The sequence below is a fragment of the Oryctolagus cuniculus genome, chromosome X (assembly GCF_964237555.1).
Source record: "Oryctolagus cuniculus chromosome X, mOryCun1.1, whole genome shotgun sequence".
NCBI lineage: Eukaryota > Metazoa > Chordata > Mammalia > Lagomorpha > Leporidae > Oryctolagus > Oryctolagus cuniculus.
The window spans coordinates 107,078,335-107,366,692 of record NC_091453.1 but is presented as its reverse complement, the minus strand read 5'-3'; the positions used below and the strand labels follow the sequence as shown (position 1 = coordinate 107,366,692).

General features: G+C 44.0%; 2 protein-coding genes, 2 long non-coding RNA genes, 1 other non-coding gene and 2 pseudogenes across 26 annotated transcripts; 2 read left to right on the top strand and 5 right to left on the bottom strand.

Moving 5' to 3' along the window:
• Window positions 1-4,931: 4,931 nt before the first annotated feature.
• On the top strand, window positions 4,932-15,165 carry APLN (apelin). Its single transcript, XR_519555.4, has 3 exons — window positions 4,932-5,327; window positions 11,933-12,104; window positions 12,748-15,165. It is a non-coding gene; the product is annotated as an apelin (long non-coding RNA).
• A 32,202-nt stretch (window positions 15,166-47,367) lies between these two features.
• Window positions 47,368-54,695, bottom strand: LOC138847603 (uncharacterized). Of its 2 annotated transcripts, none has more exons than XR_011385486.1 (3): window positions 54,630-54,695; window positions 54,311-54,475; window positions 47,368-47,591 (listed from the first exon to the last, which is right to left on the bottom strand). It is a non-coding gene; the product is annotated as an uncharacterized lncRNA (long non-coding RNA). The 2 variants fall into 2 exon arrangements; XR_011385485.1 differs by having other exon boundaries at window positions 54,311-54,483; window positions 54,630-54,685.
• A 17,554-nt stretch (window positions 54,696-72,249) lies between these two features.
• OCRL (OCRL inositol polyphosphate-5-phosphatase) lies at window positions 72,250-134,932 on the bottom strand. 7 transcript variants are annotated; one of them, XM_017349740.3, is made up of 24 exons: window positions 124,741-125,013; window positions 124,410-124,489; window positions 119,605-119,684; window positions 118,613-118,651; window positions 108,881-108,991; window positions 108,392-108,481; window positions 107,688-107,808; window positions 107,440-107,601; window positions 105,459-105,560; window positions 104,817-104,931; window positions 103,225-103,341; window positions 102,943-103,130; window positions 100,250-100,361; window positions 97,575-97,684; window positions 95,928-96,063; window positions 90,370-90,480; window positions 89,595-89,760; window positions 89,112-89,347; window positions 80,965-80,988; window positions 77,769-77,885; window positions 76,470-76,554; window positions 74,678-74,805; window positions 73,769-73,880; window positions 72,250-73,569 (listed from the first exon to the last, which is right to left on the bottom strand). In XM_017349740.3, the coding sequence occupies exons 1-24, from the start codon at window positions 124,777-124,779 to the stop codon at window positions 73,445-73,447; spliced, it is 2,706 nt and encodes a 901-aa protein (XP_017205229.1). In that variant the 5' UTR covers window positions 124,780-125,013; the 3' UTR covers window positions 72,250-73,444. The 7 variants fall into 7 exon arrangements, with proteins under 7 accessions (XP_017205229.1, XP_051683454.1, XP_051683457.1 ...); XM_051827494.2 differs by having other exon boundaries at window positions 124,410-124,485; XM_051827497.2 differs by lacking the exons at window positions 124,410-124,489; window positions 124,741-125,013 and adding an exon at window positions 134,811-134,932.
• Window positions 134,933-144,884: 9,952 nt separating this feature from the next.
• On the top strand, window positions 144,885-242,885 carry SMARCA1 (SNF2 related chromatin remodeling ATPase 1). Of its 15 annotated transcripts, none has more exons than XM_002720280.5 (25): window positions 144,886-145,255; window positions 150,716-150,802; window positions 154,030-154,196; window positions 154,893-154,993; window positions 155,094-155,194; window positions 157,874-158,053; window positions 161,190-161,345; window positions 162,845-162,976; window positions 164,285-164,353; window positions 171,161-171,270; window positions 173,177-173,403; window positions 176,567-176,688; window positions 179,457-179,492; window positions 180,386-180,538; window positions 184,670-184,802; window positions 188,253-188,401; window positions 194,705-194,824; window positions 203,012-203,122; window positions 203,370-203,483; window positions 217,213-217,335; window positions 220,611-220,743; window positions 224,640-224,758; window positions 224,870-225,082; window positions 240,945-241,055; window positions 242,151-242,885. In XM_002720280.5, exons 1-25 carry the CDS (start codon window positions 145,085-145,087, stop codon window positions 242,220-242,222), a joined length of 3,210 nt encoding a protein of 1,069 aa, XP_002720326.2. In that variant the 5' UTR covers window positions 144,886-145,084; the 3' UTR covers window positions 242,223-242,885. The 15 variants fall into 15 exon arrangements, 13 of the variants coding, with proteins under 13 accessions (XP_017205221.1, XP_069922561.1, XP_069922560.1 ...); XM_017349735.3 differs by having other exon boundaries at window positions 242,082-242,885; XM_017349734.3 differs by having other exon boundaries at window positions 240,945-241,086.
• LOC103351990 (ras-related protein Rap-1b-like) lies at window positions 212,463-216,675 on the bottom strand (annotated as a pseudogene).
• A 15,181-nt stretch (window positions 242,886-258,066) lies between the features above and the next one.
• LOC100345199 (heterogeneous nuclear ribonucleoprotein M pseudogene) lies at window positions 258,067-261,934 on the bottom strand (annotated as a pseudogene).
• A 560-nt stretch (window positions 261,935-262,494) lies between these two features.
• LOC127485018 (U6 spliceosomal RNA) lies at window positions 262,495-262,601 on the bottom strand. The gene has a single exon (XR_007912225.1). It is a non-coding gene; the product is annotated as a U6 spliceosomal RNA (small nuclear RNA).
• Window positions 262,602-288,358: the final 25,757 nt, after the last annotated feature.

Sequence of the window (288,358 nt, the reverse complement as noted above, 5' to 3'; positions counted from 1 at the left end):
TCTCCCTCCCTCCCTCCCCCCTCTTTGCCTCTCAAATAAATTTTTAAAAATTAAACACCATACTTGTATTAAGGCTTTGCTCTCTTGGTACCATTAACCTAAGACTTTGAGGACCAAGCCTTTAACCCATGGGCATTTGGGATACACCCAAACTAATATCCCCACCATAGCACCTGTGCTTAACCACGATGCTTTATGGCTTCCTAATTCAAGGTATTAGGAGTGAGAGGAGTAAGGTGTTAGATGTGCAAATAAGGTGATATGTGGGCCCAAGAAATGAGAAAGTGCTTCTTGATATTCAGTGAGGGGAGAGTGTGGGCTATGAGGAAAAAGTTACTTAATGTCTATTAGCCTTGGTTGCCTCTTCTGCGAAATGGGAGTGATAAAGATAAGGATCTACCTCACAGGTGTGAGGATTAAATGAGTTAATATGTGTAAAACGTCGAGAACAGTGCTTGACAGACAGCATATACACAGTAAGTTTCATCTAGCGCCATTGTCATTGTCATCACAGTCATCACCACCATCAGCAGCAGCATCTGTGGACACAGGCTTAAAGCAATGGGCTGCACCAAGCCTACCTTCAGTGGCTGCACCTGTAGGTTGAAAGTTGGTTGTAAATAGCAAGAGAGAATCCTTCTTTAGTTGACTTTGAAGTAAGATGAGCTCTGTGGAAAGAAGCAAAATGAAAGTTGCTCGACTGTCTCCTTGCCAGAATGGATGAACTTGATACTGCCTTGGAGTAGGACACTGCCTCCCAAAGGCCACCTTTAAAATGAATACCCTACATGGGAGACATAACCTCAACTACTATCATGCATTAACATCTTGCATCAAGTGCATCCATCAGATGAGCCCCAGCAGAGATTGGTGCTTTGGGGGAAATAAGATAGTGAGCAGTTTTGTTGGTTACTAAGAAGATAGGTATGCATGGAATGAGGCAAAGACCTCTGTCCTGATCAGATCCAAGAGGCCAGAGGACAGACCCAAAAGTGGAAGGAGAGGCAGGTCAGGCAGAGGAGAAAAACACATTGTATGTGCAAGCATTGTGGGCCAGCGATTGGGTGAGTACTTCACACGCATTTTCTCATTTAATCTCCCAACCATCATGTCTTATCCATTCCTGCTGCTATAACAAAATACCCGAGACTGGGTAATTGATAAATAATGGAAAGTCATCTCTCACAGCTCTAGAGGCTGGAAGTTGACGAGCAAGGAGCTGGCAGATTTGGTGAGGGCTTCATGCTGGCACCTTGAATGCTGCTTACTCTGGAGAGGACAAACACTGTGCCTACACATAGCAGAGGGGAGAAAGGGCAAAAGGGACACCAGGGTGCTTTATTCAACCTTTCTACAGAGGCACTAATCCATTTCATCCCCTCCCAAAAGGCTCCTGCTCTTAAGGCCTTGAGTATTTGAGTTCCAACATAAGAATTATGGAGAGACACATATAATTCAAACCATTGTACCGTCCGCTGGTTCACTCCCCAAATGTCCACAGCAGCCAGGACTGGTGCAGGCTGAAGCTGGGAGCCAGGAACTCAAACTGGGACTCTCACATGGATGGCAGGAATCCAAGTACCTGAGCCATTACCATTGCCTCCCTAAGTGTGCATTAGCAGGAAACTGGAATTAGGAGTGGAACTGGGACTTGAACACAGGCACTCTGATATTGGATGCAGGCAACCCAAGTGGTGGCGTAACCATTACACCAAACACCAGCCCCGTGAGTTCTTTTTAATACCCCACACTGCTCACTTAAACCCACAGGACAGAGAGGTGGACATATCAATTGAGCAACAGTGGCTGGTGTTGATGACATAGAATTGAATAGCTTGTGCGTAGCATTGATGAGAGTGACAAGTCAGAGGCTGGCTTCATATAAGCTGCCTCATCTCCATCATCAACAATACACTGACCCCCATGGTTGTCTTTTACCTTGACTGGAAACTGAGTCTTGCCTCTAGCTAGAGCTCTGAACCCCTGGTGCGATAATGAACTTCACAACTGCTTGCTGCTCCGTGGCATGCGAGTGTGTGTGCTTTCACGGACCTCCTCCCCACCTCCAGAGAAAACACCTTCAAGCATTTATTCCGCTGGTATGAATTCAACAGTACCATCTCCCAGAACAAAAGGCAACACAGGATTCTGCCAACTGTTATTTATTTATTTGACTAGCAGTTACACAGCACCAACTGTGTGCCAAGCACTGTGCTAGATGCTATTATGCAGTGACCTTAAAATCTGGCAAGAAGAGCCAGATATGAAACCTGGGCATTTCAATATTGAGATGGATGGGCATCTGCAAGGTGAGCAACTAGGGTTGCATCCCTTGCCACACTGGCCTTGATTCCAGAGGTGAGCAGCACTTTCTACAGAACAACTGCAGGCCCGCAGAGCATAGGCTGAAGATACAAAAGTGCTCCAACACACTTTGGGAGTAACTGCCAACGAAACACACAGCCACAGCTCTGATGAAGAGGGCAAAGTTGTTGCGAGTGAGAGTGGCCTGAGAAAGATGGAAGATGACATCTTGGATCTAGCACTAGAAAAATGGATACAATTTGGTTAAGTGGAGAGAAAGATTAGATTAAAAATGATTCTCCCAGGTATTCAGCTCTTTAAATCTTGCTTTAAATGCATGTCTTCAATTTATTGTTACTTGGCTTTGATTTGCATTGGTTTCCTTTTGTGTTTTTTTTTCTTTTACCTTGGTGCATTTGAAAGATTAAGTGATGTGGGGAAAAGGGAGTATAGAAAAATAATGGGGGCCGGCAGTGTGGCGTAGTGTGCTAAGCCTCTGCCTGTGGCACCCAGCATCCCATATAGGCACCGGTTTGTGTGCTGGCTGCTCCTCTTCCAATCCGGCTCTCTGCTAGTGTGCCTAGAGAAGCAATGGAGGATGGCCCAAGTGCTTGGGCCCCTGTACCCACATGGGAGAACTGGAAGAAGCTCCTGGCTCCTGGCTTCTGGCTTCTGGCTTCAGGTGGGTCCAGCTCCAGCCATTGAGGCCATTTGGGGCATGAGCCAGAGGATGGAAGACCTTTCCCTATGTCTGTAATTCTACCTCTCAAATAAATAAAATCTTAAAGAAATGAATGAGTGCTTATACCTACTGCTATGCCATAGAACTTTCTGGAATGATTGAAAGTTTCTATTCTGTGTTGTCCAATACAGTAGCCACTAGCCACATATGGCTACTTCCTGAGCAAATGAAATATGGCCAGTGCAACTGATGAACTGAACTTTTAACTTAATTTGAAACGTGATCAAGAGCTACTGTACTGGAAAGCACTGCTCCGACCACTTAACAAGACATACAGGCCCTAGCAAAGGTGCAATGAAATACGAAGGCTCCTATTGAACCTAGTTATGGGGGCATTTATGTGAGCGTGCATGGGCTTGCTCAACAGGGCTTGCAGCACTGTGTTTCCTAAGGGCTTAGTGATGATTTGCACAGTACCCTTAGGTATATTATCTCATTTAATCCCATAGCAGTTCTAAAGGGGCTGGGGAACAGATGATCATTTCCGTAAGACCCAGTCCATTTATGGCAAGGCCCTGCAGTGGATGAGGTTGGAGACTGGAGACCAGATCTTTCTCCTCTTGGCTGGAACACTTTCCAGGGAGACAGAGAAGAGAGAATGATGTCGTGCTACACACGCCCACTGCTCACAGCCTGGAGCTCATGAATGAAGAGAGTGCTTTGCTTCATATGTCTTTCTCCTACTCGGCCGACCGTGGCAAATGGAGCCACAGACTACCATTGAGAACTCTATCTATTCCCTTGTACTCTTGTCCAGCGTATGTTTTGTGTAAATCTGGGCTTGCACTTCAAACAAACTGCCTGGCTTGCCGAAAGGTGGAAACACCTTTCGGTTTATTCTTTTGACATGTGTGGAGTGCCACCTAGGTGCAGAGTGTGATATCGGGGACTGTGGAGAGATCTGCGAGAATACGACAGGCTCCTATCTTATGGGGTTATAGTGGGACGCAGTAGGTAGCCCCTTTCCTTGGAATCTACCGGAGTGTAAAAGATGCTAACGGTGTAGAAACGACTTCAGGACCCACTTATAAAGGGGAGTTCCAAATACATGCACAACGCCTCCAGCCTGTACCGTGCGTAGCTGGGTAAACTGCCTCCCTCTTGCGATGGTGGAGAACTCGAAAGGGGAGAGCTCTAGGGTGTCACCTGCCCCAGTGATGAAGAGGACACAAGGAGCAGTACTTCCTGGATTACTATTATCCTGGGAAGGCCTCTGGATGAGAAAGAGTTGAGGTGCTGCTGAACAGAGAGCTCATGGGGTGGGGGCATTCCAGGCAGAGGGTGCCTCCTGGGTGTCGGACAAGCACTCAAGCATTGGGCACAAGACTAGGAGGTCACCCCCAATTCAAACCCAGTTGGAGATATGAGCATGGAGGAGGGCCAGTGTGTGTTGGGGGACAGGAGGGGGGGGGTCTTGACCAACGCCTTGCAGCAAGGGAAAGGAGCTGGGTCAGAATCAGAGGTGGAGGGGGTGGTGGTGGGGGGCAGCTCGGGCCAGGTCCTTCCCTGAGCGCCCAGGTTTTCTGACAGCTGTTAAGGAAGCGGGCTGAGAAAGGGTTAAGCGTGCCCCATCCACTGCCCCAAATGCTTCCTGTGTTTGAAATACTTCAGGTCTCCGCAAACCCTCTGGCCCTGGGCCAGGCGGGCATTGTCCGGGGAGCCACTGTGGGTTGTCCAAGCCGCTGCGCCGCCTTTGTTGTGGGGCCACCTCGGGGTTCCCGCTCGCGCCCTGGCTGGGGCTGCAGAGTGCGTGCCGGGAGGGGGGCGGCGCGGGAGGCTTGCTCCCTCTCCCTCTTCCTGCCACCCCCCCCTCCAGCCCTCCCGATGACCACATGACCAAGTGGGCTCGCGGCCAAGCCACAAGCTACAAAATGCAGCCTCTGGAGTGAGCCGGGAGCATTCTCGCTGGCAGCTGGGGCCACGGGCACTTAGGGCCGCCGCCGAGCCGTCCGCCTCTTGGAAAGAGCTCGCTGCCGTCCCCGGAGCCGCCGAGGCCAGCTTCGCGGCGCTGCCCCGTGGCGGGAGACCGAGGCTGCAGCAGAGCGGAGGCGGCGAGCGGTCGCGGCGGCCGGCAGCCTACGGTGCGGCCCGGGAACCACGCGAGCTCGCGGCTCGCACGCGCCTGCCGCAGCTCGCGCCTTTCTGTGCCTCCGGGCGCCGGTCCTCTCCGCCCTCCCGCCCGCTGGCCAGGGCCGCGGCGGCCCGAGGAGCAGCATGAATCTGCGGCTGTGCGTGCAGGCGCTCCTGCTGCTCTGGCTCTTCTTGACCGCGGTGTGTGGAGGTGAGTGAGCGCCTGCCCGCCGGTCGGTCCGCGCTCCCTCGCCGCTCGCCCGGGCTGCAGCCAGCGCGCTCCTTTCCTTTCCCCGCCTCCCGGGGAGCCCGGCGCGAGCCGTGCAGGAGCAGCCACGCGCCGGCCGCGCCGGGCGGCCCATTGACAGGGATCCCCGGGCCAGGAGTCGGCCGGCTGCGGGGACAGCTTCCAATGCGGGGGTGACGGGGTGGGGAGGAGCGCAGTTCAGCCTCCGGCATCACCTGCCCCGGCTCCGTGCGCCTGCGGATCGCACCTCGCAGTCTGAGGGCCGGGAGCGTGCGCCCCGCATCTCACATCCCACGTGGTGGAGGGTGGGGGGATCCTGCCGCGTTCTTCTCGTGGATCAGTGGAGGGAGCCGACCAGAGCTGTGTGGGGCTAGGCCTCCACATTGAAGGTCTGCCTCTGGGGGTTAGTGGCCGCCCGCAGGTCCGGGAGCTCAGCCGCCCGCGGGGAAGATGTGCCAACATGCAGACGTGACACTTGTTGCATAGGCAGGAGCGCCGGTGGAGGCAGTGGCAGGGAGCCCAGCTGTTGCTCCTTCAGCCTGCGTGTGAGCAGAGGCAGCCCCCACACCCCACCCCAGCCCCCAGGTCCAAGCTGGGCTCTGCTTCTCCTGTACCCCAAGCTCCTGTCTGCCCTCCTCCCTGCTCCTACACAGAACGCCCTCCCCACAGCCTCCATCCAGGCCAAGGGGCTTGCTTCTTCCATAGGCTGGCGCTGCAGGTTCCCACTGTCCCAGGCACAGGCATGCTTCATCCTGGCCCTCCTGTGTCCAACACCACAGCAGGAAACACAGCACCTGACCTGCTACCTCCATGGCACTCAGGCAGGGGCAGCCTCCCCCACACCTGACAATACTTGGCACTGGTCCCCCCCCCCACTGGTTCCCACCCATGCCCCAGCAGCCTCGCCCCAGGCTGCCCATCCTCTCTGCGTCAGTGTCTCTTGGGGCTGCCAGCTCCCACCTCCAGCTGCCACAGTCCTGTGATCTGGCTCTCATTGCTGCCTGCCTAGTGCCACAGAAAGGAAAGGCCAAGACCAGGGAGACTTATGGCAGTGCCAGGGCTGGAGTTGCAGGGGGCTGGCAGCAGAGGGAAGGAGGGGGCCGGGTGGCAAGGTTCCTAGAGGAAGGGCGAAGGGTCCTACTCGGCTGGATCCAGGTCCTCCAGGTCAGGAGAAGCCTTGCAGCCCAGGAACCTCTGAGGGGCCCAGCCAGCTCGGCCTGCCTCTCTCCGTGGGCAGCCTCCTTTCTCTGCTCTTGGTTTTTGGCGCTGCTCTGGACCTGGGGCACTGCCTGGCTTCCCAGCCAGGCTCATCGGTTGGCTCTGACACCTCCTGGCTCCAGGTGGCTGTTCATGGGTTCCCTCTTGCAGACCTGAGTGCTGAGTAGGCCAGCTCCTGGGGAAGAAGGGACAGACTTTGTCTTCAGGAATTCCTGCCAGGCACTCAGTGGGCTGCAAGGAAGCAACAGATACAAATGAAAAATAGCCGGGTCGTGAGCTCCAGGAGCCGAGCCTACCATCCGGCGCAGCTGGGGAGCCAAGACACTCACCAGACACCACCCCAGGCAACTAGTGCAGGGGGAGCCTTCAGCAAAGAAGAGTGGGTTCAGAGAATTTGCCCCAGAGGAAGCTGGGGCTTCCCCCAGAGGCTGTGGAGAACACCACAACTTGACCCCCTTCTGGGAGTGGCTGTTGGGGCAGTGCTGGGAGAAGGGAGAGCTGTTTACAGGGGAATACAAGTTGACAGGGCTGCAGACTACCATCTGTGTTTGGCCCAGCCCCTGTCACTTCTTGCTTAAAGCCACCCTTAATCGTTAGGTCATCTACACACCTGCTTTGAGTAAACCCATTGGCCTCACATTTGGCTTAAGCCTAGCACTGGAAACTTCCAAGGCTCCCCCTGCCTTCGCTATCCCTTGGCTTCTCCTGGGGCCAAAGAGGCCCCCTCTAAGCAGGTAACCAGCAGCCAAGAACCCAGGTATACATGTCCTTCTTGTCTTGCCTCCTATCCTGGGTTAGAAACAGGGACCCCAGCCGGCGCCGCAGCTCACTTGGCTAATCCTCCGCCTGCGGCACTGGCACACCGGGTTCTAGTCCTGGTTGGGGTGCTAGATTCTGTCCCAGTTGCTCCTCTTCCAGTCCAGTTCTCTGCTGTGGCCCGGGAGGGCAGTGGAGGATAGCCCAAGTGCTTGGGCCCTACACCCGCATGGTCTACCCGCATGGTAGACCAGGAGGAAGCACCTGGCTCTTGGCTTTGGATCGGCGAAGCGCACCGGCCGCAGCGGCCATTTTGGGGGTGAACCAATGGAAAAAGGAAGACCTTTCTCTCTGTCTCTCTCTTTCTCTCACTGTCTAACTCTGCCTGTCAAAAAAAAAAAAAAAGGAAAGAAAGAAAGAAAGAAAGAAAGAAAGAAAGAAAGAAAGAAAGAAAGAAAGAAAGAAAGAAAGAAAAGAAAGAAACAGGGACCCCACAGGGCCGGCGTTGTGATACAATAGGTTAAGCCTCTGCTTGGGGTGCTTGCATCCTACATCAGGGTGTTGGTTTGAGTCCCAGATCCTCTGCTTTTGGTCCAGCTTCGTGCTAGTGCATCCCGGGAGGCAGAGGAAGGTGTGCTTGAGCCCCTGCCACCCACCTGGGAGACCCAAATGGAGCTTCCCAGCTCCTGGCTCAGCCTGGCCCAGATCTGGCTGTTGCTGGCATTTGGGGAATAAGTGAGTGGATGGGAGATTTTCTCTCTCTCTCTCTCTCTCCCTCTCTCTCTCTCTGTACTCCTGCCTTTCAAGCGAATGAAAATAAAATAAGCATTAAGTAGAAGAAACAGGGGCCCTGACTTGCCTGCTGTCCTCAGGCAGAGTCTCACACTCTGTCCTGCCTTGGAATGTCCACCCCCACACGCCCTCCCCCTCCCCCCGCCTCCTGACCTGGGATACACTCTGCTCTTCTGAGTCTGCTGGGCTAGGGCCAAGTGTCCCTTGGTCTTCGAGTGCCTCTCTTCCTCCCCTCCTGCTCACCACAGCCGGCCCCAGCTTGAAGCCTGCAGTCATAGTGGCAGTGGCGAGGACAGCTTACTGTACCCTTCCCGCTCAGGGACGAGCACCTCCACTGTGTCCCCAGTCCGAAGCGCTAAGCACCCGCGTAACCTGAGCCAGGCAAGTGAGGGGGAGGGCAGGGCTGCCAGAGCGTGGAGCCGCTGAGGGCAGCAAGGCTGGCACTGGAAGACAGCCCAGGGCCCTGGAGAAGGTGACGGGGGCGGGGTGGGGGGAGGGGGAGACAAAAGAAAGGAACTCCATTCTGGAGACACACAGGACTATAGGACAGGGGCGGGGACGCAGCCACAGGGGTCCCCACCATAGCATGAGGGCCAGCTTGTAAAACAATCACAAGGCAGGCCAGACCACCAGAGGAACAACAGGTGCATCATTCCTGGTGAGGCTGGCGTGTTCCTGAAAAGTCTTGCCGACCTCTGTGCGCTGGCGCGGTCGGGGTTCAGGGTGCGTAGAAGTCAAAGCCTGTTCTCCCCCTGGCTGGGGGTCTCAGGGTAGAGGGGCTACAGCTTCATTGTGAAGGGCATTTCAATGAGCAGTGGCTCCAACCCCTCCAGGTTGCAGAGTCTTTTGGGGGGCGGGGGCTCTCTCACGCCTTCCATCCAATAGCAAAGGATGTGGAAGAAAACATTCCGCGGGCACTGAGGGTGGCTCCCATTTCTACAGGGGAATTGTCCTGTAGAGCCGGGACCTCCGCAGTGATGGGAATCCACAGCAGCCAAGTGGGCCCTCTGGGCTGCACAAAATCAGGGAAGCAGGTGGCCCATGGGCTCAGTGAGCAGGAGCCCACAGACTTCCAGCGATGAGGAGGAGCGTGGGCCCCCATCCGATGGGCAGCAAGAGGCCAGGCCAGGGGCTAGGGTGCTCAGGGTGGCCGTTCCCTGCAGGCTTAGAGTTGTGACATCTTTCTGGCCAGGTCTGAGCCCCCTCCCCGCCCCTCTCCTGGCTCTTGGCCTCCCTCTGGGTCCCTCTCCACTAGCCTTCCCTTCCTGACTGCCGCAGGCACTCACAGTCCTGGGTGCTGAGCATAGGGAGAGGACCCACGCCCCATCTGGATACCCACCGTGCCTCTCTTCTCCATGCCCGCTGGGCTTCTGGGATACAATGGCCTGTGCCCTTGTCTCACCCCTGGTAGCTAAAGGCATGGGAGTGGGAAGCAAGGCTTCTCCTACATGTTTAAGGCCCCCAGGGTCCTTCCCCTGTGCCCAGCCACAGCTTCACTGAGCATAGTCCTCCCCACCTGAGTGTGTCTCTGCCACTGTACCCTCTCGCATCAGATCCACCTGCGGTGGGCAGGATGAGCCTTGAGGGGACCTCAAAACTCAGGGCAGAAGCTGAAGCCGCTGGCATGTGGGGCTTAATGAAAGTCTCCCCCCAACTCCTTCGCAGATGGCGCTACAAGGATAGCTCTGGGGTGGTCACACAGAAGTAGCCGCCTTTGTTTCAGTCGCACCTGCTGCTCCAAAGTGCTCACGTGATTTCGCTTTAATGCTCTGAGGTGACCAGCATAGGGGTCGAGTCAGCTCAGTAGCCCGAGTTGATCGTGAGCAAGCGGTGTGGTTTATTAACCAAATGATCCCAGTAACTGGCAAGTTCCTAATAGGTCAGAGGGTTTCTCTTGGGGAAGCAGGGAAAGAGGGTGTGTGTCGGGTTGATAGCAGGAAGAGATCTGCGTGTCTGGATGTGAGTGGGGAGAAGGAGCGGCAGGCCTGGGAGCCATAAGGACAAACCTCACCCACTTTTGGCACTAGAGGCGGCCGACTGCCTGGAAATTGTGTGCAAGTGGAGGAGAAATCACAAGGGCTAAGGAGCCAAGGGAAGAAGCAGCGGGTGAGGATGTTGGAGGCAGCGAAGGAGGGGAAGGAAGAGCCGCCAGGGGTAGAAGGATTGAGGGCGAGCAGCCAACGGAGGCTGTATGGAAACTCTGAGCTAGTGGCGACTCCTGCGTGGATGGCAATGGGGCTCGCGGGACAGGGGCAGGGCTGAAGGCAACCGTGGTGGTGTAGGGCAGGCAGAGACCAGGATTCATTATCGCTGGCCTCAGACACCATATTTCTGGAGGCCAGTCCCATCCCAGACACTGCACAAGTACCCTGCCAGCCAGTGTCTTTCCCAGCACTGTCTCCTCTGCCCAGGCGGCCTGCCCGGGAGGCCAGGCCTCTGGGTGCCAGCTTGGCCTTCCTGGCTGCAGTGCAGGCTCCCTGAGATCTGGCCCATGTGCCTTTTCCCTTATCACACCCAAGAACAAGCAGCACCACTTGGATTCCATTGTCGAGGCTCGGGCTGGCATCAGCAGGCGGTGACTCCAGGCCGCGTGTGGGTACATGGAGAGAGCAGCCCAAGAGCAGAGCAGAGGCCAGCTGCGCTTGGAACAGAAGGAGCTGACATCACACATGGCACAGGCATCTGTGAGCTGGGAGTAAGAGGAGGTCGGGCACGGTGGCGCGGGACCTGCCGCCCTAGCCCCATCCTCCTCCTGGTGCACAGATGTGCTGCTCGAGGTGACCACTCACTCACTCACTCACTCAGGTTTTTAAACCTTTCAATCTGGCTGAGTAGAGCTCAGCAAAAAGCGGGCTGAGTTGGAGATGCCCCTGGTCACAGCCACAGGGAGGCCCTGGGAGCGAGAGTGAGCCCCAGAGCTGCCTGAGCACTGATGCGCAGATGCCCGGGAGAGGGGACGGCATGCGGTCTCCAGTACTCCAAAGCGGGGCACGCTGCAGACCGAAGGGTGCAGGAGAACAGTGATAAAAGACTACAGCTGAGGCCGGTGTGTTGTGATGCATCATGTTCAAGCCACTGCCTGTGACACTGGTATCCCAATATGGGTGTCGGTTCGAGTCCCGGCAGGTCCACTTCTGATCCAGCTCCCTGCTAATGCACCTGGGAAAGCAGCAGAAGACGGCCCAAGTCCTTGGGCCCCTGCCACCCACATGGGAGACCCAGATGAGGCTCCAGGCTATGACCTGGCCCAACCTTGGCCATTGTGGCCATTTGGGGAGTGAACAAATAGATGGAAAATCTCTCTCTTTCTTTCTCTCTCTCTCTCTCCTCCCCTCTCTATACAACTCTAACTTTCAAATAAATGAATCTTAAAAAAAAAAAAAAAAAAGACTGCAGCCAAGAATAAGAGAGAAGGGAGAACTCTGCCTGGATAGCTATTGGATCCAGGTGATGGGTCTGTGCGTGGTCATTGTGATGGCATATGTCAGAGTGTTTGATCTGCGCCTGTCACAGGGGTGCCAGGGGGGTCACTGTGTCCTGTGCCACAGCCCTAAGTACAGGCGCAACACCCCAAAGTGCAACCCCCCTCCCTGCCCCCAAACAGGAAGAACCTGTTTGTGCCTAAGGAAGAGACAGAAAAATCGTGTCCGAATTGCCAATGTTTCATCAGAGTGGGGAAAGCTCAGAGGAGCGCCACCTCCTGGAGGGCCTGCCCCTCCTGGGGGCCTGTGGACCCCCGCCCCAGCCAGCCCCTGCCCAATTCTTGTCAGCCTTCCTCCTAACAGGCTTTCTTCTTCCCGCAGGGCCCCTGGGGCAGCCTCCTCAAGGGAATGGGCTAGAGGAAGGCAATGTTCGCTACTTGCTGCAGCCCAGGGCGCCGCGGAACGGACCAGGGCCCTGGCAGGGAGGCCGCCGGAAATTCCGCCGCCAGCGGCCCCGCCTCTCCCATAAGGGCCCCATGCCTTTCTGAAGCAGGTACTGCATGCCCCGGCCAGGGGGCGGTCTGGACGGGGTGGGGGAGGGACAGCCTAGAGGTTGGTGACCCGGTGACCCGGTGACCCTGTCGCTTACCACTGGCCAGACATATCCATCAAGCCGTCCCTGCTGCCACACACATAGACGGCCTCAGAGCTGCCAGCCAGCTTAAAGAGTACCCATCTGGTCCCTTCATTATACGTAGGAGGACATGGAGGCCCACAGAGGGACCGGACACTTGGGGCCCCTATCCTGATGCCCCAAGAGTGGAGTGCTGGCTCCCCTCCACCTGACTTCCTGGAAACTTCCAGAAGTCCTTGATGACTTGGTGGGCCTTGATGACTGGGGCGGGGGTGGGGGTGGGGGAGACAGGGTGCTCAGAGCATGTCTGTGTCCAGCGTGGACCTCACCTGATCTAGGGGTAAGGGGAATAAAGCAGAAACCCACAGGGGTACCAGGCAGAAAGAGGGGGAGCATTGTGACCGTGGTTGCCCAGAGTGAGGGAGCAGGGCCTAAGCAGTGCGAGGTGGTGCGGGGAGGGGGTAAGGAGAATGAAAGCTGCCTACTGTCCTTGCCTGGGGGATTCCTTTGTCATAGGACCCCATCAATGACCTCTCTTCTTTTGTCCCTTTTGTCTCTTTAGGACCGAAGGGGCCCCCAAGGGCCTGCCACCTGCAGTTCTTGCCACTCGTAGATGGGTCTGCTTCTTGGGAGCCCCCACATCCATCCATTCAGCTCTTGCACTTGTTCTAGCTGCTGCCGGTCCCGGCTCTTCTCACCCACCAGCTGCCCGCAATGGTGTGGTCCTGCCCCTTCTTCAGATGATTCCAGTTCACTAGCAAGGATCCGCTGAGCCCGTCTTCGCAGCCCCTCCCTGGGCTGACCTTGGAGACGCAGCCCTCTGCACGGCTCTCGTCCTACCTCACCCACCTGAGGGCCCAAGCCTTCACTGGCTCCCTTCAGCAGCCTTGTCCTTTGGACCCCACATCAGTCTCAACACAGCGAGGAGCAATGAGAGACTCTGATTCCAGGGGCTGAGTGTTGCGATCCAGACATGTGCACTGGGGGCACTGATATGGGGGCTGGTGCTCTGGTGATGGGGGGTTGATGCATTAGAGGAAAGGAAGAGCAGCTACTGGGGGCTCTGTGGTGGCCTGGAGAAGAAGAGGGGACGGAGAGAGGCCGTTGTCACTTCTCACACATTATTTTGTCTCCTAACACTCACTGCTAAGCCTTCCCCCTCCCCACCCCTTGCCAGCAAGTTCAAGCTCAGGGTCAGGAGGGGAGGGTGCTGGGTCTGCAGTGGCTCTAGACCTCCCAGGGGTAAACGCCAAGCAAGAGGGTCATTTTTTGCCAGGAATCGAAGACTATCAGAGCAGAAAGAACCCTCGCAGAGACCACTTAGCTGGGCTTCCCGTATTGTGCTGATACAGACTCCCACAGAGGGACACAACTGCTCAGGGGCACTGCAGAGCCGAAAAGGGGACCGGTGTCCCCCCTCCTCCCCGCTTTATGATGTCCTCTTCCCTCTGAATGACTTCCCAAAACAGTCAAGTGCCTCTTCCGGGGGTGGGGGTGGGGTTGGTGCTGGGGCTGGCTAGGAAGGGAAGGGAGAGGCAAGCTGGCTGTGACCAGCCCCCTTGAGGGGTTGAAGCTGCTTTCAGCTCCCTGGCCTTCCACTGCTGCCCCCATCCTGGGGCAGACTCAGGCCCAGGCCCGGAGACTACCATTCAAAAAGCCCAGCGCTGCTTGTCAGTAGCTTTGCCTTCTTTCCCGGTGGCCTTTCCTAAGGGCTGGAGGGCAGAGGGCGGAGAAGGAGGAAAGGAGGGTGGGAAGGAGAGATGGAGGGGTGGGAGGAACAGGGAAGGAAGGAGGAGGGAGGAGAGACAGGCGCACGTAAAGGGGTCTCTCAAGCGCCCTGAGCGGGCTTCCTTCTCATCCGCCTCCCTGGAGGGAGAAAAGAGAAGACAGAAGCCGGGTGCCCACCTGGGTATGCGTGAGTGCAGGCGGAGTCAGGGCCCCCCAAGAACCCCACAATAATCCCAATGTCCTTTACCTCTGCTGCTGCTAACGCTGCTGCTACTGCTGCCGCCGCCCCAAGGCCCACCCTGGGGAAATGGGGCTGGTCACCAGCTCCACCCCACCCTCCCGACTCGGGCTGGGGGCTGCTCAGTGTCCAGAAGGTCTCTTCTGCCGCTCATGCCCCCACCAGAGCCCGGGCCTTCCTCCTCCTCCTGTCTGCATCTCCCGCCTGCATAAGCTGCAGCCAAGCCCAGCCCCCATGGGGAAGGGAAGAGAAGGGGGACATCAGCTGAGAAAGTTGGGAGACACGGGCCAGAGGAGGGCAGAGGGAGGGCCGGGGGTCTGCCTTATTTAAAGTGGTTGTGTATGATTCTTAGACTAATTTATACAGAGACGTTAAGGCCTTTTTCATTACCAAAGTGTCCTCTTCCCATGACTGTGTTCACTGTGTTTGTAAAGATTGTTCTGTGTAAATATATCTTTATAATAAAGAGTTAAAAGCTGACAGTGCACCCTTACTCTTGGAGGTCATGTTCAGCACCCTGGGTGTCCCTGTGCCCCCTGTACTGTGTGTTCAGGAAGCCAAAGTGCCCGCATCTCAAACCTGTCCTAGGCCAGCTGGTTGCACCCTGATTTGCCACAAGCTCACACAAGGAGGATGGGGGCTTACTGACCAGTGCACGTAAAACGCAGCAGCCCACTTTTAAGCTTTTTGGCAACTGTTTGGGTGTTGTGATTTTTTTTTTTTGGCAGTGTCATTTAGAGGAAGTTTTTAAAAAAGCAATCTCTTTAAGAACACGCTGACTAAAAGATGGGATCGCTACTAAAAATTGTTTTGTATCCTTGGTGGGTGTCTTCTGTTTGATCTACTTTCCAACACTTTTGGGACTTTTTAGCCAGTTTGCCTTTCTTGAAAAATGTTTTCCGCAATAAATACATTTGGTAATGACTTTGTATGTATCATTTTCAGCTTCACAAAGTACAGTTGCGCTGATGAATGAGATCGCCTGAAAAATAAAACGCGAGGAGTTCAATACAATCCTGCCCCATCTGTCTCACTTTTTCATGCTTGTTGTCAAAACGCTGATATCTTGCCGAACAGAAAAGAACATTGGGTACATGCTAATTTGGTTAATAAACCCGTTAGGTGATGTGGGCATACATGGTGCACAGCAAAAACCCAACGAGAAGGAGACGAGTGATCAAAATGGGGGCATTTGATAAATCTTGTGGTGAATTCTATAGATTTGACAAGTATTTAGTGCTGAAAATATGCAATTCTAAAGACAGGGTCTTCAGACAAACTCACCCAGAAGTCATAAAACTGCTCAATAGGAGCTAAACTAGGAAAAGTTAGCCACAAGCACACAAAGCAATTTCGTCATTGACAAAATGCTGCAAATTGTGACATAGTGATTTAAAAATACACTACATCGGTCGTGCCTGTTAGGAAAATCAGTGCAAAGTGCCTTATTTTAAAATTACTAGTTCGATTTTTAGGCAAAGTGCTCATCAGAAGAACTGGTTTTAGGCAGAGGTTTTGGGTGGGCTAGCTTTATCCTGATTGGTCTGTTGCTCACCCCCCCAATCACTCCCAAAGCTCTGATTTCATATGAAACCAAGGAGATAGGGGCAGGGCAGCTTACTACAGACCCGTAAGTGTGCAGGCCTTGAATATTTTACAGCACTTATTTTAAGATAAATTCTTTTGATCACCCTAACAACTGGGTCCCACAGCCCATGATCCCCGTTCTACAGATGAGAAAGCCGGGGAAGCAGCTTGCCCCAAATCTCAGAGCTAATAAGTGGGTCTAGAGTCTGGGCTTTGGATTCTGGAATCAAATTCTTTCCACTGTACTGCCAAAGGTCCTCCAACTAGAGAGATGAATTGGGCACAAAACGCATTGGTATTCTGAGTCAGCACCATAGGAAATGGGTGCCCTGGTGGCATCAGGGCGAGCGAATGGAGGCTGTGTGACTCAGCTGGCCCTGGAAAGGCCTACTAGCATGTTTCGAAATTGAGGGGAGGATGGTGGGCAGTGGTGGTGGGAACAAAGAAGGGGGAGCAGACACCACGGCACCGTCATATGGAGCCAACTGCATCTTACTGGGTAGATGCCAATCTGACTTCCTTGGAGCAGAGGAGGCCAGGGAAAGAAAAGCGTAGCTTTCGTGGAAGATTCTTAAACCTGAAAGCAAAACAAGGTGGGACATATGGGTTGCCATCCTTTGTAGCTCTCTTCACTTGGCCAAAGAAATGTCACAGGTTCAGAGAAGGGGGTTGTGTTTTCTAAGAGCAGAGCTTCAGACAAAGAGAAAGGAGTCCACTGAACTGACTGGGTCTGGACAGGAGGTCCCGAATTGTGGGGTTGAAGGCTGGGGGGCTCCCCGAGAACCCGAGAAAACAACACTGCTTCAAATCCATCCGGAAATGGGGCAGCCTCTGAAAGGATGGAGATTAGGGAGGCAAACAGACACAGACCACACACAGCTTTTCAGGCCCCCAGGTGCGGTGTCAAATGAGCCAGAGCTGCTTTGAAGCCTAATATTCTGGACTCTCCCAGGAGCCCTGGCTGTCTCAGCACTCCCCCCGGGTCCTCCCACCGATGGCACCCATAATTAGGACTGCTCCCTCCTGCTGCCACTGGGGGAACCATGAGGCCTGGCCCAAGTAGCCATCCTGAGGGGCCTTCTGCTAGCCACTGCCAAGGAGACAGCGTTTCTCTGGAACCTTCCAAAGGAAGGCCCTCTCCAGGGCTCCTGTGAAAAGCCAGTTTTCCCCCAGCGAGCAGCCAGTGCTCACAGAAGGAGCTGGACAAAGGGACTCCCCTGGCTGCAGCCTTGGACTTCAGCCAAAGGCCAGAAGCACTGCCAGGAGACTTCCCAAAATGTTTCACACCAGGGATCAGCAAACATTTTCTGTAAAGGGCCAGAGTATTTTCACTTTTGTAAGCCATATGGTCTCTGTCCCAACTACTCAGACCTGCCATTGTCAAGCTGAACCGATGGACACGGCTGTGCCCCAATAGCATTTTATTTATAAAAATAGGTGGCAGGCAATGGTCTGCCTAACCCTGTCTCAAATGAAGCATCCGCAGTCCTTCAACGTTCTGTGTACCAGACTCTGATGCTATTCTGGTAAGCCCCCTCCCCTCCGTGACATCTCCATAGCACCTTCATGCTAAGAAGGGGCTTTCTGTGGAAGACAAAGCCTAGAGTCGGAGCAGGGTTCGAGCCCAGGCACGAGTATTTACTCACCTGTCGTCTTGACACGTCAGGCAGGCTGCTGCTGCTTGCTTTACAGCGCTGTGGTCAGGCCCGAAGGCTGTGATGCAGGCTCACTAAGTGGGAGCTGCTTTCTCTGCATAGCCTCACCCTGGCCCTGAAAGTGGACCGGACAAGCCATCATTATCCCCAGTTTACAGATGGGGAGGCTAGGCTGGAGGAGGTCAAGTGTCGCTTGGGCAAAGGCACGGAGCCACTCTGGCAAGTGAAGCCTCACATCTGGCTCTGTCCTCAGCTTGGCTCAGCTGCCCGGCTTCTGCCAGGGGCCTGCTTCCCCAGCCAGAGTGCATTTCTGCTACTGGGAACGTCTGTCTCCTAGACAACCTGTAGCAACTCCCCAGGGACAGATTAGGTCGCCACCGGTCTCCCCTGCGACAGCCTGAGCTTGGGCAGGAGCCCACGAGGCCTCTCCAGAGGTGCGATGCGCTCATCACTGGCATCTGATCTGGGAACCTTGGCCTGGAATCGCAGGGCCAGGCCTCTGCTCTGTGAGACCTGTCGGGTCCTTGGGCTTCCTTTCTACACAAAGCATGGGGTTGGGGCCGGCGCTGTGGCGCAGTGGGTTAATGCCCTGGCCTCAAGCGCTGGCATCCCATATGGGCACCGGTTCGAGACTTGGTTGCTCCACTTCCCATCCAGCTCTCTGCTGTGGTCTGGGAAAGCAGTGGAGGATGGCCCAAGTTCTTGGGCCTCTGCACCTGTGTGGGAGACCTAGCAGAAGCTCCTGGCTTCGGATCGGCGCAGCTCCGGCTGTTGCGGCCAATTGGGGAGTGAAAACAAGGCAAGGGGCCCAGTTTGGAATCTGCTTCTGCCCGGCGCTTTCTGGGGTGTTTGGCAAAGTGTCTCCTTGGCCATGTCTGGGCTACCTTACATGCATGCGTGTGTGTCTGTGCATATGTGGATGGGGAGACTGAAGCACCTGCTGTGACTAGGGCTCTGTTGGAGTTGCAGCAAACAGTGTGATACATCCTGCTGCTTCTGGAGGGAACTCAGGCTGTGCCACAGGGAGCTGCAGGGAGCCAAGCCCTTCTGCCAGTGAGGCAGGCCCCGCCGGGCTATGTGGGTCTGCACAAGGTCCCCTTAATCTCACGGGTTTCTGGGACTTCCACCTCAGACTCCCGCACCCCCCCTCTCCCCGGCCCACTGTGCAGCCCAAAAGCATTCTCAGCTTCCCTGGGCGCTAAAGAATTTGCAGGCTACAGCTGCACTACCCCAGCCGTGTGAACTCTGAGGTTCTGAGCTCTGGATCCTGACTCCAACGTGGCCAATATTTGGCTGTAACGCCAAGCACATCGTTTATCTTCTGGGGAGTCCCGGTTTCCCCTCACTGGTTTTCTTAGGCAAACATCTCTGCTCTTTCTACCTCACACATGCGGAATCTGAGCAGGTCCGAGCGACAGCAGCCCGAGAGATTACTCAGTACCCCAAGCCCCCCCCCCCCTCCAGTGCCATGGACAGGGGTGGAGGGGTCCTCCTACTCAGCCGCTCCAGCCTCCAGCACCTCCGAGATCTCCCAGTGTGGTCCCCCTTCCTCCCCATGCTGCTGCGGGTGACCTCCCAGCGCAGCCTCCACAGCCCCTTCCGCTCGGTCCCCACGCCCAAACAGCCTTTCCAGTTTTAGGCCCCAGTCCTTGGGCCACTTTCAAAAGAGGCTCCGCCTCCCTTAAATCTGCCCAAAGTTTCAGAATTCAGCCACAGGGAAAGCCCCTTTTGCCTGCCCCTCCCGCAAACAAGGAGATCCCAGGGCAATCAGCTCAGCCCTTAGCCAGGAACGCCGCCGGGCAGCGGTGGAGCAGAGACTCACTCCAGCCCTGCTTCTGGAAGGTTCCAAGGGCAGGAGGTGTGAGGGAGGTGTGACAGCCCTCAGGCCCGCTGCTCCACAGTGCCCTCACGCAGCGCTGCACCCCTGCAGGGCCTGTGAGGCAAGAATCCTCCTAGCTGTTTAAGGATGCAGAAGCTAGAGAAAATCACCCAAGCCCCCGTCTCCCAGTGCTCCCCAAACTTCCCTTCTCTGGGTCTCTGCCTCCCAGAATTCCCGCAAGCCCTTCTAGGGCCAACCAAGGCCCACCTCCTCTGGGATGCTCCCCTTACCCTGAAGGGCTCCCAGGTGAGGCCAGGACTAGAACCCAGCTGTGCTCTCCCATTGCCCAAAGCCCTGTGCTGGTCAATAATGCTTCCCCCAAAAGAGCAAACTCAGCCAGAAGCACAGTGAAGGTGAAGGTGTGGACAGGAATGACAAGGGACTATAGTCATTGTGTCTCCCAGATAGGCTGTGAAGACTGAAGATCCCTGACCTCCAAGGATTGAACCTGGGCCAGTCCCTTCACCTTTCTGGGCGTCGGTTTGATCTTTTCTGAAACGGAACTAATAATCCCTAGCTCCCCACGGTCTTGTAGCAGCTGACCTTTGTGACCTTGAAACATTTGGTACGGGGGCGGGCATTTGCTCTAGGGCTTAAGTTGCCAGCATCCCATATCAGAGCGCCTGGCTTCAATTTCCGACTCTGGCTCCAGACTCCAGCCTCCTGCTAATGCACACCCTGGGAGGCAGCAGTGATGGTTCAAGGGATGCGGTTCCTACCACCCACAGTCATTGGGGGGTGGTTAACCCGAGCGTGGGGGGTTCTCTTCCCTCTCTCTGTCTCTCAGATACATAAATGCATTTTTTAAATGTTTGGTACAGGGAAGCACACCAGGCTTGTGTGAAACTGGGAGAAAAATGCCTCCCTCAGCCCAGGAAGACCACCCCGGGTTGTGATCTATGGAGGGCTATAGAAATGCCTTTCTCAGCATCCCCCCCCCCCCCCGAGCTGACTGCGTGTGTACTGTGCACTGCCGTGCTTACAGCCCAGAGACATATGTTACTCAAGAATCACAACCACATGTCTGGCCAAGAGTGGTGGCCAAAGCTCTAGGGAGTTCGTGTCTGAGCACAGGCTCTGATTGGCGGCTGGGCTCACAGAAGGGAGCTGGAAGCTCCGGGCTGAGTCCTCGGGGTTAAGCAGTAGTCGGGAGCTCCTTGCAGAGGGAAGGAGCTGATGTGACTCATTCTTCAACCCATTTCACAGGGGAGGAAGCGGGCCCTGACAGATCCGTGACAAGCAGACGAGCGATTCCACTGAACTCCTGGGGGCGGGCCGATTGCCTTTCTGGGCTTGAGGCATGGTGGGTGAGGTTCACAGGAGAGGCCTAGGCCTTCCAGCTACAGGAATGCATGGCTGCGTGTGCCCGCCCGGGGCCAGCTTGCTGTGGCAAACCTCTTCTGTGCTCTCCTGTCCTTGTGCTCCCCGGGCCTCCTCCCAGCCTGCTTAGTTTTGGGACGAAATCCAATGCCGCGTGAGAGGCTTCCCTCTGCTGGCCAAGCTCAGGAACTGCAGTGACTTCCTCAGGCCTGTGCCAAGGTTAAGTCCCGGCCTTGGAAGGGAAGCTCGTCTTGGCCGATCTGCAGGAGGTATGAGGAAGAGCAAAGCCCAAGGTCACTGTGGAAGGGCAGATGACTCCAGTTAGTCGAAGCTGACTCTGCTCCTACATAGGTGCTGTACTTCAGGCCGTGTGCATCTAACTGTGTTTGGGCATGCAATGTGGGTGGCACACAGAGAGAATTTGCTTCCCCGGGAGTAGCAGGGGTGAAGCCGGCGTTGCAAAAGGCAGCAGTTAGGTCTCTTAGTTCAGGTCAAACTTTACAGGACTGTGCTAGCTTGGCCGACTCGTGGGCTGTCCATTCCCACCAGTTTTCCCCCTACCAGGTACACCCCCACCTCCGCACAGCAGTAGCTCCTGTGGGAAATCTCGTAGCTTGTGGAGGCAACAAGCACACCTGATTCCTGCACATGTCCCTGGGAGAGATCTCAAGGAGCACCCCTGCCCCTGCCCAGCCCCCCCACCCCCCCACCCCCCGCCCAGGACAGTTTGTTTCCTGTTTGTGCTGCGGCAGCCTCTCAAGGTGTTTCAGGCCACTGAACATTCTAATCAGCGGATGCCCAGGCCGTGCTGGTTATCAATGATTTTCAAAGATGGCAGCCCTTTCCACGTCTCACACTCCCAGGTCTCATGTATTTTTACCCAGAACTTCAGATGCCATAAGTTAGGAAAGGACTCTTGCTCTCCAGCCTAATAGAAAGTTTTTTTTTCTTTTAAAGAACCCTTTTTCTCTACTCCTCCAAATGGCATCAGAACACTAGCCTGCCTTGCTAGTCTCAGCAAGCAAAATCCTTGGTGAGACCATCAGTTAAATACTTGAGCCATTCGAAAAACAGAACTACCAGCTCAGAGTTTAATAACCTCCTTGGATTCTGCCCAGAGGGAAAGCTTTCTGTGTGAGCTCAGAGGGAAGAGAGCTCTGGAGGATCCAAGTTCAGCTTCAAGTTGAGTGCTCACACGCAAACCTAGCCTTGTCCTTTGCCTGTGGGTGGAGCACATCAGCCACACCCACAGCATTTCTAGGAAATACCCTCTTCTGCTCCTTGGGCCTTGGCCGCAGCTCCTCCCTGCAAAATGCAAAAAGTAGGAAACTGCTTTCTGTGGGTTATGGCCACCGTGCAGGGCTTCTCCTCTGTCCGCCTCATGACCTACCCCTTCTCAACTGCTGTTGTCCCCAAAGGCCGGTCCTGAGGACTGTGTATTAGTCAGCTTTTTACCCCTATAACAGAAATCCTGGAAGCAGCTACCTTTATAAAGGAGAGAGGTTGATTTCGGCTCACAGTTATGGAGGTTCACAGCCGAAGATCAGATGGGCCCCATTAGTTAATCCTCTCATGATGGTGCTCTTGCTGGCAGAGTGCTAAGGTGGCACAGGGCGTTGCATGGCAAGAGCCAGCGTGTACGTGTCTGTCTATGTCATCTAAAGCCATCAGGATTTGATTGGGGGGGGGGGCTCCACCTTAATGATCTAATCCACCACCAAACATCATAACTGAAGTAACTTTCTACTCTCTCAGTATCATTAACATAAGACTTTGAGGACCGAACTCCTGAGTTTGGGTGGCAGGGAGCAAATACTCAAACCATAGCAGACTAAACTGGTGTGACAGAGAGGAGTCTTTCATCCTAGTTCTGCCACTTAGTGGCGGGTCACTCTCCACTCCCACCCCCCTTCCCCAGCTTCACTTCCCTTATCTTGTTCCTCTTACTGTTGTCTTTAGTTTGAATTAAGATGCTGAATCCAAAAGCACTTTCAAAAGGAAGCTGTTGCTGGATGCATGCAAGCTGTGAGCTCAAAGCTCTAAGACACTACCCTTTAGTCGGCTCCCTGGTCAGTGCAGAGTCTTGCCCTTGGCAGAACCCCTTCTTTATTCCCAGGATATGCGGAAGATTTGTAACTAACAGTCGTGTAGAACCCCAGGCTTAGCAGGGGCCCTCACTGAGCCATCATTAGATAATACAAGCTAGCATTTGTTGAGCTCTTATATGCTAGGTACTGTTGTATGTTCTTTTCATATGGTACTCATTTAATCCCTAAAGATAACTCAGTGAGGTAGAAGCTCTTATCATCTTCATTTTAAACACTGGGAAGCCAAGGCTCAATAAGCTTCAGTAAATTGGCAAAAGTCACATAGTGAGTAAACTGGGCCAAGATTGGAAGCATGGCTGTCTGGCTTCAGAACTTGTGCTCTGTATCACTGTGCTGTGTGGGCGCCATACGAGCCTCATGCAGCGGTTGTTCCGCCTTTATCTGCACACCTCCAGTGATGTGGAGTGCATCACTTTTCCAGATAGCCACTTCTGATTTCACACAGCTGCAGCTTCTAGAATCTTCTTGTGCATCTGGTCACACCTTTGGTCATCCAGATTTCAGAGATCACACTTCCCTAAAGACTGAAGTAGGGGGGTAGACTAAAAGATAAGAGGCCATAGAATATGCATTCTCCCTCTACCCCTGACGCAGAGTTAGAGAGAGAGAGGGGGAGAGACACAGAGAGATCTTCTGTCCACTGGTTTGGTCCCCAAATGACCACAAAGGCCCTGGCGAGGCTAGGATGAAACCTGCAGCTTCTTCCAGGTCTCTCACGTGGGTGCAGGGACCCAAGCACTTGGGCCATCTTCTACTGCTATCCCAGGTGCATTATCAGGGGGCTGGATTGGAGGTGGAGCAACCAGGACTTGAACTGGCACCCATATGGGATGCCAGTGTTGTAGGTGGTGGTTTAACCCACTGCACCACAGCGTCGCCCGGGCCCTCAACATTCTTTACAATTGAGGAGGGTGGGTGAGCAGGTGTCAGAGCCCAGGACATAGGCAGTGCTCATTGTATCAATAAGTACTCACTAAATGCCAAATGAAGGAATGAACAAGTGAATGAAGGACAGGCTCACAGCCTCTTTTCCTACCAGCCTCAGTGTCCTGGAAGAGTTAGTTTTACATCATGCTTTGAGATCCTTAAAAGCAGCATTGCCATGGCAACAAGACATCGACCTGATATTCTCGGGGGCCAAATTCTTTCCTGTCACAGGAACTCTGAGCTAACTTTAGAAAAGATCCTAGGGCCGATGCTGTGGTGTAGCAGGTTAAATCTGTAGCCTACAACACCGGCATCCCATATGAGCACTGGTTTGAGTCCCGGTTGTTCCACTTCCAATCCAGCTCCCTGCTATTGCACCTGGGAAAGCAGCAGAGGGTGGTACAACTATTTGGGCCCCAGCACCCATGTGGGAGGCCTAGAAGAATCTCCCGGTTTCAGCCCAGCCAAGCCGGGGCCTTTGTGGTCATTTGGGGACTAAACCAGTGGACAGATCTTTCTCTGTCAACTTCCTCTCTCTTTCTGTAACTGCCTTCAAACGAATAAATAAATCTTTAAAAAGGAAAGAAAGAAAAGATCGTAAACTACCTTCCTTCACTGTCTGCGGAGTAGGCTACTGTTGGTTGGTTGGGAGACTTGCAGAGTGGGCACTGCCATGGGCGGATCCCCCAGCGCCTGTCTCCTCAGGGAAGTTCCTGGGCCAATCGACCTTGCTGGGGTTTCCATGGTAACAACAGTAGGCTAATGGGTTGCCAGGGTGATGATGCGCTACTGCTAAGATTGCACAGGACCAGACCACACAGGGCCACCGAGTTGAAAAGAAGCTAATAACACCTTTCTGAGTCTCCATGACAACAACACTCAAGCACCCAGTAGCCTTTGTCCCAAATGCAGATTAGACCCTCACCCTCCACAGTCAGCAAGAACACCCTGGGAGACCAGGCCACTGGACCAGTGTCCTCAGGCCTTGGCCCCTGCTGTTCCCTCCTAAGGGGAAGAGATGACCAGGGCTTGTTCTCCCTCCTGGGACCCCTCTCTGGTCCAGAGTTCCTCCTCTGGCTAAAGCAGCCAGGTTTGACAGTTGGGACTCTCGGGGACAAAGTCTGTTTGGTATGGGACGAAATGGAGCATTGCAACCCCTTTGGAGTTGAGCGCCTCTCTCAGTGTAACTGCTCCCAGCCACAGGGCTCATGCGCTCCAGGGCTGAAGAAGCAGCTCAGGAGCCATCTCCCCCTGTGGAAGCCAGGAGCATGGGCTCAGAGTTTGCAAAGTCTTTTTAAAGCTGGGAAACCTACAGATCCATCAAAGCAGGATGGAGGGCCCAGAGCTTTACTGGGTCAGTGTCATCCCTCTCCTTCCCAGTGTTGCCCAAGGCACCGAGTTTTCTACAGCAAATGATTTGGAAAGCCTAGAGGCTGGGCTAGTCCATCTCATAGCCCAGATGAAGAGACCAACTGAGAACCAGAGAGGGCGAGTGACTTGTAACCGGAACTGAAAGCCAGGGCTTTTCTCGGGTTTGGAGGGCACTGGCATAACCAGCATGTTATGCCGCCTCTGCCTTGGCCTCTCTGACTTCCTAAGGCACCCAGGGGCTTCTGCCTTTCCACCTAGTCATGGAGTTCACAACAAGGATCTGGGGAGGAGAGAGAGTTCCACTGTGGGGGCAAGGCAAAAATGTTCACAATGAACCCTCCAGATTTGATGCTTTCTTAGCATCTACGATGTGCCAGCCATTATCCAGGGGTCTGTTTCCTGTGCGCATTGTCATCTTACTTCTTCTCTATGAGACAAGAATAACTTCTCTTCCTTTAACAGAGCAGAACAAGGAAGCTTAAAGGGGGTTCATTGAAGCTTGTGCCTAGTAAACATTGAGCATCTGTGCAGCAGGGGATTCTGGGATGAATGCTGACCCATGGCCTGTCCCTGGGGACACTGAGCTGAGGCACATGGATGCTAAGCATTAGAGAGCCTTTGCCACCTGCCCTCTCATTCCCACTAATGTCCACATCTAGCTCTGCCCCATCAGGGGTGACAGGAGGGCGAATCCAGTCTATAAGGCTGGCTGCGTGTATTCACAGCCCGACCCAGCCACTGGCCACAACAGGCAGAGTTGGGATGGCGGCAGCAGTGGTGACTTCCCGTTGCCATGGAAACTCAGGAAGGTGTTGTGAACACCATGTCTCAGAAGAGGTCTGCTAGCACTCGCATGGTCTGGGGCAGCAGCAGAGAGTACTTCCCCGATTCCCAAGTGCACGTGGCCTTCCCGGGCTGTGGCTAAGGCAAGGGGCTCTGATGCCTGTGGCCTCTCCTTTTGGCCACCCAGGGACTCTTCAAGTGCACAGGCTTTTGCCAGTGGCTTTCCAAGGACTTCACAGGGGGTTTGGTGGGCACTGAGCTTCCTCGGGTCACACCACTCCTGGACATTCTTTTTTTTTTTTAAGATTTATTTTATGTATTTGAAAGGCAAAGTTACACAGAGAGAGAGAGGAAAAGAGAAAGGGAGAGATCTTCCATTTGCTGGTTCACTCCCTAAATGGTCTCAACAGCCACAGCTGGGCCAGCCCAAAGCCAGGAACCAGGAGCTTCTTCCGGGTCTCCCACGTGGGTGCAGGGGCCCAAGGACTTAGACCATCTTCTACTGCTTTCCCAGGCCATAGCAGGGAGCTGGTTCGGAAGAGGAGCAGCCAGGACTAGAACCGGCACCCATATGGGATGCCGGCACTTCAGCCCAGGGCATTAACCCGCTGCGCCACAGCGCCGGCCCCACCTGGACCTTCTTGTCCCCTGTCTTAGTCCCTTCGTGCTGCTACAACAACATTTTTGAGACAGGGTAACTTCTGAACGGCAGAAATGTCTTGCTCATGGTTCAGGTGGCTGGGATGGTCAAGGTCTCCAGCGGGTTTGCTGTTTGGTTAGGGCTGGCCGCTCTCTGCTTCAAGATGGTGCCAGGTAGCTGCTCTGTGGCAGGACAGATGATCTAAAGGGGCCGAGTGCTGTGTCCTCACGTGGCAGAAGAGCAGGAGCGGATGAGCCCACTCCTTCAAGCCTCTTCTTTGTCAGGGCCTTAGTCCCATCAGTGAGGGCGCTACCCTCAGGACATCATCACCTCCTAAAGACTGGCCTCTGAACACAGTCACATGGGCCCTTAAGGTTCAACCCAGGGGCTGGCTCTGTGGTGTAGCGGGTAAAGCTACCGCCTGCAGTGCTGGCATCCCATATGGGTGCCAGTTCAAGTCCCAGCTGCTCTACTTCCGATCCAGCTCTCTGCTATGGCCTGGGAAAGCAGTAGAAGATGGCCCAAGTCCTTGGGCCCCTGCCCCACATGGGAGACCCCGAAGAAGCTCCTGGCTCCTGGTTTCAGATCCACACAGCTCCGGCCGTTGTGGCCAGTTGGGGAGTGAACCAGCAGATGGAAGACCTCTCTCTCTCTGCCTCTCCTCTCTCTGTGTGTAACTCTGAATTTCAAATAAATAAAAAAATATTTTTTTAAAAAAAAGCTTCCACCCATGCATTCACACCATCACTCCCTCCTTGAATCCCATTTCCCTACAGAATCACTTGGCTGCCTAACCCCGCCTGCCTCAGACCGCCCTTTCCTGCCACACTCCCCGCCCTCACCGGAGCTCCTAACCATTAGCTTGCTCCTGCTGTAGTGGAGACCCCATCCGACTGGGAGCCTGAACGCTAATTCTGGATCCCAGCTCTGTTGAGTCATTTTACCCCTCCGGGCCTCAGTTTCACTCTCTGTCGTCTCTCTGCTAATTGTTCTCCATGTCTCGATTGTGAGCTCTGGGACTCCAGGGACAGGCCTCTCTGGCCCATTGCTGTAGTCCCAGCCCCTGGTACATGCATATAGTAGGGACTTAATAGGCAACAAATGAACAGAGATAATGCTCTGTGCATCCTTCCTCCATGCTTTGGCAAATGTTTCCACCCTGGCAGCATCTGCCTAGGGCCCCACTGTCCCTACAAATGCCTGAGAAGCTCATGGCAAGGCTTCCACAGGGGCTAAGGCTTAATGGGCCCTTCCACTTCTAAAAGGGGCCAGCAAGGAGGCTCCCCCATCGGGCCTCATGACTGGTAGAGGGAGTGGGGGTGCAAGGCACCTCTGATAATCCCAAATCGTGTCTGCTCTGCCACCTGCTAGCAAGAGTGGCTATGAGTGGCTTAGCCTTTGCCCAGCATGGATAGCGACTCTGCTCTAAGCCTCCCTTCTTGGGCACAAGGCAGTGTGTCCTAGTGGTTGGGAGTACAGGTGTTAAAGCCAGCTGGCCTAGGTTAAATCCCAGTTTTACCACTTCTCAGAGGTGAGACTATGAGTCAGGCCCTGAACTTCTCAGGGCCAGTTTCCTTATCTGCAAATTGGAAGTGATCATCCTGCCTCCCTCATGGAGATCTTGTGTGTTAATTCTGTGTGTGTGTGTGTGTGTGTGTGTGTGTTTCTGATAACGCGGGCTGCTAAGCAAGCACTAGATCAAAGTTGAAGGAAAGCAAGAATAGAGTTCTGTATCCCAGATAAGAGTGGAGTATCCCTCTCTCTAACCTAACCCCTTCCTCCCAATGCCACCACCCCAGTTTCTAGTCAGAGTTGTCCTACTTTCCTGTGGGAAGAAAGCCCAGACTGGCTATTCAAGTCTCACTAATTTGGATCCGGAAGGACCCAGAGCAGGGGAGGGTTTTCCACCCCTGTGGCTTTGTCTTTTCCTTACCCCTGATGCAACAATATTTATTTATGATTCATTGGCTGAGCACCTACTATATGCACTCCTATGCTTTCTCAAATATTATTCGGTCCAGCTCTTTGTTTGTAGACTTGTTTATTTATTATTTGAAAGGCAGAGTGGCAGAAGGGGAGAGAAAGAGAGACAGAGAATGGGAGCTAGGGAGACCTTCCATTAACTGGTTCACTCCCCAAAGGGTTGAAACGGTGGCGGGACTGGGCCAGGCCAAAGCCAAGAGCCTAGAACTCCATCCAGGTCTCCCACATGAGAGGCAGGGGTCCGAGTACTTGAGTCATCACCTTCTACCTTCAGCAGGGAGCTGGATCAGAAGCAGAGCAGCCAGGACTTAAACTGGCACCCATATGGGATGGTGTAACACAACACTGCTCCCTGAACCAGCTCTTTAAACTCTGCAGAGAACTCCTATCTCAGCTGCCCAGCAGTCCCTTCTTCCTTAGCACCGAGTCTCCTTGAAATGATGGCCCTCCCCACTCTGCCACTCAGTGGCTCCGTGATCTGGGGCCGGACCCCTCCCAATTCTGTATGTCAATCTCCTTGTCTAGAACAAGAGAGTCTAAAAGGTCTCTGGAGCCCCTTGTCACTCCGTGGGTTGCAGATGACTAGCTGTCACTGGCTCCTTGCCCTGGGGTCAGGGTGGGGTGTATGTGTGTGTGTGCACGCTCATATGCTGGGTGCTTGTACAAGGCAGGACTTGGAAGCTTGAGCTGTGGCTTCCTTGCCTGCTAGAAGACACTGGCAGCCAGTCTCGAGTTGCTCCATGTGTCCCGAGGGAAGGGCTAGGACCCATGCTGGGGGCAGTGGGGTGGGGGCTGGGGCAGGGATTCCCAAAAAGGGGGAGCTCTAGCTCCCCAGCGAGTTTCCAAATGTTGCCCAAGGCAGGCCCGACTCCAGCAGCAAGGGGAAGCCAGGCCTTGCCAAGGCTGACTGAAAGCGGCTGCCCAGATCCAGCGGGACCTTCCGGGCCCGGATGGAAACTCTTTCACTGGGCTTGTCAGCTGCTGGGAAAAGCAGCGGGGACAGGAAGTAACGGAGCAGATCTTCTGTCGTGACAGCCGGGCTCCCAGCCCGCCTGCCTTCCCCACGGGGCCTTGCTCCGCCTGCTTGGACTCCCCCCCCCCCCCCACACACTCTGTCTTTGCGCCTAATCAGAGTCGCATGAACCCTGTGGCGCGTCTCCCACCAGCCCTGTGTGCACGGCTTCCCCGCACGCCTCCCACTTTGAGTTATAGCCCCTGACAGTCACGGAATTCTTGTTCGTCTCCAGCTGTAGTCTGCCCTGCTGAACTGAAACTGTGGTCCCTCCCTCACTCAGTTCCCAGGGACTGAGCCGAGTTCTTTGACTTCACCGGCATGAGGCCGCCAAGGTCGGTTCTTTTTTTTTTTTTTTTTTTTTTTTTTAAAGATTTACTTATTTACTTTGAAAGTCAGAGCTACAGAGAGAGAAGGAGAGACAGAGAGAGAGTCTTCCATCTGCTGGTTTACTCCCCAGTTGGCCACAATGGCAGGAGCTGCGCTGATCCAAAGCCAGGAACCAGGACCTTCTTTTAAGTCTCCCACATGGGTGCAGGGGCCCAAGGACTTGGGCCATCTTCTACTGCTTTCCCAGGCCACAGCAGAGAGCTGGATCAGAAGTGGAGCAGCCAGGACTAGAACCGGTGCCCAAATGCGATGCCTGCACTGAAGGCGGCGGCTTTACTAGCTACGCCACAGCACCGGCCAAGGTTGGTTCTTGAGCAGATTAGCAGCATGCTAGTGAGAAGCCAGTCCCTAGTTGATCCACTGGGAGATAGAATACCTGGATTTTAGCCCTAGCTTGCCCATGAATTGCCCATGTGACCTAAGAATGCCACTTCTCCTCTCTGCACTTGTTTTCTCGTCTGTGAAATGGGGACCATGCTATCACACACTCTAGCAATATCACTGGGTCAACATGAAACTTAATCCCATTATGGTATTGGAAGGTGGGATGTATGGGAAGTGATGAGATTGGATGAGCTCTCTAGGGTGAAGCCTGCCATGATTGAATCTTGGTAGCTTTATAGAGACAGAGAGACATTGACATGTGCCATTCCCATCTCTTTCCAAATGGTGCTCTGCCACTTTGGGACTCTGGCAACAAGAGCACCATCACCAGAAGCTGAACCAAAGGGGAACCAAAGGGGAACCGAAAGGGAACCAAAAGGGATCACTCGATCTTGGACTGTGAACCTCCAGAACCATGAACCAAAGTAAAGCTCTCTTCTTTATAAAGTTGGGCTACCTCACGTATTTTCTTGCTATGAAAAGCTGACTAATACATCCCTCTGTTAGCGGTCTGCTTTCCACACTTTCCCCTTCCTCTCCACCATCTGTAACATTCACCGCTGTACTCACTCCCTGTCCTTGGCCCTCAAATGTGCTCCGAGCTTCCCTGTCCCTCTACTGACCTACCTGTTTTGCACCTGGTTCCCACTGCTAAATTTCTGAGACACATGGTCTCAAACCAGATGCCTTCATTGTCTATCCTCCTACTCCTCTCTCTGGCATCCACACCTTGCTCCTCCTCCTCCCCCTTATCCTCCTCCTTGTCTCTGCGTTTGATCCATTGATCCTACCCCTACCTAAGTCCTCTGATTTCTGGATTTCTGTGGCCAGAAGCCTCTCAGATAGTTCCTGGTGATTCCTGATTGCTGGTATTTTTGCCTTGAGTGTGGGCTGAACCTAGTGACTCTCCTCTAACACACTGAATATGGCAAAGGTGATAAGCTATCATGTACGACTACCAGTCCTCTCCAGTGCTTGCTCACCAGCCCTCATTCGCTTAGTAAATAGAGCACACTGATGTGAGCAAATACGGTGTATTCTCTGTTGTGTGGGAGTTGCTGGTCCAGCCACACAGATGGGGATGAAGAGAAATATTCAATCAAGTACTATCTGTGTGCTCAGCCCCACAAAGCACTGCATCATATCTCAAGGCAGTAGAAATGAAAACCACCAAAATGGGTACATAAATTTAAACATGTTTACACAATGGAATAGTATAGAGCTAAATTGAAAGAGCCAGATGTTTCAGTGTAATTAATCTCAAAAACCCAATGTTGAGCAAAAGAGTAGGTTGCAAAACGATATGTGAATTGAGTTTGGCACTGTGGTGCAGCGCGTTAAACTGTTGCTTGGGATGTGCACATCCCACAGAGCGGTGCCTGGCATTGGGTCCTGCTTCCACTTCTGATTCTAGCTTCCTGCTAATGCACCCTGGGAGTCAGATGTGATGGCTCCGGTCGTTGAGTTTCTCCTACCCACATGGGAGACTTGGATGGAGCTCCTGGCTCTTGGCTTCACCTGCCTCAGCCCCAGCTGTTGTGAACATTTAGGGAATGAACCAGCTGATGGACGCTTGCTCTCTCTCTAACCCTATTTTTTACATAAACTTTAAAAGACATGCACAGGAAATCATTTATAGAAACTTCAAATACTCTAATCCGTCGGCAGATTCCATGGACTGCACCCCCACACTACATCTAGACTCTGCCCACGTCTTACCATAGCCACCGTTACTGCTAAGGCCCAACATGCTATCACCTTTCCCCTGGGTCGTGGCCAGAGACGCCTAATCTGTCTCTCTGTTTCCACCTCTGTAACTCTTCAGTCTATTGTCAACACCAACAGCTGGAATAATCACTTACAACGTAAGGCAACTCATCACAGGCCTCTGCTCAGAGCCCTTTGGGTAGCTTTCATCTCCCTCTTAGGAGGGCGAATGAGGCCCGCCAGGTTCTGGCCTCCATTACCTCCCAGCCTAGCTTCCTACTGCTCTTCGCTCCCTCAAGCCTCACCTCCAAACATCCTGGCCTCCTGGTTATCCCTTGCTCCCTCCAGGCAAATACCTACCTCAGGACCTTTGCACTTCCTGCTCCTTCGGCCCAGAATGTTCTCCTGGATAGCAGTACAATTTACTCCCTCACACCCTGCAGTAGTGCCCTAAATGTCACTTCCTCAGCAAAGCTTGCCCTATTCACTCTATTTAAAATTGCAAACTCTTTCCTTATGCACTATTCCTCTTTCTTTTTTTTTTAATTTTTTGACAGGCAGAGTGGACAATAAGAGAGAGAGACAGAGAGAAAGGTCTTCCTTTTGCCATTGGTTCACCCTCCAATGGCCGCCGCGGCCGGTGTGCTGCGGCCGGTGTGCTGCGGCCGGCGCACCGTGCTGATCCGAAGCCAGGAGCCAGGTGCTTCTCCTGGTCTCCCATGGGGTGCAGGGCCCAAGAACTTGGGCCATCTTCCACTGCACTCCCGGGCCACAGCAGAGAGCTGGCCTGGAAGAGAGGCACCCGGGACAGAATCCGGCGCCCTGACCGGGACTAGAATCCGGTGTGCCGGCGCCACAAGGCGGAGGATTAGCCTAGTGAGCCGCGGTGCCGGCCTATTCCTCTTTCTTCCTCTATTTTTTATCCATAACACTCACCACCAAGTGTCATATTAGACATTTTGCTTAGTTGTTTGACCTTCTCCTCTACTCCTGCTAGAACACATAAAGTCCAGGAGGGTGGTGATTTTTGTCTGTTGTGTTCTCTACTGTATTTCCACTGCCCGTGAGCTTGGCCGCTTTCCCCAGCATAGGCTGCTTCCCCCAGCAGAAGGTTTTTGTCTCTCGGCCCCACACTCTCAGCAAAAGTAGCTTATGGCTTTGCCGCATCTGATGGCTTTCCATGAGAACATGTTTAGAACTGCATGGACACAGGTAGGATTGGGAATGGAGGGGTGCGGCTCTGTATGGGTAATGGCTGGGGTAACTCTGTGCACCTGCCCAGGAAGGAGAAGGGAATGTCTGGTTGGGGTCCTCTTGAGTGAGCTCAAGGCCCAGAGAGCTAGTTAACCCCTCAGGTCACATCTTTGGCCTCCAGCAGGTGCACTTGTACTTCAGCCAGCCCAGGCCGCCCCTCCCAAGCAGCGTCCCTTGGGGGCTCAGGAGTGCTGGTGACTATCAAGCCAAGCATGTCTGAGCATGGGGGCTAAGCTTCAGGCATTTCCCCTCCAGAGCCAAAGGAATGCCGGAGAAGCCCCGAGAACAATGGGGACTGACAGCCCCTCAGCGGACCTGTGACGTGGGCACGCAGCTGCCTGCCAGAACTTGGGGCAGGGGAGAGGGCTTGGCCGGGCTACAGACGAGCTGCGGACTCCTGGAAGGAGGAAGCCGGAAGCAGCTGGGGGGGACCCTGATAGGCATTTCCCGCCCCAGGATGCCCTCCCGCTTTCTTCACTGCCGCTGCAGCTGCGCAACCAGAGGCTGCAGCTTCCCTCTGGCCCCTGATGGCCCCCCGAGAGGCAGAGAGCTGCAGGGCCTCTGCAGGAAGGAGGCGGCTCTGGCAGCCCACAGCAGGGAGCCCATCAGGCCTAACCGGAAGCAGAAGGGGTCCAAGGCGTTTGTCCTTAGTTCTTTCCCCAGGACCAGTGATGGGCTGGTGTGCGTGCCCTCTTGTCCCTGCCCTGGGCCCACCCCAGGTCTTCCTGGGCCTTGCTCAGCCTCCGTCTTCTGTAGGTGCCTCTGTGAACAGCACGGGGGCCCCAGGCATGCCGAGGCCTCTCACTGTGGAGAGCCCGTCTCATCTTGGCCCCCTGTTCCGGGGCTGCTCCATCTTCTCCACTTACCCCTGACATCGGTGGTCATCGCTGTCACAGCTCTTAGTGGTCCTGAGTGGGCGCTCAAGGCTTCAGGTTGGGGAGAGCAGCCCACTGCAGTCCCAGCACGGAAGGTCCCGTGCAATCCCAGGACGGAAGCAGTAGCCACCCCTCCCCCTCCTGTCCCTCTCACGAAGGCCGGCCTCGGCCTCGTTGGAGGGAAAGTAATCTTAGCCTTGGGGCACCTCCAACTCTGCCCTTGTTTATGCTAAGGCTAATCCTGAGTCCAACCTCATTTATACCACAAAATCACTTATTTGCAAACTTTGATTCTTTATTATTAGTAACACACCTCACAACTGATCTGCCTTAGCTCTGCTGTTTACAGAGAGGGCCCGCACACAGCCTGTTCTGCAACTGCATTACACAAGAGGGGTTCCCACATCAGGCTCCTCCCGCACATGCCTCAGCTGATGTAGGGTGGCGGTGGCCATGGATGTAGGACACAGGCTGCCCCCAAGGCCAGCACGTGGCCTGTGCATGCGGTGGTGGTGGTGGCGGCGGCAGCAGCAGCAGCCACCCTGCTTGGTTCAGGCCAACACTGGAGAGCAGCAGCCTGCTTGCCACCCCTCTAGGCACATGCCAGAAAGCTGGCACCCATCCAGAGAGGGCCCCGCAAGAGTGAACCAGGGACATAAGGGCCGAGGAGCTTGGAGAACAAAGCTGAGGACACGCTTCAGGAGCCACAGACGTGTGAAACCCTGCATGCGATGTGACACAGGGCATCTTAGTCTGTTTCCTTGTGCTGTAATAGACTACTATGGACTCGATCGTGGATGAGAAAGGAAGTGTATTTGGCTCATGATTCTGGGGGCCAGGAAGTCCAAGGGCATGGCAGTGGCATCTGGTGAGTGCCTGAGGCTTTTAGTGCTGCTTTATCTAACAGCACAGGACTCCGCACATTGTGAGAGAGCGAGGGAGCACAGGCAGAGGTTCGAGCTTTATAACAAAGCCGGAGCTAAGCCACGCCCATGACAAAGCCTTAATCCGTTCAAGAGGACTCCTCCCGCACGATCTCAATGACTCCTGTCAGGCCCTACCTTCCAACACTGCCACCTTGGGAATTCAGTTGCCAATCCGTGAACACATTGGGAAACATTCAACTACAGCCGAGGGAAAGGTGCCTCGAGAGCAGGCAGACCTCTGCTATCCAGAGCCATTGCCACTGCCACATAGGGCTCTGGAGCACCTGAAATGGGTCTAGTGTAAAACAAGATGCTCTTTAAGTGCAAAATATACACTTCAATTTGAAGGTTTCATAAAATATCTCAGGAATACTTTTCATAAAAGATTGGTTGATTTATTTGATTGAAAGGCAGAGAGAGAGAGAGAGAGAGAGAGAGATCTTCAGCTGCTACTTCATTCCCCCAAATGCCCACAACAACCAAGGCTGGGCCATGCTTAAGCCAGGGGCCAGGAATTCTCTCCAGGTCTCCCATGTGGATGATAGGGCCCCCAAGCACTTGGGCCATCTTCTGCTGCCTTCCCAGGCACATTAGCAGAGAGCTGGATCAGAAGTGGAGCAGCTAGCTGGTGCCGCGGCTCACCAGGCTAATCCTCCACCTAGCGGCGCCGGCACACCGAGTTCTAGTCCCGGTCGGAGCGCCGGATTCTGTCCTGGTTGCCCCTCTTCCAGGCCAGCTCTCTGCTGTGGCCCGGGAGTGCAGTGGAGGATGGCCCAGGTCCTTGGGCCCTGCACCCCATGGGAGACCAGGATAAGTACCTGGCTCCTGCCTTCGGATCAGCGCGGTGCGCCAGCCGCAGCAGCCATTGGAGGGTGAACCAACGGCAAAGGAAGACCTTTCTCTCTGTCTCTCTCTCTCACTGTCCACTCTGCCTGTCAAAAAAAAAAAAAAAAGAAGTGGAGTAGCTGAGACTCGAATTGGCACTCCAATATGCGGAAGGACAGATGGGATTCTGGTGTTGCAGGCAGCAGCTTAACTTGCTGCATCACAACACCCAGCACCATTAATACTTTTTCTTTAGATTACTTGTCAAAATAATACTATTTTGTCTATATCAAGCTAAATAAAATATACTATGAAATATGTAATTACAAAGGGGCAGAGGAACTTTTGGGAGTAATGAATATGCTCACTATCTTGAGTGTGATGATGATTTAATGAGTGCTTACATATGTCAAAACATGTCAAATTGTACACTTTAAATGTATACACTTTATCATATATCAATTATACCTCAATGATGTCATGGAGAAAACCATTCTTAGTAGCTTCCCCATTGCTACCCTGGAGGATAAAAAAGAACTAATCTTACCTTGTTTTTTTTTTTTTTTCTTTCAGTGTGGTTACTAGAAAATTTAGGATTACACATGTGCCTTGCATTATATATATTTTTAAACAGTGTTGATGTAGTGATTCTAGCCCACTTTACAGATCATTAAACTGAGGCCAGGAAAGGGGAAGGAGCTAGTTCACGTAATGAGGTAGTTTTTTTTTTTACTTGACCATTAGCATCATATATTGGTAAAAACACTTGGATAAGTTATTTTTTCTTTTCTTTTCTTTTTTTTTATTTTTAATTTTATTTATTTATTTATTTATTGACAAGCAGAGTGGACAGTGAGAGAGAGAGACAGAAAGGTCTTCCTTTTGCCCTTTTGCCGTTGGTTCACCCTCCAATGGCCGCCACGGCTGGCGCGCTGTGGCCGGTGCACCACGCTGATCCGAAGCCAGGAGCCAGGTGCTTCTCCTGGTCTCCCATGGGGTGCAGGGCCCAAGCACTTGGGCCATCCTCCACTGCACTCCCGGGCCACAGCAGAGAGCTGGCCTGGAAGAGGGGCAACTGGGACAGAATCCGGTGCCCCGACCAGGACTAGGACCCGGTGTGCCAACACCGCAAGGCGGAGAATTAGCCTATTGAGCCGCCGCGCCGGCCGATAAGTTATTTTTTTCTAAGATTTATTTTTTTATTTATTTGAAAGGCAGAGTTACAGAGTGGTGGAAGTGGAGCAGCCAGGACTTGAATCAGCACCTATATGAGATGTCGATACTGCAGGCTACTCGCTATGCCACAGTGCCGGCTGGCCCCTGGATACGTTCTTTTTTTTTTTTAAGATTTATTTATTTATTTATTTGAAACTCAGAGTTACACACAGAGAGAAGGAGAGGCAGAGGGGGAGAGAGAGAGAGAGAGATCTTCCATCTGCTGATTCACTCCCCAGTTGGCCACAACGGCCGGAGCTGTGTCGATCTGAAGCCAGGAGCCAGAAGCTTCTTCTGGGTCTCCCATGCAGGGGCAGGGGCCCAAGGACTTGGGCCATCTTCTACTGCTTTCCCAGGCCATAGCAGAGAGCTGGATGGGAAATGGAGCAGCCAGGATGGGAACCGGTGCCCATATGGGATGCCAGCACTGCAGGTGGTGGTTTCACTCGCTATGCCACAGCACCAGCCCCCTGGATAAGTTCTTGATGACAGAAAGTGATACCCTTGGCCAGCGCCATGGCTCACTTGGCTAATCCTCTGCCTGCAGTGCCAGCATCTCAGGTTCTAGTCCCAGTTGGGGCGCCAGGTATAGTCCCGGTTGCTCCTCTTCCAGTCTAGCTCTCTGCTGGGCCCCGGAGGGCAGCGGAGGATGGCCCAAGTCCTTGGGTCCCTGCACTCGCATGGGAGACCAGGAAGAAGCACCTGGCTCCTGGCTTTGGATTGGCGCAGTGCGCCGGCCGTGGCGGCCATTAGGGGAGTGAACCAATGGAAGGAAGACCTTTCTCTCTGTCTCTCTCTCACTGTCTATAACTCTCTCTCTGTCTCTCTCTCTCACTAACTCTGCCTAGCAAAAAATAGAAAAAAATAAAAAAGAGAAAGAAAGTGATACCCTTAATAGGCACCAAGGTCTCAGGGGGGGCAGGGAAAGAATGTTGAACAACCTTAGAAACTTTAGAGGGCAAGAGTGAGGGGCAAAGATGAGAGGAGACAGAGATAGAGTAAGTCTGGTTGCTGGGCAACATGTCCACTCCCCCCTCCCACAAGGATGGCCTTCCACCAGGGATCTTCACTGAGTTCAATTGCAGCAGCATCCTCGTGTCCGCAGAGGATGAGTTCCATGACCTCCAGCAGATGCCTGGTACCGTGGCAGTATTGGGCCCTGTATTATCTTCTTTCCTATGTGCCCTGCAGCATTGTCACCTAGTACCCGAGTCCATCTGTCCTTCCGCAATTTACATGCTGGTGCCCCTTTGCATCATTATTCTTGTGCTTCTGCATCATTCTTCAGTAAAATAAGAGCCACTTGAACGCATGCCATGCAATACTGACGCAGTCTATGGATAACCCAAATGGCGAGTGAGTGACTAACAGTCAGATAGCATATACAGCACGGATACACTGGACAAAAGGATGATGCACGACCCAGTGAGGCCGAGCAGGGTGGTGTCCAATTTCATCATGCTGCTCAGAATGGCATGCACTTACAAGCTTGTGACTTGTTTGTTTCTGGAATTTCCCATTTAATAATTTTGGACTACAGTTGACTGGGGGTAAATGAAACTGTGGAAAGTGAAACCGTAGATGGGGGCGAGGAGGCACAATACTTTCATTTTCATGGTAGGACCTGACTAAGGGCCTAGGTTTCATGCCTTGATCAGTGTGATGAAAGCAGAGACCATGCCCAAAGCTGCAGGGACTTGGATGGCACAGAGGCAATGAGAAAACAAATCTTCCTTATTTCTCCATTATAAGAAATTCACAAATAACTTGGGCAGGGCTCTGGACTTGCATTGGTCATGGCACAGGAGTGGAAGGGGCTTAAAGTGATGTCATTTAGGTCTCAAGGGGTGTGCAAGATCCTGGTAAATCTGGGATCCCTTCATATGATCAGACTTGTTAGAGTTAACAAGAAAACATCATCAAAGCGACTATATCCGGATTCTCCATCCCCCACCCTCTGGTTCACCAACTGATTTTTAAAAAAGGTGAAGGAAGCTTCTGCTATGGACAAGGCCAACCTCTCATTCTACCACGTGAGGTGCTATGCAGCTTACAAAAAGCCATGCACTCCCATGTTTATTGTGGGACTACTCCCAATCAAGACATGGAATTCACAGAGGTGTCCGTCAGTGGGTGAATGGATAATGATGCAGTATATGAGAACACTTTGAAAGTTTATGGAAAATGCGTATTATCAAAAAACTCTGCATGGATTTCAAAAAATGCACCAAAATAAACTTATTTTTCAATTCCGCTTTTCACGAGCTATTTAAAGTACTCTCATATGTAAATAACGGAGTATTATTCGGCTATGAAAAAGAATGCAATCCTGTGGAGTGGGCATTGTTTCATCACAGTGGTTAAGTCGCCACTTTAGATAGCCACATCCTGTATCAGAGTACCTGGGTTCAAGTCTCACAGCTGCTTCCAGTGCAGCTTCCTGCTAATGTGCACTGTGGGAGGGAGGCAGCAGATGATGGCCCAAGTACCTTGATCCGGCCACCCACGTGGGAGACACGGATGGAGTGCTGGGCTGCCGGCTCCAGCCTGGTCCAGCCCTGGCTGGCTGTTGTGGCCATCTGGGGAGTGAAACAGCAGATTAAAAATATCTCTCTCTGGATGGAACTGGAGGATATTATGTCAAGTGAAATAAGCCAGGCACAGACAGACAAAGGCCACATGTTCTCACTGCTATGTGGAAGCTAAGAAAGTTGGTCTCATAAAAGTGGAGAGTAGACTAGTACATGTAGCAGTCAGTAGAGGCTGGGAAGGGTGGGGGAATAGAGGAAGACCATACAACCAGGACCAAAATGCAGTTGGACAAGAGGAGTGAGTTCTAGTGCTCCATAGCACAGTAGGGTGACTATAGTCAACAATTCATTACATATTTTATAAGGAACTAGAGGAGAGGAGTTTGAAGGTACCCAACACAAAGAAATGATAAAAAATATTCAAGGAGATGGAAAAGCTAATTGCCTTAATCTGCACAATGTGTACATGTATACAACTAGCACACTGTACCCCATGAATATGTATACTTAGTCTATGTCAACTAAAATTTTAAAAATTTAAAAATTTTGGCTGGCGCCGCGGCTCACTAGGCTAATCCTCCGCCTTGCGGCGCCGGCACACCGGGTTCTAGTCCCGGTTGGGGCGCCGGATTCTGTCCCAGTTGCCCCTCTTCCAGGCCAGCTCTCTGCTGTGGCCCGGGAGTGCAGTGGAGGATGGCCCAAGTGCTTGGGCCCTGCACCCCATGGGAGACCAGGAGAAGCACCTGGCTCCTGGCTTCGGATCAGTGTGGTGCACTGGCCGCAGCGCGCCAGCCGTGGCGGCCATTGGAGGGTGAACCAACGGCAAAAGGGCAAAAGGAAGACCTTTCTCTCTGTCTCTCTCTCTCACTATCCACTCTGCCTGTCAAAAAAAATTTTTTTTAATTTTAAAAAACATTAACAAAACTCAAAAAGAAGGAAAACCACACTCCCTCCAATAAAGCCACAGTCACTTGAAGCTTGCAGAAAAAAATCATTTCAGTGACAAGAGGCCTAGGCAGAAACCAGAAAGTGGATCGCAGACTAGTTAAAGGTACATGAGGACGCTTGAGACCACAAAGCAAATAGCTCAGTACCCCAGCAGAGCCCGAGGCCAGCCTCAGTGGACCACGGGCCCAGCTGGGGGAAGTGCTGGGTATGCCTAGCATTCCTGGCCACGAAGGGAAGAAGGGAAAGCAGGGACTGGGTAAGGTATATGAGAAGGGCACCAGGGGCATGCAGTGTGCAGGGCAGGAACAGTATAGGATTTAGCTGTGAGTTCACGATTCACCTGGTGCTACCCTAGAGCCAGAGCGGGCAGAAAGCAGCCCACATCTGGCTCTGGGTGCCTCATGGTTAGCATCAGGGGACAACAGAGTGGAGGCTGTTTGGTGCATTCCTTCACTCTGTTCCCTGTCAAATTTGTCCCAGAAGGAGGCCCGCTAGGTGGATCCACACATACCTCGCTGGTGATGGGTTAAGTCCCTGACCATCCCATGTGGAGGCAAACAGGGACTGAAGCAACTGTGTTCTCCTCCCAGATCCTATGATCTTTGTTTTTCAACTCCATCCACTCATTACTCGAGAGTGTATTGAGCGCTTACTAGGCACCAGGCCCCATGGGAGTTATGGAAGTCGTCTTACCCTCGGGGTGGCTGATGCATGTGCATATGCCGTTACCACACCAGGTGGTTAGTTCCCCAGCAAAGAGCCAGCTGAAAGGCTCCTGTAAGTTACAGAAGAGAGAGAACACTTGCACTGTGGCACATCACCAAGACTTCAGGGAGGGGGTGGCATCTGAGCTGAATCTTGGGAAAGAGTAGGATTTGGATATTCATTGCTAGTATTTCCTATAATCCTTCATATGTGCTCTTCATTTTTTAAGATTTATTTATTTATTTGAAAGTCAGAGTTACACAGAGAGAAAGGAGAGGCAGAGAGAGAAAGAGAGAGAGAGAGAGAGAGAGAGAGAGAGAGGTCTTCCATCTGCTGGTTCACTCTCCAATTGGCCGCAATGGCTGGAGCTGTGCCAATCCAAAGCCAGGCGCCAGGAGCTTCTTCTGGGTCTCCCATGTGGGTGCAGGGGCCCAAAGACTTGAGCCATCTTCTGTTTTCCCAGGCCACAGCAGAGAGCTGGATCGGAAGTGGAGCAGCTGGGACTAGAACTGGCACCCATATGGGATGCCGGCACTGCAAGCTGCAGCTTTACCTGCTACACCACAGCACCGGCCCCCCAGATGCTCTTCTAAATGCATTGCAATAGTGAGTCATTTAGGACCTACCAGAATCCAATAAAGTAAGTGCCATTATCGCCTCCCATTCAGCACATATGGAAATGGACGCCCAGAGAGGCTCAGTGACTTGCCCAAGGCCACACAGATAGTGAGCACTGGAGCCAGAATCAGCTGAGACAGATTCCGTGCACATAACCACTGCCTCTTGGATGGACAGATAGGCAGTGGGGGCAGGGTGCTCTAAGCAACAGGAATGGGATAAGCAAAGTCAAGGATACAAGAAACACGGCCCCTCATGGAAAGCAGGGATGTGTCTGGGAGAGGCTGGAAGGTTTGGTGCATGAAAGGGAGCAGTGCAAGAACAGGTGGGAAAAAGGTGGCTTCCAGCTAGGTCTTTAAGCACCTGAGGGCGATGGGTCTTGGGGGGCTTTGTGGGGGGCAGAGCAGCACTTACTCAAGGACTGAGCAGGCCCGGCCCAGACCATGCTGCCCATCTCCCAGAGGGCCTTGCTGCGCCCCTCTGACCATCCTCTAAGCCCTAAGGTGGGTGATCATTCTGGGACAAGAATGGAAAATCCATCATGCTCCAAGCAGGAAATTCCACAGTGAAGGCCCCTGGAGCTGCAGCATTGCGGCAAGAGCCGTCCCCCGTGCAAAACAGGTCCCATTTCTGTTTTGTTTGTTTGGGGACTGAAGGTTGTTATTCCCTGCTCTGCCTGTGTTTATGTCAGGGAGCGTTTGCCATCCGAAAACAAAGTCCAAGCAGCAGCCCCGCCAAGGCAGCCCACTACGAAGCCCTTCATCCCAGCATTTCCGGGCTTGCTCCCATCCGATGGATTTCTCAAGTGAACGACATCAAAGATCTTCTCTTCTCTCTTCCCTCTCATCTTAAAAGGACCCGAGAGGAAGCCATGTGGTTCTGGAAGCAAAGGCACTTTCTAGACTTGGCATGCTCACCTGTCTGCCGGTTGGGTCAGAAACAAAACAGTCCTGTTCCACAATGCCCTGCAAGCAGGAGCCTGAGGAACCCAAGGCCTGGACTCTCCAGCCTCCAGCACTGCCCAGTGAGGGCACGCAGGGGGCCAGCCACAGGAGCCAGGAGGGCCAAGGTCAGGAGAGGGGCTGCCCCGAGGCAGTTCTGAATCAGATCTCAGAACTGGACAGGAGAGGTGGCACGGCTGGCCTCCAGTAGGAACAGCCTGACACTGCAGATGAAATAACTGGACTCAGAAGGAAGGGAGGAGGCTGAGAAAGAGACCCAAGGCAGGGAAGGGAGTGGGGAGTGGGGAGTGGTGCTGAACACAAAGGCTAAAAAGAGAACGGAAGGAGAGTTGGAAAGCAAAGGGTTAACCCCAAGGCTTCTGCAACCCTCTGGCCAAAGGTCCCTCTGTGCTCTCCCTCTGTCCCTGCCCCGACATCTTCTTCACTCCTCCTTGGCTGCTGGTCCCTGCTGCCAGCCGACAGACATCCCACAGACCCAGGGCGGAATCCTCCTGCCCCGTCCCACACCTTCCTCTCCAACAAGGTGCAGTCCAAATGCCACTTCTGCTGCTGTAGCCCTCACTGTGCTGCCCCTCAGACACAGAAAGTCCAGGCTGCATAGTTTAGCACTGCCCTGTCTTTCCAGCAAGCCACATGCTGTGGGCCAGTGAGACCCATTGCTATGATCCAATGTGCTTCCCTCTCCACACAGGGATCAACTGGCCACTGAGGCTGGTAATGACTGAGGACAGTGATCGAACAGGGAGCAGGTGGCAAAAAGAAAGGCACACAAGATGGGCATTTGGTCTAGTAGTTAAGTTGCTTCTGGGGACATTGCATTCCATACTGGATGCCTGGGTTTGAGTCCCACCTCTGCTTCTAATTTCAGCTTTTTGCTAAGGCACACCCTGGGAGGCAGCAGATGGTGGATCTAGTACCTGGGCTCCTGCCACCCACATGGGAGACCTGGATGGAGTTCCAGGCTCCTGGCTTCAATCTGGCCCAGCCCTGGATGTTGTGGGTAGGTGAGGAGTGAGCCAGAGGATGGAAGATCTCTCTTTGTCTATCTGTTTATCTGTTTATCTGTCTCTCTGTTCTCTCTCTCTCTCTCTCCCTCTACAACTTTCAGATAAAATGAAAATAAATAAATAAAAATATCAAAAGGAAGATCGCAAAAGCTGATAGGAAAAAGTTCCCAACAGGGACGAGAAATCACTTTCTAGGAAAAGGTAGAGAACAGTGGTGCATTGCTGATGACCAAGAAGCGGAGCGTAAACAGAAAATCACTGACCCAGTTAAGTTTGCCTCCACAGTGTGGGGATGGGCTTGCAGAGCAGCTCCTTGGGCTGCAGCCAGGCCCTCTGTCCCAACGCACAGCTGGGAATGAGGGCCGTGCCTTGTGGGGTGGACCTTGCACTTGGCACTCAGGTGAGTCTCTAGCAGTGGTTTGGTTGGGGATGAGGGCTTGGGTGTTGAACCAAGCCAATGACACTCCTGGGCCTGGATCATAGGGACCCCACACCAGTTGCTTGCACACAGCTGCAAGGTCTCCTGGGGGAGGCGAACAGAGTTTGGGTGAGGAGCAGAGCCAAACTGGGCCTTGTCTGACTCATCTTTGAACTCCTCCGCCTAACTCTCCCAGCATCTAGCACCACGCCTGGAACACAGCAGATACTCAGCAAGGCCTTGAGAATCACTAGGGATAGTAGCCATCGTTTATGGAGCATCTACTGGATACCAGGCATGATGTCATGTGCCTGATGAAGATCCCATTTTTTTTAAAGATTTATGTACTAGCCGGCGCCGTGGCTCACTAGGCTAATCCTCCGCCTTGCGGCGCCAGCACACCGGGTTCTAGTCCCGGTCAGGGTGCCGGATTCTGTCCCGGTTGCCCCTCTTCCAGGCCAGCTCTCTGCTGTGGCCAGGGAGTGCAGTGGAGGATGGCCTAAGTGCTTGGGCCCTGCACCCCATGGGAGACCAGGATAAGTACCTGGCTCCTGCCATCGGATCAGCGCGGTGTGGCGGCCATTGGAGGGTGAACCAACGGCAAAGGAAGACCTTTCTTTCTCTCTGTCTCTCTCTCTCACTGTCCACTCTGCCTGTCAAAAAAAAAATAAAAAAAAGATTTATGTATTTATTTGAAAGTCAGAGTTACACAGAAAGAGAAGGAGAGGCAGAGAGAGGAGAGAGGTCTTCCATCCACTGGTCCACTCCCCAGATGGCCGCAACAGCCGAGCTGAGTCGATCCAAAGCCAGGAGCCAGGAGCTTCTCCTGGGTCCCCAACGCAGATGCAGGGGCCCAAGGACTTGGGCCATCTACTACTGCTTTCCCAGGCCCTAGCAGAGAGCTGGGTGGGAAGTGGAGCAGCTGGGACTCGAACATACGGGACGCCGGCACTGCAGGCAGCAGCTTTACCCGCTATGCCGCAGTGCCGGCCCCATGAAGATCTCATTTAATATTAACAAGCTTAAGAGTAAAGTACTGCATCTTAGCCCCACTTTACAGATGAGAAAACAATGCCCAGAGAAGATAAAAGAAATTTATCTAAGGTCAGACAGCAAGTAGGGCTATGGTAGTGCTAATGTTGAAGTTCAAATCTATCTGACACTAGAGTTAGGCTCATCAACCCATGCTCTACTATTGAATGCATGAAAGAATTGGGACCCATGGCTATCACTTCCTTAGCCCTATGCTAAAAGCAAAAGACATAGGATGAGGGACATGAACTGATGAGATATGAGGGTCTGAGGCACACTTCCCTTGTAATGCGCACATGTACACACATGCATGTGTCATGTGCACATGCACACTGGGTGTTGCAATTATCTCTTTAGCACACATGTTGTGGCTGCCAGGAGGGACTGCAGAGCACAGGCTGTTGTGGCTTGGGGAGGGGGAAGGCCTATGACAAGGCTGCCTTGACACTACAAGTACAGACAACAGCCCAGGGCCTCAGCAGGGCTTGCACCAGCAAACTGAGAAGGTGCTGGGGAGGCCGGTGACCTGTTGGCAACTTTTGGGAGCCTGTTGCACCTGTCCCGTTCAGTTGTCTGAGGCGCATGGCATGGTCTGTCTCAGCGCAGTGACTTCCCAAGCACTGGCAAGCTGGGTAGGTGGGAGCCCATGGGCTGAGATGCTTGTGCCCAGCCCCACCCAGTAGCCACACACATGGACAGACTCAAGAAAAGACAGTCAGCTAGAGCGAGCCAAGCCGGTGCCTGATGGCTCACACAGGCAAGGGCCTCAGGTGAGGCTACTGCAAAGTCCTGCTCCCTCTTGAGATCCTTGCTCATGAGTCACATTTCGTGAGGCCACCCTGTTGAAAAGTGCACCCAGCCCTGGCTCTCCCCCATCGCCCTTGTATGTTTCTCCAAAAGCATCTAGCATCGAATGGCGTCTCTAACTTTCTCATTTTCTTTCTGCACTGCGTCCTATGTTCCAGGAGAGTAAAGGGCTTTAGGTAATCTTGTTCCCCCTGCTGTAGTCCCACTGGGCAGCAGTTAGTTTAGGATCTGCTGAGCTGGAGGCAACTGCAACCAATACCCACTCCCTGCCCCACGTGTTCTTCTAGTCTCCTACTTGTCAATCAAACCAATCCCTTTCCCGGATGTAGCTGTTTCATCTTGGACTTAGGGGGAAGATGCCATAACAATATGTATATTAAGCTCCATATGGGTTTATGGAGGCACCATAAAACTCCCAGGTGGCTTCATGCATGTAGAGGTGCTGGGAGGCGCTCTGTGTCTCTTCCACCAGAGACCGTGACTGAAGGAGGAGGTGCTGGGGTGCTCTCTCTGTCTCTCCTCCCGTACCCCTCTCTCCTTTGGTCCACTACCCATTCATGATGGATATTTGTGTAGGCCAACCCACGCTCGTGTGTGTGTGTGTGTGTGTGTGTGTGTGTTTGCTTTCTCACCTTTGAATAAAACTCACTAAGAATGCTTCTTTTTGTGCATAACAGGAGCCTGGAATAAAAAACTTCATCCCACACTCCCCACCTCACCACTGTCAAGAATAATGCCTTGCACATAGTTGGCACTCCAGGAGAATCTGATTTCAATTCCTCGTGGGCACTATAGAAAATGTGCTATTTCCACTGTGACACATTTTCTTAGGAGAGGCCTGGGGTTTTGGGGACACAGCCTACATAGAGTCCACAGAACTAGCGAGTGTGAGACCCTAACTTAGAGCAAAGAAGAACTGGTAAACACGGTTCACCTACCAAGGTCAGTTCCATTACATGCAAAGTCAATGGGAAAACTCAGCAGTGCCCAGGGCATTGTTTGTTTACTTCAACCATCAGCAGACAGGATCTCAATTGCAAGAGACATTGATGTAGCACTTCCTAAGCAACCTGGGCCAACAACAACCACAACAAAAACAGGGGAATTCCCCTGGCAGGGACTAACCATAGCTCCTTTCACACTTGCCAGCTGTGTGACCCCGTGCAACTGGCTTGCCTCTCTGAGCCTCAGGGTCATCTTCTGTAAAAACAGGCAGGGTAATGGTAATACTTCTGCTCTAGGGCCACTGGGAGATTTTGACGAGTTGTTTCGAACAATCATGGTACCTAGTAAGCACCATAAGTGCCTCTTATTATTATTTGTATTGTTATTTATAGACAATGAGTATCCTTTTTAAAAAAATATTTTATTTATTTGACAGGCAGAGTTAGAGAGAGAGAGAGAGAGAGAGGTCTTCCATTGCTGGTTCATTCCCCAAATTGCTGCAATGGTCCGAGCTGGGCTGATTCGAAGCCAGGAGCCAGGAGCTTCTTCTGGGTCTCCCACGCAGGTGCAGGGGCCCAAGGACTTGGGCCGTCTTCCATTGCTTTCCCAGGCACATTGACAGGGAGCTGGATTGGAAGTGGAGCAGCCGGGGCTGAAACCGGTGCCCATATGGGATGCCGGCACTGCAGGTGGCAGCTTTACCCGCTAAGCCACAGCGCCGGCCCCCAGTGAGTATCTTAAGAGAGGATCTACATTCCCCTGTCTGTGCCCAGCGCAAACAATGTAAGCACGATATGTGCTATCAGCATGATGACGAGGATGACAGCGATGATAGTGACGGCAACTAAAAGCAAAAGCGAATTACGTGATTTCTGTTCCTTTCACAGACACTGCAGGCTCCGTGGAGACAGCAGTGATCCATGACGGCTAGAGCCATCGAACACAGCGAGTGCTAACCTTAGGCGCAGTAGGTGCTCAACCAAATCGCCTGAGTGACTGACAGCTCTGCTACCTGCGGACCCAAGTGTTCTGAAATAGGAGCCAGCACGGCCCCCCTCTATTGCGCAGTAGATGAGGGCCCTAGAGACCTCAATCTCTCTTTTCCCTTGAGGAACTCACAGTCTAATAGCTTCAGCCCAGATCAATCACTTCCAAGTCATTTATAAGCAAATAACTGAGCAAGGCAGCTGCAGACTATGATGATTGTTAACAAAGCAATCAATTGAGTGGGGATAAAGAGTGTATGTGAGGTCAGGGGTCAGGGAGAGGTAGGAAAAATTACAACTTTATATGCACTTGTCAGACTTTTACAAACAGATGGCACCTGAGCTGAGACCGGCAAGACAGAAAGGAACGCAACCTGCAAATATACGGGGGAGACCACTCCAAGCAGACAGAACCGCAAGTGCAAAAGCCCCAAGGCAGCAGAGGGCTTGGGCCTTCTAGAAGGGAATGGAGGCCAGTGTGCCTGGGTCATTGGACTCAGGGATGTGGTTGGAGAGGCAGGTGTGGGCTGATGGGGCCGGGCCCCGTGAGGCACACCAGGGGAGGCTGTCGGAGGATTGTGAGCATAATAATCTCATATCACCGAGAGCTTTCCCTACGGCAACCTGCCACGACACACTGCCAAATCATCTACTCTCTCAGAACTGAGCAAAAGGGCGGTACCCAGCCACCCATTCCCCCATCAGCATTGTGGGCGTTTCAGAACAGCGCGCTTCCCTCCTGTGGACCTCACAGAGGCTGCGCTGCGAGCCAGTGGAAGCCGAGAGCGCGTGTTTGAAAGCAGACTCTCCAGGGAGTTTGAAATTAACCACAGCAGTGCAGTTTATGCCTCAGGCTTATCAGGCCATGGAAAGCAAGGTCCTGACGACTCCTTGGCAACCCTCTGAGAGCCAGTGGGACGACATTGTTTTAAAAAATCAAGAGAGGTAGTTTTGAGGGGAAGCAGTCAATATGTCCGTTTTAAAAATCGGATTCAAAAGATCGGTCTCGGCCCAATTCATCTGAATTTCCTGAATGCCTACTGATACATCTGTGATGAAGCATTTTTGTTCACGTCCTGGGCAGGAGACGGAGTAAACCTCAAAATATACCAAACACAGGTCCCTATTCTTCCTCTTCTCCCCAAGAATCGTATTCAAAGTCAGGTCTTAGATGTGCACGTGTGCGTTTCCTACCTTGCGTCTCAGATCTGGTGCTCTGACCCGCGAGACTTTCTTCAGCAGGTCTCAGCCCAGAAGACAGGATGTGGCAAAGACTGCACTCAACAAAACATCCATCTGCTCTCCTACATCTCTCAGACTCCCTTGCAAGTAAGTCTGGGCTGTGTGACTAACTCTTGCGCAGAGTCGGGGGAAGTCATGAGCGCCACATCTGGACTGTCAGTTCAGAGCTGGGGTGCTCTTTAGGGCTGAGTCGCATTCCTTCCCAATTCATAGTTTGAAATACCGAGCTCCGGTGTGGCTATATTCGGAGTAAGGAAGTAATTAAGGTGAAATGGGGGTCAGGAGGGTGGGGCCCTGATCAGACAGGGTTAGTGTCTCTATAAGAGGAGACACCAGAGAGTTTACTAGCATTCTAACTCTCTCTCTCTCTCTCTCCATGCCACATGAGGACACAGCAAAAATTCTATCGGCCATCTGCAAGCCAGGAAGAGAGCTCTTACTGGACGCTGAATTTGCCAGTACTTTGATTGCAGATTTTCCAGGATCCAGAACCATGAGAAAGAAATTCCTATTGCTTAAGCCACCCAGGCTGTGGTGGTTTGTTACGGCAGCCCAAGCTAGGAGTATGTTCTTCTCCATCTCTCTCTCCTCCTGCTCTGCAGCTCTTGGAGTCCAGATAGCCCCGCTCTCCATTGTCCAACTTGCACTAGGCTGTGTGAACAAGACAGTAGCCTTGCCTGTCTTAAGCTGATGAGATTTCAGGCTTTCTGTTTCTGCAGCATAACCCAGGCTATCCTGACCAAGGTACAGCGGCAGAGAAAAGGACATGGCGTCTGATTTTTGTCGCACCAGAAACCACAGTAGAGGAGGGTCACCTGCTGTTCTCCCTCTGGTCCAGCTGGCCTCCAAGACTGAGTGTGGACTCAGTGAGTCCTGGGCAGTAAGGTGGGTGGAAGGTGTGCTTCCTGGGGCCCAAGATTCAGCAAACAATGGTTCTTTATGCTGCTTAATGAATTCATTGAGGTTTCAAGTAGAAAAACAAGCACTCCAGCTGCTAAGTGGTTGGGAAAGCCTGGAAGGTAAGGCACTGATTTCAGCTGGCACCCATCAAAATGCATCCAAGTTCTCTAGAAGGGGTCATGCATGTATCCAGTGATGACCCTGAGCCACATTCTCAAGGACTGATTTGTCAGGAGAGGCTGGATGGACAGGCGCAGGGCCTCAGAGCCATCCTGGGACACACATTAGGAGGCAGAGCACGGTTTTGGCCCAGAATGTCATCAGGAGTAGGAGGGGCCATGACATGACTTCCGCTTGCCCGTGACCTCTCAGTGCTAAGCTGCTTTGGGGCCAGGCCACCTCTACCTGACCACTTTTGTGGAGAGGATGGAAGTGAACTTCGCGATTTCTTTTTGTAATGCTTGACAAGACTTACGTACAGGTGTCTTCTTATGTCTGACCTTCACAATTCTTCAAGGCCAATCTTAAGTCTAATCTCCCCTAGGAAAACTTCCCTGGCTCCTCATGCTCTTTGTAATGTCTACCAATCTCCTAACAACATTAGCTACAACCCGTATTTATGGTGGACCACTGTGTGCCAAGCAAGCTCTGGGCCAGCTCCTCCTCCTTGCACGCTAGCTCATCTGGTCCGCCCAGATCCCCCTGGGGAGGTGTTGTTAAAACCTCCTCTTCACATCTGAGGATAGTGAGGCTCGGAGAAGGGAAGTGACGTGCAATGTCACACAGCTAGCATGTGGCAGAGCTGGAAACCAAATATATCCGACGCCAAGGACCCTGCCCTGAGCCATGGCCCTCTGCTGCTTCCCACAGCTCAGCCATCTATTACAGTCTCCCCAACCCCTACAAACTCTTTGAAGTTAGGGAGGCTTCTTCTAACTGATTAATAATTAGCCCCTCTCCTTTGAACAGTGTTTTACAGTTAATATAGGGCTTCTACATACAAGATCTCATCTAATCTCTACTCCATTCCTCAGATGTTTGTGTCATCCACAGTTTACAGGCCGGAAGCTGAGACTCAGAGAGTTCCATGACTTGAGCAAGCCATGTATCTAATTAGTGACAGTGAGTCGCTCTTTCTGCTGCCTGCAGGTTCTTTGCACTTGACAATGGGACCCAGCTCCTGTCTTCATCCTCTTCCGGCACCTTGGTTGTGCTCAGCCTCATTTCTGCCCAGTTTAAAATAGCTGAGGTCAATAAGGGACACTCGTGTTATCTTCAGTCTCTGGGGTTCGGAACAGAGGCACACAAAGCTATGACATGCAACAGTGTTTGAGTGGGACTTCTCCCGTAGACCCTAGATATAGGAAGAGGCACCAAACACGTCTACTTCCCCCAAGCTCCCTCCTGCTGGCTAGCAAGCAGCAGGTGGGCAATAATTGGGACAGGAGACTTTGGACTTGGCACTGTGTCTTCTCTTCCTGCCCCTGCCAGACCCCCAGCCAAGTTAGGGGTTCTAAAAGAATGCCACCAAGATTGGGGGTGGGGATTGGGCTGTGAGGAAGGGACAATGGCATGCCATTCCTGGCTGGACGTGTGCTTCGGTGGCACACTTGTGGCTCTGCCCTGAGTCTATGAGAGCAGACCACAGGGAGATGTGAAACTAGGGCAGGGCAAAGAGCGAGGCAGGAGCAGGGTGGCCGGCAGGGGGAGCTCTCCTTGGTCCAGTGGACTCATTGTATCAGAGTGGGCTTGCCTTATTCCACCCAAGAGGGCTGGCTGCTGCGTGGGGTGGGGGACGTCATGAGCAAAGGCCTCTGGGGGGGGGTACTCCTGGGGTTGAGTGTGGGTGGGATGTGAGAGTTGGTGGGAAGAGGCAGTGGCTGAATAACTTCTCCAAATCAGGGAACTCTGAGGCAGGGTGGCCTCCAGGACCCTCCCGAGACAGGGGTAGTGACTGCAGGAAAAGCAAAGCACCCTGTGTGTGCACTGCGCTGAGCTGAGACTCTACAGGAGACAAAACCGAGTTCCTGTTACCCATGATCCCTCTGGCCTTCCTTCAAAGGGCTCCAGCGGCCTCTGCCTCTGTGGCCCCCTCTATGGCTAAGCTGGCCTAGCAGTTGGAGGAACAGACACCAGGGTCTCAGGTTGAATGTTGTACCCAGGGGCAGGAGCATAGTGAGGCACCCCTGGGGTCTGGGTCCTGCACTTGACATGGCTCTGTGAGGGAGCAGGCACCTCCCTAAAGTTTGCACCCCACATGCCTCACTTACCTGACCGTCTTCCAAATCTAAGCAAAGTCTTGTTGAGTATGAGCCACGTAAGGACTAGAAAGAAAGACTGGAGACCTGCGTCCAAGTCTCGGCTCCACCGCCGTGTGATCCAGCCAGGTGACAGTGTCTGGGTGCCTGCCCTGCTGCTGTGCCTGTCCCCACCTGTACGATGGTGACGCTCCCTCCCTTTCGGGGTGGCAGTGAGAAGGAAGTGCAATGCACACGGAGCACTGGGCTCCAGATCTTCTTGTCCTACCCCCTTGCTGTGCAACTCAGAGCAAGACCCCTAACGTCTCTGCGTTGTGCTTGTAACAAGCCAAAGGATGTTTGCCATTACCTGAGGACAGGTGGTTAAATGGAAATGGGAAGAATATTTTTAAATTTCATGAAAGCAGGAGACTGTCCAAAAGGTTGCTTAAGGTCCCTTCCTGCTTCGTGTTTCCATGAGTTAAAAACAAAACAAACCAAAACAACGAGAACTCCTCTCCTTAGAACTGGAGAACAGAGCCAAGAGCCACGGAGTCTTCTGTCCCTCCCCCCAGCCCGGGCCCACGAGTCCAAGAAAATTGAGGTTATTCTGCCCCCTGGTGTCCCATATTGGTACTGCCAGAGGCCCACCTCGGTTTGGGGAAATTGAGAATCACTTCGTTCGTACACCCATTCATTCATGCCGCCACACATTTATCGGGTGGCCTGCTCCGGGCCAGGCGCTATGCTCTACACGGTGGTTGCAAAGAGAAACAGCACACCACGCCCGGTGGGGAAGACAGGCGCAAAGCAAGAACAGTTCGATGCAGTGAAATAAGTCCTCTGGAAAGGGCTATGACAGACTTTGCCTTGTGGGAGGCAGAGGCCAAGTCAGGAACAGCTTCGCAAGAATATGTGATCATTACATTTGGTGGCTGACTTTGCGTTTTTCAGGTGTCAGGCAGAAGTGGGTGTGTGCAAAGGCACGAGGGTGCACTTAAGGGACTCCAGAGTGATGGGGTGCTGGGGGGAACAGGGCAGATGGAAGTGAGAGCTGGGAGGCGGTCGGAGCCTGGAGGGCTTTGAGCAGGCTAGTGACACGGTTGGACTTGAATGTCTCAAGTTCATTCTGGATGATTTCTGCAACTGCAGGACTGGGGAGGCTCTTGGTCAGGTTGCCAGGTTTAGAATCCAAACTGAGGGGCTGGTGCAGTTGGATAAAGCCTCCACCTGTGGCACTGGGATCCCATGTGGGTGCCAGTTCATGTCCTGGCTGCTCCTCTTCTGATCCAGCTTTCTGCTATGGCCTGGGAAAGCAGTGGAAGATGACCCAAGTCCTTGGGCCCCTGAACCCATGTGGGAGACCTGGAAGAAGCTCCTGGCTCCTTGCTTCGGATGGACCCAGCTCTGGCCATTGTGGCCATTTGGGGAGTGAACCAGCAGATGGAAGACCTTTCTCTCTGTCCCTCTTTCTGTGTGCAACTCTACCTCTCAAATAAATAAGTAAATCTTAAAAAACACAGAAATATAAAAAATTTTTAAAAAACCCAACCAAAAGGCAAAAATCAAGACAAAAACCAGGACGCCCAGTTAAATTTGAATTTTAGACTAATTTTTAAAATCTGTTTCAAAATGTCTTGTGGGATATGCTAAAAATGATTCTTCTTTATCTGAAATGCAAATTTCACGGGGCATCCTATATTTTACCTGGAAGCCTTACCTTCATCAAAGGGTCATCAAAGAGAGCAGATGGCTGCTTGGACCAGGGTGGAAGTGGCAGAGTTTGGATAGGAGTAGAAAACTCCCAGGGGTATTGGGAAGGTGGCCATGTCAGAGCTTGGGGGGGAGGGGTGACACAGATGTCAGGACACGAAGGAGAGGGAGGTGTCAAACTAAAGCACCAGCAAGCAGGAACGCGGGTGTGAGCTGTTTGCTCCATATGAGTGCCCTCACCGCACCCCCACCGCAACCACCACACACCTGTCAAGCCTTGTTAAAGCATTCCAGAGAAGTTCTGACGTTAGGCGCCAAGGCATCCCCCAGAGCCCCGCCTGCCTTGCTCCGCTCCATCTCCTGCTTGCTTCAACCTTGTGGTCTCCCTCGCAGGGCGCAGGTCATCCGTCAGCGGCTGTGGCCGGAAGGGAGCTAGCGCCCTTTTAAGCGTCCGTTATTTGCCTCTCCGCACCACCCATCGGAAAGCATGAGGCGCCAAGCCCAACATTCCCCCCACCCCCCACCCCGCTGGCTGGAACAGATTCTTTTGGCCAGGGAGGGAAATTCCAGAGTCCCAGAACCTTACCAGGTTGTCTAGGAGCTTTTTCACCCCTCGCGAAGGTTGGAACTGAAATGGTGGTCGGGCTTTTCTGAGTTTCTTGTGACCCAATAGTGCCCCCCAGTGGTCACACGGTACACTGCTGGCTGAGATGAGGCAGAAAGCTTCATCACTCCACAAGGGGTTTGTCGCTGGAGTCAGCTCTTCTCAGTGCTTCATGGGTCCGTGGATCTGTTGGTAAAGAGTTGGCCTAAAACGACATCCAAAGAATCGAGTACCTAGGCTCTGAGGTCTCTGTTCTTGGCCGGGCTCAGGGAGATGCTCCAGGTTAAAGTGGTCAGCGCCTGCGGGCTCCCTGCCTTTTGGATCTCATAGATAAGCAGTCAAATCAAGAGGGAAGTGTTTGAGACACTGCCCGAACCTACTTGTGGACTCTTCAAGCCAGGAAACGGGGGGCAGGGCAGAATCTCACAGCTGGGTTCCCGACGGGGGGCGGGCTCGCCGCGGCGGCGGAGGGCGGCTGCCCAGTTCTCCAACATGCCACTTCCGTCTCTGGGGTCCCAGCCAGTTGGAAAGAACCTTCCGAGTGTCCCACCCTCTCCCCTCCGCACAGCAGCTTGGGAGTGTGTGGCGGGGTCAAGGTGCTCTACTCCCAGAAGAGGGCGCTTGGGGACAACAAGGCCTCAGGTGACGGTGGGGGCTGAAGCTAAGGGAGCTCCTGCCTTGCCCTCAGACTTGCCGCTCCTGCCTTGCCCTCAGACTACAGGGGCCTGTGGGACAGAGGCTGGAGGCTGAGACCGTCACAGACTTACTGCTAGTGTGTCCCTTCGGTGGCCAAGGGAGTCTGGCTGTAGATGGCGAGCCATCACCGAAAATGGCATGCTATTCACTTTCCCGTGGCTCACTTGATTAATCCTCCGCCTGCTGTGCTGGCATCCCCTATGGGTGCCGGATTCTGTCCTGGTTGCTCCTCTTCCAGGCCAGCTCTCTGCTGTGGCCCGAGAGTGCAGTGGAGGATGGCCCAAGTGCTTGGGCCCTGCGCCCCATGGGAGACCAGGAGAAGTACCTGGCTCCTGCCATCGGATCAGCGCGGTGCGCCGGCCATGGCGGCCATTAGGGGAGTGAACCAATGGAAGGAAGACCTTTCTCTCTGTCTCTCTCACTGTCTGTAGCTCTACCTGTCAAATAAATAATAAAATAAAATAAAAGGTTGCGGCCCTTCGTCTTTGCCATGTTTCCTGAGGGCCCTGTTTTCTATTCTTCTGGACCTAGGACTTTAGAGCAATACACACCTTATCATGTGCCTTATCTATAAAATGGGTATAATATTAATACCTCACAACATGGCCATGCAGACTTACCTTAATTAATACACGTACAGTGCTTTCTTTTTGTTGTTATTTTTATTATTACAGTCTCTTCAGAGTCTAATATTGGGTCTCTACAAGGAGCTAGACACCGACTTGGGTCTGAAGCTCCTCAGACGCTGATCCCCTTCCCGTCGGGGTCTCCACTCATCCAACTTGAAAAATGAAACAAGAGGGGCCGGTGCTGTGATGTATGGGTAACGCCGCCGCCTGCAGTGCCGGCATCCCACATGGGTGCCAGTTCGAGTCCCGGCTGCACCACTTCTGATCCAGCTCCCTGCTAATGCACCTGGCACAGCAGCTGACGATGGCCCAAGTGCTTGGGACCCTGTACCCATGTGGGAGACCCAGATGAAGCTCTTGGCTCTGGCCTGGCCCAGTGCTGACCATTGCAGCCATTTGGGGACTGAAACAGCGGGTGGAAGACCTCTCTCTTTCTCCGCCTCTGCCTCTCTGTAACCATGCCTTTCAAAATAAAGAACTTTTTTTTTTTAAAGAAAGAAAGAAAATGAAACAGGAACCACTTCATCCTCTCCAGGACTACCTCAGCTCCTGGAGCAGCTCCACGGGCCGTGAGTCATCCAGAATGCAGACCTTCGGGAGTTCCACGGGTCGAGGGGAACGCTGTGGTCGCGGTCAGCGGGTTGGGTAACACTCCAGCTGTCTTCCAGTAACTAATGAATGGCAGCGGGCCTGACTTCCTGGGCTGAGAGGCCGAGGTCAGTGCCATCAAGAGAATCCTCCTGCGCATGCCACAGGCCCGCTGCCTCCCACACGGGCTGCTCCAGCTGTTCCTGTGCCACTCTCTATGCTGCCAAGGGCTCTGTCTGCTACCGCCCAGCTCTGTCAAACCCCAAGCCCCTGTCGTCGCTGGGCCCCACAAGGCACCAGGCACCTTGCATGTCTCCAACCTGACCGTTCTGCCAGTGACCTCCTCGGGCAGGGGACGGCTCTCTGGCCCTGATGCTGGGAACTTACCTTGGGTTAGGTGTACAGATCCAAGTCTGTCTTCTTCCAGATACTGGAACACTGCTTATTGAACCATCACCATCAGAACCAATTCAGCACGTGAGATGCTTCCATAGTGCAAAGCACATAGGAACTGAGGTTAAAGGAAGACCCCATCCACAATTTCCCTTTATCCCCTGCTCACTCCAGGTGTGTGCTCACTGAGTGCCAGCAGGGTGAAATCGCTGCACTGAGACTTTATCTATCTCTTTTTCCTCTGAGCATTTACATGTGAATTCCTGTGAGTTAACTAGCAAGGCCAGCTTGCAGGCTTGTAGCTGCTATGCTAAGGGGCTTCAAGTCTTCTGTGATGGGCTCAGACCACTGCAGTCTGGACCAGCAGTTGGCCAACTTTCTGTAAACGGTCACATAGTAAATATTTTAGACTTTGCAGTTCATCCGGGCTCTGGAGCAAACTCTGTTGTGGCCTCACAAAAGACAGCCGTCGACAGCATGTACAGAAATGAGTGTGGCCATGTTCCAATAAAACTTGATTCACAAAAACAGACAGTGGGTTGGATTTGGCCCATGGGCCATAGTTTGCCAACCCCTGAGAACAACTGAGATAATTCTATATAACACTTGTCCAGAAGTGAATTACATATCAGGTACACAGGAGATTGTCACATCAAACAGAGGGGTATTGAGAGCCCCTGTGGACATATCAAAGGTGCCTTTGTGGCCAGGAAGGTGGGTGGGGCTTCTGACCTAGGTCCCCCAACAGTATTTCCTGTGCCCACTCTCCCACAGCACACACACTCACTCACACACACACACACACACACCCCAGCCTGGCACTCTGGGTCTCCCAAGCTGTCCCCGGATTTTACGTCCAGGTTTCAACTAGACCATTGCACATTGTTGTGTCCCTCTGCCTTTGGCAAACTGATTCCGTTGACTCACCGGCTGATGCCAAGCAAGCACTGGCCAACCCTGGGCCTGCCTATCTAAGGAGAGAGGGTGGACAGGGTGAGACGGCATTGCCACTTGCTGAGGACACAGGAGAAGGAGATTTATAGGGGAGTATAATAAGCTCATTTGGGGATATGTCAAATTTCAAACATCCAGATGGAGTTCTCCAGCAGGCAGTGCCATACAAGCATTCAACCTGTTTCAATTCAACTCTACTCATGCTTTCAAAGAAAGAGAAAGTGGCAATGGAAAGTATTCTAGCAATTCCACCTGCGCTTTAGCCAAGTGGTTGTGTCGTCTGCAATGAACGTGAGATGAAGAAGAGGATGTGGTGTTCCTTCAGTGAGTCTCAGTTCTTTTTTTTTTTAAAGATTTATTTATTTCAAAGGTAGAGTTGCCCTCCATCTGCTGCTGGTTCACTCCCCAAATAGCTGCAATGACCAGGGCTAGGCCAGGCCGAAGCTAGGAGCCTGCTCCATGTCTCCCACAGGGGTGCAGAGGCCCAAGGACCTGGGCCATCCTCCACTCTGCTACCTTCCCAGCTGTATCAGCAGGCATGTTGGATTGGAAGTGGAACAGCTAGGACATGAACCCGCACCCATATGGGATGCTGGTGCTTCAGGCCATGGCTTTAACCCGCTGTGCCACAGTGGGTGTCCATTCTAATGTACCTTTAGTGCATGGTTCTTGTATTTAAAGATGCTGGTGGGGTGAGTGTATGTATGTGGGGGAGGGGTAACCTGGGAACATCACTTCGTTTGTAGGATATTTAAAGGATTTCTCTGGGCATATTCAGTTTTTACCTTAAGTAACTAACTTTACAGGGTGGACCTGGATGGGTTGTGACGTCACTGTAAATGAGTGGAAGATGGTACTGGTTTGCATGGAGCTTGGGCTTCGGTAACACATGGGTGGCAACTGCAGACAGGCTGAGTGGGGTTTATGGATAGAGAAGGAGAGGAGGAAGAGGAGTGGGCCCAGAAGCCAGAGCGTGGCACCATTCCGCGGTGGGGCCAAGGTGCATGGGGGGCCTGTAGTGCAGACTGACATGGAGTGGTCAGTGAGGGAGGAGGGAAACCAGGGGGAGTGTGGAGTCCTGGCAGCCTGGGGAAGAGTGTTCCAGAAGGGCTGGAAGGCTGCAGGGAGGTCAGATAAGGTGAAGGTGAAGACCGAGGAGTGACCTTTGGCTTTGGCAGTATGGAAAGCACTGTGGTGACCTTGGCGAGAGTCATGTCAGAGGGTCAGGCTACAGAGGGTTGGGGCGGAGGGGTCAGAGGAAGTGGGGGCAGCAAGTGGAGACAACTCTAAAAAAAGATTAATTTATTTATTTGAAAGGTAGAGCTACACACAGAGAAAGATTTTTCATCTGCTGGTTCACTCCCCAGACGGCCATAATGGCTAGGGCTGGGCCAGGCCGAAACCAGGATCCTGGAGCCCCATCCAGGTCTCCCATGTGGACGGTGGCAGGGGTCCAAACACTCGGGCCATCCTCCGCTGCTTTTCCCCAGGGCATTAGCAGGCAGCTGGATCAGAAGTGGAGCAGCCCGGATTCGAACCAGCGCTCCTATGTGTGTCACAGGCAGTGGCTTAACCCATTGTGTCACATGGCCAGCCACTGGCGACCACTCCTCCAGGGAACGTGGCTGTGGAGGGAGCTGACAGGTTGGTGGAGCTGGAAGGTTCTGTGGTTCAGCCATCACACCCTGGGTGTGAGTGAAGGGACCTCACCCTTTTGGGCCACCATCTCATTGCCCCAGAAGGCCTTGTGGCTGTTGCTGCCACAGCAAAGCACCACAAAGTACGGGTGACGGAAGCGACAACAAGTCCCGGAGGCCTGAGTTCTGAAACACGTCAGCAGGGCCGCTTCCCTGCGAGGCTGTGAGGGAGAACGGGTCCACGCGACTGGCCTGGCTTCTGCTGGCTTGCCAGCACCCTTGGCATCCTCGGCTTACGGATGCAGCACCCTGATCTCTGCCTCATTTTCACACGGTGCTCGCCCCTCGTGTGGATCTGTATCCCCATTCTCCCTTTCTGTAAGGACTTGAACCACACTGGAGCAGGGCCCGCCACATTCCAGTGTGACCTTGTCGTACTTATCTAAGTACATCTGTACGGTTACGGTCACAGCTACTGGGGTTAGGATTCAACACATGCATTTGATGGGGTGTGGGACACAATTCACTCAATTGTTGAGCCTCATTCCCTTTTGGTCTCCATGTTTCTTTCCTTCTTCAACCTGCTGGCTAGGGATCATTCTATTTCTTCCCAGTTCACATCAGCACTTCCCCCACCCCCACCCCCACCCACCCCTGCCCCCTGCCCAGCTGCCTCAGTGGCCTTTATCCCTCCTTCCCAGCTGACTCCACTCCCAAGATCTAAGCCATTAACTTGAAGCTGTGGGATGACCTCCCAACACTCGCTGATACTTTCTCTTTTTTGTTTAAGATTTATGTACTTATTTGAAAGGCAGAGTTACAGAGAGGAGAAACAGAAGCAGGGGTAGAGAATATCTTCCAGCAGCTGGTTCACTCCCTAAATGGCCACAATGGCCAGGGCTGGGCCAGGCTGAAGCCAAGGAGCCAGGAGCTTCTTCGGGGTCTCCCACGTGGGAACAGGGGCGCACGGACTTGGGCCATCTTCTACTGCTTTCGCAGGCCATAGCAGAGAGCTGGATCGGAAGTGCAGCAGCCGGAATGCATATCAGTGCCCATATGGGATGCCAGCATTGCAGGCAGTGGCTTAATTCACTGTGCCCTGATGCCAGCCACAGCACTATCTAAATAACAAAACATTGAAGGACAATGAAGGAGGCAAAACAGGAAGATGTTATTGAATTCTGCCTGGTGTCCAGTAACAGATAAGGGCTGAAATCTCCATGCCTTTTAGACAATTTCAATCTAATCCTACACAAAATGGCTTTATTTGTATTGATTCTGTAGGTCATAAGTACGAAACTATAAGAACAGCATCCCAATCCCCCCAAACAGAGAGATAGGATCACAAAATAAGAAAAGTAACTCTGGCATTAAATACCAGTTTTACAACTTAGGGACAAACCTTTGTCTGTGTTGTCAACTGGCCACAGCTGCAATCAGTAAACGACCTTGCTCTTCCAAGCCAGGGCCACTGCTAGAGGTAAAGACGTGGCCCCTTGTCACCAAATGATCCTCGTAAGGGGGCTGGCCTTGTGGATCTGCCTTGGAGCTCCACGGAGCTCTCTCTGAGGGGCACGGTCAAGATGCGGCCTTTGCGGTAGTGCCGTGTGCAACACCGGAGGAGAGTTGTGCACCCTGCGGATGTGAGGAGGGGGCAGCCTATGAGGCAAGGGTGGGAGCATGGGAGCAGCTGGCCCTGAGCCTGAGCAGAACACTGTTCATTCATTCCAGCACACAGACCTTTCTTCCTTTCATGAAATCACGCTTGCCTTCACCTTTTTCTGATTATAAAAAGTAAGACATGTTCATGGTGAAACCTTTAGAAAATCAAATACAAAAGTGTAAGAAACAATCATTGGCATTGGTACCAAAGACTGGCTTGGGGGTGCATCAGCACCCCCAAAATTACTCCAAACACACAAGCATTTTTAAAGATTTATTTATTTATTTGAAAGGCAGGGGTACAGAGAGGGGAGAGAGACAGAGAGAGAGATCTTCCATCTGCTGGTTTATTCTCCAGATGGCCACAATGGCTGGGGCTGGGCCAGGCTGAAGTCAGGAGCCAGGAGTTTTTCTGGGTCTCTCACTTGGGCTCAGAGGCCCAAGCACTTGGGTCATTTTCCACTGCTTTCCCAGGCCATTAGCAGGGAGCTAGGTGGGAAGTGGTGCAGCCGGGACTCGAACTGGCACCCATATGGGATGGCAGCACTGCAGGCAGAGGCTTAATATTCTACGCCACAGCTCTGGCCCCCACACATGCATTTAAGACAAAAGTCCACTTGCCAGGCAAAGGCAGTTTGCAGCTTCAAGGCCATGTTCCTTAGCTTAGAGTCCAATGACTCCTAAATCTTTCTCTATAGACATTCTGGGGCCACTGCTGTCCACAACACCACCATCAAGAGGTAATTGCTCTTAGCAGTTGGGAGCATGGGATTTCACTGTTTTTGTGCCTAGTCACTATCTGTATGACTTTTAAGTCTAGGAACATTTGGGACATTCCTATTTATATTCTACCTTTTCCACTTAATGTTATATCCTAAATTATTTTCCCCCTGTCAGTGTTCCTCAAACGCACTACTTGCAAACTCTCCTTAATGTTCTAGCCATCAACTCTACCACGTGCTTGCCCACCTCGTGGCTCTGAAGGCTACGGAAACTCATCTCCAGTGTAAATGTTTCCAGGCTCTTACTAAGTCTTGACACATGGCTTCTAGAGAAGCAACACTCATTTCCCCCTTTACAAGCAGCAGATGTGTTTGTTTTCTCTCGCCTTGGCCAGGATTGCAGTAATCAATGGCGGAGAGTATTGAGTGCCAGGTATTAGACATGTGCCAGGGGCATGATAGGGAGGGAGAGAGCAAAGATGTGCTCCCTGCCTCTCTGGAGTCCTGGGAGAGCAACCTTAATCAAATGATGAAAGCACAGAATGACTACACACTGAAGGAGAGGAGCAGGGGGTGAGGCCCGTGTCGCCAGGATGTGGTCTGCTTAGCATCGGCATAACCAGGGAAGGCTCCTCAAAGTAATGATTCAGTAGAGACTGAAGCCCTGGGAGAAGGTGGCTCTGTGGTGAGAGGGAGTGGAGAATGGTCAAGGCCAGAAGTCCAGCACGTTGAAGCTGAGAGAAGGGTAGGTGGCAGGATGTGGGAGAAGGCTTGAGTCTTGACAATCAGACTAGCCAGGCCCCGGGAGGCCCAGTAAGCACTCTGGATGGCTATTAACATATGGATGATGTGATCAGATTTATCTGTTGAGAATCACTTTAATTTTCAAAAAAGTACGTATTTGAAAGGCAGAGTCACACACACACACACACACACACACACACAGAATTTTTCATCGACCGGTTCACTCCCCAAATGCCCTCAAAAACTAGGGCTAGGCCAGTCCAAAGCCAGGAGCCCAGAACTCATTTTGAGTCTCCCATGCGGGTTGCAGAAACTCAAGTACTCGGGTCATCTTCTACTGTCTTCCCAGGCTCATTAGCAGGAAGCTGGATTGGAAGCATGGAGTAGCTGGGACTCAAATGGCCACTCTGATAGCAGATGCTGGCACCCCAAATGGCAGTGTAACCCACTGTACCACACAACTTGCCCCTTAAAATAAAGAATTCTAATTGTGGTTAACATAAAATAAACTTGCCATCTTAACCATTTTGAAGTGAGAAGTTCACTAGTGATAATTACATTCACACTGCTGGGCAACCAATGTCCAGGGCGTTTTCATCTTGCAAAACTGTGCACCCAGTAAACAACAGCTCTGTTTCCCTGCCCTCAGCCCCTAGTAACCCCCATTCTACTTTCGGTCTCCCTAAGTGTGGCTACTATTCTAGGCTCTTCATGCTCGTCTTTTTATGACTGGCTTATTTCACTTAGCATGATGTCCCCAAGGCCCATCCCCATCGTAGCATGTGTCAGAATTCCCTCCCTTCTAAAGGCTGAAGAACCTCCTGTTGTGCGGATAGACCACATTTCGTTTGTCCAGTGAGCCAGAGGGGCGCTTGGGCTGCTTCCACCTCTTGGCTGCTATGAATGAAGCCGCTGTGAACACGGGGGTATAAACAGATCTTCAAGACTCCACGGTCAATTCTTTTGGCTATATACCCGGAAGTGCCATTGCTGGATCATACGGTAGTTCTATGCTTATATCTTTTGAAGGATTTTTGAGAATCACTTTTGAAAAAGCAAATTCAACAAGGCTGCTTTTGCTGCCTACAAATACTAGAAAACAACAGTGCTGTAGAATTACTCAAAACTATCTTCTCTTTGGATTACATTCACAGAATTCACCAAGTCTCCCCTCCCCCCAACACACACACACACACACACACACACACACACAACTCCTTGAAAGTTAATAGAGCTTGGAATGGCTAATTAAACGTATCCACACTTTGAGATCACCTATTGCATACAGATGTGTGTCTTTAAGTGCTGATGGACAATCTTTATTTAGTAACCAAATGTCATTTCTCCCAAGAAGGTATCATGGGGGATATGCAAAGTGTGTCCTGCTTGGCCCTCTGTTGAAGCTTCCAGTCCCAAAGAGGCAATCCCCTTTGGTGTGTGATGTGTTCAAACACTGGTGCAAAGGGAAAGGGTCCAGGGGACATGGGGACAGACTTCCTGGTCAAGGTGACACTTGGGTTTGATAGGCTTTGGGCAGGTGGAGTAGACGCTAGAAGGTTCCAAGCATCTGGCACAGACTGAGCCACAGCAGAGAGTCTGTGTGCGCTGAGGGAAGGGGAGGGCCTGAGGAGGTCAAGGGTGGGAGATCCAGCTGCAGAAGTGGCTGGAAGAGGCAAGGAGAGCTGAAGACCTGAGATTTTTTGTGGTGAACGGATATCGAGGTACGGAGGGGTTTTGAATAGGGAAGCAATGTCAGAGCAGCTGGGTAGGACAGACTGAAAGGGAGAGACGATCGCACCTGTCCACTGCTGTCTTCCTGCTTTCCTTCCTGCCTCCCTGCTTTCCCCCCTCTTCCCTTTTTTCCCCTTCATTTGTCCCTCAACTTCACTTCCTCCCAGCTTTTCTATACACACTTCTTTTCAACAAAAATATTATGGTGAGAGTCTGGGCATTTGGCACAGTGGTTAAGATGCTGTTTGAGATGCCCATATCCTGTATCAGAATGCCTGGGTTCGAGTCTCAGCTCCACTTTTCATTCGGCTTCTTGCTAATGCCCATCCTGGGAGGTGGCAGATGATGGCTGAAGCACTTGGGCCCCTGCCACTCACGTGGGAGACCTGGATCGAGTTTCCATTTTTCTGGCTTTGGCTGACCCAGCTATTGGCTGCTGCAGGCATTTGGGGAGTGAATGAGCAGATGGAAGATCTGTCTTTCAAAGAAAAAAATAAATGAAAAAAAATTAAAAATATTATGTATACCTTACTTTATAATGTCCAGCATTAGCCATTTTGATTTCTTCAGAACCCTACATAGTAGCTTGCATTTGGCAGATGCTTAATACGTATTTATTGAATTATAACTGGTAACTGATTAGAAGTGAGCCAGGGACCAAAAGTAAGCAAAGGTTTAGGCCTGAGTGATGGGAGAGAGGGTGCCAGAAGGCAGTCAGGGTTGGAGTCAAGGTGAATGTGAGCTCCTGGCACGTTACCCAGCTGATGGATATCTTAGGGTGTGACTGGAAGGGATAGGCACCTTAAGGGGCAGCCCTACCTTCACCCCCACTTCACCTGGGGACACAGTGGCTGTATTTAAGAGCACAACTTAGGCTCTGATGTCCTACTGTGCTAGGCCACTAGCCAAGCGCCAAGTTCTGTAGGCTCAGTGAGTCTCCGAACCCTCATCCACAAAAGTAAAGTAGTAATTTAGAAGGTTGCCATCAGGGCTAAAGGTGATGTTAAGTGTATTTGTACAACATCTGACACACGTGACAATTACTGTTGTTAGTTGCTACCTCTCTTATTGAGGTCAGGAGAAGCAAACTGTCCACCCCCGTCACTCATGAATCATGCCATCCGTGGCTTCCTGGTATCCAATAAGATGCCACCTCCTTCCCTAGCTCCTCAACCTCGACAGGATCCCTGTCCCTGCCCACCTGTTGTCCAGAACAGCCTCCCTCTTACTGTATTCTGCTTGCTGTCCCTTGAAGGTGGAATGTTCTTTGCCATTAAAGATACAGAATCTCCTGGCTTCTTGCCATTGAATTCTCAGCTCAAACATCACTGCCTCAAAGCCACTTTCCCTGGCCAAGTGCCCCTGCTGAAACCTTCGAGCGCATCATCCAGCTTGATTTTCATAGTACCTGACATGAGCTGTAGTTACCTTGTAGTAGCGTTTGCTTGCTTGTCCATCACCATCCCCGCCCACTCTCCTAATGAGAACACTGACAGCAGTCACCTTGCCTTGTTTACTTCTATATCCTCAGAACCTTGAACAGCACTAGGCACGTAGGAGGCAGTCAATAAATACTTGTCAAACGAATGACTGGTACGAGGAAGGGTGATGGTTGATGGGGAAGTGTAGTGACGGTGGGAGGAGAAGGGCTCAAAAGCCTGCAAGTGGAGGAGTTGGCCTCGGCAAGGAAGAGGCCACTTCTATCAGAGATGGGCAGGGAGGGGGGTGGATAAGGTGAAGCCAGAAACATTTTGGTGTGGAGGGCAGGGCCTTGAGAGGGCTGCTTCTGCTGGGCAGCCTTGACATCCTCACAAGGTGAATGACATAGTCACCTGCTGTGAGCTGAAGGGCAGTAGAAGAGGTGTGTGGCCCGGGAACCTATGGAGGGTTTCAGAGAAATTATACGAATTGCCATTTCTTTAGCACTTACACACTAGGCACTGTTCCAAGCCCTTTAAGTTTATTAACTGAGTTTATCCTCATGCCAATCCTATAAGGATTATTTCTTTAAAGATGTGGATTGCTATGGCTTGAGAGTGCTCCCCAAGGGTTCGTGCACCGGTGTGGCAGTATTGAGGTAGTGGAAGCTTTAAGAAATGGAATCTAGTAGAAGGTAATTGGGGTCATTTGGGGTGCTGCTCCCAGAAAGGACTAACGTAGTTCTTGTTCGTTCCATGAGATGGATTCTAATAAAAAGAGTGGGCCTGGCCCCTGAATCCCTCTTGCTTGCTGTCTTGCCATGTGGTCACTCCTTTTCACCTGCGTCCTCTCCATGATACCACTGGCTGTGCTGTTGGAGCTAGAAGGCCCTCACCAGCGCTGAGTAGATGCTGCCACTGTGTTCTTGGATCTTAAAAGCTATGAACTAAAGAAACATATTTTTGTATAAAAATTTATTTATCTGAAAGGCAGAGTTAGAGAGAGAGATGGAGAGACAGACAGAGAGCCTCCATCCACTGGTTCACTTCCTAGATGGCTGCAACAGCTGGGAGGCCAGGCTGAAGCCAGGAGCCTGGAACTCCATCCAGATCTCCCATGTGGGTGCAGGGGCCCATGCACTTCCGTCACCTTCTGCCTTCCCAGGCACATTAGCAGGGTGTTGGATCAGAAGTGGGGCAGCCAGACTCGAACTGGTGCTCATAAGGGATGCTGGCGTTGCAGGAAGTGGCTTAATCTCCTGTCTCACAATGCTGGTCCCCATTTTTTTTCTTTTTAAAGTGCCCAGCCTGAGTATTTTATTGCACAATACAATTTGGACTAAGACATGGATGTACCTTAAACATATACAATTTTGTCAACTGAATCCCAATGAAGCTGGAAAAAAGATGTGGAGACAAGGCAGAGAGAGGCCAATTAACTGTTGTCCAAAGTCCCACTTCATGAAGTTGCAGAACTGGGATTTGAACTCAGGCAGCCTGGCTATTGGAACCTACGTGAAGAATCACCACCATTTCCTGCCTCCCAGGACCACTAGGAAGAGGTATATGAAGCAAGAAATGGAGGATGGTGGCATTATACACGGCAAGCCCAGGGGCAGCCAGCATGAGGTGACAAAATGCTCAGGAGCTGGGAACAGAGGAAGTGAATGGAACAGGGTGGGTGGCTTAGGTTTATGTGCAGCAATGATGAGAGCTTAGAGAGGGCAGCGAGGGGAGAGAGATTGAAATCTGCATAGAGAAAAGAACAATGTAAAAAGTTCTCAGCTCACTGGGAGAAGAGTGTCAGTGTCAGTCTAGTGGTGGGGTGGGGGAGGGGTTCTGGCAGGCAGGGTCAGAGGTCAGATGTTTGGGGTAGTATTCCTTAAAGGATGGACCAAGTACCGTTGCACCAAAATGTCCTGGGTACTTATTTAGAATGCAGACTCCTGTATCCCATCCTAAGAAGATGTAATGGATTGGCATTTCTGGGAGTGAAACCTGGAAACCTGCTATTTTAACATCTCTGGTGATTCTTCCACACGCTAACATTTGAGACCCATGGATGCAGGGGCTGATGGGCCATGGGAAAGTTCAAGTGTTATTGTAGATGCACTCAGAAGGGTTAGCAGCAGGGGAGTAGGGGACTGACGTAGTTAAATTATGCTGCCTGCTGTGTGTAGACCGTCCTGGAGAGCAGCAAGGTCAGAAACACGACCAGGCAGGAGGTTATTACAACATCTCAGGCCAGGGGTGACAGTGGCCTGGGCCAGTATATTGGCAGTGAAGGTGATGAGGAGTAGATGCTGTTGAGCTGGAGTCTCTGGGAAGTAGAGAAATGTAGGCTTACTCTTAGGTTCTTCTCCTGAGCAACTCATAGATGGTGCTGGCACTCTGGGGACTGGAAGAGGATCTGGGTTGGGTGGCAGTAAAAGAATTCGAAGTGGATTCCATTTTAAACACGTGAAGCTCAGAGTGCCTGTGAGACAGACACAGGAGGGCAGATGTCAGCCAAGTAACTGGACAAAATGGGCAGAAACTTGGAGGAGCTGGAAATACACATTTGGAGTCGGGGGCATCATAGTTGGCAGACGAGGTCTTTGAAGAGTTCATGAAAATGCAGATTATTTTTTAAAAAAACTATGCATGGATTTCAAACTCGTTTTCGCAGCCAAATAAACTTATTTTTTCATTCCATTTTTTTCCATGAGCTTTTTGAAATCCCCTTGTATTTAAAGCCATGGAAATTGAGGCGATGTCATGAAAGGAAAGTAGAATTGAAGAAATGGAGGTCACAGAATGAGGGGGAGGTTTAGCGGGCATCAGTGAGCAGAATGGTTGATTACGCGATCTGGTCCCATAGAGGGAAGAGGTGTAGGCCTGCAGTGACCGTACTGAAGGAGTGGAGGCCAGGGTGTCTGGCCGGAGTTTTAGTCTATTCGCATAAATGCTAAAGTCACCCATGATGCGGACGGACGGTGAGGCAGAAGGACCACTGGGAACTCGCTAATGACACAACTGTGCTGCTGAACTGGTGACTCCGGGGGTGGTGCAGCCTCAGCTTCGCCTGACATCTTGTTGGGAAGACAAATTCTCACAGCCCTCCTGCTACAGTCTGAAGGACTTGTCCCCACCAGAACTCATGCTGAGGCTTGGTCCCGGTGTGGCAGAGTCGGGAGGTGGGGCCTAATGGGAGCAGTCTAGGTGCTCACGTATAGACTCCGCTGCGTCCCGGGAATCACTTGTCACAGGCACGGGACTGAATTCAGTCTCCCCAGGGGCAGGCTGTCCCATAACAAGGTGATTTCTGGTATCTCGCTTCTCTTTACATGCCCCTACCTCTTCTTCTACTTTTTTTTTCTTTTTTGCCATTCATGGAGCAGCATGAGGGCATTACCACGAGCCAAGCAGGTGTGGCCACTCGGTATTGGCCTTCTGAGCTACACAGACCTCAATTCATTTCAAATGATCAAGTCTGTACATTGCAGATCTCCAGTCTCATTCACGTAGTCTCACGTACGCTGAGGGCCTAGGCGCCGGCCCTTTGTAAATAACCCTTGGCGATTCTGCCCTGCAGCCATGGATGGCACTCATGGATTCAGAGCAGTTTCCAGGTAAAGCCGATGCTGCTGCTTGGAGGACCACACTGTGAGAACCACGGCCCAGGATGACTGTGAATGAGCTGCCAGGGTTGAGACCCGTTCGCCTAACCTGAAGAAGGGTGAAGGGACTCCAAAGCATGACCAAGGAGCAAACAAGCCCCAGTTTTTCCAGGGAGCTGCGGGAGGGAGAGTAGCTTCCTTGGGAGAGAGGCCGGGAAGGAAGTAGCACTGACTGGTCAAAAATCAATTCAGGCGAAGGTTTGAGAAGGTGCCTGCAGCAAAGGGCCAAATGAAAGAGGAATTTCCAGGAGGCAAGTAAGGAGGACTAGAAAAGCAGGCGCACAGCTCCACAGGAAAGAGTAACAGGGGGCTGGCAGAGCGGGCACAGGCAGCACAGCCATGTTACTGGCTGGTGAGGGCAGCTTCTTACCCGTTACCTGACATCTCGCCCCCACTCCCAAAAGGATTTATGGGAAAATCTTGAAATACGGCCTAGGCCAAGTGGTGCCATGGGGAGGGGTGAAGGAGGGGAGCTGAACAGGCTGAGCAGCAGGCTGACCTTACCCACCTGACAAGGTCATTAACATCAAATGGGAGCCTTGAAGCCTTAGGCGCAGTCCACAATCCACATACCGGAGGAACGCTGGTGCGGGGGAGGGGTGGGTGTGTGCCTATACAGGCAATAGCAAGAGCCAGTGCTCCCACCTGTCCTGCAATCAGAAAGACTCCAACAGGTGTCCTGCAACAGAAAGCCGGCCGCTGGCGATGCAGTCACTTCTCTAACCTCTGGAAATGACGATCACGCCACTCGCTGCTGTGTAAAACTGCTGGGTGTCAGCCTCCATCTGCTGGGAGGACAGAAAATCCCTCTCAAAGGAAACACGGTCTGCCAAGGCTTTGGGTGGGGCCACAGAACTGTTTGTGACAGCACTGAGTCAGCACATTCGGTTGGGTCAGACTTACACAGTTGGCACAAACTGGCAGAGGGCCGTGGTTGCGAAGAAACCTCTGGCTGAGGCATGGCGTCAGAAGCCACAGACTCATAAGGGGCACTGGCAGGGGAACGGGGGCGCCCCCTCCCCCGCCAAGGATGAGTGCTTAATTTACAGATGTGAAAGCAGGCTCTCTGGGGCTGCATGAGAACTGCTGGGGCTGCGTCAGCATGGACGAGGTTCTCTCCAAGTGTGCAAGTTAAGTGAGGGCTGGTTGGATTTCTGGGGCGGGAGGGGGCACCTATTCTGTGTATTAGGAATTACCATCCTGGGGCTGGCGCTGTGGCACAGCATGTTAAAGCCCTGGCCTGAAGTGCTGGCATCCCATATGGGCACCGGTTCTAGTCCCGGCTGCTCCTCTTCTGATCCAGCTCTCTGCTATGGTCTGGGAAAGCAGTAGAAGACAGGCCAGGGTCTTGCGCCCCTGCACCCACGTGGGAGACTGGGAAGAAGCTCCTGGCTCCTGGATTTGGATCGGTGCAACTCTGGCCATTGTGGCCGATTGGGAAGTGAACCAGCGGATGGAAGACCTCTCTACTTGGCTGGCCTCTGAAAGTACCTGACTTTTTTTTATTTCTTGGCCTCTGAAAATACACAGCTGCTTTTTCTCTCTGAGGGCAAACCTACCGAAATGCTTACATTTCCCTGGAAGACAGGGGATGGCAGTAGAGGCACAGCTGATGGGGACCGCAGCAAAGTCAGGTTGGGACCCACTGACATAAGGCTGTCTCCAGTTCTTTCTCACCAACACCACACTTGGATTTTTCACACAACATATATTTATTCAGAAAAAAAATTTGCAATAAATTATAATAAAAAAAATGCCACGAAGTACAGAACCCCACTAGCAGCTTTGCTTAGTGACCAAGATGTTTTTAGGAAATTGAATAAAGAATCATGAAGTAGTGAAAGAGACACTAAAGCAATGTCATCCCATGGATTTGAACCATTTCTTCCCTAAAACAATAGGAGCACAGTCTTTCGCTACCAGTTGGATCTGAAATGCTTCCTTCAGAGGAACTATGAAACATCACCTTAGAGGACTTAGGAATTAGAGCTTGGGGTGCTGGGAGAGGCATGGTAGGGAAGCAGACTTCTTGTCTAGTCTATGTCTTGTCTTTCCTACCTAGAGATTGTCTAAAACTCTCAACCCTTTATACACATATCTCAGGATGAGCTGGAAAACAGGTCGAGGCAGTAGAAGCCACTTAGTGCTCTGACTGAGTAAAGAGAGAGCCAGGATGCTGCACACACAGGCTGCACACAGCTCCCGCTAAACACACCCTTGGTCACCCAAGGACCCCAGGTTGGCAAGATTCTACAAAACGAGCCCCAGTTCCCATCATCTGCCTCTTTCTGTGATCACCTTCTGGCGCAGCAGAGATGACGAGACGAATCTATTCTTAGTCTTCCATGAATGAAGTTCACCACCTACCCCTTGGCCTTTCAGATCTTTAGCTATTTGGCATCGGTAACTTAACTCCTATTTCCCTAACTCCCAGTCACAGAAGGGTTTAACTTGGATATTGCAGGATACCACACCTTTGCTTCCCCAGAGAACTCAATTTTCAAGATGGGAGAACTGGAGAAACATTCACTGGTGGAGGTGCCCCTGGCCCTCCCCTCAGATGTGCTAGAACCACGGAGTAGGTGCCCAAGATTGCACACCGGGCCTGCACTTTATACTCCTCGCATCTGATGGTAATAGGCAGGAATGAGTCCACTTGGGGTTGTTTTAAGGAAAGAAAATCAGGAGGAAGCCAACTGTACCAGGCAGTTTTGCAGTCAGTGGCTGGTGGCTTGTTTGTTAAACAGAGATCTTTTTTTTTTTTAAAAAAAGGCCATCCCACAAAACTTGAATAAATGAAAGGCTCAGAGGGTCATCATCTTGGGTGGGAGAGGTACGATGCACGGTTGGTCCCACCGGCCAGTCTTTTACATAGCACTGGATATAGGAGCCAAGGGAGTCTCCACACCCTTCACTTGAAGCAGTCGGTTATAAACTTCACAGTCAGCACTCGTGAGGGAGGGTGACATCCGCCCGCCGGCCCTTCTGAAGACTGAAGAAGCGGTGCTAAGGGTCAGCCCCAGTGCCCTCGCTGTGGGAGGCAGCAAAAGCCTGAGGTGGCTGCCCTCTCTCCCTCTTCTTCCTTGTGGTGCAAATGTTGCTCTGGAGGCTGATTCCAAGGAGTGGATAGGTCCTATCAACAGCCAGGATCAGTCCTTATGTAAAATGTGAATAACAACAGGGAAGGGACAGTAGGGAGCAGGACCTGTCACACATGAATCCTCTCACTCGTGAAATTCTCAAAGTGCTTCCACTCTGTGATTCTCTCACAGCAATAGGATGTCATCTCTAATAGTTCCTACAGTTATGTTGCTAAGTGTGGTTTGAGACAGAGCACGTGCTTCCATCCCGTGCGGATCCATGAAAGGGCCATAGACACCACTGTAGTAGCAGAAACGCACAAGTGCATCTAACAACCACATGTAGACAGTGAACTCACTGTTGAGGACATCCAAGGAGTCACTAGCCTCACCCAGGCTCCGTCAAAGTGATAGAATGAGTGGAGAGGAGTGCAAAGGAGTGAGACGGGCAGTGGGTGACTTGAAAGCGCTTTGTAGGAACGACTACAGATGAGCCCGAGCTACCACAAGTAGTGCTTGCAGGCCTAGAGTGGGGACGTCTGAGAATCCAGGCCTAGGGTACTAAGGACAATCATGACAGTCAGGAAGAGGCAACAAACACATCCCTAGGTAAAGATCTCTTTGCCTTATAAAGAGGAAAACACAAAAAGACCAAAATATGGTAACTTTGGCTTGGCAATATAAGTCTAAAAGTATTTTGCTGTGTAGGATATGGTAAAGGAGGGATTAGGAAACTCTCTTCCTTTTGTACTATAAACAGAACTTGAACTTCTGCAATAGACCCTTCCTGTGGCGTGACTTTTAAAAAAAATCATTCTTGAAATAACCTGGAGCTGGCCACTCATCCCCCTCTCGAATCTTGAAGAGTAGTATGAGAAAAAGCCTTAGTCGTCTTCACTCCCGAGCAGAAAGCCCAGAATGAACTGGATAGCACGCTGGCGGTCACTTGGGGTCTGTCTCGCCATAATGTTGGGTGGAGGCCTTAGGAGAAGACTGGTGAACAGAGTAGCTAGAGGGTGACAGGAAGAAAAGGGGAAACCCTCTGTCAGACACAGACCAAGCAAAACCTCAGGATTGGGGGTGCCCTGGGGATGAAGACAGAAGGAGGGAAGTGCCTGGATACCCACCAATGTTTGTACTGTGTAGGACACACAGACAGCGTCCTCTACAAACACCCCTGTGCAGCTGTTCTTAGGGGGCACGCTTACCGATCATGTTGGCGCTGACGTTGTTGTATTCAGAGAATTTTAAGAGTTCTCGAAGGAATGCCATCAAGTAGCGGAAAACATTTCTGTGGCATCTTGGAAGCTGGGAAATCACCTGTTTTTAAAAGTGGGTGGTGGTGGTGGTGCAGCAGCGAGGAAAACAGGTAGAGGAAGGTAGTGAGAACAATTCACAGCTGCCTGAAGAATGGTTTATTATCCAGCCCGTATAGGACTCCATTCGTCTTGTCACTACCCGCTATCATTTACTCATGACCAACAATTCCTGTTAAATTGTAACTCTGAACCAAGAGTGGTCACCCTGTTTGTTCCCTGTCCACTCAATGGCCAGGCCATGTGGTCATCATAGATTCCCAAGCTCAGCCTGCCTCACAAGGAGGTAGGCAGTAGTCTACCCTTTTCCTAGGCCGGTAGCCATGTTGTCCCCCAAGCTGACTGGTTTCCTCTACAGTGTCACTCAGCATAGACAGGTCTCCTCCCAATATCCCCTAGTCTGACTCACAGGTGGTCTGTGCTATCACACTTCACAATCATCTGAAGATTAAAACACTCATCAACAACAAGAAAACAACAAAGACTCCTAAAGTGTCAGCCACCCTTCCCAGTCAGGTCAGCCACAATTCGATGTACAAGGAATGTCATCCATCTTACCTTGGAGTAAAAAATGTCTACCCCACTATTTTTTTTATGTAAACAGCAATAGGACAACTGGGAAAAGGTAGCAAACACAACCTAAAATCTAAGAGTCTCAACTCCTAACAGTGGTGTCCTGCCATGAATAACTGACCCAGACCCATCTGACCACAAAGCTGCCTGCCTCCCTGGCTTTGTAAGATCAACAATTTCTCTATGGGGGGACCTGCCCCAAACACATCCCAGATCAACTGAAGTCACCTGTCGGCAGATCCGGGGATCGTGAGCAGAGTCAAGACATCGCTGATAGAGCTCGTAACAGATGACAGGCTCTGGCAGGGCTTCCAGGAAGATGAGCAGCGCCTCAGCCACAGAGTGATTACTGCCAGCTGAAGCACCTTAAGTCAAGGGAAAGTGGCTCCGGACAAGGCCACAGCAGACCCCACGGCTTCCTCCCACAAGCTCCCACAGGGCCTGTTTCCCTTCTCTCGTCTAGGACATGCTCATTCTACTCGGGGTTTGATATTCTACCGGCCCGGGTCCCTTGAAGCTGAGTTGTAGCAGAATAAGAGGGGCTCTTGGGAGGTCTAGACCAACCACACAGTCAAGGGGAATATGGCTTTCAGAAATACAGTCCACACTGGACTGGACTGTAAGCTAGCTGCCAGTTTCCCATCCTTCTCTCTGGCCTAGTAACAGACAGTACATGTAGTGGCACGAGTAATCAGCTGCCCCATGTTCCATGCCTGTTAAAAGTCACTGTTGGGGGCCGGCGCTGTGGCTCACTAGGCTAATCCTCCGCCTTGCAGCGCCAGCACACTGGGTTCTAGTCCCAGTTGGGGCGCCGGATTCTGTCCCGGTTGCCCCTCTTCCAGGCCAGCTCTCTGCCGTGGCCTGGGAGTGCAGTGGAGGATGGCCCAAGTGCTTGGGCCCTGCACCCCATGGGAGACCAGGAGAAGCACCTGGCTCCTGGCTTCGGATCAGCGCGGTGTGCCGGCCGCAGCGCGCCAGCCTCGGCGGCCATTGGAGGGTGAACCAACGGCAAAGGAAGACCTTTCTCTCTGTCTCTCTCTCTCTCACTGTCCACTCTGTCAAAAAAAAAAAAAAAAGTCACTGTTGGGGGGCTGGCACTCTGGCGTCGTGGGTAAAGCTGCCACCTGCAGTGCCAGCATCCCATATAGGCGCTGGTTCAAGACCCGGGCTGCTCCACTTCCAATCCAGCTCTCTGCTATGGCCCGGGAGGGCAGTGGATGGCCCAAGTCTTTGGGCCCCTGCACCCGCGTGGGAGACCCCAAGGATGCTCCTGGCTCCTGGCTTTGGGTCAGCACAGCTCCGGCCATTGCAGCCAACTTGCAGCCAACTGGGGAGTCAACCATCGGATGGAAGATCGATCGATCGATCGATTGATCTCTCTCTCTCTCTGCCTCTCCTTCTCTCCGTGTAACTCTGACTTTCAAGTAAATAAATAAATAAATCTTTAAGAAAAAGTTACTGTGGGGCAGGCCTTTGGTGCAGTGGTCAAGCCACCACTTAGGATGTCCGCATCCCACATCTGAGTGCCTGGCTGGAGTCCTGGCTCCTCTGTTCCTGATCCAGCTTCCTGCTAATGCACACCCTGGGAGGCAGCACATGAGGACTCAAGTACCTGGGTTCCCTGCCACCCACAGGGGAGACCCAGATTCAGTTACCAGCTCCTGACTTCAGTTGGCCCAGTCCCAGCCGGTGTGGGCATTTAGGGGGTGAATCAATGGCCGAAAGACCCCTGTCTGGCTGTGTTTTCTCTGCCTTTCAAATAGAATGAAAATAAATGTACAAAATTCAAAGCTCAACACAAAGTCTCTTTACCTCTTGATTGCTTTTAGTAAGAGCCTGATAGAGAGAGAAGTCAAAAGTTTCTGAAACTGAGAAACAACTGCATAGGCAGTGGTTTCCTTATGACAACAGACGATTACAAAGGAAATAAATAGGGAAAGAGAAAGCAAGGGTACATGGGCAGGAAGAAGAGTTTGGCCAGGTACTTGCCAGCTTCCTAAGCCTTGGTCAAAAAGGATACGGATTGTCTCAGGAATGCTGGTGTCCAGAGAGTCAATGATCTGTTGTAACTCCTCCTGCATCCCAGGGGTCTGGAACAGGTCCTCCTACCGAAGAGGTCAGAATGAAGGGAACCAGGCAAGATAATCACCCCCAATGTTCTGAAGATGACCCGGGGATGCAGACAGCAGCAGGAAGCGGGGTGGTGTGCATATTAATGATTAGAAATGCAGCTGAGAAAACAGCACTTATGTCATGTCTATAATTTGGGTGATGTTATATTTCAAACAAGAAAAGGCTCTTCAAAGGTTTTAGCCTGTAACTGATAAGGCAGGGGAGGAGGTGACTAGACCAGGAAACCAGGTGTTCCACTCTGAGCCTCTTGACAAAAAGCAGAAGGCAGTGTCCAGACACACCACCACATCCAAATACCAATGCTGCCGGATGCTGGGGAAGGGGTAACTGGCACCTTTGTGCCAAACTCTGCTTGCCAGTGGTATTACTCTTTGGTAGTTGAGAGAACATTACTGTTTGATTTTATCTGAAGGAAGTTCCCTGTTTTAGAGGGAGAACAAGTTGCAGTGGCTAGGACTGTAGACAGGACTTAAGAATCTTGATTAGAGGCAGGGCCGGTGCCTCGGTGTAGTAGGTAAAGCCACCGCCTGCAGTGCTGGCATCCCATATGGGCACCGGTTCAAGTCCCAGCTGCTCCTCTTCTGATCCAGCTCTCTGCTATGGCCTAGGAAAGCAGTAGAAGATGGCCCAAGTCCTTCGGCCCCTGCACCCACGTGGGAGACCAAGAAGCAGCTCCTGGCTTCAGATCAGTTCAGCTCTGGCCATTGTAGCCAATTGGGGAGTAAACCAGCAGATGGAAGACCTCTTTCTCTCTCCTTCTCTCTCTGTATAACTCTTTCAAATAAATAAATAAATAAATACATCTTTTAAAAATGATTAGAGCCAAGTTAAAGAAATGGTCTTCAGAATCTGTAATGCCTCTATGACAGCTAGCGTAGATGTTACAGACTCAGGCACATGGTTGGCCAAGGGGAAAAGAATGCGCAACCAGGGACCCTCAGTTCCAGCCCTGGCGCTGCCACTACACTTAGGCTGTGGTCTCAGCTGAGTCACTTGGGTCGCAACACTTCAGTTGTCACACCTGTGAATAGGGACCCCTCCCCCTGCCCAGGTGATCCGATAGTGCTGCTGTGTGGAGGTAGCCTGGGAGGGTTAAGAGCAAGCACTGTGCCACTGCGAGGTATTCTAATTTTCCACAGAACTCACACACTTTCCAAAGCTGCAGCGAAGGGCTACTGGCACTTACCTGGTGACAGGCGTATCTGAATAAGTGATCCACTAGAAGCCAGATCTCCTTGGGGACCTGCAGGGGTCTCTCACTTGTACCTTCGTCCAAGGGGACCATCTGCAGAAGGGATTTCTCCTAACAGATGAGAAGGGATGAGAATCAAAAGGGGTCTCAGGATTAAGACTTCCATGGGTCACTTAATCTCCTTCAATTTCTGCTCACAAGGGTACAAATGTGGTCCTCATCTCCTAAGATGTTTCATTTTTCCCACAGGACACACCCCTGGGCAGAGGGCACACAATGCTGCTTGCTGTAGTTACAGGACCCCCTTTCCTAAATGCCTCGGTTAATTGTTGAACAGTTCATTTGGTTTAGGGTGTTTACCATGTGGCCCGATTCTGCGCTGTATATTCTTTCCAAGATACACACACCAGGGGCGACTTGTGGACCAGTAAGTCACAACCGTCCGGACAGTGTCTTGAGGGCTCAGTGCCTACACTTAGATTTTTGTTTCACTTTTAACTTATTCTTCTTTCAGGCCTCACCACAAATACTATTGTTTGCACTGTTGGCTTAAATGAGGTAGTTGGTTCCAAGCAATTAAAGACAACTCTCCACATTAGACCCACATGCATGATGACTTTGAGGTTGATCGGCGTTCCAATCTTAAAGCACTGAAGATCCAAAAACAGTACACTGAATACAGCAAACCGAGAGCCGGAAATACCATGAAAAGATTGGGGGCTGATTCCAGAAGCTGTCACTTCTGTTCATGGCTCTGCGCTGTTCCTTGGGGGCTTTTACTTCTCTCACCTATCTTTCTACTATCTGTTGGGTTCTTGTGAAGCACTGTAAGAGTACAACCCACAAATGACATAAATCAGAATACTAACCAACTCTGAATTTAAAAATGGCTAGGGAATAAACTCAGTTATCTTGGGCTTATGTAGTCAAATAGAAATTACATGAGAAATTGTCTGAAATAGGTTATCCGGCATCGGAAAATGGCCCTCAGACAAGTCCCAGTGGAGGAAACCATGTCCAGGGTTTAGATCCTCCCCTCCTCCAGATGAGGGTCACGTATTATGTACGTTCAACTACAGGGCATTCTTGCAGCCTGGAAGTCCCATACACTACCCCCAGCCGTGTGCCTTTCAGAGAAAGCAAAGCACGTCACTGCTCTCACAGAGACCACGTACGCTACGGCAGGGATCAGGTCTCTTCTCAACGTTCTGTTCTCTAATGAGCACGGATGACCCTTTAAAGCCCTTGTGGCTTTCTAAGGGAATAAGGGAGGGCATGGAGCATGACAGTCGCTGATCACTGAAAATCTGATTCTTTTCAGATTCTTTTTGTGTCCTTTCTTTTCCGGGGATTCTATCACTTGATACTCATGCTCCTTAGACCTGCCAGAACTTCTACCAGTGGCTCAACCACTGACTTCTTTCTGGTTTTGAGTATTAAACCCAGGTAAGCACATGCTCTGAGTCAACACTGTCCACAATGCACTCTGCTAACTTTCTGGAGCAAACACAGCCCATGTACAGATTCCTCAGCAGATGCCTCTTCGCTTATCATATATAAATTATTCAGCACTGAGTCATGTACTTTACAAAAAATCTGACATCCAACTGGAGCTTTTCCTGTACTCAGGCAACACAAGGCACTGTCCAAGATGAAAAGACAGAAAACATGGAGTGCTGTTAATAGAGAAGGCTGGGAAGCAGAGCTGTCTCAAACCTTAGTGGTTTAAAAAGGTTAATAAAATGTCAGTATGCTGTACACACCATCTGCTATCTACTTTCAAGTTTATGTGTGATAATATAAAACATCATACTTGTGTCTCTAAAGTCTAGAGAGATCATGCACACAAAAAAATAAACAAATCCTACACACTATTGTGAATGCTAATTTTCAAAGGGAAGCCACGGCATTCTATATTCTTTCAAAAAGAAAAGGTGTCTCAATAGCCAAAACATGGAATCAAACAAGGTGTCCATCATCAGAGGAATGGCTAAAGAAAATGTGGGGTGTGTTGTGTGTGTGTGTACACACACACATACATACAGTGGAATATTACTGAGCTATAAAAAGAAACATTTTAGCATTTGCATCAAAATGGATGAAGCTGGAAGACATCATGTTGAATGAAATAAGCTGGTCACAGAAGGACAAATCCTGCATGTTCTCCCTTGTATGTAGGAGATAAAATTCAAAAAAAACAAAAAATAAAAAATAAAAAAACAAAAACAAACAAAAGAAATGGCTGTGAGTCAGTATTGCTGCAAATATATTCTTGTCAAACTTTCCTCTGTATCTGTGCCAAACCAATGGTCAGAAATGCCTTATTACTATGTATAAAAAGAAAAGGTGTCTGATCAGCCTAGATTTTGTGATGTTAGTGCTAATATCAAAAGCACACAAACAGTACACCCTCGGCCACATGGGGAGGTCACATTAAACATTGTAGGAAAGCACTTTAAGAATAAGAATGTTTCTCAATCCCATGTTGCTCTACTTCATAGCTCTGGGTGGAGCCAGGCACTCTCCAGGTTGAAGACAGAGAGGCAGTGAGGCACTGTAGAAGGAGTGCTTCACCAGCCATTCTGGAGACCTGGGTTCCAGTGCTCTCCACCTCACACCTCTGTGGTCAGGAGCACTACGACTTTAATAAGGTTTTCACCTTCTCTGGGCCTCGGCCATCTTGTCTGTTAGAACGGGGAAAATATCTGACCCTGTTTGATGGTGGAGGGCTGGACCCGACGATTCCTTATGATCTCGTCCAGCGCCACCTTTTTCTTAAGCCTCTCGGTGTGGTCTCTGAATAGTTGATCACTGTCATTGCTAACCCCAAATCACTTCCTCTAGTTTTACTGACACTGCAAGTGGAGGATAGCTAATATGTACCTTCTTCCAACTCATGAGCTTTCAGATTCCTCAAGACAACTCTGCTTACTTCTCAACTCAAAACTACAAATCTGGAAGCTGGAGTCATATTGCTTTGCTGGTATTAAGTCCCAATGACAGGATCAGTGCCAAAACATCTTTCCTGTACTTTGAACACACTTCAAGAGAGCTGGCAGGACTTTAGGGGATTCTCACCGGGTCAGAAGTCTCTGATATGGGGACACCTAGGGAGAAATTCCAGGGACCGCACAGTTAAGTGTTAATCAAGCACAGGGAAATGCTCGTAAGTACCAATGGGTTGCATTACCTTTTCTAGGAAGCTGTCTTCTTCCTGAGAGCAGAGCAGGAAAAGAAAGTCATCGACAGATAGAAAACGATTAGAATTAATTTACAGAATTGGAAACAGATCAGTATTAGAACTCGCTAGCTTATTAGATACATATGCTTTATACAGCTTCAAATCCTTCAAGTAAATTATAATTCTTGAAAACGCAACACATTCTCCATATGCAAAGTTCTCTATCATGAATAGTAAATCTGTGTGCAGTTTATTGAGAACATCCTTCAAGAAACATACACGCAAGGCTTTTATGCCCTTTGACAGCCAGCTGCCAGCTGACCAGGCCAAATGCCCACTCATGTCTCTTGCTGATCATCTGCTGCTTGGAAGCGGGCCCTGCTGCTGGACTGTGTGGCTTCTCGCCCTACCCTAACGCCACATCAATGGAAGAATCTGGTCATTGGCCTGGCAGCAGTTACTTGGAAGGACAAGGTAAGCTACTTTCCTTTCTGTTGCTATTCCTCTCTCGCCAGCTAGCTTCCTAGGCAGTCTCTCAGACCCCTTTCCATTTCCCCGTGCCCACTCCCCTCCACCCAGAGAGCCCCCCACCCCCCCAGATTGGAAAGCCTGGGTCAGAGGATCCACCATATCCCCTACTGGGGTTATGAGAAAAAGAAAAGCAGGAAAGAGAAAGCAGGCGTCTTTTTAAATCTTCCCTTTTATGCTATTATCACATCCCAATAATAACTATCACCAGCACTTAAGGAGCATCTGCCATATACCAGGAACTGTGCAAAGCAGATATTGTTCTCATTTTACACATGAAGAAACCGAGGCTCTGAGAGGTTATTCCCTGAGCTGACACTGTTGGGCAGTAAGTGGCACAATCAGGATTGGAATCCAGCTCTGAGCGACTCCACAGTCACTAGCATTATGCTTGTGCAGCAACTCACAAAGGACAACGTTACTGTTTCCTGGAGGAAGAGGCAAGGGGAAAGCTGGGAGAATATATTTTCCATATATTAAAGATTCCATAGGCTAAAGATCCTGAAAAAAACCCACTTAGAAGGCAGCTTGGCTGACAGAAAGAGTATAGGCACTGGTGTTAGTCCAGGGTACAAACCTATGTTCTGCGTCTTAAGAATTTTGTATAGACCTCTAATTACCAAATTTCACACTGTCTGTTTTTCTTTCTTTGAGAGGCAGAGACAGAGAGCTCCCACTCACAGGTTCACTCCCCAGCTGCCTGCAGTAGCTGTGGAGACTGAAACTCAGCCTGGCTCTCCCATGTGGCTGGCAGGAAACCTATGACTTTAGCCATCACTCTTGCCTTCTGTGGTCTGTACGAGCAGGAGTCTGGAATCAGGAGCCAGAGGCAGTGATGGAAGCCAGGCACTTCCGCTGTGGGACGTAGGTGCCCCAACCAGCATCTCACCTGCTAGGCCGAATGCCCTCGCTGAGCCTCAGTTCCTTCGTCTCTGGGACAGCGGTAACATCTATATCATAGGGACCGGGAGGGGGGGCAGTATGCCAGGAGAAGGCCTGTGTCCAGCCCAGCAACTCTCAACTGCATTCCTCCCAATCTCACTATGGGCCACTAAGGACTCAAGAACAAATCGCATCTTAGGTCTGCCAGGTCAAAGAAGAAATCCCAATTTTACTATCTGGAATGTGTGGTGGTCAGGAGGGAGTCTGTGTACTGTGACATTCCAAGTTCTCATACTGAATGCATTTCCCCCAAACTACTGGTACATTCGGCAAGTAGGTTTTTTCTAAAAATATTGTTAGATATACTATGAATCACACATGTTCTTGTGGGTTTACCTAGACAAATACCACATCTAAGATGAAATAATCAGACTAACAGCGCTTTACATGGTACACAATATTTAAATTATCTGAATACTTCTAATACTAATTTGAGTGTCAAACATACTTGAATGCAATTTTAGAGCATAACCTTTTATAAAATGTAGGAGTAGGTGTTAGCAAATAGAGAATCTGCCTGACAGCTTTTATACTTTTCTTCCCATGAACACGTGACATGGGGTATGATGAGGAAGACTTGGCAGAGACTCTGTATTATAACTTGTCAAACCAGGTCATCAAAGACATTTTCTTTGAGTGGTGACTGTCTAGCCAGCAGTACAAGGCACTGTGCTAAAGCTTTTTGGGGAGAGGGCAATGAGGAATGAGGATTCAGAAAGGAGAAAGACCTGGTTGGTGCCTGAGTCTGGTATGCAGCTGACTTAGGGTGAGTGGTTCCAGAATTCATGGCCTGATATTGTTATAATTCACAAATATAAGCTTTCAATAAAAGGTTACTAGCCTTTATTTTTTTATTTTTTTTAATTTTTTGACAGGCAGAGTGGACAGTGAGAGAGAGAGACAGAGAGAAAGGTCTTCCTTTTGCTGTTGGTTCACCCTCCAATGGCCGCCGTGGCCGGCGCGCTGCGGCCGGCGCACCGCGCTGATCCGATGGCAGGAGCCAAGTACTTATCCTGGTCTCCCATGGGGTGCAGGGCCCAAGCACTTGGGCCATCCTCCACTGCACTCCCGGGCCACAGCAGAGAGCTGGCCTGGAAGAGGGGCAACCGGGACAGAATCCGGTGCCCTGACTGGGACTAGAACCCGGTGTGCCAGCGCCGCAAGGCGGAGGATTAGCCTAGTGAGCCGCGGCGCCGGCCACTAGCCTTTAAAAGAGTCACAGGATTTGAGATGTGCAGTAATGGATTAAACACCTGTGGAGGGGCAGGAGCTTTATACTGGGAGCTCATTTGTTTGGGTAAAGGTATAGATAAAGTAGATGTAAATTATACTTAATTAAACACTACTCTCAATTCTGGAAATGGAAAATATTATTTGACATCCAGTAATAAACAGGCTACCTTCTTATTTTTTAAATGATATACTTATTTATTTGAAAGTAAGAGCTAAGGAGAGAGAGAGAGAGAGAGAGAGACAGATCTTCCATCTGCTGGTTCACTCCCCAAACAGCTGCAATGGCCAGGGCCTGGCCAGGCCAAAGCCAGGAGCCAGGAGATTTCTCCAGGTCTCCCACATGGGTGCATGGGCCCAAGCACTTGGGCCATTCTCTGCTGCTTTCCCAGGTGCATTAGCAGGGAGCTGGATCAGAAGTGGAGCAGCTGGGACTTTAACCAATATCCATTTGAGATGCTGGTGTCTCAGGTGGCAACTTTAGCTGCTATATCCCAACAGACTACTTTTAACGAGGTCCTAAAGTTATTACTAATCATTTAGTTTCACTCATTTTAAGGGGTAGAGGCACCTGCTCTCTGCAAAAGACTATGCACTGATCACATTAAAAAAGGAAAAATAGTTTAAGATCTTCCCTGTGGGGCCACAATGGCACCTGGCAGGTACAATTCAAATCATTCTTCACCCCAACATTCACCCTTAGAAAGATGTACCCAGTAGTATATGCAGCTACAATAATATAAAAGCAGCAGATTGAAACTTAAAATAAAAAGCAGAAAACTGAATGGAAACTGCATTCTAAATAGGATTAGTCTATATGAAATAAAGACAGAGACACACACACACACACACACACACACACACACTATATACACACCTAACAGGATAACTAATGGGTGATAGGTGGTTGGATCAGTATGACAAAGAAGACATGCACATTGGTTCATGTGCTGGCTGCTCCACTTCTAATCCAGCTCCCTGCTAGTGCACCTGGGAGGGCAGTGGAAGATAGCCCAGGTGCTTGGACACCTGCTACCTTAGTGGAAGAATTGGATGAAGGTCCTGGCTACTGGCTTTGGCCTGGTCAGCCCTGGTCATTCTGGCCATTTGGAAAGTGAACCAGCAGATGGAAGATCTCTGTCTCTGCCTTTCAAATAAATATATAAAAAAGCTTAAAAAAAAAAACCACCCAGTGAGTCATCACTGGGGATGATTAAATCACTAAAGCTGCTATTCCTGTTATTTCAGATTTTTGATTGTCATGTCCCCAAACAGTTTCTCCACCCATCCATCAACCTTTTTTTTTTAATCTCTGTATTTCCAATCAAAACCCTTAATCAGATTAGGCAAATTCAAACCCGGTCTCCTTTCCATGAGTCCATTCTATATGCAACACGAGACACATCAGTTTACAAATTCATGCTACTCATCAAAGGCTTCTGCTTTGATGCCCTTTGGCTCAAGCATACGGTCATGTGTTGGATTCATGACTGTATCAGTCACCTGCCCCTGCCTAATCAGCTTCACACACTCTTATTTATAATCTCCATTCTTCCCAAGGAAATCTCACAATTTTTCATACAGCGTCTTTTCACTTTCCCCTCCTACCATTTACTCAAGATGTCCCTTGCAGCTGGAAGATCCCATTTGCTCAATAGACTAATATGTGTTTCTTAAGTACTTGAATTTGGCTGAAAATACCCTTATGACTAACCTCAATCACCTTCTTAATTTACTTTATTCTTATGTGCTGCATTTATTTTATGTTAATGTTATATGCATCAAATAGTCATTTAAAAAACTCAAATGGGTTGATTTTGAGATTGATTTTTCCAGAGATTAATCAATAAGCTTTTATAACAAATGAGGACTTGAGTAAACAGCATAGGAATCTGTTAGCACAAACGATAAGCTCCCTAACATTAGATTTAAGTCACTTGCCAAAGTATTGATTTACCAAATACAGTGTACATTAGCCAGTAAAGGTGGTTAATATTTAGATTATCTCTAACCAAACTCTGATTCTAACCACCATTTAGAAGTCAGCCATATTATACATGCAAGTATGCTTTCACCACCACTGTATTATAGGAACCCAATAAACTCTGTAATTTATTATATCCAGTATATAATGAATAAATGCTGATGATTTGCTATTTAATATGTTAGTTAAGAAACCAGAAAAATCTATCTTCATTCTGGGAAAGAATAAAGATGATTACAAACAGTAGATCGTCATCTACTTCTCACTTGTGCTAATTCCAACTCTTCTAGGAGTGGCAAAATCATTGTTAATGAGAAGGGCGGGAGGAATGAAAAGGTCTTAGCAGTTATTTCATCTTGCATTTAGTGGGAAGGGGCACAAGAACCTTCCTGAAACAGTACATGGAGAGATGACACACGCACTGAGCGCATTTCTGGCTTTACCAAATTTTCACTATCGCATCGTCTGAGGGATTTGAAATATCATCTTGGGTCTTAGAAAAAATATGAACAAACATTAGACCTAAGGAAGCATTTCAGAAGGCAATATCAAGTAAAAACAGAGTGGGGAGGAAGGTATTAAGAATGCGATACTGACTGTTAGTTCAGTTCAGTTTCAGGGCATTTTACATTTTAAAAAAATTTATTTATTTTCATTTTATTTGAAAAATAGAAAGAGAGAAAAACATAGGCAGATAGTGAGTGAGAGAGGGATGGAGAAAAGAGAGAGAGGGAGAGGGAGAGATCTTCCATCTGCTGGTTCACTTTCCAAATGCCCACAACAGCCAGGTTTTAGCTCAAGCTAAAGCCAGGAGCTGGGAACTCTACCTGGGTCTCCCACTTGGGTGGCAGGGACCCGAGTTCTTGAGCCATCCCCTGCTGCCCTAGTAGGATGCTGGAACAGAAAGCAGAGGTGAGATTCAAACCTAACTACTCTAATATGGGATGCAGGTATCCCAACACGTCTTCACAGCCAAATACCTGCCGCAGATACTGATTATTTTACATTGCATTGCTTGTTTTCTGCCCCACACGTAACATGGATAATTTCTTCAACAATTAAATATAGTAATCTAGGAACACTGAAATTTAACAGACCGTAGACCCTAAGTCCTACAAAATAAAAGGTTAAGAAAGAAGAAATGACAGCCAGCCAACCACATGGAATTTAATAAAAACGGAGCAATTTTTTAATGAAAAAATAATCAGGGTTTTATTTTTAACCTTAAATCACCTGTACATTCCAAGAAGGAAAATGGTTCCTAAGACCCCTTAATTCCACTAATGACTTCGGCCATTTCTTTTTCATGGATAGACAAGGTAGAATTGCTTGCTAATATATTTTACATAGAATAAAAACTGTCATGCTGGCTGAGCATCCTTCTAGCCACTTCCATAACTAATATGGGAGAATTATGGCAAAGGGTATTAGTATGCCTCCACCAACTTTTGACCACAAATAAAGCAGGTTCCAGTTTACTGGAAATAAGAGGGAGTGGGGTATAAAGGGAGGAGTTAAACAAAATATCAAGAGGAAACAATCAGACAAGTTGAGGAAATGGTAGATCCTTGACTTGACAATTGTACTAGACTTAAAAAAAAAGTCAACGTCATTAAACAAACAAAAAAAGCAGAGAACTGCTCTAACTCTACAAAAAGACTGCGGGAGACCACACCAAATGTGCTGCATGAATTAAGACTGGATTTTGACTTTTAAAAAGCTCTATGTGGGGACCAGCACTGTGGCATAGCAGGTTAAACTGCCGCCTGCAGTGCCGGCATCCCATATGGGCACCAGTTCAAGTCCCGGCTGCTCCACTTCCGATCCAGCTCTCTGCTATGGCCTGGGAAAACAGTGGTAGATGGCCCAAGTCCTTGGGCCCCAGCATGCATGTGGGAGACTCAGAAGAAGCTCCTGGCTCCTGGCTTCAGATTGGCACAGCTCTGACAAATTGGGGAGTGAACCAGCAGATGGAAGACCTCTCTCTCTCTCTCTGCCTCTCCTTCTCTCTCTCTCTGTAACTCTGACTTTCAAATAAATAAATAAATTTTTTTTTAAATTAAACTATATATGGTCAGCATCGTGGTGCAGTAGCTCGAGTCCGGCTGCTCCTCTTCTGATCCAACTCCCTGCTAATGTGCCTGGGAAAGTAGTAGAAGATGGCCCAACTACTTGGGCCCCTGCCACCCATGACCCAGAAGAAGCTCTTGGCTTCAGCCTGGCCCAGCCCTGTTTATTGCAGCCAGCTGGAGAGTGAACCACCAGATGGAAGATATCCCTCTTTGTCCCTCTGCCTCTCCTCTCTCTGTAACTGCTTTTCAAATAATTTTTTTTAAATCTTTAAAAAAACACTGTAAAAGAAATTCTTGGGATAATTGGAGAAATCTGAATATGGAATGGATGTCAGAAGATTCTATGGGTTACTGCTTGTTTTCTTAAGTGCAATAATGGTATATTGTGCTCATACAGAACCTTGTCCTTTTTCTTAAGAGATGCACGCTGCTGTCATCACTGGAGAAGTAACATAATATGCCACTTTGCCCCCCTCCCTCCATTCTGTCTATATGTACACAGGCATGCAGCAGCTCATGGTATACTGTTCTTTCAGATCTTCTACAGACTGGACAGTTTTTGTGATAAAAAGCTGGGACAAAGAAATGGTATTTGCAATGAAGGGAAGAGGTGGGAAAGGGGAGAATAATTTCATCATTTAGAAGGTATTCTCAAAGGCAAAATGCCAAATTTGAGCCAGTAATATGGTGGCAGAAGAAAAACCAAGTTCGTGACAAACAGCAGAATTGCAGGATATAGATTTCTGAAGAAAATGGTTCTTCAGAGGTAATACAGTCAGGAGGGAAATGAGTATAATTCCAGGAGAGCATGCAGGGACAGGATTCAAGTGTTTTAATCGGCTGTGTGAATCAGAGCTAAAACAATTCCATGGCAACAGAGCAGATTGCTCAGATGAGCCAGCAACCTGTCTTTTGGTCTAGCCTGCCCGCTAGATGATAAAGAACCAACCCGAATATTAATGGCAACACGAATGTATGGCTGTCATGTCACCTAATTTTCTTTTGGTGAAAGACCAAGAACAGACTTGCGCCTCAGTTTTCTCATATGCTTAATAAGGATAGTACCGCCTGCCCTACTTACAGGAACCTCACACACATGTTCATGTATATACACGTGACAAGTGACTTGAGACTAGGAAGAGCTTAACAAACTAGCATTATATCTTTGAGACAGGGAGCCTTTAATCTTATTTGGTGAGCTCAGTGTTATCCGTTATTTTCCTGACAAGCGCCAACTACAGATTAGCCTCTTCTTTCCACTTAGGATTAATCTAATCGAAGAGGTGCTACTATAGAGCACTATTCTTTATTTCTCAACATTCTCCCTGCTCCCTCCTGTCCCCCACCCAAGAGAGAAAGCAGAGACAATGAGGAGGTTTACGTCTTAGGATGTTTCTCACCAAGTCTATGAGTTTGGTAACAGGAACTTCTCGGATTGGTCTTTTCATTCTGCACAAAGCCTCTAAAGATGTACCAAAGCAACTTGGGAGGTAATTTCCACTGATAGTCAAGAAGTAGTCTTTGCCTCGATCCAGGTGAAGGACAAGAATATCTTCAATCTTATCTTCCCCTGAGTTCAGGATGGTCACAGAGTCTTTGCTGACATACACATCAAGAGAAATGTCCACCGTCTCATCTGAAATGCAAGAGACAACAGACAGTGATAGAGAATCTTCCACTGGGAAAGCAAAAGTGGTATGAGAACCAATAGTACACATGTCCTCTAGAAAGTCATCAAGCAACCAAAGGGAAGACTGGACACACAAAAAAGGTATCACCAATATAATGACGGTGAAGGTCAGAGACATGTGGTTAGAAAACAAGAGGTTAAACTGAGGAGATGGTACATTGCGTGCAGAGACCAAAGTAAAGGGAAAACTCACTTGGCTCCAAGTAGCCCTCAAAAGGTTCAGCCCGAAGCCATGGCTTGCAGTACTGGCTGTCATTAAGTTTAGGGATGAAAGAAAAATGGCAGGGAACCTGTCCATTGTTGCTGATCTGGAACTTCTCCTTTTGTAGTTGCCGAAACTTCACATTTTCAAACACAAACTGGGGAATAACAGACAGACACAAACATGCATCACTAGTAGGGGAAGTAAGTCAGTTGGATTATTCCATAGAGACTGAATATAAAGAACACGGTCATCAATAACCAGGTGTGCAAATGCCATCTGCACTCAGCAACTGAGCCGATTTCACACCATCCATGTTCATACATGGTTATATTCACACCAGCAGAGGGGTTAGGTGGCTCTTGCTACTACTCTAGGCTACCCTTATTGCTTCTGGGATCCTAAAAGGGTAACCTAACTTTGGTCCAGGGGATTCATCTTGTGACAAAGTCCTGGTTTCCGAGGGATGAATGAACCAGTTGCTCTGAAATGTTAAATATAAGTGGCTAACATCTGAGGGCTTACGATATGCCAGGCGCTGTTCTAAGAACTTTGCATGTCTGAACTCTTAGAACCATCCCTTAAGCCAGGAAAGGACGCTGTGGCTCTGAGAAGGTCATGCAGCACTGGGATGGGAACAGAGGTGGTCCCACTCCCGTATACATGGCCTTAACCGCTTTGCCGTGAGGCCTCTTGTGAGTAACATCGTTTCTTCTGTGCCAGCCACAACGGGCAGCAGATAGGGTGGCCATGGATTTTTGCTCACCTCCCGCCTGCTGAGTTCTAAGGAAGGAAGGAAATCATTTTCCATCCTGTCCATGATGCGTACAATATCTTCAAAGACTTTCCGATACCTCCGCTCATCCACAACCTTCACCTGAAACAAAATGAACCCGCTTTTCAGTCTCACACACTCCCAGATAATTTCTCTTGAGATTATCTAACAATTTAAAACTGGCTGTTACAATCATTTAAAATAAAACTGCAGGGCGAACAACGTCCTCAAATACTTCTGATATCTCGCTTCAGCCACAACTTTCACCTGAAAGAAAACAGATCCTTATTTTAGTCTATGTTCTCTCCGCTTCTGTATCTCCAAGTCTCTCTATTAATTTTTAAAAGATTACTCAGGCAAACATAAGTTAAACTAAGCATGATAGAAGCACACACTTTAAGCTAAAGGTAAGGTTAATTGGCTGATTTTCAAAAAAAGCTGAAAGCTCTATGTTAAGAAGGCTTGCAGTAATAAATACTTGGGAAGAATATTTGTTTGCTCAATTGTTAAGCTATTAGTAGCGGTGAAAATGTGAATGTGGTAAAAATTATTTCCTGCACTGTACAACATAACAGCATCAAAACATACCCATTACCGTTTATAATATTCATCATAAAGTGGTGAAGAGAGAAGATATGATTAAAGTGTGGAACTCTATTAGCTGCTATGCACAACACTAAGAATCATAAGACCATGATTCAGACTGGTAATGGCAAAGGTATGTTAGTAAATGGAACCTATGGTCATTTTCAAAAATGGTTGACACAAAACGTCCTAGACTAAAATCACACAGTCAAAGCATCTTGACCGATGCATCAAAAAACTTCCCACCCGACACAGCAATTTCAGCTTCCTGACATAGCTATGTTTTGTCAATATTACACTAATGCCAAAATGAACATAACTGACATAGTATTTTTAACTTTATCCAGATATCAGTTTTTTAGAATAAAAAACTTCACAAAAATCCATGTCAAAAAAATGATTCACGCACATACAATAGAGTTTCTAAGGCAGATGTAGAAAATAGAACATCAAAGCTCAGCCGACTATCTCAGACTAGGAAGACTTTTTTAACATATTTGAACCACAATTCTTAGAGAACTGAGGATCAAGCCATCACTTCAGCATTAGCAGGGTCCATACTATACATAATGATAGGTTAAGATGAATTTTATCTATTTACAACATTTTGCAACTCTTTATTTCAAAGTACTGTATGCATGGTTTTTTTAATCTTCATAACCTGCAACCAAATCAAGGGATATTCTTCGGGTAGCTGGGAACGTGGACATATAAGATCAACTAACTGGCGCACTGCCATAGTTATTACCAAAGGTGACACTGGACCACTAGTGGAAGACCCTTTCTAAAATACCAGGTATGTGAGAGAACCTACTTGGGTACATCTTAAAAGCATAGCTGTTTGGGCCTTCTAATCCTAACCTCCAAGGTTGGAGCCCATTCACCTACACCTTTGGGAAAAGCTTGCTAGGCAATTCTAGGTCCACCAAGGTCTGAGAACCAACACAACAGGTGACAGTATCAAGTGTGGGGTAGAACCCTATCTTAACTCAATCTCAGCCAGCTGACATAAAGTTTCTGAAACGAGTTGGCCACCAAACACTTGGCTCCTTTGTTAACAATCATCAGTACCGACGGTGGTCAAAACGTAATGTGGTTTCTAAAGCCACTAATCACAGCATACCCAAGAGTCCAATATATGGGGGTGGTTACACCATAAAGTCAAACCTTTTCTCAGTAGGTTATCGTGATTACAGCACTTAACGGCACATCAAGAATACTGGGGGGGAGGTGTGTGGGGTGTGTGATACCAAAGAATTTCACCACCTTCAGGGAAACGCATAATAAACTAGGTCTCTATGTAGTAACAAGGATAGCTTTCTAAGATATACCATAAAATTTTTTAAAAAAAAGGAAATGGTGGATCAATATATGTAAGATGCAACCATTTATGACACATACACCTACATACAAAACATTTTATTTACAGGTAAACAAAAAAGCAAATGCAAAGGGTTAGAACTGCACTGATACAGTAGCCACTAGCCACACAGGGACATTTAAATTTAAATTACTTCAAATTAAATATAATCAAAAGCTTAGTTCTCAGTGGCACTAGGCCACTTTTAAGTACACGATATCCACTTGCGGCTAATAGCTACCGGACAATAGTGCATTATCACGGAAAGCACTATTGAATAGCACTGGTCTAGAAAGATATAAACTCCTAAGGCAGTCAGCCTGGTTGGGGAATGGGGATTTTGGCAAAGGTGGGAATAGGAGACATAACAGGAATCAAAGAGTATCAGGGTTATCCGTAATTCTACTTAATTGTTTTTTTTTTTTTAATTTTAGGAAAAAAGTACTTTTGAGTTGCTGTAGAATTTTAAACATCATTAAAAACTGGAAAGGTAGACTTTTTTTTTTTACAGGCAGAGTGGACAGTGAGAGAGAGAGAGACAGAGAGAAAGGTCTTCCTTTGCCGTTGGTTCACCCTCCAATGGCTGCCGCGGCTGGCGCACCGCACTGATCCGATGGCAGGAGCCAGGTGCTTCTCCTGGTCTCCCATGGGGTGCAGGGCCCAAGGACTTGGGCCATCCTCCACTGCACTCCCGGGCCACAGCAGAGAGCTGGCCTGGAAGAGGGGCAACCGGGACAGAATCCAGCGCCCCGACCAGGACTAGAACCCGGTGTGCTGGCGTCGCAAGGTGGAGGATTAGCCTAGTGAGCCGCGGCGCCGGCCGGAAAGGTAGACTTTTATGAATGAAACACAAAAATACACAGGGAGCCTGGAAACTTAAAAAATATTCCACTGGGAGCTCTGGGTTATGTGTTATAGAGGATTAATATTCCAAGGTTCTGAAAAGAAATACAAACAAATAAAAGCTAAGCATGGCTGATAAAACCAAAAATGTTAGTGTTGGAGGCAAAGACAGCCTCTTAAAAAGGATTAAGAGAATTCAAACAAAAGAAAGGGAGCAGCCACCAGGTGCAGACTAGAAATGAGATGTAGGTTAGAAGTAGTATCTGGACCCGGCGCTGCGGCTCACTAGGCTAATCCTCCACCTAGCAGCGCCGGCACACCGGGTTCTAGTCCCGGTCGGGGCGCCGGATTCTGTCCCGGTTGCCCCTCTTCCAGGCCAGCTCTCTGCTGTGGCCCGGGAAGGCAGTGGAGGATGGCCCAAGTGCTTGGGCCCTGCACCCCATGGGAGACCAGGATAAGTACCTGGTTCCTGCCATCGGATCAGCACGGTGCGCCGGCCGCAGTGCGCCGGCCGCAGCGGCCATTGGAGGGTGAACCAACGGCAAAGGAAGACCTTTCTCTCTGTCTCTCTCTCTCACTGTCCACTCTGCCTGTCAAAAAAAAAAAAAAAAGTAGTAGTATCTGAAAGTATACAAGGGGTCTTCATAAAGTTCATGGAAAATGTTCAGTAGCTTTTAATTGCATTTTCCATGAACTTTCTGAAGTACCCTGGCATTCAGTCAATAAGTACTTTAGGACTACAGAGGTAGTAAGACAGAGTAGTGGAAAAAGCACAGAGTTCGGAGTTCAACAGACTTAAGACTTGATTCTCAGCTCTTCTAGTGGAATGCTCTCAAAGAAATTACTAAACTCATTGGTTCTCCATCTGCTCCCCTGTTAAATGAGAAATACTGAAGTCAAAGCACTGTTGTGGGCGGTCAATGAGATGTGTACAAATTGTCAAACATAGTCCATGGCCCATAGCTATCAGCTGCTATCTGAGGACCACTTGATATTATTGAACATTACTGTTTTAAAATTTTCAAAATGGACAAAAGTAGACATCATTATCTTGATAAAATTTAAAATCTGGAGCCAGTGTTGTGGCACAGCAGGTTAAGTTGCTGCCTGTGATGCCAGCATCCCATATGAGCATTGCTTTGAGTCCTGGCTGCTCCACTTCTAGTCTATCTTCCTGCTAATGCACCCAGGGAAAACAGCAGAAGATGGCCCAATTCCTTGGGGCTCTGTCACTCACATGGGAGACCCAGATAGGGGTCTAGGCTCCTGGCTTTGGCCTGGACTAGCCCTGGCTGTTGTGGCCAATGGGGAGTGAACCAGTGATGGAAGAGCTTTCTCTCTCCCTTTCTCTGTAACTCTGCCTTTCAAATAAATAAAAATAAATGTTTAAAAAAATTTCAACTCTTAGACTATGACCTATATTGTTAAAGGAGAAGTCACAAAGTCACTTTTTTGAAACAGGATCAGGATAAGATATGTTGGTAATACCTATCTCTGAAACCCCCAACACTAACATATAGACAGGAGACAGAAATTCACCCTACTATGTTCTTTGTCTGAACTCATGAATCCTCATGAGTAGGTACCATTATTATCCATGTTTTATCAAGGAGGAAACTGAGGCACAGGGATGTTATATGAATTGTCCATGATTACACAGTTAGGAAGTGGCTGAACTGGGATGCAAATCAAAGCAATCTACTATAAAAATCCATCCAACTGAGTGCTGCACTATTTACATTCTGACAGATTACATGACCACAGGTCTGCAAAATCAACAAGCAATAACCTAGATGCACTGGCTATAAGAACTTAAATCAGCAAGATGATGAGATAAAACCTGTGTACCATACAGCTAAAAAAATACAATGGGAGAAAAAATGCTTTGTTCACAATAGAGACAAATAACTGGCCACTTGGTATCGTGGCACAGCAGATTAAGCTGTTGCCTGCAATGCCAGCATCCCAGATGCATGCCGGTTCATGTTCTGGCTGCTCCACTTCCAATCCAGCTTCATGCTAATGTGCCTGAGAAAGCAGCAGATGGCCCCAAATGCTTGGGCCCCTGCCACCCATGTGGGAGACCTGGATGAAGCTCCAGGCTCCTGGCTTTGGCCTGGTCCAGCCCCAGCCATTGCGATCATTTGAGGAGTGAACCAGCAGGTGGAAGATTTACTCTCTCTGTCTCCACAACTCTGCTTTCAAATAAATACATAAATATTTTAAATAAATGAATGAATGGCCATTAATTTAGCCCAGGATGCAATAGAGTTAAAGAAAAACTCAAGCCCTATACTACTGGACAGGAGGACTTCACTATACCAGGGATGACACTACACCTCTTAAGGCAATGTGTGGATTCCGTGGTAGTGCGATCAGTCTGTGCCTCTGCTCTTGCTGTCCTCATCCTTCTACCCGGAGCTTCTCCTGACGCTTCCCTTCCTTCCTGATGAAAAGCTGCTTGTCCTTTAAAACCTAGCTTCTGACTTTTCTGTAGGCATTCTGACTTTAGGAGGCTCAGGTTCCCACCCAGCCATCACACAGCACTGAAATTTCTGGGTCACTAAAAAGCCTGGAGTGTGGAAAGCTAGATGGAAAGCACTTGAGAGGGCTAGGGGCACAGAGCTCTTAATGCTGCAGATAATTTTTGGTTATTGAACATTTATGGCTCACTGAATTACTTATCTGTTTGGAGTCTAAACAATGCTCTAGGAACAGATGCTTACCAGAAAAATAAATTAATAAACAAACAGGTGCTTACCCCAATATGGAAGAGTGAGCTAACAGGCTTGTGGTCACTGGTTTGCAGTTCCATGTGACTCCGGTAATGAAGCTGATTAACATTTGCTCCTCTCCAAAGAATTCGGTCACACCAGGCTGGAACCCGACATTTCCCACTGTAAATGAAAAAATGGGTTACAAAGAGAAACGACCACACAAGCGCGGAACACCTACCATGCTAGTTTAAGACCTGGGTCAAGCCCTCTTGTTACATGCTCCCAAAGAGCCACATATTTCTCCTTCCCTGACCATCACCGCAACAGTAATATTTCAAGTTCTGTGATGCAGGCTGTGTCTGCTTGTGTGCCACTGGAATTTTGGGCAAAGGAGGTGCTCAATGAATAGTTACCTAATGAATGAATGATCTGTCTTAAGATTAGAAGTATATTTTCAGCAGTGTTGCCACAGGTGAAAATATAATAGCATCTTCCTAAAATATCCTCAGAAGGTTTGGTTTATATTCAGAACATTTGCTCTTCCTATGTTCTCTGAAATGCAATGCCATTTCATGACAGACAGCTAGTGAATCCAGTCTAAAAATCCAGTCCTGTTGTCCTGGACTTGGATTAATCTCTGGACAGGAATAATAGTAGAGATGTTTCCCTTAAAACCTGAACTTTTATAGACAAGTCTAGCTTCTTCTAATAGAGATGAACTAACATGTAGGTATGTGAGTCTGAGCCTCTAATGATTCACAGAATACCAAGGGTAAGGAGAAAATCTATTTGTGACTCTATTGAAATAAGCAGCATCTTATACAGCTGATCCAGGAAGGAATACAAACATTCCTGTACAGTTGACTCTCCTGTGAAATGAGTAGAAGAAACAAGGCAAAGTGTACGAGACCTGTCAGTACCACTTTTTAGTCACTGACCAGCTACCTTGGAGCACAAGAGTTCGCACTCCTCCTGCCCCATCGCTCTGAGTCTGAAGTGGCTAAATATGCCCAGGAACTCTTACTCCTTCAAATGTCTGTGCTCAGCTAGCTAGGAAACCGTAAGACATAAAGAGATGGACAGGAGGGAGAGGAGAAACAGGTACCCAGCACTTCCTGACAGGGGCACTGTCATGGAGGGGATCAGGAAATCAAATGGCCTAGCAGAGTGGCTTCAGTGGTCTCCAGCAGGGGTGGACTTGTGGTCCAGGCATTAGGACTTTGCAAAGCCTCTCTTCTCCCAAGAGATTCTAATGTGCTCTCAGGATGGAGAACTACCGTGCTAGAGGAACCTTTCATGGTTTCTTTGGTTTCACCTTCTGGTATCTTGAGTTAAACAGCAAAGAAACAGTATGGAAAGAAATAGCCAGAACAGGGCAATAGGTAAGAAATAGGGCTGAGATCAGGAAAGCAAACATCTAGGCAAGCCTGGGGAGGTGAGAAATCGGCAATAGGCACTGAAGACAGTCCATAAAATGCCAACAGCCCTGACACGTAAGTAATGCTTTCCTAAGATAAGCTCATCTTTGAGTACACATGAATTGAAAACTCTTCTGCAGCAGCATCGGACCATTAGAGCTTTGTCACTGCTATGGCATGACCTAAACATTTCCTACTCTTTACCAGTACAGAAGCACAGAAATAAGGTCAAGCCTTAATCTATTCTACAAGAAGGTTCTCAGTACTTTTTACCTGGAATCCCATCGGTCTGTTTTTGAGTCATACTTGTAAGTGGGGATAAACTTGATTTCCCCTTCGTGGAAGTCAACAAAAGCTTTTTTCTGTGTGCGCTGAATATTTAGCTACAGATAGAAAAAAAATCATATAAGCAAGGCAATACTACCTCTTTTTCTTTTTAAAGATTTATTTATTTATTTGAAAGGCAGAGTTACAGAGAGAAACAGAGACAGAGAGAGAGACAGAGAAAGAGATAGAGATATCTTTCAGCCACTGGTTCACTCCCCAAATGCCCACAATGGCTAGAGCTGGGCCGATCTGAAGCCAGGAGCCAAGAGTTTCTTTCAGGTCTCCCATGAAGGTGCAGGGGCCCAAGCACTTCGGCCATCCTCCACTGCTTTCCTAGGCCATTAGCAGGGAGCTGGATCGGAAGTAGAGCAGCCAGGACTCAAACAGGAACCCATATGGGATGTTGGCACTGCAGGCCATGGTTTAACCTGCTGTACCACAGCGCTGGCCCTGGTAATACCATCTTAATATAGGTAGTAACCAGGTTGACTAGCCAGGGTTCTCATTTCTAAGCATCTAGTTCTACAGTCTTTACAACTGTGAGAGTACATAAAATTTCTGTATCTTGTGAATTAAATCTCAGCATGTCACTGCCATGACATCTAAACTCACCCTCAGATAAGATGCTTGTTATTAGTATATCACTAAGCTTTTCACTGCTAATTGTGGCCAGGGTAAAATGGAAGCATGCCATTTAAATAGTCCTAAATTCTTTGGAGCTCAGTAGGAAACGTCCAGCGTGATTTCAATATTTTTTTTAAGGAGGAAGAGGGAGGAAAGGAGAATTATCCCTCCCTTCTTTTTTTTTATTTTATTTTTTTTTATTTTTGACAGGCAAAACGGACAGTGAGAGAGAGAGACAGAGAGAAAGGTCTTCCTTTGCCGTTGGTTCACCCTCCAATGGCCGCCGCGGCCGGCGCGCTGCAGCCGGCGCACCGCGCTGATCCGATGGCAGGAGCCAGGAGCCAGGTGCTTTTCCTGGTCTCCCATGGGGTGCAGGGCCCAAGCACTTGGGCCATCCTCTACTGCACTCCCTGGCCACAGCAGAGAGCTGGCCTGGAAGAGGGGCAACCGGGACAGAATCCAGCGCCCTGACCGGGACCAGAACCCGGTGTGCCGGTGCCACAAGGCAGAGGATTAGCCTATTGAGCTACGGCGCCGGCCCAATTTCAATATTTTTAAAAAAAGGCATACAAGGGCCGGCACCGCGGCTCAATAGGCTAATCCTCTGCCTAGTGGTGCCGGCACACCAGGTTCTAGTCCCGGTTGGGGCTCCGGCTTCTGTCCCAGTTGCCCCTCTTCCAGGCCAGCTCTCTGCTATGGCCAGGGAGTGCAGTTGAGGATGGCCCAAGTGCTTGGGCCCTGCACCCCATGGGAGACCAGGAAAAGCACCTGGCTCCTGCCTTTGGATCAGCGCGGTGCGCCGGCCACAGCACACTGGCCGCGATGGCCATTGGAGGGTGAACCAAAGGCAAAGGAAGACCTTTCTCTCTGTCTCTCTCTCTCACTGTCCACTCTGCCTGTCCAAAAAAAAAAAAATTTCTCTTTGTCTTTCCCTCTCACTGTCCACTCTGCCTGTCAAAAAAAAAAAAAAGGCATACAAATGTTAAATGGATAACCAGATAATCCAAATTCAGTGTATAGCTATGTACTGCTTTGAAAGTTATCTTCACTCAAATGTTTTACCAGAGTTATAGGAGACTTAGAATTTACTCCAACTGTACCCCTTTTGCAGGGAGTAAAGAGGAAGAAATGCAAAGAAATTCATCAGCCAACTTCACTGTGAAGCCAAGCAAGGCTCACTACAAAAATCATTGTACAGCAAACATCTGAATTTTGACTGAAGGTCAAAAGGGCTCTCATTAGCATTTAAAGACATTCAAATCAAGTCAAAACATTTTCTTGACTCACTAGGAAGCATTCATTTTTAGCAGCCAGAATCCATATGCTGAAGTAAAAACTCCAGTCACATGCCAAGATCTGAGGCAAACCTACTGCCTCAAGTCTATGGAAACTAGGTTCCCGGATATCAAGTTCCACAGAACTGTTACACAGTCAATACCTTTTCCATAGGCTTTAGCGTCCACCACTACAGACCGGCTCTCAAGAACTTACCAGTCAGCTCCCATTAGACCAGAGCCTACTCAATCCATCCCCGACAAACTTCTGTGTCTCCCAATCCCCCTCACAGGGCCTCCCTCTTTCACCTCCAAGCTGTTGCTCGGCCTGCCAAGTAATCATAGAACAGTTTTCCCTGTTCCATCTGCCAAGCCACATCAACAGAGCTGAAGGCTCACTTCCTCCAGGAAGTGTTCTCCAATTAACCCCACCCATTCTTCAACTCAGTTCGACAAATCTCTGAAATCTCATCTCGATAAAGACATAGTGAATAAATGTTTCTCTTTATCATGAACCTTATTTCCGCTTCTCCCATCCAAGCACTTACTACAGACACCATCAAGCTTGTATGCATTCAGTGCAGCCACACTGTTTTCAGGAGACAGGAAGGTCTTTCCAACTCTTCCTAGAATAAGACACACTTCCCATGTGTCTACCTCATAACCCTAAAAATCTCATCTGTCACCTAGATGAGATTTCTCAGAAAACGAAACTTGACTTACCTGGTCAAATTTCAAGAGTTTCTGAAGGTCATTCTTTTTAATAAGACTTTTCACTTCATTGGCATCAGGCATGCAAAGTCTATAGTTCAAGTCTCCCAACCAAATGACAACGCTGAGGATGGAGAAATACATGAGCAGAAGTAGCCATTATTAGCATAATAATTAATCGGAGAAGAATGCAAGAAGAAAATGGGCAGATTATGGGGTTCATTTAGCACCATCTGACAAGGTATTTAAAGCTATATCTAACTCTTTGGGCACAATTACTATCAATACCTCAGAGACACACAGGATTTCAAAATAGCTGAGAATACAGAGGCACTCCATACATGAAGAACAAAAACAGGGAAAGACAGTATATGTATGGGATTCAGAAGCCAAGGAGTTAATGGATTGAGAAGTATGCAATTTATCTGCTGGACTAGCTTCAAAATTGTGCCTGGATGCTTGCCAGGTCTCTAGGGGAAGAGAGGCTGAACATTTTCTAACTCTCAGAGCCCTGAGGTTTTGCATGACAGCTCTCCCAGGCAGAGCCCATCAGGAAAAGCAGGTCCGGGGCTCTCCAGTGTAGCCAACCTGTCTATCCCTGCCCAAGATCTGCAGCCCAAATTCCAGGCAGAAAGGAAATTAGCTTGCCAGGGGCTTCTCTGTCCCAATGACAACAACCGGCCTCTAGATATGCTGAAAGCCCCACAAAGGGAGACCCTGAAATTAACATGTCAAAATGCATTCTCCTGTGAGCTATCTCAGTGCGCCACCTTGCCAATCTCAAAGGCTACATAAAAGTTAAGGAATCCTGGGAGAATAAACTCATGGAATTTCAGGGCAACTTCACGGCCACAAATTTTATGGCTCTGACTTTACCACTGTGAAACAGTTCAGTGTCACTACTTTTCTCTACAATTACCCTACCTTCTATTGATTTTCATACTCCTAAATCATTTTCTGCTTTTCCATTAAGTCCTATCTTAAACCCTTATTTCAAACCACTGCCTCAAAATTTCAATGACCGGCCTTCATTTCTTTACAACTAATTATTTTATTTTATTTTTTTTTTTTGACAGGCAGAGTGGACAGTGAGAGAGAGAGACAGACAGAAAGGTCTTCCCTTGCCATTGGTTCACCCTCCAATGGCTGCCGTGGCCAGTGCGCTGCGGCCGGCGCACCGCGCTGATCCGATGGCAGGAGCCAGGTACTTCTGGTCTCCCATGTGGTGCAGGGCCCAAGCACTTGGGCCATCCTCCACTGCACTCCCTGGCCACAGCAGAGAGCTGGCCTGGAAGAGGGGCAACTGGGACAGAATCCAGCGCCCCGACCGGGACTAGAACCCGGGGTGCCGGCGCCGCAAGGCGGAGGATTAGCCTAGTGAGCCGCGGCGCCGGCCTACAACTAATTATTTTCTACCACCATCCAATCCATTCCTCAATTGTTTCTGTTTGTATCCATATTATGTCCAGTTCTGACCTCTTTCTGCTGCTCTTATTTGAAATAACCACAGCCATTAAAAAAACAATATAGATCTGAATACAGTGGCTTCAAGAGATGCACAATAAACAGGATAATATGGTCTTATGCATGTGTTTATACACAGAGAAAAGTCTAGAATAGAATTATAGTGTATGTCATAATATAACTTAAATTTTCTAGCAGCTGCATTTAAGATGTAAAAGAATTAAGGCTGGCATTCCAGTGTAGCAGACTAAGCCACAGCTTGCAACAATGGCATCCCATATCAGAGGGCTGGGTTTGAGGCCCGGGCCACCGTGCTTCCAATCCAGCTTACTGCCAATGCATATGGGAAGGCAGCAGAAGATGGTCCAAGTGCTTGGGCCCCTGCCACCCATATGGGAGATCAGGATGGAATCTCTGGCTCCTGCCTTGGCCTGCCAAGCGCTGACCATTGTGGCTATCTGGGGAGTGAACCAGCAGATGGAAGATCAATTTCTCTGTGTGTGTGTGTGTGTTCCTCTCTCTTTCTGTAACTCTGCCTTCCAAATCAATCTTTAAAAAATTATTCAGTATCCTTCTTTAAAAAAAAGAAATGAGGGATTTTTAATGTTCAATTTTGTCTTTTGTTACATTCACAACAAACATTTTTATTTCTTAATGAAAAAATAAAAACTGACTGTAGGGCTGGTGTTGTGGTGCGGCAGGTAAAGCTGCTGTCTGTGATGCCAGCGTCCCATATAGGCACTGGTTCGAGTCCCGGCTGCTCCACTTCTGGGCCAGCTCCCTGCTAATGCACCTGGGAAAGCCGTGGAAGATGGCCCAAATGTTTGGGTACCTGCCACCCACGTGGGAGACTTGGACGAAGTTCCTGGTTCCTGGCTTTGGCCTGGCCCAGTCTTGGTCATTGTGGCCATCTGGGGAGTGAACCAGCAGGCTGAAGATCTCTGTTTTTCCCTCTCTCTCTTTAGCTCTTTCAAATACATAAAATCCTTAAAGAAAAAAAAAACTGCAACTGACAGATCTCTTCACCATTACTCTAGATGCCCCACTAATACAACTAACCTTTTGTTAATGTCACGTTTTCTCTGCCTCAATGAGTCTGCTATTCCTCAAAACCCCCTGTTCATTGTGATCCCAATCCCTAATTGATAATCCCTCACTCTTCACAGCCCTACAGCTTCTCGTCACGTTTAATCTCTTCTTGTGCCTACTAGTCAAAGGCCACAGGAGAGTTAACCACTCACTCATGTTTCATGATGTTCAGTTGTGGGAGGGTCTGATTTGGAACCACAAAACTCATTCTCGCACAGATGTCCTTATAATCTTGGTTCCTTCTCTCAAAGTCTTCCACATGGGCAGCCAGGTGGGAATTGACAATGCAAAAGGTAGTGTTGTGAAATACGAACCTCACAGCTACCCCACCTTTGTTTCCCTGTTAGCAAGAACACTCAGTTAGTACACGCAAGTAGCAATCGAACTTCCCATGAATGCAAATAATAGTCAAGTTCATTTCCAAAGTAACTCACCATTTTCCCCATGATTCCAGTTCCAACTGTTTCTGTAGCAATATCACGGATATATCGATACTGATCCTTTCTAGCAAATATAAGGAGCATCATCCCAACAAGGCGGACTAGTTGAACCTGTGAGTTCCAGGGAGTTATAAAAGGCAAAGGTTAAATTCACTCTGTGTCATGTAGCTACCTTCCTAAAACTAATTTTCCACCAAGATGATATACTGATGCCGATGCCCATGTCTGAATCCAAATCCTTCAATTTGCTAGTGGACCCCATTCAATAGAAACCACAATTCTGTGGGGGAAGCTCTAACCTGACTCTAACCAATGTGAGTTAAAAGCCTTGGGTTGGACATTTGACCTAGAGGTTAAAGACACCCACATCCCATACTGGAGTGCTTGGATTTGACAGCCAGCTCCACTTCTGACTCCAGCTTCCAGCTAATGCAGACCCTGAGAAGGAGTGGTGAGGACTTAACTATTCGGGTCACTGTCACCCACCCACGTGGAGACCAGGATTGAGTCCTTGGCTCCTATCTTCAGCCTGGGACTCAGAGCCATTGTGAGCATCTGGGGAGTGAACGAGGAGAGGGGAGTGCTCTTTCTCTCGTTGTCCCTCAAATAAATACACACATTTAAAAAAAAAAGAGTTGAAAGCTTTGAGGGACAATGAGTATACTCAACTCTAGATACTACAGTCTTTTAATCACTTTTCAGCACACCAGGAGTAAGCAGCATTAAAAGTTCAAACAATAGAGATAAAGCCACTTATCTCAGTATGTTCCAAGTTTCTCATTTCTAGTTGGCTAAGAAATTTACACATAGAAAACAGCAATCCTTTTTACTTCAATTATTTTTTAAAATGAGAGCTAAAAACATATCCGAACTATGTATTAGTCAGGGATCTGTGTAAGAGGACTTTTCAAGGGTTTTATTACCTACATACAGTTAGCAGATGTAGAGGCAACTTACTAAGGCGGCTCCCTAATGTCCTAATGAAAATAATTCTTCTGGTAGCTCAATGTCTCCACCATATGCTTTCCAAAGACCAACAAACAGATCCACCTTGTTAAAGTCAACTCTCTTCTCAACTTAAACTCAAGTTTAGAACTCCTTTAAATTTCATTAATGCTTTTTTTAAAAACATAAAAACCATACACATTTATGAGTACCATGTGACGTTTCAATACACGTATATACTGCACAATACTTTATTCTTGCTCTGATTCCAAAGCACACTCTATGCACCCACATGCTTCATACCGTTTTTCTGCAAAGCACACAATTCTGACCATGTCAATGAACAATTTCAATTTACTGCGCAAATCAGTTACCATGTATGTATTCTGAGTTTATTATTGACATGAGTATACTAGTTTTTTTTTTCTAAAAGTTATCTAAGTAATGAAAATATAAGATCAGAAAGTTAAGGGAATTTTTTTCAAGGAAATATGTATGAAGGATTCTTCCGCCCTATCCCGGTACTACACAGAGGCAACAATTCAATTAAACCACTCTTTTGGACAAGTTCTAGATTATGGACTAACTCCCAGTGAGTTCTATTTAGTCATACACTAAAAAGACACATAATTATAGCTTACTTTCTTATACTTGGCTTTGGAATTCAATCCCCTCTCCACAGCCATGGACCATTCTTGTTCCTTCACAGACTCAAAGTAGAAAAAGGCTTCTGTGCTCAAGTCCAGCTCTTGGAATCTGAGATAAAAAGGATGTGAGATAAAAAGGATGTGAGATCTGTACATATCTCATAATTATGTCTGGCTACCTCCTGTCCCATTTGCTGAGACATGAGATGAAAAAAAGAGTGGAAGAAAAATACAATTTATAAAACTGCTCCATTCACCTCGGTTATCAGTAAGGACAAGTGGCTTTCTTTCTAAAGAATTCCCAGCAACATGCTCATAGGTTATGCAAAAATAAACCAAAAAATCTCCCAAGAGGGATAAAAGTACAGCTCTGCTTTTATATGCCAGGAACAGTCACTGTTAGAACCAACTCAGGTCTCAGCTTCTATGCAGAATACAGTTTTCTAGGAGTTTTGAGAGAACTAGTTGCTTCCTTACACCATTTCCTTTCTGGTCTCACAAATTTGATCCACAAGTTAATTTCCACATATGGCCTATAATATGCTTTTACCAAATAGTTTTTTTAAAAAAAGGAAGGCAAAAGGTCACGTACACCAAACATACAGTGAAAAGGAAAATTCCAGAAGTGTTCTTTACCCAATGCAGTAGATATCAGGAGGATTCGGATCACAGGTCAGCCAAGGTTCTAACCCGCTATCTGGAGACTGGCCATTCACATTCCAAGTTCCAACAAAAAATCTAATATATAACACCAAAAAGTAATTTGAAAACAAAGATCATGTGTGAACAAACAGAAGCTCTCTCTTGTCACCTCTTTACAAGGGTATGTTCGCACAGTCTAACATAATTCCTCAAAATGTTTTGCCACACACATTAGAAAAACCTCTTGCATCTATAACACAAAGTCAGGTGGATTTATTTTCTCTAAAATTTTACATGAAGTAAACCTACAGAAAGGAACCAAGTCTCTACTTAGAACACACAAAGTTAATTGCTTTCAATTAAACTCCATCCAAACTCCTACTTGAACTGGAACTCAGGGATGGGAAAGAGTATTCACGCCGCAAGCTAGTCTAATAGGGATTGTGGTTCCATACGGAGCTGTAGTTGAATCCAAGAACTCACGTCCCAGGGAATTATAAGGACGTCTCCGTAAAAAAACTCTGATGAGGCAGATCAAGTAGTGAGGGGGAGAGCTGAAGGGAAAACTCACAACTGTCTTAACCATTTTCACACGAATATAAGCATCACGAGGAATGTGAGCAACTGGAGGTTTCAGCATCAGGATATAGTTATGATGAAATTAGAATAAACGAGGCATGATGGGATAGAAGATGGGACTGGAATCTTGGACTAGAAGGGCACATCCTGTACATGAAGGACAAGAAAGGCGCTGTTGCTTTACACATCGGGGAATACATGCCATGCCACATCACACCCCCACCCCGAACACCACACATACCAGGTCTAGAAAAGACAGTACTGACGAGTAAAGATGAAATGAAAACTAATACAGAGGAAAATTCAAGATAGACCTCTCGATCAAGAGGAGTGGGTGAAATTTTTATTTAGTTAACTTACCAAAGTAAGTAAGTTAAGATCTAGTGGTAATGGTGGGCTTTAATTTTCCAATATTGGCTGGAAAAAAAATTCAGCAGGCCAGATAGATAAACACACTTGCTTATGAAATGTGCTAGGGGATAATTCTCTAGTATATGAGAGCTTGATTTGGTTCCCTAAGAGTGGATAGAAATATTAGGAGACATGGTATTAGTAGTAGTTAGAAAAATCCAAGAGAAATTGTAGCATCTGCATTATTTTGTATACGCATGTTACTGACCAGCATAGAGACAGGGGCTTGAATCTGATGACCATTCCCTTTATCAAGCTTTGATTCTTAATAAAGCTAATACCTTAAATACCAAAGGCCAATCTTGGAGCAGGCATTTGGCTTAGCAGTTAAGGTGCCCACATCCCATATCAGAGTGCCTGAACTTGACTCCTGGCTCTGGCTCCCAATTCTAGCTTCCTGTCATCATGGACCCTGGGGAGATAGCCGTAACAGCTCAAGCAGTTGGGTCCCTGCCACCCACATAGGATACCTGGGCTGAATTCCTGGCTCCTGACTTCAACCTGGCCCAGTCCTGACACTGTGAGCATTTGGGGAGTGAACCAGTGGATGGGAGCTCTCTTTGTCTGTATTTGTCTCTAGAATAAATAAAAGAAAAGAACCATACTTTCTTAAAATAATTTAGAAAATTTTAAAAATCTTACAAGACAGAGAGAGAGAGAGAGAGAGAGAGAGCACGCACTCCCATCTGCTGGCCCACTCCCCAACCGCCTGCAGCAGCTCTAGGCCAGGCCAGGGCTGAAGCTGGGAACCCACACAGTTGAGCTATTACTGCTGTGTCCCAGGGTCTGCATTAGCAGGAAGCTGGAGTCAGGAGTTGGCATTGAACCCAAGGACTCCGATATGGGACGTAGGTGCCTTAACCATGAGGCCAAATGCCTACCTTCCTACTAACTATGCTACACCTTTTCTTTACCACTTTGCTAAGCTGACTCCAGAAGTGCTACCATGCTACAGAAAGCATCAGTAGGTAGAAAAGAGACTAACCTGAAACTCTGAATGTTGACATACTCTTTCTCTCGCTTTGCCAGGATGTGTTTGATGAGGCCCTCCCGTTGCCCAGACTGGGTATTTGGTACAAAGAGCTTTCGCATGGTGTTAGTTACTTTGGGTTGTTCCTTGTTAGTAGTGTCTTTTTCACGTGGCAGCCTTAGAAAATAAATGATAAATTCAAAAGTAAAATTGCCTGAAATTTCAGTGTCCTACGGGGAAATAGGTTTCAACATAGGACTTACATCCTGTTCACAGAAGGGGGTGGGGGTGGGGGTTCCCGATGAGTCCCCATAGGCTGATTTTGTGAATTTATTTTCTTGTCCAAATTCATAGTTGAAAAATTATCCTCAAATCCAAGAAGCCCTGAAGGACATAGAACCCAAAGTCAAAGGGGGAAAAATTAACATCCAACACATCCAGGGTAGATGGGGCTTTGACTTGATCATGATTTGATCAGTGGCATTACTTGAATAGTAACAGCTAACATTCATTAAAGACTTAACATAGTGTGTCTTCACTGACAATAAGGGACTATACTATTATCTCCCTTAACCAACTTCTATAAAAACTCCACGAGGTGGGTGCTATTAAAAATCTTCCAATGCCACAGAACAGGAAACTTGGAGCTCAAGGTTGTTGAGCAACCTGACCAAGGTCATATAACTAGTAAATCCCAGACTTGGGATTCAAACCCAGGTCATCTGGCTCTCGAATTTATACTTTTTTTTATTATTATTACTTTGCTAAGCTGGCTCCTGAAGTGCTACCACAATAGAGAAAAGATTAAGAGTGAACATTAGTCAGTGGGCGGGGACTGCATGAAACCACTAGAGGATAATGTGTTTGACACTGACTTTAATCCACACATCATTTCATCTGGCCTGATAAAAATCTACTGACTCTGCAATGATCACAGCAACTGGAGGGGAAAGAATCCTTTCAGTACCTGAAAAAGCAGAAGGTTTCTCCTTAGTGTCTAATTTCTGGTACCAGCTGGATGAGTCTCTCTGCTCCGGAACAAGAAGTTGTGACTGAGCTGGAGAGGTAAGGGTTATGATCAGAAACTGGGGAGCCCTTCATCTGAATGCAGTTTATCACAACCTAAATCCATTCAGTCAACACTCCCGACATGTGGGAGTTATCACCATTCTTGACTATAATGGAAGAGACTAAGGAAATGAGGGCAGCGGTGAGGTGACCTGGAGGCAAAAGCAAGATCACACTCTGTGGTTAAACTATGCTTGCCATGGCACTGGAGACGAAAAAGACTCCATGTCTGTAAAGCTGGACAGACTTGTTCCCTAACCTGTCCTTATCAGCCATCAGAGCTCAAAGGGTGAGCCACTCGGCATTCAGCCACTTGCCTCTGTATCAGCAGGTCAGAATCGCACTTCCACTGACATAGCAGAAGGAAAACTGCTGAGCGCTGAGTTACCTTCCTGAGCAGCGAGCACTTCTGACAAGAACTTCAGACAGTGTTCCTCGTCAGGAATTTCGAAGCGGCGCTCTCTGGTCCAGTCCCCTTGAATCCGAATTTTGCAGCCACCTTAAAAAGAATTGAAATTCACACACATATATACTGATACAATGTTTTCTTGGGATCAGAGCCTCCACTTATAAGGTTAGTAGGAGAAGGTCCAGATCAGAAATATTCCAGCCCTCTAAAGTAGCGAGCACATGTATAAGATTGAGGGACTGAGCAAAGAGGGGTAGGGGTGATGCAGAGATGAAATCCTAAGGAAGTGAGCACTCCTAGGACTCATGAGCAATGTCAGCCAGATTTAGTGACAGGACACACGCTGGAATCACAGCTGCTTGCATTCTGATTTCCCTCTCAGATGTCAATGCGGGGGCCTCCGAAGTCTAGCAAAAGATAAACTGCTCAACCACTCTCCTCTTTCCCCTAGCTGGAAATCCCTACCATTTCACATCTAGATCATACAGTGAGTGTATCTGAAATGCGAATGGAATAAAGGAAGTAGGTCAGTGTGTTCATATGAGCATATTAATTTACAAACTGCTAAAAAGAAAAGAACAGTGGGATTGGTTCCATGTATCCTGAAAGAAGCATCCATACCTCATTATCTCAAGTGAAAGATGTATGTCTTAAACTTACAAAAGCAATGTAGTGACCTATGTCTGGGCATGGTTTGTTCAATATAGGCAACTTGAAGAATAGTAGAATCAGACACAACATGACCTAAGATTTTAATGCCCCCCCCCCCTTCTGATGCCCTGTAGCTGTCATCTGTATAACTGGATATGGTGATCTAGGAAACCAATGTTCACATTCTTATTCTGCTTTATTACACAAGTTGCTTTCTCATGCCCCTGAAAACTGTACGCTCCTTAAGGGCAAGAGGCAGGCTGCATACACAGATTGTTCAACGCTTCTGATGATCATCCAGCTCATAGCCTGTATAAGACCTGGAAAATTATTTGGACTGACCCTACCGAGGCAACTGCAGGTGGGACTTGAAATTCAGTGACTTGACAGAGGCTAATTTTTAAATTGAAAATTTTGTGTGGCCCACAGATGATGTTATAAATACCCAAATGGCGCTTGGAAGAAAAAAGGTTCTCTACCTCTGGTCTGGGGTGACTAACTGTCCCTGGGTTGTCTGGAACTGAGGGGCTTCCTACAACTTGGGACTTTTCAATGCTAAGGAAGTCCCCGGCAAACAGGGCTGGTTGATCACTCTATTGGTGACAGCACTGTCAAACTCTACAGACAAAAGATATTTAATGAATGACTGCTGAATCAGATTCTTTCACACTTCTAAATAAGAAAGAAATGATAAAATGAAACGAAAATCCTAGTTGTTTAGAGTGCAAATTCACTTCTACAGCTCTGTTTGTCCTTTGCATTTCCTGTTGTTTCTATCTTCACAGAATGAGCTTTTAAAAGGAAAGTAAAATTATTGATCAGAAGGAGAAGAGAGAAAAAAGGAGGAAAAATGCGAAAGAAGGCAAGGATAAGAAAATGAAAGTGCCATTGTAAGGGGGGGGAAAGAGAGAAAATGAATAAAGTGTCAAGCAGGAGCAGCCTTGAAGATATAAAGAAAAACTCCTTCAGAGTATAACATGTCCTCCCTCTCAGATAATTTATATTAAAAATAATTACAAAAGAATAGTTCCCATCTGACAGAAATTGAGAACAAGAACACAAATTCCCTCTCCCACAATTCTTGAAGATATATTTTAACAAATAAAAAGCTGACCTATTTAACAGCCGGAAGATTCCAGAAATTGCTTACAAAATAACCATGGCTGCTCTCTCCGCATGCTGCTTGGAAAAGAGAACAAATTATCCCATGACCCAACCTTCTCCTCTTCCTCCATGAGAAAACGCTCTGGACTTCTGTAGTCAGCAAGCACTCCTCAATCCTCAGCTCTGTCTGAGCATTCCCTGAGCCTCTCAGTAGTTGTCAACTACGGATGCATTAAAATCACCAGAGTCACTTTCTTTTTTTTTTAATTTATTTTTTTTTTTGACAGGCAGAGTGGACAGTAAGAGAGAGAGACAGAGAGAAAGGTCTTCCTTTGCCGTTGGTTCACCCTCCAATGGCTGCTGTGGCCAGCGTGCTGCGGCCAGCGTGCTGCGGCCAGCGTACCGCGCTGATCCGATGGCAGGAGCCAGGTACTTATCCTGGTCTCCCATGGGGTGCAGGGCCCAAGCACCTGGGCCATCCTCCACTGCACTCCTGGGCCACAGCAGAGAGCTGGCCTGGAAGAGGGGCAACCGGGACAGAATCCGGCGCCCCGACCGGAACTAGAACCCAGTGTGCCGGTGCTGCTAGGCGGAGGATTAGCCTAGTGAGCCGCGGCGCCGGCCTAAACTGCAGCGGGACGCCTCCCCCTCAGGGAATCAAACCCCGGTCTCCCGCATGACAGGTGGGGATACTCACCATTATACTAAGGAGGAACGCCCTCAGAGTCACTTTCAGGGAATACTGACAGCGGGGCCCACTCCAGGACAATCACGATGGACTCTCTGAGTGTGAACTACAGGCACTGGTAGTTTTAAAAATGCTCTCAAGCTGATTCTACACGCATCCAGACTGAAAAGCAGAGTAGTTCCCCTGCAGCCCTCTTAACTGAAGCTGTTGGTGAAGAGACTTTAAAATGGTTGTGGAAAAACGGAATTAAAATGTTTGTTTAGATAGAAAGTATGTTGAAATCCATGCATTTTTGTTCATAACATGCACATCTGTTTTACAAACTTTTTAAGGTCCCTGTATCCACGGATTTCAACATTTTCTGCATCAAAAGAAATGTAATTTTAATATTCTCTCACACCTGATGTAATTTAAGGTTGGTGTCCTTATTTGTCCTAATACTATCTACACCATTCCCTCTACTGCTCCCTTAGGAAAAAAATCCTTTCTTCTTTGAGACTCACCCACTGGGCTGTAGCCAACATCTTCCTTTTCCTACTCTATAAGACTATCCAGAACCCTCACAGAAACTTCAAATCTAGGATTCAATGCCAGTCTAATATGCCTTCCTCTCCACTCAATCTCCTGCCATAACTTTGAGGCCCTTTAAAATCAGCATAGAAAACCCATAAAACACCTTCAACTTCCTCATCCAACGACCTTCCCTCTCCACCTTAGCTGTCACTCCCTGTTATGCCTTGGATATTTTTTTCATCATACAAACACCACCACCTCACAAACCTCTGATTCGGATGCCCCACTCTGATCTGTTATGCCTTCCAACTCAGTTGCTCATTATTCCCACTGTAATTGTTCTTTGACCTCATGGAAATCTCCAGTCCACTGACTCCTCCATGCTCTCACTTATCCATCAGCTCCTTCCTGCTTTCACTCCCGTGTTTATCAAACGGATGTCATCATTACACTGTTGCAAAAGCCCAGAATTGCTTTATCTCTGTTTTTCCACGCCCCTGCCTAATCAAATTCCAATTCTCAGGAATCCAACTAATTGCCTTCTGTGCACTTATGCCTAAGCAACCAGAGGGGTAAACCCCCACCTCCCCAACACACACATAGAGTTTTAATTGTAAGTTCTTCTCTTATTGTTACTTATTTTTTAAATGTTTACATGCTCATTTTTATTTATTTGAAAAGTAGAATGACAGAGAAAGTGGGAGAGATAGCGCTTCTGTTGCTGGTTCACTCTCCAAATGCTCCCAACAGCTGAGGTTAGGCAGGGCTGAAGCCAGGAGCCAGAAATTCCATGCAGGTCTCCCAAGTGGTTTGCAGAGACTCAATGCTTGAGCCATTACCTGCTGCCTCCTAGGTGCATTAACAGGAAGCTGGCTAGGAAGCAGAGGGAGAAGTAGGAGTTGACCTCAGGTACTCTAACGTGGGATGTTCGTGTCCCAGATGGAGGCTTAATCCACTGTGCTATTATGCTGCTCCTAATTATAAATTCTTGATTGCCAACCTCAACTGTACCTTCTCTCTTAGGAAGAAATCTTAAGTTTCCACAGTCAAGTCATTTCCTACTACGACCTGGAAGAACTATTTCATACCTTCTCATTTATCCTCAAATACTGGGTTTTCCTCTTCACAAGGCTTCTCATTCCAAGCAGACTGCTTTACCTTATACTTTAGAGAAAAAAGAAGCCACCACATGGAAAACTACCTGTATGTGTACACATCCCCTCCTTTCCCTTTGGATACAAGGAAGAAGATTCCCGTGGCTCACTTGGTTAATCCTCCACCTGTGGCGCGCGCTGGCATCCCATATGGGCACCAGGTTCTAGTCCCAGTTGCTCCTCTTTCAGTCCAGCTCTCAGCTGTGGCCTGGGAAGGCAGTGGAGGATGGCCCAAGTGCTTGGGTCCCTGCACCCGCATGGGAGACCAGAAGGAAGCACCTGGCTCCTGGCTTCGGATCGGCATAGTGCTGGCTGTGGTGGCCATTTGGGGGGGGGGGGTGAACCAACGGAAGGAAGACCTTTCTCTCTGTCTCTGTCTATAACTACCTGTCAAATAAAAAAAAAGAAAGAAAATGAACTTCTCTTAAAAAAAAAAGATTCCTCTTGTCAAGGCCACCTTCACGGGGTGGGGGAGGGCCTGTGCTGTGGCACAGCAGGTTAAGCTGTCACTTGTGACAGCAGCATTCCATTCCATATCTAAGAGCCATTTCAAGTCCTGGCTGCCTGTGTCTGATCCAGTTCCCTGTTGATATGCCTGGGAAGCAGTGAATGATGGCTCAAGTATCTGGGCCACTGCCACCCACATGGAAGCCCTGGATGGAGTTCCTGGATCCTAGTTTTAGCCTGGTCCAGGCCTGGCTGTTGTGGCCATTTGGGGAGTAAACTAGCAGATGGAAGATCTCTCTCTCTCTCTCTGATTCTGCCTTTCAAATGAGTGAATGAATGAATGAATCTTTTTTTTTTTGACAGGCAGAGTGGACAGTGAGAGAGAGAGACAGAGAGAAAGGTCTTCCTTTTGCCGTTGGTTCACCCTCCAATGGCCGCCGCGGCCCATGCACTGCAGCCGGCGCACCGCGCTGATCCGATGGCAGGAGCCAGGTGCTTCTCCTGGTCTCCCATGCGGGTGCAGGGCCCAAGCACTTGGGCCATCCTCCACTGCACTCCTGGGCCACAGCAGAGAGTTGGCCTGGAAGAGGGGCAACCGGGACAGAATCCGGCGCCCCGACCGGGACCAGAACCCGGTGTGCTGGCGCTGCAAGGCGGAGGATTAGCCTATTGAGCCACGGCGCCGGCATCGAATGGATGAATCTTTAAAAACAACAACAAAAGAGGCCACTTTCACACTGAACTACAATTCCTCCCATTCCTTCTAGGGGTCTTATACTTGCAACCATTCTCTAAACACACCCCCATATCTTTAATCTTTCCCTTTCACAGGCTCTTCCCCATCAGCATGAAAACTTGTTCAGAAGTCTTTCATATCCAAAAAACAAAACCTTTCCTGGACTCCATATTTTCCTCCAACTCCAGTTCATCTCTACAGTGCCCCCAACAGTCAAGCTTTCTTTATAAAACATAGTCACTACTTGTCTACCTCCCATTCTTTTTCATCCATTCCAATATGACTTCTACTACCCCTCTGAAACTGCCTTGCTAAATCGCCAATAACGTCCATACTGCTAAATGCAATGGATAATCTTCAGATATCTTTTCAGATCTATTAGCAGAAATAAACAGTTAATCCCTGCTTAAAATAATTTCTTCCAAAGGCTTCTGGATACTACATTCATCTAATTTCTCTCCTTTTCTGTTATTACTAATTTTTAGTGACCCATCAAGAATCTCTCTCTCTAACCTTTGAAAATAAGTGTTCTTCAAGTTCAATCCTAAATATTTTCCTCATTCTATACCAGCATTGTCCAATAGGATTTTCTGTGATGATGTTCATGTTCTATAATGCATGGTCCAAGATGGTAGCTAATAACCACCCACGTCACTAACAAGCATCTGAAATGTGACTACTGCAACAGAGGAGCTGCATTTCTAATTAACTGAAATAGGCACATTCAGTTAGTGGCTCCTGTACTGGATAGCAAGATTCTCTCCACAGTCATGTCCTCCCTCATGCTCTCAAATACCATCTATGTGCTAGCGGCCCAGACCTTTATCCTGAACTCTTGATGCACATATTCTGCTGCCAACTGATCATCAACATCCAAATGTCTCCAGGAAATCTGAAACCCAACATGCCAAAACTGAATTCATGATTCCTCCCCCCGCCGGAAAAGGAAAACTCTTTCTTTCTGCAATTATGCAAATGGTGCCATCATCCACATTCATGTCAGAAAACTGAGATTCATGCTTGACACTTCTCTCATCTCTTACAGCCAAGCCAATTCCTATTCATTTTCCCTCCAAAAACATTGATCAAATCTGTCTGCTTATCTCCATTTCTTCTTCCATCATATTCTCTAACTTATTCCATGAAAACAGCCTCCCCTAAGTAGTCTCTCTACTATGGCAGAAAATCCTTTCTATTCTTCCCATTTTTTTTTTTAAATCAAGAAATCCAGATTCAATACCATGGCTTACAGAATTCTCCCAGATGCGGCCCTAGCCTGCCCAAGCCCTTACAGTTCCCTTTATCTGTCTTCCCTCCTCCATCTTCACCTGTCTCCTACGTAGTTCCTCTGGTCTCAGTTTAAATGTCACTTATTCAAAGTGGTCTTCTCTGATCATTCTGCCTAATTTACTCATCACTCTTATAAACTCTTTGCATTTCTTGATAGCATTTATCAAAACTGCAACTATTAAGTATCTGTACCTTATCAGTTTAAAGTCTTTTTCTCACATTAAAATTCATCACTGACCATGACGACATTGAGTCCTTCCATGTCCCTAGAACCTAGCAGGGTACCTGGCACCTAAAACACATTCCTATTTTTACAGAATGAATTAGCGAGTTATAGGCTTCCATGTGACACTAGTATCAAACAACACAGAAGCAAAACTCAAAGCAGTAGTAACCTCAGCTATATTGTTCTCTATTGATTCTGTAGCACTTACAACCATGCCTGGCAAACAGACAGCACTCACCAAATATTTGCTGAACAATGAATTAGGGAGTGTTTAATATTAGGAAAGAAGTACAATATAGTCCATCAATAGGTCAAATAAGGAAGAAAAATATAACCATCTCCATAACTACTGAAGACAGATGACAAAATTCAGCATAGATTCATAAGTACACACAGACTTGAAGTAAATGCAATTTGTCAGTATGTTTTTAAAAATAACAATCTGTCAAATCAATAGACAATAATGTCCTTAACAGTAAAATACCACTAAAGGAGCTAAATAAAGATCATCACCCATTATTCAACACTTTGTCCTAAATTCTCATTGGTTCAGCAAAATGAGTAGCAAAACTAATAGTTATAACTACTAAAAAGAGGACAACATTATTATCTGCAGATGATTGAGGCTATTTACCAAAATAAAAAATAAACAGAAGACAATGTTAAAAAAATAAATTTCAGGGAAGTAGCTGCATAAAAGGTACATATCCAGAATTCAGTAGCTGTTCTGCACACTAACAAGAGCAACTAGAAGATAACAGAAACTAAGTTCTGCTCCAAATGGCAGCAAATAGAATCTACTACAATATATTTTACCTAAAAAAAGTTATAAAGAGACTACAAATTTTACCCAGAGATATAAAAGACAATGTAGGGGCTGGGGCTGTGGCACAGTGGGTGGAGCCACCATCGGCAGTGCCGGCATCCCATATGGGCGCCGGTTCAAGTCCTGGCTGCTCCACTTCCAATCCAGCTCTCTGCAATGGCCTGGGAAAGTAGTGGAAGATGGTCCAAGTCCTTGGGCCCCTGCACCCACATGGGAGACCTGGAAGAAGCTCCTGGCTCCTGACTTCAGATTAGCATAGCTCTGGCCGTTGCAGCCATTTGGGGAGTGAATTAGCAGATGGAAGATCTAGCTCTCTCTCTGTTTCTCTCTCTGTAACTCTGCCTTTCAAATAAATAAATAAATCTTTATAAAAACACTATATATGATGATCCAATTATGTAAAAAAATCAATAAAATACTAGAGAAAAATACAATAAAATGTTAACTACAGTGGTGATCTCTAAACTGCAGAAGAATAAATTGAATTTGAAATTTTAAACTTGTCTGAATTTATGAATTATATACAATAAAGTTGTATTATCTCTATAATCAGAAAAAATTAAAATTATTTAATACCAGCATATAGGCAATGGAAAAATACACTAAAACCAGGTTTGCCTGAGAAACCCAGGGTCTCCCTCCTACCACACACTGTGTGTTCCTAAAGCATAGATCTGAAGGCCAAGGATCAAGATAAACATCTGGTTTACTAAACGGGCAGAGGAAGCAAAGGATTTTATCCAAGTGGCCACTGAACTATTTTTTCCCTATAATCCAATACTTGAACTCTACACATAGCAACATATGCCTAATATCTATGTACGAGAGGTTATAGCAACACCAGTATTGTAAAACAGGTGTTTATAAAACATCTCAGTTTTACTTTTCAGCTTTGGATCAAAAACCTAGAACAAGCCATTTCTGTATCTTATTTCGGCAGTGATGTCAGTTTCTACAGAAATGCCTGTCCTGCCTGCCGTGTTGCATTTTTAGTGTTTTGCCTTCTCTTCTCTAAGTACAAGAAGATATAGATATTATTTTCTCCCTTGGATACCTGCAACAGAAGCTAGCTATTGAATTTATTTAGTGTTTCAGGAACACCCTTTTAAGACTTTCAAAATACATGTGCGGGGCGGGGGTGGGGGGTGGGTGGGAGGGAGGAGATGAATAAAACCCAAAGTAGAAAAAGCCTACCTAAATCACTCAATATAAATCAAGGGTGCCGAGGACAGGGACTATGTCTAAACAAAATAGCTCCAAGGTAAGTGCCAAGCTCCACTCATCCAAGGACTCAATCAAGAGATAAGACAACCTGTCTGATTTAGACTCATGTGGTCAGATGCTCTTTTCCATAGCAACCACACAGCAGTCACGTAGCACTCAAGTCCCCATTTTCTCCTCCTCAGAACACAGCACAATTAGATAAACAAAGAACAGCTTGCACAGAAAGCGGATGACAATTCGCCTCGAACAGATAAAAATGAGAGAACAGAATCAGAGAAAAGGAAGACTATGTTCTCGAAGATAAAGGGATGCCCTGAGGGGATGCAGCTTAAGTAAAAGTCCAAAACTACTTTAAGATAGAGAAGAAATACCTAGACAAGCAATTTAAGGGACTGTGCAGCCTCCATAACAGGAGACCGTTATGAATTAATACACAAAAAATAAAAAGAAGGTAGAGTCAAGCTTATAACAGCAGTTAAAAAAAAACACCCATATATCTCATGTACTTTAGACATACTGCTTACTACCCCTTCCTACAATCAACTCCACAGCCATGATTTCAGTAACAACAGTATTATTAGCTCAGAGAAGTACAGCATTAGAGCATCAATCATATTTTTAATATTTACAAAGATTCTTATCAGCCACCTGTTTTTTCTTAGGCATAGCCTGTTTTTGTAAGACAGCGCTAATCTGTATGGCTGCTTCAAGAAAATGGTGACTACAGAATAAGATAGCAAAAGGAAAGCTGTGCTCCCAAAGGTATATATATATATATTTACCCAAAGGTAAATATATAGAGTATGCAAGTAAATATTTGTTGAGTGAAAACCAACTCAGAGAGATACTCACTGTTTGAAGCTATGTCAATCAAAAGAGTTTCTTCTGCTTCTAAAGAAGAGACAAAGAACAGATTAGGGAAAAGAAAACCATTCTTTATAAGCGAAAGAAGTACAAGCTTACCTGAGTACTGCTTCGCTAGGTCACTACTACTACATCTTAGAACACATTTAAAAATCCTTTGTTGGGGCCGGTGCCGCGGCTCACTAGGCTAATCCTCCACCTGCGGCGCCGGCACCCTGGGTTCTAGTCCTGGCTGGGGCGCTGGATTCTGTCCCGGTTGCCCCTCTTCCAGGCCAGCTCTCTGCTGTGGCCTAGGAAGGCAGCGGAGGATGGCCCAAGTGCTTGGGCCCTGCACTCGCATGGGAGACCAGGAGGAAGCACCTGGCTCCTGGCTTCGGTTCCGCGCAGCGCGCTGGCCGTAGTGGCCGTTTGGGGGGGGGTGAACCAACGGAAGGAAGACCTTTCTCTCTGTCTTTCTCTCTCTTACTGTCTAACTCTGCCTGGCAAAAAAAAAAAATCCTTTGTTGGGGTGGGCATTTAGCTTGTCAGATAAGATGCCTGCATCCCTCACTGGAGTGCCTGGGTTCAATTCCCTATTCTGGCTACTGACTCCAGCATCCTGCCAATGAAGATCCTGGGAGGCAGCAGTAATGGCTCAAATAGTTGGGTGTCTGCCACCCACGTGAGAGACCTGGGCAGCATTCCCAGCTGCTGGCCCTGGCCCCAGCCCAACTCCAGCTCCCCCAGAGATTTGGGGAGTGAATCCATGGATGAGAGCTCTGTTTGTCTGTCTGTGTCTGAATATAGCTCTTCAGCACTCTTAGACAAGGCATGTACCTTCTCAATGGTAGATTAGTAATGTCATCTTTTTACATAAAGAGTAACAGATTTCATTTTACATGCAAGGGCAAATTTAAGTTCGTGTGGTATTATACAATGCGATAATGACCAAAGGGGAAAAAAAAACCTCATAAAACTAGCTAAGCAATTAAAGCTAGTACCTTGAACACATTTGAAGTGGCTATTTATAGGAATGATATCTTGAACATGTTGTTCCTTCTCATACAACTGGATTATTAACCTAGGAAACAGAAGAATGCATCACTGAGTGGCTACTGAAAAACCCAAACATTTAATAAAAACCCAACCCAAACAAAAAGTACTTTGCTATCTCATTACACTAGTCTAGTCCATATTTACTGGACCTGCTGGATGTAATTCCCCATATTTGAGCCTGAAGGGCTAAAAGGATGTTGGTGGTGATCAATACATGAATATTCACATTGTCCTATATGCCATAAAGAACATATCATAGTTTACTTCCTAAAACTAGCTTAGAATCATGTAACTTCAGAGTATGCATGCCATATTAATGGCTAAATATGACGAAAGGAACTATGGCTCACTCTTCACCACAGTATTCCTAGAACAAAGCATGGTGCTTGAGCACACAACAGTCACGTGTCTGTATCCAACCAATGAATTAGAAAATTCACACATTAGTGTTCTAATGATATTCTCATGGCTTTTACCAAATAACGGTTTATCTGTTCAAACAAGCACGCATGTTCATGAAGGAGTGAGGGGGGGTACCCAGCCGGCTGGATCAGTCAAAATAACCCTAGTGGCCAACAAAGCAGCATATATCACAATCAGATCGCCTTCACACCCTCTGTGTTTGTCCTCTGGTTTCCAACTTCATGCTGACACTTCTACATAAACACGACTGAACTTGGCTTCCCAGTATGAAATACAAGACTTCTAAATCCATATGTATTCCTGAAAGATGAAGTCTCATTTATTACTTAAACTTAGCACCCCAGAATCAAAACACAACATACTAGTAAGCATTCTCAACGTCAACTAGCTTCCCCAAAGTCAGTTACTCTCCAAGTGGTTCTTTTTTCCAGCAATACTATTTTCTTCCTGAGAATTGGATCAAATACCACTTCCTCTGTGAAGCTTTGCTCTGTAACCCCAAGTAGAACCAGAAGTCTTATTCCCTTTGCTTGTCCTTCTAATTAAACACACATGCTCCATTATAGTTCTACTGATTTGAGCTCCTTGAAAGCAAAAACCCTATCATATTGTTTTGTTTAATAGATGCCCAATAAATACTGGAGGAATAAATGAACTAGCTTAATCAAGCTATAAGCAGAGGTAAGAATTTCTAAACATCATTAAATTCAAATACATTTTTTAAATGTTCAAATACATTTAAAAAAAAAATTGTTTCTTTAATTTTACTTGAAAGGCAGAGAGAAGAGAGAGCTTCCACTTGCTTGTTCATTCCCAAAATGCCTGCAAGAGCCAGGGCCAGGAGAGGTTGAAGCCAGGATCCCAGAAACCAATCTAGGCTCCTATGTGGGTATCAGGGACCCATACTTGAGCTGTTATCTGCTGCCTCCTAGGTTGCCCATCGGCAGGAAGTGGAGTAGTTGAGACTTGAACAAAACTCTGATAAGGGATGCAGGTGTCCCAGGTGGTACTTTAAGTGCTACACCAAATGCCCACCTCCATTTGTCCAACCTCTGACATTAAAAATGTCATTGCTTTGAAGAGTCTGATTTCGTGCTGCTGTCTTTTTAAGGGACTGGTTTTCATTTTTTTTCAAATCTAATTCTGAAGAGGATAACGAGGTCTAAGTTACTGCTTACATAGAACTAAAGGAAATGGCAGTGTTAATGCTGTTTTCCTGCTCTGATCCTGCTTGCCCAATTTGAAGTGGTTTACATTTTAAGTTGACTATAGGAATGTGGGGCAGGTCCCTTTCAACCTCAAAAGCTCATGAGTTGCCTAAGAGTCCGCTAACCTCATACAGAGACCGGAAAGTAGATAAAAGGCTGAGAAAGCAAGGGTCAAAGAGGAAGAGCTTACTTTGAGGAAAATGAACACAAACCATTTTAGTCTCAAAATCTGGAGAACAGAAATTGTGCTGAACATTAGCAGTAGAGCTTCGACTGTACTGTGTAAGGATACTTCAAAAAGTTTACGGAAAAATGGAATAAAAAGATAAATTTATTGATGCAAAAAGTTTGAAATCCACATTTCTTTTTCATAACACACATTTCCAAGAACCTTTTTGAAGTGCCCTTGTGTACAGTATTAGGTGTCTCCAGGAAATGATTCCAAAAGAAACTATATATATATATATATACACACAACTATATGTTATATAGTTTCGGATATCGGTTACGGCTACTTCTTAACTGTGAACAAATGACTTAATCTCTCTATATCTCAATTTCTATATCTCTAAAAGCTGGGTGATGAGAATAACTCTCACATGAGAGTTAAATGAACTAATTAATGGTAAGCGCTTTGAACAGTACCTGGCATATATCAAGGCATTAACTGCCAGTTGTTACTATATTCCCATACCTTATATAGAATTGGCACACAAGAATCTGATTTCTCTACAAATACACATAGCCAGGAGAGCTGCTACTGCCTAGTTAAAAAATTCTTCAAGAGCCAGAGAACATAAGGCACATATCTCAAGGCCAGACGCATACTCCCTCATTCTCCAAATCTGCTTAACCAAGGGACCAGATCCTGGGCTGTGGTCATCTCAACAATGCAGCTATTGTATTCAACCCTCTAAATTTTGTTTTTACAGAAGAGGAAACCAAGGCACAGAAATCCACAGGTTTGTTCAAGGGTCACATCTCTCCACTGGATCCTACCCTTTGAAAGTTGCAGTGGTAGCCCACTTTTCAATTCAGCTTCCTGAAGAATTTAGTTTCATTAAACTGGTCTTCCAAGGTTTGATGAAATCTGGGGAAAACAGTGTGAATTTCCCACATGAATGGAACTGACCAATCAGGACTTAGGGAAGGGCTACTCCACAGAACCTGTTGACATGCACTTAGAGTGGCACTAGCAACCTCCAATAAGAGCAGACTAGGCCTGTGGGAATGTCTTCTGTGCAATTTGGACATCTGGACAAGAGACACAGAGGATGGAAGTGGGACAGGATGGAGGGGTGGGATTTTGGCCTGGAAGTTAAGACGCTGGTTGGGGTGTACACATCAGAGTGGCTGGGTTTCAGCATTGACTTCTGGCTTCCTACTGACGATGCACACGGTTGGAAGCAGCAGGTGATGGCTCAAGCAGTTGAGTCCCTGCCACCCACGTGGGAGACCGGGATTGAGTACCCAGCTTTCCCTTGGTCCAGCCCAGGCTACTGCAGGCATTTGAGGAGTGAACCAGCAGATGGGAGCTCTATTTCTTCCTCTCTTTTTTTGTTGAGAGACGGCTAGATTCAAGTGATCAACAATTTTTTAAAAAGATATATCTATTTAGTTGAAAGTCAGAGTTAGAAAGAGAGATATCTACCTATCCCCCATCCACTGGTTCACTCCCCAAATGGCTACAATGGCTGGAGGCAGGCTAGTGCAAAGCCAGGAACCAGGAGTTTCATCTGGGCCACCCAAGTGGGTGCAGGGGCTCAAGGATTTGAGATAGGCTCAAGGACTTGGCCCATCTTTCCCAGGTGCATTAGCAGAGAGCTGGATCACAAGTAGAGCAGCTGGGACTGAAACCTGTGCCCATACAGGATGTCGGCACTGCAGACAGCAGCTTATCCAGCTGTGCCACAGTGCCTGCCTGAAGGATGAACAATTTTTAAACCAGGAAGAAACCTGATGTAAAGAAACCAGTGAAAAAGGACTAGTACTGTGGCATAATGGGTAAAGCCACTGCCTGCAGTGCTGGCATCCCATATGGACATCGGCTTGTGTCCCTGCTGTTCCTCTTCCAATCCAGCTCTCTGCTATGGCCTGGGAAAGGCAGCAGCAGACGGCACGAGTGTCTGGGCTCCTGCTACCAAGGTGGGAGATCTATAAGAAGCTCCTGGCTTTGGCCTGGCCCAGTTCTGGCCACTGTGGCCATTTGAGGAGTGAACCAGCAGATGGAAGATCTCTGTCTCTCCCTCTCTCTGTGTGGCTGTGACTTTCAAATAAAATAAAATAAATCTTTAAAAAAAGAAAAACAAACAAGAAACCGGTGGGCATATGGGGTAGGGAGCCTATGTTGCCTAATGGTCACCATGGATACTCTCACGCTGAGGAAGCAGTGGCAAGGGAGTGAGGTTGGCAGCTCTGGTGACAGCTTATCAAGATAATCTTTTGATCAATCAGTCAGCAGTATTTACTGAGCTCCTGTGTCTAAGACAGAGTGGAAGGTAACAGACACTGTTAAAATCCCCACTTATATTTCTACACATTTCCTTACTTTTTCTTTCCAACAGTTAACTGCAGCAGTTAATGGCCCATCCTAACCCATAACTGAATTAATGAATATGCCTTCAAGCAAGTGGAATAAGGGGGTGGGGAGACTGGAGGAACCAGCCGAATGGAGTTAAGACAAGTCTGTAACATTAACAATGAAGCATTTCCATGGCACTTTTACATTTTGGAAAGCACTTTTGCACTTATCATTCCCCCAGTTATTACCTTATGCCTTATGTGAGTTACACATTGTAAAGGCTAAAAGGTAAGGCAGTTTGTTTTTATTCCTCCGATGAGGAAACTAAGGCCCAAAAAGCTTTATTGGTTTGCTCAAGGTTACACAACCCACGTCAGTGCAGCCTGCCCAGTGATTCCCTCCACCGAGCCACACTACCCGGCACAGTCTAGTGGCTTGGAAGTTGGGGACAAAGCCCCATGGTTAAGGAGCACTGTCACTTCACACCTAGGCCAGAACCTGTTGCCAGCGTGGGAGGAGAGGCGCTGGCTCGTCGCAGGTTGGGGTTGGCAGGCAAAGCCAGGCTCCCCTCCTCCGTGAGAATCAGGTGGTTACTTACTCATACTGCCCATTCCTCTGGGCTAGGGTCAGGACGCAGGGCTCGCGGAGAGGACCCTTCATCTCCATACCCTCCACAGTATGCGGGCGCTAGTCAAGGGTCTCCTGTAGACGCGCAGTCGGGGATGGGTGCGTGGTGCAGGGCGGAGAGTCTCCTGCCCCGCTGGCCGCCTTCCCCCGCCCCCCTAGGCGTAGCCTCCCGCACCCACCCCTCCCTCGCTCCGCTCGGCCTCTTGGCCCCGCGATCCTCCCGCTCCCCCGTGCTCCGCAGTGCCCCAGACCCCCATCCCCCGCCCTGTGCGGCCTCCCTTCCCCCTTCTCTCGGCGGATACGGCAAGGGGCTGGGCTCCGACCGGGAGCGGCGGCTCCATTCGGGCGGCCTCTGGGCTCTGCGGGGTTGTGGATTGCGGGCGGATCCGACGACACTGCCTCCCGCGTCCTCACACCCACCCGCCTGGGCTACGCGTCGTTTCAGAAACTGCTCGGCGCCGGGCTCCAGAAGCCAGGAGCCGGGAGCCCGGAGTCGTGAGCCGGGAGCGGGGAGCCGGGAATGGAGAGCCTGACCCAAGAGAGAGCGGCGCCTCGCGCCCCCGCCAGCTTTCCAGGCCGCCGCAGATTCCGCCCCCTGTGGCCAACCTGCAGAACTGCAGCGACAGACCCGACGGACTGGGGGCGTCTCCACCAACGTCCAGCAAAGGATGTTTTACATGTTTTCTGTGACACTACAATTGTGCTGAGATCTCTGAAGACTGCCACATAAGCCAAACACTGTCATATATATGAAAGAACTCAAACGTGTTGGGCCAATAGGATCCACATCTTCTAGTCAAAAAATCCTTAACAGGATACAATGCATCATATTGGTTATCCCCCCCCCTTTAAACAGATCTATCTATTTATTTAAAAGACATAATTACAGAGAGAGACAGAGAAATTCTCCATCCGCTGGTTCACTACCCAAATGTCCCGGAAGCCAGGACCCTGGAAATCCATCCAGTCTCCCACATGGGTGGCAGGGGCCATCCTCAGCTGCCTTTCCAGGTTCATTAGCAGGGAGCTGTATCAGAAGCGGAGCAGCCTGGACATGAACCGGCAGGCTAGCGTTGCCCCTGCCTGCAGCTTCAGCTTAATCCCGGATGTGCCACAATGCCTGTACTTCTTCTATCTCTTAAATTGGAAAATCAGGGGACGGTGCTGTGGCATAGCCGGTAAAGACACTGCCTGCAGTGCCGGCATCCCATATGGGCGCGGGTTATAGTCCTGGCTGCTCCACTTCCAATCCAGCTCTCTGCTATGGCCTCGGAAAGCAGTGGAAGATGGCCCAAGTCCTTGGGCACCTGCACCCATGTGGGAGACCCAGAGGAAGCTCCTGGCTCTCCTGGCTTTGGATCGCTGCAGCTCCGGCCATTGCGGCCAACTGGGGAGTGAACCAAAGGATGGAAGATCTCTCTCTCTCTCTCTGCCTCTCCTCTCTCTGTGTGTAATTCTGACTTTCAAATAAATAATCTTAAAAAAAAATAAATTGGAAAATCCCCCAAAATGCTGACCTTTACTTCTACTTTGAACCTCCTCCAGGTGGCTTCTAAGCAAGCAACGTCTAAATGTATATCCCTGGCCAAACCTCTCACCTGATGTACCTCACTGATAATGAACATGGTGACAGGATTAATTCATCATTTCACATAGTTAACGGGGATTGAAACCTCAAAGCCATAGCTTTCTTCTCTTTCCTAATATCCGTCTCTAATCTGTCAACAATTTTTGTTAACCTTTTCTTTGGAATTACTTTTAGATTCCTGATTTTCAATTCGTACTGCATCACCTTACTGTAAGCCCTTCTGATATCCTATTGAGGTTACAGCATTTTCCCTAAACAAATCCTGTTGGCTTTAATCTCTGCTTTGACCTTTTTACTTTGCTGACAGTCATAAAAATATTCTTCCCAGAGTAATGTTTCCTTTTAAGAAAAAGACTCCCTAATTTATCTGAAAGGCAGAATGACTCAGAAAAAGAGCTATTTTCCATCTGCTGTTTCACTCCCCAAATGGCTGCAACAGCTAGATGTAGGCCAGGCCAAAGCCAGGAGCCAGGAACTTCATCCTGTCCCCCATATGGGTTGCAGGAGCCCAGGTACTTGAACAATCTTCTAAGTCATAGTATCAGGAAGCTGGACTGGAAGCAGAGCTGCTGGGACTCCAATCAGCTCTTGGATATGGGATGCTGGCATTACAAGCAGCTGCTTAACCTACTGCATCACAATGCTAGTCCCCCAAAGTATTGTTTCAATCCTGTTACCCACTTTCTCCAGAAATCTGTAATGGACTAGGTATCAAGACTGACTTTAAACCTACAGTAATTAAGAGTACAGTATAGGGGCTGGCGCTGTGGCGTAGCAGGTTAAGCCGCCACCTGCAGTGCCGGTATCCCATATGGGCATCAGTTTGAGGCCCGGCTGCTCCACTTCTGATCTAGCTCTCTGCTGTGGCCTGGGAAAGCAGTGGAAGATGGCCCAAGTGCTTGGGCCCCTGCAACCATGTGGAAGACCTGGGGGAAGATCCTGGCTCCTGGCTTCAGATTGGCGCAGCTACGGCTGTTGCGGCCATTTGGGGAGTGAACCAGTTGATGGAAGACCTCTCTCTCTCCACCTCTCCTCTCTGTGTAACTCTGACTTTCAAATAAATAAATAAATCTTTTTAAAAAATAGTACAGTATAGAGATAGACCAATGGAACAGAATATAGAGCCTCCAAACACACTCTCACACATGTATGGTAAGTCAAAACTTAGGATATCTGACATTCCAAGTCAGTGGAGAAAGACTGAATCAGCCACAAAATTGTAGGATGACTATTGCACTAGGATGACAGCTTATCTGTCGCTCCCCCTCTTCGTGGAGGAACGACACTAAGCCCTGCCTAGGCTTCATATCCGAGTCACGGCACCATTATGTCGCTCCCCCTCTTCGTGGAGGAATGACACTAAGCCCTGCCTAGGCTTCATATCCGAGTCACGGCACCATTATGTCGCTCCCCCTCTTCATGGAGGAACGACACTAAACCCTGCCTAGGCTTCATATCCGAGTCACGGCACCATTATGTCGCTCCCCGTCTTCGTGGAGGAACGACACAGGACCCTGCGCTGTTCTTTTGTCTGCTCGGCCCTCCCCGGGTTTACTGCTGGTTCTTCCCGGGTTGGCTACCATCCCTTCCACCTCCGTGGAAGGGTGGTTCCCCCTAGCCACTTTCCCCACTTCCGCGGGGGAGCGGCACACCGCCGGCCGGCTCTCTCGGGGGCTGCACAGGTGTTATTCAGATAGATGTTCCCCGGTGCATGTTGTCTCTCTCCTTCTTTATAGTCCTCTTCCACCAATCCCAACTCTGCTACCCACATGCCGAGTACGCTGCTCTCCTCCAATCAGGAGCAGGTCCTACAGTTTATTGGTTGAACTGGAGGCAGCTGTGTAGAAGCTGTTTCTCCCTTCTCAGCGCCATATTGTGGGAGAGCAGATGCATAGAATAAGTCTTAATTCCAGTAACTTAGTCTAGTCCGAGTTGCTCCCAGTTGCTCCCCACACTTATCCATATGGAAAATTATAAAATTGTATCTATCTCACACCACAGAGGGAAAAAATCAATCCCAGGTGGATTAAAGATTTAAATATGGAAAGCAAAACTTTGCAACTTTCAGAAGAGGAGAACATCTTTATGATCTTGTAATAGGAATGAGAATATCTTTAAATTAAATTTCAGAATGTATGTATTTCAGGACAATGTATGTAAGTTGAAAAGACAAGCCACAGACTACAAGATACTTTCAATGCACTAATTAACAAAGGATACTCTACGAGGTTCTATTCTGGGTGTCATCATCCTGTTGATTTCCTCTCTCACCACTCTCTCCAACTTGGGGCTGCTGAGTCACATGGGCTCCTTGTTGTTCCTAGGTCTTGCCGGAAGCACTCTTGCTTCAGGGCCTTTGTACTTGCTGTTCCTGCTGCCTGCACACTCACCTCCTTCAGGTCTTTGCTTGAATGTCACTTTTTCAGTGAACACTTTCTAGACCATTTCAAAATTTTCACTTATTTTCATTGTATTTGAAAAGCAGAAAGAGAGAGAGAGAGAGAGAGAGAGAGATCTTCCTGATTCACTCCCCAAATGCCCACAGTTGCCAGGGCTGGGCCAGACCAAAGCCAGGAACTGGGGACTCCATCCATGTCTCTCACATGAGTGGCAAGAATCTTACTACTTGAACTACCACCTGCTCCTTCCCAGGGTGCACATTAGCAGGAAGCTGGATTGGAAGCAGAGGAGCTGGGACTTGAACCACACACTCTGATATGGAATGCTCACATCCCAAGCAGAATCCTACCTGCTGCACCAATCCCCTGACACCGTACTTATCAATCTTATTTATCATTAACTTTCCCCCATTAGAATTCAAGTTCCAGGGTCTGCATCATGGCACAGTGGGTAAAGCCACCCCCCTGCAAAGCCAGCATCCCATAAGGGTGCCGGTTTGAGTCCCAGCTGCTCCACTCTGACCCAGTTCCTTGCTAATGGCCTGGGAAAAGCAGCGGAAGATGACCCAAGTGCTTGGGCCCCTGCTACCTGTGGGAGACCTGGAAGAAGCTCCTGGCTCCTGCCTTCAGCCTGGCTCAGCCCTGGCCTTTGTGGCCCTCTGGGGAGTGAACCAACATGTGAAAGACCTCTCTCTCACTCTCTCTCTCTCTTTCTGTATCTCACTTCCAAATTAAAAAAAAAAAACTTTTTTAAAAAAGGATTCAAGTCCCATTATGGCAAGGATTTCTTTTTCCTATTTTATTCATAGCTACATTCCCAGCACCTAGAACCATTCCTGGAACAAAGTAGATGCTAGAAAAGGATTGATTGAGTGAACGAATTAGCAACGAGAATACTAAGAACTCCTATAAGTTAGAAAAAGAAAGAAACTTAGACAATTTGACAAAATATATGAATAAGCAATTCATAGTCAAGGAATCCCAAATGGCTGATATTAGCATGAGAAGATGCCTAACTTTATTATTACTAAGGAAAATTGCAAAATAAAATAATGAGATACCATTTCACAGCTATTAGTTTGGCAAAAATTTAAAAACTCAGATAATACCAAGTGTTTATGAAGATGTGGAATAGACAAAACTCCATAGAGTGCAGGCTGATGGAGCTGCTCTGAAGAGCAACTTGACGATGTCTCATAATATTGAGTATATAATACTCTTCAAACCAGAAATTCTATTTCTAGGTATAGATTCTGGCAAGACTCTAACCTTTGTGCCCAAAGAGACATATAAATGAATGTCCATTGCTGTACTATTTGTAATCTCAAAACATGGAAGCAAATGAAATGTGTGTTGGCATTGGATAAATAAATCATGGTATTCATGAAGTTGAATACTATTTTGAAATTAAAATGAATGAATTTGTGCTATATGTAGTAGCAGACTTAAATCTCAAATATATAATGTGGAGCAAAAAAGCAAACTGCAAAACGTATATGGTATAATATTTATATAAAGTCTGAAAATATCAGCTGTTGCTCATGGCTACACAGGTATGTATTAATAGTGTATAACACATGAAAGAGCATGATCACCAAACTTAAGGGAGGGAGAGGAATGAGACTGGGGAGGGGCATACAAGGAATATCAACTATATCTGGAATATTTTTTCTGGAAACACATCTGAAAGTTGATGTTGCAAGATTTGGTAGAACTGGGTCATGGGTACATTCATTGGTTATGTCACTCCATGTACTTTTCTGCATTGGAAATCATTTGTGACCAGTGAAAATGAATGGAGAAACAATCTGTAGGAGAGAATAGTGTCAAATGCTGAAACTAGGACAATGAAAAAGAGGGTTAAGAGACTTTCTTTGTATGTATCAAGGGGTTCACCAGAACATCTAATGTGTGGCTTCAATATATCTTGAGGATAACATGGGAAACCTGGATTGAGTTCCTGGCTCCTGCCTTCTGGCTTGGGCCTGGCCCATCCCTGTTTGTTGTGGGCATTTGGGGAATGCACTGGCAGAGGGGAGATCTCCATATGTCTGTCTTTCAAATAAATAAAATACATTGAAATTAGGAAAAAATAAGCAGTGAGTACAGAAACAAGATCACAGGGAATTAAGGAGTGGCTCTATTGTGAAGAAATGGAGATGATAGACCATGTATTGAAGATGTTTGGAAAGAAAAAGAAGTAAAATACTATTTTTGAAAAAAAAATCTATAAAAGAGAACAAATTTCATCTATACAGTTTTTTTTTTTTTTTTTGGACAGGCAGAGTTAGTGAGAGAGACAGAGAGACAGAGAGACAGAGAGAAAGGTGTTCCTTCCATTGGTTCACCCCCTAAATGGCCGCTACGGCCCGCGCGCTGCGCCGATCTGAAGCCAGGAGCCAGGTGCTTCTCCTGGTCTCTCATGCGGGAGCAAGGCCCAAGGACCTGGGCCATCCTCCACTGCACTCCCGGGCCACAGCAGAAAGCTGGACTGGAAGAGGAGCAACTGGGACAGAATCCAGCGCCCCAACCAGGACTAGAACCTGGGGTGCTGGCACCGCAGGCGGAGGATTACCCAAGTGAGCCGCGGCGCCGGCCTCATCTATACAGTTTTAAGATCATAATGATGCAAAATACTATTTTAGTAGAATTAGTTAGAAGGGTCAAACAGAGGGTCTTCACAAAGCCTGAAGTAGTTTTTTAAAGATTTATTTTGTTTATCTGAAAAGCAGAGTTACTGAGAGAGAGAGAGAGAGAGAGAGAGAGAGATCTTCCATCCGCTGGTTCACTCCCCAAATGGCTGCAAAGGTCAGGGCTGGGCCAGGCTGAAGCCAGGAGCCAGGAGCTTCTTCCAGTTCTTCCACGTGGGTGCAGGGGCCCAATCACTTGGGCCATCTTCCACTGCCTTCCCAGGCACATTAGCAAGGAGCTGGCTTGGAAGTGGAGCAGCTGGAACTTGAACTGGCGCCCATATGGGATGCCAGCACCACAGCAGGTATCTTTACCCACTGTGCCAGAATGGCCGCCCTTGAAGTCATGTTAAAGCAAATGGGAAAGAGCCAGCAAAACTGTGGGGGATTTGAGAAATTGGCAGAGGGAGGCAGCAAGTCCTTCAGGAATTGGGAAAGACAAAGATCCAAGGTGGAGGTGGACAAAGCAGACTTTGAGTAAAGGCAAAATGCGCCTTCCTCTAAGTCTACAGTATCTTCGCCACTGAAACTAGTGTCTGGCATATAGTAGCTGTTCAACAAATATCTGTTTAGTGAATAGTAAGAGGTTGTGTAGAAATTGAAATATATCAAAGAGGGACGACACTAAAAGCTGAGGTGTCTCATGAGGGAACAGACTGAATATCAGAGACAGCCAATGCAATGAGTTAAATGGTCATTGAACAAAATTCAAATCAATGAAATTCTAGCTTCAAGAAAACACGAACCTCACCACCTTACCACACCCCACCACACACATACATGTAGGTGCAACTGAATCAGTCTTCAGTGCTTGTGTTTTATTCATTAAGCAACTATCACTAAGTGTCTAGGAGTTACAGGATTTTCAGAAACAAAAGAAAAAAAATTATGATCTCAAAAAGACCATAAAACACTGAAAGAAAATGAGAACTTCAAAAATAATTGAAAAAATCGAATAGCTACAAAATAGAATGTTCTATTGCGTTTATTAAGTGTTAAAATTAGCATTTATTTAAAAATTCATTATATTTGAAAATTTTCAGGTTGGGACTTTCTCACTTTCCAAGAATCCCTGAACATGCATAATTATTACAGAGATATCACAGCCAGTATAAATTAGTAATGTACAAATAGTTTCCAAAACAAAATTATAAAAGCCCTTTCAAAACTTTATAGCAGAAATAGAAATGTTTAATGCAAGATGCAGATGCATTTTAATACGTTTAATATGATGCTGGCCATAGTCTCTACAAGAGAGGGTGCTTAGGGCCATGAAGGCAAAAACAGGCCTGCCTGACATAGATGAGGCAGGGAGGGAAGATTTCACATAGGTGAGTCAGCAGCCAGAGGCTGGAAGGCAGGCAGAGGAGAGGCATAAATGATTCATTGATGTTTAAATCACCACTAGTTGAGAAGGCTTGCTTTTCATAGGTACAAATTCAATACAAATAATGGTTCCCATACAGAAACATAAAGAAGAGCTCCTTTTTATTTGTGCCTTTCTATAATGTATTTCTATTTATATAGTTTATTTACATATTTCTTTTCTTCATTCTTCACAGAATTGGGGATAAAAAAGGCTTATTACCCTGAGCCGCAGCCTATCACCTACTCTCCTGGTGAGATGGTGCCAGGCACAGCAGGCAGGACTCGCTGGCCTTTGGCATACAATGCCCTCCAGACCCTCCCCCTCTCCCTTTAAGTGTCATCTTCCCTTTGCTACTTTCTTCCTACCCTGGCTACCTTCTTTTTTTTTTTTAACAGGCAGAGTGGACAGTGAGAGAGACAGAGAGAAAGGTCTTCCTTTGCCGCTGGTTCACCCTCCAATGGCCGCTGCGGCCGGCGCACCGTGCTGATCCGATGGCAGGAGCCAGGTGCTTCTCCTGGTCTCCCATGGGGTGCAGGGCCCAAGCACTTGGGCCATCCTCCACTGCACTTCCCTGGCCACAGCAGAGAGCTGGCCTGGAAGAGGGGCAACCGGGACAGAATCCGGCGCCCCGACCGGGACTAGAACCCGGTGTGCCGGCGCCGCAAAGCGGAGGATTAGCCTAGTGAGCCACGGCGCCGGCCTCCTGGCTACTTTCTTAATGTCCTCCACCGTCCAGGCCAACGTTGCCTTTTTCCTAGGTAAGGCGTTCCTTTCTGCTTGGTAAATCCCATAGAGAGCTCAAGCACCACCCAAGCCTACCTGCTTCCTCTCCGAAATTGGAGAGGCTGAGCTGAAAGAATATGGAGTCTGCCTGGCATGTAAGACTCCAAGAATCTATCCTGAATGTATTTTTCCAGCGTTACCTCCCAAGATTACTCTTTATGAACTTTACATTGCATCCCCCATTCCGTTTGTTATTGATCATATCTAACAATTAGCGGCCATCAGATGGCTGTGTTCATGACTCAGTTATCCAGTTGATCATCCAGCTGAACAATGCTAGCTTGCCATCTTGATCATGGCCTTTATAGAGTGTTAAATTTCATATGTTTCCACAGAGAATCAAAGAGATGCTGATGTTGAAATATAGGCATAAATATAATAAAAATTCTACACTTTCTCAAGATGACACTCAGCAGACCCATAAGGTACATGCAACTGATGAAAAATCCTATATAAAAACATTTTCAAGTACTTTGGAAACCTTAAAAGAGGAAATAATTATGGCTACATTCAATTTGGTTTCTCACTTGCTGGGAATAAAGATTATCCACATATGCAAAGTAAAATGATGAGATTTGAAACAAAATACACACACAAAATTATGAAACAAGTTGGTATTTTTTAAAGCACTTAAGTCCTAAAAATCAGGCCTTAAAAGATTTTTTTTTCCCATTTGCTAGTGACATTTCAACTACACTGCAATGGACAGGGTGTGATGGTGTACGAAGACTGTCCGAGTGCCCCTCTCCCCTTACCTTTGTGGCATTTCTGAATGCGGGCAGTGAGACATGAGGCTGGTTTTAGCTCCAATGCAGGTGTCATGAAGGAAGGGAAGAACACATTCTTGGTTTTTAGGTAACCATTTAAAGTCTTGACCAGGATGCAAGACAGAAAGATTTGGAAAGAGTCCCAACAGATTGAGGCATATTATGTTCTTCACCCTATCCCTCTACCCTCAGCAAAGAAGAGCCTCAGAACTGAGAAGAAGGCAAGTAGGAAAAGAGACTTTAGAAGCTGGGGTCTTGCGGTCATGATGTTGCCACATTGAGGAACAGTAGCGACTAAACCACCAGAGGCCCAATGGGGCACTGGCCACCTTAATCGATGGCAGCAAGTGTCCATGACAGGATGACTGTACGTCTCAGGGAAGGCCAGTGCAAAATACATCAAAAGCCCAAGAAGTGGGGAGTCCTCCTCACCACCACTGCTATTTTAGTCCTGCATATACTCTGTAGTTCAAGGTCAACATGAGAGTCATGAAGGAGAGAGACAGTGAATCCTAAATCTGATCACCTTGAAACATGAAATGACTAACAGAACCCCAAACATGGAATCAATTGAGTTTTTTGGGACAAGTCTAGATTGTTTTCTGCTCTTGGGAAGAATGGTGTCTCTAGAAGAGAATTAAGTCCAGATATGGCCCACATAAGCTCCAGATCATGTGGTATTTATTCTTACTTCCACCACAGTGCTAACGCCATGCCTTTCCCCTAACCTTTTACGTAACCATACCTGCTAGAATCCTCTATTCTCCAACGCTCACCTCAAACGGTCCTTCCTCTTCGAAGCTTTCCTCTAGGCACCTCTCAGCTGGAAAGGATTGCTCTCTCTTCTGAACAACAGTGTCTCTGTGTACCTCTTATAGAGCTCCTCAAGGTCTGTTCTGTATGATATTGTTACAGATGAACAAGCACATGATGAGCTCTGACATTCTTATCTCCACTCGCTCGCCCACCGTCTTCTCAGTGCTTGAGTCACACTGTTTAAAGCGAACATTTAGAAAACTCTGGTTGATATTTTCTGTGGAATGTTTATTTTTTCCTTCCTTTAAGGTGCATAAAGCATATATACACAGTTTAACAAACAATTTTAAAGTGAATGCCTATGCAAGCTCTACTCAGGTCAAGAGATTGAACATTATTAGCACTTTTTTTAATTCCCAGATTTCTTTATTATTATTATTTTTAAAAGATTTATTTTTATGTATTTTAAATATTTGAAAGGCAAAGTTATGGGGATGAGGGGGAGAGAGAGAGAGAGAGAGAGAGAGAGAGAGAGAGAGAGAGAATCTTCTCTCCATTGGTTCACTCCCTAAATGGCTGCAACAGCCAGAGCTGGGCTGATCTGAAGCCAGGAGCCTGGAGCTTCTTCGGGGTCTCTCACTTGGGTGCAGAGGCCCAAGCACCTAGGCCATCTAAACATTATTAGCACTTTAGAAGACACTCCCAAGCCAGATGCCTCTCTCCAATCATTTCTTCTTCTCTCGCCCAGAATTCAACCAAGGCTGGTATGGAGCCAAAATTCTCTGGTGAGGTCCTCATAGAAAAGCTTTTGTCTGTTTGTATGGGTCAAGGTTTGTGCCATACTGTCCTTTGAAGATCATCCCTGGACACCACCACTACCCTAAGTTTTATAATAATCATTTCTTGATTTTCCTTTTTTTTTTAAAGATTTAATAATTTACTTGAGAGGCAGTTACAGACAGAGGTCTTCCATCTGATGGTTCACTCCTCAAATGGCTGCAATGGCCAGAGCTGGACTGATCTGAAGCCAAGAACCAGGAGCTTCTTCCAGGTCTCCCATGCGGATGCAGGAGCACAAGCACTTGGGCCATCATCTGCTGCTTTCCCAGGTTCATTAGCAGAGAACTGTTTTGGAAGTAGAGTAGCCAGGACTCGAATGGACACCCATACAGGATGCTTAACCTACTGTGCTACAGTGCCAGCCTCTCTTTGCTTTTCATTAGAGTTTTGTCACTTGTAAATACAGCCATAAATATCTTTGCTTCTTTTGTGAACTTTATGCAATTTGTATATACTCTTATATTTTGCTTATTTCACTCAATATTGTCATGCATGTGTACATAGATGCCATTCATTTTCACTGATGTGTAACATTCCATTGTGTGACTATATAACAACTCATTTATTCTCCTGTTGATGGACATTAGGTGGTTTCCAGTATTTGATCATTACAACCAAAAGTTGCTAAGGACATTCTTGCACATAGTTTTTGGTGCATCATGGAAATAGGAATGATTTTCTCTAAGATTGTTTTATCCTAGTAGAATTACTGAGACAAAGCTGTCACAGGTTGGGCTCTGCAGAAACAAAATCTGAGATAGAATGTTGGGTGCAAGATATTTATTAGATATCAATACCTGTGAAAGAAAGGCAGGGGAAGTAGCATGGGGCACCAGGTAAGATGAACTTGAGATATGAGTCTGACAAAGCTTGAGTTAACCTGGCAAAATATGGCCAACTAAGGTCAGTGTTGTGGCATGGCAGGTTGAGCCACTGCTTGCGATGCCAGCCTCCTATATTAGAGTGCTAGTTCGAGTCCCAGATACTGCGCTCTGATCCATCTCCTTACCAATGCTCTTGGGAAGCAGTGGATGATAGGTCAAATACCTGGGTCCCTACCAGCCATGTGGGAGACCCAGAGTTCCTGGCTCCTGGCTCCTATCTGGCCCAGATCTGGCCAATACGGTTATTTTAGAGAGCAAACCTCTGGATGTCTGTCTGTCTCTGTCTGTTTCTGTCTGTCTGTCTCTCTCTCTCCTTTTTTCTGTTTCTCCCTCTTTCTCTCTGTAATGCTCTACCTTTCAAACAAATAAATAAATCTTTAAAAAGTAATTTTCATTTCCCTGATGACTATTGAGGTTAAACACCTTCTCCCGTGTTTAGTGCTTTGTTACATCTTTTTTTTTGTTTCCACTTGTGTTTGTTTTATCTCCCTTAGATAATGAGTGTCTTTTGTGCAGCATTCAGCAAACTCAGCACAAAGCCCATTTTTGTATGATCCTTGACCTATGAATAGCTTTCGCATTTTGAAGTTGTTGACAAAAATCAAAGGAAGAATAAAGTTTCATTAGATGGGATTCAAATGTCAGGGTCCATACATAAAGCTTTTATAACACCCCAGCCATGCTCATGTGTTTACCTATAATCTATAGCTGCTTTCATGCTACAATAATGTTTAGCCATTGTGACAAAGATCTTATAGTCTGTAAAGTCTCATGTATTTACTTATCTGTCCCTTTACAGAAAATGTTTGCTCGCTCTTGTTACAGGTCACTATGGGAATCTCAAAATGTGGTCCCTGGCCCAGCAGTATCAGCATCGTGTAGGAACTTTTTAGGAAAGCAAATTCTTAGCCCCACTCCAAAACTTACCAATTAAAAATAACCTGAGGTGTGTGTGGAGGTGAGAGCATTTGGCTTAGCGATTAATGCATACCTGGTGTTCCATATTGGAGCCCCTGGGTTCAATGCCCAGTTCTGGCTCCTGACTCCAGCTTCTTGCTAATGCAGACCCTGGGAGGCAGCGGTGATAGCTCAAGTGATTGAGTTCCTGCCCTCCACATCAGAGACAGAGGTGGAGTTCCCAATTCCTGTTGGCCTGGCCTAGCTCCAGCCATTGTCAGCATTTGGAGAGTGAACCAGAGGACAGGAGTTCTCTCTCTTTCTGTCTCTCTGCTTCTCAGGCAACACATTTTTAAAGAAGACACTCTGGGAATGGGGCCAGCCATCTGTGTTTTAACAAGCCCTCCAGGTGATGCTAATGTGCTAAAGTTGGAGAATCACTGGTTTAGGCCCAGGACAAACATCCCATCTATCTTCTATGTGAGTCATCATAGTCTTTGGTAACTTGTTTTACACATAGTGGACAAGCTGTAAAAGAGCCTTGAAAAATGTTTTATCAGTGTATTATTATGCACATGAAATCTGGCAAAAATGGATACCCAGGGCAATACTAGAGCAGGAAAAATAGAAGAACTCACAAGATGGGAACATAGAAGGTGAAAGGAGTGTGTGGAGGGTGGAGGAGAGACACCACGGAGCTGGAGAGCCAGCCAGTGGTCCCTCTTCCCTTCTTTTGCATTTGAACACAGATGAGTCAGATATGGTCCCTGTTCTCCAGGAGGTCACAGTCTGAGCAGGGAAGTATTTTGACTCTCTTCTCCTTCATTGTGTGCCTTTCTTCAGAATTTCTTGGGCAAACTTGATTATACCGTATGGCTGACCCTAATAAATGATAATGAAAACAGAAAATGAACGTGGCAAACAACAGTGATGCTAATTCTGTTTAGTTTAGGACTGACTTCCAGACTTCTTTCTCATGTTCTGGCTTTTCCCCTGGCTCAAAGCATCACCTTGCTTCTTTTTTTTTTTTCTTTTAACTGTTACCCATCGAGTGCATATTACATGCCAAGACCATGCAAATGTCCTCCATATACTTTTGCATTAAATCCTCATAAAACCAATTGGAATAATACATTAATACTCATTTTACAGATGCAAAACTGAGACTAGAGATGTTAAACAATTTTGTAGACTTCAAACCCCAAGTCTTTCCAATTCTGGAGCCAAAGTTGATAATAACTGTGCTATTCTGTTTCTAATAGTTTTCACCATGAATAATATTGAGCCTTTGGCAAATCCAGTTCAGATTACTTAGCACGTGTTTTATGTTTTGGGGCAGGTATGGATCAATCTAATTTCAGGGTTGAGCACATTTAAGTCTAGTTTATCTTTTTCCTGAACTAGATTTTTTATAATGATTTTCTAAAAAAGATTTATTTATTTGAAAGACAGAGTTACATAGAGACAGAGAGAGAGAGAGGTCTTCTATCTGCTGGTTCACTCCCCAAATGGCTGCAACGGCCAGAGCTGGGGCGATCCAAAGCCAGGAGCTTCTTTCACGTCTCCCATGAGGGTGCAGGGGCCTGAACACTTGGGTCATCTTCCACTTCCATTCTCAGGCACATTGGTAGAGAGCTGGATCAGAAGTGGAGCAGCCAGGACTCGAATTGGTGCCCATATGGGATGTCGGTGCTTCAGGCAACAGCTCACATATGGGATGCCGGTGCTGCAGGCAACAACTTTACTCGATAAGTCACAGCGCTGGCCTCGTGTATTTTTTTTTTTTAAGATTTATTTATTACTTGAAAGATGGAGTTAAACACAGAGAAAAGGAGAGGCAGAGAGAGGTCTTCCATCTGCTGGTTCACTCCCCAATTGGCTGCAACGGCCGGAGCTGTGTCGATCTGAAGCAAGGAGACAGGAGCTGCTTCCCGGTCTCCCAAGCGGGTGCAGGGGTCCAAGACTTGGGCCATCTTCCACTGTCTTCCCAGGCCATAGCAGAGAGCTGGATCAGAAGTGGAGCAGGTGGAACTCGAACAGGCGCCTTTATGGGATGCCAGCACTGCAGGCAACGGCTTCACCCACTACGCCACAGCGCCGGCCCCATGATTTTTAAAAGTAGAAAAATCCAGGGCAAGTATTGTGGTGCCTGCATCCCATATTAGAGTGCAAGTTTGAGTCCCAGCTACTTGGTTTCCAATCCAGCTTCCTGCTAATGCCTGGGAAGGTAGTGGATGATGACTTAAATCCTTGGGTCTCTGCTATCTGTGAGGGAGATCGGGATGGAGTTTTGGGTTCATGGCTTCTGTCCAGCCCAGCCCTGCCTGTTGCTGGTATTTGGAGAATGACTAGAAGGATGAAGATCTATCTGTCTGTCTGTCCCTCTGTCTTTCCAATAAATAAATAAATAAAAGTAGAAAAATCCTTTCATGTACCATGGTACTTCAAAAGGTTCATAGAGAACAGGATTAAACATACATATGTACAATCTTTGTGTGCCAATAAAAATTTTTAAAAATTGTAAAAGATAAGTTTATTTTTAAAAAGATATTTATGCTGGTGCAAAACAATTTTGAAATTCATGCATACAAGTATAAAACTTAAAACAATAATGTCAATATAGTCCTTCAACCAGGTAACAATATTGTAAACAGTACAATAATATATATTGCTTCTGTGATACCACATGTTAGTACTGCAGTGCCCCATAAATGTGAAATTGCTCTTTTCCTTTCTTTTATTTACTTTTCTGAGAGGCAGAGAAACTGGTAAAGCTCCCATCCACTGGTTCACTCCTCAAAGATCTACAATAGCTGGGGCTGGGTAAGGTCAAAGCTAGGAGTCCAACTCTCTCATATGGGTAAATGGGTGGCCCAATTACTTGAGACATCACCACTGCCTCCCACAGTCTACATTAGCGCAACACTGGAATTAGGAGCCAGAGCCAGGAATCCCAAGCTCAGGCTCTTTGATGTGAGATGAGTTGTCTTAACCACTAGTTCAAATCCCTGCTCCCTTTCCTTTTTATTTATTTATTTTTTAATTCACCCTATTAACTCAGATTCCTGTTAAGGATTATTTCAACTTGCTTAATTTTGAGTAATATTTTTCAATTCATATTTTCTAATGTTATTTATTATGTGAGGAATAGTAGAGGTATTAGAAAAGTAAAAACAGGAAAAAAAATCTATAATCCCATCACTTTGCAGTAACTACTGGAGACATTTGAAGTGGACCCTTCCAGGCTTTTTTCCTTTGTGGAAGTATATTTATGTAAGCAGTTTCTTTTATCTTTTTTCAAAAATGGGATCCTTCTATTTTCCTTTTTGGCCTGCCTTTTGTTCATTCAAAAATACATTAGGAGCATATTTCCATGTCAATCCATATCTATTAACATACCCATTCTTAATGCTTACATAGTATTCTATTTATGAATGTATTTGACAATATTTTGCCCATCCCTTCTTCTTCTTCTTGGGCATCTAAGTTGCTTCCTTAAGTTTTCTCCTCCTGTGCACTAACTGCCCCAGGTATCACTACTGTTCCAAGAATTCACTTTAGCGGGAACAACATGGACGCAGACACAAGACATGCTTTCAGGAATTTTCTCAATATGATTTCTACTGTAAAGAAGGAAGCCATGAAAAACAGAGAACTTAATAAAGACAAAATGGAAAGATGACATTTGGTGTCAGAGAGTCCAGGACTTGAATCTGGCTTCTGTCACTTACTAGCTATGAAGACTTAGATAAGTTATTTAGCCTAAGTCTCCATTTTCTCATCTGTGAACTAAGAATAATAACATTTATTTAATAAGGTAAGCATTTGGTGCAGTGATTAGATATTGCTTGGGACACCTGCATCCCATATCAGAGTGCTGGAGGTTTGAGTTCTTTCTCTGATCCTGATTCCGGCTTCCTGTAGTGATGGCTCAAATACTTTGGTCGCATGGGAGACCTGGGTTGAGTTCCTGGCTCCCAGTTTTGGCCTGACCCGGCCCCAGTTGTTGTGGGCATTTGTGGAGTGAACCAGTGGATAGTTGATGTCTTTCTGTTTCTGTCTGTCCATCTTCTTTCTGTCTCTCTGCCTTGCAAATAAAAAAATATTCATTTCATGGAATTATCAAGAAGATTAGCAGCATCATGTGTAAAGAATCTAGCACAGTTCCTGATACAATAGTGGGTGCTCAAGAAATGGGAGTGTATGTTAGCTATCATCATTATCTTTCCTTGGTGCATACAGAGCACCAAGGAAATATCATTTTCAAAAATGCCACTATTATAAACGTCTTTAAGAAAAAGGGTGAGAAAGCTTACTGATATGAGCAGAATGGTTACAGTAGTTGTAAGCAACATACTGGGATCAGAATCCTTTGTACTAGCTTCTGAGGAGCACGGATCAGTGGGATCACAGTGTGGTTTGAAAGTCACACTGTGGTTTCAATAACAAATTTCAGATACAGGATAAGAAAAGGAACACCAAGCTCTTGACCTTGCCTTCATGAACTTCATAAAAGTATTTAATATCACCAGTGGACATACATTCTTGTAGCTACTAAACAAGTTTGGCTATGGGAAATGATTATTGTACAGCCTCTATGATAGTCATAATCTGTCAGAATGGACATATCTCTCTGTAGTCTGGGATTAGTTTTGCGGTTCCCAAATACTGCCCCAAGGGTTCTTTTTTTTAAAAGTTTGCTTTGATCTCCAAGCCCAGTGGAATAGAGCAATTAAATTCCATTAGCCGGCGCCGTGGCTCAATAGGCTAATCCTCCACCTTGCGGCGCCGGCACACCGGGTTCTAGTCCCGGTTGGGGCGCTGGATTCTGTCCCGGTTGCCCCTCTTCCAGGCCAGCTCTCTGCTATGGCCAGGGAGTGCAGTGGAGGATGGCCCAGGTGCTTGGGCCCTGCACCCCATGGGAGACCAGGAAAAGCACCTGGCTCCTGGCTCCTGCCAGGATCAGCGCGGTGCGCCGGCTGCAGCGGCGGCCATTGGAGGGTGAACCAACGGCAAAGGAAGACCTTTCTCTCTGTCTCTCTCACTGTCCACTCTGCCTGTCAAAAAAAAAAAAATTCCATTTAAATGAAAATACATAATAGAGGGAAAGAGTAGCAGAGAACAAGGTGTTGAGTAGGATCAGAGGCAGGGTGACTTGTTGCACAGAGTCTACAGATCATTAATTTTTAGGCAGATTTGCAAATAAGGATAGCACACGCTCTGTAAATAGCAGCTGTTGCCATCAGCCAAAGGGCAATATTTACACGAATCCTGTGGCAAGGTCTATTGACTAAGCATCACCCTTTGCAGCCAAATTCATATACTTGATAGCACTTTCAGCCATGTCATCTTGAAAAGGAAGGAACACATTATACATACATGGACAGCTGCCAACGTACAAATATGTTCTGTTCCTCCAATCAATTCCTAACTTTTTTTTTTTTTTTGGAACTTGGAACTCATGGTCCTACAGAAAAGGTCTTAGAAAGGGATGTGGATTTTACAGATCTCACAAATGTGCACTTCGCTCACAATGTAAGTGAAATACTGCACACTGGTAATGAGTACTAGAGTGGCACAAAGTACCTACGCAAGCAGCAGCCCAATACACACCAATTAGTTCTTCAGCTTTTGTCCTTTGAAGCCCCAGGCAATGACAGGGAAACTCTAGCTTCCTTAGCTGTAGTTCTGGGAAAAAGACGTCCTCCATTACCGCTGCCTGTCCCTGTCTTGGGTCCTTGCCTGACAAGGGTCCTAGTCAAGCCAGTGGCATGCTACTTTCTATTGCAGCATCCTTGTCTTTCCACCTAAGAACCCTTTATCACTGAGCAGATAGCACAGATGCTGGGGAAAGGGTAGGGTGTCTAACTGAAGTCTCAGGTTCCTCTTTGGAGACACTTCAAATTCCGAATTCTGTAGTCCATTCGTGAATACATCTATACACTTTAATTTAAAAAAATCATATTTCAAATGATCCATTAGGTAACTTAATTCTGTCCCATTTTTTGACTGAAGTCGACGCTTCAAAAACACAAGCCACTTTTATACTAAGACACTCTGTCTCTTGGCTAGTACACATGTATACTTCAGGATAAGAAACATGGGCACTGGGTGGGAAAATCTAAAGTAAATGAGAACATAATGAACATCAAATCAGAACAAAGCTAGCACCACCAGCTTCTCCTTTCCTCTCTCATTAGCACACCCCTTCAGTTACTAGTTTCGTGTTCTCTGCCTCTTTTTCTCTATTCCAAGCCAGTTCTTGGACAGGATCTCAGACTAAGGTGGAAATGACCAATACTAGCTAAAAAAAAAAAAAAAGTCACAAGGTTTTTGCATGTATAGGATTTCAGGCTTTAAAACAAAAATAAATTTAGGGTATAATCTCTAAGAAAAAGGAGCAACTGTTGCTGCCCTGCTATTTGAAGAAATCACACCTCATTTCAGCTTGGTAATTTAAAAAAGCATGCTGAGGAAAATTAATCATGACTTCTTTTCACTTTGGAAAGTATTGGCTTCATTTTTGGAAACTGCAGGCTTTGTGGTGGTTGTTTGGCTTACTGTTTTGTCTTGTCCCTAATGATGGAAAATTAAAGGCTAGCACGTAAACCTAACCTGATCAAAATAAATGGCGAGGAGAAATAAAAGTTATAATACTGGTATTCAAAAATTACATTTGCATATTGTTGCACGCTTTACAAGTATTTTTACATGCACGCTTATGCTCGCTATTGGTGCTCAACTACTATCAAATAATAACGGGGATGCGAACATAACAAGAACCAACAAATCACAGTAATTCAGTTATTAACATTAGGTACCTACCATGTGTTGCCCCAGGTTCTGTGGAGGACCTTGACCTTGTCCCCCAGGAGTTTTAAAATTCAGTGGTGAAGGCAAAATAAGGTCTTTTGCCCACTGGCCTTCTGAGAGGTACGAGTTGAAATGCGTTGAAATACGTAAAACCCACGAGTGAGGTTTTGCCTTGTTAGTGAATGTTTGCAATCAAGATATTCAAAGAGCGCGTCTCTGGCAGAATTTAGGAAGGTGGGAAGAGCACCAGCAATCCAACTCCTTTAGAGACCTGGGAAAGGGCAGTCCCCGGAGGGGTTCCGGGCTTTGCAAACGGGGGAGAAAGCCTTCGGCTTACAGTTATATGCCCAGAAAAAGTTCTTTGTGCAAGAGGGGAGGGCGCCCCGAGGTACAAAGAGCAGATATATGGGAAAGTGGATTCCGTTTGCACACATTTGTGAGGGGAGCTCAAGCTCACTATTGGGGGCCTGTGGCAAAGGAGATTTTTAGAGGGTCGCGGGCTGCGGGTTCCCGCCTCCACCTAGTCCGCGCCTCTAGCTTAGGCAACAGTTGGTTGTGCGGGGCCGGCCCCGGGCTCTGGATGGGGAGGGGGAGTCTCGCGATCGTTGGGGGGGGGGGGTGGGGGAAAGGGGGGAGGGTGACGGGGGGAGGCCATGACGTAGAGTGGGTGGACGGAAGTGGGGCAGGGTTGAGGGTTATTTAAAGAAGGGGGGCCGCGCGAAAGGGTTGGAAGCGGAGTGATTCCCCACCCCTGCTCCATCTAGCTCTTTCCAGTGCAGCCGCCGCCGCCACCGCCGCCGCCGCCGCCCAGGAGCCCTCATCCCCTTCCTCGTCCCCCTCCTCGTTCCCGCTCCAACGCCATGGAGCCGGACACCGCCGCAGTGGCAGCCACCGTGGCAGCGGTTGATGCGAACGCCACAGTCGTGATTGTGGAGGACGAGCAGCCGGGGCCGTCCACCTTTGAGGAGGGAGCGGCCGCCGCGGCCACCGAAGCCACCGCCAGCACAGAGAAGGGCGAGAAGAAGAAGGAGGTAAATAGGAAGGGGGTGTGTGTGTGTGTTTGTGTGGCGGACAAATCCTGTACAAGGTCCCTCTGAGGGGCCCCAAGCCCTGACCTTTGGGCGCCGACAGGTACCGACGGAGCTCGCCAGGGATGGGGGCGGCGGGCTCGTAGGGGGCGGCGGAACCGTCTCGCGTTCGCTCCCCTCCCCCTTTCCTTCTCGCCGCCGGGAGGGCGGGGGCGGGGCTGGCGCGCGGGCGGCCGCGGCGCGGGGTGCCCGTTATCCCAGGGCTTGGGGGGGCTTGGAGCCCCTCGACAACCCCCGATCCCCTCCACCTTCCTGGAACTGGGGTAACGGCTTGGGGGATGGGGCCGTGCGGGAAAAAGCCTCCGCCTCCCCGTCTCCCTTCGCTCGCTCCCTTGCTCGCTCCCTCGCTTACTCGCTCCCTCTCCCCCCCGCTTCCCGTCGGCCTCTGCCTGGGAAATCTGGGCCCTTCAATCCCACACTCGCGCTAACGGGGTTTGGCTGGGGCTTATTTCTGTAATTTGAATTTCAAGGTGTTAGAGGTGGAGGGGTGGAGGATGATAGGGAAGACATTTATTCCTTTGATTGGCAGTGTCGGGCTTTCGGTTGACAGAAAAAAAATCATCCCTTGTTCGTTTGTTCCCCCTCTACTGAGGCGGGGGTGTCACCCCGAGAGAACGAGCTCTCCGCGTGGTACCCCCCCCCCCATCCAAACGCCAAATTGAGGAACCGCGGACGCTGGCTTAGGAAAATTTCCAACGTCTGCGCCCTCACCCTCGTCTGCCCCGCCCCCGATGGTATAGTGTTTCACTCCAGGGCCACCCAGATGGTCCCCCAATCCGGCCCCAAGCCTTCCAAGCTTCCGCCTCCTTGCCCTAGTAGGCGCTGCTCGCTCCTCGCTCTTGGACACATGCAGGTTTTTGTGTGTGTGTGTGTGTGTGTGTGTGATTTCTTAAATTTTTTTTTTAAAACCCAGCGTCGCGAAGATGAGCCGCTACTAACATACGTAAAGGGAGCGATCTCACATATATTAAAGCCAAATCCAGAAAATATGTATTAGTTCTAGAAGGCATACTTCATATGGATTGAACATACAAATAAAACTATGAAATGCTTCAAAAATTGCTATAAAAATAGAATGGGGCATAAGGAGTTTTGATGGTTAATCAAATAGGAGAAACGATCGTTTATGGGTAGATTTTTTTCCCACTTATGAGTAGACATATCGCAATTAAAAACGGTGGGTGATTAAAATTATGCTTTACAGATCTCAAGTGGCTTTGTCTGAATCATTATATGATCCTATACGGCCAAATGAAAAGCTTTTGACGGAAATTAACACCTTTTGCCTTGAGTTAGAAAGTAATTTTAAATCCAGCACTTGCTTAAGTGATATATTTTACAGTTTCAAGGTTAATTAAGCAGAAAGACAATTGTAGTGCTGAGTGAAAGCCATAGAAAACATATGCATTTTAAAATTTATGCAGTACTTGGATCAGCACAGCAATATTCATGATGAAAGCTGGGCTGGTACCAACCATAATATAAGTCAAATGTTGGAAAATTCAGACTTGTGTCTAGGTGCCTTTTATTCGATAGACTGGGCAAGTGTAAGTGCTAACCTATTATTTTTTTTTAGTATGGTTGTATAGGTTGTTGAATTTCCAGATTGTATAATTTTTTTGAATTGCAAAAAACCGGGAGGAAGGGTCAATAGTGAAACCTGTGTAAGCGCTGAGTTGTTGCCTATGTATTCAACTACTGTGTAGCCTCAGCAGAAATCACCCTCATGGTACTTCATTTGTCTGCTTAGGCTAGGGGAATGAAGTACCACTTGGCAGGAATTTCCTGGTTATACGAAGTTTACTACTTTAAGTTTTCCTTAAAAATCTAAATATGTTACATATTTGACTTTTAAAAAAATTTATTTCTTTGAGAGGCAGAGTTAGAAAGAGAGAGAGAGGTCTTCCATCTGCTGGTTCACTCCCCTAATTGGCTGCAATGGCCAGAGCTGGGCCAATCCAAAGCCAGGAGCCAGGAGCCAGGAGCTTCTTCCGGGTCTCCCACGTGGGTGCAGGGCCCTAAGGACTTGGGCCATTTTCTGCTTTCCCAGGCCACAGCAGAGAGCTGGATTGGAAATGGAGCAGGCGGAACTCGAACCAGTGCCCATGTGGGATGCCAGCACCACAGGCAGTGGCTTTACCCACTATGCCACAGCGCCAGCCCATACCTTGACTTTAAGTAATGTACAAAAAAAAAATTAACCTTTCATGAGCATCAGTTTTTGTACTCTGATGGTGATACAAAGCCTATTGAGATCCAGCGGGTTGTTTCCCTTCAGTTAAATAATAACTTTCCAGTTCTTCCAGTATTTTGTTGATTTTTAAAATATGTTTGTCTTGTCCCTCAGTTGCCAAGCTGTTAGCTATCATATTTTTTTAAAAAATGATTTGCTGATTTATTTAAGAGTTTCAGAGAGGGAGGGATCAACCTTTCATCTGCTGGTTCACTCCCCAAATGGTCACAACAGCCAGAGCTGGGCCAGACTGAAGCCAGGAGCCAGGAGCTTCTTCCAGGTCTCCCACATGGGTGCAGGGACTCAAGGACTTGGGCCATCCTCTGCTGCTTTCCTAGGCCATTAGCAGGGAGCTGGATCAGAAGTGGAGCAGCCAGGACTTGAACTGGTGCCCATATGGGATGCTGACATTCCAGGTGTTGGCTTTACCCTCTAGGCCACATCACTTTTTATGCATTATCTTACTTTCATCAGAAAAAAATTTGTTAGTTTATGACAAAGGATATATGTGTGACAAAACCATAAAACCATTGTAAAGTGCAGAAATGGTGCCGCAGCAGGGAGAGGGAAAGGATTACTCCTGAACACCAAGGATAAGGTGTGCTCCTGCAGTGACGTGCACATCTTAGTAGTGGGCGTCTGCTCTTCCTTCTTGCTGGCCTCAGTGGGCTTGCCTTCCTCTAGTAGTGTTTCCCATGTCATTTGTTGTTGCCTTGACTCTCTGTAGTATGGGAAGCCAGATTACAAAACTTGCTAGAATCGTATGTCCACTAAAAGAAAACAGGCTTTTGGGTGAGAACATTTTCTCTTTTTTCATTTTTAAAAATTAATTTATTTGAAAGGCAGAGTTATAGAGAGGGTATTGATGTTCCATCTGCTGGTTCACTCCCCAAATCACCACCGTTTAGGGGCTGAGCCAGGCCAGAGCCAGGAATCTGGAATACCATCTGGGTCTCCCATGTGAGTGGCAGGGACACAAGGAGGTGAGCCATGTTTTGCTGCTTTCCCAGGCATATTAGCAGTATGCTGGATTAGAAGTGAAACAGCTGGGACTTGAACCCAGAACTTGAACCTGGAACTCATGGGATGCCAATGTCACAAGTGGCAGCTTAACCCACTGCTCCATAATGGTGGCCCCACGAGAGCATTTTTGTGAATGAGGTATATGAGATTTAGTGAATTGACTTGCACTTACTTGGTTTAAGTGACAACTAGATAACTTAACATTGTAGAAAATGGAGATTTTAGTTTTGGTAATGAAAATGTCAAGATAAAGGTCATGGTTTTTAAGATGAGATGTTGATGATCTTGTGTTGCATTCTTATGGCATCTAGGCTACTGAATGCTAACATCTGTAAGGAATCATTAAGATGTCTTAGTTATCTTTTTTCTTGTATGAGAAATGTATTTTTGAAAACATAAATGCATATATGTGTGTCAATGGGTATATATGTGTGTATATGTGTGTATATGTGTGTGTGTGTGTATAAATGTGAAGATTTAGAAGACAGGTATTTTAAAATTTGTTGTGGAAGATAGTGCCAATTAAATTACACATAGTTTTTAATAGCACTGCTCAAGAGTAGGAATTTTAATTAGCATATAATTAAATTTTTATGATATCCTACTGCAAGGTAAGGAAAAAAGTAATGCATAAAACGTTTTTCTAAATAAACTAATTTTCTGTAAGTGAAGTTTACTTCCCACAGTATTAAATATATACCTGTGTATATGAGGTCAAGTAATTCTCACTGCTTTGAAATTTGAAAACTTAGACTTTATATAGCCTTTTGAGAAATGATAAAGGTTTAGATTTTGATACTTAATTTTTCTTGTGGCCCTGCAAATGAAATAAGATTTATAGTGCAGATGACTGAAAGTGTGGGTTTGAGGGGATCTTCAGCAGTTTTCTATTCCCATCCAACCAGGCTTACATTCACAACATATCAGGTGAATGATCTACACATATGAGATGTTGTAAATCAAGATGGTTACTTGGTTGAGAGCACCTCAATGATACCTGATCAGAGATCCAAAGTAAGACTGTGGCTGGCATTAAGTTCCATAATCTTAGTTTGGATTTTCTCAAAGTAGAAACTTTAGTAAATATTGGAGGACATATGCATTAATTGTTAGGTGCATACTTTTCTTATGTTTAAGGTCACACAATCTGTTGATTTTTTGCTCTGTTTTCAGATTGGTTGACAAATCCATGATGAAATTGACAGAGCTTTTATAGTTTGTGTTTTGACTTGTGCAGGGACTCTGTTAAAATGGAAAAACTCTTGAATTTGCTCTTAATGGGTAGATTTTATATTTTCATTATTTTGTTTCTTGATTTCTTATAGAAGTTCTCTATTTGTGTTTGCAAATACAAACGGATCTTTACAAAGGATAGAACCATGATATAACCTCCCAGATAATTTCACTATTGTTAAGTTGCTGATTAATGTTAGTTTTCAGTAAATTGCAACTTGTAAAGCATCGAGGGTTAATAGTTAATAGCCCTGATAAACTGCTGCTACAGAGCATTTATGTACCATAGTTTAGGTTTTTTTCCCAGTTAGAGAAAATGTTCATGTCAAAAGTTTGAAGAACATTCTATTAAATTATTTTGAATATATATGATCACAATGAATTACATAAAACATTTAAATAGTCTAATTGGACTATGAAAACAATTTTAAAAAATATCTTTTCAGGGACAGAAACCACAGTCATTACTTCTGGAAGTCTGGCTTGTTTCTGTTACATAAAGAAGTGTTTCTGAGAATTAATATTTACTTTTCTTAAATTCCTTGGTTTGTGGTTGATAATATTAGACTGTTTTATATTTTTCAGTCCTTTTTTAATGGTTGCACATCTTCTTATGCTTTAAATTAAAAAGTACACGAGAAGATTCAGTGTTTCACTTCTTGGTTTTATTCTTCTTAATATAATTTCAAGACTTTTCAGATTTTTTTTCTGGTTGGACCTCAGGTGCAAGGAACAGGATTAATTGTAAGCCTTAATTCATAAATTCTGTCATCATTGGTCCATGCATGTCCCACATTGATTTACTTATTTACTTATTTTAATTACTCTTTGCTTTCTGAAAATGAGAACATTTTTTGACCAGTTTCAAGACCTTGCTTTGCAATTTGATGATACTTATTTCTTTGACGTTCTAGAAAAACATTTCTCCCTTTCAAGTCAAGCTTGGCATGAAAGCTTCTAAATCTGAAAAAGAGATGGACCCAGAGTATGAAGAGAAAATGGTAAATATACTCTTGGGTAGAATGGTGAATGTGTAGCTACTTTTTATAGAGGAGATTAAAACAAAAATGCATGTGTATGTATAACGCATAGAGAATCAGAGATTTTGGAACTGGAAAGTAATTTGCTATATAATCTATCACAAGAGTTTTGTTGAAAAAATTAGTCTCACTTTTCAGAGGAGTAAATTGAGGATCAGAGGAACTGCATGGAATAGTTGATGTTATAAGCATATATCCTCATTCTTATTCAGTGTTTTTTACCCCATAATAAAGTGCATTATGCTCTAACCATTTTTTCTTCTTATTAAAAATATTTGTTAATTGCGGCCAGCATGGTGGCATAGTAGGTAAAGCCACTGACTGAGATGCTGGCATCCTGTATGGGTGTCAGTTTGACTCCAGGCTGCTCCACTTCCAATCCAGCTCCCTGCTAATGCGCCTGGGATATGCAATGGAAGGTGGCCCAAGTGCTTGGGTCCCTCTCTTTGTTTCTCCCTTTTTCTGTAACTCTTTCAAATAAAATAAAATAAAACTTAAAAAAAGATTTATTTATTTGAAAGCAGAATGAGAGAATGAGAGAGAGGGCAGGAGGGAGGGAAGGATATCTTCTATGTACGGGTTTACTCCCCAAATGGCCATAACCGCTGGGGCAAAGCCTGGAGCCAGGTGCTTCATCTGGGTCTCCCACGTGGGGTGCAGGGACCCAGGTACTTGGGCCATCTTCTGCTGCTTTCCCAGGTGCATCAGCAGGGAGCTGAATCAGAAGTGGAGCAACGGACACTCAAACTGGCACCCCATGGGATGCCAACATCACAGGCAGCAGCTTAACCTGTTGTGCCACAAAGTTGGCTCCTAATGTAAATATTTTATCCTTTAAGTGAATATATCAGTAGTAATATCAGTGTGGTTTTGTGACCTGAAACAAGTTGAGTCACAAGGCCAGACTGATACTTTTTTCTTTCTTCTTGCTTTGGATATAAAAGGTATCTCAAAAATTTCATGGGAAATGGAATTAAATGATTGTTTTAGTGCAAATCATTCTTGAAATACATACATAGTTTTTCCTAAATATTCATTTTCCAGAAACTGAAGACTCTTTGTATGAATGAATGCTACACATTAATGAAACACGTAATGTGATAATATACTTTCTTGAGGGAAGAATGCACATTTTACCTTAGTTATGCTGACATACCACTCTGCTCTATATTTAATTTTTAGTCACTAAACTTGGTACTTTTGCTTTAATTTTAACTGCACTTTTATACCCTTGGATCTTTCAAAAAGTTAATGGGTAGTTGAAACTCGGTTGTTTTTTTTTTTTTCTTAAGAAGTTGTTTTGCCGTCGTATTATAAGTAGAGGTGAAATACTTTTTTTTGGTTGGTGATAGCTGCTTTACAAGCCTGTGTGTCGTAAGGTTTAAGGGCACATTCTATATAGACAATGTTGTAACAACTCTGAAAACAACATTCCAGTGAGGATAATATAAGATGGAAAGTTTCTGGCCTCTTTCCAACTAACGGTCTGAATATATCTGTCTAACTCTTGTATATATATTAATGAGCTCCTCTGTAAGTTTCTGGTGTTATTAAGTATGCATCCGTCATTAGCAATCAAGTATTCTCTACCCTGTGGTTAGAAAGTGACTTTGAATTTTAAAAGATCTGTATTTTTTCCTTTATCTAGAGTGGTGCGCATACCTTGAAAGTTTTTGTTGTTGTTGTTTGATTTAAAGAAACTTTTACTGCATTTGTTTGGTATAAGTTGAATGATGCTTTACAGCTGATTGAAGAATTAGAGTGTATATCAACCTTTAATAATTAATAAGTATTAACCATTTCTTATGTATGTGTGAGTATATATTTTTCTCTCAAATTTTGCTCACTTGGGGAGAATCTTTTGTATTACAAGCACAAAGTACCATTTTCAAGATCATTGTCATTGAGGAGAAGAATGTTACATTACTGTATCATGATATTGAAGATATTTTGAGAAATTACACTGTATGCTTTCAGTTATTTCCAGGTGCAGCTTCAATCTGAAAAATTTAGTTTACGGTATATATATAAACTCATAATAATTTCTATATTGGGGATATAGTATTATGCTTAATTTTGTTACTGTTTAGGAAAAGAAGAACAGTGCTTTTGGAAAAAAGTATTTGCTTTTTGATCTCAGCTGTTATTTATTTATTTTTTGAAAATCAGAGTTACAGAGAGGGAGAGGCAGAGGCAGAGAGAGAGAGAGAGAGATCTTCCATCTGCTGGTTCATTCTCCAAAAGGCTGAAATGGCCAGGGCTGGACTGATCTGAATCCAGGAGCTTCTTTCAGGTCTCCCGTGTGGGTGCAGTGACCTAAACACTTTGGTCATCTTCTGCTACCCTTCCCAGGAGCATTGGCTGGGAGCTGGATCAGAAGTGGAGCAGCTAGGACTCGAACTGGCACTCACATGGGATGTGGCACCACAGGTGGCAGCTTTACCTGTTATACCATGGTGCTGGCTCCGATCTCAGTTGTTTAAGAAGGGTACTTCTTATTGGGGCATTTACCAGATCTGTCAGATAATTTGGCTTCTATTTAAACTATTTGAAAGTTTTTTCATTCTGTTATCTATTAGCTGTGGAAGATTGGGCAAGTTTTTTTTTTTAAAGATATAATTATTTATTTGAAAGAGTTACATAGAGAAGGAGAAGCAGATTGAGAGAGAGAGAGAGAGAGCGTGCGAGCGAGCGAGAGCAAGAGAGGGAAAGGGGTCTTCCATCTGCTGGTCCACTCCCCAATTGGCTGCAAGGGCTAGAACTGAGCCGATCTGAAGCCAGGAGCCAGAAGCTTCTTCTGGGTCTTCCACGCAGGTGCAGGGGCCCAAGGACTTGGGCCATCTTCTGCTGCTTTCTCAGGCCACAGCAGAGAGCTGGATGGGAAGTGGAACAGCCGGAACTTGAACTGGCACCCATATGGGATGCTGGCACTGCAGGCAGTGTCTTTACCCACTATGCCACAGCACTGGCCCCAGGCAAGTTTTTTTGCCCTCCCTGTGCCTTAGTATTATCATCTGTGAAATGGAGATTATGCTAGTGACTACCTCATAGGTTTCCCAAGAGAATTAAACAGGTTAGTCTATTTGAAGTACTTAGAGCATAGTACAAAGTAAGTGTAGTGTAAGTGTTAAATAATATTGAACGACAAAAGGAAAACCTTTCCCTTTTTCTTTTGTTTTGCAAATTAGAAAACAGACAGAGCAAAGAGATTTGAATTTTTACTGAAGCAGACAGAACTTTTTGCACATTTCATTCAACCTTCAGCACAGAAATCTCCAACATCTCCTTTGAACATGAAATTGGGACGACCTCGAATGAAGAAAGATGAAAAACAGAGCTTAATTTCTGCTGGAGAGTATGTTGGCATCTCTCTCTGCTTCTTCTTCTGCCCATCCCTCCTTCTCCCTCCCCTCATATGCTCCTTTCCTCTTCACTTAGTCTGTATAACTTCATATGACAGCAGTTAGTTTATTGCCAATGTAAATATGTTTGGGGGGCAATAATATTTTTTTTTCTCACCAGAAGTCAATCAGTAAAACTATAGGCTGGTTCTACTCCATTCTTTATTTTTTTTAAAGCAATCTGAGTTTTTGGGGGGGAGGAGTGTTTTTAAAGACGAATTTATTTGAAAGGCAGAGTTACAGAGAGAGAAGGTTCTTCCATCCACTGGTTCACTCCCCAAAACCCAGGGTTGTCCAGCCTGAAGCCAGGAGCTTGGAATTCCATCCAGGTCTCCCACATGGGTAGCAGGGCCCCCTTCCCAAGCACTTGGGCCATCAGCCTCTGCTTTCCCAGGTGTGTTACCAGGGAGCTGGACCAGAAGCCGAGCAATGGGACTCAAACCAGCATTCACATGGGATGCTGGCATTGCAGGCGGTGGCTTAATCCACTGTGCCACAACACCGGCCCCGGTTCTGCCCAATTCTACACTTCTAAGCCAGACCCTATATGTTTTACCCTTTTTCCATAAAAGGTAGTGACAGTGTATGTGAAATTAACTGATAGCACTGCAGTCAGGGTGAATATGGAAGTATTTCCTTTGTTATTCCAGTAACCGTCACAGGCGCACAGAACAAGAAGAGGATGAGGAGCTCCTGTCAGAGAGTCGGAAAACATCTCATGTGTGTGTGAGATTTGAGGTGTCCCCTTCCTGTAAGTCCTTCGTTGCTCATGTCCTTTCATCTGGTTTTAGAAAAAAATTTACTTGCGTGTGTGCACGAAAATATGAGATGGCCTTGTTTTCTTTTGTCAGATGTGAAAGGAGGACCACTGAGAGATTATCAGATTCGAGGACTGAACTGGTTGATTTCCTTGTATGAAAATGGAGTCAATGGTATTTTGGCAGATGAAATGGTAAGGAGTGGGTAGCTAAAAACACTCTCTCAGTTATCGGTGCTTTTTAATGTAATTGTGGAAAACCTGAGCTGACCTGGCCCCCTCATACATGGAGGCCTTATTTGGTTCTTAAAACATAAAAGGTATTTTTTAAAGTCTACAGTTGTTTCTTTAAGTAACCTCTAGAACATGAACATGAAGGCCACAAAATTCTGATGGAGATTTCCTCAGAAGCTACGAAAAACCCTCCTTGTGCTTTTATTTTGTTCTTGTTCACACGCTGGCTTCCAGGAAGCTCAGAGCCAAGTTGAATGCTAAAATGGAGCATCAGTGTAACCTTTAATGGTCTGCTCTTTGTGTCTTTTCCTATTCTTTACCTTCTAGTTCTTACTTTCCTTGGTGCCTCTTTATTTCTATTTTACCATTAATTTATGTTCCATGTTTTCATTGTAGGCCACCTGAAACATGTTTTCATTGTAGGCTACCTGACATCCTTTTGGGAATGAGGTGGGGTATATAAACCAAACAATAAATGAATGAATGAATGAATGAATGAGTGAATGCATGAATGAAAATTTCTCAATTTGTGAGTAATGAAAAAGTGAATAAATGGGATAAGGAACAATAAAAAACCATTGTTGAGTCTTGATACAGTGGAATATCAAGTTGGGTGGATTAAGAAACAAGATAAGGAATGGTGGACATGTAAATCAAATATTTGAAGCGAAAAAATAAGGCCATACAACATACAAATTCAGCAGGTAGGGGGGCAGATTTGTATTTTAAGCTTAAATTAATAAAATATGACTCAAGAGAGGGCAGGAAAATTTTTAGTTCTGTAAAGCTCAATGATACTCATAGTTATGACTCTAGAGCTATCACTGTTATCCTGAGGAGCCACATGATAATATGTGCTGTCCAGCATCTGCTATAATAGTCACTTGTGTAGATACTCATTGGCTGGGCAACTGTTAGGTTTGTGGTAGAGGAAGGATCCTTTAAATCAGGGGTGGGGAACTTTTCTTCTGCTAAGGACCATTTGGAGATTTATAACTTCATTTGGCAGCCATACAAAAATCATCAACTTAAAAATTAGGCTGCTATAGATTTATTGAAGTTTGAGTCCCGCCTGCTGTTGCCTTGGCAGGGCAAGACCACATGATTTTGAGGGCTTTTATATGGCCCACAAGCCTGACATTCCCTACCCCTGCTTTAAATCAAAGGTCTGTAGCCTCTTGTATTCACAAGGGGTCTTCAAAAAGTTCATGGAAAATGCATGTATTATAGAAAATCTATGCACGGATCTCAACATTTTTGCACCAGAATAAACTTATTTTTTAGATTCCATTTTCCATGAAGTTTTTTGAGTCATCCTTGTATGTGTTCTGGTTTGAGGACTACAGATAGCTCCGAGAGGGAGGAGCTTGGCTAATTGGGCAAATGGAAGACCAGGACTATTTGTCCAAGCATCTCTTGGCTGAAGCCTGTCTAAGCATAAAGGCTGTAAATATCCTTAATATTGAATTTATTCTGGCACCAGGTATGTTTTAATTACTGAAAAAGAGAAAGACACTTTAAGGAGTAAAGAAAATTTGGAAAAAATTTTAAATTCTGTTGCACAGAAATAACCACAGTGAACATTTTGGCATATTTCTTTTTAGTCTTTCTTCTGATTGTATTTATTTTTGCATTGTTGAAGTCATATAATACATCTAATCTAGTATTGTGATTTTTAAAATTCATATATATTTTTTTCATGTATTTATAGCATTTTGTGAAAATAATTACTTCATAATAATTCTAAGGAGGTGCCATAATTTCATTCAGCTCTTTTCTTATTGCTATTCTTTTGGCTTCCCTGGTGTATATTACTAATGATGCTGTAATGAGAATCTTGTAACTGAGTTTTTCTATATCACTCAGATGTTTTTTTCCATAGGATTCTTAGAAGTGGAATTACTGGGTTAGGCAGTGTAAACATTTTAAGGTTTTGAAACCCTGTAAAAATACTTTAAGATTAGGCTGATAAGAGGAAATGTATCCTTTGCTTAGTGATAAATGGTGTGAGGTCAAATACCAAGGATGTTTGTTGTTCGGTGATGGGGTTATAGGTGTTCAAGATACTATTTTTTTAAAAAGTCCACTGGACTAAGTGGTCACTAGGACCCTTTCTGATGGCAAAGTTATGTGCTTTTGTTGTTTTTAAGGTCTTTAAGATTGTAAGATGCAAATACAGAACCACAATCCCCTTGAGATGCATAGTCTGAATATTTATAATGTCTGGGTTGTAATAATATTGGGGACAATAGGAAAGACTCGTTATCTAAGCAGGTTTGCAAACAAAGTGTGTCTTTATGTAACAGAAGCACACGGAATGCTCAATTTTTCAACAAGTAGAAAAAATTATGGGGATTTCTTGCTCCTTTAGGAGTCAAAAATGTCCTAAATAGAAAGTTGTTTGTTGAATGACATCTTAAGTTCTTTCTTGTTTTTTGTGTTCACAGTAAGTACTGAATTGGAATGCTTATTTTCTTAAAAAAAAAAAAACAAACAAACTAAAGCCTTTGTACTTTTCCTTGATAGGAATATGATATCCTATGTGAGTTAGTTGGCAAATATCTTATAATGTTTTTTTATAAACTTGTTTTATTAAAGAAAGAACATTGATGCATTTTTCTGTTTGTGATGATAATGCAGGGCCTTGGTAAGACTTTACAAACCATTGCTTTGCTTGGTTACCTGAAACACTACCGAAACATTCCTGGACCTCACATGGTTTTAGTTCCAAAGTCTACTTTACACAACTGGATGAATGAATTTAAACGATGGGTCCCATCGCTCCGTGTTATTTGTTTCGTTGGAGACAAGGATGCAAGAGTAAGTGGCAATCAAGTTTAAAAAGGCAGACACAAGTAACGTTATTTTTGCAGTTAAGTTATGTACTACTGGTTTTAAAGACATTGAAGTTGATTTTTGTTGTTGCTAAATAATATTTAATTTGTGCTGATTCTAACTAAGTTAGGCCCTCTTGTAGGTGCTTTGCATATATTAATTAATTTAACAGAACACTCCTATGTGGTGTATGTATTACTTATTAAATAACAATCAATACATTGTTATGTTTCATCTGTATTGATTTTTAGCTTACTTGCTCATTAGCCTAAGCAGTTTTGAATCATACTTTTAAGTAACTTTAAAAAAATCTTATCTTTTTGACAGCATATCTTATGAGTGATTCCATCATTTATGCTATTTTGAAGCTAGATATATGTACAGATCTATGGCTTAAATTTTTTATTTTTAAATTTTTGACTTTCGACTTGGTAGATTTGCACACGTACACAAATGGAAGCTGTTGTATATGTACAGAGAACCTTGTGTTTTGTGTTTATGTATAGATACATCTTTCAGTTTGCCCTTTGAATGGAAAAATACATGTTTATATATCTTCTCAGATTATATTAGAAACTGAGCTTTTGAGAGGAGTATTTAAGTTATTTATTTGCCAATCTGGTAGTCTACAGTTATTTTTGGACTATGGAATTAATCTAAATTTAATAAATTATGCAAAATATCTAAAATGAATAATCAGCTTAGAGAGCATATTATTAAACTTTGTCTTTATTTTGCATACAGAGAACATAGTTTAAAGATTTATTCTATTTTTACATTTTAGATAGGTGATCAAAAGATATTCTCAAAGAATGGTAGCATAATGAATTATGTAATTTCCTCATCTTTTGGCTTGTAATTATGTAATTTTTTTGACATTCAACTTAGAAATAATTTAAATATTGAGAGAGAGGTGGGGAGAGAGAAATCTCCATCTGCTGGTTCATTTCCCTTATGGCTACAACAGCTGGGATTGTGCTAGGTCGAAGCCAGGAACCAGGAATTCCATTATGGTCTCCCATATGAGTGGCAGAGGCTCAAGTACTTGAGCTATCTTCTGCTGCCTTTTCAGTTGCATTAGCATGGAGCTAGATTGAAAATGGAGCAGGTGGGACTTGAACCAGTGCTCTGATATGGGATGCTGGTGTTACAACTGGTGGCTTAACCCACTGTGCCACAATGTTGGTCCCTAGGCTTATGTTTTCATCATGCCTCAGCAAAAATGTAAAACGTAAATCAGTAGCTTTCATCTGTATTATATGGAATCCAAGGGTTTCATGAAGTACATCTACAAGTTTTAAAGAAAGAGTGGATGTATTTTAATATGTGACTGCCGTATCTCTGCCCTGTGGGAGGTTGGGATTCTGGTATCTTGAAAAATTGCTTAATCTTGAAAACCAATTTTCAAATTCAGTTGTTTTGAAATTGTGAGTTGCCATCCATTACTGAGTTTTTAAGTTTGCTTAGTGAGTGATGACAACAAGTTTTAAAAACACTGAGAGAGAAGAGAATAGAAAATAGCAGTGTTTTCATACTGCAGTAATGTTAGGTATTATTTTGAGAAAGTTTTGCCTTTTTCTAGGTACACATGCTCAAACATATATGTGTATACTGGATTGTAATTTAAAGTGTAATTTTACTGTGGGCCATGGCTGATTACATATGTAATTAGTGTACAATATTCAGTATTGAGAGATTCATGTTGATATGTATATGGGAGTCCAGATCATTATTTATAGACATATTTGAACCTTAATACCATATGGGATGATAAGTATAGTGAGTCTATTTTTTTGGCCTTCTGGACCTTTTCCTCATACCGATAACAGTAAGTTTCTTCTCTTTTCTTTCTTATAAAAGCCAAATCACTGGGGCCGGCACTGTGGCACAGTAGGGTAAGCCTCTGCCTGTGGAGCCAGAGTCCCATACAGAGGCTGGTTCATGTCCCAGCTGCTCCTCTTCTGGTCCAGCTCTTATGCCTGGGGAAGCAGTAGAAGATGGTCCACGTCCTTGGGCCCCTGCACCCACATGGGAGACCTGGAGGAAGCTCCTGGCTCCTGGCTTCAGATCAGCCCAGCTCTGGCCATTGCAGCCAACTGGGGAGTGAACCAGCAGATGGAAGAGCTTTTTCTCTGTCTCTCCCTCTCTCTGTAACTCTACCTCTCAAATAAATAAATAAATACAATCTTAAAAACACAAAACAAAGCATCTATATTGTTTACAAGGTCTATTTTTCACACTTGAATAGATTTTTATTAAGTTTTACTAATTTGAAAACAGAATGAATGAATGTCCTGTACTAATTCACTCCCCAAATGCCCACAATAGCCAGGGCTGGACCAGGCAGAAGCCAGCAGCCTGGAACTCATTCTGGGTCTCTCTTATGTGAATAGGGCAAGGACCAAAGCATCTTTTGCCTGCCAGGGTGTGCATCAACAGGAAGCCAGGGAAGTAGAGCCAGGACTTGAACCTAGACACTCCCATTTGGGATGTGATGTGCCAAGCAGTGTCTTAACTGCTATACCAAAGGCCTGCCCCTAAAGAATCTTACATTTCATATAGCCTCCTGCACTACGTAGAGCAAGTCTATTTTGTAAAAAGCACATGTGTAACTTCACAGCAGTAGCAGAGACTTTACAAAACAGTGGGGCTTCCGTGACTCCTTAAAAGTGTATGACTCTTCCTTGTTAGAAAATGAAGGGAGCATACAAGAGTTCTTAAAAAGTTGGACTCTATCCTATGTATTGAGTTCTAGTTGTTGAAACTATTGTATTAGTAATTCTTGGATCTTGGTAAGAATATGATGTTCAAAAAGTGATACTTAGTCCTTGTCCTTTGGGTAACTTAGCAATCTAGCAGTCTTCTGGTGATAGGTAGTTTTCCAGGATGTTCAATATGCTATATATGTGTAAAGGAAACCCTGTTCTGTGTCTGTTGATGAATACGTTAAGGTATCTTCCAGATAATTGACTATAGAGGTGTCTTTGTGCCTCAGTTTTTTCATGTCTAATGTAGATGAGACTATGTAATTTTCAGGGTCTCTTACAGTTCTCCTGAAAATTTTATTCTGCGATTGTGTTATCAACATATTCTAAAAGAAAGAACTTTTCTTTTGCATTAGGCTGCTTTTATTCGTGATGAAATGATGCCAGGAGAGTGGGATGTATGTGTTACTTCTTATGAAATGGTAATTAAAGAGAAATCTGTATTCAAAAAGTTTCATTGGCGATACCTAGTCATTGATGAAGCTCATAGAATAAAAAATGAAAAATCTAAGGTAAGTTCTCAGTATCTTTATTAAAACCTTAATTTAATTACCAGGTCTACCAATTCACTTTTCTGTATTCAAAATACAAAAGTGATGGAAGATTGTTATTTTATTCATTGAATATGAAATGTGAATAAAAGTCAGTTTTTAAAATGATAAGTCTTGAGTTATTGAATACAGGGCAAATAAGATTTGAACACAGTTTTTAATGTAAAGAAAATTAGGTATTCATTTGCTATACCTCCTGTTGCAACCTAACTCTGTACTTAGTGGTATTTTAATATTGTTGAGAATATGTGGTGTACAAATATCATTTGCATTGACCTATTTTTTATTAAGGAGCTACCTTTTGTGTACTCATATGGATTAGAAAAAATAATTTCCTGGAATGATCTGACTTGTGTGAATTACAATGTGGTATTAACATTGAAAACTGTCAATATTTTTTTGCCATTCAACTCCATCAATAGTAGGAAAAGCTTCAGTTATAATAATGAACCTCTCTTTGGATCACTGGGCTACTTTGGGAGAAACAGGGACAGAACTGCAACAAAACTACCAGGTGGATCACAATAATTTCAAATTGGAACTGATACGTGAAAAGAGGATGCATGTTAGAGGATAATTATTTAAGAGCATTATAAAATGTGCATTGTTGTTAGGTTTGTGTTACTTTATCCAGATGGCTGCAATGGCCAGAGCTGCGCCAATCCGAAGCCAGGAACCAGGAGCTTCTTCAGGGTCTCCCTTGCAGATGCAGAGGCCCCAAACCTTGGGCCTGCTTTCCAGGCCATAGCAGAGAGCTGGATCAGAAGTAGAGCAGCCGGGACTCGAACCGGCACCCATATGGGATGTCAGCACCATAGGTGGTGACTTTATTTGCTATGCCACAGCTACAGCTCCATTACCTTATGCTTTTTACTTGTTAATTTTTGTGGTCTTATATTTAGAGAGTTAATAGAAGGTACCAGGGCTCAATTAAAACATAATGAATTCTGATGCTTAAAAGTTGGGATTAGGAAAGTTAGTACTTTGCTAGGTTTGTAGATGAATGTGGTTGGTGGAAAGGAGGAGATTTTGTTGTATAAAGCACCTAGCCTGGTTTCTGTGGAGAAGTTCAGACATTTTGTGGATCTAAAATGGAGAAAATATATTTTCTGAAGTGGGAGAGGATTCTTATGTATAAATATGGTCTGTACTGTTTCAGGTATAGAAATGCCTAGAATATTGGTTCAGGTGTGCTTCACTGTAGCAGTGTCTCTTGAACTAGGATGCTTTTCCGTAGAATTTAATTGTTAAGTTTTATTGTATCAAATGGACTTAACAGGAAGGCTCGTTAGAAAATGGAATTAAAAGATAAGTTTATTTTGGTGCAAAACATTGAACTCCATGCATAGTTTTTTCATTATATGCATTTCCATAAACTTTTTGATGGACTCTTATGTGCAAAAATGTATTCGAATGCTGAGCTTTCTACTAAAACAATGTTTATATAAATATTTTTCTAGCTTTCAGAGATTGTTCGTGAGTTTAAGTCAACCAACCGTTTGCTACTAACTGGAACACCTTTGCAGAATAATCTGCATGAACTGTGGGCTTTACTCAACTTTTTATTGCCTGATGTCTTTAATTCTGCAGATGTAAGTTTAAACTTTGATTTATTATGTTCACAGACATTTGTTTTTGAAAGCATAGATTGCAGATGGAAATTTCTAGTTCTTTTTCACATATGAATTCTTTATCTCTATATTTTGGTTTTCTCAGGAAATAGTTCTTTTTTTTAAAGTTTATTTGTTTATTTGAAAAGCAGAGTTACAGAGAAAGAAAGAGAAGGAGAGACAGAGAGATCTTCCATCCGCTGGTTCACTCTGCAGATGGCCCCAGCAGCCAGAGCTGGGCTGATCCAAATCCAGGAGCCAAGAGCTTTCTTCTGGGTCTTCCACATGTGTGCGAGGGCACAAGCATTTGGGCCATCTTCTGCTGCTTTTCCAGGAGCATTAGCAGGGAGCTGGATCAGAAGTGGAGCAGCCGGGACTCCATGTAGGATACTGGCACTGTAACGGGTAGCTTTACTTGCTATGCCACAGTGCTGGCCCAGGACTAGTTCTTAAGTACAAAATTTTAAAATGGAGCTGTTCAGATAATTAGTGTGTTTTTCTTCTTTGAAATCAACCTGCCTATTTAATTTTGTCTTTGTCCCATTGCTACCATAGCTCATAATGTTAGATACTATGAGTTCAGAATAGTGCCTTCAACATTTTCTTTTCATTAAATTGGAGGGGACTTGAAACATATTTCCATATGCTAGTGTGACAGGTGGAGAATTTAAAATGACCTTTAATCATCGCAGGCTTTAATATTTGATGAGTGCTAAAGAGCTCGTATGTGAGCCGAGAAACAACACATTTTGTAAATGTGTAATTTCTATTGTTTTTATCATGAACACAAATTTATACCAGGTCAGCAAACTGAATTGAGTGATTTAAACAATTTGGGGCTTGATTTTTTTCCCCACTACTGCTATTAATCAATAATAAAACATACCAAGTTCAGCTGTCCATTGGTTTGTATACTTTATCTTGCTTTTGTCTGTTTTTATTGTTTGATAACATGAATATTTTCATTAGCATTATACATCCTTGATTTTTAATTCTTACTCTGATTCTTCTTAACTAGATAAATGTTTTGTGGTATGAGGAAGCCTAATAAATGTCTTAAGTAAAAAAAATGCTGATGGATTTCCTGTATAATGGGGTTCCAATTTTGTTAACTATTCAAATGTTTTACCTCTTTTTGGAAGTACATAATATTGGCCATGATAACTGACATACTTTTGAAAGTACTTTTAAAATGAATTCTTTCTATATTGATTGTGTATGAATTTATAGAATATTGAGGTTATTTTACAAAGCTGTGCATTTAATGGCAGAATTTCCACCTCTCCACAGGACTTTGATTCCTGGTTTGATACTAAAAATTGTCTTGGCGATCAAAAACTTGTGGAAAGACTTCATTCAGTAAGTAGTAGCAGACAAGCAAGTTCGGTACTTAAATATATGTAGCTGAGTCTGAAAACAAACTGCCAGAGAACCTGTTGGAACTTGTGAGTTTGCCTCTTGGCTTATCTCACCGCTTCTTCCTCCCAACATTTTGGACAGCCTGTGTGGTTAACAAACCCCAGTGTCTCTCTAGCCTCTCTGAACAACAGTTTTCTTGCCGGCTCTCCCCCAGGGGCTGATTTGGGCATCTCCAGTAGAGGCCATTGGCATTCCCTCTGTCTGCTAGTGCATAGGATGCATCAGTGTCTCCTTCCTTCCCCATTGCCATTTCTAAACCACTGCCTCTTAACCATCACGTATGAAACTCTTCCTTTGAGGGGCGTGCTATCTTCCTTTTCCACCCCTGGCCTATTCTCTACCATCTCTTCATCACTGGGCGACTCCCTCACATTCATTGGACACCACTTTTCCATCATTGGATAATAAGTTTCTTAGTTCTTTCTATCTCTTGCACTCATGTTACTACTTCTATATCTGTTCTGTTATCGTGCAGAGATCTCTAGTCCCTGGACCTTTGCTTTTTGTCTCCATTTATCAGCCCATTTCTGTTACATTATTTTGTATCCAACAATGAGCCCCTTTTGTTCTGGCACTTGAACCACCCTTTGGCCAATACTTGGATTCCCTTGCTGGCTCCTCCATTTGCCATACTTGCCCTAAAAACCCTAAACTGGAATAACGTAACTTTCTCTGTCTTTTGGGTGTGAACTGTACTTCTACCACTTACTATCAGAGTGGCTATCTGTGTGCTGTGGCTGCTCAACACTGTTAAAGAGGATTCTTCAACTGCAGGTTGGCACCACTGTGATTTCCTGGTCTCTAACATAAGCTGGGATTTCATGATTCTGATGATCTTTGAAGAAACATGGACTTTTACAGCCTTCTTTCTCATTTCCTGTAACAGCTATTTTAAACCTTCCCCAATCGCCCCAAGATTTCTATTCCAGGCATTCCTTCCCCTCCTCATCTCTCTGCAGGTAACATCGTTCTGTCCTCTAAGAAAATAGAAGTCGGGTGGTGCCGTGGCTCACTTGGTTAATCCTCCACCTGTGGCGCCGGCATCCCATATGGGTGCCTGGTTCTAGTCCTGGTTGCTCCTCTTCCAATACAGCTCTCTGCTGTGGCCCCGAGAAGGCAGTGGAGGATGGCCCAAGTGCTTGGGCGCCTGCACCTGCGTGGGAAACCAGGAAAAGCAACTGGCTCCTGGCTTTGGTTCAGCGTAGTTCTGGCTGTAGCAGCCATTTGGGGGGGGCGGGGTGAATCAATGGAAGGAAGACCTTTCTCTCTGTCCCTCTCTCTCTCTCACTGTCTAACTCTGTCAAATAAATTAAAAAAAAGAAAATAGAAGTCATTAGATAGGAACTCCTTCAGGGTTATTTATCTTCCAATGATACCTACATCTGTGTTACCTTCTGTCTGGATCTCATCTCTTACAGACTTTCCCCCATAATTTATTCTTTGAATTTAACTGAATTTTCTCTTTCCTTTCCCTCAATATATAAACATGCTCAGTGTTTCCATAATTAAATCAAAATCCAAACTTGTATCTATTTACCCTCACACATATAGGAGGGAGACTTTAAAAAAGTTCATGTGAAAATGGAATTAACAAAGTTTATTTTGACATAAACATTTTTGAAGTCCACACAGTTTTTTTTTTCCTAAATTTATTTTGGTGCCAAAATACCTTATCTTTTAATTCCATTTTCCATGAACTTTTTGAAGTGTCCTGTGCAAAACACTGCTACCCTAACATATGTCCCTCTCTGTGATTGTTTTCTTCTGTTGACAACAACCTTCTTGAAAGAGTAGTTTATCCTCTCTATATCTCTACTGCCTAATCTCCCATTCATTCCTTTTTTAAACGAACAAGTGCTTTGTTTCATTATTCACTTAGTAGTTGTTTTATCTATTTTTCTATTGTAGAGTTTTAAATTTCAAACCCGAGTAATCCTTTTATTATTATTTTTATAGTACAGTTTGATTTGTCTTTATGTCATCAAAATGCAATAGATTTTTTTAGACATTGTGCTTTGACTTTAGTTTTTCTTACTGTGGTAAAAAACATAACAATAAATTTGCCATCTTCATCATTTAAAGTGTACAGTTCAATAATGTTAAGTATTCACATTGTTGTACAGCAGATCTCTAGAACTTTTCATCCTGCAAAACTGAAACTTTATACCCATTAAACACCAATTCCCCTACCTGCCACACTCAGCTCATGGCAACTACCTTTCTACTCTGTTTCTATGATTTTAACTATTGTAGATATTTCATATGAGTGGAATCATACCATATTTATCATTTTGTGACTGGCTTATTTTGATTGCCATATGTCCTTGAGATCCATCAATATTGTAGCATGTGACAAGATTTTATTCTTTTTAAAGACTGTATTATATTCCTTTGCATGTATATACCAAAGTATTTCCGTTCAACTGTTGATGGACACTTAGGTTGTTTCCAGTTCTTGTCTATAGTGAATAATGCTGCAGTGAACATGAGAGTGGAAATATCTTATTGAGATCCTGCTTTGAATTTATTTGGATATATACCCATGTGGGATTGCTGGCTCAATACAATGATTCTATTTAAATTTTTTTAGGAATTCACATACTGGTTTTCATAGCAGCTGTATCATTTTACATTCCCACCAACAGTGAACACAGGTTCCAATTTCTCTGCATCTTTGCCAAACTTAGATTTTGTTCTTTTGCTAGTGGCTGTACTAATGGGTGTAAGGTGATAGCTCATTGTGGTTTCAACTTGCATTTTTCTGTTGGTGATGTTGAATACCTTTTTGTATGCTTGTTGGCCATTTGTAAGTCTTCTTTGGAAGATTGTCAATTATTTTGCCATTTTTATTTTTATGAACACTTACCTCTTAATTTGAAAGGTAGAGTGTGAGTAAGAGAGAGAGAGAAAAAAAAATCTTCCATCCACTGGTTCACTCCCAAAATGGTCACAACACTTAGGGCTGGGCCAGGCTGAGCCAGGAGCCAGGAACTCCATTTGGATCTTCGAAGTCGATAGCAGAAGCCCAAACACTTGGGCCATCTGTTGCTGCCTTCCCAGACATATTAGGAAGCTGGATCAGAGGCAGAACAGCTGGGATGCAGGAGGAGACTTAATCCTCTGTGACACAATGCCAGCCACTATTGTGCCCATTTTTTTTTTTTTTTGGCAGGCAGAGTTAGACAGTGAGAGACAGAGAGAGAGTTGTAGACAGTGAGAGAGAGACAGAAAGGTCTTCCTTCCGTTGATTCACTCCTCTAATGGCCGCTATGGCCGGCTCTGTGCCGATCCAAAGCCAGGAGCCGGGTGCTTCCTCCTGGTCTCCCATGCGGATGCAGGGACTCAAGCACTTGGGCCATCCTCCGTTGCCTTCCCGGGCCACAGCAGAGAGCTGGACTGGAAGAGGAGCAACTGGGACTAGTACCCAGCACCCCATCCGGGACTAGAACCCGGTGTGCCGGCGCCGCAGGTGGAGGATTAGCCAAGTGAGCTGTGGCGCCGGCCTATTTTGCCCATTTTTAAAATCAGGTTTTTGTTGTTGTTGTTGCTTGTTTTTTGCTATGAGTTGAAGGAATTCCTTATATATTGTTTCTAGGTATTCATTTCTTCTAGGTTATCCAATTTGTTGGTACCTAATTGTTCTCCTATTCATTCTGTTTTTTTAAACTTTTATTTAATAAATATAAATTTCCAAAGTACAGCCTTTGGATTACAGTGGCCTCCCCCCCATAACTTCCCTCCCACCCACAACCCTCCCATCTCCCGCTCCCTCTCCCATTCCATTCACATCAAAATTCATTTTCAATTATCTTTATATACAGAAGATCAATTTAGTATATATTAAGTAAAGATTTCAACAGTTTTTACCCACAGAGAAACACAAAGTGTAAAGTACTGTTTGAATACTAGTTATAGCATTAATTGCTATCCATTCTTTAACCCATTGACCACTGACTTCAGTATATTCTATACAACTGAGACGTACTTCCTATGGTCTTTTTTTAAAGCTTTTATTTAATGAATGCATTTTTCATAGGTACAGCTTCAGGAATATAGTGGTTCTTTCCCCCACACCCACCCTCCCACCCTGACTCCCATCCAACTTCCTTCTCCCTCTCCCATCCCCTTCTTCATTATGGTTCATTTTTAGTTTAACTTTATATACAGAGGACCAACTCTATGCTAAGTACAGATTTCAACAGTTTGCACACACACACACACATACAACATATAAAGTACAGTTTGAGAACAAGTTTTGCAGTTAATTCTCATAGTACAACTCATTAAGGACAGGGGTCCTACATGGGGAGTAATTGCACAGTGACTTCTGTTGTTCATTTAACAATTAACACTCTTATTTATGACATCAGTTATCACCTGAGGCTCTTGCCGTGATCATAAGGTCTTCAATGATTTTCTAGTTGATGAACTAAGGATATATTTTGATAAGTATCTTGACTTCTCTGTACCATTTCATACCACTAACTATGCCTACTTCTGTAAGCTCTTTGCTACTTGGTTTCCAGTAGACAATTTTCTCCTACCTCTTTGGCCACTCCCCTTAGTCCCCTATATGGACTTTTCTTTGTCCCTTAAAGTTTAGCACTTTAGGGGATAGGTGTTTGGCATAGTATCTCCAAGGCAGTTTACACTTTTAAGGTTCTCTCTCTTAAACAAGTTTGAGAGTTGCAAACCTAAAGTCTTCTTTTTTTTGAAATTTTTAAAGATTTATTTATTTATTTGAAAATCAGAGTTACACAGACAGAGAAGAGGCAGAGAGAGAAAGAGAGGTCTTCTATCCGAGGGTTCATTCCCCAATTGGCCGCAATGGCCAGGGCTGTGCTGATCTGAAGCCAGGAGCTTCTTGCTGGTCTCCCACATGGGTGCAGGGACCCAAGGACTTGGGCCATCTTCTACTGCTTTCCCAGGTCATAGCAGAGAGCTGGATCGAAGTGGAGCAGCCTGAACTTGAACCGGCGCCCATATGGGATGCCGGTGCTTCAGGCCAGGGTGTTAACCCGCTACACCACAGCGCCGGCTCTGCTAATGTTTTCTTTTACTGTTCTACATTCCGTACCTTCCATAGATCTCTAATAATAATAGCCATAATTTATTGAATGTCTATGGTGGGTACGATCTATACATTTACTACCATAAATTTTCATGGGAGCCCTAGAAATAGCATCATTATCAGCATTTGGAAACACGTGGCATATATGCATACCATAAATTAATTTTTCTTTTTCTTTTTTTCTTTTTAACTTTTATTTAATGAATATAAATTTCCAAAGTACAGCTTATGGATTACAATGGCTCCCCCCCCCCCCATAACATCCCTCCCACCCGCAACCCTCCCCTTTCCCACTCCCTCTCCCCTTCCATTCACATCAAGATTCATTTTCAATTCTCTTTATATGCAGAAGATCAGTTTAGCATACATTAAGTAAAGATTTCAACAGTTTTCTCCCACACAGAAACATAAAGTGAGAAATACTGTTTGAGTACTAGTTATAGCATTAAATCTCAATGTACAGCACACTAAGGACAGAAATCCTACATGAGGAGTAAGTGCACAGTGACTCCTGTTGTTGACTTAACAAATTGACACTCTTGTTTATGGCATCAGTAATCAACCTAGGCTCTTGTCATGAGCTGCCAAGGCTATGGAAGCCCCCTGAGTTCACCGACTCTGATCATACATAAATTAATTTTTCTATAAGTGAATGAAGAAACAGGCTTGGAAAAATTAAACAACTTGCCTAGGTTCACGAGGACTAATCAGAATCTGCCAGATCTACATTTGAGTTCAGTTTCTTAAAGTGGCTTTTGTGAGTTTACTAAAATTGAAATCCTCACATGTCATACTCAAAGACTTATTGTAATCATTAAATATTACTGTGAAGTTCATAGTTCAGTGTCTGGCACATTATAGTAGACACTCTATAAGTTGTAGCACTGTGGTTATGGTAGAATCTGTCTTCCAGGTATGCACTGATTATTTTATATTATCTTTTTTTCTGGATTCACCCATATCTTCCTTAATGTTGAACCATTTTCTTTTCATTCATATGTTAAACTATATTGAAATGACCTGTGATTTTATTTCATTTTTATAGTGCCTTAGATGAATGCTCTGACTTCAGATTTTTTCTTAGGTTTAAAAGGCAAAAGATAATTTATTTAAAAGGCAGAGTTGGAGAGAGAGAGAGAGAGAGAGAGAGGGATTTTCTATCCAGTAGTTCACTTCCCACATGTCTGTGTAGAACACAGTCTGGGTCTCCTATGTGAGTGACAACGGCCCAAGTACCTGTGCCATGTCCTGCCCGTTTCCCAGGTGCATTAACAGGAATGCTGTATTAGAAGCAGAGTAGCTGAAACGTGCACTAGCACTCTGACATGGGATGCCAGTGTCACTAGCATGACTCAGCCTGTTGTGCAACAGTGCTGATACCTATGGAAGTTTTTTTAAAGGGTCCTTTACTGCTTGCTTAATAGTCAATAATCTTGTTTTCTTAATTTATTGTATTTTGTGCCATCAAATCATGAGTATCTAATTTAGGTAGCTTCTTCTGATTTTCTAATGGGCCAGTACTTTCTGAATCTTTAGCAAGAAACTTGGCAACTGGTATTGGTAGTGTTCATCATATTATGTGGTATGAAGTAAATTTCATATTGGGGTGGTATTAATGAAATACATGCTTTACAGTGTTAAATGTTTTATATTTTTATAAAATTATCACTTTTTAGGTTTTGAAACCATTTTTGTTACGTCGTATAAAAACTGATGTAGAGAAGAGTTTGCCTCCAAAAAAGGAAATAAAAATTTACTTGGGACTGAGTAAGATGCAACGAGAATGGTGAGCTATTTTATTTCCATTAAAATTTATTTGTGTATAAGAATTTACTAAATGCTGGCTTTGTAGTGTTCACATAGTCTTTTAGTTCAAAAATACATTTTATGTTTAAATGGCAAGTTAAGTGGTTGAAATATTTTTAAAGATTTATTTATTTGAAAGGCAGAGTTATAAAGAGAGGGTGGAGGGGGAAGAGAGAGAGGTCTTCCACCCACTGGTTCACTCCCCAAATGGCTGTAATGGCTGGAGCTGGACCAGGCAGAAGCCAGGAGCCTGGAGCTTCTTCCAGGTCTCCCATATGGGCGCAGAGGCCCAAGCACTTGGGCCATACTCTGGTGCTTTTCCAGGCACATTAGCAGAAAGCTGGATAGGAAGTGGAGCAGCCGGGAGGCAAACCGGTGCCCATATGGAATGCCAGTGCTGCAGGTGGTGACTTAACCCGCTGTGCCACAATGCCAGCTCCAAATGAATTATTTTAAGGGAAAATTGATGTTTTATTTAACCTCTGGGAAAGGGTAGGTTTTAGAGTCTGTAGATTTGTCTTTGAATCCCACACATTGCCATTTTTTTGTTGTTTTAAAGATGTTATTATTTATTTGAAAAGCAGAGTTACAGAGAAATACCTTCCGTACCCTGGTTCACTCCCCAAATGGCTGCAAAAGTCAGGGCTGGGCCAGATGAAAGCCAGAAGCCTGGAACTCCATCTGGGTCTCCCATGTTTGTGGCAAGGGTCCAGGTACTTGGGCCGTCTTTTCCAGATGCATCAGCAGGGAGCTGGATTGGAAGTGGAGCAGCCAGGACTATGAACCAGTGCTCATATGGGATGCCAGTGTCGTAGGCAGCAGCTTAACCCACTGTGCCATAACCCTGCTCTCCATGCATTGCCTCTTAATAGCTATTTAGCATGAGCAAATTATATCACCTGTTTCCTTTTTGTAAAATGGGGGTAATATTACTTAGCTGAAGAGGAAGATGTTAGGATTAAAGGAGACAATGTCACTGGCATATTTGTTATTATTCTTGCTTTTTCCATCAGTGAAAATAGTGATAACCATGATGATGATAATGAAAACATTGTGAGTATGGATATTAACAAAATATAGCAGCTGAAATGGTCTGACAAATAGAAACAAAGCAGGAAACTTACAAGGGGAATCACAAAGAATGATGTAAATAGATCATGTTATTGATGTAATAATACTGCTAAAAGATGGAAAGTGTTGCTTATATAAATAGAATTAGATCATATATAAAGTATATATGATTTCTCAAGTATACAAGCCAATATAAGGTAGAGAGTAAGATATAAGATCAATTCCTTGCCTTGTTTGTTGCTTTGGCTCTGAATTTTTCACCTTGTCTTAGCTATCTGAATTTCCGTCTGTACTAAGGATATGATACTAATACATATTGGAGTTGTGAAGATTTAATGGGATGATCCTCGAAGCCCTTGTACACACTAACTATTATAATTAAATATCATTATTGGTCAGATGAATGCACAGCTCTCTTTGGGTAAAGGTCTAGAAAAGAATTAAAATGTTTGCAGGATCTGACAAAAGATGGCCTGTGAAGAAGGGTTTATGCAAAAATTAAGACTGCTTTTAACTCAAAAGTTGGATACCAACACTCAGCAAACATAGTTATTGGATAATGATCAGATTAAATTTTCTAAGCAATTATGAGCCGATGGTCATCTCTTATAATGGATAAAGCAGGAGGAAACAGTTTATAAGCAACATTCAAGTTAAAATGTTCAAATCTTTATTAGTTTTTTTATTTTTAATGCTCAGTTTTAGTTTTCAATCACATTTTCCTTAAATGGGAATCTAATCTGATCACCAAAGGAACATTTCTTCATGGCTTTAACCTTTCTAATAATTGATGGCTACTTACATTTAAATTTTAGGTACACAAAAATCCTGATGAAAGATATTGATGTTTTAAATTCTTCTGGCAAGATGGACAAGATGCGACTCTTAAATATTCTAATGCAACTTCGAAAGTGTTGCAATCATCCATACCTGTTTGATGGTGCTGAGCCTGGTCCACCTTATACCACTGATGAACATATTGTCAACAACAGTGGGAAGATGCTAGTTCTAGATAAACTGTTGGCCAAACTCAAAGAACAGGGTGAGCAATAAATTTTTACAGTGGTGTGGAACAAATTCATGTTAATGATTTGTATTATGAGTGTACTTTTCCGTATTCATTCCTTCACTCATTCAGCAGACATTGTTGCATACTTGTTGTTTGCCAGGGTTTCTCTTATGAGCTGGGTGTACGAAGGTGAGTAGGACAGTAGTCTTTGTCTTGGAGAAGTTCCCAGTGTAGTGAGGAGGGATAGTTTTGCTAAAAGCTATGATGGGTTGATAACCTGGGAGTCGCAAAGTCTTCTCAGATATGACAGTTGAGGTGAATGCTGGAGAGTGGGATGAACCATGGGTGGCAGGAGGGGAGGGGTTTTCAGGTCAGTGAAGCAGAGATGTGGAGAAAGGGAATGGGGTAAGGGGTGGGGTTTATGGAATTCGGAGATAAAGTGGCAGTTGATGGATCTGAGAAGATGCATGTGGCCAGATTATGGAAGATCATTTAAACCATGCTTTACGGAGCTTGAACTTTTATGGGAGGCAGCAGGAAGACCTTAGAAGATTTGGCTGTGGTGAGTGATATGATCGGTTACATGTGAAGAAGAGAATCTTTGAGGCCATATGAGGGATCTACCGAGGATGAGAAACCAGAAACACAAACCAGTTGGGAGACTAGTAGTTCAGATTTAGTAGTCCAGTGGGAAGTCATGTGGACCCATCATTGATCCTTAGGACAAAGTAAAGGCAGATTTATTTCCAAGAGAATTCACAAAGAAATTATTTATTTATATAACTAAACAATGTATCCAGAATTTGTCTGCTGAAAACAAAACATAAGAAGAAAACACAGAAGAACAAAATAAAAATGAAGACCTAAATAAGTGAAGAGAGATACCATGTTCATGATTGGAAGACTTATTAGGGTATCAGTTTTCCTCAAACTGATATTTAGGTTTAAATAAATTTTTAAAAAGTCCAAGCAGGATATTTTATTGACATAGATAAATTTATTCTAAAGCTTTGTGAAAAGAAAAAAGGGATTATAATAGTCAAAACAATTTAGCCTAATGTAGAATAAAGTTAAAGGAACACAGTATTTGACTTTAAGACTTACAAGAAAGCCACAATAATCAAGACAGTGTGCTACTGGTAGTATCAAAGACCCATAGATCAATGGAACAGAATAAAATCCAACAATAGATGCACACACACACACATATACTTTAGTCAAGAATCAGTTGACTCTCTCTCTCTCTCTCTCTCTCTCTATATATATATATATAGGTTCAGGGGCCCAAGAACTTGGGCCATTTTCTGCTTTTCCAGGCCATAGCAGAGAGCTGGATCAGAAGTGGAGCAGCTGGGACTCAAACCAGCGCCCATATGGGATACTGGCACTGCAGGCAGTGGCTTTATCCGCTATGCCACAGCGCCTGCCCCAAAAGGGTATTTTTTTCAACAAATGGTGTAGGAATAATTGGACATATATATGTAAAAAGTCTTACTTTTATACCTTATATAAAAATTATGTTGAAATGTATCAGAAATCTAAATAAAAGTATAAAAACTTGGAGAAAAATATCAAAGAAGTCTGCATTGTATTGGATTTGGCAAAAGGTTTTTTTTGACATGACATCAAAAGTGTGATCTGTTAAAAAATGGTGAATTAGACTTCATCCAAATTAAAAACTTTTGTTCTATGAAAGATACTATTAGGAGAAAGAAGCTTCATACTTATGTAAATCATATACATACATATATATATATTTATATATAAATAAGTAAAATCTTTAAAAACAAGTCAATGGCAAAAAAAACAAATAGCCAGAGGACAAATGAACATATATTTCATTGATTAAGACATATACATGGCAAACAAGTATGTCAAAAGGTGCTCAACATTGTTAACCACTGAAGAAATGCAAATTTAAACCACAATATATACCATTACACAGTTCCTAGACTGACCAATAAAACAAAACTGCTACTCTTTGCTAGTAAGGAAGTGGAACAATTGGAATTCTCATATAATGCTGTTGGGAATGCAAAATGGAAAACAGTTTGGCAGGTTTTTTTTTTTTTGTTGTTAAGATTTAGTTATTTGAAAGTTGGAGTTAACAGAGAATGAGAATGAACCTTCAGCTGCTGATTGACTCCCCAGATGGCTGCAATGGTCAGGGCCATGCCAAGCTGAAGCCAGGAGCTTCATCCAGGTCTCACATGTGGGTGCAAGGGCCCAAGGACTTGGGGTATCCTCCATTACTTTCCCAGGCCATAACAGAGAGCTGGATCAGAAGCAGAGCAGCCAGGACTCTAACTGGTGCCCATATGAGATACCGGCATGCAGATGGCGGCTTTACCTGCTGTGCTGCAGCGCTCGCCCTGTGGCACTTTCTTAAAGTCATTTTACTTATTGTTGCCCAAAACTTTGTACAAGTTGAAGTGACTGTCAATGAGTGAAATGTGTCAACTGTGGTACATCCATACAGTACCACTAAACAATAAAGATGAACGAATCTCAGAAAAGCATTAAGTTGAGTGGAAGAAGCCAGTTTCAACTTGCATTGTTCGAGTGAATTAATTAATATTTTTATGATACAAGTATTTTTAATTTTTAGTTTTTAACAGATTTGTTAAATGTGTTTCGTAGATACAGTTCTAACAACCTAATGATATTCTCTTTCTTCCTCCACCTCTCTCCCTCCCACCTTCTTTCCTTCTCATAAAGGCAGATTTTAAATCATTTCTGTATGTGTAGAGGATTTTGAGGAACTTAACAATATATGGCTCACAAATGCACAATTATATAGAGCATCCTTTGAAGGTGTGTTTGTGTGTATAGTGCTCATGTATTATATGAGAGTATTTTAAAGGTTACAGGGAAAACAGAATTTAAAAAACAAGTTTATTTTGATGCAAAAATGTTGAAATCCATATATATGAGGGGCTTTTGAAAAGTTCATAAAAAATGTGTATTGTGAAAAAACTACATGGAGTTCAGAAATTTTTGCATCAAAATAAACTTTCAATTCCCTTTTCCATGAACTTTTTAAAGTACCCTCATATACATATATATGTTATGTATATATACACACATATATATTATGTGTATATATAATGCATATGATGTTTAATTTTATTTTCCTAACTTTCAAGTTAATTTTACACAAGTTGTATAACTTGCCTTTTCTTGTGAAATGTTGCAGGTTCAAGGGTTCTCATTTTCAGCCAGATGACCCGCTTGCTGGATATTTTGGAGGATTATTGTATGTGGCGTGGTTATGAGTATTGTCGGTTAGATGGACAAACCCCACATGAAGAAAGAGAGGTGAGAAAGAGAGAATAAAACAAGACTTCCAAAATCAGAGTTTGTTTAAGCAATGCTTTTCATCATTAGGTCATGTTGAACTTTTGCTTTTTCTTTAGCTAGGTGCATTGCCTTTCTCACTCCCATCTCTTTCTGGGATCTTCAATTTGGCTTCCATTCCACTGATTCTTTACAAATCATCTTTTCCAAGGTCTTCAAAGACGTCCTCCCTTATCTAAAGGACACTACACCATTCCATCCTTATCTCCTCTAACTGCTGCTATCTCTGACCCCTTTGATTATTGTTTCTCAGCTTACTCTCTGACCTCTGATTCAATGTCATTTTCTTTTCTTGATTTGCCTCCTATGGTAGACCCTTGCCATTCGTGGAGTTTGATGGTGGAGATTTTGCTGTTAATGAGCAACCCAAAGACTCAGAAATGTAATCATCTTTAAAGAGACTTATCTTGATCTTATAGTACTTCGGTAAAAATTAAATGGTGGCAGTAAAGGTATAAGTGCTTACCTGGAATTATGGATCTTGGGATACTAAAAGATTGTTGTGCGGGAATGAGTCAGTTAGCTTACCTAGAAATTTCTCAAATTTGTAAATTCTTAGAGTTCTTTAGATTGTCCCTCACAAATGTCATGGGTCTCATGCATTTTAAGCACTTTTTAAAGCACTTTTTGGGAAGGCTTTGCTTATTTATTCTCTATTTTCTATTATTCTTCAGGGCTCTGTCTTTGGCTTCTGTTTTAAGCCTATGCTCAAGCTCTGGGCAAAGATCATGATTTTATGATATAGTGAAAAATGCACTGAACTCGGTTTCAGAAGACCTGAATTTTAGCATCAGCTCTGCTGCTTTTTAGTGTGTGCAAGCCATTTAATTCTCTGAGCCTCAGTATTTTCCTTTGTATTATAAGCACACTATTCACATATAGGCTTCTGTCTTTTCTGACAGTGTTGTTTTGAGGATCAGTGGATGAGTATGAATATAGTTTTAAAACTGCCTAGTGCAATATATGAGGGGACTTCCAAAAGTTCACAGAGGTGGAATTAAAAATTTATTGTGGTGCAAAAAAATTTTGAAATCTGTACGTATGCAAGATCTTCAAAAAGTTCATGGCAAATGTGTATTATGAAAAAGCTACATATGCATGCATTACCAAAATAAATGTATCTTTTAATTATATTTCCCATGAGCTTTTTGAAGTGCCTTCATATACCACATGCCATGAAATTTCACACAGGTCTTTTTACATACTCATGGCTTTCTGGCTCCTTTTCAGGCTCCAAGTACTCTCAGCCTGAATCCCTTTCTTTCCATAACTGCAATGGGCACTGTGTCCCCTCGAGTGCTTTCTTACGGAAGCTGGGCTCTAGCATGGGACAGTGTCACAGCAAGCACACAGACCCTTTTCATGTGAAGGGTTTTACTGCTATGTGCTGTAGACAGCTGTGATAACATTTACACATTCGGGGATGTTTCAAAGCTTACACTGTTCCGTACGTATCGTTTTTTACTCTCTGTGAGATGGTAACTTTAAGCTTTACTGGACTTTTGCTGACCTGCTGCTAAGAACTGGTTTCATCAAATCCATGTGAAGCGTAGGTCCCATAGTACCATTCAAGGTGACCCCTCTGCCTAGAATGAAGAGGATACCAAGGCAGTACAGTAGGTGCTTTCTGACGTAAAGGAGCCACTTTTCATTTCTGACGATTTGCTCTGCTTATTATGTATTTATGTTCAAATTCTTGTGGCTTTTAAAAATCTCAAATAATGTTCTCTCCTCAGAAACTTTGAATTATATATATATTAAGTTTTTAAATATAGCAAAGTAAATGCTGTTCATTTTTTTCTTGATGATGCCCTGCACCCCCTCTGTGTTATCCATGCCATCATCTCATCCATTTTCCCAATAAGTGGCAGCCACATGTGGTTCCTTACTGTGATTGTGTGCCAGCTGTGAATAAATAAGTCTTTCTTAATAGCTCTCTGATTTGTCCTTTCCCCATTACTACAGCTAAATTCAGCTAGCTGAGCCTCTGGTCATCCTCTGATTTAATTGGCCTCCTCACTTTTATAGGGAAAGGAACTAACATTTGTCAAACAACTACTATGAGCTAGGCAACTTAAAGTTCCAATTGAATTCTCCCAGCAGCCCGGTAAAGTATTGGTATAATTTTCTCCATTTGAAACTGTGTCTCAGAGAGGTTAAATGCTTGCCGAGAATCACAGATGTAATAAATGGTAGTTGTGATTCACGCCCAGGTTTTTGCTATCTCCTCTACAGCAAGGTGCCTCTCACTACACCCAGCTGCTTTCTGTACTGCCCCCTTCACGTGCTCTACTGACTGCGGCAGCGGGAGTTGCTTTCTCTGCCTGCAACTTTGACCATGCCATCCACTCACTTAAAAACAAAATTTCCTGCATCTTGGGATTTTACAACTAAGAAATGATTGCTGAAGGAAATTTAGAAAACAAAAGTATTTCTGGCCAATCTTTTTATGTATGTAAGATATGTACAAGTAATTGATAGCATACTATATAAAACGTCAGTAGCCTGATAATTCTTACTCAGCATTATATTGTACTTTCCTATTTTAGTAGAAAAAATCATTATAAAAACAATTTTGGATACTAATTCATCCAAAGGATATATTTTAAGTAACATATTCCCCTGTCATTGATCATTTAGGTTGTTTCCAGTTTTTCACTGTTATAAATAATGTTACAGTGAAGTCCTTATACGTAAATCTTTATGAACATCTCTGATTATTTCCTTAGGATAAATTCCTAGAAGTGGAATTACTGGGTCAAAGGGTATGAACATTTTTAAGGCTCTTGATGCATATTGCCAAATTGCTTTCCAGAAAGATTGTACCAATTTACATTCTCAGCAGCAATGTATGAGAGTGCCCGTCTCACCGCCCCCTCGTCAACATTGAGTATTATCATTTTTTTAATCTTCAAAAATGGTATTGTTGTTTTACTTTGCATTTATTTGATTACTAGTGAGGTTGAACATTGTTGTGTTGTTTAGTCATTTGTATTTGTTCTGTGAGTTTATTTTTTTGCTCATTTTTCTATTGGAGTCTTAATGTTCTTCTAATTAATTTGTATGGGATCTTTATGTAGTAAGGTTGTTAACATCCTTTTCATTTTTGAGATTCATTACTAAATATCCCTTTATTGCCTTCTTGATTTTCCCCATTGCTTACTTGTTTGTCCTTTGTCGCCATACTGGCTCACATCTTCTTACTTTCCCTTTGTCTGTTGCTTTCATTCCCATTTCTAAACCTTTTTAATTTCTTAGTTAATCTTCTGAATTATACCTTCTTTATTAATTCTTCATATGCTAATGGGAATGAAGTTGAGATTGGACACTTTGCCTGCAGATATATTTCAGCTCCTACTCAATGATGTAAATGAATTACTCCTTGCTTAAATTTGTGTGATTTTTCTAAGTTTATCTCTGTTGATGTGAACTTTTAAAGATGAGGAGCTTCATGTATAAATACTTGCTGCTGCAGTACAGAATATAGAAACATGCTTAAGTGTTTTTAAAGATGCAATAATATTATATAAAGAATATGAAAAAGCATACAAAGGTTTTCTATGTGCATGCTAAATTTTTTTGTTTTTTAGGGACTCATAATAATATAATTTGATTTTTTCTCTTTTTTTTCTATTCCTTTTGTCAATTTTAAAAAAAGGAAGCAATAGAGGCCTTTAATGTTCCTAATAGTAGCAAATTCATCTTTATGCTGAGTACCAGGGCTGGAGGTCTCGGAATTAACTTGGCAAGTGCTGATGTGGTTATACTGTATGATTCAGACTGGAATCCACAGGTTGATCTACAAGCTATGGTTAGTAATCTTTATTAATAATATCAGAAATGTATCTTATCTCAGAATACCATTGCTCTTTATACAGCACAAGGTGATTTGTGACAGGAGGGAGAAATTTTGGAGAAGTTTTATAGAAGTTGGAGTAGATTATCCTGGAAAAAAGTTGCTGTGCTAATTATAAAAGCAGACAAAAGAATTGAAGACACACACACACACACACACACACATATACACTAATTCCAACTATAACATTTATGTATTGATTTTGGATTTTTCCCCCACTTAACATTCATTGGATTTCATATATACAGTTTTAAGCACATAATGACATTTCTCCCTCCTTCCCTTCCTCTTTCCTTTCTCTTTTTTCTTTTAATTTTTGTGATAACATACTTTCCCTTTACTTTATAATCAGAGGCTTAATCTTCTGCTGAATAAAGAATCCAACAAGTAGAAAGAGCACTGTTCCTCAGGAGTATAGACAAGGGCCATAAACAATAATCAGATCTCAAGATGTCAGTTTCACTCATGCACATTAGTTTTTTTGTACTCTATATGTTAACTCCCACGAATCAGAGGAAACACATGATATTTGTCTTTTGAGTCTGGCTTATTGCAGTAGGTGTAATGGTCCCCAGCTGTGGCTTAACCCACAGCAGTACAAGGCCGATTCCCCTCCCTCCCCCTCTTTGGAAAGCCAACACCTACAGTTGTATTCATTTTGTTGCAACTAGGGATTTCATTTTTTTTTATAAAGATTTATTTATTTGAGAAGCAGAGTTACAGAGAGGGAGACAGGGAAGGAGGGAGAGAGAGGGAGGGAGAGAGAGGGAGGGAGAGAGAGGGAGGAAGATAGAGGGAGGGAGAGAGAGGGAGGGAGAGAGAGAAGGAGGGAGAGAGAGAGGGAGGGAGAGAGAGGGAGAGAAAGAGGGATAGAGAGAGGGAGAGAAAGAGAGAGGGAGGGAGAAAGGGAGGGAGGGAGGGAGAGGGAGAGAGAGGGGCAGAGAAAGAGAGAGGGAGAGAAAGAGAGAGAAAGAGAAAGAAAAGAGAGAGAGAGAGAGAGAGAGAGAAAGAAGTCTTCCATCTTTCCATCTGCTGGTTCATTCCCCAAATGGCCGCAACAGCTGGAGCTGAGCTGATCTGAAGCCAGGAGCCAGGAGCTTCCTCTGGGTCTCCCACATGGGTACAGGGGCCCAAGCACTTGGGTCATCTTTTGCTTTCCCAGGCACATTAGCAGGGAGCTGGATCAGAAGTGGAGCAGCCAAGACTCGAACCATCGTCCATATGGGATGCCGGCACTGCAAGCGGTGGCTTTACCCACTGTGCCACAGCACCAGTCCTGAGATTTTGGTTTTTTAAAAATTAGTAGTGCAGTGGGTTAAGCCACTGCTTATGACACCAGCATCCTGTATCAAAGTGCTGGTTTGAGTTCCATGTCTCCCGCTTCTGATCTGGCTCCCTGCTAAAGCGCCTGGGAAAGCAGCAGAAGATGGCCCAAGTGCTTGAGACTCTGCCAACTACATGGGACACCCGGATGAAGCTCCTGGCTCCTGGCTTCAGCCTTGGTTCAGCCCTGACTGTTGTTACCGCTATTTGAGGAGTGAACCAGTGGATGTAAGATCTGTCTGTCTGTCCTTCTCTCTCTTTCACTCTGCTTTTCAAATGAAGAAAAAAAAATAGAATGTTAAAAAATAATAATAATAAAAAATGGGGCTGACACTGTGGTGTAGAATGTTAAGCATCGCCTGCAGTGCCAGCATCCCATATGGGCACTGGTTCAAGTCTGGGCTGCCCCACTTCTGATCCAGTTCGCTGCTATGGCCTGGGAAAGCAGTAGAAGATGGCCTGAGTGCTTGGACTCCTGCATCCATATGGGAGACCCAGAAGAAGCTCCTGGCTTTTGATTGGCCCAACTCCTGCTGTTGCAGCCATCTGGGAAGTGAACCAGTAGATGGAAGATTCCCGACCCCTCTCTCTCCATATCTCTGCCTTTCAAATATTTAAAAAAAAATGAAAAATTCCATTTTATTTGAAAGAAGAGACTTTTATTATAGAGATACTTTTATTTGGGAGAGAGAGAGAGAGACAGAGAGAGAGAGAGACAGAGAGAGACTGAGACTTTAGAAAAATATCTTCCATCTACTGGTTTACTCTTCAAATGCTCACAACAGCTGGGGCTGGGCCAGGCATCCAGAACTCAGTCCAGGTCTTACACACGTATGGCAGGGACCCAAGTACCTGAACCATCACTTGCTGCCTCTTGGGGTTCAAATTGCCAGGAAGCTGAATCAAATGTGGAGGAGCCAGAGACTCAAACCCAGGCACTCTCACATGAGATGTGGGTGTCCTGAGCAGCTGCCGTGCCAGCCACCCACTGCTGGTTTTGGCTTTTTAAAAAAATTTAATTATTTTTAATTTTTTTGCAAGGCAGAGTTACAGACAGATCAGGAGAGACAGAGAGATCTTCTATCTGCTGGTTCACTCTCCAAATGGCCGCAGTGTCCAGGGCTGGGCCAGGCCACAACCAGGAGCCAGGAGCCTCTTCCAGGTCTCTCGCGTGGGTGCAGGGGCCCAAGAACTTTGGCTATCTGCTGCTGCTTTCCCAGGTGCATTAGCAGGGAGCTAGATAGGAAGCAGAGAGCTGGGACTTGAACTGGTGCCCGTATGGGATGCTGGCTTCACAGGCAGTGGCTTAACCTTCTACACCACGGTGCTGGCCCCTGATTTTGGCTTTTATCATGAAACACACAGGGCAGTTTTTTTCCCTCCATTCCTGAAGATCAAAAAGGACTCATACGTTTGATTTGATGAAAAAGGTAAAATTAATTTGTTATTATTCTGCTTAACAACAAAATATATTAAATTCCTCTGTACTGAAATAGGGAGAGGTAGGATTTTACCTTTTGTAATAAAACAATTGAGGAGAGACGTAAAAGGTCAAGAAAGGAATATATGACAGGAAAACATTGGCTACTTAAGACACCGTCCAAAAATTATTCTATACTTAAAAACTATTTTTTCAGGGAGCTATTTATCTTGTCTTTCATCTTTACACTAAAGGTAAGCCCTTTGATAGATTGGTGTCATTTATTGAACTACAGCTACAGTTTATCTCAGTGTGGCTTAAATTTTGAAATAAAGAAATACAAGCTCTGAAGGAAAAAGACGCAAAAAAGCCATGTATTCAAAATCCCAAGAAATAGAAACAGGTCACTGTCTTTTTTGGAAGCCATAGAAAGTCATATGCCAATGAGACATAACTTAGAAGTCCTTTCGATCATCACAGGGAATAGAAAAATACTGAACATTGGGATATTTCAAAATCCCTATTTTTTGGCATAATTCTCATTATTTTAGTATGGTATTGAACTATCTAGTTGATTAAGTATAGGTAAGCCTACTTGTTCCCATCCACTGGTTCACTCCTCAGATGCCCGTAATATCCAGGACTGGGCCAGGCTGATGCCAGGAGCCAGGAACCTAATCTAGGTCTTTCACAGGAGTGGCAGAGACCCAACTTCTTGGGCTATTACCTGCTACCTCTCACGATGCACACTAACAGAAAGGAGCAGCTTCTGAGTTTTAAAAACCCCTCTTCCTATATGTTTTTATGTTGCCAAAAGTTGCCACCTGTCACCTTTACCAACTGTAAACCATAGGGCCAATTGTAGATCGCTATATAGTCAGGATATTAATATCCCATTAATTTTTCTGACCTTTTATCCATATTTTTGAATTGCCTCAGTAAGAAGAAAGAACTGCTTGATTTTGAGATAAAGCAGATTTTTGCCATCATAGCAACCCTTGCTAGCTACTTTGTTCCTTACTTATAAAACCTGATAGTTTGGAAGATGATTGAATTTAGTGGCTGGAAGTTACTTAGCAACTCAGTACAGAAGCTTTCTGCTCTCTCTTGTCCTCATCTTAAAGGGACTTTGCCTTTTGTCTTTCTGGAAGTTGCCCATTAAGAGTTTCTTTGTCCCTAAGGATCTTTAGATAGTCTTAATACTAACTGTTCTCCTTTCAAAGTGGTAGGTCTAGAGAGATGGAAATCTAATTTTATTTTCAGAAGTTTACAGTGTATGATTGCTGTACTCTTAAATTTTATCCAGGATATCCAATATCTCATATTAGGACTCTTTCTACTAGGATCGAGCTCATCGTATTGGTCAGAAGAAACCAGTACGTGTATTCCGTCTCATCACCGACAACACTGTGGAAGAAAGGATTGTGGAAAGAGCAGAGATAAAACTGAGACTTGATTCAATTGTTATACAACAAGGTATTTATGCTTACAAACTTTGTTAAGTGGGTTCTGCAAAAACACATGTGATTTTCTTTAAACAGGATTACTTTCAGTAAACATTGTTTGACCACACTTTTCTTAGAGAAGAAAGTCAAAGATGTAAACTAAAATCTTCCTTGTTGATACCCTTGTATTCACTGTATGGAGGAGTTGAACACCAGTAGCTTATAGTTGAATACTAACAGCATGCCTTGTAAAGTACCTGATAGTATTTAGCAGCTAAAATATCTAGTTTTTTTTTTTAAAGATTTTATTTATTTACTTTAAAGTCAGAGTTAGAGAGAGGCAGAGGTAGAGAGAGAGGCAGAGGTAGAGAGAGAGAGAAGGTCTTCCATCCACTGGTTCACTCCCTAAATGGCCACAATGGCCGGAGCTGAGCTGATCCAAAGCCAGGAGCCAGGAGCTTCTTCCAGGTCTCCCAATGCGGGTGCAGGGGCCCAAGGACTTGGACTGTCTTCCCCTGCTTTCCTGGGCCACAGCAGAGAGCTGGAACAGAAGTGGGGCAGCCGTGACTAGAACTGGTCCCCATATGGAATTCTAGCACTGCAGGCGGCGGCTTTACTTGCTGTGCCACAGCACTGGCCCTAAAATATCTAGTTTTTAAAAGATTTTGAGAACATATGGTATTTGTCCCTTTGGGACTGGTTTACTTCACTCAGCATGATGTGTTCCAGATTCCTCCATTTTGTTGCAAATGACTGGATTTCGTTGTTTCTTACTGCGGTATAGTACTCTAAAGAATACATATCCCATAATTTCTTTATCCAGTCTACCGTTGATGGGCATTTAGGTTGGTTCCAGGTCTTGGCTATTGTGAATTGTGCTGCAGTAAACATAAGGGTGCAGACCGCTTTTTTGTTTATCAATTTAAACTCCTTTGGGTAAATTCCAAGGAGTGGGATGGCTGGGTCGAATGGTAGGGTTATATTCAGGTTTCTGAGGAATCTCCAGACTGATTTCCATAGTGGCTTGACCAGTTTGCATTCCCACCAACAGTGGGTTAGTGTCCCTTTTCCCCCACATCCTCGCCAGCATCTGTTGTTGGTAGATTTCTGTATGTGAGCCATTCTAATCCTGATCGGTGACAACTGACTGAACACCAAAAAGGAAACCTCCTGAAGTGAAATGGACACTAAGAGAAATGGTGACTTGATCAGCATAGCCCTGACTGCTAATGGACAACTTAATACATTATCCCTCATAGTATTTTTTTTTGTCTGTTCTACTTAATATGACTGGTTTAATTCTGTAATTATCACACAGTTATTCTTAAGTGTTGAAAATTAACTGAAATGTGATCCCTGTTAAACATAAGAGTGGGAATAAGAGAGGGAAGAGATGTATAATTTGGGGCATGCTCGGGCTGACTTGCCCCAATTGGTAGAGTTGGAAACATACCAGGGGATTCCAATTCAATCCCATCAAGGTGGCATGTGCCAATGCCATCTCACTACTCCAAGTGATCAATTTCAGTTCACAATTGATCATAATGAAAGGACTAAGAGTCAAAGGGACCACATAAACAAGTCTAGTATCTGCTAACACCAACCGATAGAATAAATAAAGGGGAGAGTGATCCAACATGGGAAGTGAGATACTCAGCAGACTCATAGAATGGCGGATGTCCTAAATAGCACTCTGGCCTCAGAATCAGCCCTAAAGGCACTCGGATCTGGCTGAAAAGCCCATGAGAGTATTTCAGGCATGGAAAGCCAAGACACTCTGGCAAAAAGATCTCTGTGAGTGAGATCCCAGTGGAAAGAACAGGTCTTCAAAGAGGGAGGTGCCTTTCTCTGAAGGGAGGAGAGAACCTCCACTTTGACTATGACCTTGTCTAAACAAGATAAGAGTCGGAGAACTCAAGGGGCTTCCATAGCCTTGGAAACTCATAACTGGTGCATAGGGAGATTACTGATGCCATAAACAGGAGTGTCAATTGGTAAAGTCAACACCAGGAGTCACTGTGTACTTACTCCTCATGTAGGATCTCTGTCCTTAACATGCTGTACACTGAGGCTTAATGCTATAACGAGTACTCAAACAGTATATTTCACTTTGTGTTTCTATGGGGGTGCAAACGACTGAAATCTTTACTTAATGTACACTAAACTGATCTTCTGTAAAAAAAAAAAAAAAAAAAAGAAATTATCAATTCCCAACTTGACTCTCACTGGGATTAAACATGACAATAGGTCTGATCTGATTTCATCATCATTTAAAAAAAATCATCTATTATTTTTCACTTTATGTTTCTGTGTGGGAGCAAACTGTTGAAATACTTACTTAAGGTATACTAAGCTGATCTTCTGTATATTAAGATAATCGAAAATGAATCTTGATGTGAATGGAAGGGGAGAGGGAGTGGGAAAGGGGAGGGTTGTGGGTGGGAGGGACGGTATGGGGGGGGAAGCCATTGTAACACATGAGTCGTACTTTGGAAATTTATATTCATTAAATAAAAGATAAAAAAAAATAACAACAACAACAACAACAAAAAAAAAGATTTGGAAACATGTATTAGAGGTTTCCTTTCTATATAAAAAAGTTTGATCTGAAAAACAAAGTTTGAACATTATAAAAAATTGTCCTTCTGGGTTTAAATTTTTTTCTTTTAAAAGATTGATTTAAGAGGCAGATTGAGAATGTGTAGTCCTATCCACTGGTTCACTCCTCACATACCCCCAATGGCCAAGACTGGGCTGAAGCCAGAGCCAGTAGCTGGCAGTGCAATCCAGGTCTCCATATGGGAGCTAAGAACTCAGTTACTTGAGCCACGTTTCTGTTTTCCAGAGTCTGCACTAGCAGGAAGCTGGAGTCAGGAGCCAGAGTCAGGAATTGAACCTAGGCACTCAGATGGGGGGTGCAGGTGTCCTGACTGCTGGACTAAATCCTGTTCCTGTCTGGAGTTTTCACGGAATTTTACAGAAGGAAATTCATGTTAAAATAGAAAGCATGTTCATTAAATGACTTTGAAAAGTCACTAGTTTTCAAGGGCCTGCTCTGTGGCATAGTAGTCTAAGCCTCCGCCTGCAGTGCCTGGCGGCTCTAGTTTCTATCTCAACTGCTCCTCTTCCTGTCCAGCTCTCTGCTTATGGCCTGGGAAAGCAGTGGAAGATGGTCCAAGTGCTTAGGCCCCTTTACCTGTGTCGGAGACCTGGAACTCCTGGCTCCTGGCTTTGGATTGGCCCAGCTTCAGCCATTGTGGCCATCTGGAGAATGAACCAGCAGATGCAAGATTTTTCTCTCTCTCTCTCGGACTCTACCTCTCAAATAAATAAATAAATAAATCTTTAAAAAACCTCACTAGTTCTCTTGTTTTTACAAAGCTTTATGTACAATGAAATGTAGTAGTGTCTGATTAGAATTAATATGGTATACTCTCTTGGGAATATAATTGCATATATGCAACTTTAATTTTTATATTAGGAAGACTCATTGACCAGCAATCTAACAAGCTGGCAAAAGACGAAATGTTACAGATGATCCGCCATGGAGCCACCCATGTTTTTGCTTCAAAGGAAAGCGAGCTGACAGATGAAGATATTACAACTATTCTGGAAAGAGGAGAAAGGAAGGTTAGTTACCATAGTGCTCTGTTTTTATGTTGGATTGTTTTAAAATCAACATACTTCAGCATACTACTGTACTTGCATTGTACTTAACAGTGATTCAAGTAGCTTACATTCTCTCTAAGAACTTGCCTATTTATTTCTAGGGTGGATTAGGTTTTTTCAAACATTGGTGAGAAAGGCTAGGATTTAAAATTGAGTACTCTTATTCTTATTGAATAGTGCTCACTGAAAATACTGTGCTTAAAAGCGAAGTAAATTTTCCTTTTTACCATACGTATAAAGACTTACATTTTTAAGGGTTTTTTTTTTGCATTGGGTTAGGAAAAAAATGAAATTGTATATATGAGGGGGTCTTCAAAAAGTTCATTGAAAATGTCCCTTGTAACCACTACACATGACTGTAAACCATTATGCTTAGTGAAATAAGTCAGTCCCCAAAGGAGAAATATCATGTTTTCTCTGATATGTGGTAACTGATAGAGTAAAACAAATTGTAATATATATGAGCAAAATTGACATTTTGAAAATTGATTATTCTTTACAGCCTTTGTCTCTACTGTTGTAGAATAGTGTTTTTTCTTCTATTTTGAATTATTTACTTAGTGGAAGATTAAGCTTATGATTATAAAATAAACTGAAAGTATGTCACTATAAAAATTAAAAGAAAGAATAAGGAAGGAGGAGACAGAGTGGGAGTATGGGCAGAAGGGAAGATAGCATGGGAAGTATCACTATGCACCTAAGTCTGTATATATGAGATATATGAAGTTTGTTCACCTTATATAAATAAAAAATTGTTAAAAAATTAAAAAAATAACTATGCATGGGTTTAAGCTTGTTTTGCACCAAAATAAACTTATCTTTTAATTCTGTTTTTTCAAACCTTTGTGGTCTCATATTCATATTTCTAAAATATAAGGACTCCTCAAAGACATATTCATTATACCGTTATACTAGTGTCCCACCTGAAAAACCCAGTAATTCTTTAATAACATCAAATATCTAGTTAGTATTCAAATGTCCAATTGTTTCCTAAATGGTTAGAGTTTCTAAATTTAATGTTATATTTGATCTACCAACATGATATAGAATTTTTAAAAATCCCTTAAATATTTATAGAATACATGAGAGAGCAACTATAATTACATAGGCTTAACTGTCCCACCAAAAGTCTCATTAAAAATCAACACACATATTTGGATTCAGTTCATTTTGTGCATTATTGGAAAGTAACTTTAAATTGTGAGAAGCACATAATTTAGAGAGAGGGTAAAATATCACTTTTTTCTGGACCTCAAGGGAAAATATGGATCTTCTGAATACTGTTATAATGTTTGTTCTTAAGAATTCTTTTTTTTTATTTGATAGGCAGAGTTAGTGAGAGAGACAGAGAGAAAGGTCTTCCTTCCGCTGGTTCACCCCGCAAATGGCTGCTACGGCTGGCGCGCTGCGCCGATCCGAAGCCAGGAGCCAGGTGCTTCCTCCTGGTCTCCCATGCGGGTGCAGGGCCCAAGCACTTGGGCCATCCTCCACTGCCCTCCCGGGCCACAGCAGAGAGCTGGACTGGAAGAGGGGCAACCGGGACTAGAACCCAGTGCCCATATGGGATGCTGGCGCCTGCGGAGGTGGAGGATTAACCAAGTGAGCCACAGCGCCAGGCTCTGTTCTTAAAAATTCTTTAATTTTTCTATTTATAAAATCTGGAAGTTAAGAAGACATCAGAGTCTGCTAACAGAATTTTTCATGTAGCACTTTTATATCTCTAAAGAGGTCTGTGTTTACTCAAATAAACAACTAAACAAAAATACCAAACAACTGATCTTGTCTCAGTCTGAAAATCTGGGCTACTTTAATTACTAGAACTGATGTCAGATGATAAAGGTGTTGTTTTTCTTTTTTTTTTTTAAGATTCTGTTTATTTATTTGAGAGGTAGAGTTACAGATAAAGGCCTTCTATCTGCTGGTTCACTCCCCAAATGGCCGCAACAGCTGAAGCTGAGCTGATCCGAAGCCAGGAGCCAGGAGCTTCTTCCAGGTCTCCCACGTGGGTGTAGGGGCCCAAGCACTTGGGCCATCCTCCACTGCTTCCCTAGGTGCATTAGCAAGGAACCAGATTGGAATAGGAGCAGCTGGGACTTGAACCGGAACCCATATTGGATGCTGGCACTGCAGGTGGCAGTTTTACCCGCTATGCCACAACAGCAGCCCTGGTGTTATTTTTCTAAATGCCTTATTTCTTGATTTTAAATATACAAACTAGCATATTTATGAGAAATACAGTCCAGTATTTAGCAAACTTATCTTTTTTCAAAAATTTATTTGTTTGAAAGAGTTACAGAGAGAGGCAGAGACAGAAAGGGAGAGGTCTTCCTTCCTCTGGTAACTCCCCAAGTGGCTGCAACAGCTGGAGTTGAGTCGATCCGAAGCCAGGAGCCAGGAGATTCTTCCGGGTCTCCCCTTTGGGTGCAGGGGCCCAAGGACTTGGACCATCCTCCACTGCCTTCCCAGGCACATTAGCAGGGAGCTGGATTGGAAGTGGAGCACCTGGGACTCGAACCAGTGCCCATATGGGATGCTGTTGCTGCAGGCCAGGGCTTTAACCCACTAAGCCACAGCGCCGACCTGCAAACTTATCTTGAACCTAGTGGAATTCTCATTTGGAGAAAAGTTCTGTATAATTGTACATGTTCAGACGTAGGATGAATATTCCTGTTAAGGAATTCAGATCCTGGCTCAAAATTCGCTTTGCTTCACTTCTGTCCCCTCTATGCTTACATAGAATTAAACATCATTTAGTTAAGCTTTGTGGCAATTTGGTTGCAAATAAAAAATGTCAGGGATTCATAGCTCAGCTGTTAAAATTTATAAGCCACAAATACATTAAAAATCCATTCATTTTGAAAAACTCCACAAAGCAAAGTGTTGACTTAGCCTTTGCAGGTTATTTATCTAAACACACTTAATGTGTTAATATCACATCATTACCTGAAAGTCACCAAAGACTATTTTTTAAAAGATTTATTTTATTTATTTGAAAGACAAAGAGAGAGGTAGAGACAGAGAGAGGTCTTCCATTTGCTGGATCACTCCCCCGATAGCTGCAACAGCTGGAGCTGCGCCGATCTGAAGCCAGGAGCCAGGAGCTTCTTCTGGGTCTCCCACGTGGGTGCAGGGGTCAGAGGTCCCCAGCCGTCTTCTACTGCTATCCCAGGCCATAGCAGAGAGCTGGATCGGAAGAGGAGCAGCCGGGACTAGAACTGGCGCCTATATGGGATGCTGGCACTTCAGGCCAGGGCTTTAACCACTGCGCTACAGCGCCGGCCCCCGAAGACTATTTGTAGTGAGTAAGGTAAAAAAGAATTCAAAACAAAACTACTCTTTTCTCTGATAGGAAGAAGCAAGCTAATTTTTCAGATTAAAAAATAATTGTAACAGAATATTCTATGACAGATAAATAAGGAAAGACTCAAGAGTCACTTATTGTAATATCTAAAGCTGGATAATAGGTGAAGTCCATGTTTCTTTCTTTTTCTTAGTTTAACTCTGGTACATGAGTTAAGATGTAAAGCAGCAATAATGTGATTCCAAACAACTTGGAATTTTATTGCAAACATTCCATAAAGAATGGAAGCAAATTAGTCCATTTTTTGTCTTTGAATATAATTGCTTATAATGACTGACAACTATCATTATAAAACATATTTGATAAGCCAACTCAGTTTAGTTTACCTTTTTTTTTACTGAATTTCTGTTTAATAAGAATTTTGCCCATATACCACATCACATCAACTAGTAAAAATGATTTTCCATTTTAAAATTTATGAATACTAAGAAAAAAACATATGGCACAGTTTTGTTAATGCTATTTGTAGGGGATTACAAAACACAAGGATGATAAGAACCAGGGCAAAGAAACTTCTTATTGCCATCACCACAGTATTATTTAGTACTGCCTAATGTATATCTGTTAACATATGTAAAAACTGGGTTTCTAAATATGTTTATATGTATTTTTAAAAGTCAACTACCAGTGGCAATTTCAGTATCAGTAGGTTTTATTATTTTTTTAGAAATTTTCACTTATGCTTTTGTATATCAAAGTCTCAGATTCTAGTTTTAATTAAGATAGATATAAGAATAACAAGTAGGCATACATATAAAAAGACAAACACACCTTAACTAAATTGCCAAACCTTTCTACTGTACTTATTCCATCAATGAATCAGAAATCTATAGTCTTGTTGAAGTATGCTTATTTAGGAGTTAGATGCTGTGTGCATTGCAGAAAGAGAAATGAGCATGAAAGTAAGCAGGAAAGATGAAAAGGGAAATAACCAAGGATAAGGCTATGCACAAAATAAATATCAAGGAATTTGAGTGCTGTTCAACAAAATACAACACCATGAGAAAAGTTAACTTTATATTGGGATGTAATCAAAATTTGGTCAAGAACCTACTAGGAGACAAAACAAAAACATGCAAATATTTTATACTAACTTTTAAAAGAAGCCTTAAAAGTGACCTTACAATACTTGGTTTTCAATAAAACTTTCTTTTTATTTATTTATTTTTTGACAGGCAGAGTTAGACAGTGAGAGAGAGAGAGACAGAGAGAAAGGTCTTCCTTTTACCGTTGGTTCACCCCCCAAGTGGCCGCTACGGCCAGCGTGCTGTGCTGATCTGAAGCCAGGAGCTAGGTGCTTCTCCTGGTCTCCCATGCGGGTGCAGGGCCCAAACGCTCTGGCCATCCTCCACTGCACTCCCTGGCCACAGCAGAGGGCTGGCCTGGAAGAGGGGCAGCTGGGACAGAATCCGGCGCCCCGACTGGGACTAGAACCCGGTATGCCAGCACCAAGGAAGAGGATTAGTCTAGTGAGCCACAGTGCCTGCCAATAAAACTTTCATAAAGCCTCATCTACCTCAGAAATGTTGGGGATAGGATTAAGATGTAAAACAATGGACTTCAAACGTCGGAAGTTCGTTCCCTCGCATGGGGTCTAATCCAGCCCTGCAAGAATGGGAATGTATTCCTGTGAGCCCTAACCTGCTCCGCAGAGTAAGCATTAAACCCTTTAAAAGACCTAATCACCATCTTTTAAAGATCCTGCTCCTTCACTCCACATGACATTGGGGCCCACACTTTTTTTTTTTTTTTTGACAGGCAGAGTGGACAGTGAGAGAGAGACAGAAAGGTGTTCCTTTGCCGTTGGTTCATCCTCCAATGGCCGCCGCGGCCGGCGCACCGCGCTGATCTGATGGCAGGAGCCAGGTACTTATCCTGGTCTCCCATGCAGGTGCAGGGCCCAAGCACTTGGGCCATCCTCCACTGCACTCCCGGGCCATAGTAGAGAGCTGGCCTGGAAGAGGGGCAACCGGGACAGAATCCGGCATCCTGACCGGGACTAGAACCCGGTGTGCCGGCGCCGCAAGGCGGAGGATTAGCCTGTTGAGCCGCGGCGTCGGCCCCACACTTCTAAAATATATACCCTCTGAAGGATCAAATCATATCTAAACCGTAGTAACTACACTCGTGTATCCTGCAAATTGGTTAAGTTTGCTTTTTAGATGATTTTATTTTTGAGGTCTCTTCTGCATTTTGAACAATCTTGTCTTAGTATGTTTCATGTCATTATGTAAAAGGTGTTATTTTATTCCAACATTACTTTTATTTCAGCATGAACTGTTTGTCCCATTAGAAATTTTCACATGGCTCATCTTCAATGATAAAAGATTTAAAGCTGGCCGGCGCCGTGGCTCAATAGGCTAATCCTCCGCCTTGCGGCGCCGGCACACCGGGTTCTAGTCCCGGTTGGGGCACCGGATTCTGTCCCGGTTGCCCCTCTTCCAGGCCAGCTCTCTGCTATGGCCAGGGAGTGCAGTGGAGGATGGCCCAGGTGCTTGGGCCCTGCACCCCATGGGAGACCAGGAAAAGCACCTGGATCCTGGCTCCTGCCATCGGATCAGCGCGGTGCGCCGGCTGCAGCGGCGGCCATTGGAGGGTGAACCAACGGCAAAGGAAGACCTTTCTCTCTCTGTCTCTCTCTCTCACTGTCCACTCTGCCTGTCAAAAAAAAAAAAAAAAAAGATTTAAAGCTGAAATGAGAATACTTGAGAAACACCTTTAAGTATTTAAAATCCTTGAACAAGTTAAATTTACATTAATGTTTGATGTTAACATTGCATTTTTAGTTCACAAATGAACAGACTGGATATTTTATGTCAAAACCTGACTTTTATAAAGAGAGAGAATCTGTAAATTTTATAAGAAATATAATGATAATCTCATTTTACTATATTAAACATTAGACTGCAGAGATGAATGAACGCTTGAAGAAAATGGGAGAGTCTTCTCTAAGGAATTTTAGAATGGACGTTGAACAAAGTTTGTACAAGTTTGAAGGAGAAGATTATAGAGAAAAACAAAAGGTAATTTTTTGTCCTCAACAGACCCTCAAATTAACCTTTCTTCCTGTGACAATCATAAAATAACACTGACGCTTAATGTGTTATAATACTCTGCTCTAAGTGACATTTTATCGTTGGTGAAGAGATCTCGTGCAAGGCTATCTTTAGTATATTTTGGCTTATCATCATCATCCTCATCATTATATTATCATCATTTTTGCTGCTGCTGCTGCTGCACACACTGAGTATACACATTGAGTATCCCTTATCTGAAATGTTTTGGGACCAGAAGTGTTTCATATTTTGGAGTTTCTGGGGTAGACTTTTGCATAGACTTTGACAGGTTGAGCTTCCCTAATCTAAAAATCTGAAGTCCAAGATGCTCTAAAATCTAAAATATTTTGAGGGTTAGTGTTCAAAAAGTTTCTGATTTTGGGTTTTGGATTAGGGATGTTCAACCTGTATTACTACTTTTGCTCCTGGGAAGCAGTTTAGGAATGTGATTGAGTTCCTGAAATCTGGAGCTTAAATCTCAATTCTATCACTAATTCAGTTAAGTGACTTTGGGTACTCAGTTTTCTCACCTATGATATGGGGGTTATCGTAGTTATATCACAGAGTGATTCTGAAGATGAAAGAAGTTAATAATCATGAAATAATTAGAATAATGCCTGATACTATTAACTGTAGGAGGAATAATATTATCAACATTTAGTTATTTAAATGCCAGAAAGACTTTGTTACATGTGGTCTCATTTATAAAATAATGCATTATAAGATATTGCATGGACAGCAAGGGTCTGTTGAAGAAGTGAAGGTTGTATTTCTGTTCTTTAAGCTGAAAATAAGGCTGTAATTTTAAAGCTTTTTATTTTGACATGAATTTAGACTTACAGAATGGTTGTAAAAGCAGCTCAGCTTTCACACTCAGCTTTCCCTGATGTTAACAACTTACATGTTAGCATAATTTTCAGGTCTAGGATATTAGCACAATTTTTTAAAGATTTATTTATTTATTTGAAAGATAACAGAGAGAGGAGAAGCAGAGAGAGAGGTCTTCCATCCGATGGTTCACTTCCCAATTGGCCACAACGGCCGGAGCTGCACCTATCCGAAGCCAGGAGCCAGGAGTTTCTTCTGGGTCTCCCACGCGGGTGCAGGGGCTCAAGGACCTGGGCCAACTTCCATTGCTCTCCCAGGCCACAAACAGAGAGCTGTGGAAGTGGAGCAGCCGGATTTCGAACCGGCGCCCATATGGGATGCTGGTGCTTCAGGCCAGGGTGTTAACAAGTTTTTCTCCTAGTATCCTTTTGGTTTTGAGGGGAGCTAATATAGCATCCCACATTGCATCTTTTAAAAACTAGACTTTGTTTTTTAAAGAGCACTTACATGTTTATAACAACATGAAGAAGACAGTAGAGAGTTCTCATATACCCTCCCCCAGCACTGCACAGCCTTGCCACCTGTTAGCATCCCACAGCAGAGTGATACGTGACGTCATGGATCTGTGAGAATGTTAGTACATCATTCTCATCCAAAGCCATCAGTTCTGTTAGGATTCTCTCCTGGTGTGGTATATTCTGTGGCTTTTGAGAAATGTCTAGTGACGTATGATGTGTATTTACAATTATAATATTATTCAGAGTAGGTTCACAGCCCTAAAAATCCTCTGTGCTCTACTTCTTCATCCCTCCCCTCTGTCAGGCCCCAGAAACCACTGATCTTTTGAGTGACTCCATAGTTTCACCACTTCCAAAATGTAATATAGTTGTAGGTAGCTTCTTTAACTTAGTAACATTTATTTAGTTTTCCTACATGTTCTTTTGTGGCTTGATAGGTCTTTTTTAGTGCTGAGTGATATTCCATCATCTGAGTACACAACAGTATATTTATCTATCACCTGCTGAAGGACATCTTGGTTGCTTCAGAGTTAAGAATACAGCTTGTATGAAATGTGTGCAGGCTTTTTGTGGGTATAATTTTTAACCCCTTTGGGTAAAGTCCAAGGAGCATGATTGCTGGATCCTGTGGTGAGCGTATGTATAGTTCATAAGGAACTTCCAAACTGTCTTCCAGAGTACCTGTACCACTTTGCATTCCCATCAGCAGTGAATGAGAGTTCCTGTTGCTTTACATCCTCACCAGCATTTGGTGTTAGCAGTGTTTTAAATTTTCACCATTCTAATGTACAGTAATTTCTCACTGTTTTTTTACATTTTAAATTCCTTGTTCGTTGAAAGATTTGTTTATTTGAATGGCAAAATTACAGAGGCAAAGCAGGGTGGGGAGAGAGAAGTATCAGTCTTTCATCCTCTGGTTCACTCCTCAAATGTCTGCAACAGCCAGGGCTGGGCCAGGCTCAAGTAAGAAGCCCGGAGCCAGGAATTTCTTCTGGGTCTCCCATGTGGGTGACAGTGGCCCAGGCACTTGGACTATCTTCTGCTGCTTTCCCAGGCCAGTAGCAGGGAGTGGATGGGAAGTGGAGCAGCCAGGACATGAACCAGAGCCCATATGGTATTCCAGCTTAACATGCTATGCCACGATCTGCCCCCAGATTTTCAGTTCCTTAATGACACATGATGAATATTTTTTCACATACTTAATTACCATCCTTTGGAGGATACTTAAAATAGTTTGTGGAATATGGATGCTATGTAAAAAATATTAATGAAGTTCAAAAACTTTTTGCACCAAATGTCTTTTAATTCTGCTTTTCCACAAACATTTTGAGGTACCCTTGTATAGCTTCTTTGGTCCATTTTTAAATTGCTTTTTCTTTTAAAAATTAAAAAAATATTTTATTTATTTGAGAGAAAGAAAAGGAAGAAGAAGAAATCTCTTCCATCTGTTGGTTCACTCCTCAAATACCTACGACAACCAGAGCTAGCCGGGCTGAAGCTGGGAGCTGGGAACTCAGTTTAGGATGTGGGCATTGCAAGTGGCATCTTAATCATTGTGTCAAGTGCCCACCCCTGTTTGTTTTCTTTTTTTTTTTAAGATTTATTTCACTTATTTGAAAGACAGAGTTACAGAGAGAGGTAGAGAGAGAGAGAGAGAGAGATCTTCCATCCGAGAGAGAGAGAGAGATCTTCCATCCGCTGGTTCACTCCCCAGATGGTTGCAATGGCCAGAGCTGTGCTGATCTGAAGCCAGGAGCCAGGAGCCTCTCCCGGGTCTCCCACGTGGGTGCAGGGGCCCAAGGACTTGGACCATCTTCCACTGCTTTCCCAGGCCATAGCAGAGAGCTGGATCGGAAGTGGAGAAGCCAGGACTAGAACCGGCACCCATATGGGATGCCAGCACTTCAGACCAGGGCTTTAACCTGCTGTGACACGGCGCCGGCCCCTATTTGTTTTTTTTTTATTGTTGAGTTTAAGAGTTCTTTGTAGGTTTTGCATAATGATCCTTTAGTCAGTTATGTCTTCTGTAAAATTTTCTCCTAGTCTGTGGCATTCTTCTCTTTCTCTTGACTGAATTGCATTTTTGTTGCTCAGTTTCCTATCTTCTCATCTGTGACAGTTCCTCACTCTTTGCTTGTCTTTTATGACCATGACAGTTAAAAAATATTTATTTATTTAAGAGGGAGGAGGGAGAGAGAGAGGGAACACTTCTTTCTGCTGGTCCACTCCCCAAATTCTAGCAGTGGCCTGAATCTAGGTCTCCTATGTAGGTGTTAGGGACCCATTTACTCGAGCCATCACCTGCCACTTTCCAACATCTGCATTGGTAGGAAGCTGGAATTGAAGTGGAGCTAGAATGTGAACCCAGGCCCTCCAATATGGGATGCGGGTGTCTTAACTGATGACGTAACCACTATGCCAGACTCCTGCCTCCTTTGACACTTTTGAGGAGTATTCGTCAGTTCCTCTGTAGTTTCTCTTGGAGTTTCTCTAATATTTTCTCATGATTTGACTGAGACGATGCATATGGGGGCAAGAATACCACAGAAAGCATATTATATCCTCACTACATCATATCAGGGAGTATGTGATGCTGTTATATTTTATTACTGGGGAGGAAATGTGATCACTTTGTTGAGGTGGTACCTGTGGGGAGCAACTGGGAGCAACTCGGACTAGACTGTTACTGGAATTAAGACTTATTCTATGCATCTGCTCTCCCACAATATGGCGCTGGGAGAGGAGTAACAGCTTCTACACAGCTGCCTCCAGTTCAACCAATAAACTGTAGGACCTGCTCCTGATTGGAGGAGAGCAGCGTACTCGGCGTGTGGGTAGCAGAGTTGGGATTGGCGGAAGAGGACTATAAAGGAGGAGAGAGACAACATGCACCAGGAACATCTATCTGAAGGAACACCTGTGCAGCCCCCGAGAGAGCCGGCCGGCGGTGTGCCTCTCCCCCGCGGAAGTGGGGAAAGTGGCAGGGGGAACCGCCCTTCCACGGAGGTGGAAGGGTCGGTAGCCAACCCGGGAAGAACCAGCAGCAAACCCGGGGAGGGCCGAGCAGACAAAAGAACAACGCAGGGTCCTGTGTCGTTCCTCCACGAAGACGGGGAGCGACAGTACCTGCCGGGTTTCTCTACCGTGAAGTTACCATTTTGATAAATAATCTTGAAGGAGATATTCCCAGAACTTTGACTCCACTGATTTTTATCATCTAATTGATGGAACTTCCCTGCAAGAGTTAGTACTGTGGTGTTTGCCTCGGGACAATTTTGTGTTTCCCTCATTCCATCCAGAGTTTTTGATTGGGATTTTTCTGTAAAAAGAGCTACTCTTTTCTCTAGTTGATTTATATATTCTGTTATTTATCAATATGTACTTGTAGTTTTTATTTTGTTGAGTTATAATCCAGTTTTGTCATTATTTTGTTGTTGAGGTTGTTCCATAAAATAATTGTGTTTTTGAACTGATGGAAATGAATTAAAGTGAAAAGCTCATTCTTAGGTCTTGATTTTACTGAAAAATGAGAAATGTGCCATTAGTAGATAGTGTGCTGATAATGCTTTATCACTATCATTGTAGCTGATAGTTCTTCGTTTCCTAACTTATATCTGTCTGGTTGTATCTGTAATCTTAACTGTCTTATCCTGCTGAGATCGAGGTGGCGGCCTCTGCACAGAATAGAAATTGCCTTCCTAATGAGCTTCGTAGCTCTCATTATGTGATATGAATTTTATTAATCATTCTTATAAGCATATTGGTATTATAAGTATTTTATGAAGTGGAAAACACTAAATAGTGCAGTCTAAAAGTCATTGGAGCATCTTCTCCACAATGAGACTTAGTAAACTATTTCTATTAACAAGTTTTCCTATGCTTCTACTTCCAGCAAAATAATGACAAACAGATATATAGAGCTTTTAATAAAAATTGAGATTATTTGCTCTTTTATTGTGTAATGTTTGAGAGTAATAATGACATCTAAAGTCAGAATTTTTGAATATTCTGAGCTGAGATTGTTTTATTTCTTTTCCTTCATATTTTCTAGATAGGTTCAGCCAACAGGTTCAAATTACTTTTTGAAGAGAATTGAAAATCTGAAAGAGGCCGGCGCCGCGGCTCACTAGACTAATCTTCTGCCTAGCGGCGCTGGCACACCGGGTTCTAGTCCCGGTCGGGGCGCCAGATTCTGTCCTGGTTGCCCCTCTTCCAGGGCAGCTCTCTGCTGTGGCCAGGGAGTGCAGTGGAGGATGGCCCAAGTGCTTGGGCCCTGCACCCCATGGGAGACCAGGAAAAGCACCTGGCTCCTGGCTCCTGCCACCGGATCAGCGTGGTGCGCCGGCTGCAGCGCGCTGGCCGCGGCGGCCATTGGAGGGTGAACCAACGGCAAAGGAAGACCTTTCTCTCTGTCTTTCTCTCTCACTGTCCACTCTGCCTGTCAAAAAATAAAAAAATAAAAAAATAAAAAGAAAAAGAAAATCTGAAAGAATATTGTTTATAAATCCAGAGAATTATAAATTGAGGTAGATTTTCAGGTATGATTTGTTGAACCAATTGCATTATATTACCACTATACCTGGTAAATGAAGTTCATGATGGTTGACATTGATCCTAAATAAATTAACTTGGATAAATTAGTTTTAATTTACTCTTGCTTAAAACAAACTAAATCATCATGATTTTTTCTGTTTTTGAAAGTCCTGGAATTGGCCTTTAGTGCTTTCTTCAAATTTGAATATGTATACCTTCAAATAAGTATAGGCTAAATGTTCAAATACTTTACTTTCAGAAAATTAATTTGAACTATTATTAATTTCTTTTCATTCCAACTGAGAAAGATAAACTATTGGTAATTTATAAAATTTATTTTCCATACTGTCACATCATGTTCATCCATCTGAAGTAAAGACAAAATTTGTTTCATTGCTGTGAACATTTCTCATTTTACTCAGCCATCACATTATAATAGCCATATGTCATAGCACCCTACAGTTAGGAAGCACCTTAAAAGTCATTTACGCTAACTTTTCTTGTAACTAAGAAATTCCATTTTAGCCATCCTTTGAGTATTGTTGTGTTGGGATCTTATCCTACTCAGGATAGTTCATTTCACTGTTTTATGTTGTCTGGCTCTCAGAAAATGTCTTATTTGATGTAGAAGCTCCTTGATAAAAGATACTATTTTATTCATCTTTGCATCCCTGACACTGGCTTGCACATAATGTACTAGGCACTCCGTGCATAGTTGTTAGATTATGTTGAGTAGCAATCGCTTTCTTGTAACTCTCCACATTAGTTTTAACCTTATGGAACTAAAAAGAATTTAATTCTTTCCTAGTTGATAGGCTGTCACATATGTGAATGCCACCATTATGTATGTCTTTAGTCTTTACTTCTTTAGACACTGTGAGAGCTCACAGATCTTTAACCACCCTGGTCATCTTAGTTTATCATCCGCTCTTAAAATATGATACCAAGGTTGGAACTCAACCTTTAATAAGATAAAATGGATGGGACTGTTGATGGTAGACTATTGGCCTCTATTAGACCATTAATGGCTAATTTATTAAAGGCACTAGGTTAGGTACTGTGAAATCAAGACAAAACATGAGTTAGACATCTGTTCCCCAGACTGCTATTTTTAAATGTTTATTTGTCTTCATCCACATAGAGAAGGGGAAGTGGAGAGAGAGAGAGAGAGAGCACGAGCGCCTCCATTCTCCAATTCCTTCAACACCCAGGACTGGGCTAGGCCAAAGTCAAGAGCCAGGAACTCCATTCAGGTCTCCCATGTGGTGTCAGGGGCTCAAGCCCTTGAACTTCTCAAGATGCATGAGCAGGAAGCTGGAATGGATACAGAGGAGCTGGGACTCGAATCTGCACTGTGATATGGGATGTGGGAGTCCCAAGTGGTGGCTTAACCCACTGTACCACAATGCCCACCCCACCCCTGTTGTTAATTTTGTCTGTTGACTGTTAAATTGTATTTTTTAAATGATAGTGGAGTAAAATTTTAAATGTTACAAATAATTTTTCATACTTCTTTAAATGTTTAATAATACCCTACATTTAACTTGTGACAGTTTACCAATGTCTTCAACTATATGGTCACATTTAATCCTGAAGGTAGGTAATATCAGTGTCATTTATAGATGGAGAAAATATGAATAATTCACCCCTAAAAAGTTATACAACTGGTGAAGTAGCAGAACCTGGATTTAAATCTGGGTCTTTCTGATTCCACTAACTTTTCCCATACCCCAACAGCTACTATTCCTGAAGGTCTCATTTGAACATTTCTCCTGACTTGAAGGGAAATATACTTGTCGTGTTGCTATTCCTCATTTACCCCTCATGTTTTAAGAATGCATACACTTACAACAGTTATTAGAATTAATGTTACTCTTCCTTTCATAATAGCTGGTCTTTACCTGTTATATGGACATAAAATCCTAAGTAGATTGTGCAGATTCTTTTCTATTACCAGGGATGAACGAATTTTGAAACATCTTTTCAAAAAGAAAAGAATAGAAAATCATCCTCGCACCTGAAATTTGTGTCCAGTACAAATTTTTTGAACTCTGGATATGTAACTGTGATTGATAAAGTATGTTTGATTCTTTCATATCTATATCTATCTACCTATAGAGATAGATATAATTATAGATGTGTATACAGATACAGCATTTATTGTAATAAAGCAACATGGCCTTGGTTTTCCCATGCTTCTGCAGCCTTGATGTACTTGATTTGGATAAAATGGTCTGGAGTAATTAATGCCTTTGTTCTTGTTTGTTGTTTATAGCTTGGTATGATGGAATGGATTGAACCTCCTAAACGAGAACGCAAAGCAAACTACGCCGTGGATGCCTACTTTAGAGAGGCTTTGCGTGTCAGCGAGCCAAAGATCCCAAAGGTAAACTGCTGCAAGGCTGGTTTTTATGTTCTGAAGATCCCTCTTCTAACATGTTCTGTGATTCCGATTTAATTATATTATTGCTGCGTCATGGTCGCTGTAACAGTTCGAAGATAGTACTTCATATGGCCCAGCTGTATCAGTGGAATTTTATTGTATTCATTTTCCATATGTATCAGATAATTATTTTCATCTTATGGACAGAAAACAAATATATGTATATGTGTAACACGTTCTCCTCTCTCAGGCTCCACGGCCTCCGAAGCAGCCAAATGTTCAGGATTTTCAATTTTTCCCACCACGTTTATTTGAGCTTTTGGAAAAAGAAATTCTTCATTATCGAAAGACAATAGGCTATAAGGTAGTTTTTCAGTATTTCAGATTACTATAATACAATATTTTAAAATAATATTGTCTGTTTAGCTAGACTATTAATTGTTTCATTTTAACATGAGAGAATGTAAGAGTAAACCAAAACAGTGTTTTTAAAACCAAAGAAGAAGGGCAGACTTTTAGCCATGAAGATGTTCATTAACATACTGGTTAAGGTGCCTGCGTCCCATATCAGAGTGCCTTGGTTCAATACTTATCTCTGGCTTTGGACACCAGCTTCCTGCTAATGCAGACCTTGGGAGGTAGTGGTGGTGTCCCAAGAAATTGGGTTCCTGCTACCCACGTGGTACACCTGGATTGATTTTCTGGCTTCAGTTTGGTCTAATCCCAGCCAATGTGGGCATTTGGGGAGTGAACCAGCTAATAGATGATCTCTCTCTCTGTCTCTCTCTCTCTCATCTGTCTTTCTGTCTCTCAAATAAATTAAAGAAGAAAACAAAGAAGAGGTTTAACCATAAATAAACTGTTCAGTGACTGAATCACCAATAGGATCATGACTAAGTGGCATTATTGGAGAATTATCCAATATTTGAAAATAGTAGTAATCATATGATTTTAATAATGCTAGTGTTTGAATGTTCAAATAATATGTACAAGGATGAATAAGTCTGTGGTTGATTAGAATTGAATATTGATATATGATAGGAAAATTTTGATCATTTCCTGGATAGGACCAAGAAATAATATATTTGTGCTTATTGCTTATAAGTTGATTAAAGCTCTTTGGTGGTTAGTGCATTGTGGTTATTTAGGTATTAGATAATTATAAACATGATAACTATGTAATTTTAAAATGGTTCCTTAGAATTCAAAAATCTTTAATTTATATAGGTAGATAGGAACTCTTTTAGTGAGTGAAATTTAATGCTTGTCATGCTAAATTTGTCATATTGAGAGAGTAAGCAGTACTAAGTTATATTTTGATGTTAGAATTGACTTCGTAGTGGGTGAAGGAGATTGACCCAAAATATAATAATCACTAGTATTAACAAAATTATAAAATCATTAACACTGTTTTAATTTTATGAAATTTTCCATTTTATGAATCAGAAACTGTGTTTTTAAGATTATTTTTTGGAGTTTTATCACCATTGGAACTATGACCAATGATTTTGATTAGTAGCTGGAATGTGCCCAGGAAAGCTGCAGGTAGATAAGATATTTAGTTATTACATTTATATTTTGGAATTAGGGCGGATCTCTAGAATGTTTCTAGTGCTTGTCCAGGGTGAGTGCATTGCTATTTGTGTCAGAGTAAAACAAAAGAGAAAAAAAGCCTTGCTTGCCATTTGCTTATGAAAGTTTAAAAATTTGAGGACACACTGTGGCACAGTGGGTTAAGTCACTGCCTGCATTGCCGACATCTGATATGGGCACTGATTCGAGTCCTGGCTGCTCCAATTACAATCCAGTTCCCTGCTAATGTGCCTGGAAAATCAGCAGAAGATGGCCCAAGTGCTTGGACCTCTGCACTCACGTGGGAGACCCAGAAGGAGCACCTGGTTCCTGACTTCGGCCTGGCCCAGTCCTGGTTGTTGTGGCCATCTGGGGGTGAATCACTGGATGGAAGATGTCTCCTACTGTCTATCCATCTCTCTCTGTAACTAGACCTTTCAAACAAATAAATAACTCTTTTAAAAATTTTTAATAAGAGCTAAAAAGTTAGGGGGTATGTCAGCGGGTAATATTATAATCTAGTTAGGGAAATGTGATTAAGTTTGAATGTACGGTTTTCTCTCCATATCTGTGGGCTTTGCATTTGCACATTCAGCCGTGGATTGAAAATATGGCAAAGTACTGTATCTGTACTGAATATGTACAATTTTTTCTTGTCATTATTCCCTAAACAATACAGTGCAACCACTATTTATATAGCCATTGTCCTGTATTAGGAATAATAAGTAATGTCGAGATGATTTAAAGTATATGGAAGGCGCCGCGGCTCACTAGGCTAATCCTCTGCCTGCAGCGCCGGCACCCCCGGTTTTAGTCCTGGTCGGGGCACCAGATTCTGTCCTGGTTGCTCCTCTTCCAGTCCAGCTCTCTGCTGTGGCCCGGGAGTGCAGTGGAGGATGGCCCAAGTCCTTGGGCCCTGAACCTGCATGGGAGCCCAGGAGAAGCACCTGGCTCCTGGCTTCGGATCAGCGCAGTGCGCCGGCTGCAGCGGCCATTGAGGGGTGAACCAACGGAAAAAGGAAGACCTTTATATCTGTCTCTCTCTCTCACTGTCCACTCTGCCTGTAAAAAAAAAAAAAAGCATATGGAAGGGTGTGTGGGGTTCTATCCAAATGCTACATTATTTTATACAAATATAAGGGACTTGAGCATCCGTCCTGGAACCTATCCCCCATGGGTAGCAAGAGATGACTATTTTTAAACCAACATGACTGGATCAAATCCTTTTTTGGAAATTGTAGAAGAGTAAAATAGTTATAGTTGAACTGTCAGAGCAGCCATAAAACCACGTTCAAAGACAGTGAAAACAATGCTATGTCAGAAAAAACATAAGCTACAGGTTAAAAATGCAAAATAAGAGTAGTAAAATTAATAAGTTAAAAATATCTCACAAGGTAAACAAATATATATCATCTCACTAAGGTTTGTAATGGTCTTAGGTTTAGAATGCTATTTTTTTGTTACTTTTACTGACTTATTAGTGAGACAGGAAAATTAGTTGAAATGTTAGACTTCCATTAGTAATAAACCAAATGCTTGTGTAGAGCATTTTATAATTTACAAAATGTTTAACATGTACTTCGTTTGATTCTTATCGTTCTCATGAAGTAGGTGTTACTACCGTCTGCATATAGCAGGCGAAGGAATGGAAATTCAGAGTGAAATAACCTTGTTCCAGGTCACGTAGCTGATAGGGTTGCATCAGCGCTGGTCTCAAACCCTAGTTCTCAGGATTCAAGTGCCTGTGCTCTTTCCACCCTGACATTCTAGGCTATTTCTGCTTGTGATATAACCCTGCATCTTTCTACAGTCCTAAATAAGGACTGTGTTTATAGTGGTGTGGCAGGCTCTTTGGGAGATGTGCCAAGTAGTAGTCAAATAGCAGCAATAAAAAATCATCTCTGATGCTAGAACTGTTTATGCTCCTTCTTTGGAGATCCTGAAATTTTGTTCCTTGTGATAATTACAGTGCCCACCACATTGTGGCCACAGCTCTGATTTGAATGTAAACATTGCCTTTCATTACAGGCAGTTTGTGGTTAGGGGTGAGGTCTTACAGTGACTGTTTGGGTGGGGGCCAGCTGGCAGACGATGGAGGAGAGAGGAAACCTTAGAAGACGTAGGAATGCAGGGACAGCTGCAAAGGGCAATGGAGAGAGGGAGGAGAAGGTGTGAGAAGAGAGGAACAGGACGAGAAGGGAGAGGGAAGAGGACATGGAATTCCTGCCAAAGCACCCTGCTGTTTTCTCTTCACCTTATAGAATGAAGCAACAGGAGATGGGGGAATGAGCGAAAGGATAACTTTTTGTTTTCATTTAATAGCTATTTATTGAGCACTCCTCTGTACCATGTGCTGTGTTAAGTGCTTTGGATAAACCAGTGAATGAGATGGACAAGATCTTTCACCTCCTGGAACTCACATTCTATTGGAAGAAACAGACATTGAACAAGCACAGTATAAGGATGTTGTTATTTGTGTGCTTCTGTGCAAAGGGTGCTATGAGAGAGTTTAACCTGGGTATCTAACTTGGCCTGGGCGATCAGGGAAGTGTGCCCTAAGGAAGTATCATTTAAGCTGAGATTAGAGACATGTAATAAGCCATATGGAGTGTGGGAGAGGAAAGCTCAGGCAGAGGGCATCTCCTGGGCAAAGCTGTTGAGGTGGGCAGGAGGATGGTCCCTTTTTGGAATTCCAAAAGGCCAGTGTTGCTAAGGAGGGGTGAGGAAGAGAGCTCCTTGAGATGAGGCTGGTGAGTGGCGGAGTCAGATCATGTCATAGTCATGAAGTTGAACTTTAGCTTTAGAGCAAAGGCACACCACTGAGATGTTTGTAACTTAGGGAGTTGAGTAAATGGTGAAATAATAACAATGGACACTTACTTCATCCTTACTTGTATTACTTATCATTCCAAGTTCTTTATAAATATTAACTCATTATCCTCATGACATCCCTGGTTCACATTGTTCTTTTATGGGTGAGGAAACTGGTCATAGAGAGCTTGAGCAGTTTGACCTGAGAAATTTGCACAAGGTAATATGACTTAGAAGTGTTAAAGTGTGATTAGATTTACATCTTGAGAAGATCACTCTGCAGTGTAGAGAATGGCGAGTTTATCCAGAGACACCATTCAGGAGGCTGTTGAAGTATCAAAATGAGAGAAGATGGTGGTGATGTGGACTAGTGGTGGACATAGCAGGGGATTTGATATACTTTGCCACTCCTAGCCTTGTGCACTCTTCAGCCCCATTCTGGATTGCCTCTGTGTTGTTGTCTTAAGGCTTGCTTGGGTTCTCTCTATGCTGAGAGTTCTCTCCAGCTGAGAATTTACCAGACAAATGTGAATACATCCTGCATGTTGGTTCTTTGTGAACCTTGACTCCTCTATTCTTTGCCAAGAACTTAAGGACTTAAACTCAGTGGGTTTTTCAATTGAGTAAGTTTGCATTTGAGTTCAAAGTATACAGAGATCTACATGGTGTGTTAATCATTGTAAAACCCTTCTTTCAAGGAGGATGTGATACATAGCTGTTAGACATGTCTTCTCAAGAGATAGCGAACACAGATTTTTCTACATCTCCAGAAAACTCATCAGGCCCACAGAGTGAATGGAGCTCTAGTTTATTCTTAGATCAACAAAACCGCTATAATGGAGTTACCTGGTATACACAGTCAGGATCCCAGAAAGGGACTCTGTTCCCACTTTCTGCTTAGAAGATTGTTAGCCAAGGGGGCTTAGGTGTTCATGTCTGGGATACTGCGATTCTAGTGAGATTTTGTGTACTCTGAGTCCCCAGAGTGTTATTCTGTAGTGATTTGGGGGTGGGGCTAGTGAGGGGCTCACTAGATTGGAAACAGTTGATGAAGTTTTCCTTGAGGACCTGCTTCATTGTATTTCTATTTTCGATTTTGTTGCTTCCCTAGACCCCATATTCAACACAACAAGATTACATCAACATTACTGATAATAAGATCTAGAGCTGAAAGGGTTGTTTTATTTGAAGCTGAGAAAATTGCTTTGCTCTAACCACTTGGTGGCTAGCAGTGCATTATATGTCAGTTCTTCCTGCTATCTAAGCCTTGCCCTGTTGCAAGTCAGGCATATTCAGACGCTTCATTGCTTTCACAACTTAAAAGGAGTTGTTATATAATGCATTCAATTACATGTTCAGTAAAAATCCTTACATTTGAAGAGGATGACTTAATTGAAATCTCAATTGCAGCATAGAAGTGCAGAATATCTGGGAGTTCCATTCATTCTAAGACCTGGAGTGAAAGTTTTGCTGTATTTGAAGCTGAAGAAAGCTGAAGAAAGCTGTAGAACATTCACCACTGAAGAATTCTTTGGGGACTAATATAAACATTTGACAAATGGAGGAAGTTCCATAATCTTTGTGAGTTTTGGTAATATATGTGTGCCATCTGTTTTGTGGTGGTAAGACCAAAACACAATGAGCTGATTTCAGGTCACTGTTTTCATTTTGTGTGCTTTTATATTTAATTCAGTATTCCATAATTCTATGAGATACTTGCTAAACCCCTTCTAAGAAATAATACCCCCAGATTTTTTTCACTAGTTCATGGAACACAACTCTTAATCAAAAATTCTTTAGGGTCTGGCTAGAAATCCAAATACTAATTGTGATGCTTCCTTTTAAAGGATAATTTCTTTTTTGTATTGCTGAGGACTATAGTAAGACATAAAGTATGCATATTTCAGGTACCTCTTAGGTATCTGGTCAGTACTAATGTTTTATAATTTATCTACCTAGTTCTTATATAGCAACTTTTTTTGCATGGCAGTCCAAATTTATTGATCTATTTTTGCTAAGCTATGCAAAATTGCAGCACTTTACATTTTTTAAACTTTTATTTAATAAATATAAATTTCCAAAGTACAACTTTTGGATTATAGCAGCTTTTCCCCCCATAACCTCCCTCCTACCTGCAACCCTCCCATCTCCCGCTCCCTCTCACATCCCATTCACATCAAGATTCATTTTCAATTCTCTTTATATACAGAAGATCGATTCAGTATATATTAAGTAAAGATTTCATCAGTTTGTACCCACACAGAAACACAAAGTGTAAAATACTGTTTCAGTCCTAGTTATAGCATTACTTCACATTGGACAACACATTAAGGACAGATCCCACATGAGAAGTAAGTACACAGTGACTCCTGTTGTTGACTTAACAATTGACACTCTTATTTATGACATCAGTAATCACCCGAGGCTCTTGTCATGAGCTGCCAAAGCTATGGAAGCCTCTTGAGTCCACAAACTCCAATCTTATTTAGACAAGGCCATAGTCAAAGTGGAAGTTCTGTCCTCCCTTCAGAGAAAGGTACCTCCTTCTTTGATGGCCCATTCTTTCCACTGGGATCTCACAGAGATCTTTCATTTAGGTCTTTTTTTTTTTTTTGCCAGAATGTCTTGGCTTTCCATGTCTGAAATACTCTCATGGGCTATTCAGCCAGATCTGAATCCTTAAGGGCTGATTCTGAGCCAGAGTGCTGTTTTAGGATATCTGCCATTCTATGAGTGTGCTGTGTATACCACTTCCCATGTTGGATTGTTCTCTCCTTTTTAATTCTGTCAGTTAGTATTAGCAGACACTAGTCTTGTTTATGTGATTGCTTTGACATTTAATCCTATCATTTTGATCAATTATGAACTGAAATTGATCACTTGGACTAGTGAGATGGCATTGGTACATGCCACCTTGATGGGATTGAATTAGAATCCCCTGGCACGTTTCTGACTCTACCATTAGGGGTAAGTCCAATTGAGCATGTGCCAAACTGTGCATCTCCCTCTTTTCCCACTCTTACATTTAACGGGGATCACTTTTCAGTTAAATTTAAACACGTAAGAATAATTGTGTTAATTAAAGAGTTCAACCAATAGTATTAAGTAGAACAAAAAAATACTGAAAGTAATAAAGTAGTAAGTTGTTCCTCAGCAGTCAGGAAAAGGGCTGATCAAGTCACTGTTTCTCATGGTGTCCATTTCACTTCAACAGGTTTCCTTTTAAGTGCTCAGTTGTCACCGATCAGGGAGAATATAGGATATTTGTCCCTTTGGGACTGGCTTATTTTACTCAGCGTGATGTTTTTATTTTTTTTTTTTTATTTTTTGACAGAGTGGACAGTGGTAGAGAGAGACAGAGAGAAAGGTCTTCCTTTGCCGTTGGTTCACCCTCCAATGGCTGCTGCGGCCAGCGCGCTGCGGCCGGTGCACTGCGCTGATCCGATGGCAAGAGCCAGGTACTTATCCTGGTCTCCCATGTGGTGCAGGGCCCAAGGACTTGGGCCATCCTCCACTGCACTCCCTGGCCACAGCAGAGAGCTGGCCTGGAAGAGGGGCAACCGGGACAGAATCCGGCGCCCCGACCAGGACTAGAACCTGGTGTGCTGGTGCCGCAAGGCGGAGGATTAGCCTAGTGAGCCGTGGCACTGGCCAGCATGATATTTTCCAGATTCCTCCATTTTGTTGCAAATGACTGGATTTCATTTTTTTTTTACTGCTGTATAGTATTCTATAGAGTACATATCCCATAATTTCTTTATCCGGTCTTCTGTTGATGAGCATTTAGGTTGATTCCATGTCTTAGCTATTGACAGCACTTTACATTTGACCATTCCAAAGTAATTGAAATATTAGGTTGGTTAATTTAAATACTATGACTTCCTGTTGTATCAAAGCACAATCTTTACCCTCAAACATTAATGCCTACAAAGCAACTAGGCATTGTTAAATAAAATAGCTTTAGTTACTGCAAATTAGGCCTCGTGATCAAGTACAGTGATTAAAATCACTTCCCACATTCACATCTATAGTACTTTCCACCATTTTTCATCACAACCAAAATGTTACACATGTGAAACAATCACTTAAAGGCAAAAGTAACAAACACCAAAAGTATGGTGTTGCAAATACACTTGTGTGTGAGCAGGCCAGGGATTCATAGTGAGAACCTACAGCAGCAGAGGCCTGAAGATGATTTATAAAAACTGTGAAATCATAAAACAATTGCATTTCATATGCATATTTTGTTATAGACCCCCACTGTACACACAACTATAAGTATCATTCCCCATGTTGACAGAAAAAGAAACATAATAAAGTTTTACAAATTCTGGACATTTCTTTCCCAAAAGATATTAAAGGCGGTATTTTTAATCTAAGACGTACTGAAAAGGCTATTGTAATTTAAATACAAGATCACTGTCTCCACAGGTTTTTTAAAAAGTGAAAAAAAAAACCTATACAGTTGTGTTTGTAGTCAAAGCACTTATTTTGTATAATACAATGATAATGAACTTGGATTTTTTTTTTTTAAAATTGCAATCAGCTTCAAGTATCAAAGAAGAAAAATTACCCTCAGTAGTAAATATTGGAACTCTTTGGACTTTCTCATTATGCTAAAATAGTGATGCTTTTATGATTTACATTACTGTACTCTCCAATACAAAGCATGGGTGTGTTAAGGTGTACAGTACACCATTTTCTTACACATACAATCTTGGTGGATGGAGAATCTCTCTTAACAGTAATACTGGAAGTAGCCTCTGGTTTTACCAGCTGCATACTCTAAGGCTATTATATAAGTAAAATCTCTCTTGTGATACTGGAAAGTGATTAGTGATGTGCAAACTGATTACAGTTGCTTTTTGTCCCAGGATACCACTGTGGGAAAGTCCATTTAAGATGTTGGTAGGTTTAACAGAGTTGGAATGCTGGGATTGTTGAGTTGGACAATGGTTCTTCAGCCCTGGCTCACAGCCACAACACATTTTGTAGACTGAAGTAGCTGACGTAATGACTTTTTGCAGGCCTTCCCAGGCACTGGAGTTTTTCTGTTAGTTTGCTGCACTAGGTCATAAAAGATCACATTATTATGTGTTTTTGATTTTGCAGAAGATTCTAAGAATATGCAATTGTTCCTTTGTTTTGCTAGATTTTGACCTTGTTCCTTTCCTACAACTCTTTTGCATCTTCCAGGTCATACTTGTTACCAGTCAGAATCATTGGAACACCATTAGTGTCTTTAACTCAAAGAATTCTGTCCTCTAGGATCTTGTAAATCATCAAATGTGGACTGTGCTGTGATAGAATAAACCAGTGCAAAGCCTTGTCGCTGCTTTAAATTGTTCCATTCCTGCAGTATTTAAGACTTCAAGCATACACTTTTGTGCATCTACTCGACTTCCTTTCTGTAAGAATTGTCTACCAGAGGATCATATTTTTCAACAAAAATTCTTTGAAGAAACCCTACAGTCAGAGCAGACTTTCCATTGCCTCCTGAGCCAGGAACGACTAGCTTATATTCATGCTCAATGCAAACTTGTCAAAATTTAGTACCTCTCACGCTGTCACCAGCTCCCAGCAGCTAGCATCGCCCTGCGCTCCTTGCCCCCTCCTGGTAGCTCTGCATGATTTACTTGGCTGCCTCTCTTATATAATATTTTGAAATCATTTCAGGAAGTTTGATGCTGATAAAAAGCCTCATGGAGTTAAAAAGTGAGCATCTTTTAAAAATTATGAATATTAAGGAATTTTTTGATAGGAGAAGATACAGGAATTTAGGAATTTTGAGCTATTTCTGTTCTAGCCATTTTAGCAGCTATGAATTTGAGTAATTTCTAGAGTTAAAATAGTGAACATGGCAGTAATGAATTTAGTCCTAAGTTTTGCTATGTTAACATGTCCAGTGGATATGGATGAAATTGTCTCAGTGGATCCTAAAGTCTAATTATAGTTAATGCATAATATTCTGATTTTCCTTTTATTAGAAATTTCAAGGGCAAATTTTTAGTATTGGGAAATCTACATAGTAATAAAAAGTTTATATTGCAGAGGTTATTATCTATATTCTGTTATAAATTAAATGTTCATAAAATATTTCAGTTTGTTAAAATATGGCTTGTTGGACATGAGCATTTTGAGGATATTTGATAGAGAAATATCTTAAGATCAGAGGTTTTTCAAAATTAAAATTTGAAGTCACAGATATTTCACACACCAGCAATTAAAGTGTCTTATTAAACATTTGAAGCTATGTCGGTAGTTTTTTCCAAACATATGAAGAATTTTCAAACATGGAAAAGTGTTGACATAACTGTGTGGTGAACATACGTATTATACATCATATATGTTCTACAATTCCATCTTCCCACACTTGCTTTTTCACCTATTTTTCCATTTTTGCAGCTCTTCCTCAGATCTATTTTATTTTTATGCATCTCAGAGTTGTAGACTTAACTGTATTTTACCCAGAAACATTTAAACATGCATATTTGTTAGTGAAAGTACAATATCCTATACATTATATATATTTAAATTTTATTTAAGGTATACAAATTTTATAAAGATTTATTTATAAGCAAAAGTGTGACAGAGAGTAGGGGAGGGACAGAGATCTTCCATATGCTGCTTAATCCCCAGATGCCTGAAACAGCCGGGGATGGGCTGAGTTGAAGCGGCCAGGAGCCTGGAACTCCATCCTGGTCTCCCATATGGATGGCAGGGGCCCAAGTACCTGAGCCATCTTCCAGTTCTTTCTTGGGTGCATTAGCAAGGAACTGGAGTGGAAGAGGTGCAGCTGGAACTTGAACTGGCACTCTGATATGGGATGTCCACATCACAGGCGGTGGCTTAACCTACTGCACCACAACACTGGTCCTTCAAAGTTCAATATGATTTTCAAGGTAAAACTTATATACAATAAAATATATAAATCTTAAGTGTGTCATTCAGTGTATTTTGACACATGTATACATCTATATAACCTTATAAAGATATAGACTATTATTGTCACCCCAGAAAGTGCCTCTTCCCCATCAAATCCCCATATATACTCCTGAGAGGCAACCACTATTATGACATTATTTTCCTCGATAGGTAGGGTTTATTTTTTTGTTCTAGGATTTTACATCAATGCAATCATACAGTATATTTAAAGCTTCTTTCACTTAATATTTTAGAGAGTCAGCCATGTTGTCCCATGTATCAGCCAGGAATTCATTCCTTTTATTGCTGAACATCATTCCATTGTATGGATAGCCACCTTTGCTTATCTGTTCTCTTCTTAATGGACATCTGGGCTGAGCTCTTTTCCGGATTTTGGCTCTTATGAGTCAAAATGTTGTGACCATTCTTCTAAAAGTGTTTGCATAGATGTTTTCTCTCTGTGTAAATATTTAGGAATGAAATTGCAGGTGTTCCTATAATTTTTAATTTTAATTTAAATATTTATTCATTTGAAAAAGAGAGAGAAGAAAGAGAGAGAAAGAGATTGAGAGATCTTCCATCCACTGGTTTACTCCTCAGGTGGCTGCAATAGCCAGGGCTGGGCCAGGCTGAAGCCAGGAGGCAGGAGCTTCATCCAGGTGCAGGGACCCAAATACTTGGGTATTTTTTGCCTCTAGTTTTTTTGGTATTTAGTTTTTTGCCTTTATATTTTTGGGTATCTTTTGCCTTTAGTCTCTTTCCCACTTGAGTCCACACGGCACAAGGCTTACAGTTGAAAGCAATATGTTTTGACACTTTACTCTCATGTTCAGAAGTCTCCAGTGCCTAGTCTGTGATTTTAAGGTCCTCTAAATCTGTCTCAGGCTGGCTTTGTTTCTTATCCTTTCCCAACATAAACCCTTATATGCGCCCTCTTGTCCATTGCTGCCTTTATGCATTTGCTCATGCTGCTCCAGCCTAGAGTTATTCTTTCCCTTCTTCCCTTCTCTCCGAATTTTGACAGTGCTTAAGATAATGCCCCAAACTCAGCAACTAGTTTGTGAACCCCTTGTGGTCAAGGAACATGTTGAATATGTCTTTTGTGTTACAGTCAGTCCTTATCATAGTGCTGTGAACATCATGGACATTTAATCAATATGTAATAATTTGGTTGTCTGGTACTGATGATTACAAATGAATTTGCTTTTTCAGTATTTCTTTTTAATGCCCAGTTACTGGGTTTTGTTTTTGGAGAGCTATTGGATGCAACAGCTTTTTAAAAATACTAATTTTTAATTCCAATGTTATAATTGGCAAAACGCTCTGCAATGTATGTAGCTATGAGAAAAATGCGTTCTGCTATGTATTATAATTACATTGTAGTGAAACCATAGCTATCTGCTACCCCCCCAAAATAAGTAATTTATGATATTTGTTCTGTTCCAAACTACAGAAGGCTTATTGCCAACTCTTTATTTTCATGTCTAGTAGAATGCTATAAAATATACTTTACATGTTTTGTACCTGTCCTTTTAAATTAATGTGCTGCGTTGTAGCTACAGATGCAAGTGATGGAATGGACTTTGAACTGAGAGTCACAGTTTGTCCCCCCATACAATGAATGCTGTCTATACTGCTGAACTACACTTTATAAGGGTACTTCCAAAGGTTCATGGAAAATGGAATTAAAAGATAGATATTTTGTGGTGCAGAAAGATTCCGTGTGAAATATACGCTTTCCATGAACTGTTTTTAAGACCTGTCGTATATGCTCACTGTGAAACCCAGAGGCCATTTGGGCTACAGTTTGACCAAACATGTGATGGCTTGCTTGCTTGGAGACCTGAGCCTCTTTTGAACTTGAGCTCTCTTCTCAGTTGTCAGTACGTTTGCAACTCTATGCCCAAGCACCTTGCATAATTTCTGTCCATCACTGCTTCTGTAGTCCCTTTTCCCTTGATGGTTGGTCCCAGGACAGCTGTTTGTGTGCAGTATTACTCCCTTCCCTCTTATATTTTCTATTGCCTTTTTTCCCATTCATTATCATGTCACTTAATACAGATTTTTCCATTTCTGAAAATATTTATTTGAGAAGCAGAGTATGAGCAAGAGAGCAAGTGTCCTCCCCCACCTGCTGGTTCACTCTCCAAATGCCTGCAGCTGTGGGGCTGGGCCAGTCCGGAGCCTGAAACCAGGAACTTGGTCCAAATCTCCCAGGTGGATGACAGGGACCTACCTACTTGAGCCATCACCACTGACCCCTAGGGTGTGCATTAGCAGGAAGTTGGAATCAAGAGCTAGACCTGTGAGATGAACCTAGGCACTCGGATGTGGAATGCAAGGTGCAGGCAGCCTAACTGGTGTCTTGATTGGTGGCCAAATACCTGCCCCTAATTTTCTATTTAACATAAAATGTCCTCCTTTTACCTATTCTGGCAGGCAATAAAACACTCATTTCTTTTCACACATTGAACTGATCAAAGGATTGAATGAAATCTTTAGATGCATTGTCACCTCTCTATCCTAGTCTATTTGACTAGAACAATGTAGGCCAATTTTTTTAACTGCCAAACTTTATTTATTCTATGTACTATTATAACATTGCGCATATATACTTTATTCCACAGTATAATCAAATCTAGAATATAATGTGGCATTCATTTACTAAAGGGTTTTAACTCTAAAATACCATGTGGCATTCTGGTTAGGACTTTATATTGCATAGTGTTGAAGTAAATCTAAATGTTGTTATGTGTATATGTACTTTAACAATTTTTCTTATGTAGGTCCCTAGGAATCCTGATAACCCAAATCCAGCTGTGGCTCAAAGAGAAGAACAAAGAAAGATCGATGGAGCGGAACCTCTTACACAGGAAGAGACTGAAGAAAAGGAAAAACTTCTCACACAAGTAAAGTATTTTAAGTGGCTGAAATACTTCCAGTTGACTAATAGAAAAAAGGAAAGAGGGAAATACAGATCACATTTTTTATTGTATGAGCCTACTTTTCTGATTTGATATATCAACAAAACTTAGGCTATTTTATAAACACATGTTTAGACTAAATATCTCTTTTTAAAAATATTTATTTTCTTCTACTTGATAGAGAAAGAGAGGAAAGAAAAAAAAGAGATAGATATAGGTGTCTTCCATCTGCTAGTGAGAGGATCTTCCATGCGCCGATTTAGTCCCCAAATGCCACTATTAGCTAGGGCTAGGCCAAGCTGAAGTCAGGATCCCGGAACTCCATTTGGGTCTCCCACGTGGGTAGCAGTGTCCTAAGCACTTGAGCTGTCACCTGCTGCCTCTCAGGATACATTAGCAAGAAGCTGGATCTGAAGTGGAGCAGCCAGAACTTGAACTGGTACTCTGAATATGGGATCCAAGCATCCCAAGAACAGCTTAACTCACTGTGCTATACCATCAGCCCAATATCCTTATTTTTCAAATATGTTTTATGGAATACGCTCTTTTGGAAATACTAGAAAACACACACACAATACACACACACTATAAATGTCAATTATGTGATAAGCATTTTACTGATTGTAAGATTGGTGAATCTACATTTGAATTATGGCAGATGGTACTCACTAACATACTGAAAATTTTGGTTTATTCTATTAATCTCTTATTTATGAATAATTTTATTATTTTCAAAATTTCTTTTTTCTTAGAAATTTAACACAATGATGAGAAACTTCTGAAACTATTTTTATAAAGATTTATTTATTTATTTGAAAGGCAGGGCTACATAGAGAAAAGGAGAGACAGAGAGATCTCCCCAAATGGCCACAACAGCCAAGGCTGGGCCAGGCTGAAGCCAGGAGCTTCATCTAGGTCTCCAAGTGGGTTGGATCATCTTCTGCTCTTTTCCCAGTAGCATCAGCGGGGAGCAGGATCAGAAGTGGAGCAGCTGGAGTATTGAACTCTGGCACATATGGGATACTGGCATTGCAGGCTGTGGCTTTAACTGCTGTACCACAACACCAGCCCTAAACTTTATGAAACTTTAAAGGTGATTGTCATATAATTAAAAGTTACCTATTATTAAATAGGAACATTTCCATTTGAACAAAGTATTAGTACTTTCAAATCCTTGTTACTTTAATGAGTTTCACGAGTATCATAAATCCTAATTGTAGAAGATAAGAAGTTTCAGCATAAAAGACTCTTGCAAAATAATAAAAATGTTTGTACTATATGATTACACCTTCGTATAGAAAGTTGCCAGCCTGATTTATTTATTCAATAGTTTTTTTGAAGAGTGTAAATAGTAAGAAATGTTGCACATTAATTTTTGAGAGATAATTTTTATATTTATATATTATTTACTATATAAGCCTTTTCCTTGTTAGAACATTGAAGGAATTTATACAAATAGTATTCATAAATTTTTGAGCCAGGTGTCTGAAAGTCATAAAGTTTAGTTTGAAAGTATAATTCAGTTGTCTCAGTATTCGGATTTAGCACAGAATAAAATACTTACGTATTCATGTTCTAGTTTTAGAATTGATTTCCTGAGCACACAAATAAAGTTAGGGCCTAAGAACGCTCCATGGGGACCAGTGCTGTGGTGTAGCAGGTAAAGCTGCCGCCTGTGGTGCTGGCATCCCATTTGGGTGCTGGTTGGACTCTCAGCTGTTCCACTTCCAATCCAGCTCTCTGCTATGGCCTGGGAAAGCAGTAGAAGATGGTCCAAGTCCTTGGGCACCTGCAGCCGCATGGGAGACTCAGAAGAAGCTCCTGGCTCCTAGCTTTGGATCTGCGAAGTGCTGTCCGTTGTGCCCAACTGGGGAGTGAACCAACCGGTGAATGGAAGACCTCTCTTTGTGTCTCTCTTTCTGCGTAACTCTGACTTTCAAATAAATAAATAAATCTTTAAAAAAAAAAAATAAAGAACGCTCCATGGCTTGCAGTCCATGGTGAGTGTACAGTATAATGTGAAGAGCAGTCTCAACTGAGGTAGTGCTATAGTTTAGTTCAATAGAATGTTTTGCCCCTTCTAGTAGTTAAATTCATTTATTAATTTTTAGTCATCATTCTTTGTTGCTAAATAATTATTCTTTTTTTAAAAAAATCATGACAGTCCAAAGGAGCAAAATGTGAGGTCATCTGAAATCTTTTTCAACTAAAAGCCAAGGATAGAAATTTGTAATGTTAAGTGTATCACTCTTATGGGGCTGGCGCTGTGGCATAGTGGGTTAAGCTGCTGCCTGCAGTAGCGGCGTCCCATATGGGTGCCGGTTCGAGTCTTTGCTGCTCTACTTCCGATCCAGCTCTCTGCTATAGCGTGGGCAAGCAGTGGAAGATGGCCCAGGTCCTTGTGCCCCTGCACCCACGTGGGAGACCGAGAAAAATTCCTGGCTCCTGGCTTCAGATCGGCACAGCTCCAGCCATTGTGGCCAATGGGGAAGTGAACCAGTGGATGAAAGACCTCTCTCTCTCTCTCTCTCTCTGCCTCTCCTCTGTCTGTGTTAACGCTGACTTTCAAAAAAAAAAAAAGTGCATCACACTTATGGTGGAAAACATGTTCTTGGTCCTGTGATTGTGTAGATGTGCTAATAATGCCAGGAGATTTAAAAACACTGACTAAATTGTTGTATATTTTAATAGAGAAATTGAGTGGGCCTGATAATGTACTGTTTATGGAAATTCTATTCATGAATACAATTTTGGACAGACATTATTAATTCACAGTAGTTTAAAATTATGAAAAGAACTACAAAAGTTTATTTTTTTTGCATTCTCTTGATCATTTCTCAGTGTTATTTTGATTTAATGTATCTACATTCCTATCTTAATTTACATGGGAACAGATCTGTTTAAAAAATTCATTGAAGTACTGTAATATCAGGACTTTAGTGTTTATATTAGCATATTTATTTTAATGCACTTGTAATGTAGTAGAGATCTGTAAAATAAACTGAATTAAGTATGCAATATCTTAGAACTTTAAATCAACTTTAAGTACTTGAAGAGGAGTACATTCTTTTCATAATAGAAAAGCAGTTGTTTCTATAACAGTTGTCACTCAACTTTTGATTCCGACATAAAAAAGTGCAATTTTATAAGGAGGAACATTTGAAACCTTTTGACTTATTTTTAATATATCACTGTATAGAAGTACATAGGTTAATAAATGGATTTATTAATTTAACTTCTATTTAACTCTGTGGTCACAGGGTTTCACAAACTGGACGAAGCGAGATTTTAATCAGTTTATTAAAGCTAATGAGAAGTATGGAAGAGATGACATTGATAATATAGCTCGAGAGGTAGAGGGCAAGTCTCCTGAGGAGGTCATGGAATATTCAGGTTTGTAAATGCTTTGAACCATGATGTTTTATTTTAACCCTATTCATTTGTTTAGCATCACTTTAATTGTACGTTTGTTCCAGAGATATTTTAAACTTTGATGATCAAAATGGGTAAAACAGTTTTCTGTGAAAAGATGGTAAGATTTATCATAACAGAGTGAGTGCTCTGGGTTCTAGTAGTTGGCTCATACAGCCAAGTAAAACTGATAAAACAAGGGTGGTTATTGAATAAGTGTGGACAAAATTCATTTCCTACTTTCCCACCTCTGGATTTGGTCTGCTTCTATTCCGGTCATGAGACTTCAGGTTCAGGTTCAGGTTTTCTTTTCTAGGTTATCCTTGAAGTAGCCAGTTCCTGTTAAGCTCATCTAGATGCACAAACATAGCCAGGGTGCCAGGCTACTCCAGACTGATTATATGAGTCCTGTTATCTTGAGGCAAGCTGGAATAGATCTAAAAATGTTGCCTAAGTAAGTCTATTGGTTGATCATGGAATCATCCTCTCTCTCTTACTTAGCTGTGTATTTGGTCTTTTTTTTTTAAGATTTTATTTGACAGGTAGAGTTACAGTGAGAGGGAGAAACAGAGAGAAAGGTCTTCCGTCCGTTGGCTCGCTCCCCAAATGGCTGCAACAGCTGGAGCTGTGCCAATCTGAAGCCAGGATCCAGGTGCTTCTTCCTGGTCTCCCACGTGGGTATAGGGGCCCAAGCACTTGGGCCATCTTCCACTGCCCTCCCAGGCCACAGAAGAGAGCTGGATTGGAAGAGGCACTGGCCCCTGTCTTTGGTCTTAATCAGAATAGTTTAGCTGCTGAAGCATGTGGAGTTAATACTGATTCCCACATCACAGCATATCCAACCTCAGGCTTCTGAAAAGAACTCTTACTCAGAATAGGTAAATATGTCTAGCAAGTTTTCCATATGTAGAACATAGAATGTTTCTAACTTCCAAATAGCTCGAGCTGTGAAATTTGGTGTGAATATCAGGTGTTTAGAATACAGAATTCTTTTTCCCATAGAAGCAATGTGACAAAGTAGTTTCAGGTTTTAGATGTCTATGTTTCTAGCCTATTTAACCTAACCACTGAAATACTGTGTTTTGGCAGAAGTAGGAAAGAAATACTACAATACCAACAAATATACCAAAGATTAGCACTGAGTGGGAACACTTTTGCTTTATCTAGAGTGCTAATGCTTGAATAAATCCAAGTTTGGAGAATATGTACTTTTTTTCTTTGGGGAAACTGAAAGGATCTTCTGATAACTCCTGGGGACTTTAGACGTTTCCCTTGATAGCAGCATGCCATTATGATTACTCTTAAAATTTAGCACTTAAGCTGAGGGCATTTGGAAGCTTAGGAGAAAAACAGGAGAGAGAAATTTTAGCAGCAGAGGTTAAATGACAAGAGTGTGAAAGCTTGGGTGCAGAGGGATTTTTCACAAGTTTTGTCAGAAGATATGAAGAGAAATGCAACAAATGCAACAGAGGCCCACATGTTGGGATGGTGCGGCCATGGCGTTCTTCGACAAGAAGCACCGGAGACAAGTTTCAGAGAACATGTCCGTTTATTAACAATCAAGCACAAGCTTTTTTTTTTTTAACTTTTTTTTTATTTAGTAAATATAAATTTCCAAAGTACAGTTTATGGATTACAATGCCCCCCCCCCCATAATTTCCCTCCCACTCGCACCCCTCCCATCTCCTGCTCCCTCTCCCATTCCATTCACATCATGATTCATTTTCATTTATCTTTATATACAGAAGATCGATTCAGTATATATTAAGTAAAGATTTCATCAGTTTGCACCCACACAGAAACACAAAGTGTAAAATACTGTTTCAGTACTAGTTATAGCATTACTTCACATTGGACAACACATTAAGGAGAAAGATCCCACATGAGAAGTAAGTATACAGTGACTCCTGTTGTTGACTTAACAATTTGACACTCTTGTTTATGGCGTCAGTAATCTCCCTAGGCTCTAGTCATGAGTTGCCAAGGCTGTGGAAGGCTTTTGGGTTCGCCGACTTCGATCTTATTCCAACAGGGTCATAGTCAAAGTGGAAGTTCTCTCCTCCCTTCAGAGAAAGGTACCTCCTTCTTTAATGGCCCCTTTCTTTTCATTGGGATCTCACTCACAGAGATCTTTCATTTAGGTCTTCTTTTTTTTTTCCCCAGAGTGTCTTGGCTTTCCATATCTAAAATACTATCATGGGCTCTTCAGCCATATCCAAATGCCTTAAGGGCTGATTCTGAGGCCAGAGTGCTGTTTAGGACATCTGCCATTCCTTGAATCTGCTGTGTATCCTGCTTCCCATGATGGATCGTTCTCTCCCTTTTTGATTCCATCAGTTAGTATTCGCAGACACTAGTCTTGTTTGTGTGATCCCTTTGACTCTTAAACCTATCAGTATGATCAATTGTGAACTGAAATTGATCACTTGGACTAGTGAGATGGCATTGGTGCATGCCACCTTGATGGGATTGTATTGGAATCTCCTGCTTTTAATAGGCAGGCAGAGAGGGCATAGCTAGTTCAGGGCAACACTAATTCTGTAGGATAAAACTGATAGTGGTGCCGCTAGCTATCCTTCTCCAATCAGCTTGAAGGTCACGTAGCCTAGTAGCCTTCTTGGTGGTCCTTATGGGTCTGGGCCACACCCAGGAGCCATTTACATGACTGACAATTACAAGGTCCTTCAACTGGAATCGGGGGTGGGGTGAATGTACCTGGGGCTCCTGCCACCTGCCAGCAGTCAGGGCAGATGGTCCTTCCTGGGAGGCATAGTGTGCCATGCCTTCTTAACCTCCTGCGTGGTCTAGCCAGGCAGTCTCCCAGCCAGGCACAGAATGACCCACAATGTTGTAAGAAGAAAAAGTGAATCAGAAAGATATGTCAGATGTTCCCTTAAATTGGACACAGGGTCAGGTGCCAAGAGTAGCTCAAGACTGTTTAATTGCTGTTGACCACACCAGAAGATGAGGAGATTGGAATGGGTTCATGTAGTTGTGCAGTACGAGAAAAAATGTACAGTTGACTGTTCATGAGTGTGCAGTTTCTTATAAAGTAGACGTTTAAATATGTGTTGCATGAATAAGTTGGTGAATGAAGAGCTGAACATGGATGCTTACGAAAATCAGAATGCTGACATACTTTTCTTGATAGTCTCTAAAAAGAAAAAATTGAGAATGCAGATTATGTCATTAAAAGGCCTTTCACTGAAGTCATAAGATGTGACGTATTAATGCAGCCAGATTATTCAGCTCATCTATAAAATTTGGTTGGGTGACTTGAGAATTTGAGTATTCTGTCTGTATACAATTAAAATCCCAATGAAAGTGCTTTTTTTGGAAGAGAAAAGCATATTCAAGTTGACTTTACAAACAAAATAGAGGTAATAAGAAATATTGTAATATTGATGAGTGATTCCAAAAGCAAGTAACAGTTTCAGTAGAGATGGTCACTTCATGGGAAAAATTTTGTTATGTTGATAGTAGTTTTGTTTTGTTTTTGCTTGCTAGGAAACTGTTCTTTGTTTATATACTGCCCTCTTCTGTTTCATTTTATGTATTTGATCTCTTCTATATCACATTTGAGTAAAAAGCCTAGCTTAAATCAATATCTGTAGTATCCTCTGAAATCTTAGTTATTTGAGATGAGTAAAGAATCCATATATCATGAAATGAAAATTTCTAACTTAAAACCTTGCTGACATATTATTTTTAAATAAAAAGATAGTTTTAAATAATTGAACATATTATATATGCAGATGAATCTGAATCTTAATTTTAAAAAATGTAAGTTCACTATGTCCTTTCCTAGTTTTTATTTGATAATTCCCTAGACTCATTGGCCTAAATGATAGCATTTTAAAGTGATAACTGTTTTTCAGCTGTGTTTTGGGAACGTTGCAATGAATTACAGGATATTGAGAAAATTATGGCTCAGATTGAACGCGGAGAAGCAAGAATCCAACGAAGGATCAGTATCAAGAAAGCCTTGGATGCTAAAGTACTATATTTTATATCAAATGATCATTGTATTATTTTAATTGATGTGGTAATTAGCTATGACTTATTTCTGCACATTCAGTTAAAAGCACTATTTTGTTGAAATACACAGATTGCAAGATACAAGGCTCCATTTCATCAGTTGCGTATTCAGTATGGAACCAGTAAAGGAAAGAACTATACTGAAGAAGAAGATAGATTCTTGATTTGTATGTTACACAAGATGGGCTTTGATAGAGAAAATGTGTATGAAGAATTAAGACAGTGTGTACGGAATGCTCCCCAGTTTAGATTTGACTGGTTTATCAAGTCTAGAACTGCCATGGTAGGTACTGCTTTCTTATTTCCTCCGACATTTTGTTTTGAAAAAATTTCAAACACAATATATCCTTCACCTACATTCTCCAGTTGTTAACATTTTATCACATTAGCATGTACATTTACTCTCTTTCTCCACATATATATATATATATGTGTGTGTATACACACACAGCATCTTTATATACTGTAGATCTGCATTTTGTATTCAGAAATAGGTAAATACTTATATTCTATATTCAGAAATATGTATTACATTTGTAAATACACATATCTATACTTCTGAACCATTTGAAAATAAGTTTCAGGAAACATGAGTGCTCACCTCCAAATGCTTCAGCATGCGTCACCTAAGAATAAAGCTCTTTTCCTGCTTCACCACAGCCCCACCTGAAAATGTTAACATTGATTCACCAGTGTCATCTGGACATTACATGTACATTGTACAGTCCATGTACAAACTCTTCCAGGTGTCACCTCAGTCCATTTTGTGTTGCAATAACAGAATACCCAAGACTGGGTAATTTATAAAGAATAGAGGTTTGTTTTGGCTTTTGGTTCTGGAGGTTGGGAAGTGATCCCGTGGCTACATCTGGTCAGCTTCTGGCAAAGGCCTTGTGCTACGTTGTAACTTGGTGGGGAAGCAGGCACACATGAGAGGGACAAAATCTTGAGAGGCAGCCTCAAGAACAGCCCACTCTTCTTTTAAAATTTTATTTATTTATTTATTTGAAAGGCAGCATGACAGAAAAAGAGAGTTATATCTTCTATCCACTGGTTCACTCCTCAAGCGGCCACAACAGCCAGGGACAGCTGAAGCCAGGAGCCAGGAACTCCATTCTGGTCTCCCACATGGGTGGCAGGGCCTTAAGCACTTGAACAGCTCCCTGCTGCATTAACGGGGCTCTGGATGGGAAGCAGAGTAGCCGAAGCTTGAACTGGCACTCTGATGTGGGATGCAGGTGTCCCAGGTAGTGGCTTAACTCACTGTGCCACATGCTGGCCCCAGCAACCCACTCTTGAGGTAACTAACCCACTCCCTTGAAACCTAACCTACTCCAGTGAGGAAATACTAATCTATTTATGAGCTTGGAGCCCTCATGATCCAAATATCTCCTATTAGGATCCACTTCCTAACACTGCTCCATGAGGAATTAAGGTTCCAACACATAGGGCTGTCACTGTGGTACAACTTAGTTAAGGTGCCACCTTGACGCAGGCCAGTTTGGGTCCCAGGTGCTCCACTTCTGATCCAGCCCTCTGCTAATGTTCCTGGGACCCATGCCACCTATGTGACCCTGATGGAGTTCCAGGTTCCTGGCTTTGGCCTGGGCTAGCCCTAGCCATTGTGGCCATCTTGGGAGTGAACCAGTGGTTGGAAGATTTCTCTCCCTCTCTCTCCCTCCCTCTCCCTCCCTCTCCCTTCCTCTCTCTCCCTCTCTCTCCCTCTCTCTCCCTCTCTCTCCCTCTCTCTCCCTCTCCCTCCCTCTGCCTCTGTCTCCCTCCCTCTCCCTCCCTCTCCCTCTCTTCTCCCTCCCTCCCTGTTTCTCTCCCCCCTCCCTCTCTCTCCCTCCCTCCCTGTTTCTCCCTCCCTCCCTGTCTCTCTCTCTCTCTCTCTCTCCCTCTCTCTCTTTGCCTCTCTCTCCCTCCCTCTCCCTCTCTTCTCCCTCCCTCCCTGTTTCTCTCCCCCCTCCCTCTCTCTCCCTCCCTCCCTGTTTCTCCCTCCCTCCCTGTCTCTCTCTCTCTCTCTTTGCCTCTCTCTCCCTCCCTCTCCCTCTCTCTCTCCCTCTCCCTCCTTCTCCTCCCCTCTCCTCCCCTCCATCTCCCCCCTCCCTCTCTCTCCCTCCCTCTCCCTCTCTCTCCCTCTCTCCCTCTCCCCCTCTCCCTCTCCCTCCCTCTCCCTCCTTCTCCCTCTCTCTCCCTCTCCCTCCCTCTCCCTCTCTTCTCCCTCCCTCCCTGTTTCTCTCCCCCCTCCCTCTCTCTCCCTCCCTCCCTGTTTCTCCCTCCCTCCCTGTCTCTCTCTCTCCCTCTCTCTCTTTGCCTCTCTCTCCCTCCCTCTCCCTCTCTCTCTCCCTCTCCCTCCCTCTCCCTCCTTCTCCCCCCCTCTCCTCCCCTCCATCTCCCCCCATCCCTCCCTCTCCTTCCCTCTCCCTCTCTCTCCCTCTCTCCCCCTCTCTCCCTCTCTCTCTCTCCCTCTCTCTCTCTCCCTCTCCCTTCCTCCCTCTCCCTCCCTCTCCATCTCTTCTCCCTCCCTCCCTGTTTCTCTCCCCCCTCCCTCTCTCTCCCTCCCTCCCTGTTTCTCCCTCCCTCCCTGTCTCTCTCTCCCTCTCTCCATGTGAAATAAATAGATATTTTTAAAAAAGTTCCAACACATGAACTTTTTGGGGACACATTCAAACTGTAGCATCCAGAGTGATTTTTATATCTTTTTAAAAATAATTTTCTATGCTTTTTAACTTATTTGCATTTTTTATTTGAAAGGCAGAGAGATTAAGAGAGAGAGAGAGAGAGACAGACAGACAGACAGACATACAGACAGGGAGAGATCTTCCATTTGCTAGTTCATTCTCCAAATGCTGGCAATAGCCAGGGCTGGGTGAGGTTGAAGCTAAGACAATGAATTCCACCTGGGTCTCCCAGGAGGGACCCCGAAGTGCTTAAGCCATCATCTGTTGCCTCCCAGGGTGCATATTAGTAGGAAACTGGATTGAAAGCAGAGCAGCCAGAGCTTGAACCAGGTACTCTGATATAGGATGCAAGTCAAACAGTGAAACAGTGACTTAACTCCTTGTGCCAAACAGCTGCCCCTGGTTGTTTTTTGTTGTTGTTGTTGTTGTTAAACTTATCCAACTAGGGTCACACATTGCGTTTGGATGTTGGATCTTTTGGTCTCTTTTAATCCACAACTTTTTATTTTTCACGACAAGGACTTTTTAAAGGTGTCCAGGCTAGTTGTCTTATAGAATGTTTTGTATTGTTTGCTCATTGTTTGACTTGGGTTCAGCCTTTTTGGCAATAATGCTGCAGAAGTGATTATGCTTTGTATTGTATCACAGCAGGAGGCATATCAGCTTATCTCACTTTTGATGATGCTAAGTTTGTTCACTTGATTAATATGGTGATTCCCCAAACTCTGCAATTTAAAGGTACATTTTCCCTTTTGTAATTAAGCAATAGGTACTTGAGACTATGATAATAATTTAAGGATTTATTTTTAATAAAAAATTATTGGCTAAGTTGAGTATAAGAATTGTGTTAATTATTATAAGCATAATAATTAAGTAGAAGAGATACTTTATTTTTGCTTACACAATTTCCTCCATTACTTTCTAATATAAATTGTGTTCCTGTTAAATTCTAGCGTTACTTAACAGTTGCATTCATGATGGTATTGAAATTCATGCAAACATTTTTAATGTTGGCAATGTTAGTATTTTGTCAGCCAGGGTAATTAAGACAAAAACAGATTTATACGGTTTGAAAATGAAAAGCAACCAGAAGCTAACCATCCAAATGGTGATTTTGTGACTCGTCATAAAATATATTGCTTAGTTGTGATCCTATCATAAATATTTCCTTTTCTAAAAGTTCCTTGGCAGTGTGAAACAATGCTTAATATCTTAACACAAATTTAGAGGACGCGTGAATTATATTGTTAGAATGTGCCCATCAAATCTGTGACATAATTTTGGTAGAGCTAGCAAATACTTTAGATCTAGATTGAGCCAGGATACAGAAGGAACTAGAGCAATTGGAATGATGGATAAGTTGACTCTCAAAACACGATATTTACTAAGGATACATGTAAAATGCTATATGTATACAAAAGACTATGAAGAGGTATATGCATTTGCAATATACAGTAGAAAGAATTGAGAAAAGAACAAAAAATAGGTAAGAATCTGTAGTATGAAGAACTGAGGTTAAAGTTTATTGACAGGGTTCTTTGGATCATCGAACTAGATTATGGAAGAACAATGTAGACTAGCTTTTCTATTAGCCTTTGAAAACAAGATTCTTTTTGGACTGTCTGGCAACTTTGGTAGTGAGTTAGTTGGCCTTCTAAGGTACCTTTTAGCTCAGTGCATCTGTGACCATGTTTAGCAAAGATCCCCTTCCAAAAGCCATGCAATTAAAATTTGTAGTCATTTGGGGTTTTATACATGTAATGATATAACTTAGAGTAGCGCCAACAGCTTGTAAAAGACAAATGCCTACCTGAATTTGTTGGTGAATAATGGTTTAGGACATACATGCCTTTTTCTGCGATGGAACATTTATTGATTTTTTTTGGTTTCAGTGATATTTTATTAATTTTTTAGATTGCCAACTTAGTGCTGTTTTCAATTTCTGGAATCAAAGAACCAAAGCAGGAAGGAAAGTCAAGCAAAATCTTACACTATTTGTTAACATGAACACGACTGTATAACTACATAACTTTCTCATTTCATTTTCCAAGGAAAAAAAATCTGGTATGCTATTAACAGCCACTAGGTGTCTCTGGACTCCGTTGTAAAGAATATTTTTCCTCCATCGTCTTTTTATAAAACCTGTGTGCTCTTTCTTTGCCAAAAGATTCAAATCTCTAGTGTATTTTTTTCCAAAAAGCAGATATTAACTATATAAGTGATCACAAAATGAAATCTTTATTTTGTCTGTTAAAAATCAAAATACCTTTGTCCTTGATTACCTTCTAGAAGGTAGACTTTCTGATTCTAACGAATATTTTAAAACATACAATAGTTTAAGTGTTTCTATTGAAAGTTATTTTAATTTTCCATCATATTTCTCTTCTAGTTAGTGACTAATTTTTGATTATATTTCTGGATTTAGAGCATAAGTAATGTAGTTTAAAATATGTATACATTTGGACCATCTTTATGGAATATATCATAATACCAGTAATTATGGAATTATAGAAATAAACTACTCATATTTTAGATGATTTCTTACCCTCTCATTTTTAATAATTATCCCTGTCTGGTGAATCATATTTATAATCTAGGAAGAGAAACTGTCCTTCTTGAAAGGGGCTGTTGTGATTCTGGAAAAAAAGCAATTTGTTTCATTGAAAAATCTCATCTTAGAAATACAGAGTATATAATTGATTCCTTATTGTGTTATTGTGTTTGAATTAAAATCTTACAATTAAGTTAGCTTACTAGAGAAGTTATCTTTAAAAAACCTTAATCTTGCTTGAAGATAACTTTTCTTTCTCAGAGACACCAGTAAATAATGTAAAACACTTCTTAGAAAAAAGTAGAAATCTTACCAGTTATATTTTATTCAGAGATCTCAAAGTACTGAATTCTTGGCTTCTGACATAACTAGCAGACATAAAGTGCTTCAAGACACAAATCTCCACTTCTAAATATGCCTCACTTTGAAAGCCTTCAGCGAAAGGCTGAAGATGTCTTTGAGGCTTGTCTCCATTTAAAAGTGCTGCCTATACAAAAGAGAAAATGAACTTCAGTTCCATTTCTCTGTGCTAAAAAGACTGTGATTTCTTTCTCTGAGAACTTGTGTGGTCTCTAAGTATGTAATCAGCTTCTATTGAACTACATAAACAAGGAGGAAGGATGTGATCAATTCACATTTTTTAAACTTCAGAGCACATAAATCTCGCTACCATTTTATTTCTTAGAAAAATATCTTAAAATGGAGTATGTCTTAGGATATTCAAGAACTCTCAGAATTGAAGGGATCTTTACCAGTGGCCATAAGAGGAAATGATAATACTCTGTATAGTGGCAATTCCTTTATCAATGTTACTTCATTAAGCTTTGGGCCATTGCTTTTAGGGAGTGGATGTCAGGGTGCTATCTCTGTTCCTTTAGCAGTAGTCTAATGTGACTGGCAGATTGGAGAAGAATGTGAAAGGCCCTGTATCTAACACGTTAGTAAGTTTGCTGCAGAGGACGTGTGGAAAAACTACCCAAAGTTTAATCAGAATTCCTTGAACCTCCTTAGCATTAAGTACTTAAAGTAAGAAAAGCAGAAGTTAATTTTCTGAAATAATATTTCTTAATATAATCATGTTTCTTTTGCAGGGTTGCTTTGCCTTGATTTTAGTTAAAAGATAATCTTAACCTTTTACCCTCTGGGGAGCTTTTTTCTTTTCTCTTATAGCCAGCTCTATAAGTTCTGTGTGCAGTGCCTTTGGCCAGGTAGGTTGCTGTTGAATCTGAGTTACTAGTTAGTCATTACAATTACCCTGTCTTTTATAGTAGGTTAAATGAATTTTTCTGATAGCATCTCAGAAAGGAATCACATGCTGCTATATACAATGTAATAAAAATTTCATATTATTATGGTTTGTTTTCAGACTACAACTTCATTATTAATGAAATATTCCTTATTTAAAAGTAGGAAAACGAAGTTCCCTATTAGAATTGGAGAAAAAATATTTTTAGAAAATACTGTTGTATCTTTTTATGGACTTATTCCCTTTTTATCAGTTTATCAGTGAATAGTAAATGTTAATTAGGTTTTGGTTCTGCACAGTATATTTTATAAATTATCTGTCCAGTCAGAAAAGAATTTTCTGTAGAGTTACTTCAGAAAAGTGAAAGGCAAACTCAAAGCTTTCCATCTTGTTTCATAGTCCCAAGAGCACTTTTGTTTGTTGCTTAATGAAGGATAGTCTAGAAAACGTCATAGAAAAGGGCCACCTGTGAGTTTTCATTTTATTTCTGTTCGTACTTACTTGTGATAATCAGAAATAGTAATATTTTAGAGTATTACATTCCTTTTTATTTTCTATTTTTTTTATTTGACAGGTAGAGTTATAGACAGAGAGAGAGAGAGAGAGAGAGAGAGAGAGAGAGAGAGGTCTTCCTTCCATTGGTTCGCTCCCCACATGGCCACTACAGCCGGTGCTGGGACGATCCGAAGCCAGGAGCCAGGTGCTTCTCGTGGGCTCCCATGCGGGTGCAGGGCCCAAGGACTTGGGCCATCCTCTACTGCCCTCCCAGGCCACAGCAGAGAGCTGGACTGGAAGAGGAGCAACTGGGACTAGAATCCAGTACCCATATGGGATGGGATGCCGGCGCTGCAGGTGGAAGATTAACCAAGTGAGCCACGGCGCCGGCCCCAGAGTATTACATTCTTTTAAAAATCATTTATTTTCATTGTATTTCAAAGGCAGGTGACGTGGGGAAAGAGAGAAAGGTAGATCTCTTCCATATACTAGTTTAGTCTCCAAATGGCCACAACAGCCAGGGCTGGGCCAGGCTAAAGCAGGATCCCATTTAGTAGCAAGGACTCAAGCACTTGAGCCATTGTTTTGTTGCCTCCCTGGGGTTTACATTAGTAGGAAGCTGGATCAGAAATAGAGGAGCTAGGACTTGAACCAAGCACTCTTACGTCAGATACTGATACTCCAAGTGGCATTTCAACCACTGTGCTAAAGAACTGCCCCAGTGATTACATTCTTAATGAAATATGAGAACTATGAATAACACATTATTGATAAATAGGTAAATTGTGAAATGTATGGGTAGATTCTTGACTCTAGAATTAAAATATCAAAACCCAATTATGAGCCAGCACCGCGGCTCAATAGGCTAATCCTCTACCTTGCGGCGCCGGCACACCGGGTTCTAGTCCCAGTCGGGGCGCAGGATTCTGTCCCGGTTGCCCCTCTTCCAGGCCAGCTGTCTGCTATGGCCCGGGAGTGCAGTGGAGGATGGCCCAAGTGCTTGGGCCCTGCACCCCATGGGAGCCCAGGAGAAGCATCTGGCTCCTGGCTTCGGATCAGCACGGTGTGCTGGCTGCAGCACGCCGGCCGCGGCAGCCATTGGAGGGTGAACCAACGGCAAAAGGAAGACCTTTCTCTCTGTCTCTCTCTCTTTCACTGTCCACTCTGCCTGTCAAAAAAAAATTATATTTATTCTTATAGGGACCTGTTACTTCCTTATACACTCGAAAGACTAGTGAGTCCCTTTTCTGTCTCAATTTTGAACAAGTCCTATAACAGGTATGTGCAGAGGAGGTAGTGCTTATGTGCCTGGAGGGTTAGGTCAGAGGCATAGCGTGCACGGAAGAGATTGTTTTTGGAACAAGTCTTGAAATGTAAGAAGGTGTCACGAGAGACATGCCTAGTTGTAGAAACAAATGCAAAGATAGAAACAAGGAGAATGTATTCAGAAATAGCAAGTAGGTGGGCATGGTAGGGGATGAGTAGGGAGGTACTGGAGGTTGCTGATAGCCAAATTGCGAAGGGTCCTGTCTACTGTGCTGAAGGCTTAGATGTGAATCATTAGTCTCTAGGAAGTGGGGAGTCATTGAAAGATTTTCACAGGTAGGCATGATGAGATTGACATTTTAAAAATACTATTTTTGGTGCAAGTGGGTAATGTCTCCCTCAGGTACCAACTAGATTGAGAACTCTCAAGTTTATATCTTTGTGTTTTCTTTATTTCTCAATCGTTTTTGTCTTCCCTTGGCTAATGTGCAACCATCTGCCCCAGAGTGCTTTTTTCTTACTGCTCTCTCACCCTGAAAGTAAATCAAATGGTTATATTTAAAGAGACCAGCTTAGCACTTTAGCCAGAGTAGTTATTCAGTGAACAAATGACCATGGAACTTCTGTACTTTGACTTTATTTCTATCCTGTAGACTCCTGAAGTTGGACCAGATTTGGATAGAATTTAAGGAAGTGAACAAATGTGTTGGAGTTCATTCCTTTTAATCTATCTTTTTTCTAATGATAGACTTTCTTTGGCTGTCATGGCTGCAGCTTTTATTTATTGCTCACTTTGAATATCCAGTTGTAAATTTCATGTGCTTTATTATGCAGCTGTAGTGTTTGATTTAGGACCCTGAACTGTTATAACAATGTGAAATACAATCAATGCACTTACAGGAATCCATTTTAGGTGCTTACATGTGTGCGTTGTCTTGTGCAGAGGTGACCTAATCTTTTATAAATACCAGTGCTTGAGTGATAGCAGTCATGTAGAAGTATCATACCATTTGATACTGGCTTGAGAACTGTGGCATATATTCAACTTGAACTTTAACTCACATTTAACTGCCATTATACTTGGGTCCTGAGATTCTGGCATAGACTGCCATTGCTGTTTGGTAGTGAGCTGGAGATTCAGAAGTTACTAGGAACCTGTTGAAGAAAATTTTGATCTTACAAAACTTTACCAGAGGCATAAACGTGGAGTGCACCCCCCCCAGCTCTTTTAGCTACTTTTGACATCCCACCATAATAGGCACAGACCTTCTGTCATTCAGCCTTAGGTAGACTTAGTGTCTAGGATTTTAGTACATAGGAAATGTAATGTGGAACCACTTTCATCTCTCTCAATAAGTCTCTTCAAGTCTAGTGATGCTTTCTGTGCCTTTTGAATTGATGCTTTGAAGCTGAGTGAGTATTGGAGCAAAGGATATTTTTGAACTTGGTACCCGGGATGATTGATGCTCACCACACATTAAGGGGCAGTGCCACTCACTGCAAACATTACATCACTTATAAGAGGTAGGGATACACATCCTGGTATTCAAAAATTAAAACGTGAGTGATCACTTTGAATAGAATCATAAGCAGTTACAAAGGTGTGGAAAAACCAGGGCAGCCCAGTTTTGTTTAAAGTGAATCTCAATTCTATAGTTTAAATCTCAAACTGTGGTCCACCACCTGTTTTTGTGTGATCAGCAAGTCAAGAATGAGTTTTACATTTTTTAAAAAGATTTATTTACTTGAAAGGCAGAGTTACAGAGAGAGAGAGAGAGAGAGGTCTTCCATCCGCTGGCTCACTCTCCAAATGGCAGCAACAGATGGAGCTGGGACGTTCTGAAGCCAGGAGCCGGGAACTTCTTCCAGGTCTCCCACACGGGTGCAGGGGCCCAAGGACTTGGGCCATCTTCTACTGCTTTTCCAGGCCATAAGCAGGGAGCCGGATCAGAAGTAGAGCAGCTGGGACGTGAACCGGCACCCACTGGGATGCTGGTGCTGCAGTGCTGGTCCCATGAGTTTTACGTTTTTAAGTGGTGGGAAAAGAGCCAAAAGAAGGACGCTATTTTGTGACATGAAAATTATCCAAAATTCAAGTGTGAATGTCCGTAAGTAAGGTTTTATTGGAACACAGCCACACATCCAATTACTTATTATCTATGGCTGTTTGCATGCTACAGTGGCAGAGCTGAGTAGTTGTGACAGAGCTTGTTTGGTCTGCAAAGGCAAAACATATTTACTATCTTTACTGGAAAACATGTGCTGACTACTGGTTTAAAAGAATGCATAGGGCCGGTGCCGCGGCTCACTAGGCTAATCCTCCGCCTAGCGGCGCCGGCACACCGGGTTCTAGTCCCGGTCGGGGCGCAGGATTCTGTCCCGGTTGCCCCTCTTTCAGGCCAGCCCTCTGCTGTGGCCAAGGAGTGCAGTGGAGGATGGCCCAAGTGCTTGGGCCCTGCACCCCATGGGAGACCAGGAAAAGCACCTGGCTCCTGGCTCCTGCCATCAGATCAGCGCGGTGCGCTGGCCGCAGCGCGCCGGCCGTGGCGGCCATTGGAGGGTGAACCAACGGCAAAGGAAGACCTTTCTCTCTGTCTCTCTCTCTCACTGTCCACTCTGCCTGTCAAAAAAAAAAAAAAAAAAAAAAAAGAATGCATAGGAAAAGTGGAAAGAAAGAAAGAACACAGCCCAGGGTATGTAAGAGGGGTCTTCTAAAAGTTCATGGAAACTGTTTTATGAAAAAATTATACATGGTTTAAAGGAGGTGGTTTTTTTTTTTTTACACCAAAATGAACTTACCTTTTAATTCTATTTTCCCAAGACTTTTGGAAGTACCTTTGTGTTAGTGTTAATGTAGTCCTTTACAAGGAGTATTGGATGAATAATGCGGAAAGGAAGAAGATATTTATCCTAGAAGAGGGATATTTAGAGATTTAAGATGATTGTGACGGACACATAGGAGCTGCCTTGAAGCGTTTGGAGGATCATCATACAGAAGAGGAAATCAGCTTGTTCTCCATGACTGCAAAACTTTGACCTAGATCCAGTTGTTGGAAACCATAAGGCAACTAATTGTAGCCTTGAGTGAAAGAACCGTTTTAGCTTGCCCAAAGGTAGAGTAGCCAACTAGCCTTGGGAGATAATGCGTACTCAGTTGCTGGAAGAATTCAGACAGGCTGGGCAACTAGTTAGCCAGAGATTCAAGTATCACCTTGAATGATTTTAGAAGTCCTTTTGAATCCTGAGAGCCTATGATTTTATGAATTTCTACCAGGGAGAATCCGTTGTAAGGGAAGGTTTCTGAGTACAAGCATACACCTTTGATTATATCACTCATCCTGCTAAAAAATCATCAGTGGGGATCCTTTGGTTGGCAGAATTAAGTAAAAATCCTTAGTTCTTTGTTCTTAGCTTGTAGATTCTTAGTACTTTGATTCTAGCTTAGCTTTATCCATCGCTCTAACCCAAGTAGCATTTCCAAAATTGCCTTCTACCAACCTGCCCAGGATATGCAATTAGATGACATGCAAAAGACTTCTGTATTCAAATATATTTGAGATCTGCTGACACTGAAAGTTGTCTTTGACTCTTTGAATCTGTGTTCGAATGCTGAAAGTTCTATGCCTTGCCATGAAGAAATTTGTTTCACTTTTTAAAGATCTAATATTACCCACACATTTGAACACAGAACACTTTTTTCTTTTGCCACAGCTATTAACACTACAGACCAGCTGCTCATTGGTCATTGCCCTATTCTCTTTCTTATTTTTGCATCCCCCTTCCTTCTCTTATGTACATTTTTCTGCCTCCAACCTTATTCTTGAATCCAGTGTGGAAAAATGATGAGAGAAACAGATAATTAGGCTACAGAATAGTGGAAACTGTTGGAGATACTGCAAACCATTCCTTTTAGCCCCAAGAAAATAGGAAGATAGAGAGGTACAAGAATCTAGGAGAATATGTAAAGGGAGAAATTACAGAGAACAAAAGTACTTTTGACATGAAATTTCTCATAGTCACTTAGTTATTTGTACTTTATATGGGTGAAATGTTCATTTTTTCCCATTCAATTGTTGTTTATTGCCATTGTCTGTATTCCCACTAAACCTAGGTCTTTTTTATTTTACTTGTTAAACTTCTTATTTGGTGAAGCATTAAGCCTTTTTACTGTAATGTAAATTTAAAATATGTTATCTCAAAAATAAAAAAAGAAAGGGAGAGGGAGGGAGGGTGGGAAGAAGAGAGGGAGAAAGAAGGAGGAAGGGATTATCATTATATTCTTAGAATTGTATCTACAAACCATATTGAATTTGTTAGAAACTAATTAAATTTTTTTATAAAAACTTAAAAGTAAGTCATAGTTTTATTGGTAATCTGGCCTTTTCTCTTTTGATTTCTGATTTCAGATAGTATTTTTTTATGATACCATCTGTTTAGTTAGGATAAAAAATAGAGTTGGTATCCCTAGAAAATGTGCCAAGACCCATGCTAGTAAGTGAACATCCATATGCATCCATTACTTTATGCCTTTCTCTAGAGAGTTAGATTTTTTTTATCTGGAGTAGTTAGTGACAGGTTAAAAGGAATATAGATGAGAACTCCTTATATAGTCTGGTTATAATCATTTTGAGACATGTAACTTCCCTGAATATGAGACTGTCTCAAAATATTAGTTTTTCTCCCTGAATCATCCATATGAACCAGGAATATGTATCTAAAGATAAGTACAGTCACAGGCAACTATTACTTATTGAGAATAATAACAGCCAGAGGGTATAGTTTAATGATTCAAGAATAAGCTTCATATAAAGACTCTATCTAGTCTCCCTAGAAACTAACTATCAAATCTCATCAGGGTCAACTTAGCCCTTTCTGTAATAGATAAATTGAATAACATACTGTTTAATTTGTATGTGTATTATTGAATGAAGCTATGAAGAGTGTTTGATCTGCATATTAAAAATATTGTGATTGTTTTGGTAAGTAAGGAAATTTTAGTGTTATTCTTCCTAAATTATTTAACCTTAGATAATTGCATGTGAGATTATTTTAAATAGATAAACAATAATTCATTATTGAGCTTTTTTTTTCTGGCCAGACGCTCTGGTTTTTTTTTTTTTTTTTTTTTTTTTTTTTGCCTCTTTTAGAGCTCTAATTAGAGCCGAAGAAGATTGGTTAGTTGATTATATTTCTGTGTCTAATGTTTCTTATGTTGCATGCCATTTTTCTGGATTTTATTTGGAAAGATAAAACTGTATGAGTATTTAAGAGAAAAACATTTGCTGTTTCTTAAAAAAATGTTACAGATGGTCCAAGACCTAAATGTTCATTGCAGAAAATTTGGAAAATACAGGTTGGTACTTGTATAAAGAAAATAAAAGTTACCAGTGGTCCTACTCTCATAGATAGCTGCTGTTAACCACTGGTAACATTGCTCATGTTCTTTTCAGATATTGCTGTGTATGTATACATATATGTGTGTGTGTATATATATATAAAATAAGAATTATCTGTGTATTTTCTTTCCAAATTGTCAGAAATTTAGTTTCCAATTATGTCCCCAACACTGCATTAAACATCCTTTTGTAAATCTTTGTATACATTTATTTCCTTCAATAAGTTTCCAGGAATGGAATTGTTAGGTCAAAGGGTTTTGCTTAAGAGTAGTATATTAGTGTGCTCCTGCTGCCATAACAGAATCCCCTAGACTGGGTGGGTTAAGCCACAGAAATCTAGTCTTTCCTGGTTCTGGAGGCTGAAAGTCCAAGATCAGTGTTGCCAGCAGGATTGGTTTCTGGTGAGCCCTCTCTTCCTGGCTTGTGGATGGCTACATTCTGCATATGACCTTCTCCCATGGCTCTTTCTCTGAGTGTGTGTGGTGGGTAGGTGGGTGGAGGGAGAGGATGAAATGAGTCTCTGATGCTCCATCTGTTCTTTTTTTTTTTTTAAGATTTATTTATTTATTTGAAAGGGAGAGTTACAGAGAGAGAGGTTTTCCATCTGCTGGTTCACTCCCAAATGGCTGCGACTGCCAGAGCTCAGCCAGATCTGAAGCCAGCAGCCAGGAGCTTCTTCCGGGTCTCCCCCATGGGTGCAGGGGCCCAAGGACTTAGGCCATCTTCTACTGCTTTCCCAGGCCATAGCAGGGTGCTGGATTGGAAGTGGAGCAGCTGGGATTGGTGTCCATATGGGATGCCTGCAGGCAGTGGCTTTACCCGCTACGCAACAGCACCAGCCTCTCAATCTGTCCTTATAAGGATATCATTTAATCTTAATTATGCCCATAAAGGCCCCATCTCCAAATGCAATCAGACTTGGGTTTAGAACTTCAAACTATGATTGTTGAAGAGACAGAATTTAGTCTGTAACATTTAGTAGCATTGACATTCCACCATCAGTGAGAGTTCCCATTTTACCATCTTACTGTTAGGGCTAAATGAGCATGTATACATACATATCCCTGCTACTTTGATGAATATGACATTGTTTTACATTTCTTTGAACATTAGTTTTAATGAAACTTTTTTTGTTTTTAATGTTGGTACATTTTGTGAAGGTGTAAGTTTTCTATTCCTTTGACCATTTTCTTGGTTGGGGTTGGGGTTGTTCTAATTGCCGGTAAACTTTCATTTTCATTTGTTTGTTCAGCTATGTTGTATTTTGTCAGACGTTTTTGCTTACACAGAAAAGGAGTCATTTTTAAAATGTTATTTATCCTTTGGTATGAAACTATTATTTCCCTTTAAAATACAGCAAAGTGTAAAAGGTTAATAATGTATGAGTTTTCATATTAATGAATTGTATGTTTAGTGCTCACCATAATTCATAAAACCGTTTAGAGTTTGGATACATTGATTTTCTGGCAATGAAATATAGGTAGTGCCAAGGTTAATGCAAAAATCTTTTCAGGTATTGTTTACTCTGAGTTAGCAAATACAGCAGTGTTTCCCAGAACCATTATCCCACAAGATGCCCGATTAGAAGAGAGTCCTGCTAGTTAAATAGCTTTGGGAATCACTACATGCTCTATCCCATACCTGCTGTTCCCAGTGCACATCAGGAACTGAAAGGCTCTGAGAAGCCCTGTATGTAGTAAAGAATTCTGTTAACTTTTATAAGCTGAGTGCATCCAAAGCTTACTTTGACCAGAAAGCATTTTATTTTCTTTATGTGGCTTATGTTGACTTTTTATTTTAAAACACGGATTCACAGGAAGTTGTAAAGAAATGTACGGGGAGATCCCGTGTACCCTTCACCTAGTTTTTCCCAGTAGTAAAATCTTGCGCGATTGTAGTACAGTATCACAAGGAGGACACCAACATTAGTACAATCCACAGAGCTTGTTCGGATTTCATCAGTTCCGTGGGCGTTGATTTTTATGTGTATGTAGTTCAGTGCAGTTGTATCAGGTACGGATTTGTGTAAGCATCACCACCACAATGTTTCTTTGTGCTCTGTCTTTATAGTCTCACCCACCCTGCCCTTTCTCCCTAGCCTCTGGCAGTCATTGGTCTGCTCTCATCTCTGTAATTTTGTCATTTTAACGGTGTTAAATAAGTGAATCAGACAGTGTGTTGTCTTTTCAGATTGTGTTTTTTCACTCAGCATAATTCCCTGAAGGGAATCCAGGTTGTTGCATGTGTCAATAATTCTTTCCTTTTTAATGCTGATTAGTATGCCACGATCTGGATATACCACAGTTTGTTTAGTGTCCCATTGAATGACACTTGCCTTGCCCCTTGTTTTTGGTGGAATCTCTTAAATGCGCTGTGTGACCATTGTTCTGAAGAATGCTGATTTTGGAACTTCTGTACTACAGAAATGATGCAGTTAAAGAATTGTCACCTGGTTCAAGACTGACTGGGCTACAGAAATTAAAAATCTTTTTTTTTTTTTTTTTTAGGAATTCCAGAGACGCTGTAACACTCTGATTTCATTGATTGAGAAAGAAAATATGGAAATTGAGGAAAGAGAGAGAGCAGAAAAGAAGAAACGGGCAACTAAAACTCCAATGGTAAAATTTTCAGCATTTTCCTAACTTTTAGGTAGATCCCATTTTTTTTACATAATTAAAATTCCTATACTATGTTTAATGCCATAGTGATACCTATTACAAAACTGGTTCTTTTAAATGCTAATTTGTTTTGGACAGAAAAAGAATTACGAGACAACCACATGTTTCCTGTGTGTTTATGGAATAAGATTAATAACTCCCTCGTAATAGGGCTCAGTATTTAAAAAATTTCTTTATGAATCTAGGCAGAAGTACAATGCAAATAAAATCCTTTGAATTGAGACCAGTGCTATGGTGAGGGCAGGAGAGGGGTGGGGTGGGGTGGGATGGGATGGGATGGGGCTGAGGTTGAAATTTGGGAGTTCTGATTTTATCAACTAAGTTTTCTGATCTTTGTGGAGCCATATGTGCAAATGGGAACTGAGAACAGAAAACAGTCCTTTACTTGGTAGTAAGTTAACTGTTGAACAATTAGGTAATTTGATTTTAATCCAGTCAGATTGCTTTGTATAGGTATGATTTAAAATACTCTTTAATAAATCATATTATTTGAGCGTGGTTAAGTAAACTGCCATATTTCATCAAATCTAAGATGCCTTCCATTTTATATACCACTAAGAAAAATGCTGCCAAGTATAATTTGTCATCAGTTGTAAGATGCATCCTGGTTTCAGAGGTGCTAAGCTGTGAAAGAAATGTGCATCATAGAAGATATGAAATATGGTATGTTACAATCTACTGGAGATTTTTATAAGATAATACACATAAGTGAAATTTTGCCTGGGAAACTTTTAAGTATTAAGTAGTTCTTTAAGATAAGAGTACATTTATAATACCATGTGTAAGTAGATACTTGATGACTATTTTTGATGGCTATTTTATGTCTTTTTGTAAAAAGAAACATCTTTGAAGGTTATTTTACATTGGGTTATATAGTTTGTTGGGCTATATAGAACATTAACTGTGAGTATAACATTGAAGTGAATATTCATGTTAAAATTTTTTTTTGATGCATTTACATCCTAGATTTAACATTGTTGGGCCATTTAAAAATGTGCATATTGGAGCAGAACATTAAATCTGTTTCCATTTTAGTCACAGAAAAGAAAAGCAGAGTCAGCTTCTGAGAGCTCTGGAAAGAAGGATGTCAAGAAGGTGAAATCCTAAAGCCTAGAAATAAAGTTTTAAGTGGGAAACTGCTATTTTCTTGTTCCCATCTTCAAATGCTAATTGCCAGTTCCAGTGTATTTATGGTACTCTGAGAAAAATCTCTTTGGTTTTGATTTCTTGCATATTTTATATATTTTACAATGCTTTCTACCTGAAATGTGTAGCTTTATATTTTACGCATTCTAGTATTTTTGTGTACTGTATTTTGTGCATTTCATGTCTTCATCGAAATCCTCTCAGTCCTTGTTTTTTTGAAGCTTGTGCTGAGGTTTTAGCTTTTATATGTTTTATATGCCGCTGCTTTGAAAGAGAACCTAGATTCTATAGCTGTATTATTGTTGTTTCATACTTTAAATTTATATGGCTGTGGAAAAATGAATTAAAGTGATTTGAGGAGAAAGACTTTTTCACTTCTTTGTTGCTTTCTTTTCTATTGAGTCTGGGCTTGTATGTGTTACTGCATACTGTGATTAGCATAATAATTGTTTCTTTGAGGTCATCTAAATATTTTTTTCCTAAAGGAATAAAGGGTGAGAAAAGAAATATTAAAAAAAACTAATATTTGATACTGTGCTTGCTGTCAGTATGCATTACATTTAAATTATTCTCTAAATATTCAAGTGGGAAAATATAATAAAGAAATGTCTATAAGAAATTTAATTATTTCCTGTTTTTTGTGTAGTAGAAAGTGGTTGTGTTTATTGGATTGTATTGCTCACTACTATGCATTTGCTTGAAAGTTAAAGCTTTGCTTGCTGATTTGTGTGTGATCTTCTGTCCCATAGAGCCAGTTCAGAGGAGTATGGATGTAACTTGTGGGTTTATTAATAACTAAGTGTATGAAACAGGCTCTATGCACACAGAAGGGAGGGGTTGTATTCATTAGGAATACAGTCATGCTCGGGTAATGGCTCAGTATGTCAAAGGTTTTCTACCCCAGGAGTTGATCCTTGCTCGCACTACACATCCCGTGCAGGTCAGAGAGCTGGGGGAATGAAAGGTGATCTGCTCCACACAGTTACTCAAGCTTCCGGGCTGATGGAAGCACCCCCACCGTCTTGTAGCTGCACTGCACCATCCAAGACATGTGGCCTTTTCAGCTGCCACTGTAGGAGAAAATGAGAGGCTGTAGGCTCTTCACTGTCTCAGCCCAGAAGTGACACATTTCCCATCCACTTACATTTCATTGCCCCAAACTAGGCACATGGTTGTGTGTCCCTGCAAGAAGCTGGTAAATGTCAGGGAACAAATAGGATGTCTTACATTACTGCCTCTGCCACAGGGGCTGTCAGCTCAGGAAAGAGCCTGTGTGAAGGTCAAGGTGTAAGGCAATTATAAAAATGGATCTGAGTCAGGTGAGAAACACAGCAAATAAACAAAGCTGGGAATGCAGGATAGTGATGTTAGTTACAACAAGGTTTGGGTTACTAGAGTTGCCTCTTTCCCCTACCAAGATCGTTTGCATTTCCTATCAGGCTCTATTTAGTGTACTAAACCCTGGCTAGCCCCTGAACATAAGTTATCCTCTGTCACATCCTCACTCTTCTCGCAGAGGTTCTGCAGCATAAATCTTCTAGAATGGCAACCCACTGTCTACTGGACTCTTCTAAATCTTCACTTATTGGCCAGATTTCATAGTACTAACTGCCATGCTCCTGATGGGGCTCCTTTTACTGTTTCCACTGTTAGGACTTAGAATCTGATACCTTGTTGGATGTTGGGGTAAAATTGGGGTGCTGTTGAGAGATGAAGTTAGGGTGATGTTAGATCAAGGGACCTGGAAATACCCAAAGCTATAATTGGCCTAACTTAACTTACTTTCTATAAGGACCACTAAAGAAGTGAAGGTAAGCAAAGTAATAATATTTCACAGGCTGGTGCTTTGGCTCCAAACTCCAATCCAGAGCTCTTATGCTCAAAATCAAATCTTGGGATAATCTCAATGAGATAAAAAGCTACAGTCAGTCCATGAGCTTTAGCAAATGTTACCTGAGAGGATTTTACTGATCACCTCCAAGGCCAAGCGTTACAGAGCAGCCTCGAGAGCGGCCTGGACTCTCATCACTCATTTCAGCCTTCCTCTTAACAGAGGAATGAAGATGGAGGGGGGGGGAACAGGTACAGTCAGGGTCTTGGAACCCTTCCATAGACATTTAACAATCTCTATTTTTTCTCAGTTGACCAAAAGGGTTAGTAGCTGAGGTGTATGCGGCTGTCTGCTTTAGAGGAGAAAATCAGCAGGTAAGTTCTTCCAGCTTTTTCATGGGGCCCATATCCCTATCCACATGGCTCTTAGAAGCCTTTCTTGGGCCAAGGAGATGAGAAAGGCAGTCTCCAGGTCCTTCAGTGAATGTCATGTCATCCTTACAAATGTATGAAATGGTTTTATTTCATTCCAGGACTCCAAAGACCACACTTTCTTTTTAAGACAAAAGGTTTTTATTAAAAAATACCAAGTATAAAAAAATAAGATCTGTTTTTCCCTTGTATACTATTTCACTCAGATAAAACCAGCAGGCCACATGCTTCTCAGACACAGCCCCAGAGAGGATCCGGAAGGCACACCATCCAGAATTGATTTCCATAACCTATCCCATATACACAAATCAGCAAGGCCCCTCCCTGCCTCTCCCGGGGCCCCAACCTGCTTGGGTGTGCAGGAGCAGGGCCCCACAGAAGCCAGGGAGCTGCAGCAGCTGTCCCGCCCAAGTCCCATCACCCACAAACAGAGCAAGTGTCGCAGCCCTCCCTGGAAGGTCCAAGTCAGAGGAGGAGAGGAGGAAAGAAAACTAGGGCAGCAGCTTTAGAAGCTTGGAGTGGGAAGGGAACCAAATACATACTTATATACATACATAACATTGACCTCCAGGTTAGAACATACATCCCCCCCCCAAAAAAAAACAAGAAAAATAACTTAAAGGTGAAGTTTTTAAAAAATTAGATCCACTACAATGCTTTTTTATACTACCATGCCCACTGTACACACACTTACAGCTTCTCCTGTCAATTTGCATTGTTTGTGCATTTTGTGTGTGTGAGGTCTTGGCTTGGAAACAGTTAAGTAAAAACCAAAAAGAAAGACCAGTTCACTCAGTTTTACTAAAGGAGGCAGAAAAAGGGCAGGTGACCCAGCGTTTGGCCCTATAGCCTCTTGCATGACACCTTTCGTAGGAAGGAAGGGGGAGGGGGAGGAGGAGAGAAACATAGGGAACCAAACTCAGGCAGATTTTTGGAGAAGCAGCAGGTAAAAGCGGCAAGTTCAAGTAGTTCTCCCAGCACAGCTGGAGTCCCCACAGAAGGCACTCAGAAATGTTGGAAGAGGTGACAGGGACTTAAAATGGTGCTAGTCCTATCCCATCCCAACCTTAGTGAAAAACACATCACTTTTTCTATTTTTTCAATAACAGTGTACAGCTACATTGTTTAATCTACCAAGGAAACCCTTAAAGTGAACACTAGATGATTGAAGGGTTCAAATAATACCTTATTGGGAATGCACAATGCCCCCATGAAACCCCTTTTATCATCACATTTCCACAGAGAAATTAAACTTCCATATAAAATCTAAAAGTCCCATTTCGAAGAATTCCCACTTCAAAGAAGAGGCCTAGATTAATGGGGTAAAATACCTAGACTTGGCTGCCATGTTGGGGAGAGCAAACAGGATAGCCAAGTTTACCGTATCAGATGATTGGAGGTCAAAGGAAACAGAGGAGAGTACTATATACATGAGTGCTATTTGATTTGTGAGACAGACACAGGGAGTGCTGCCATGTCTTGGTCACTTGCCATAATGCCCCCACTGGATGATGCTGGGCCTGACTGATGCCAGGAACTCAATCTAGGTCTCCTATGTGGATGTCAGGGGCCCGATTACTTGATCTGTCACCTGCTCCCTCCCAGGGTGTGCATTAGCAGGAAGCTGAAAGCAGGATCCAGAGCCTAGGTAACAAACTCAGATGCTGCAATGTGGGATGTGAGCATCTTAACCACTTGACTAGAAGCACAATGAACCTGCCCATAAGCAAAAATTGTCCAGTTAGTGGTACTGGGATCTGACCAACCTGATTCCCTATAATTGTTCAAGAAGGGAAGTGATCAAGAGGTGTGCTCACTTCAGCAGCACATATACTAAAATTGGAATGAAAGTGAGCAGAGGAGCAGGGACCCTAAGTGGTTTCCTTTACTCGGGTCTCTGTCTGTAGAGGATAGGGAGTCAGTAGGTTTCTCAACAACCCTAGGGTTTCCACAGAGTCCCTTATAACACATCTGTCTATGTATGGGCTACTCAGGCCCTAATTTCAGGATTAAAATGGGGTGAGCTCAGTAACCTCATTTTTAACATAGCCCTTTGAATTTCATCTTCATTGCACAATTCCTTTTTTCTCCCTGGCTTCCTGGCCTAAGAGTGTTATGCTATATGGAAAACTTGGACATTTGTCAGCTCATACAATTCTTCCATGAGAACTCTCCCTAAAATTTGGACCTTTGCCAGACCTTCCAGTTAGGAGAAGTTACTAAACCAGCATCTTCATTGCTATCTTAGTTCTTGGGTGTTGGTTGGAAAGGCCTCTGTGCAACTGGCGAAACGAATCCATTGTTGCCAAAGTCAAATGCCGCTATTTCCCAGTTAGTGGCAGAGGTCCCTACAGTGCTCCATTGTCCCCTGTCTCTGGTGTGGTAGCCAGTGCAGATAACTAAGATTCCTGACTAGCTTCAACACCTGTGATTAATGCTGGTGTCCAAGTGGCCCTCACATTTCAGACTTCTATGAGTATTCCACTTCTTCATTTGCTCTGCCTGCACTACCCTTCCCAATAGAAAGGGTAGTGTAACTAATGTCCTATGCCATGTCCTATATCCCCAGCCTTACCCTTTTTGTGTGCTCCAACTGATTTTTTGACTACCAGTATCTTTCTGATAACTTTTTTTTTCAGAGGCCCAGAAGGTTTCTCAACTCTCTGCATGATAAGAGCTAGGGGTTAAAACTTATGGGGGGGTGGGCTTGTAACCAAAGCCTGAGGGTAGTTGGTATTTGAGTACTGCAGCTCTCTCATCACTTGAGCAAGGTTACTAAGGGGTGTGATGTATACGGCTCCTCAGAGTTTATCGCTCACAGGAGTAGCTATCTTGATAACACATTCTTTATTGACTGTTTTCTGTTCCCTGTATCATTGTCCTGTTCCTCTATGGGTAGTTCCTGAGATCAGTCTTAAAATTTTACTTGATTAGAACCTTTGTCTTGGGCTCTGAGGAACTCAAGACAACATTTGCATGGGTTTTATTTGCCCTTAGCTATTTTATATAAAGATATTTTTGGCCCTTAGGTATTTCATACAAAGAGTGGTAATTGAGTAGTAGATCTGCCACTTTGTGGACAGCTAGTGGGTGGTGTGACTGGATCAGGGTATTCTGCATGGGAACAAAGTACTAGATTTTGATTTTCTTTAACAAATGAGTTTTTCTCATGACACCAATAGCTGTAGTATTGGGAATTATTTATGAAGTAGAGGTTACAAGATTCCCAAGTGTTTGGTAAGGCCAAAGCTGGTTTCCAGGCTACTGCCTTTTTTTTTTTGACAGGCAGAGTGGACAGTGAGAGAGAGAGACAGAGAGAGAAAGGTCTTCCTTTGCCGCTGGTTCACCCTCCAATGGCCGCCGCTGCAGCCGGCGCACCGCGCTGATCCTGGCAGGAGCCAGGAGCCAGGTGCTTTTCCTGGTCTCCCATGGGGTGCAGGGCCCAAGCACCTGGGCCATCCTCCACTGCACTCCCTGGCCATAGCAGAGAGCTGGCCTGGAAGAGGGGCAACCGGGACAGAATCCGGCGCCCCAACCGGGACTAGAACCCGGTTTGCCGGCGCCGCAAGGTGGAGGATTAGCCTATTGAGCCACGGCGCCGGCCAGGCTACTGCCTTTTAAAGTGTTTTCCTTGCTTACTGGTACTCCTTCTGCATGCAGTGGTTCATTTAGATACCTGGAGCAAGCGTTGGCCTTTCTCACTCTAGGGTGTACCTTATGGATGCCCAGTGATACCAGGCTGTTTTAGCCTGCTGGTCTAACCTGATCATTCTACCCTTTCCTCATATATTGCTTTAGTGTTGGGGAAACTTTCATCTCACTTCCGTACTAAGATCCAAGCTGTGTCTTTCTGATGACTTTCAACTCTGCCTTCTGTATCAGTTCCAGGACATACTTGGTCAATTTCTGATTTTTTCCTGTGATACAGATGTTAGAATTCATCAATATGTTGGACTACCAAGTTATGGGGCTGTTTTTGAGGGCATTTAGTTTCCATGGGAGGTTGATGGGGGGCGCTATTCATGTCCAGATTTCTACCTTTCATCATGAATGCAGTGTTGAATTAACTTTATGTTTCTGTGTGGGAGCAAACTGTTGAAATACTTACTTAAGGTATACTAAGCTGATCTTCTGTATATTAAGATAATCGAAAATGAATCTTGATGTGAATGGAAGGGGAGAGGGAGTGGGAAAGGGGAGGGTTGTGGGTGGGAGGGACGGTATGGGGGGGGAAGCCATTGTAACACATGAGTCGTACTTTGGAAATTTATATTCATTAAATAAAAGATAAAAAAAACAACAAAAAAAAACATCTTCTTCAGTGGTGGAGACCAAAGCCAACTTGGCAGTATCCAGACTGAAAAGATCTTTGCATAATGTCCTACTTATACCAGAACATTCGGAATGTGACCATCAGCATCAATTGCGATTTTTTAAAGATTTATTTATTTGAAAGAGTTACAGAGAGGACAGAGAGACAGAGAGAAAGAGAGAGATCTTCTACCCACTGTTCACTCCCCAAATGGCTACAACAGCCAGAGCTGGGCTGATCTGAAGCCAGGAGCCAGGAGCTTCTTCGAAGTCTCACATGTGGATACAGAGGCCCAAGGACTTGGGCTATCCTCCACTGCTTTCCCAGGTGCATTAGCACTAAGATGTATTGGAAGTGGAGCAGCTGCCACTTGAACCTGCTCCCATATGGGATACTGTCACTGCAGATGGTGGCTTAACCCACTGCACCTCAGTGTCGGCCCCATCAATTGAGATTGATACCTTATTCAGCCCTCTCCTCAAATCAACTAAGTCTCCAAATGTGGTTTGTTTTTGTACTGGCCATTTAGTTTTGTATCAGCAATCAGAGCGTTGTCAAAAGATGGTAATTCACCCTTTTCTAATAAGATGGCCATACTATCCCAGTGTGTGTTTGCTGTATTGTTTATAATTGGGTAGATGGCCTGCCTCATTTGCCTTCATGAAGGATGAATGTAGTTTATGTCTGGGGTCTGGGTTTATCTTTATAGGTGTATCTTCCCTTCATATATGTCTCTCCTGGTTTCTGAGATCTTGAATTTTATTTTCCTTTATGTCCTAATCCTTAGTTTACCTTCCACTACTACTAAAGCTAAAACTATCCCCCTGGACAAGGGTTTTTCATTACTTTAAAAGGGTCTTTATTTTCAGGCCAACTCAATTCACAAAGCGAAGACGTTCTGGTATAAGACATTAGTGCTTTTTTGATTTTTTTTTCTTTCATGAAGTTTTTCTTTCCTCCTTAGTCATTTGTTGATTAGACTTTGCAAATTTCTAAGTTTATTTTAAATTTATTTTTATTCCTGCAGCAGCCAAGGCTGGGCCAGGTTCAAGTCAGAAACCTGGGACTCCATCTGGATCTCCCTTATGGGTGGCAGGAACCCAACTACTTGAGCCATCACCGGCTGCCTCCTGGTATGTGCATTAACAGGAAGCCGGAATTGGAAGCAGAGCCAGGACTCAAACCCAGGCACTCTGATACTCATATCTGGGATGCAGGCATCCCAACTGGCGGCTGAACTACAGTGCCAAATGCCCACCCCTATTTTTAAAAAGTATATTTTCTCTACAAATTTGTAGTTTAGGGTTTATACAATGTCCAGGTAAGAACCAGCATTAGAGCATGTAGCAGGGAAGGGACTCAGAAATATTTAGAGAAGGCCCATGACGTCCCAGAATTTCATCTCACTTTCTCTTTATGTCTGGATGCAAGGTAAAACAACAGAAATGTAATCTGAGACTTCCACCTAGTGTTTGTATGTGGTTTTGGACCTAATGATCCAATAGGCCAAAACCGTGATACACTGGAATTCTGTTTAATCTAGGGAGACCTAGCTCATGTGGAACTTTACCACTATTACAGTTTGAAGTCATGGCCAAGGCTATCAAGTTCCTAAAGTGAATATTTGCACCGATACCAGCACTTGCCTGTTACCATATAGGAGATTATATAAGTGGGTCTGTGGCATCAGTGCTTCAAGTTTGAGATCGAACCTCAGTCTCTTTTATGGGACATTGTTCCCCAAATATTACTTTATAGGGCATATAGCTGTTCTATCTTCTGAGGCCACACCAGTGTCAGGGATAAAGGTGAGAACAAGGTACTCTAAGGGGTGACTTATGATGAAAATTGGCCAGCGATCTTGGAATGCTTTAATCCTGCCTTGACTCTACCACCCTTGTGTGTTCTACAAGGGATGCACATGCCTGAAGAGTGGCAAAGGAAGCAAAATAACATTTTAGTTAAGTAGGGCATGCCCCAAACCCTCATTCAGTACTCCACTGAGCTAGACTCAACTGCGAGGAGGCTTAGGGAAGAGACAATATGGAACTCAGAAGCAAAATGGGATTCTTGGCTTAACACTGAGCCAAAACGAGATTTGAGAATCATTCCAATAAGAGAAAAGTCACGGAAACCAGTTCCAGAGGAAATGAATCCAAAAAGAGGCTCTCTACCCATATGGGATTGTTCATATTCCCCGGGTTTCACTCACTAGAGATTGTAGTTCAGCAGTGCCTAGGAATCTTACCAGTCAGTCCAGCATTCCTCTACTACTTGGGTAGGAGACTGGGAGAGTAGACCAGAGAGGAGCTTTGAACCCCTTCCCCTGGAAGTCAATATGGATGCATGCTTAGGACTGCTCAGATGCTCAGCTTCTGTAGGGAGGCCAGTGCCTACAGCATATGGTTGATTATACATGTTCACATGTAGCTGTAACCAAACACTAACCAATACAAAACCTATCTCAAGAAGTACTGATATAGGATGCAAAGTTGACCATTTCTCATGAGAATTGTTACCACCTGTATGGGATTTCTTATTACTGGGCATATTTTGTGATTACTGGTGAGACTGTCAGTGAACTGAGTCCTTGGGAACAATGGTTTACTATACAGCAGTGTCACTGTATTTTGAGCCTTCTCATTTGAGAGATGGCAACTGCTACTGGTCATGATACTGAGATAAAAAGTGACGCTTCCATGATCATTCATAAATGCACATTTGCTAAAATTTGAATAGGTATGGACATTTTTTTAAAGATTGGCTTTTACTTGTAGGTTTTCTATTTGGGTACCATGATTTTCCTCGGGTGGAGATCTTCCCCCAGGGTGAGGTAGGTGCTATGGCATAGTGAACTGGAACTGGTGATGACGTCTCACAGGACGCAGACATTTGGACTTCTGTGCTGAAGAAGGACATTCAGAGTTGCATTCATTATTGTTAGCCTCAGGCTCCAGAGACAATTATGCTTGGTTTGACTTTATTTTAGTTAGGGTCTGTATCAGCTTTTGCTGCCTAACAAAGTACCTCAAAACTTAGTGGCTTAAACCAACCATTTATTCAACTCACAGTTCTGGGTTGTCAGTTTGGGATGGGCTCAGCTGCTTTCAAGGCATCAAATCCCTATTTATATATTCAAAGGAATCCTTTTAAGTTGAAATAGGGGGTATTAAATTGAACTCCTAGTAAAGCTGAATTCCTATAACCCAAATGTTCTATCCTCTTGAGTGGAGGAAAGAGCAAAAACACACAGAATAAGAATACATTCCTTGTCAAAATGGCAGGGTCGAAACCAGGCAGTGAGATAAAAATGTCATACATTTTATCTGTGTGACATTTTTATATAGGAATACACTGAGGTCCAAAATATTTACCGAAGTCTAAGGATGGTCCCAATACCTGCATCTTGTCACTGGACCAGAACTGACAAGCCCTTTTGAGGTAGAAGACTTCCACTTTTGCTGCCTAAGCTGTTTGCTTTAGAACAAGCTTTCACGCCACTTTTACTGCAGCCGAAGTTGGTGAGGTTTGTGATCCCTTGATTGCCATTTTGCCATTGCTAATGTGGGACTGGGCCTTGTCACTTGTTAGGATTAAATTGGAGTGTCTGGGGTGGGGATATGGGGAATGCCTCTACTTGCATCTCACTGGCCCCTAAGTGAGATCTCTACTACTCATGGTATCACTGAGCAAAGACACTCCAGCAAAAACTGGCTTGGAATTCAAACACTTGAGCTCCTTAGAAACATTAATGAACTTTTGTTGAGGACACTAGAAGAGCTAGGTTGCCTTGTTTGCCACCTCACAGATTTGGACTTTGTGTTCCATTCTGTTTTGTTTTGTTTGCCTACATGACTTGGGGCAAGGGCTGGCCTTCTGCTATTGCCTTTCTACTCTCTCAGTGATTTCTCTTAGAAGCTTTGTTGATCTTTCTGCCACTGGGCCTTGGCCAGAGTCACCCCTGTCCTTCCTGACAAATGTTATTAACATAATGTATTCATTTAAAATGTATGAGGGGTCCTTTAAATGTACATGGAAATGCATATTTATTTATTTATTTATTTGAAAGAGCTACACAGAGAGAGAAAGAGGTGGGGGGAGGGAGAGAGGAAGTCTTCTATCTGCTAGTTCACTCCCCAAATAGCCATAATGGCTGGAGCTGTGCCAATACAAAGCCAGGAGCCAGGAGCTTCTTCTGGGTCTCCCACACAGGTGCAGGGGCTCAAGGACTTGGGCCATCTTCTACTGCTTTCCCAGGCTATAGCAGAGAGCTGGATAGGAAGTGGAGCAGCCGGGACTCCAATTGGCACCCATATGGGATGCTGGCACTGTAGGTAGCAGCCCTATCTGCTATGCCACAGTGTTGGCCCCCATTCATTCATTTCTAATAGGACCACTGGAAGAAGGGGTTGTGCTAGGCTCCCTTCTCTGACACAGGGCCTTTTAAGCTTGGCATCCATTGGGATTGTCTGTCTCTGTTTCTTTCTTTCATTGTCTTTGCCTCATTTCCCTGTATCTCCATCACCTTGGTACTTGCCCTCATTTACTCTTAAACTTCTCTTATGTAAATAGCTCCCTCCACAGATGCTGTAGTAACTCACTTCGATTGCTAAGTAAGAAAAGGTGAGTTTTGTAAGGATACCAGCCAGCAGGAATCCACTTATGCCTTCCGTTGCTTCCAGGGCTACATTCCCTCTCTCTCTCTCTCTCTCTGTGTGTGTGTGTGTGTGTGTGTGTGCACATGTGCATGAATCATTGCCATTCTCTTTCAGCATCTCTGCTTTTTTCAATGTGTCTATAGCCTTAATGGATGGCCTACTGATTTTATTTCTTGGAACCCTGTTTTGTGCAATACATTCTGCTTTTATTCATATTTTACCTTGCTATGATCTTTCACAGATCCTTGTCTTCCATGGGGCATTTTTTTTATAAACTCTAGCTCTCTTTTCTTTTTAAGAAATTCATTTACTTATTTGAAAGGCAGAGTTGCAGAGAGAGAGGGAGAGTCAGATCTTTCATCCACTGATTCATTCCCCAAATGGCCACAATGGTCCCAGCACTAATATGGGATGCTGGCATCCATTTTACCAGCTTAACCTGCCACACCACAATGCCAGTCCCTCTAGCTCTCATTTCTAATTCCTACTTTGAGATAATCATATAGGTACAGGCCATCTTCTACATCAAGTCATATTATAGGTAAGTGGCTCAACTGAATTGGCTATACCTGGGTTAGGAGTACATTCTATGGCTAGAGTGTGAGGCCATGTGATATAAATCTTGGCAGTACTAGTAGCAGGTTACACGTAACCAGTGGACTTTCAGCCAGTAATTGACATCTCCCTTTAGTCTGTTTCTTACCCACTGGTTAATACACTAGCCTACGTAATTCCAAAGTTGTCTCTGCCTAAAGCAACCCAGCTATTACACTTCAGACACAAACACGTGCTCTCCCCACTTCCAGGAGAGAGACAACTCAGTTTCCTCTAGAAGCAATGTGAAAGTATGCCATTAGAAGCTGCCTGTCAGACTCTGTGTGAATAACCTTTGGGGGGCACCTTCAAATCTTCAGTTCCTTGGCTTGCCTATGTTGGTGATTGAGTATATATTGCATCCTGCAGCTGTGTGGGGATGGTGGATTACATGCTGGAACCAGCAGGCATGACTGTTGCAGAGGAGTTGAGTTTCTTCAGCAGCAAATCTTCCCAACTGGAGAGTCTGCTTCTGGGAGGATTAACCCTGAGAGGTTTTAAGGGCAGCAGCAATCCACTTCCAGGTAATGCTGGCAACTTAGTGCAAAGGCAGCTTGGGGGACTGGCTCGAAACTTGAGCTAGGATTGGAATCACCAGGAATGCTTGGTTTCCCAGACTACTGAGCACCTCCCCTAGAGTTTTTGGTTTAGTAGGAATTTTGTCTTTCTTTCTTTTTTTTTTTGACAGGCAGAGTGGACAATGAAAGAGAGAGACAGAGGGAAAGGTCTTCCTTTGCTGTTGGTTCACCCTCCAATGGCCGCCGTGGCTGACGGGCTGCGGCCGGCGCACCGCGGTGATTCGATGGCAGGAGCCAGGTGCTTCTCCTGGTCTCCTATGGGGTGCAGGGCCCAAGGACTTGGGCCATCCTCCACTGCACTCCCGGGCCACAGCAGAGAGCTGGCCTGGAAGGGGGGCAACCGGGACAGAATCCGGCGCCCCGACCGGGACTAGAACCCGGTGTGCCGGCGCCGCTAGGTGGAGGATTAGCCTAGTGAGCCGTGGTGCCGGCCTTGGAATTTTGTGTTTCTAACAAGTTCCCAGGTGATGCTGCTCGCTCAGTAGTCACACTTGAATACAGCTCTTCTAGAGGTATTTGATAATTGAGCAGAAGTGGTTTTCTGTTGTTGTTGTATTGTTGGTAGTTTCAATCCTGGATCACCTCTCCAGGTCATCTGCCGGTTGTGTTCCTAGAAACCTCTTCATTTGTAAACCCCAGACAGAGGTCTCCATGTGTTCTGTAGCTCCTAGTGCCTGGATTGCCACCTTTCCTCATGTGCTGACTGTGACATCCATACTCACGCCTGTGGTCAACTGCTGCCACTTGTGTCTAGTCTGAGCTCCTCTCATTCGCCGTGTATTTAGTGGGACCTTTGGCATCACCTCTCTGTTCTCATTTTCTGCCAGCAAAGGATTAACTGCCACTTGCATCAAGTTTATCATGTCTCACAACCCAAATTCCCAGTAGTGAGACTCTGCTTGGCTGGTCAGCTGATCTTTTTGTGCTAGCCATGTGAAAGGTTGCTGGCTAGCCTATTGATTTCAGCCCTTGAGTTGTGAGTTCATCCTGAGCCTTACAGTTGTGGCCAGTGAAAGACGGATTAGTATGTTATAGAACATGGCTGCTTAGGCAGTGGTGGCTAAGTGTAGATTAGTTGGACAAAGGATCTGTGGTTTAGCAAGTGGTGAGGGACATTTTGAATACTACATATAGACTGGTAGGCTTGGTTTTTCAGATGGAACCCATCTTACTGGTTAATTTTAATACTGAAAATATTTAATATAGTATTTATTTTATTTTATTTTTTATTTTTTTTGACAGGCAGAGTGGACAGTGAGAGAGAGAGACAGAGGGAAAGGCCTTCCTTTTGCCGTTGGTTCACCCTCCAATGGCCACCGTGGCCGACGCGCTGCGGCCGGCGCACCGTGGTGATTCGATGGCAGGAGCCAGGTGCTTCTCCTGGGCTCCCATGGGGTGCAGGGCCCAAGGACTTGGGCCATCCTCCACTGCACTCCCGGGTCACAGCAGAGAGCTGGCCTGGAAGAGGGGCAACCGGGACAGAATCCGGCGCCCCGACTGGGACTAGAACCCGGTGTGCCGGCGCCGCAAGGCAGAGGATTAGCCTAGTGAGCCACGGCGCCGGCCCAATATTTAATATAATATTAAAATATAATGTAAGTTTAGATATGAAGGGTATTCAAAAAGCTCATGGAAAATTTGCATTAACATTTAATTCCATTTCCCATGAGCTTTATGGAGCCTGTCATATAATGATACTGGTCATTACTTAATAATCAGCTAAGCTGGTCATTAATTTTAAAATCTTTAAATTTATTTGATAGGCAGAGAAAGACAGAAAGAAACAGCATCATCTGCTGGTTTACTCTCCAAATGCCTGATATGGCTGGGGCTGGGGGCTGAGGACTCAGGGAGAGGCTGAAATAAGGATTTGGGAATTCAATCCGAGTCTCCCACATGAGTAGTAGGGACTCAACTACGTGAGCCATCACCTGATGCCCCCCAGGGTGTACATTAGCAGGAAATTGGAATCAGGAGAAGAGCAAGGATTCAAGCTTAGGCACTCTAATAAGAGATGCGGACACCCCAAGTGATGTCTTAACCACTGCACCAAATGCCCGCCCCCAAATTGGTTATTAAAAATACTGTCTCCTAGTGATTGGTAGATAGTTCCTTCCTTGAGCCTCTTGAGCGCTTTCCCTCCCCCCTGCTGATCCGATCCCTTCCCGGGACTTCCCAAGACCTTCCTTCTTACTACCAAGCTACCAAAGGGTAGATTAACAGAGGACTCTGGGCTTCTGTCTTAGGGCTCAGGTTGGCCACTATGTTGGTTGACCATTGTCTGTGCTGTACAGATTGGTAAATATCTTGACTGCCATCCTCATGACTTGAATGGAAAATGGCTTCAAAACTTACATTACGAAAGGCACCCATGCAGTTTTTTCTATGTGTACTTGCATCAGTGTCATTTTAACTAATGTATTTCATCATTTGACTGATTTATTTTAAACCAATTTTACATCTGTCCTTAAATTTTACATTTTTAAACATTCACAATTTGTGTATAAAAGAAAAAAATTGTGTCTTTGGAAAGCATTTTTTATGTGATCATCTTTCATTAGGTTCTCTATCTTTTTGCCAGGAAAATAAATTTGGGTCACAAATCAAAATCATTAGATTGCCTTTAGGTTAGTACTGTATTCCAGCAAAACTGACCTAAGGAAAAAATTCCCTTTCCTTTACAGAGAAGAACTGATTTCATAGTAGAAACAAATTTGTTAGAATCCCCTACAGGGCTGTAATGGAAAACAACCTCAAAGCAAAACAAACATTGTTGAATGCTTTCGTTTCTAGAAGGGATTTGGCATGATGTATAGTGTCTGGCCAAAGTGCCATGCAGTGGCTAATCCAAATAATGAGTAAATAACAGGGTTCCCAAACGAACATATGTTCATAGAACATTTGATGTCTTGAAGCAAACTAGAATTTACCAACCAATACTAAAATATATAGGATGCAAAGTATTACCTTGATTTTCACAGAACAGAGTTATATTGGCTGTATTTGTCAGCAGTTGAAGTGTATTTGCTGAAAGGAATTGCATTATGTAGTCCAAATTTAAAGAATACAGACTTAAAAGAATACGAGAAATGCAAAGGGAGCCAAGAGCATTATTTAAGAATTGTCTCCTGTTGCTAACCCCTTCAATGTATAAAGTAATAAAAATGTACCGCTCAGATTTAAGATCTGAAGCATGACTATAAAGCAACATGACTACTTGTTGTGTGTGACTTGTGGAATGAGGGTCATTACTTTAGAGTTAGAATCTCTGATTATTGCTATGAAGCAGACATTTTACTAGATGTCAGGAAAGAGACCAAGTTCCTACTGCACTCCTGCCAGGCTTTAGATGGGGTAGAGACATCATGGGATGGGGAAAAGAGTACAGGTTTTGGAAATCAGACTCAGCTGGGGCCAAGTCCTAGCTTCTCCTCTTGACTAGCTATGTGAGCTTGACACGTTGTCTAACTTCTCTGAGCATTCATTTGCCCATCTGTAATGTGGGTATGATACAATCAGGGCTGACATTTAGCTGATACTCACCAGTGTGGGTGGAACAGTTGTTTACCAATTAGATCCGTTCTGATGGAACCAGTGTCCACTTGGATTGGTGGGTGCCCATGTTGTACTGGTTATTTATTTTTTTTCAGGAACTTGTATTTATTATCAAAGTCTTATTCGATGTCAACAAGATGCCACAACTACAAAAAAAAATTGCGCACATTGCAATCTCAATGCAAACAGTCAAATGGAACCCCAGTCATTAAAAAAGTAATTCAAATTACCCCAAAAAGCAACTGATTTTTTTAAACATCTCTATACATCCAGCCAACAAATTAAAATGGTTAACAAGAAAAAATACAAATTCAGAGGTCTGGTATCGATGTTTAAAAAAGGCAAGTGCTTAAGCATTTCTATCGATTCGAACATCAATCTCTCGGCCACTCAGCCTCATGCCATTCATCATCTGGCAGGCTCGCTCCGCCACCTCTGGCGACTCAAACTTAACCACACCGCACCCCTTGGACTTCCCGTTCTCCATCTTGATGTCGGCGTACAGCACGTGGCCACATTCGTTGAACTTGTCCTTTAGCATCCTCCATGTAAAATCAAATGGGAGATTTCTCACAAAGATCTGGCAGGCCTTCCTGGCCACCCCAGGAGCATGGCCTCCAGCTCCACCAAAGGAACCTGCGAAGCTTCCTCCAAAGTTGCCACGTTCCATCTCAATGGCATGGTCAAAACTGGCACCTCCACCGCCACCCATGGCCAGGCCCATGCGCTCGATGCCAGCACCCAGGGCTGGGCCCATGGCGGGGCCCATGTGCTCCAGGCTGTTGGCGCCCATGCGCTCCAGGCCCATGCGCTTGAGACTGTTGGCGCCCATGCGCTCCAGGCCCATGTGCTCAAGGTTGTTGGCGCCCATGTGCTCCAGGCCGCTGGCCTTGCGATCCATCACGGGGCCCATCCGCTCCAGGCTGGCCCCCATGCCTGCTGGCACCATGCGCTCCATGCTCAGGCCCATGCACTCGATGGCAGGGCCCACGCGCTCCACGCCAGAGCCCATCCGCTCAATGGTCTGGCCCACACGGTCAATGGGCGCAGCCATGCGCTCCAGGCCGAAGCCCATGCCGGCGCCCATGCGCTCCACACCAGAGCCAATGTGCTCCATGGTCTGGCCCATGCGCTCGATGCTGGAGGCCATGTGGTCGAGGCCCAGCGGGCCCATGCACTCGATGTCGGAGCCCATGCGTTCCACTGAGCCCATGCGGTCCATGACCAGGCCCATGCGCTCGATCTCAGAGCCCACTCGATCCATGCCGTGGCCCAGGCCTGCGCCCATGCGCTCCATGCCAGCACCCCTGATGCGGTCGATGCCGGGGCCCATCCTCTCAATCCCCGGAACACTGCCTCCGCCTCCACCTCCTCCCTGCTTTGCAATGATCTCTCCTCTCTTCAGTGCATTACTTAGGATTTCGTTTATCCTGCCCATGTTCATCCCAGATCCAAATTGCCCCATGTTTTCCATACCACCACCAAAGGGGCCCTCCATGGCTCCCATTTTATTTATTCCAAATCCTATGCCTTCCATTCCCATTCCTGCAGGCCCTATGTTCCCATACCAATGCCTTTATTCAAATGATTGGCATCAATAGGCTGCCCTCCTGGTCCTAACCCCATGCCGATACCACCAAGTCCATGGGGCAGTTGTTGTGGACGCCCAGGAGGGAAAAAATCTCCCTTTGGTAAGGCCCTCTCATCCATTTTGACGTGCATCGGTCTGTCAAACAGCAGTTGACCGTTAAACATAGATATAGCTTGCACAGCTTCAATGGACTGCTCAAAAGTCACAGTGCCTATTCCTCGACTTTTCCCATCTTTATCCTCCAGAATGTCTGCTCGGACCACCACACCAGCCATACTAAGTACTTCTTTCAGTTTCTTCCAGCCAACTTTATAATCCAGATTTGCTACAAATACTGTGCTTCCAAGTCTTCCAGCCTGCAATGCATGGATAATCTCATTTGGGATGTTAGGATTATTTAGGATACTGGGTGGGATATTAATCATTCCTGGGCCACCTGGTCCCATACCCATCCCACCAGTCGTAGCCATCACCTTTTGCATTGCTCTCCTGGCATGTTCACCATCAGGATCTTTTACCTTCAGTGGCCGTCCACTCAAACTATGCTTGTTTAGAACTTCAGCAGCTTTTTTCATGCTGTCTTCCATCTTGAATTTAACAACGGCACATCCCCTTGACTTTCCTTCAGCGTCCATTAAGAGCTCCACGTATGTTACCTCACCAACTTTTTCTTTAACCAGGTCTTTAAGTGACTGCCATTTCACATCAAAAGGTATGTTTGTGATGAAGGCTCGGTATCTCTTTGTCGGATTGGCGTAAGGTTCAAAGCGATTGCCTCCTCTTTTTATGTTTTTCTCCTTCCTCTTCTCATTCTGAGTAGGTTGTTCTCCTTCACTCTTCGGGCCCGGAGTCCCATTGCCGCTCGGCACGCCGGACGCGCCGCTCTCCTCCATTTTGGGCTCCGTCACCGCCACCTCGGCCGCCGCTTCGACCCCTGCCGCCATTTTCTCCGCGTCTAGGCTTTGTCTGTACTGGTTATTAAATATTTTGTCTATACCTCCTAATAAGACTAAAGTAGATAAGGTTATTGGGATCATAAAATGAGATAATATTTTTGAAGATCCTGGCATACAGCTGCCGCTGGGTAAATACTAGTTTTATTTCTTCCTTTTTTTCCTGCACAACTTTAAAAATGTTTTTCAAACTAAATAAAGGGAGAGGAAAATTTCTGGCACTCATTTTCACTGAAATGCTGAGCAGCTAAGGACACTGCATATCTTGTATTTGTTCAGCATCCATCAATTAAACGATGACCACTGCACGATCCCCACCCCTGATGAAGTCACAGTCTAGGAGGAGCAGTAGACTCTGATTTCAGTCCAGACAACTGTAACAGGAAATGAGAACTTATAAAGTACTTTGTAAAAATTTAGGAGGGACTTCTAAGCAGGTACAGTATGGCTGGCTGGCTGGCTGCTGAGTTAGGGTGGATTTCACCTCCCATTTGCTCTCTCATCTGGGTGTCCTTGTGCAGTGCACAATTACACATGGTAGCCCTGCGAACTCTTATAACAGAGATATACCCAAGTGCTGTAGGCACTGTACCAAATATAGATAAAGGAAAAGGCATTATTGTGTGCAAAGACAGAGAGATCTGAAAGACCTGAGTGATTATGGGAATAGTGGATGTTCCTAGCAGAAAGTATATTTGGATTCTTTGTTTTCAATAAAGGAAGAACAGTGTAAGTTATATTTACAACCTCTTTAAGTGGACAGCTTACCGTCATTACAATTAAATATTAAACTACTTCGTGTGCAAGTTGATGTTTCTTCATTTTCTTGGGTTACTTAGCATACTTCCCGTTTTAAAATTTTCATTTGTATTAAGAAATTGCTTTTGGTTGATGACTACACACTTCCTCTAAGGTTAATTAGTTGAGGTCATCTAGTGCTTTTCCAATAAGCCTTGAGTCTAGACAAAGATCAGTGATCAAAAGAAGCTTGATGACTCAGTGAGATTTTTTTTAAAATGTGGAGACTTTTATCACGAGTTATGGATGTATTTGTTTCACAGAACATTAAATCTGAGAGTTTGAGAGTCTGGAGATCTTTGGAAACCTTTAACTCCAATCCCTTCATTTCAAAATGACTTTGTTCTTTAAAAAATGATGCATGATCGTTACAAAAAATTCTAGCGACTCCAAGTAAAGATATGAGAGCTAAAAACATCCCAAATCCCATTACAACTGCTATTAACATGAGATTAACAGCTTTCTAGATATCTCATTGGATACATAGGTGACAGATGAAAGGATCTGATTTTTGATAAAATTTGGATCATATTTTACATATTTTAGTTGAGATTATTCAATTTACTTTTTACTGGAAATTAACAATAAAGTGAAAATGAGGCAAAGTGGAAGGAACTGTACACTTTAGAAGAAATAACTACTCCCCAATAAGGGGCAGCAGTTTCTCACAAATCCCTCTAAACGTCAGGGGAAAAAATGATGAAAACAAAAACAAGAGGTTGATGTTATTGATTTTTTCCCTTCTTTTTCAATTTTAAGTAATGTTGATTGACTCCCTGCTGTGAAAGATGAGGAAATCAGATATATTTCCCCCTCTAATGTTCCAATGTTTTTTATATTATAATATATTACATTGTCAAGGTCTATAACATTTACTTCATATCTAGGAATCAGTGAAAGATTGTGTTTCCTGGTTTTTTCTTTCTTTTTTTCAAAACAAGGAATACTTCATGAATTTTCATGTCATCCTTGTGCACGGGTTACGATAACCTATTCTGTATCGTTCCAGTGTTAGCATATGTGCTGCCAAAGTGAGCACTGACTGCCAGTTAATAGAGACCTGATTATAGTGACTAAAACACAAAAGGATTTAATCTCACGCCTAAAGGAAGACTGGAGATAACAGTCAATTATGGTTAGGGCTCCATGAACTTATTAGGGATCCTACTTTCTCTAGCTTCCTGGTTTGCCAAGCTTAGTATATGACTTTATTTTCAAGGTCATAAAGAATCTGTAAACAGGAGGCGAGGGGAGGTAAAGACTGCCAGACACTACAACTGCTATTTGTATTTCACTGTCCCCAGCCCTTCATCCCATCTGCACTGGAGACTGAGGAATGTAGTTTTTATGCTGAGCACAATGTTTAAGGTAACCTCAGATTACATAGTTGTTTGGTTTTAATTTTATAGTTACATGATTTAATGTCTAGAACACCTTTGTTTTATCAAATAATCTGCATTTAAAGCACTTATTTTGCTTGACTCTTGCCTGTATATCTTTTGGCCTTAAGCAGGTCCTTCCAGAAGGTTCCATGAGCACTGTGTTAACTAAATTATTGCTTGCGTGGTGGCTTTCCTAATTCCTAGGCATTACCTGCCTTTTACACCTCCATAGGTTGCTCCAGTTTTTTAAAGGTAGTGTAACATCTCTCAATTCCTCTTGTCTTCTGTGAATATTTCACTCTTGGAGCCCTTGATCACCTTGCTCCAAACTGGCCTGATTGCTCTGTAATCCTAATGGACAGAATGTCATCCTGGGATTTCTCTTGCAATACTTGGGTGAAGCTGATCTTCTTGGGTCTCTTTCTTTTTTTGTTTTCTTGCTAGAATATATTTTCAAGTAAATTTTTTAAAGATCCATTTATTTATTTGAAAGTCAGAGTTACACAGAGAGAGGAGAGGCAGAGAGAGAGAGAGAGAGAGAGAGAGAGAAAGAGAGAGAGAGGTCTTCAGTGTGCTGGTCCACTCCCTAATTGGCCGCAACTGCCGGAACTGCACCAATTTGAAGCCAGGATCCTGGAGCTTCCCCCGGGTCTCTCACGTGGGTGCAGGGACCCAAGGACTTGGGCCATCATCCACTGCCCTCCCAGGCCATAGCAGAGAGCTGGATCGGAAGTGGAGCAGCCGAGTCTTGAACTGGTGCCCATATAGGATGCCGGTGCTTCAGGCCAGGGCGTTAACCCACTGTGCCACAGTGCCAGCTCCCTTCAAGTAATTTTATAAGAAAAATGTATAAGACATAAAATTTCTAGGCTTTAAATGTCTCAAAATATTCAGATTGTATTCTCTCACCTGATTGAGAAGTTTATAGTTGCAGAAGTCTCATTTGAAAGTACCTTTCTTAGAAGGGGCCGTCATAGAAGGATGTACTTTCCTCTGAAGGGAGGCGAGAACTTCCACTTTGCATATGACCCTGTCTAAAAACCGACGGAGTTTGTGAACTCAAAAGGCTTCCATAGCCTTGGCAGCTCATGTCAAGAGCCTTGGGTGATCACTGACGTCATAAATGAGAGTGTCAGTTGTTAAATCAATAAGAGTCACTGTGTATTTGTTCCCCATGCTGGACCTCTGTCCTTAATGAGTTATACTATGAGAATTAATGGTAAAACTTGTCTTCAGACAGTACTTTATACTTTGTGTGTCTGTGTGGGTGCAAATAGTTGAAATCTCTCCTTAGTAAAGAGTTGGTCTTCTGTATATAAAGTCAATTAAAAACAAATCTTAATGGAAAATAGAACAGGAGAGGGAGTGGGAGGTGGAATGAGAATGTGGGTGGGAGGGTGAGTATGGGGGGAAGAAACACTGTATCTCTAAAAGCTGTGTATATGAAAATTTGTATTTATTAAATAAACACCTTCAACAACAACAACAAAAGAATTCTTCTGCCGCAAAATGCACCTTACTTGTGCAGATCTTTGCTTAAAAAAAAGAAAGTACCTTTATTCAGAATGGGAAGGGATGGCTCAATTGTCTTCTATCCTCCAGTGTTGCTGATAGAAATATGATACCCGTGTGATTCTTATACCTTTGTAGGTCAATGGTTTTGTTCTTCTAGGAAGATTTTAGTGACATCTCTTTGTTTTTGGTATTCTGGAATTCACACTGAGGTGGCTGTTGTGGAATGTTCTTGATTTAGTGCACTGGAGGATGAGTGGGCCCCTTTGATATATATATAGAAACCCTTTTTTCATGAAGATCTACGTAGTTTTTTTTGTCTGTTCTACTTAATATGACTGGTTTAATTCTGTAATTAATACACAGTTATTCTTAAGTGTTGAAATTTAACTGAAATGTGATCCCTGTTAAACATAAGAGTAGGAATAAGAGAGGGAAGATATGTACAATTTGGGACATGCTCAAGCCCCAAATGGTAGAGTTAGAAACATACCAGGGGACTCCAATTTAATCCCATCAAGGTGGCATGTACCAATGCCATCTCACCAGTCCAAGTGATCAATTTCAGTTCACAATTGATCATAATGAAAGGACTAAGAGTCAAAGGAAGCACATAAACAAGTCTAGTACCTGCTAATACTAACTGATAGAATAAATAAAGGGGAGAGTGATCCAACATGGGAAGCGAGATACTCAGCAGACTCATAGAATGGAGGATGTCCTAAACAGCACTCTGGCCTCAGAATCAGCCCTAAAGGCATTCCAATCTGGCTGAAAAGCCCATGAGAGTATTTCAGGCATGGAAAGCCAAGACACTCTGGCAAACAAACAAACAAACAAACAAAACAAAACAAAACAAAAAAACTAAATGAAAGATCTCTGTGAGTGAGATCCCAGTGGAAAGAACAGGTCTTCAAAGAAGGAGGTACACTGAGGCTTAATGCTATAACGAGTACTCAAACAGTATATTTCACTTTGTGTTTCTATGGGGGTGCAAACGATTGAAATCTTTACTTAATGTACACTAAACTGATCTTCTGTTAAAAAAAAAAAAAAGAAACTATCAATTCCCAACTTGACTCTCACTGGGATTAAACATGACAATAGGTCTGATCTGATTTCATCATCATTTAAAAAAAAATCATCTATTATTTTTCACTTTATGTTTCTGTGTGGGAACAAACTGTTGAAATCCTTACTTAAGGTATACTAAGCTGATCTTCTGTATACTAAGATAATCGAAAATGAATCTTGATGTGAATGGAAGGGGAGAGGGAGTGGGAAAGGGGAGGGTGGTGGGTGGGAGGGACGGTATGGGGGGGAAAGCCATTGTAACCCATGAGACGTACTTTGGAAATTTATATTCATTAAATAAAAGATTAAAAAAAAAAAAAAAAAGAAAAGAACAACAACAACAACAAAAAAAAAGATTTAAAAATCTACCCTGAAGATGTAAAATGGTTCAGTATTTTCTTAAGTGTACTTCATTTAATAAAAATAATTTTAATCATATTTAGTATGAAATAAAATGTTAATTGTGTAATAAATTTGTGAAATAACCAAAAAAAAAAAAAAAAAAGAAGGAGGTACCATTCTCTGAATGGAGGAGAGAACCTCCACTTTGACTATGACCTTGTCTAAACAAGATAAGAGTCGGTGAACTCAAAAGGCTTCCATAGCCTTGGAAACTCATGACTGGTGCATAGGGAGATTACTGATGCCATAAACAGGAGTGTCAATTTGTAAAGTCAACAACAGGAGTCACTGTGCACTTACTCCTCATGTAGGATCTCTGTCCTTAATGTGCTGTACATTGAGACTTAATGCTATAATGAGTACTCAAACAGTGTATTTCGCCTTGTATTTCTATGGGGGTGCAAACTGTTGAAATCTTTTCTTAATATATACTAAACTGATCTTCTGTAAAAAAAAAAAAAAAAGAAGAAATTATCAATTCCCAACTTGACTGTCACTGGGATTAAACATGACAATAGGTCTGATCTGATTTCATCATCATTTAAAAAATCATCTATTATTTTTCACTTTATGTTTGTGTGGGAGCAAACTGTTGAAATCTTTACTTAATGTATGCTAAACTGATCTTCTGTATATAAAGAGAATCGAAAATGAATCCTCATGTGAATGGAAGGGGAGAGGGAGTGGGAAAGGGGAGGGATGCGGGTGGGAGAGACAATATGGGGGGGAAGCCATTGTAATCAATATTCTGTACTTTGGAAATTTATATTCATTAAATAAAAGTTAAAAAAAAGAAATTCTCTTATATTATTTATTCTGGTATTTTCTTCCCCTCTACCTTCTCTATTTTCTTTTCTGAAGCTGATTTCATTAGATTTGGGATTTTCTGATTGATCCTCCAAGTCTCTTATCTTTATGCTTAGATTACCATCTCTTTGTGTCTTCATTCTATTTTCTTGGAAATTTCTTCAAATTCATACTTAACATTGTCGTTAAATTTTGCTTTAGCAATCACCTTTTAAATTTACACAAGTTCTTTCTTAGTCTCTGGATGATTTGTCATTAGCATTTTGTCCATGCTAACTCTTTCTGAAGACCGTATTTAAAATTGTTTGCTCTTAGTGTTTTTTTCTTCCCTGAATTATTGCTGTTTCTCTTGGGGCCATTTTCCCATTTATTATTGATCTATTTTTCCACTGCAAAATTTCTTCAAATGCCTGGTGATCCCTGGGTGTCTTCATATACAAGAATAATGCAATAAAATATGAACAACTGTTTGGTAGCACTGTGTTTGGGTAAAGATTTTCAACTGGTGTGTTTTACTTCCAGGTGATCTCGTAAGATGCTCCCAAAGATCAAAAGACAGAAAGGCCTTTCTTCTAGGACTGTTTAATTTCTCCAGAGAAGAAGCCTTTTCCTTCCTTGGGATCGAAGTCTCGGGACTGATAGTTCTGTGTAGGGGGAACTGGAGTTTGGGGAAGATCAACAGCTCTGTGTACAGACTTGTAATTCACCTATGCTGAGTTCCACCTCTTGCCCCTACTTTTTGTTGTCCCTGGTGCTTCTGAAGTCTGAGCTTCCTGAGCAGCAGAAAATTGTACTTTGCAGTCCCCGTGCAGGGACTTATGACTAGTTCTAGTCAATAAAATTTTGTGAGCAGAATGATGTGGGTCACCTCCTGGCTGAGGCAGTGAGGTCTCTGAATCCTCCCCTCCCCTCCCCTCCCCTCCCCTCCCCTCCCCTCCCCTCCCCTTCTCTACCTCTCCCTCCTTATCCTTCTCTCCTACTCTCTCTACCTCTCCCTCACCCGCCCCTTTGGATCATAAACATGGAGGTTGGCTGAGAGATAATGTAGCCACATGGTCATAGTAGCCTTAATTCCTGAGTCACCTCATGGAGAACTTGGAGAGTTGGCTGATTTACAATCGACTTTTCATGAATGAGAAACTTTTATTAATTAAGACATTGAGATTTGGAGATGATCTGTTACTAGAGTGGAAGTGCAGCTTGTTCTGACTAATATAGCATCCTCGCACATCCTTGTTCACATATCCTATATTAGCTAGTTGGATGTCCTCTTCTGGGAACTGTTTATGCATTCCATGTCCATTTTTTTCATTTGGGCCATTTAATTTTTTTTCTTATTGATTTGTAGGAGTTTGAAACCACTGTATGTTAATCCATTATTGATTTATAAGCATTGAAAATATTTTCTTCCTGTCTCTAGCATATCTTTTAAGTTTCTAAAATGATATTTTGTCATATAGAAGTTTTATTAATATGGTCAAATTTGTTAATATTTTCCATTGCTGTTTCTTTTGCTTATTATTGTGCCCTGTTTAAAAATTCTGTTTCTATTTTTATGTCATGAAGATATTTTCCTACTTCAAAGTTTTTTTCAAAAGATTTTATTTATTTATTTATTTGAGGGGTAGAATTACAGACAGAGAGAGAGGGACAGAGAGAAAGGTCTTCCTTCCGTTGGTTCACTCCCCAAATGGCCGCAACCGCCAGGGCTGCGTTGATCTGAAGCCAGGAGCCAGGAACTTCTTCTGGGTCTCCCATGTTGGGGCAGGGTCCCAAGCACTTGTGCCATCTTCCACTGCTTTCCCAGGCCATAGCAGAGAGCTGGATCAGAAGAGCAGCTGGGGCTAGAACCAGAGCCCATGTGGAATGATAGCACCGCAGGCAGAGGCTTACCGTCCTAAGCCACAGCACCAGCTCTACTACTTTTAAGTTTTCAAAACTTTGGCTTTTCACATTAGGTCTTAAATCCATGTAGAATTTATGTGTTTTTTTTTTGTGCTATGAGAGAGGGATTAAATTTATTTCCCCCTACCATTGGTGATAATGAATTGTTCTAGCACCATTTACTGCATAGTCCATTTTCACCTACTAATTTATAATGTAAATTCTGTTATATACCAAGTTACCATATGAATATGGATATACTTCTGGGTGCTAAAATCTGAAGCATCGATCTATTTCAGGAGTCAGTGAACTATCTCCCCCATTCCAATTCTGGCCCACAACCACCACTCAAGCAGACTAGCAACGTAAGTGGTAGATACCTAGCTCACGCCTCCCCCTCTGGCCCTGTTCCCCTCAGTGTTTCAGTGCCTGCCTCCTCTATTGACAGCTGCTCCTTGCTGCTGCCCAGGGCTCACAGGTTCCACCGACTTGTTGCAGGATGTGCAGTTGGCACCTGCCAGTATCAGACAGTGAAATCTTAATCCAGCGGAATCCCATTCTGGGGATTGGTGACTTAAAACAATTACTTTGTCTTTGGCCACTTGCCCAGATGAAGACAGCTGAGCTTTGTGGGAGGGGCGCAGGATGTGCTGGGGTCTGGATGAAACTGTGATGCTTGCCGCCTCATCTGCCCTTCTCCAGTTCTGTCAGGCTCTTCCTCCTTAGGTAGAGTAACCAGCCAACCACGCCAGTTTTCTGGAGGTGGACAGGGATACTTAGGACCTTGGACATTCAGGGCTAAAATAAGGGCAGTGGCAGGCAAATACATCTAGACGGTTGGTTAAAAGGTAAGTCACCTTACCCTTTGGACAGTAGCTCTTCTTTGGGAGAATGCAACAAAGAGCACAAAGCCTGTTCATTGCTTGGGATTGATCTCTTACTCAAGGGAAAGGAGGTGTGATGAGGCAAGAGATTCTCTCTTGTTTACATACGATTCACATAGCTCCCTCAGTTTTGCTCCTTGGCATGCAAAGCCCAAGGTACTTACTGTCTAGCCCTGTGCAGAAAAAATTGCAGACTTCTGACTTATTTTGTTATTGCTATTCTGATATCATATTGTTTCAAACGTTATATATAGTTTTATAAAACACTGATATCTAGTAGGCAGATCACACCTTCTTCTTCCTTAAAAGTTTCTTGACTGTTCTTGGCATGTTACTCTTCCATATCAAGTGCTTTTAGATTTAGCTTGTTAAGTTCAATGAATAAAATGTTGTTTGGATTTTGGTTGGAATAGAATTGAATAGTGATTTTCTCCATTATGATTCTACACACACTTGGTTAATTTTACTCCTAAATATCTTAAAGGTCTTGTTGCTACTGTGAATGATATTTAATAGCTATATTATACATTTTCTAATTGATTGGATTTTGTATATTGATTTGATATCCAGGAACATTGCCAATAGTTTGTGGCAGAAATGACAATTTCCTTCCTTCTTTGCATTGTTCTCTCCCATTTCTTTTCTTTATTTTTCTGACGAGTACTTTCAGCCTATATTGAATGTAAATAGTCATGAAGATCCTTGATTTGTTCTGGTTCTAAAGGGTATGATTCTAATATTTCATCTTTAAGTATGCTGTTTCTTGCTGGGGTTGAGGAAGCTACCTTTTTTCAAGTCAAGGAAGTTCTTTTGCATTCTGAGCTGGCTGGGGTGTTTTTTGTTTGTTTGTTTTTGATTACATGAACATGTATTGAATTTTATCAACTGATGTTTATGTACCTCATGAGATTTGACGTATTTTCTTCTTTGAATGTGTAATTTTATGAATTACATGGATTTTCTAATATTAAGCTAAACTTGTATCCCTGGAACAAATACAACTTGGTCATAATATTTTAAAAATTATGATATATTGCTAAGTTTAGTTTGATGATATTTGAAGAAGACATAAGGAGAGAGAGAGAGAGAGAGAGAGAGAGAGAGAGAGATCTTCTATCCTCTGGTTCACTCGACAAATGGCCACAGTGGCCAAGGCTGGGCCAAGCTGAAGCCAAGTGCTTGGGCCATGTGGGAGCAGGGGCCCAAGCACTTGGGCCATCTTCTGCTGTTTTCTCAGACATATTAGCAGGGAACTGGATCTGAAGTGGAGCAGCCAGGTCTTGAACCAGGGCCCATATGAGGTGTTAGCACTGCAGACAGTGGCTTAACCTGTTATGCCACAACGCTGGCCTCTATTTTAGTGATTTTAAGTCAGATTGTTCCATTTTATTCTTATTTTTGAACTCTTCTAGTTTTAGTATCAAGGTATACTACACTCACAAAATAAACTGGAGAAATCTCTTTTGGGGAACATTTTGTATAAAATCTGGATTACATAATTTTGAAAAGTTAGCTAAATTGCTTCCAAAACCATATGGACCTTTGACAACTAAATTTAATCCACCTTCATGTATTGTGATTACTGATACTCTTGGAATTTTTTTAAATAACAGATTTATTGATAAATAATTCAAGTGCTATAAAATTATTGCAAAGCAAGTTTCTATTTATTTGAGAAGCAAAGAGACAGAGAGCTCTCATATGCTGGGTTACTCCCCGAATGCCACAATGACAAAAGCTTGGCTAGGGTCAAAGCTAGGAGCCAGTAACTCATTCCAGATCTTACATGTAGGTGGCTAAACTCCAATTACTTGAGCCATTACCACTGCCACTTATGATCTGCATTAAAAGGAAGCTGGTGGGAAGTAGATGTCTTAACAGCTAGGCTAAAATACTTACCCTAAAATTCCCATTAGAATTCAGTGATTTTTGTCATGTCCACTGAGTTGTACAATCTTTATCATGATCTAATTTTAGAAATTTTCATCATCCCATAAAGAACCTCCATACAAGTTAACAGTGCCTTTGAATTCCTTCCTTCCCCCATCCATTGGCAAACACTTCCCGAATTTCTGTCCCTATGAATTTGCCTAATCTGGACATTTGGTATAAATGGAATCATACAATATGTCATCTTTTATATTTTACTTCTTTTATTTTAGACTGATGTTTTCAAGGTTCATAGATGTTGTAGCATGGATCAGTATTTCATGCATTTTTATGGCTGAATGGTATTCTATTATATATATATTTCCCAGATTTTACTAATATATTCACCTGTTGATAGACATTTGGATTGTTTAAATTTTTGGCTATGGTGAATAATACTGCTACAGACATTCATGTGTAAGCTTTTGTGTGGACATGTTTTCAATTCTCTTGTGAATTGCTGGACCATGTGGTAACTATGTTTTACCTTTGGATAAACTGTTGATGATGATTCTTATTTTTTTTAACTTTTATTTAATGAATATAAATTTCCAAAGTACAGAATATTGATTACAATGGCTTCCCCCCCATAACGTCCCTCCAACCCACAACCCTCCCCTTATCCACTCCCTCTCCCCTTCCATTCACATCAAGATTCATTTTCGATTCTCTTTATATACAGAAGATCAGTTTAGCATACATTAAGTAAAGATTTCAACAGTTTGCTCCCACACAGAAACATAAAGTGAAAAATACTGTTTGAGTACTAGTTATAGCATTAAATCTCAATGTACAGCACACTAAGGACAAAGATCCTACATGAGGAGTAAGTGCACAGTGACTCCTGTTGTTGACTTAACAAATTGACCCTCTTGTTTATGGCATCAGTAATCACCCGAGGCTCTTGTCATGAGCTGCCAAGGCTATGGAAGCCCCCTGAGTTCACTGATTCTGATCATTTTTAGACAAGGCCATGGTCAAAGTGGAAGTTCTCTCCTCCCTTCAGAGAAAGGTACCTCCTTCTTTGATGACCCATTCTTTCCACTGGGATCTCACTCGTGGAGATCTTTCATTTAGGTTTTTTTTTTTTTTCCCCAAGAGTGTCTTGGCTTTCCATGCCTGAAATACTCTCAAGGGCATTTCAGCCAGACCTGCATGCCTTAAGGGCTGATTCTGAGGCCAGAGTGCTGTTAGGACATTTGCCATTCTATGGGTCTGCTGTGTATCTCACTTCCCATGCTGGACCATTCTCTCCCTTTTTGATTCTATCAGCTAGTATTTGCAGACACTATTCTTGTTTATGTGATCCCTTTGGTTCTTAGTCCTATCATTATGATCAATTGTGAACAGAAATTGATCACTGGGACTAGTGAGATGGCATTGGTACATGCCACCTCGATGGGATTGAATTGGAATCCCCTGGTATGTTTCTAACTCTACTGTTTGAAGTAAGTCAGCTTGAGCATGTCCCGAATTGCACATCTCTTCCCTCTCTTATTCCCACTCTTACATTTAACAGTGATCACTTTTCAGTTAAGTTTCAGCACTTAAGAAGAATTGTATATTGATTACAGTATTCAACCAAAAGTATTAAGTAGAACTAACAAAAAAAATACTAAGAGGGATAACATATTAAGCTGCTCATCAACAGTCAGGGTGAGGGCTGATCAAGTCACTGTTTCTCATAGTGTTCATTTCACTTTAACAGGTTTCCTTTTTGGTGCTCAGTTAGTTGTCACCTATCAAGGAGAACAAGTGGTATTTGTCCCTTTGGGATTGGTTTATTTCACTCAACATAATGTTTTCCAAATTCCTAACAGGGATCACTTTTCAGTTAAAATTTAAACACCTAAGAATAATTGTGTGTTAATTACAGAGTCCAACCAATGGTACTAGAACAAAAACAAAAACGAAATACTAAAATGGATAAAGTATTACATTGTACATCAACCGTCAGGACAAGAGCTGATCAAGTCACTGTTTCTCATAGTGTCCATTTCACTTCAACAGGTTTCCCCTTTGGTGCTCAGTTAGTTGTCGCTGATCAGGGAGAACATATGATATTTGTCCCTTTGGGACTGGCTTAATTCACTCAGCATGATGTTTTCCAAATTCCTCCATCTTGTTGCAAATGACTGGGTTTTGTTGTTTTTGATTCTTATTAAGTTTTCTTTAATTTTTTCCACCTTCTACTTGTTTAGAAATCATACATTTTACTTCTTCTCTACTAGTTTATTTAAAAAAATAAATCAATATGTGATCCTTTAAATGTTTATAGATAAATGTGACTGAACCATGTCTAACATAAATCACCGTATTTGTTTTTCTGGACAGTGAAAGGACGGTAGAGCACAAATCCTCATCATCACCCCCTCCTCCATGTTGTTAGCTAGCATATTAATTTTATTATTAGATAACTCTCATCTATTGTTTACTTTTATAGTCAATGCTTTTCAAATTTGCAAACATGCTTTTCAATATCTCTGCTCACCATTGTTTCTTTTGTCCTATGCTTTCCTTTTGAAATTTTTTTCCTTATTGAAGTACATATTTTTATTATCCTATCCAAGGGTCTTTGAGTGGAAAACATTCTTAGTCTTGTTGCCTGAAGATGCCTTTTGTTTATTCTCACTGACTTATGATTGTACAGCCAGGCATAGGCTTCAGGGTAGCAGATATTTTCCTCATCACTTTGAAGCCGCCATTCCATTTTATTTGAGCCTCTGTTGTCAGGCTAATAGCCATTCCTTTGTAGGATTGTTTTGTTTTATCTTTGGTATTCTGCATAATCAGTTGCCAAAAAGTCAATGATTGGCATGTAGGATAGGAGAGTTCATTACTTTGAAGCTAAATACAAAAGTACTTTCTGAATATTCAGCCTGTAGGAAAAAAAACATCTCCTGGATTGTGGTATCTGGGAAATTAATTTAAACTTTACATGGGGCTGTGTATTAAATAAAAGACATCTTTGGCTGGCACCGTGGCTCACTAGGCTAATCCTTCACCTTGCGGCGCCAGCACATGGGTTCTAGTCCCGGTCGGGGCGCCGGATTCTGTCCCGGTTGCTCCTCTTCCAGACCAGCTCTCTGCTGTGGCCTGGGAGTGAAATGGAGGATGACCCAAGTACTTGGGCCCTGCACTCCATGGGAGACCAGGAGAAGCACCTGGCTCCTGCCTTTGGATCAGCGTGGTACGCCGGCCGTAGCGCACCGGCGGTGGCGGCCATTGGAGGGTGAACCAACGGCAAAAGGGCAAAAGGAAGACCTTCTCTCTGTCTCTCTCTCTCACTGTCAACTCTGCCTGTCAAAAAAAAAGACATCTTTATGACATGTACACAATTCAACAAATGACATATACCCCATTTCTTGAGCTACAGTACGGTGTCAAAAGGACTATAGGAGAGATAAAAGGAAGGTTAAAAAAAAGAAAGGAAACAAAGCAAAGAGTAGTGTTCAAAATCTTAAAAACATGCAAGGGGTTAGTCATTTTGAACACTTGCTGTGTTGTGTAACACTCTGCTGTACCTTTTTAATAATACAGAAGGGATCAGCAAGAAATTATTTGATTTATATCAAAACCAGTGGTTTACAAACTGAAGAAAGCATCTTTGAACCCAAGGCGGAAGAAGAACTGGGACAAAACTACTTTTCTTTCTTTGGTTAAATGAGGCATTGTTGTTGGCATCACGTAGGATTTCATAAAAACACGATGCTGGAAATGGAGTTCTTCATTTACAAGCTATAAGAGAAAGGACAAATGGAGTTTAATTCCCAATTGTATTACATTTCCACAACTGTGTTATGTCCCATTTCATGGTCCCCACAAGGCCCTAGGGGGATGACTCCATGTTCCTATAGGAACTAAGAAGAAATGGCGTGATTTTAATTCCAATGAAATTTCAAGAGAAGCAAAAGAGTTTAAGATGGAAGGAATTGATTTCCTTATAAAGTGTTTCACTTTTTTATTGGTGTCATTTGAATTTGGGGTCTCATGCTAACATTTTCAGAACTGTAAAATGAGCAAGTTCTGTGGGGGAGTATCATCCTTGAGGAGAGCTTTGTGAACAGGCAAGCCAATCCCTGCATTTTATAAAAAGGAAAACTTGTGGTTAGAAGAGAGTTAGTGACTTGTCCAGTGCCACGCAGTGAATCAGGAGAGAGTTAGGACAAAAATTCAGATACTCTAACTCCTAGTCTAGTGTTATTTCTATATACAGGTTAAAACTCATTGGGTTGTTTCACTGAAAAAGTTGTGTTAGTTTTCTTGGGCTACCATAAGAAAATACCATAAACTAGATGGCTTAAAACAACAGAAATTACTTGTCTCAAAGTTCTGGAGGCTATGGGGCTGGTGTTGTGGCACCACGAATTAAGCTGCCTGTGACACCAGAATCCCATATGGGCACTGGTTCAAGTCTCGGCTGCTCCACTTTCAATCCAGCTCCCCGCTAGTGTGCCTGTGAGAGCAGCAGCAGATGACCCAAGTCCTTGGACCCCTGCACCTGTGTGGGAGACCTGGATAGAGTTCCAGGCTCCGTGCTTCAGCCTGGCCCAGCCCTGGCCATTGTGGCCATTGGGGAGTGAACCAGAGGATGGACGACTCTCTCTCTCTCTCTCTCTCTGTAACTCCACTTTTCCAGTAAGTAAATATTTTTTTTAAAGTTCTGGAGGCTAGAAGTCCAAAATCAAGTTGTTAGCATGGCAATGCTCCCTGAGACTCTGGGTGGACTCTTTCCTTGTCTCTCCTAGATTCTTGGGTTGGCTGCTAATCCTTGGTGTTTCTTTGCTTGTAGCAGTGTCATTCCAGTCTCTGCCTCTTTTGTCACATGGTCTTCTCTCTCTGTGTCTTTGTCCAGTTTCCCCAGTCATTTTGGATTAGGGACCAGCCTAATAAACTTCATCTTAACTTGATCATATCAACAACAAATGCCCTATTTCCAAATTAGCCATTCACAGGTTACTGGGAATTTAGGATTTCAACGTCTCTTTTTTTGGAGATACAATTCAACTCATAGTAGTTTTATTGAAATATAACTTACATACCATATGCTGTACCCATTAAAGTGACAATTTATGGTTTTTAGTATACTCACAAGTTTGTGTAACCATCACTGCAATCTAAGTTTAGCATTTTCATTGCTCATAAAAGAAACTCCATACCCATTGGTATACACTCCCTACTTCCCTCCTCCTTGCTGTAGTCATAAATAACCATTAATCTATTTTCTGTCTCCATAAATATGCCTGCTCTGGGCATTGCATATAAATGGAACCATGCAATAAATATGTTGTTCATTTTGATAGTTCTTTTATTTAGAAAAATCTTTTCAAGGTTGATGTATGCTATAGCATGCATTCATATTTTCAGTTTATTCTTTTTATGCACAAATAATATTCCATTGTATAGATTCACTGTATTTTCTCTATCCATTCATGAATTAATGGGGCATTTGAGTAGTTTCTACTTTGGGGTTATAATGGGTAATACTCTGTGAACATTCACGTGTAAACTTTTTCTTGTGGACACATGTTTTCATGTCCACATGAAATTGGGTATGTAACTAGAAATGAAATTGCTGGGTAATGTGGTAACTCTGTATTTAATTTGAGAAACTGCCCCATAGTTTTCATGATGACTGGACCATTTCACATTTCCATTAGAAATGCGTGAGGGTTCCAGTTTCTCCACAATATGGCAGCATTTCTCATCCTTTTTTTAATAGACATCTTCATGGGTACAAATGTACTATCTCATTGTAGTTTTGAGTTACATTTCCCTAGTGACAAATGATATTGAGCATCTTTTTATGTGTTTAATGCTCATTTGTATATCTTCTTTGGAGAAATGTCCTTACAAATTCTTTGATCATATTTTATCTCTTTTTTAAGCAGAAAAAATATCAAATAAAGAGAATTGGGTGCTTACAAAATCATTACAGGAGCAGAGAATAGTAAATTCTAGGTTAGGCCTTAAGAAATTATTCCAGGAGTAAGCCTGCCTACCAGGCCTACTGGCTACAGTTCAAGGGTCAAGAAACTACTACCCCTCAATTGCCTCTCAGCACCTCCCAAATAGATGCTTTGATAGCTTCATGACTTCTACACCACTAATTAAGAACACATTAACTGGTACTGTCCTGTGTACAGTACTACTAGTTCTATACACTGGAAAGGAAACATTCTGTGGGTTTTGAAGAGAACTGATCTTGGAACATAGTGTGTGCATAAAGAGTTTGTAATTTTCAAGAGTTAACTACCAAGTCCCACCCTAGAAGATATCTGGCCATATTTTTAATTGAGTTATTTGTTTTTTGTTGTTGAGTTGTAAGAATTCTTCAGATAGTCTGGACTCAAGTGCCTATCAGATATATGCTTTTTAGATATTCTCTCCCCTTCCTTTGATTCTCTTTTCACTTTTTATGCAGTCCTTTAAAGCACAAAATGTTAAAATTTTGATGAAGTCCAAATTGTTTACTTTCTTTTTTGCTCATGATTTTTGTGCCCAATATGAGAATTATTTGCCAAATCCAAGTTAATGAAGGTTTACTTCTATGTTTCTTTTAAGAGTTTTATAGTTTTAACTCTTAAGTTTAGGGCTTTGATTCACTTTGAATTCATTTTTGTACAGGCTATGAGTTGAGGGCCTAGCTTCATTCCTTGGCATGTGATTATTCAAATGTCCTCACATCAATTATTGAAAAGAATACTTTTTCTCCATTGAATGGTCTTAGTACCCTGTTGAAAAATTGATCACAGACACAGGATTTCATTTTTGGATTCCTGATTCATTTCCACTGAGCTGTATATCAATCTTGTGTCAGTGTTGTACTGTCCTGATTACTTTTATTAAGTTTTAAAATCAGGAAATGTGAGCCCTCTTTTTTTGTTCTTTTGTTTTTCAAGGTTGTTTTGGCTATTCTGGGAATCCTGTAATTCCATATGAATTCTAGAATCACCTTGTCAATTCCTACAAAAAGATCAAGTGGCATTCTGATGGGTATTATGTTGAATCTGTAGATCAATTTGGGGAGTATGGCACTTTAACAATATTAAATCTTCCAATCCATGCACACAGATGTTTTTCTATATATTTAGATTTTTGATTTCTTTTCTCTCTCTCTCTTTTTTTAACTTTTATTTAATGAATATAAATTTCCAAAGTATGACTTATGGATTACAATGGCTTCCCCCCCATACCGTCCCTCCCACCCACAACCCTTCCCTTTCCCACTCCCTCTCCCCTTCCATTCACATCAAGATTCATTTTCGATTATCTTAATATACAGAAGATCAGCTTAGTATACTTTAAGTAAGGATTTCAACAGTTTGCTCCCACACAGAAACATAAAGTGAAAAATAATAGATGTATTTCTTTCTACAGCGCTTTGTAGTTTTTAAAATTTTCTAATACATTTAAAATTTACTCCAAGTATTTTATTGTTTTTGATGGTATTGAAAATAGATTCATAAGTATAACTTTTGGATTGTAGTGGTTCTTCCTCTCATACCCGCCCTCCCACCCCCAAGCCATCCCACCTCCTACTCCCCTCCCATCCCATCCCATTCTGCATTAAGATCCGTTTTTAATTATCTTTATATACAGGAGATCAACATTATACTAAGTAAAGATTTCAAAAGTTTGCACCCACTAAGACACACAAAGTATAAAGTACTGTTTGAAGACTACTTTTACCGTTAATTCTCATAATTATTATAGTTATAAATTATATATTATATAATAAGTATAATAATTTTCTATACAAAAAAAGAATATGTCTTCCAAAAGAGAGGGAAGGACACATGTAGTTCACAGATCAGAAAACTTACGTAAGAGTATTCACAGCAACTAAGTTTTAAAACAAAAAAACCATGAAAATAGACTAGATATTTATCAACAGGAGAGTTAACTGTGATATATTCATATAGTAGCATACTACTCAGCCACCAAATGGAGTAAACCACCTATACAGATACACACAAGTGTGAAAATGAATCTCAAAAGCATTATGCTAAGTGAAAAGTAGCCACATACACACACACACACCTCAACAATGAACACAATATGCTTCTATTTATATGAAATTGAAGGGATCACACAAACAAGACTAGTGTCTGTGAACACTAACTGATAGAATAAAAAAGGGAGAGAACGATCCAACATGGGAAGCAGGATACACAGCAGACTCATAGAATGGCAGATGTCCTAAACAGCACTCTGGCCTCAGAATCAGCCCTCAAGGCATTTGGATATGGCTGAAGAGCCCATGAGAGTATTTTAGGCATAGAAAGCCAAGACACTCTGGCAAAAAGCAAACAAACAAAAAACAAACAAACAAAAACAAAAACAAAAACAAAACCTAAAAGAAAGATCTCTGTGAGTGAGATCCCAGTAGAAAGAACGGGCCATCAAAGAAGGAGGTACCTTTCTCTGAAGGGAGGAGAGAACTTCCACTTTGACTATGACCTTGTTTAAATAAGATCGAAGTCAGCGAACTCAGCGAACTCAAGAGGCTTCCATAGCCTTGGCAACTCATGAAAAGAGCCTAGGGAGATTACTGATGCCATAAACAAGAGTGTCAAATTGTTAAGTCAACAACAGGAGTCACTGTGTACTTACTCCTCACGTGGGATCTCTGTCCTCAATGTGTTGTCCAATGTGAATTAATGCTATAACTATTACTGAAACAGTATTTTACACTTTATGCTCTATGTGGGTGTAAACTGATGAAATCTTTACTTAATATATACTAAATCGATCTTCTGTATATAAAGATAATTGAAAATGAATCTTGATGTGAATGGAAAGGGAGAGGGAGCGGGAGATGGGAGGGGTGTGGGTGGGAGGGAAATTATGGGGGTGAAAAAGGCATTATAATCCATAAACTGTACTTTGAAAAATTATATTTACTAAATAAAAGTTTAAAAAAAAGAAAAGAGATTCATTTATTATTTTATTTATTTTCATTGTATTTTAAAGGCAGAGAAGCAGAGAGACAGTAAGATAGACAGAGTAGAGATCTTTGCATTGGTTCACTCACCAAATGCCTGTAATAGGCAAGGCTGGGCCAGACTAAAGCCAGGAATTGAGAACTCAGTCTGGGTCTTTGACATGGGTGGCAGGGACACAAGTACTTGAGCCATTACCTGCTGCCTCCCAGGATACACATTAGCAGGAAGCTGGAATTGGTAGCGGAGCCTGGACTCAACCTGGGCACACCAATATGGGATATAGGAATCCCAAGTGGCATCTTGCCTGCTGTGCCAAATGCCTGCGCCATAATTTCATTTTTGGATTGTTCACTGGAAGTGTATAAAAAGGCAATTAACTTCTGTATGTTGATCTTGCATCCTGTAACCTTGATGGATTTGTTTTTTATTTCCAACCAGTTTTTAGTGAATTGTTTAGTATTTCCCAAAGATCATGTCATCTGCAAGTGGAAATAGTTTTACTTTCCTTTTCAACCTGGATGCTTTTCATTTCTTTCACATGCCTAATTGCCTCTGTTACAACTTCTAATAAAATGCTGATTAGTAGTGGTGAATGTGGGTATCCTTGTTTGACCTGAGAGGGAAAGATTCATTCTTTCGCCAGTAAGTAAGATGGTGGCTGTGAGCTTTGAAGCTCTCCTTTCAACTTGTTTCTTTTCTTTTCTTCTTCTTTTTTTTTTGGACAGGCAGAGTGGACAGTGAGAGAGACAGAGAGAAAGGTCTTCCTTTTCCGTTGGTTCACCCCCCAATGGCCGCCATGGCTGGCGCACTGTGGCCGGCGCACCGTGCTGATCCGAAGCCAGGAGACAGGTGCTTCTCCTGGTCTCCCATGGAATGCAGGGCCCAAGCACTTGGGCCATCCTCCACTGCACTCCCAGGCCACAGCAGAGAGCTGGCTTGGAAGAGGGACAACCGGGACAGAATCTGGCGCCCCAACCGGGACTAGAACCCGGTGTGCTGGTGCCGCAAGGCGGAGGATTAGCCTATTGAGCCACAGCGCCGGCCTCAACTTGTTTCAATGGATCTAGTGAATGTTTTTTTTTAACCACTGACAACCTTGGATGCTTCTTGCCCAGCTTCCCAACCTCAGGCCTACTCACAATAGTCTAAATAGCCCGATTTCCCCCCTTCTTTTCCCATGCCTTATGTGTTTGTGCCTCTGTACTCCTTGCATCTACAGTTAAAGAGAATGCCCCATTTTCTCCCTCCAGCAACCTAGTTCATTTACTTCCTCAGGATAAAACTCTTCCTCAATCTGTTGCACCACTTCTTCCCCAAGACACAAATGGACATACACACACATGTGGACATGCAGACACAGCATCATGTGATTCCTTGACTACCTATTTCCTGGATCCTTGAAGCTAGTTTGCATTTTGTTTCGTCTCATAGAACTTTGAAAATGTTCTTTCATTATTTTATACATGTTTGCCTTGACTCTACCAAGTACACTGTAAGTTTCTCCTGAGCAAGGACCAGGAGCTCTGTATTTTAATTTCATCTCTCACAGGGCTCAGCACAAGGGCTTACAGAAACAGAGAATTAATAAAAGCTGGCTGACTGCAGTTGAATTTGGTTCTTCCAGAAGGACCTCATCTTTGTGCACAACTATGAAAGTCAGAGACTGCCTGCATGCTACTCCACCCTGTCACTGCCCCATCTCCACTTTCAAACCATATATATTCTCATATTGACTGAGTTTCAGGAGGGATATAATTGGATACATCCATTTTGATAGCTTAATCAAAGTCTCAACTATGTTTACTTGTTTTCCTTTTAGGGTAAGTGCACTACAAGTCAAGGCCAAGTCATTCCCAGAACCCTTGTTTAGAAGATGTTTGGGCCGGCACTGCGGCTCACTAGGCTAATCCTCCGCCTTGCGGCGCTGGCACACCGGGTTCTAGTCCTGGTTGGAGCGCTGGATTCTGTCCTGGTTGCTCCTTTTCCAGTCCAGCTCTCTGCTGTGGCCAGGGAGTGCAGTGGAGGATGGCCCAAGTCCTTGGGACCTGCACCCCATGGGAGACCAGGAGGAAGCATCTGGTTTCTGGCTTCAGATTGGCGCAGCGCGCTGGCCACAACATGCTGGCCGTGGTGGCCATTTGGGAGGTGAACCAACAGAAAGAAGACCTTTCTCTCTCTCTCTCTCTCTCTCTCTCTCTCTAACTCTGCCTGTCAAAAACAAAAAAGAAGATGTTTGCTTTCTATATTGTTCACATTAAAACAACACAGTCCACTAGCTATATGACTTCAAACATGACCTTCTTTAGACATAACTGCCTCTCAGTGTGAAATGTTCATTTTCAAGGCCAGGTCCATGCTGGGCTTTGAGGGTTTATAACACAGGTCTCAGATTCGTGGACATAGTGCCCAATGTTTCTTTCTTTTCTGTGACATTTGCTTGTTTTTGTGCCTTATTCCAACTAAAATATTGATATCTCTCTGTCCCACTCCACTATCCATGGCAAATGCCATAAAATGAAAATTCTTTGCAATAAGCACACCACAAATAAGTGGTAGGACTTGGTCTTGCTGTCTTAACAGCTAAAAAGGCAGGCTGCATGCCAAATGGTTTTTATTAGGCATTTGTTAATCACATAGCCTGAGTCAGGCATAAAGGACTAGGTAAGCAAATACATGGTTGCTGCTCTAGGGAGTTTATAGTCTTACTGGGATGATAAGACTAATGTACCTCAAACAGAACTATTAAGTTATAGGTAGTGCATGATAATTGCTGAAACAAGGGCAGAGGAGCATCTGGTCAGTGTGAACTGGAGTCTGTGAAGCCTTTTGAGAAGAAGTGAGGTCTCAAGGCTGACTTAGAAGAATTGTGGTGGGGGCCAGCGCTGTGGCACAGTAGGTTAATCCTCCACCTGTGGTGCTGGAATCCCATATGGGCACTGGTTTGAGTCTCAGCTGCTCCACTTCCAATCTAGCTCTCTGCTATGGCCTGGGAAAGCACAAGAAGATGGCCCAAGTGTTTGGTCCCCTGCACCCATCTGGGAGACCCAGAAGAAGCTCCTGGCTCCTGGCTTCTGATCAGCTCAGCTCTGACCATTGTAGCAATTTGAGGAGTGAACCAGCAGATGGAAGACCTTTCTGTCTCTGCCTCTCATTGTCTGTAACCCTACTTCTCAAATCAATAAGTAATAAAAAAATCTTTAAAAAAGAATTTTGGTGTGCAGAGGAGTGGAAGGAACACAGAGAAACTAGAATGAGGTTGGCATTGTATGGAGGCTGAACTGATAGAACTAAACAGCCATGCCAGCAACCATTTGGAGATAATATTGTTAAACTGTTGTAAATCTAGATTAGGATGTATCTTGAATGAGTAGAATCATAGAATATTGGAACTGAAAGGACACTGCTAAAATTCCAGCTGCAAATAGGATAGCTACTCCTGTGTCTAATTATAATTTTCATCGAAAATGTTTTAATCCATGAAATTCTTTCTTCAAATGGAATTGTATGTAAAGAAGTTCAATATGTACAGCAGACAAAAGTGAAAGTACTGTGGTTGAATTGAGGCAAGACTAGGATCAGCTGAATTCCTCCATTAGAAGACTGAGGAAACTGAGATCCAGCGACGGGCAATGATCTCCGTGTCAGTAAATTCAGTGCACACTTAGTCCCATGGTGCCTTTGACTTCTGTCTCATTTGGGTGCTCGTGCTTTTCCATCTAAGCTTTACATGCTGGATTTCTGGAGACTTGCACCTCAGTTCTTCTTACTTGCCCTACATTCTTTGCCTGCACAGTCTCATCTGATGGCTTCAAGTCTGATTTCTATATTGTACTATCAGTTAAATTATATCTCCAGCCCAAGACTATTACTGGCTTGGCATCATTTGGATATATCACATGTACTGCATACTTAAAATTCCCCAAACCAAACTTACCTCTTTCCACTCCTTCCAAGCTCTCCTGTTTGCACATTCTCTGGTGCTCTGTATCTCAGGGAATGAAGTCGCCAAGCACTCAGTTTCCTATGCCCTAAATCAAGGACTCATTCCAGATCCTATCTTTTTTTCTACTCTCCTGCATTCAATCACCAGATCCTGTTTGTCTTACTTGCTAAATAGATCTTGAATCTCTGCACTCTTCTTCATTTCACCGCTGCATTGTGGACTACCATTCCCCCAGGCCATCATAATTTCTCCACTGGGCTACTGCAGCAATCTCCTAATTGGTCTCCCTACTTCTACTCTTGGCACCCCTTTCCAACCAGCTGTCTCCATTGCAGCCAGAGTGTACTTTTAAAAGCATAAATATGATCATGGCACTTCTCTGCTGAAAAGGCCCTGTACTCCCCATTGTGTAAGGTAACTGACTAAATTTCTCAATGTGTCTTAGAAAATCTGTCATGGCCTGGCATCTGTCCACTTATTCAACCCGTTAAACTTTTTTTCAAAAAAAACTTTTCTTTTGCATGAAACTTCAACTATAATGAAGCTGGTTCATTTCCCAATACCTGCCATACTTGTAGCCTGCATACTTGCCAGGCTAATATGCTTGTGGTTGGAGCTGAAATTTTGACATCTCTAGAAAGCCTCCCAGCGCCATTCCCACTCCCAAGTCTATGGCCAACACCCTTCCATCATACTGTCACAGCCTCTTGAGAGGTCAGCCTTTTGCAGAATGTGTCACACGTTATTGCAATTGTGTTTAAATTATGTGTGTCCCCAGTCTTTAAGCTCAGTGAGAGCAGGATCCATCTTCACTGGTACTGTATCACTGTGTATCATGGTGCCTTTACATATAGTAAATTCCTTTAATTTTTTTTATTTTAAAATAAAAAACATTTATAATCTTTTTTGTTAGTTTCAAATTTTTATATATTTACAAGATATAAAGTGATGCTATTATATATGAGGGGGCCTAAAACAGTTCATGGAAAATTTGCATTATCTTCTAATCCTGCTTTTAAAGTCCCTAGAATATATATAATATGGAATAATAAAATCAAGCTAATTAACACATCTATCACATCACTTATGTGGTAGGAACTTTTGAAATTTACTTTCTTAGCAATTCTGAAACATAAAATGCATCTTTTTTTCTTTCAAACTTTTATTTAATGAATATAAATTTCCAAAGTACAGCTTATGGATTACAATGGCTTCCCCCCCATAACGTCCCTCCCATCCGCAACCCTCCCCTTTCCCACTCCCTCTCCCCTTCCATTCACATCAAGGTTCATTTTCGATTCTCTTTATATACAGAAGATTGGTTTAGCATACATTAAGTAAAGATTTCAACAGTTTTCTGCCACACAGAAACATAAAGTGAAAAATACTGTTTGAATACTCGTTATAGCATTAAATCTCAATGTACAGCACACTAAGGACAAAGATCCTACATGAGGAGTAAGTGCACAGTGACTCCTGTTGTTGACTTAACAAATTGACACTCTTGTTTATGGCCTCAGTAATCACCCGAGGCTCTTGTCATGAGCTGCCAAGACTATGGAAGCCCCCTGAGTTCACTGACTCTGATCATATTTAGACAAGGCCATGGTCAAAGTGGAAGTTCTCTCCTCCCTTCAGAGAAAGGTACCTCCTTCTTTGATGACCCATTCTTTCCGTTGGGATCTCACTCGTGGAGATCTTTCATTTAGGATTTTTTTTTTCCCCAGAGTGTCTTGGCTTTCCATGCCTGAAATAGTCTCATGGAAAATGCATCTTTTTAAAAAGATTCATTTATTTATTTAAAAGATAGAGTTATACAGAGAAAGGAGAAGCAGAGAGAGAGAGAGAGAGAGAGAGGTCTTCCATACGCTGGTTTACTCCCTAGATGGAGCTGCACCGATCTGAAGCCAGGGGCCAGGAGCTTCTTCTGGGTCTCCCACGTGGGTGCAGGGGCCCAAGGACTTGGGCCATCTTCTACTGGTTTCCCAGGCCAAAGCAGAGAGCTGGATCAGAAGTGGAGCAGCCGGGACTCAAACTGGCACCCATATGAGATACTGGCACTGCAGCTGGCAGCTTTATCCCCTACACCACAGCGCTGGCCCCTAAAATGCATCATTATTAAGAATGGTCACCATGCTGTGCAACAGACCTCAAAATACATATTTCTAGGGTAATTATTTGATCTAGTGATTACAACACTGCTTGGGATACCTGCATCTCATATCACAGTGCCTGAATTTGAGTCTCAGCATCTCTTCCAATTCCAGCTTCCTGTGGATGAGAACCTTGAGAGGCAGCAGGCGATGGCTCAAATAATTTGTTATGTGCCATACACATAGGAGACCTAGATTGAATTCTGGGCTCCTGGCTTTGGCCTGGTCCAGTCCCAGCTGTTGAGGGCTCTTGGGCAATGAGAACTCTATCTGCCTCTCAAGATAAATGAATAAATAATAAAAAAAATTCTGGCCAGTGCTGTGGCTCACTTGGCTAATCCTCCACTTATGGCACCGGCACCCTGGGTTCTAGTCCCGGTTGGGGTGCCAGATTCTGTCCCGGTTGCTCCTCTTCCAGTCCAGCTCTCTGCTGTGGCCTGGAAGTATAGTGGAGGATGGTCCAAGTGCTTGGGCCCTGCACCTGCATGGGAGACGAGGAGGAAGCACCTGGCTCCTGGCTTTGGATTGGCACAGCGTGCCAGCCGTAGCGGCCATTTGGGGAGTGAACCAATGGAAGGAAGACCTTTCTCTCTGTCTCTCACTGTCTATAACTCTCTCTCTCTCTGTCTCTCTCTCTCACTGTCTAACTCTGCCTGTCCAAAAAAAAATATTTCTTCTAACGGAAACTTTGTACCCTTTGACTAACATATCCTCATTTCCCTTACCTAGTCGCATCTGGAAACTAGCATTCTATTTTTTTTAAAGATTTATTTATTTGGGAGGGAGAGAGAGAGAGAGAGAGAGAGAGAGAAAGAAAGAAAGAAAGAAAGAAAGAAAGAAAGAAAGAAAAAAAGAAAGAAAGAAAGAAAGAAAGAAAGAAATAGAGATCTTCCATCTGCTGGTTTACTCCACAAATGACAACAACAGCCAGGGCTGCGTCAGACCCAAGCAAGGATCCAGGAGCCAGGAGTCAGGAACTTCATCCTGGTCTCCCAAATGGATAGCAGGGACCCAAGTACATAGATCATCCCAGGCACATAAGCAGGGAGCCTGTATTGGAAGTGGAGTAGTTGGGATTTGAACTTGTGCTCCAATATGGCATGCAGGCATTGCAAGTTGTAGCTCAAAAAAAAAAAAAAATCTGGCTCCTTTTCTTCATTTCTGAAAGACAAATTTGATGGAGACAATATTCTTCGTTGGAAACTTTTTTCTCCAGGACTGTGAGTATACTGATATCATTTCACTCTCTCCTGTCCTGTAGGGTTTCTTTTGAGACATCCACTGGTAGCTGTACTGTGATTTCTTTGTTTTTGATGATGTTTATCTCTTGTTGCTGTCAGGTGTTTTTGTTTTGTCTCTGATTTTTGATAGTTTGGTTATTACATGTCTTGGTAAACTTTTTTTTAGTTGAATTTGATCAGAGACCTCTGCACTTCCTCTACCTAGATGTTGTCACCTTTCCCCGTATTTGGGAAGTGTTCAACACTTCTTTAAATATAATTTTGGGTATTTTTCTCTCTCTTCTCCTATTGAAATTCTTACTATGCAAAAATTAGTTCTCTTGATGGCATCCTATAATTCCTGTAGACCTTCTTCACCCCCTTTCACCTTTTTTTCTCCTCTGATTGGATAATTTCAAATGTTCTGTCTTTTATTTTACTGATTCTTCTGCTTGTTGAGTCTTCTGTAAAAAACTTTCTATTGAATTTTTCATTTCAGTGATTATATTCTTCCTCTCTAGCATTTCTATTTTTCATGGTTCCCTATTTCTTTGTAAAACTTCTTATTTTGTTTATGTATAATTTTACAAATTTCATTTAGTTTCCAATATCATATTCTTGTAATTCACTGACTGACCTTACTTAATATGATTTTCTA

Excerpts from the sequence above, each read along its gene's own strand:
- SMARCA1 (XM_002720280.5), top strand. The coding sequence starts at position 145,085 with ATGGAGCCGGACACCGCCGCAGTGGCAGCCACCGTGGCAGCGGTTGAT. Across the intron at positions 179,493-180,385 it reads TGGAATTACTGGGTCAAAGG|GAAGCAATAGAGGCCTTTAA; the intron begins GTATGAACATTT and ends TTTTAAAAAAAG. Across the intron at positions 180,539-184,669 it reads AGGTTGATCTACAAGCTATG|GATCGAGCTCATCGTATTGG; the intron begins GTTAGTAATCTT and ends TCTTTCTACTAG.
- OCRL (XM_017349740.3), bottom strand. The coding sequence starts at position 124,779 with ATGGAGCCGCCGCTCCCGGTCGGAGCCCAGCCCCTTGCC. Across the intron at positions 103,342-104,816 it reads CCAAAGCCAAGTATAAGAAA|GTTCAACTAGTCCGCCTTGT; the intron begins GTAAGCTATAAT and ends TGGAACTCACAG. Across the intron at positions 77,886-80,964 it reads AAGACAGCTTCCTAGAAAAG|GAGAAATCCCTTCTGCAGAT; the intron begins GTAATGCAACCC and ends CTCATCTGTTAG.